The sequence below is a fragment of the Salmo trutta genome, chromosome 9, assembly GCF_901001165.1.
Source record: "Salmo trutta chromosome 9, fSalTru1.1, whole genome shotgun sequence".
In the NCBI taxonomy this organism is placed as follows: domain Eukaryota; kingdom Metazoa; phylum Chordata; class Actinopteri; order Salmoniformes; family Salmonidae; genus Salmo; species Salmo trutta.
Window position 1 is genome coordinate 10,520,560 of NC_042965.1, and position 241,551 is coordinate 10,762,110.

Here is a 241,551-nt window from a genome sequence, read left to right on the forward strand (position 1 = left end):
AGTGGTCAGACTGGGAACAGTGACACTGGAGATGAGCGTTCATGAGAATTCTCCATTTTTTTCTTTCAGCCTTTGAATGAATACAACGTCGGCGGTTGGAATATTATCGCTATTTTATGAGAAAAATAGCATAAAAATTGATTTTAAACAGCGTTTGACATGCTTCGAAGTACGGTAATGGAATATTTTGACATTTTTTGTCACAAAATGTGCTCGCGTGTCACCCTTCGGATAGTGACTTGAATGCACGAACAAAACGGAGCTATTTGGATATAACTATGGATTATTTGGAACCAAAACAACATTTGTTGTTGAAGTAGAAGACCTGGGAGTGCATTCTGACGAAGAACAGCAAAGGTAATCCAATTTTTCTTATAGTAAATCTGAGTTTGGTGAGGGCCAAACTTGGTGGGTGTCAAATTAGCTAGCCGTGATGGCCGGGCTATGTACTCAGAATATTGCAAAATGTGCTTTCGCCGAAAAGCTATTTTAAAATCTGACACCGCGATTGCATAAAGGAGTTCTGTATCTATAATTCTTAAAATAATTGTTATGTATTTTGTGAACGTTAATCATGAGTAATTTAGTAAATTCACCGGAGGTTTGTGGTGGGTATGCTAGTTCTGAACATCACATGCTAATGTAAAAAGCTGGTTTTTGATATAAATATGAACTTGATTGAACAAAACATGCATGTATTGTTTAACATAATGTCCTAGCAGTGTCATCTGATGAAGATCAAAGGTTAGTGCTGCATTTAGCTGTGGTTTTGGTTTTTGTGACATATATGCTTGCTTTGAAAATGTCTGTGTGATTATTTTTGGCAGGGTACTCTTCTGACATAATCTAATGTTTTGCTTTCGCTGTAAAGCCTTTTTGAAATCGGACAATGTGGTTAGATTAACGAGAGTCTTGTCTTTAAAATGGTGTAAAATAGTCATATGTTTGAGAAATTGAAGTTATAGCATTTTTTAGGTATTTGTATTTCTCACCACGCAATTCCACTGGCTGTTGACTAGGTGGGGCCCAGGGAAATGAACCCTTGTGTAGTCTTAACATTCTGTATACTCCCCTTGTCCGAAGGGTCAAAAATGACCCGCCTTCACTAAACTCCTAAAATAAAGCAGCTTAATTAAATTTTAAACCTCAAATCTATTTTGCATGAAAGAAACAACCTGTCATTCATCACAAACTTTGTGAATATCTGTGTTTTCCCTCTTCACAATGCAGAAAGACTGCATTTAACTTGTTAGGGCTAGGGGGCAGTATTGACACGGCCGGATAAAAAACGTACCCGATTTAATCTGGTTACTACTCCTGCCCAGTAACTAGAATATGCATATAATTATTGGCTTTGGATAGAAAACACCCTAAAGTTTCTAAAACTGTTTGAATGGTGTCTGTGAGTATAACAGAACTCATTTGGCAGGCAAAAACCTGAGAAGGTTTCGTGCAGGAAGTGGCCTGTCTGACAAGGTGTTGTTGTTCTTGCTTCTGTTTATTGAAGAGTCAGGATCTTAGCTGTAACGTGACACTTCCTACGGCTCCAATAGGCTCTCAGAGCCCGGGAAAAACCTGAACGATGACGAGGCAGCCTCTGGCTGAAACACATTATCGCCTTTTCCAAGTGGCCCATCAGAGGACAAAGGGCTTAGGCGCGTGCCCGATTCGACCCCGTGCAGTATTTTCCTTCGGCTGTTTACCTAATTGCAGATTCCCGGTCGGAATATTATCGCTTTTTTACGAGAAAAATGGCATAAAAATTGATTTTAAACAGCGGTTGACATGCTTCGAAGTACGGTAATGAAATATTTAGAAATCTTTTGTCACGAAATGCGCCGTGCGCACGACCATTATTTACCATTGGGATAGTGTCTAGAACGCACGAACAAAACGTCGCTGTTGGAACATAACTATGGATTATTTTGGACCAAACCTACATTTGTTATTGAAGTAGAAGTCCTGGGAGTGCATTCTGACGAAGAACAGGAAAGGTAATCAAACTTTTCTAATAGTAAATGTGATTTTGGTGAAGGCTAAACTTGGTGGGTGTCTAAATAGCTAGCCCTGTGATGCCGGGCTATCTACTCAGAATATTGCAAAATGTGCTTCGTCCGAAAAGCTATTTTAAAATCGGACATATCGAGTGCATAGAGGAGTACTGTATCTATAATTCTTAAAATAATTGTTATGCTTTTTGTGAACGTTTATCGTGAGTAATTTAGTAAATTGTTAGTAAATTCCCCGGAAGTTTGCGGGGGGTATGCTAGTTCTGAACGTCACATGCTAATGTAAAAAGCTGGTTTTTGATATAAATATGAACTTGATTGAACAAAACATGCATGTATTGTATAACATAATGTCCTAGGGTTGTCATCTGATGAAGATCATCAAAGGTTAGTGCTGCATTTAGCTGTCTTCTGGGTTTTTGTGACATTATATGCTAGCTTGAAAAATGGGTGTCTGATTATTTCTGGCTGGGTACTCTGCTGACATAATCTAATGTTTTGCTTTCATTGTAAAGCCTTTTTGAAATCGGACAGTGTCTTGGAGAGGTTAATCAGTGGACACCACTCGTTTTTAACGCTCCTCAGGTGTGTATCCTTCCCAGTCTACCAGATACTGCCAACCACGGCCCCGACGGCGCACATCCAAGTCCTTCGAAGAAAGCCATACCCATTGGCCTGGAGTGTAGACTGGATCTGCAGCACGACAACGGTTAGCCTCGGATTGGGTCCTGGCGGAGGCACGAAGAAGGGCAGCCCGGGCCCTCCTCCAGGTGCGACGACAACGGCACATGTGGTCCTGGACCGAGGGCACCGCTACTTCAACCTCCTGGGCAGGGAACAAGGGAGGATGGTAACCCAGAGCACGCTCAAAGGGAGACATACCTGCTGAGGCATTGATGAGGGTGTTGTGGGCATATTCCACCCAGGATAGCTGGACACTCCAGGAGGAAGAGTTAGCTGAAGTAACACAGCGTATAAGCAGTTTCCAATTCCTGGTTGGCCCGCTCGGTCTGACCGTTGGTCTGGGGGTGATATCCAGACGATAGGCTGACCTTAATACCCAGAGCTGTGCAGAAGGCTCTCCATACCTGGGATGTGGGGTCCTCTGTCAGAAACAATGTCACTGGGAATGCCTTGCAGCCGCAAAACATGGGATACCAGTAGATCCGCAGTCTCCCTGGAGGACGGAAGAAAATTGGTCAATAATAGTGAGGATGACTAAGTTACCATTAGATGGGGGAACCCCAGTGACGAAGTTCAAAGCTATGTGTGACCAGGGGCTACTTGGTATGGGAAGACGACGAAGCAGACCAGATGTAGGTTTGGTGGAGGTTTTATTCCGGGCACAGACTGAGCAGGCCGTAATGAATTCCCGAGCGTCTCTCTCCATGGTGGGCCACCAAAATCACTGACGCAGAAAGGCGACTGTCCGGTTCATGCCAGGGTGACAGGTGAGGTGAGTAGAATGGGCCCATTGAAGAACATCAGAACGAACAGAATATGGCACAAGCAGATCCTTACAAGGGCCGTTTCTAGGATCAGGCTGGTTTAGCTGAGCCTGACTAACACGGGACTCAATCTCCCAGGAGACGGCAACAACGATGCAGGAGGATGGCATAATAGTCTCAGGCTCTGAACTTTTGTTGTCTGCGGTGAACTGACGAGAGAGGGCATCAGGCTTGGTATTCTTAGATCCAGGGCGATAAGTGAGTGTAAAGTTGAATCTTCCAAAAAACAATGCCCATCTGGCCTGCCAAGAGTTGAGACGTTTGGCGGTCTGGATGTAGGCTAGATTTTTATGATTCGTCCACACAATGAAGGGAGGCACTGAACCCTCTAACCAGTGACGCCACTCCTCAAGAGCCAGCTTAACAGCCAAGAGTTCCCGGTTGCCAACGTCAAAATTTCTCTTTGCAGGTGAGAGCTTGCGGGACAAGAAGGCACAAGGATGGAGCTTCTGATCTGCGGGAGAACTGCACCTACCCCGGTGTCGGAAGCGTTCACCTCGAGGACAAACTGGAGTTCTGGGTCTGGCTGGGTAAGGATTGGAGCAGAAGTGAAGCGGTGCTTGAGTTCCCGGAATGCTGCCTCTGCCTCAGGGGACCATTGGAATGGAGTGGAGGTTGAGGTGAGAGCGGGGAGAGGAGCTGCCAAACGACTGTAGTCATGGATGAATCGTCTATAAAAATTGGCAAACCCCAGAAAACGCTGTAACTGCTTCAGATTCACGGGCACAGGCCACTCTGTGACTGCCCTAACCTTGGCAGGGTCCATTCGTAGCTCTCCTTGAGCAATAATGTAACCTAAGTAGGACACAGAGGAAACATGAAACTCACATTTCTCAGCCTTGACAAATAGCTTATTCTCCAATAGCCTTTGGAGAACTTGGTGGACGTGTTGCTTGTGAGCCTTAATGTGCTTCGAAAAAATAAGAATGTCATCCACATAGACAAAAACAAAACGCCCAATGATATCCCTCAGGACATCATTCACCAGGCCCTGAAAAACAGCCGGGGCGTTAGTGAGGCCAAAAGGCATAACGAGGTACTCAAAATGTCCAAGTGGTGTGTTGAACGCCGTTCTCCACTCGTCTCCCTCTCTGATACGGACAAGGTGGTAGGCATTCCAGAGGTCCAGTTTAGTAAATACTGTGGCACCATGGAGGGGGGCAAAAGCAGAACTGATAAGTGGCAAGGGATACTTATTCCTGACGGTGATACTATTCAACCCACGGAAGTCTATGCATGACCTCAGTGACCCGTCCTTCTTGACAAAGAAAAATACAGCTCCCACCGGAGAGGAAGAAGGCCTGACATGTCCGACAGCCGGGGAGTCCTGGATGTATTCATCCATGGCATCTTGCTCGGGGCGAGAGAGGTTATACAACCTGCTACTAGGGAGAGGAGCTCCAGGCTGAAGCTCGATAGCACAGTCGTAAGGCCGATGAGGTGTCAGAGATGGGGTGTGGTGCTTGCTGAATACAGGAGCTAGACCGTGATTTTCTGGAGGAACAGAAGACAGTTCTGGGGGTTCTGGAATGGACTGGGGTGCAGACAAGGCAGGAGGAAGGGCAGAAAGTAGACAATTCGAATGGCAAAATGTACTCCAAGTAGAGACCCTTCCGGTAGACTAGTCAATCTGTGGGTTGTGTAGCTTTAACCATGGATGGCCCAGAACCAGAGGTGAGTGAGAACAGTCGATGATGTGGAAACTGATCTTTTCCTGGTGATTACCAGAGAGACGCAGGATAACAGGAACAGTTCTCTCCAAAACACGGAAGAGTAGCTTTCCATTGAGAGCGTTGGCTTCCAGAGGTGAATCAAGCAAAACAGTGTCCAGGCCCAACTGCTTAACAACCCCTCGGTCCAGAAAACTCTCGTCGGCGCCTGAATCGATGAGAGCAGGCAGAGGAAAAGCCTGGCTCTGCCACACAAGGTTGGCCTCAAGCAGGGGTCTAGGAGATGATGGGCAGGCAATTTGGCTCAACAGTATTTCCCCCACTACTGCTGAGCCCACTATTTTGCTGGACACAGGGTACAAGTGGAGACCAGGTGACCAACTTGGCCACAATACAGACAGCTCCTAGTACTAATATGCCGCTGCCTCTCCTCTGGAGACAGACGGTCTGGCCGAGCTGCATGGGTTCAGGATTGGAACCTGCCTGGTGATGTGATGCAGTCATAGAAATTGAGCAAGGCACAGAAGCAGACGTTACGGGACATGCAACCCTACCTCCCCTCTCCCTCCGACGCTCACGGAGATGGTTGTCAATGCGGATAGTGAGAGAAATTAGTTTGTCAAGTCCATCAGGCTCCTGTCTGGACACCAACTCATCCTTGAGGGTCTCAGTGAGTGCGTTCCACAATGCTCCCTGAAGAGCCTCGTCATTCCAGCCGCTCTTTGCGGCGAGGGTGCGGAACTCACATGCCATCTCAGCCACACTCTGAGATCCTTGACGAATGGACAGAAGTTGTTTGCCAGCATCCTTTCCACAGACTGGGTGGTCGAAGACCTTCCTCATCTCATCTGTGAATCCACTGTAGGAGAAGCAGATAGATGACTGTCTCTCCCAAACCGCAGTGGCCCAGGAGAGCACTGCTCCCTGAAGGCAGCCAATAAAAAAATGTATTTTGGCTCGTTCACTAGCATAAGAGTAGGGCTGTTGCTCAAACACTAGTGAACATTGTACAAGAAAGGCTCTGCAAAGCCCAAGATTGCCATCATAGCGCTCAGTTGGAACAAAAGGCTCCCGGAGTGGAGAAGAGGAACTGGAGACAGGTTGTGAGTTCTGGTCGGTGATTCGGACGTGTAGGTCAGACAGGCTCTGTGAAAACTCCTTGATGTTCTCCAGCAGGGTTTTCAAGGCTTGGTCATGTTGGTCAAGAAGGGTGCCTTGACCAACAAAAATTTGGTGAAGAGTTGGAGAGTCTGCTGGGTTCATCGTTGGCCAGATCGTACTGTTACGATGAGCGAAGGGGGGGAACCCAAGAGCAGACTGAGAAGAGGAAACCGGGAATAATGCACAAAAGGTTTATTGATCACAAAGAAATGGGGAGTGCAGAACCGGGGTAGCTCAGATGAGTTGCAAAAACCAGGAGTGTAGAGTGAGGTTGGAGTTGGCTGAGTAGAACAGGGGAACATGTCCTGAGGGGAATCCAAGGTAATGGTGGTGAGTGATATCCAGAGCAAGGTGATTGGTGGTGAGATGTGGAACAGGAGCCAGAGACAGAGCGATAATGAGCAGAGATTACGATCTGGCAGAGTGGAGGTGGCAGGGATGAGTATATGTAGAGGTCTTGATTTATTGGATGATTTACAGCTGGTAGGGATCTGAGAAACCTATCCAACCAAAAACATAGACACCCAGAAAACCTGAGCCTACGGCTTGGTGGTGAATCACTACGGCTGTGGTGAATCACTAAAACAATACAGAAATACACTACGGTAAAAGAAGGAACAGCACGTCAGAAATCAGCTCAATGTAACTGAAGAATCCATAGACTCTAACCACTTCTGGGAAAATCGGAAAAAAACTAAACAAACAACAACACAATGAGTTATCTATCTAAAACGGAAATGTATGTGTAAACACCTTCTCAAATCTTTTTGGCCCTATAACAAAGAACAAACAGCAAAAAAATATACATGATCAAATACAAATCTTGGAATCAACTATTAAAGACTACCAGAACCCACTGGAATGTCCAATTACATTGAATGATCTACAGGACAAAATACAAATCCTCCAACCCAAAAAGGCCTGTGGTGTTGATGGTATGCTCAATGAAATGATAAAATATACAGACCACAAATTCCAATTGGCTATTCTTAAACTCTTTAACATCCTCCTTAGCTCTGGCCTCTTCCTCAATATTTGTAACCAAGGACTGATCACCCCAATCCACAAAAGTGGAGACAAATTTGACCCCAACAAATACCGTGGGCTATGCGTCAACAGCAACCTCTGCATTATCATTAACAGCAGACTAGTTCACTTACTCAGTAAAAACAATGTCCTGAGCAAATGTCAAATTGGCTTTTTACCAAATTACCGTACGACAGACCACGCACAGTATTCACCCTGCACACCCTAATTGACAAACAATCAAACCAAAACAAAGGCAAAGTCTTTTCATGCTTTGTTGATTTAAAAAAAAGCTTTTGACTCAATTTGACATGAGGTTCTGCTATACAAATTGATATATAGTGGTGTGGGGGAAAAACATAAGTCATTATAAAGTCAATGTACACAAACAAATTGGCAAAAAAACACACATTTCCTTCCACAGGGCCATGGGGTGAGACAAGGATGCAGCTTAAGCCCCAACCTCTTGAACATATATATCAACGAATTGGCGAGGGCACTAGAACAGTCTGCAGCACCCGGCCTCACCCTACTAGAATCTGAAGTCAAATGTCTACTGTTTGCTGATGCAGCAGCACCTAGATCTACAGCAGCACCTAGATCTTCTGCACAGATTCTGTCAGACCTGGGCCCTGACAGTAAATCTCAGTAAGACAAAAATAATGGTGTTCCAAAAAAGGTCCAGTTGCCAGGACCACAAATACAAATTCCATCTAGACAACGTTGCCCTAGAGCACACAAAAAATGATACATACGTTGGCCTAAACATCAGCACCACAGAAAACTTCCACAAAGCTGCGAACGAGCTGAGAGACAAGGCAAAAAGGGCCTTCTATGCCATCAAAAGGAATATAAAATTTGACATGCCAATTAGGATCTGGCAAAAAATACTTGAATCAGTTATAGAACCCATTGGCCTTTATGGTTGTGAGGTCTTGGGTCCACCAACCAAGAATTCACAAAATGGGACAAACACCAAATTGAGACTCTGCATGCAGAATTCAGCAAAAATATCCCCTGTGTACAACGTAAAATACCAAACTACGCACCCGCTAATGATCAAAATCCAGAAAAGAGCCTGTTCAATTCTACAACCACCTTTGAAAACAAAGCCATCACCTACAGAGAGATGAACCTGGAGAAGAGTCCTCTAAGCAAGCTGGTCCTGGGGTTCTGTTCACAAACACAAACAGACCCCACAGAGCCCCAGGACAGCAACACAATTAGACACAACCAAATCATGAGAAAACAAAAAAATGATTACTTGATACGTTGGAAAGAATCAACAAAAAAACAGGGCAAACTAGAATGCTATTTGGCCCTAAACAGAGAGTACACAGTGGCAGAATACCTGACCACTGTGACTGACACAAACTTAAGGAAAGCTTTGACTATGTACAGACTCAGTGAGCATTGCCTTGCTATTGAGAAAGGCCGCCGTAGGCAGACCTGGCTCTCAAGAGAAGCATGCTCATCGTCCTCACCAGGGTCTTGACCTGACTCCAGTTTGGCGTCGTAACCGACTTCAGTGGGAAAATGGCCTCTGGCATGCTGGAGAAGTGTGCTCCTCACAGATGAATCCCGGTTTCAACTGTACCGGGCAGATGGTGTCATGTGGGTGAGCAGTTTTCAGATGTTAATGTTGTGAACAGAGTTCCCCATGGTGGCGGTGGGGTTATGGTATAGGCAGGCATAAGCTATGGACAATGAACACAATTGCATTTTATTGATGACAATCTGAATGCACAGTGATACCGTGGCGAGATCATGAGGCCCACTGTCGTGCCATTCATCCACTGCCATCACCTCATGTTTCAGCATGATAATACACTGCCCCATGTCGCAAGGATCTATAGACAATTCCTGGAAGCTGAAAATGTCCCAGTTCTTCCATGGCCTGCATATATCACCAGACATGTCACCTATTGAGCACAATTGGGGTGCTCTGGATCGACGTGTACGACAGCGTGTTCCAGTTCCTGCAACTTCGCACAGCCATTGAAGAGGAGTGGGACAAAATTCCAAAGGCCACAATCAACAGCCTGATCAACTCTATGCGAAGGAGATGTGTCGCGCTGCATGACGCAAATGGTAGTTACACCAGATACTGACTGGTTTTCTGATCCACTCCCCTACCTTTTTTAAAGGTATCTGTGACCAACAGATGCATATCTGTATTCCCAGTCATGTGAAATCCATAGATTAGGGCCTAATTAATTTATTTCAATTGACTGATTTCCTTATATGAACTGTAACTCAGTAAAACCTTTGAAATTGTTGCATGTTGCGTTTATATTTGTGTTCAGTGTACAGTATGTACATATACGTAGGGGTTAGGTAAGTGAGTAGGCAAAAGGATAGATAAGACAGTAGCAGCAGCGTACAGTGCCTTCAGAATGCATTCACACCCCTTGACTTTTTCCAAATTCTGTTGTGTTACAATGTGGGATTAAATCAATTTAATTGTCTTTTTTTTTGTCAATGACCTACACAAAATACTTTAATGTCAAAGTGGAAGCCAAATTCTAACATTTGTAAAAAATATATATATATGAAAAATAAAACACTAATATATTTTGATTACATACACTACCGGTCAAAAGTTTTAGAACACCTACTCATTCAAGGTTTTTCTTTCTTTTTACTATTTTCTACATTGTAGAATAATAGTGAAGACATCAAACTATTAAATAACACATATGGAATCCTGTAGAAACCAAAAAAGTGTTAAACAAATCAAAATATATTTTATATTTGAGATTCTTCAAATGGCCACCCGTTCTCTTGATGACAGCTTTGAAGACTCTTGGCATTCTCTCAACCAGCATCATGAGGTAGTCACCTGGAATGCATTTCAATTAACAGGTGTGCCTTCATAAAAGTGAATTTATATCATTTCTTTCCTACTTAATGCATTTGAGCCAATCAGTGTGTTGTGACAAGATAGGGGTGGTATACAGAAAATAGCCCTATTTGGTAAACGACCAAGTCCATATTACAGTTCTATTCAAGATTCTAGCAGCCGTGCTTAGCACTAACTGAAGTTTATTTAGTTCTTTATCTGGGTAGCCGTAAAGTAGAGCATTGCAGTAGTCTAATATAGAAGTGACAAAAGCATCGATACATTTTTCAGAATAATATTTGGACAGAAAGTTTCTGATTTTTCAATGTTATGTAGATGGAAAAAAGCTGTCCTTGAAACAGTCTTGACATGTTCGTCAAAAGAGAGATCAGGGTCCAAATGACTGTACAACCGTCAAGATTAATTGTCAGATCCAACAGAAGATCTCTTTGTTTCTTGTGACCTAGAACTAACATCTCTGTTTTGACCGAGTTTAAAAGTAAAACATTTGCCGCCATCCACTTCCTTATGTCTGAAATACAGGCTTCCAGGGAGGGCAATTTTGGGGCTTCACCATGTTTCATCGAAATGTACAGCTGTGTATCGTCCACACTGTGTATCGTCGTCGATTTAGGCCGATATTTAAAAAAATATTTTCTGGGTCAAGGTTTGGCTTTTTCAAGAGAAGCTTTATTACTGCCACTTTTAGTGGGTTTGGTACACATCCGGTGGATAGGGAGGCGTTTATTATGTTCAACATAGGAGGGCCAAGCACAGGAAGCAGCTCTTTCAGTAGTTTAGTTGGAATAGGTCCAGTATGCAGCTTGAAGGTTTAGAGGCCATGACTATTTTCATTAATGTGTCAAGAGATATAGTATTAAAAAACTTGAGTCTCTCCCTTGATCCTAGGTCCTGGCAGTGTTGCGCAGACTCAGGACAACTGAGCTTTGGACAAATACGCAGATTTAAAGAGGAGTCCGTAATTTGCTTTCTAATGATCATGATCTTTTCGTCAAAGAAGTTCGTGAATTTATCACTGCTGAAGTGAAAGCCATCCTCTCTTGGGGAATGCTGCTTTTTAGTTAGCTTTGCGACAGTATCAAAAATACATTTCGGATTGTTGTTATTCTCTTCAATTAAGTTGGAAAAATAGGATGATCGAGCAGCAGGGCTCTTCGATACTGCGCGGTACTGTCTTTCCAAGCTAGTTGGAAGACATCCAGTTTGGTGTAGTGCCATTTCAGTTCCAGTTTTCTGGAAGCTTGATTCAGGGCTCGGGTATTTTCTGTATACCAGGGAACTAGTTTCTTATGACAAATATTTTTTGTTTTTAGGGGTGCGACTGCATCTAGGGTATTACGCAAGGTTACATTTAGTTCCTCAGTTAGGTGGTTAACCGATTTTTGTACTCCGATGTCCTTGGGTAGGTGGAGTGAGTCTGGAAGGGCATCTAGGAATCTAGAATTTATAGCACGGCTTTTGATAGTCCTTGGTTTGGATTTGAGCAGATTTGTTGCGATTGCAAACGTAACTGCGTGTATTCATACACCATCTAAAGTAGTGGTGCAACGAATCAAAAAACTCACAGTTCGGATCGGATCACGGTTTTGAGTCATGGATTGGATCATTTTCACGGATTGGATCATCTCCTCTTTGATGGTGTTGGCAAACGTCTTGCCTGTGTCCTTGCTCGCAAAGGTCTCCCCGAAAAGCTCCTTCATGGCCAAATTAATGGAGGAGATGCATCTGAGTCTGCTCCTGTCGGCTCTGTGGCTTGACCCTGCAGAAAAAATGACTTGATCTATTAAACTAATTATTTATTTCATATTTCATAGAACTATAATTGTGGCAACAACATTTAATAAAAGCCATTATTATTCCAAATAAAAAATGTATGATTCTAATAGCAATAGCATAGACTAAGATTATACTGCAATATATTTATTATTTAAGTAATTCACTCTTATTTATTTTTTGACCTCTTCATTGGCCACAATCTCAGTGGTGACATCACTGTATGTCCTCCGGTGTAGGGCAGGGTCTAGGTGAGACAGGGACTTGAACCTTGGATCCAGTGCAGTAGAACTATGAAGGTAGTCCTGTACATTAGGGGGGTATCTGGGGTTCAGGTCCTCTCTAATGGCAGCCTTGACATCCTAGTGATGGTGCTGTCTTCCTCACTTGGGTTCATGGATTGTAGAATCCTTGTTTCCAGAGGTAGGATCATGGCCACAGACGGTGCAGTTTCGGTGCTCAATTTTGATATGTTCCTGTTCATACAGATCTGGCACGATCTTCATACTGAAGTGGGTGCGCCAGGGGATTTCCTAGCGTGGCTCAAGCACTTTCACCATATTTTTCAACCCTTTGTTTTCCACAACAGAGTATGGCCTCATGTCTGCAGCGATAAACATCCCAATAGATGTGGTGATGGCTTTAGTCCGGTCTGATTCTGCAGCAAAGGGCTGCTTAAATGCCGCGGTGAGAAGTTGTTGTCTCTTGGCTGAGTTGGCTCCCGTCACTGACACACCAGGGTGATGACGCTTTAAATGAGTGGCCATGCTCCATGTATTTCCATGATCATATGGCTTTCTTGTGTTCACAATGCCTACACACCGTAATGGTGGCGTTGTCCACCACCCTTCTTCCGTCATCATATTTGACAGGGAAGGCAAAATGCTCCCATACATGAGACTTAAAGGAAGCAGGAGGCTTTTCCAGTTCTTCAGCTCCTCCGCTAGCCATGGCTGTCACTGCTCTTTTGTCTTCTTTGCTTTTTGCAACGCGAGCATCCAGGACTGATTCCTTGGGATTCAAGATGCCCTATCCACGTGAACAGTACACACAACTGCTTTTTTTAAATAATCAAAATCAACCTTCAGGCTTCAGAGTAAAACACAGCACGCATCTGTCTTGTCTTTATCTTTTCACTGCAACTCCGCATCAAGATTTAGGGAATTATTAATTTATAAAGTAACAGCGGCAGTAAAACTGTATTTCACACTATGATGGTTAAACTTTGCAATTAATCCGAGGTTCACATGCGTGCCGAACCGTAGGAGGTGATCTGTACGGATCCCGGATCAACTACAGTCCGTTACACCACTAAACTAAAGTGTAATTAATAACGTCAACATGCTCAAAGGGATATTCAATGTCTGCTTTTTTTTGTTTGTACCCATCTAACAATAGGTGCCATTCTTTGCGAGGCATTGGAAAACATCCCTGGTCTTTGTGGTTGAATTTGTGTTTGAAATTCACTGCTTGACTGAGAGACCTTACAGATAATTGTATGTGTGGAGTAGAGATGAGGTAGTCATTCAAAAATCACTATTATTGCACATTTTTACTCCTGAACTTACTTAGGCTTGGCATAACAAGGGGTTAAATACTTATTGACTCAAGGCATTTTAGCTTTTACCATTGTTAATTCATTTGTAAAAATGTCTGAAAAAACATAATTCCACTTTGACATTATGGGTATTGTGTGTAGCCCAGTGACACAAAATCTCAATTTAATCCACTTTAAATTCAGGCTGTAACACAATAAAATAAATGTGTAACAATTCAAGGGGTGTGAATACTTTCTGATGGCACTGTATCTGTGTGTGTGTGTGTGTGTGTGTGTGTGTGTGTGTGTGTGTGTGTGTGTGTGTGTGTGTGAGTGTGTAGTGGCATCAGTATGCATGTGTGAGCGTGTTTTGTGTGTGGGCGTATGTAGTGAATGTGTGTGTTGGGGTGTCAGTGTAAGTATGTGTGAGTGTGTGGGTAGAGCCCAGTGTGTGCGCATAGTCCGTGCAGGAGAGTTAGTGCAAAAGTGTATGTGTGTGTGTGTGTGTATGTGTGTGTTGGGGTGTCAGGAATTTTAGACCATTCCTCTTTACAAAACTGTCAGTTCAGCAATATTCTTGGGATGTCTGGTGTGAACTGCTCTCTTGAGGTCATGCCATAGCATCTCAATCAGGTTGAGTTCAGGACTCTGACTGGGCCACTTCAGAAGGCGTATTTTCTTCTGTTGAAGCAATTCTGTTGTTGATTTACTTCTGTGTTTTGTGTCATTGTCCTGTTGCATCACCCAACTTCTGTTGAGCTTCAATTGGCAGACAGCTAGCCTAACATTCTCCTGCAAAATGTCTTGATAAACTTGGGAATTCATTTTTCCGTTGATGATAGCAAGCTGTCCAGGCCCTGAGGCAGCAAAGCAGCCCCAAACCATGATGCTCCCTCCACCGTACTTTACAGTTGGGGTGAGATTTTGATGTTGGTGTGCTGTGCCTTTTTACCCTCTACGCATAGTGTTGTGTGTTCCATCCACACAACTCAATTTAAATTTAACCTGTCCACAGAATATTTTACCAGTAGCTCTGTTGTAACGGCCGTCGTCAAAATGAGACCAAGGTGCAGCAGAGGATGTGTTCATCTTGAAAGATTTTAATGGACCGAATGAATACTTACAAAATAAACCAAAAAACAACCAGCAACAGTTCTGTCAGGTTACAAAACTAAACAGAAAACATTCACCCACAAACCCCAAAGGAAAAACAGGCTGCCTATGTATGACTCTCAATCAGCAACAACGATCTACAGCTGTTCCTGATTGAGAGCCATACACGGCCGGAACAAAGTAATACACCAACATAGAAAAAGGAACATAGAACGCCCACCCTAGTCACACCCTGGCCTAACCAAAAATAGAGAACCAAAACCCTCTCTATGGCCAGGGCATGACATCTGTGGAACATCCAGGTGCACTTTTGTAAACAGCAATGTTTTTTTTGGACAGCAGTGGCTTCTTCCGTGGTGTCCACCCATGAACACCATTCTTGTTTAGTGTTTTACGTATCGTAGACTTGTCAAGAGAGATGTTAGCATGTTCCAGATATTTCTGTAAGTCTTTAGCTGACATCTTTGCAGGACGGCCACTCCTAGGGAGAGTAGCAACAGTGCTGAACGTTCTCCATTTATGGACAATTTGTCTTACCGTGCACTGATGAACGTCAAGGCTTTTAGAGATACTTTTGTAACCCTTGTCAGCTTCATGCAAGTCAACTATTCTTAATCTTAGGTCTTCTGAGATGTCTTTTGTTTAAGGCATGGTTCACATCAAGGAAATGCTTCTTGTGAATAGCAAACTCAAATTTTGTGAGTGTTTTTTATAGGGCAAGGAGCTCTAACCAACATCTCTAATCTCATCTCATTGATTGGACTCCAGGTTAGCTGACTCCTGACTCCAATTAGCTTTTCGGGTTCACATACTTTTTCCAACCTACACTGAATGTTTAAATGATGTATTCAATATAGACAAGAAAAATACAATAATTTGTGTGTTATTAGTTTAAGCACACTATCTTTGTCTATTGTTTAACTTAGATGAAGATCAGATCAAATTAGACTAGCAATTTATGCAGAAATCCAGGTAATTACAAAGGGTTCACATACTTTTTCTTGAAACTGTAATGTCTCCGCCATCATTTGCTTTGACCAAAATGGGCTTTTGAACATCAGAACAGTGATGACTAACCTTGATTTGGATGAAGATTTCTACTTTAACGAGTCAGCAGCTCTAGACGTCCTGCTTACCAAGCCCTAATCTCTGAGGCTCGAAAGAGGAAACCGCGGCGAAATAGAGGCAGGCTACATGGCCTCCTAACAAGATTAAGTTGGTGAAACAAATAGACCGCCAGAGTTTTATTCTACTTGGAAAGGCACACACCTGTCTATATAAGGTCCCACAGTTGACAGTGCATGTCAGAACAAAAACCAAGCCATGAGGTCGAAGGAATTGTCCGTAGAGCTCCGAGACAGAATTGTATCGAGGCACAGATCTGGGGAAGGGTACCAAAACATTTCTGCAGAAAATGTCTGCAACTCCTCTGTAAAAGGCAGATGACAGCACGCTTGGAGTTTGCCAAAAGGCACGTAAAGACTCTCAAACCATGAGAAACAAGATTCTCTGGTATGATGAAACCAAGATTGCAGTCTTTGGCCTGAATGCCAAGCGTCACGTCTGGAGGAAACCTGGCACCATACCTATGGTGAAGCATGGTGGTGGCAGCATCATGCTGTGAGGATGTTTTTCAGCAACAGGGACTGGGAGACTAGTCAGGATCTAGGGAAAGAAGAACGGAGCAAAATATTCATCCTTGATGAAAACCTGCTACAGAGCGCTCAGGACCTCAGACTTTGGCAAACGTACACCTTCCAAAAGGACAACGACCCTAAGCAGACAGCCAAGACAACATAGGAGTGGCTTCAGGACAAGTCTCTGAATGTCCTTGAGTGGCCCAGCCAGAGCCCGGACTTGAACCCGATCTAACATTTCTGGAGGGACCTGAAAATAGCAATGCAGCGACGCTCCCCATCCAACCTGACAGAGCTTGAGAGGATCTGCAGAGAAGAATGGGAGAAACTCCCCAAATACAGGTGTGTCAAGCTTGTAGCGTCATACCCAAGAAGACTCGAGGCTGTAATCGCTGCCAAAGGCGTTTCAACAAATTAGTGAGTAAAGGGTCTGAATACTTATGTAAATGTGATATTTTCAGTTAGATTTTTCATTATTGGGAATTGTGTGTAGATTGATGAGAAAAAAAACAACAATTCAATCTATTTTAGAATAAGGCTGTAATTTAACACAATTTGGAAAAAGTCAAGGAGTCTGAATACTTTCTTAATGTACTGTATACATGGAAGTAGTTAGTGCCAAAAAAGGGGTTAAATATGGGTTAAAAAAAATACAATAATTTCCTGATCTTTCTTATATCGCTCAAATATAGGACAGATGCGTTTCTATGGGCTAATAGCAATTCAATGTTTCATCAAATAATGTTTTAATATTTTGGGGGATACCTAAAGGGGTCCTAAAATTCAAAATAAAATATCTAAATGATGCTTGGTGTGACCATCTTAAAACATTTCCATTTGTTTGATTAGTAGAACCCCCCCCCCCCCCATCAGACCATTTCCGTATTGAGCACTGGGACTTTCTGTTTGAGTTTTTGTAAGCAGGAAGCAGGAGGATAGAATTATGGTCAAGGGGAGTCCCAACATGAGAAAGGCAACCAGGCAGATAACAGTTCGGTACAGATTTGAACTAGAATAAACAGGTTGTCTATCCCACCCTACAATAACACCTCCCACTTCCTCATTGTGATTCACGTCTTGGGGGAACACGCTCACCTTACCACCAATTTATGTCACAATCTAGGGGTCCCAGCAAAGAGCACCTAACACACACACACACACACACACACACACACACACACACACACACAATATACCCGACCCCAATGTTTATCATTAGCCCAGGACGTCCTGTATGGTGAAAGGAGTGACGTTATGGTTGAGGGGGGCTTGTAGGGACTTTTATATATACCCACATGGCAAACACACTGAATGTTCAGTGTTTTTTCCCCGTGTTAAAATACACACCCACTGAAACCACAAACGTGTTTTCAACATAGGGAGCAAAGTGGTACATTTAATGTGTCAATGTGTGAAGATTTGAGGGTCTAATGCTGTTTTTGGTGTATAATGGTCTACAATTTTTTTTGTTGAGTTTGCAGACTATAGGATCTCGACCTCCTTGGCAACATTATCTCACTCCACAAAGATGTTTCTGTTACAACAACACCTGCCGGTCATGTTTCTCATGAAAGAGCTGAGCAGTCAGTACCTCTTGACAAACAGTAGGTGTGTGTCTGATAGGTATGTCACCAAGTGCTGCCTCTAGCCCATGTGGGGCCCTAAGCGAGATTTGGTTTGGGTGCCCCACTCTGCGAATAGGCCCCCTCTGCATACAGGGGGCCCCCTCTGCATAAAGGCAAAGCACTGCTGACATGGGCAAATTGAGTGACTGTCAATAACCAGGCTTCCATCCAACATTTTTATGTGAGTAAAGTACATGTCAGATAAAAAATGTCAGAACAGGCCTGAAGGAAATAGCAAATTTGTCGGTAAACTTTCCAATCAACAAAACAAAATACCCTAGACAAGTTGAGACTGTTACTAGCCGGCTACCACCCGGTACTCTACCTTAGAGACTGCACCTTAGAGACTGCAGTTGATGACTCAAGATACTGAGAATGATGTGTACAGCATAGATATATTAGAGTGAGCTATGTATCTACCTACAGAAACGATTTCAGAACAAAAAATATTATGTAAACATTATTCAAGTGAGCAGTGTTCAATGACTCTATGCACATAGGGCAGCTATGTGCATAGAGTCATTGAACACTGGTCACTTGAATAATGTTTACATAATATTTTTTGTTATGAAATCGTTTCTGTAGGTAGATACATAGCTCACTCTAATATATCTATGCTGTACACATCATTCTCAGTATCTTGAGTAAATTCACCCAGTGTATACGTATAGACTACATTTGGATCACTGACTGCTATTTGGGTTTTTAATTACATTCGTTCCGACATTTGATCTTTAATTTTTTTTAAATTATTATTTACATTTTACTGCATTGTTAGGAGCTAGTTACATACACATTTCCCTGCACCTGCTATAACATCTGCTAAACTGTGTGCGCATCCAATGAACTTCGACTTATGTTTATATAAACCATCATATCGAAGTAAACTCGCAGTCACGCGACAATATGTTGTGTGGTCCTCACACTACGACTTGCGAAAGCATGCAGTTTATTGGGCTACGGATTAAATAAATTGAGGAACTGCACAGGGCAGTGGCGGTTCTAGCCCATTTCAACTGGGGGAGGCCAAGCTGGGGCCAGTTGTACTGTTAGAGGGGACAGTTACATTAGACGTTATTGTTGTCATATCATTTTCTTCACTGCATTGCAGGCATTAGCAGGCAAAAGACCATGTTCATAATCATTAGTGTTCCGCGTTGCCACTGTCTAATAACGGATGTAAAAAAAAAGAACGATAGCAAAAATTAGTTATGTAAATAATTATTTCATACTCCACATTTAGGGGGGCCACAAGCTTGTCACAGGGGCACTGCCACACCCCAGAACCGCCCCTGTCACAGGGTGAAGAAAGTTAATGGTGATGAGCTTGATGCTCCTTTCCAATAAATATTGAGGGTCTTATGATGTTGACATGATAATCGATGCTTGGCTGCCGTTTGACAAATACAAATTATCTTGCTGAATAATAATCTCATCATGTAGGCTATACCCGCACTGCATATGCTAGCTGTTGACTAGAAAGCATATGCAAAGACCAGAGTAGGAACATTCACTATATAACGCAACATTTTTGTGAGGAAAAAAAAACATCAGTACAGTTGAAAATGCAATGGAAAACCATTTAACTTGAATATTTTGTATTCCTTACATGTTTTTTATTTTTTTATTATTGATCTCATATTGCAACACCCACACACCTGTCTGTGGAAACAAATCTGATATTCACACAGAATAAACACACATATGTTACCACAAGCCTGTCAGTGTTATTTGAAAGACTCATTTTAGACACATTGACTCATTTAAGAATCGTGGTATGGCTCGATATTCAAACTGTGGGTGGATGGATGACAAATGAATGTGCAATAAATACGGTATACTCACCACACCTCCCCCACGCTATTACACGCGCTCCGGGGCTTCTAGAGTAGCGAATCACTGTACGGTATTTTCACCGTGACATCATCTGCCACTCCTCTTACTAAAGTAGGAAACAAACACCACTCCGCAGAGCAGAGGCGGGGGGGAGAGAGAGAGAAAGAGAAGACATTTATTTACACCTCTCACAGCCTCGGTCAGAGAAAACAGCGAGAAAAGACATTTGGTGGACAGTACTCAACCAGACCATACATCGTGTGTGCTTTTGATCAAATTGTGCAGGTGAGAATCGACATTTGAAACGGTTGGGTTGTCGTGGTGTATGGTTGAAGACAGAAAAAGGACACCGAAAATTGGATCAACGTCAACTTAATATGGAATTTCGTAAGGAAACATTTTTATCAGAACATCAATGAACTAGAAATATGTGTTGTCTTGTGGAGGGAAGGTCATATTTATCCTTGGTCGTTAGCCTCTGGTAAACAAGGTATAGCGAGGGAAAGCTGTCACCACCACTTCACTGAAAATATCACAAGCCTTCGAACGTGACCAGTCTGGCTGGGCCTGGAAAAAAAGCAAGTCAGGGAGGGTCGCTAGCTAGCCGTCTATGCTATAGTATCGGTTTTCGAGACTAAGGGTAAAATAGCGATATATAAGCTAATTCTCTGTGGTTGTACTTTATCTGAAAAATATATATTTTAAAACGATACTAGTTAACAGCTAGTTACAATTGCTATTGCTAACCAATTTTTGAGAATTGATAGCATGTTAGTTGACGCTGGTTGATTTTTAAATTAGTTTCATTGTAACGCTTAGGGAAACGTTAACATTGAATTCGGACATGCACACATAGGGAATAGGGTGCCAGCCTATGTGTAAAAATTCATTTTAGTATGGAGGCGCTAACGTTATCAAAAAAAACGTCCAAGCAACAGGAAGAGATGGTTGGCAGACAAAGCACAAAAGAACAAGGGTCAAAACATGGCTTATATCTAATTCACTAATCTAGTTACAGAACATTGTTAGCTAAATTGTTGTTGTTAATTTGTTCCAGACGAGTGTGCGACAAAGCACTATTGCCTTTGCTCTCGACTATGTTCCTTGTCATGCTAATCTACGTTAGTTAGCTAACTCTTGTCTCGTACTTAGCACTTTTTAGCTGTAGCGTGACTCAGTGGTTTTGGGCCATATCAATCTATTTAATTTTGTTCTTTGTCTGACCATGACCATATATAGTAGCTAGGACTCCCAGCAGCAATGTTCCAACATCCTAACGTTAGTGGAAAGCCTTCCCAGAAGAGTGGAGGCTGTTAAAGGGGGGGGGGGGGACCAACTCTATATTAATGCCAATGATGTTAGAATGAGATGATCGACGAGCAGGTGTCCACGTAATTTTGGCCATTTAGTCAATCTGTAGGCTAGCTTTAGAGCGTCATTTCTTTACATGTATGGTATATCTAGGCAAATCTGTCGTGAATAACCACATTGTGCCAATTAATGAGCCCCCCCAAGGGTGTGCTTAGGCTACAGTCAGACACATTAATGCGTGTTTTGTTTCGTGTTGATTACACTAATTAGTTTAAACAAATTAGCCTAGCTAATAGTCACTACAGGCTCTGGAGTGGTGGACGCATGTGGAGCACATTGATTGACGTGGCCTCATAGACCCTGCTGCTCTCCGACAGATGTCAAGGACAGTGAAGCAAAAATACTCACTATTTTGTGTTTCCAGGAAAATGGATGATTGCTTGCAAATGCTATTTATTTCTCTTTGAGAAAGCGATGTGTGAGAGCATTTGTGTTCCATGCATACCCAGGTGGCAAACAGGTTGTCGGGCATCCAGCAGGCCACGATCATCCAAGTACCGCTCGTGACAATCAAACATTTTGGCCAGGCAACATGGTCTTCACCACAAAGTCATAAAAACACCACCTGTTTCTACAATTTCACTTTTGGGGGAAAAATAAATATTGACTTTGTGACTGTGATAACTAGTGTAAACCAGGCAACGTCAACAATTGTGGTGCTTGCAGGGGGCTTTGCAGTCAGCAGGCAGACACGTGATACAGTCGAAGAGGCTTTTCTAAGGAAATCCTTGCGTGACAGGCCACCTTGGTGGGGGTTGGGGACTACACTATGTGATTGGAGAGTGCAAAGGGCTGTCAGAATTGTGTTTGTCCTTCACTTCCTTGCAGGGCCATAACACTGACATCTTTGAATGTTCTGAGCAGGCTGCTGTGGCCCCTTCCTGGCAGACATTTTTTTTATGTTATCGTCATGATCTATAATATAAATCTGTTTATTTCTCTTGCAAAGTTGCAAAAATAGATGTCATCCTAACTAACTCGCCCTCGAAATACACCTCTGCTATTTTCAATCAAGATCTCAGCGATCACTGCCTCATTGCCTGCATCCGTAATGGGTCTGCGACCAAACGACCACCCCTCATCACTGTCAAACGCTCCCTAAAATACTTCTGCGAGCAGGCCTTTCTAATCGACCTGGCCGGGGTATCCCATCAGTAGATGATGCCTGGCTATTCTTTAAAGTGCCTTCCTCACCATCTTAAATAAGCATGCCCCACTCAAAACATTTAGAACTAGAAATAGATATAGTCCTTCGTTCACTCCAGACCTGTCTGCTCTTGACCAGCACAAAAACATCCTGTGGCGTTCTGCATTAGCGTCGAATAGCCCCCGTGATATGCAACTTTTCAGGGAAGTTAGAAACGAATATACACAGGCAGTTAGAAAAGCTAAGGTTAGCATTTTCAAACAGAAATTTGCATCCTGTAGTACTAACTCAAAGTTCTGGGACACTGTAAAGTCCATGGAGAATAAGAGCACCTCCTCCCAGCTGCCCATTGCTCTGAGGCTAGGAAACACTATTACCACCGATAAATCCACCCTCCACAGCAACCCGCCAATGCCCCCACCATTTCTCCTTCACCCAAATCCAGATAGCTGATGTTCTGAAAGAGCTGCAAAATCTGGACCCATACAAATCAGCCGGGCTAGACAATCTGGACCCTCTTTTTCTAAAATGATCTGCCGAAATTGTTGCAACCCCTATTACTAGCCTGTTCAACCTCTTGTATCGTCGGAGATTCCCAAAGATTGGAAAGCTGCCGCGGTCATCCCCCTCTTCAAAGGGGGTGACACTCTAGACCCAAACTGCTACAGACCTATAGCTATCCTACCCTGTCTTTCTAAGGTCTTCGAAAGCCAAGTTAACAAACAGATTACCGACCATTTCGAATCCCACCGTACCTTCTCCGCTATGCAATCTGGTTTCAGAGCTGGTCATGGGTGCACCTCGGCCATGCTCAAGGTCCTAAACAACATAACCGCCATCGATAAGAGACATTACTTTGCAGCCGTATTCATCGACCTGGCCAAGGCTTTCGACTCTGTCAATCACCACATTCTTATTGGCAGACTCGACAGCCTTGGTTTCTCAAATGATTGCCTCGCCTGGTTTACCAACTACTTCTCAGATAGAGTTCAGTGTGTCAAATCGGAGGGCCTGTTCTCCGGACCTCTAGCAGTCTCTATGGGTGTGCCACAGGGTTCAATTCTCGGGCCGACTTTCTTCTCTGTATACATCAATGATGTTGCTCTTGCTGCTGGTGATTCTCTGATCCACCTCTACGCAGACGACACCATTCTGTATACTTCTGGCCCCTCTTGGGACACTGTTAACTGACTTCCAGACAAGCTTCAATGCCATATAACTCTCCTTCCGTGGCCTCCAACTGCTCTTAAACGCAAGTAACACTTAATGCATGCTATTCAATCGATCACTGCCCGCACCTGCTCGCCCGTCCAGCATCACTACTCTGGACGGCTCTGACTTAGAATACGTGGACAACTACAAATACCTGGGTGTCTGGTTAGACTGTAAACTCTCCAGACTCACATTAAGCATCTCCAATCTAGAATCGGCTTCCTATATCGCAAAAAAGCATCCTTCACTCATGCTGCCAAACATACCCTTGTAAAACTGACCATCCTACCAATCCTCGACTTCGGTGATGTCATCTATAAAATAGCCTCCAACACTCTACTCAACAAACTGGATGCAGTCTATCACAGTGCCATCCGTTTTGTCACCAGAGCCCCATACACTACCCACCATTGCGACCTGTACGCTCTCGTTGGTTGGCCCTCGCTTCATACTCGTCGCCAAACCCATTGGCTACAGGTTATCTACAAGTCTGTGCTAGGTAAAGCCCGCCTTATCTCAGCTCACTGGTCACCATAGCAGCACCCACTCGTAGCACGCGCTCCAGCAGGTATATCTCACTGGTCACCCCCAAAGCCAATTCCTCCTTTGGTTGTCTTTCCTTCCAGTTCTCTGCTGCCAATGACTGGAACGAACTGCAAAAATCACTGAAGCTGGGGACTCATATCTCCCTCACTAGCTTTAAGCACCAGCTGTCAGAGAATCTCACAGATCACTGCGCCTGTACATAGATAGATGGGCTGTTTACAGATGGGCTATCTACCTCATCCCCATACTGTATTTATTTATTTATCTTGCTCCTTTGCACCCCAGTATCTCTACTTGCACATTCATCTTCTGCACATCTACTATTCCAGTGTTTAATTGCTATATTGTAATTACTTTGCCACCTTGGCCTATTTATTGCCTTAACTTACCTCATTTGCACTCACTGTATATAGACTTTTTGTTTTCTTTTCTACTGTATTATTGACTGTATGTTTTGTTTATTCCATGTGTAACTCTGTTGTTGTATGTGTCGAATTGCTATGCTTTATCTTGGCCAGGTCACAGTTGCAAATGAGAACTTGTTCTCAACTAGCCTACCTGGTTAAATAAAGGTGAAATAAAAGAAAACATTTAAAAAAATAAAATAAATGAAAAGTTACCCGTTGTTCATTACCTGGAACTTAAAGACATGCTCCTGAACTTTGGCACCCTAGTATTTTTTTAACCTCCCACTTTCGGCCGGATGTGTCAATGTGTAGTTCGTACATGCATAATCTATGAGCAGAATTACTGTTTTACCTTAATTAGCTACGTAATCCCAAATTTGAAAACACGGGCCAGCTCCCTAGCAATTCAAGTTCAACCAATGAGTTTCAGCCCCTCAGCATTTGAGTGACACCAAGCAAGAGGCACACATAGCAGAGCGAGAGAGGTGGCACAAATCTGCACATGCAGTGCATTCGCAAAGTATTCAGACCCCTAAACTTTTTCCACATTTTATTACACTACAGCGTTAATCTAAAAATATATTTTTTCTCTCTCTCAACAATCTACACACAATAGCCCGTAATGACAAATGTAGACATTTTTGCAAATTTATTTAAAAAAACAATACCTTGTTTACATAAGTATTCTGACCCTTTGCCCTGAGACTTGAAATTGAGCTCAGGTGCATCCTGTTTCCATTGATCATCCTTGAGATGTTTCTACAACTTCATTAGAGTCCACCTGTGGTAAATTTCAATTGATTGGACATAATTTGGAAAGGTTAACGCATGTCTATATAAGGTTCCACAGTTGACAGCGCATGTCAGAGTAAAAACCAAGTCATAAGTTCGAAGGAATTGTCCGTAGAGCTCAGAGAGGATTGTGTCGAGGCACAGATATGAGGAAGGGTACCAAAACATGTCTGCAGCATTGAAGGTCCCCAAGAACACTGTGGCCTCCATTCTTAAATGGAGAAGTTTGGAACCACTTAGGCTCTTCCTTGAGCTGGCCCCCCGGCCAAACTGACCAAGAACCTGATGGTCACTCTGACAGAGCTCCAGAGTTCCTCTGTGGAGATGGGAGAAACTTCCAGAAGGACAACCATCTCTGCAGCACTCCACCAATCAGGCCTTTATGGTAGAGTGGCTAGACGGAAGCCACTCCTCAGTAAAAAGCACATGACAGCCCACTTGGAGTTTGCCAAAAAGGCACCTAAAGGACTCTAACCATGAGAAACAAGATTCTCTGGTATGATGAAACCAAGATTCAACTTTTTGGCCTGAATGCCAAGCATCACATCTGGAGGAAACCTGGCACCATCCCTATGCTGAAGCATGGCGGTGGCAGCATCATGCTGTGGGGATGTTTTTCAGCGGCAGGGACTGGGAGACTAGTCAGTATCGAGGCAAAGATAAACAGCAAAGTACAGAGATCCTTGATGAAATCTTGCTCCAGAGTGCTCAGGACCTCAGACTGGGGTGAAGGTTCACCTTCCAACAGGACAACAACCTTAAGCAGACAGCCAAGACAACACAGGAGTGGCTTTGGGACAAGTCTCAATGTCCTTGAGTGGCCCGACCAGAGCCTGGACTTGAACCCAATCGAACATTTCTGGAGAGACCTGAAAATGGCTGTGCAGCGACGCTCCCCATCCAACCTGACAGAGCTTGAGGCTCTGCAGAGAAGAATGGGAGAAACTCCTCAAATACAGGTGTGCCAAGCTTGTAGCGTCATACTCAAGGCTGTAATTGCTGCCAAGGTGTTTCAACAAAGTACTGAGTAAGGGTCTGTATACTTATGTAAATGTGATATTTCAGTTTTTATTTATTTGAATAAATTTGCAAACATTTATAAAAACCTGTTTATAGCTTTGTCATTATGGGCTATTGTGTGTAGATTGATGAGGAAATAATGTAATTCAATCAATTTTAGAATAAGGCTGTAACGTATCAAAATTAGGAAAAGGTCAAGGGTTTGGAAAACTTTCCTAATGCACTGTATGTGACATGGTAAACAATTTTCTGTGATCACTTTTGGCTCATGAGCGCTACTTTGACAACTACTGGCTAAAAAGTATACAAAAGTTCCGGAGAATCTCCAAGTGTCTGGCTACAGCACCTTCGAGGGTTAATGACAATCCAAAGCGGAACATTTGACGGAAACTGATCAGCAAATGTGACTCCTCGGTCTGTTCTCCCCCTATTGGCACTATTCTGTCCTTGTCACACAGAGGCGGTGAACAGTGTGAATAAATATCCATCAACACGTGCTTTAATCGTGACAAGCTGGAGGAGGAACAGCTGACACTGTTATAGGCCTAGTCATTTATGGTAATGACACTTTGACACATCCTAGTCCTGACTCCTGTTGATGTGAACAGCTCCTGCCAAGGATGGGAGCTGAAAGTCTTAGGCCTAATTCGTCTCGCCGTTCGTTCTGTTTTCTTGTGCACAATGAGGAATTTCAACCCTCTAACTTTGGTAGTAGAATCCTTGCTTCAGTGGATGTCTTTTTTTATTATACATTTGTTTCTCCTGTTTCTTCATTAGTTTTAATGTTCCTTCCTGGTATGTTATTTTCAAATGTATGTGCCTAACCACCACACCTACATTTGGTCACTGTTACGCATGCAGACACGCGCACACATACTCCCACACTAACAAGGCACCTTGTTCCCATTTGTCGACAGCGATGGCCCAAGAGACGAACCCGAGCCTGACGCCTGTGCTTTGTGCCACTGGCTGTGGTTTCTATGGCAACCCCAGAAACAACGGCATGTGTTCGGTCTGCTACAAGGAGCATCTGAACCGACAGCAGAGTAGTGACTGCAGCTTGAGCCAACTTAGCCCAATGGGTAAGTTCCCCCTCCACCCTCTCTCTTACTGACCACACAAATCTACTTCAAACAGTGCGTCCCCCTCCCCTCCACCCCTAAAAATCACTATTTGCATTGGGGTTGTCACGATACCAGTATTGCGATACTATTTGGTCCTTTTAAAAAACCTACTGTATGATACATCATATTGTGTGCTATTGCTTGGAAAGGAAGCATGTGATTCTGGGTGACAACATAAGGCTGCTTGTTACCAACAATAGGACTGTTTTTCTCACGAAATTTAGCCCGCTTTGTTTTGTTTCCTTGCCAAGATACCTCAGAGTATTGCGATACTATTATCGTGATAACGCTAATTTGCATACACGTTATGGACCTGCTGCACTCTTGAGCGGAAACCGTTGAACCAAAAGTGAGTCTTGTCTCCCATCTGAGGCTGATGTTTAGCTTTTGCTGTGTCACAGGAGCCGTCGGTAGTCCTACCTCTGAGGCCTCAGCCATCCAGAGGCTAGAGGCCAGTCTCGCCAAAGTGGACCCATCATCTGGCTCTGCTGCAGACATGGCTAGGTAAGGTGTGCTTGTTTGTCCGCATGTGCTACAATGGATGTCTTATTGCTTTATGCGCTCTCATATCTGTAACTTATCATTTTCTTTCATTCGCCCCCTCTGCAGAACTATTCAAGGCTCTCTTCCAGTGACTCAACAAATGACCGAGATGAGCATCTCAAGAGAGGATAACCCAGATTCCCTAGAGCCTGGTAAAACACACACTTCTAGAGGGAAAAATTGCTCTGTTCGACCCACATTAGCATTGGCTATTTCGATGCACCCTGACTTGTATACTTTGCACCCTACTGTGGTTTTACATAGTCTCAAACACGGAGGCTGCCTAAAATAAACCAGTTTAAAAATACCCTTGTATGTGAGTGCTAAAACTGCCTCAGAAAAAACACAGGAACAGTTCTATTTGAATCCTAAGACTGAAAGAAGTGTATATATTTAAGTGGTTTTCTCCTTCAGTTGTGAGTCAGCCTACTGCGTCTAGCCCCGTCACTGCCAGCGGTGACGAGGCCAAGGAAGACACCCCTAAGCCCAAGAAGAATAAGTGCTTCATGTGCCGCAAGAGGGTGGGCCTCACAGGTGAGCATGCCATAGCAGGACGTGGTGCTTCTCCAATGAAGTGGGATGACAGGTTGAGCAATGCATGCGACGTCATTCCGTTCTTGCGAAAGAGGTTGGCCATGTTCCAGGCCACCTACACTGCAGTTGCACAAATAGTCAAGTCATACTGATGGCATTTCTGCAATGTAAAACACTACTTCCGCATTTGTGATTGGCCTCAGATCTCTACTATGCATAAATAGTAACACGCAGGAACCCCATCAATATCACTTATCTGATCATCTGTGCAATGTGGCTGCAACGTAGGTGGTTTGGAATGTAACCCTAGTCTTCCTGTGTGTTTGGTCTTATTATCAGAGGTTAATTCTTATTGAGTTGGTGTTTGGTTCATGCTGTGGTTCCCCTCTAATCTCTGACCTTTTGAACTCTACTCCAGGGTTCGACTGTCGCTGTGGGAACCTGTTCTGCGGTGTCCATCGGTACTCCGACAAGCACAACTGTCCTTACGACTACAAGGCTGAGGCAGCTGCCAAGATCCGCAAGGAGAACCCTGTTGTGGTCGCTGACAAGATCCAGAGAATATAGGGTTAAGAACCATCCACAGAGACTAGAGTATGATGTCGAACCCTTGACATGAACACTGGCACGAGTGGCAAAAGGATGTCATTTTTAAAGTCACAACCTTGAGAAAGGACAGAGATCCTGCCCGTGGGGGAGATGCATGAACGGTCACTTTTTTGTTATGTTTATTTTTTATTTTTTTCCTTCTTTATTGTGTGTCTTTGCTGATATTCTGTAAAACAAAATATTCTAAGAGCAGCCCAGGGTAACTTTCTAGGAGAGACGTGTCTGTTCTGCAGAACATATATCTATCTGGATGTTCTATCACAACTGAATACGGCCCCTGAGCTGTTTGGCCACTTTGTTGCCAAATAGCCGACAGCTATTTTTTTCTAAAGTTGTGTGCACATGCAGTATCCCGACGAGTTCAGTTGAATCTCCATTTCTACGTTCCGTTCCCATTAGTGTCAGTCGGGTCAGTTGTCCGATAGGTATGACCACTCGAGAACTGCAACGCTCTCCCAAAATGCAGGTGGGTTTTTTATCCAGACTGTGACCTGCCTACCTCACAGCAGCAGGTCATGTTTCTCCTCATCACATTGTCCTTGTGAAGCTTTTTCCTAATCATCTCCTCTTACAATCACTTCATTATTTCCAGAGGAAGGGGTTACCTCTGACATTTTTAAAGCAGTCCTTAAGCACCATTTCTGTTTGATAACCCGAACGCCACGTCACGTCTTTATGGTCATTGTAAGAGGTGTGAGAAGGAGGACAAAAACACATTTTTACCAACTATCATGTGGGACAGGACTTTTAGTCAAGGAGGTCCTAGACTCATCTAAGGTCAGAATCTCCCAACTGTGGTCTCGGCAGAGGGTTGCATGCAGTGACCCTGGTGCAGTTCTCTGGGTGAGGCTTGGGCACTACCCATCTGTTGTATTGGCTATATGGGGGGTATGAATGGGAGAGCAACCCCATGCAGTAATATCTTAAATCATGTAAAATATCTGAATGAATTGCTAGGTCATTATTGTATCTGCTGAGATACATGTTTAATCCCTGTTTTTTATATACATTAAGATAGTACTGATATTAGCACATGTATTCAGTGGAGTTAGGGTATATGAGACGGCTTTGCTTTGTGTTGATTTTGGTGTGCGTGTTCAGTGAGTTTGAGTGAACACATGAGTGTCAGATTGTGTGCACCTCCACCTCATTTTGTGAAGCAATATATCCCGTAGCTCTGCACTTGTTTCCAAGGCTACAGGAGCATGGCAGAACTGAGGTTTTGAAAATTGGATTCCAACTGATCTTTTCAGCTTTCTTTCCGCTATTGGTCTGTGTGACTGATCTAGAGCAGCGTGTGTGTGTGTGAGACTTTCCTTGGCTGTGTGAAACATTGATACAAGTGTGTATCCTGTGTAGATCTTTCTTCTCCCGTAGGGATGAGGTTTTTACTTTTTAAAAGGTAACCATTTCAGTTTTTTCCTTTGTTAGTTATGCAAATTTGTACAAAAAACAAACTGATATTTATGAATGACATAATCTTGCTACCCAGCATTACAGCATAATTGTATCATGTAAATAAAGACTGTGTACAGAGACATTACAAGGCCTGGTTGTTTACATTATAGGAGTAAATATGTGGGCCAGTCAGACTGTTTGGAAGCACACTGTTTTCAAACCCGGTGTTTTTTCGCACACCTGTCACGGGCTTGGGGGGGGATTGCGTCGGCGGAAGGAGTCATGCTGGCAGCTGCTCAGACAGCGCAGGCCGGGAGAGTGCACGAGAGGAAGACTGTAAAGATGACTACTCGGCGCTACTCCCCCGGTGCCTCAATGCCATCCCTCCCTGCCTCTGTGCATGGAGGGAAAAAAGAGAATGGCTGATGTGCCGGGGAATCGGAGAACCAACGTGTTCTGTTCAACCTGACCCATGAACAGCTGGGGAGGTCCTGTAGCCTCCCTCTAGCGGTTGGGATAGACACACATTCCTACCCCCTAGTGGACAGACCCTTAATCTCCTTATGGGTGTCTGTGTTTCACTTGCCATTTATATCTGTGTGTATGTCTGGAAAGCTGGTTCAGTGTTTGACATCACAGTGACAGATGTGGATATGACATGAATGCACCTCTGTCTACTGTGGGGAGTTGGGAAGGAACACTGAGCTAGGGGAACTAAGGTAAGGAAGGAGATTGTTTCTGAATTCCAAATGGACCTCTAGCCCCTACACCCGAGTCACTGATGTAGATCTGAGAGGATTGGACTAGTGTTACGGTAATAGCTTCTTTCCTTTAGATTGACAACATTTTCCCCCAGCCATACAGGAGGGGCTTAGGGTTGGTTTTGGATTCGGGGAACGAGAGCACGCTCACAAGTAGGGCCATAGGGGAAAGTGGGAGTGTTTTGAGAGGTCAGGGCGAGTTTACAGTGAACATGGGAAATGGACAGGCTTGAGATTATGAAGGGGTGACCCGAGGTAGCGTCACTAAGCTCTCGGCGCATAACCAGATTAGACCAGTCTGAGCCCTGTCCCAACGATCAGACACTCCCTTACCATACAGAACACTCTAAACACTAGAAATACAGACACCTTTTCCATTCCTTTTGACCTGTTCTCTGCTTCTCCATCCTTATCTACCTTCTGACATGTGTTCCTCTCTTTTGCTCAGACTAAATGGATAAAGAGAAAAAGAGAGAGGGAGACACAGGTTCGCAGGCTCGCCCTTATTCTACGTTTAACAGTAAGTGTCAGTAGCCATCGAGGAAGCTCCTTTGAATCTGAGATTTGAATCATTGAAAGGGAACAGGGCAGGGGTTGTGGGATAAAAGGGGGAAGATTGATAGCGGGTGTAGGTGAGAGTTGATTAGTGATAGAGGAGTGAGTGATCAGGGATTGGGAAAAAGTAACTTATGAAAGTCAAGTGTTTCATTAACATGACTTAGGCCAATCATAGGTCCAGAGGTCACAACTTTTGAGTGATTGGGACAAAGCAAACGTGCTATGTCTTGACCTAGTTTTACATTACTGTGTTTGAAACAATTTTAATACATTGTAAAGACAGATCTATTGAGTGCAGTATAATTTTATAATGTAATTTTATACAATACAAAAGACATTAAAAAGCTATGACAAATTATTATTGTTATAAGAATATGTTTTTTGTCTTCCATAAGTCACTATAGTGATAATATATATTATAAAGTGGGTGGTTTGAGCCCTGAATGCTGATTGGCTGAAAGCCATGGTATATCAGACTGTATACCATGGGTATGACAAAACATTTATTTTTACTGCTCTAACTATGTTGGTAACTAGTTTATAATAGCAATAAGGCACCTCGGGGGATTGTGATATATGGCCAATATACCACGGCTAAGGGCTGTGTCCTAGCACTTTGCGTTGCATCGTACATAAGAACAGCCCTTAGCCTTGGTATTTGGCCGTATACCACACCCCCTCTGGCCTTATTGCTTAATTCTACAACAGGGGTAGGCAACGAGATTCAGCCGCAGGCCGATCCTTGTCGGAGTGGATGGTCGGAGGGCCGGAACATAATTATAATAATTTGTACACTGCAAATTGACCCCAACTAAGCCCCAAAAGATTATATTTGAAAATAAATAATTTCATACTTTGATTACATTGAGACACGATCACATACAGTGCCTTCAGAAAGTATTCATACTCCTTGACTTATTCCACATTTTGTTGTTACAGCCTGAATTCAATTATTATTTTTTTTTTTATTAAACTCACCCTTCTACACACAATAGCCTATAATGAAAAAGTAAATGTTTTTAGAAATGTTTGCAAATGTATTGAAAATTAAATGCATAGGTGTGCACACCCCTGAGTCAATTCATGTTAGAATCATCTTTGGCAGCGATTAACAGCGGTTAGTCTTTCTGGGTAGGTCTCTAGAAGCTTTGCACAATATTTGCACATTCTTCTTGAAAAAAAATCTTCAAGCTCTGTCAAGTTAGTTGTTGATCATTGCTAGACAGCCATTGTCAAGCTGATTTAAATCAAAACTCTAGTATGCACCAAACTAGGCCACTCCAGTGTATATTTGGCCTTATGTTTTAGGTTATTGTCCTGCTTAAAGGTGAATTAGTCTCCCAGTGTCTGTTGGAAAGCAGACTGAACCAAGTTATCCTCTAGGATTTTGCCTGTGCTTGGCTCAATTCAGTTTATTTTTATTCTAAAAAACGTCCTAGTTTTTGCCGATGACAAGCATACACATAACATGATGCAGCCACCACCATGTTGGAAAATATCAAGAATGGTACTCAGTGATGTGTTGGATTTTCCCCAAACATAGAGTATGTGTGAATGAGGGTGCCCCCGCCTGGCAGCCTGTTGTCAGACGTAAAGCACATCATGTCCAGGTGATAGTGATACAACGTTGCCTCCTGGTGGCTGTCCTCTGTAACTGCCTCATGTTGTCCAGGCTCACTGCCCAGCAGCCTCTCAGGTCCAGGCTGCTCAGACGCCTGTTGATGGTCATCAGGCCCGATGCCGTCTCCATGGAAACGTCACTGCGGACCAGGCTGAGGTGGCATAGTTGTTGTAGTGGAGGGCTGTGGGGTCGGGCAGCGGGGCGCTTCAGAAGCTTCTGGAACACAGGCTCCAGCGGACAGGGCACTGCCACCAGAGAGACCCTCTCCAGGAGGGGAGAGCCGGATAGTATGCACCACAGCGCCCCCCCCAGAGACCTCCAGGACATGACGGTCTTCATCTGGCGCTGGTCATAGGAGAAGCTGGAGGAGAGAGAGACAGATGAGCACTGAACAGGATATCACAACTTCAATGGGAAGGGATATACAGAAGCTTAAACAATGGTGCTTTAAACACTATAGGGGTCTGGGGGGGGGGTGCTTACATCCTGGTGAAGTCAACACTAAATACAGATATCCAGAGGGTACAGGGGATCGCATGACCCACTCACCAAGACAGGACCTGCGGAGAAAATTACTGGGGATTCCCATTTGGCATGTGACCCTTTGAGTCATACCTCTTGACAGTGGTATGACGCCCTACAGAGAGAGCATAGCGAGTTAACCCTATTTATGCAGCAGTTGACCTACTTTAGGGAGAGAGAGCACAGTTGGGGTAGACAGGGTAGATCCCTGTCCTCGTCCTCCTCTTCCTCCTGGGGGGCTACAGGAGGCTCAGCGTGGATGACGAGGCTCCTCAGCCTGGGACAGGCGTGGAGGAGCTCCAGCATGGGTGTGTGAGAGCCGGTTCTGACCCCTTCCAGGGTGAGAGAAACCAGGGAGCCCTTCATAGCACGCAGGGCAGGCAGCAGCTCATCCAGGGGCCCCGGGAAGCGCACAGAGAGTCCCCTCAGCTGGCCCGCCCACCTGGCCAGGCCTGCAGCCAGACAAGACCCCTGGCTAGGCCCACCCTCCTCACAGTCCAGTGATATAGAGCGTAGCTCGGGGCAAAGCTGACTTACAGCCTCCAGAGTCCCACCAGACATGCCCTGCGCCTCCCTTAGACGTAAGGTAAAGCCCTCACCCCCTGCCCCCCCCACTCCCTCTTCTCTTCCTTTTTCAACACTGTCTTCTTCTATTTCCTTCCTTGTTCTCATCTGTGCGTCACCTCTTCCACCTCCAACTCCCCTTGTCTCCTCGCCTGCACCCTCATCCTCACTCTCACCCTCACTCGCCCACGAGAAACGGTTGCCATTTTCCTCCTCTTCAATTTCCTCCACATCTGCTCCTGATATCTCGCCTGTGTCTGTGGCCCTCCCACTCTGCCTCCTCTCCCTCCACACCTCCCAGAGACTGGGCAGCCCCTCTCTGGTCGTGAGCTCCTCAGTCCCTCTGAACTCCCTGCTGTGTATGAGGCCACAGGCCTCCCCCAGGCCCTCCATTGCCACTCTCTCCAGCCACGGCAGGGAGAGCAGGAGGAAGGCCACGGCAGCCACCCCGTCCCCCTCCCCAAAGCCCACATCCAGAGCCAGCAGGCTGCTGAGGGGGGGTGGGGAGGCCCAGGAGGAACCCCTCAGGCAGAGCAGGCCTGCGGGGGGCAGGAAGTGGCAGCGGGACACGTCGAGGTGGCGCAGCGCGGGGCAGTGGCGGGCAACCACCTCCACAACCTGTCTGTCACAAGCGGTGCCAGCCAGAGAGAGGGAGCGCAGGGAAGGCAGACAACCCAGCAGGTCACACTGGACATGGGCAGACACCTGCTGGGCTCCAGAGAGGTCCATGGAATGCAGGCTCTGAGGGAGAAAGTGAGAACCCATACATACAGTGAGCTCCAAAAGTATTGGGACAGTGACACATTTATTGTTGTTTTGGTTCTGTACTCCAGCACTGAGTGACGATGAGTGAGAAAGTTAAAGGGATACATTTCACACTTCCCCAGAAACGCTAACCTCCCCTGTTATTGTCATGGTGAGAGGTTAGCAGCATGTCTTAGGGTTATGATATTTGTGCATCTAACTTTCTCACTCATCGTTATTTACGATTCACTCAGGGTTGTCCGTAATCATGGTAGCATCCAAATTAATGAAGAAGTGTTGCTACATATTCTATTCTTATTTGCAATAAAAGTGACTCCAAAATGACACAATAGATTATTTACAATTCATTTCTATTGGGCACAAAATAATCTGAAGCACAACCAAAACAAACAGCAAATGCATCCAACAAGTTGTAGAGTCACAAGCTTGACGTAATCATTGCGTGCTAGGAATATGGGACCAAATACTAAACTTTTGTCCAATACTTTTGGTCCCCTAAAATTGGGGACTATGTACAAAGTGCTGTCGTTTCTAAACGGTTTACCCAATATTGATGAAAATACCCCCAAATTAAAGTTGGCAGTCTGTACTTTAACCTCCGTCATTATGTCATTTCAAATCCAAAATGCTGGAGTACAGAGCCTAAACAAAAAATTTGTCACTGTCCCAATACATTCAGAGCTTACTGTAACACATACTATACATTTTAAGGGGGACCAAAGCCTGTCCTAACCTGGCAGCGAATCCCGATGAGGGTGCAGAGGCTGGGGGTGACCAGGGCAGAGTAGCCCCCAAGAGATAGGCTTCTGAGCTGAGGGATCAACAGGAGGTGTAGCGCAGCACGGGACAACTCACGCCTGGAGGACAGGACAGACAGGAGCTCCTCTACCAGCTCAGCCGCTAGAGAAAGAAACAGAGGGGGGACACACAGACACATACACACTTTTACCAGTAACTACTGGACTAATCATGTGCACATTTACAAATGACCAGAAATGGCATCATATACATACACAATCCCTTCCAGTTCCTATGACAGACTCACGCAGCAGGGTGAAGGGGCCCATGACATATCTGAAGAAGTACTGATCCATGTAGTTGTCAGCGTAGTCTTTGACCCACACTTCCTTCATGTTCTCCGCCAAGTTTCGCAGACAAAGCTGGGTCAGTCGCGGAGGGTGACCATCATCCTCCCATCTTCCTCGTCCTCTAATCTTCCTCTTTCTCACTACCCGTTTCTCAGCCCTGGGCTCCATCATGGCACGGAATAGAGGCATCTCCAACTCTCAGCTGGCGTCTCGCTGGTTCAAGGATCAATGTAGTCTACAATACTGGCACCATTGTGTCCTTGCAGGTATGGAAAATATATGCAGCTGAAGGGCATAGAGTAATAACATTGTAGTAAAGAGAGTAATAACATTGTAATAAAGAGAGCAATAACATTGTAGTAAAGAGATTAATAACATTGTAGTAAAGAGAGTAATAACATTGTAATAAAGAGTAATAACATTGTAATAAAGAGAGTAATAACATTGCAATAAAGAGATTAATAACATTGTAATAAAGAGAGTAATAACATTGCAATAAAGAGAGTAATAACATTGTAATAAAGAGAGTAATAACATTGTAATAAAGAGAGTAATAACATTGTAATAAAGAGAGCAATAACATTGTAGTAAAGAGAGTAATAACATTGCAGTAATGAGAGTAATAACATTGTAATAAAGAGAGTAATAACATTGTAATAAAGAGAGTAATAACATTGTAATAAAGAGAGTAATAACATTGTAATAAAGAGAGTAATAACATTGTAATAAAGAGTAATAACATTGTAATAAAGAGAGTAATAACATTGCAATAAAGAGAGTAATAACATTGTAATAAAGAGAGTAATAACATTGCAATAAAGAGAGTAATAACATTGCAATAAAGAGAGTAATAACATTGTAATAAAGAGAGTAATAACATTGTAATAAAGAGAGTAATAACATTGTAGTAAAGAGAGTAATAACATTGTAATAAAGAGAGCAATAACATTGTAATAAAGAGAGTAATAACATTGCAATAAAGAGAGTAATAACATTGCAATAAAGAGAGTAATAACATTGCAATAAAGAGAGTAATAACATTGTAATAAAGAGAGTAATAACATTGTAATAAAGAGAGTAATAACATTGTAATAAAGAGAGTAATAACATTGTAATAAAGAGTAATAACATTGTAATAAAGAGAGTAATAACATTGTAGTAAAGAGAGTAATAACATTGTAATAAAGAGAGTAATAACATTGCAATAAAGAGATTAATAACATTGTAATAAAGAGTAATAACATTGTAATAAAGAGAGTAATAACATTGTAATAAAGAGAGTAATAACATTGTAATAAAGCTACAGTCTACTGTTCACACACAGTCAAAATAAAGGTTAAATACAAAAATTACATTTTTCACATATTTGAAATATAATAAAACTTACGAGTTCGGCTGACATACATTTTTCTCAGCAACCCTTGAGCCAGAGGGAGGCGAAGGGGGACATCCGTATTGTTGAAAGTACCAAGTAGGTCGGACCTACTGTTGAATTTACCGTAAAAGGTTTATCGGCTGTACCTTAAAATAACAACCTTTGATTTAGGGGTATCGTTGCCAACAAACAGCACATGAACACAACATAGACCAAACGTACTATCGCCAATAACAGTTTATTTTTTGGGTGCGAAATTGGATGCAACACTGTCAGATCAACGTTATTGTTTACTTAGACAACAGCTTAACTCGCAATAAAAAAACTTATCTGAAAACAGGCATCGGTTTACAATATTCTTTCCAATTTACCGTTCACTTCCTGGTGTTAAAATCCGACTGTAGGGTGTTCGGGTCCGGGGCGTTGACATCGGGTGTTGAATTATGGGGAATGTTCAAGAACCCCAACCGTTAGTGTTTAAAACGGATGTTGATGCGTCCAGCTCAGTCTATAATCTATCACACGTATAAATACGTTTGTATGTTGCATAAGAAGAAAATATATTTATAGTGACGTCCTATGTTTATTTGTTATTGTACACACAAATAGGTATATAGGCTACATTTATCATAGTTCTAAGTACGCTTCATAACTCTTTATCTTGAGAAATTGGTATAAAATCATTTAAATATAAATGGAATAACATCCAATGTTGATAGTTATTAGGATGTTAAAAACTCAATGTGTATTTAAAAATACTGTATGTAGGCCTATAGGAGATTATATTTACATTGGAATAATCAAACTAGTCCCAGCAGTTGTAATCAAAATGTTATGTGCTTGATTTCCTCTCTGGATCAATGAGCTCAGTCCCTCGATCAGCAGAACGGAGCGGTATCATGTGTAAAGGTTCAAATCAAATTGTATTTGTCACATGCGCCTAATACCAACTTTACAGTGAAATGCTTACAAAAACACAATAGTACAATTGGTTACGGGATCGTAAACCGGCAGCCATCTCTTTCGGAGCCATTCTTCTTCAAGTTAACCTCCACTGTACGACTGCCCCATACTGGTCTCAACCAGTGATCCTCTGCTCGCACTGATAACATGTACAGCATATGTGCCAACATGTAAAAAATTCTATAAAAATGCCATGTGTAACGGAGTTAAGAACATATCGTGACAGTCCTCCTTGACAACTATCCAAAGGGTTGAGCCACCCAAAAGGTACCAATTGGACGGCTCCATCCGTGACATTTCAAGCTTGCTGTGGAGTGAGTTTACGATATGTTCTTAACTCCGTTAAACGATTTATTTTTTATTTTGGAACATATGCATAAAGCCTATCTACAGGTAAAGTACATGCACTGACAATCAGTGCTTAAATGTGCAAATCGGGAGGCGACGGAACAAAACGTGAGCGCGAAAGGGGTGTGACCTGGGGAGCTGAGGTACTCGTGGTAAGGCATAAGTTATTATATATTTTTGAACATTGCATGCATATCATCGCATTTACGTAGTGGCATAGAGCAGTAGAGGCACTTACAAAACTTGCATAGATGGGTAACATTTTTTAGTAGCCGAGGGGTCCGGGAAAAAATTTGGCCTTTTATAAACGCATTTCATGCAATTATAAGTCATTTACAACCGAGGTAAAACCAGTTTCAGGTTGGATATTCGACGGATATCCCGCTGTAGTTTTCCTTACGTCCAACAGCAGTTAGGGACCGTCAACATAGTGACAAATCACATTTTTCAATTTTCAATAGCCCTTTAACCATTACTCCTAAAACTTTCAAAACTGGTTCTAGATAACCCGATGGCAAAGACACACATCGCACCCACTTTGTTTTTGTCTCGCACTATTTTTAATTATTTATTTACATTTTTGAATTTCAAAAGCTCTTTGGTCATATGACCTACTGACTTCAACAAGGTTCAGAATGTCCACTCAGTGGGCCTACACATTGCACACCCTTTAGTTTGTCTATTTTCATCTCACACGTTTTTACATGAATTCTTCAAACAAACATTCTAATTTCAATAGATCCTTGATCATGTGACGTACTGACTTCAAACAAGGTTCTGAATGTCCAGTGACTACCCTTCTATACGCAGCAAAAAAATAAATGTCCTCTCACTGTCAACTGTGTTTATTTTCAGCAAACTTAACATGTGTAAATATTTGTATGAACATAACAAGATTCAACAACTGAGACATAAACTGAACAAGTTTCACAGACATGTGACTTACAGAAATGGAATAATGTGTCCCTGAACAAAGGGAGTCCAAATCAAAAGTAACAGTCAGTATCTGGTGTGGCCACCAGCTGCATTAATTACTGCAGTGCATCTCCTCCTCATGGACTGCACCAGATTTGCCAGTTCTTGCTGTGAGATGTTACCCCACTCTTCCACCAAGGCACCTGCAAGTTCCCGGACACTTCTAGGGGGAATGGCCCTGGCCATCACCCTCCGATCCAACAGGTCCCAGACATGCTCAATGGGATTGAGATCCGGGCTCTTCACTGGCCATGGCCATGGCAGAACTCGGACATTCCCGTCTTGCAGGAAATCACGCACAGAACAGGCAGTATGGCTGATGGCATTGTCATGCTGGAGGGTCATGTCAGGATGAGTCTGCAGGAAGGGTACCACATGAGGGAGGAGGATGTCTTCCCTGTAAACCACAGCATTGAGATTGCCTGCAATGACAATAAGCTCAGTCCGATGATGCTGTGACACACCGCCCCAGACCATGATAGCCTCCACCTCCAAATCGATCCCGCTCCAGAGTACAGGCCTCGATGTAACGCTCATTCCTTCGTCGATAAACGTGAATCCGACCATCACCCCTGGTGAGACAAAACCGCAACTCGTCAGTGAAGAGCACTTTTTGCCAGTCCTGTCTTGTCCAGCAACGGTGGGTTTGTGCTCATAGGCAACGTTGTTGCTGGTGATGTCTGGTGAGGACCTGCCTTACAACAGGCCTACAAGCCCTCAGTCCAGCCTCTCTCAGCCTATTGTGGACAGTCTGAGCACTGATGGAGGGATTGTGCATTCCTGGTGTAACTCGGGCAGTTGTTGTTGCCATCCTTTACCTGTCCCGCAGATGTAATGTTTGGATGTACCGATCCTGTGCAGGTGTTGTTACACGTGGTCTGCCACTGCGAGGACGATCAGCTGTCCGTCCTCTCTCCCTGTAGCGCTGTCTTAGGCGTCTCACAGTACGGACATTGCAATTTATTGCCCTGGCCACATCTGCGTCCTCATACCTCCTGCCTCCTTGCAGCATGCCCAAGGCACGTTCACGCAGATGAGCAGGGACCCTGGGTTTTTCAGAGTCAGTTGAAAGGCCTCTTTAGAGTCCTAAGTTTTCATAACTGTGACCTTAATTGCCTACCATCTGTAAGCTGTTAGTATCTTAATTATCTTAATTACCGTTCCACAGGTGCATGTTCATTAATTGTTTATTGTTCATTGAACAAGCTTGGGAAACAGTGTTTAAACCCTTTACAATGAAGATTGTGAAGTTATTTGGATTTTTACAAATTATCTTTGAAAGACGGTTCTGAAAAAGGAACGTTTCTTTTTTTTGCTGAGTTTATATTGCACACCCTTTAGTTTGACCATTTTCATCTCACATGATTTTACATGTATTTTACAAATGTTCACATTTCAATAGCTCCTTGATCATGTGACCTACTGACGTGAAACAAGGTTCAGAATGTACACTCAGTGGGCCTACACATTGCACACCCTTTAGTTTGTCCATTTTCATCTCGCACGTTTTTACATTAATTTTTCAAAATGTCACATTTCAATAGCTCCTTGGTCATGTGACCTACTGACTTCAAACTAGGTTCAGAATGTCCACTGGCTACCCTTATATAGTCAGTGAACTATAGTTATTCCATTGTACTGGATCTAATACATATTAAAATTTTACATCCATTCATACGTGTACATTTTTTTATGAAATACTATGATAAACTCTTGGCTGCTGGTTCGGTCACTTTCAGACATGTGCAGAGCAGACTGAACAGGGAAGGGTAGCTCTTGACTTGAACCACAGAGAGTAATCCAAAAGGCACAGACACACCCCTTGACTTTCAATTGGCACCCTTGACCTGTATGTATTCTCTCCTGATTGGCCTCCGTGGTGCTTAGTCAATGGGAACTCCGTTGCCGGCCCCATCATAAAGTTTTTACACAGTCTGACTAAAGTGTCAGAGGTATGAGGAGAGACATCCTCCTTTGTATGTATGGGAACAAATATTTCCTAACACTTTGGATCCTATTCTTGGACAGTTAGAAGACAATGCAAAAAAACTTTTTTTTTTTTTTACTAATTACTGTCCATGAGTAACCTCAACCTTGTGGGTCTGTGGGTGTTTGAGCCAATAAAGTGCCAACTCAATTCTACCACTGACTAGTCTCTCATGCCCCTATGAACAGGGACACAGGGCAATAGTTTTTAATCTAAACCAGACCTTTTTTACTGGAGTACACTAACCCCTAACTGGGGCTCTTTTCTTTACACATAGTAGCAGTTTACCAGATAAGAAGTCAAGAAGATCAAAAAGTAGATTGTTGTAAGGGTGTATTAGGTCCTGTGCTGGCCCCATTGTCATATCCATTCTGGATTCTGAGTGGTAAAATCACAGCTGAAAAATGCCTCTATGAATGTGTTTACTGTATGTGGGAATGTCCGTCCTACATGTAGTGTTGGTACATGGAATGTTCCTCAACTGCAAATATCATAAATTGCTATTGCAAATACAAGTATTATGTTCAACAACTGACATTTTCAGATATTATTTTGACTAACACACTTTGGTGCTTACAATTCATTCTCTATTGTCAGACTTGATGGGCACTGTCATTTTTAATCTTTGTGATATGACTTTCTTTAAGCACGTACTGATGAAACGGTCAGTCAATATTTTTTATTAAAGCCTACAAACGCTCTACATTTCTTCACTCTGTGATAGGGTTGGATCCTATATGCTACTTTTATTACTCTCCTGTAAATGGTTCAGTGGCTATAATTTAAGCTGTGTGTAGAATGGGGCATAAAATAAATGACCTACACTAGATTATAGTGATAAGGAAATAAGCATACAGTTTTGGCCTGTGTATTCAGTTGCCTATAACTAATCATAATTCCATTATGTTTACATAAAAAAGAGAATACTTCAAAATGAGAAGATCCTGCCATGGAAAAGACGACTGGGTGGACATAAAGTGGAAAGGAGGGAAAATAACTCCCACCATGCAGCAGGACACCTTCAGCTGCGGGGTCTTTATAATGCAGGTTGATACTTAGATTTTCAATAATGAATGTTTAGCTGTTATATGACAATTAGGTCAAAAACGGTATTTTATTTTCTGGTGTAGATCGCCAAGGAAGTTGCACAGAACTTCCCCAACATCCCCCTCCCAAATTGATATAGAACCTTCATCAAAACACATGGAGCAAGTGCGAAAAGAAATGGCTGAGGATATACTAAAAATGTCTGGTATGTAATGATATTTAGTTAAAAGTAAATGTCAATTCATTATTTTTATATAGTTGTGTGGGACAGCCATATGTTCAGTTCATACCTATGATTTCAGAGTTCAACAAAGCCAACTGCTTCATGTGTGCCACTGATAAAGAACATTTACTGCTAAAGAACCTTCACTGTATATAGACTTTTTCTATTGTGTTATTGACTGTATGTTTGTTTATCCCATGTATAACTGCATTGTTGTTTTTGTCACACTGCTTTGCTTTATCTTGGCCAGATCACAGTTGTAAATGAGAACTTGTTCTCAACTGGCCTACCTGGTTAAATAAAGATGAAATAAAACATTTATTAAAGAAAACCTGGATGTGGCCCAAAGACTGACTGGGTTAGTAACTTTATTTAACATGTTTCTAATCTTTTGACAACAGTGACAGCATGTAAGACAATTTATGATATAACACAATGGATATCTAATTCGTCATACTGCATTGATATTTGATATTATTTATAACGTGTTACGCTTTGTTTTGCTTTATATTGAATGTTTCGCATGCCAACGGTGTTTCAATGTGCTGTAACTAGGAATGAAGACAAAAGAGTTCAACAGAGTAAAGAACACAAACTGGAAGTGCAGTCTTTGTTATTGAAAATGTATGCTATACCCCATCCACACTGAAGAGGCTCTGAAATGTACATCAACCAGGGATAAAGAGAAAGTTAACACTGTGAAATGTTTTGTACTTATGTGAAGTAAAGTGTCTGTTGACATGTTGGAAAAGATTAAAGATCTACAATTTGTTTAATTTGTCAATATAACATTTTTATTCATTGATTTTCTGGCCACCATTACTCTGGTTACATGTTCAGTATATGTATTGCCCAGCAAACCCACTGCAGCCTACCTTACTAGCTAACTCTCCATCCCTGCTTTGGACAATGACTCTCGTACTTTGCCATTTTCCTTTATGGTTGACATTAATGATGAAAGGAGATATTATCTGTCTCTCTCCTGTTGTGTACCGCTGTTAAATAGATATTATCTGCCTCTCTCCTATTGTGTACCGCTGTTAAATACTGTGGCAAAATAAAAAAAACAGGGAAATAAGTACTTAGAACTACCAATTATTATAGATAAATATTAAAGAAAAGGGTTAACACAACACTGGACTTAACCCCCTAATTGTCAAACTAATAATAATGTACAACAATATAGAAGATACATGACTAGAGGTTATGCAATATGGGTGTATATCCACTGCACACTTCTTAGGTGTGTAATTGACATGACCAAGGAGCTATTGAAATGTAAAACTATGAAAAATGTACGTTACGCTGCGTGATTTTACAGTACACAAACAAGAGTGTGCAATATACAAGGCCAGTCCGTGGACATTCTGAAGTTCGTTTGAGTCCTGTAGGTCACATGACCAAGGAGCTATTGAAGTTTTAAATTCTGAAAAATTAATGTAAAATGGAGTGAGATGAAAATGGACAAACTAAAGGGTGTGCAATGTGTAGGCCCACTGATTGTACATTCTGAACCTTGTTTGAAGTCAGTAGGTCACATGATCAAGGAGCTACTGAAACGTTAAAGTTTGAAAAATTCATGTAAAAACGTGTGAGATGAAAATGAACAAATCAAAGGGTCTGCAATATAGAAGGGTAGTCAGTGGACATTCTGAAACTTGTTTGAGTCAAGTAGGTCACATGACCAAGGAGCTATTGAAATTCTAATGTAAAATGTTTACACTCCCTAACTAATTCAACTATGAATACAAAATGTTGCTCACATTTCCACATGTTTTTTAGCTTTGGAAAGCGAATTAAATGTCCAAATCGTGAAAATATGAGCTGTGCAATGTTGTGCGCAATTTTTCCAACATCATGACACTTATTTGGAGTCTGTGGCTCAAGTGGTTTGAAAGCGCGAATATCCAACTTGAAACTGTCTTTACCTCGGTCATTTTACACATAATGCACAAATGATCGTAATGACAGCCTACTTTGACACTACTGTATTTTAATTATTGCGATCCAGCCAAATAGGTTCCAGAATGAAACAGTCCAAAACTGTTTTGTGTTGCGCTAGGTTCATTGGTGACCTCTTGAAGAAGGTAACACTCCTGTTCCAGCAGTATCCGGCTCAAATTAAACACTGCTGACAATCATGATAAATAATCTCATGGAATTGGATCATCCATTGTTTTGGGATGTGTTTGCTGTGGACCAGAAACTTGAATCTCTGTAGTCTTTATAGTGGACCTGTCTATGACAGATATCCCACATTGTGCTATGGTAGGCTGTCAAATGGACATGGTCACTTCTAGCTTTTCATCTGTCACACACAGATGGGTCTACGGGGCAGTAGATATAAGTGTGTGAGTGAGACAGGGAAAATATCTGTCTTGGAGGAATGTTTGCTTTAACAAAATAATTTTAAAGCTATGCTGTTTGCAGTGTTCAGACTCTATATTTTTATAAAACCCTACATTTTATCCTGGAACCACTATGTGTAAAAACCTGATTACTCTCGAAAAATGTTACAAACAAAAGAGACAAATTCACTTAAAATTCACTTAAAATCATGCAAATACTCTTTACTTAAATCTCTCAGAATATTTGTCCCTTTTACTTTGTAGCTTTTTCTGCAAAACTCAGCACTGTAGCATGGAACAGCAGTTGCACAATAATTACCGTTAAGTGATAATGCCCGTTTGGAGGATATATTGGCACTTGTGTTGTTAGGCCCGAGACGAAGTCAAGGATGCTGTAAAAACCGGACAAATGCAAAGCTACAGATACAATAGGGGGAACAAATAGCTTTGGACCTTACACACGGAGATAAGTCTTGGACCAGTACAACTCCCTTCCCTCCTGGCGCAGATATACGTAGATCTCTGGCATACAAAGTCTAAGAGAGCAGCTTCTAGTTTTGTGCCATCATCCATCAAACTCCTCAACCCTTGATATATATATATATATAGCCTATGATTGCATCTAATCTATTATACTGCACATGTTTTTGTGTTCTATGTTGCTGTGTTGTTATATATCTTGTTTAAATCAAGCCGTCACCATACATGAAGTTCCCACTCAGGAAATAAAAGTTACTTCAATTGAATAAACCTACATTCATAAAAACACACACATTTCCCTTGACTTTGAAATAACAAAAACAACATAGACAATGATGTTCTTTGGGTTACGACATAAGTATGACAACCAACATAGGATTCACTCTGAACTTCACGATGAGCAGCAATATCATCCATTGAATTTAACTGTATGCAATTACACTAGATGATTGAAAACGCACACACTGTATATACAGTAATAATCCCTCTCGTTGAATACATTTTCCCCGTTACAACAGCAGTCAGGTAGACTGGTAGAGGGTTCAGACAGATGGTAACAAGATGACGACAACAAGCCAGCAACCAAACCCAAATCTATGGTCTTTCTACGAATGGGACCACTCTCTTCCCTGCCACGTACACCTCCGCAATGTTCCGATCATCCCCTGAAGGAGGGAGGGGGAACAAAGAAGGAGAAAAAAAAGAACCTGAACATACTTGAGATTTTACAACACCTAGTGACCTCAAGAGTTTCGGACCTCTTGGCTGACAGCTGCAAGGACCCAGGTTTGAGTCCCTGTCGTGGCTATCAGTGAATTCGCCACAATACTTTCATGGCACGTAAAGGGCCCATCCACCAAAGTCTGAAGACATGTAACTATTGTGTGAGAGACAGAAACAAAACTCTTACCCAAATTCAAGAACTTCTCCAGGAGCACCTGAAATCAAATGGAACCAAGATGAATGTCATGTATTGGGAGACAGAATGACTCAACAGGTAACAGGGTTTCCCATTTTATTTGGCCCCCCAAGTTTTTTTAGCAACATTTAAAAAAAAAATATATATATTTCTTTGGGACATAAGACAGTAAAAACACATGCAAATCAACTAAAAGTGATTTTAATTTTGGAAATCTGTTCCAATGTATTCCCACGCATAACAGAGAGATATACAGGTGTGTGATTGTATACAAATGAAAGCAAGGTTCGAAATTATTATATCTGTTTGGGCTTCTTGCAATCAATTTGCAATCTACAAATTATTTGTTATTATGTTCCGGCCCCTTGACCATCCGCTCAAGAAAGAATTGGCCCATAGCTGAAGCTAGTTGATGATCCCTGCTCTATGTATTGGGAGATTGGTTCCTACCTTAGGCCCCTCCCCGTGGTTGATGAGATCAATGGGTCCTCCTTCCATGGCCGCGTTTACCCGCAGAGCATCAAAGTCTTTCCCCACCTGAAAGTTTCCTGTATGCTCATCCAGGGACAGGGCTACAAACCAAACAATCAATCCAGAGCTCAGAATATCAAGCAATTATTCATCAATCAAGGACTCAGTAAACAAATACACAGATGTACAGTCGGGTTCATTAAAAGGTTTTTGACTGTAGTGCAGGTCAAAAACAAGTGCAAATAAACTTGTTGGCTTGGCATCACTCTATGAGAAAGTTTGTGCTATGAGCAATGTATCGATGCAGCACAGGCGTTTTGAAAAGTAACATTTGAGCGCATGAATCTGTATCAATTCATAAATCATCATGTATCAAATCATTCATACTGATTGATGTGTTGATTAATAGTGGTGATGATGACCCTCCCACCCCATGCCCCACCCCTCCAGCAAGGTCTCCCACCTTGGCTGCCTCCCAGTGTGGCCAGTCTGAAGACCTCCTCGAAGGTGAGCGTTTGGTACTGGGGGTCCTGGATGGTCAAGGCTTTAGAGGTATCCAACGTTCTCCGCACAGCATCCAGCATAGAGGGAGAGTAGCCTCCTGCCACATCTGCAAGGTCGGAAACACAGACACACGCACAAGTGCATACACAGACAAATGTATTAATGCGTTAAACACAGAGCCAATTGCAACAAAAAAGCACTGGCTTTCTAATAACTAGACTAACGGGAAATAACATGCACCTGTGTGCTAAAATAAACCAGCAGATCAGCTAATCTCATGTTGTTATGGTGTGAAGCCAGTTTGATACCAGACAGGGAACCTAGAAGAAAGTTGTCTCTATTGCCGGCCTCAATGAAAAAACAGGATCATCCCAAATCGTAATGAATGTAAAATAATTATTCTAAGAAATAATATTATCTGTGCCATTTGAAATAACTTCATTAGACTTTAATTTGATCAAACATATAGATTATTATATAATTCAATCACGATTGCCTTGATTTAGTTACAAATTTAAAATATGGACAACTCAGGGATATTACATTTGTTTTTTTTATACAGCACACATGGGCTAAAAACGATACAGAACACTTTGCGCTCAGGTAAAAGGAAGATGGTCTGCTTTGTAGTGTGTTGTCATGGACTCACCTGTGCCCAGCCCCAGCTTTACTTTGTGGTTCAGAACCCTGCGGGCATCTAGCATACCACTGCACAACCTGAAGAGGGAAATGAGCGAGAGAGGGGGAAATGAGAGAGAGAGGAGAGATAGAGAGAATATGGGCAGGTTCCATCTTGAGTGCTGATATGATATCTAGTATCACTGCTGTGTTCTTTAAAGGATAGGGTATGACATAAAAATAAGAATTGTGATTTATTTCTAAATCCTAAGACATGGTCTTTCCTTTCACATCTTCCATTAATGACCCTTGGGAATTCACAGGCGTAGTCAGGGAACGTGAACTGTAGGGTAATGAGAAACACTTACGAGATGTTGGAATTTGGACAGTGAGCGACGGACGCCCCTTTCTCTCTGAACAGCTTCAGCTCTTCATCAGTTAGGTGACAACCGTGAGCCATCACAGTCTGTGAACCATCACCATCAGCATACTTACTACCATTACCACCGCTATCATTATAATCATCAACATCAGCAGCATACTTACTACCATTACCACCGCTATCATTATAATCATCAACATCAGCAGCATACTTACTACCATTACCACCGCTATCATTATAATCATCAACATCAGCAGCATACTTACTACCATTACCACTGCTATCATTATAATCATCAACATCAGCAGCATACTTACTACCATTACCACCGCTATCATTATAATCATCATCAACATCAGCATACTTACTACCATTACCACCGCTATCACTATAATCGTCAACATCAGCATACTTACTACCATTACCACCACTATCATTATAATCAACAGCAGCATACTTACTACCATTACCACCGCTATCATTATAATCATCATCAGCATACTTACTACCATTACCACCGCTATCATTATAATCATCATCATCATCATCAACATACTTACTACCATTACCACCGCTATCATTATAATCATCATCAACATCAGCATACTTACTGCCATTACCACCGCTATCACTATAATCGTCAACATCAGCATACTTACTACCATTACCACCGCTATCATTATAATCGTCAACATCAGCATACTTACTACCATTACCACCGCTATCATTATAATCATCATCAACATCAGCATACTTACTACCATTACCACCGCTATCATTATAATCATCATCAACATACTTACTACCATTACCACCGCTATCATTATAATCATCATCAACATCAGCATACTTACTTCCATTACCACCGCTATCATTATAATCATCATCATCAACATCAGCATACTTACTACCATTACCACCGCTATCATTATAATCATCATCATCAACATCAGCATACTTACTAACATTATAATCATCATCAACATCAGCATACTTACTTCCATTACCACCGCTATCATTATAACCATCATCATCAACATCAGCATACTTACTTCCATTACCACCGCTATCATTATAATCATCATCATCATCAACATACTTACTACCATTACCACCGCTATCATTATAATCATCATCAGCATACTTACTTCCATTACCACCACTATCATTATCATCAACATCAGCACTTACTTCCATTACCACCGCTATCATTATCAACATCAGCATACTTACTACCATTACCACCTCTATCATTATAATCATCACCAGCATACTTACTACCATTACCACCGCTATCATTATAATTATCACCAGCAATATCAGCATACTTACTACCATTATAATCAGCAATATTATGATTTTCATTATCCATAGAATGTCCTTGTAGTGTGTGTGTGTGTGTGTGTTGGGCTAACCTTGTCAGTGAGAAGGTTGTGTTTGTGGTAGACGTCTGTGTAGGAGTCATAGTCTGGGAACAGTTCCTTCACCAGCTTCACCTCCTCCTTCGTCTCACTGATGTGACTCTGGGGATCACAGAGACGATCAATTAATTTTTTTAATCTTCAGGTGATTATCAATGTGTATGAATTCAAGAGGGAGAGAATGAAAGGGAGATAAATACAGATAAATAAATGATTATCCTCAAAGCAACATTCCCATAGGATCCTCTTGACTTGGTTACTGTGGCTACAGGCTGGCAAGGCTCACCTGGATGTGCAGGTGGTTATTCTGGGCGATCTCTCCCAGGTGACCCAGCAGGGCAGCAGAGCAAGACAGGGCGAAGCGTGGGGTCACCACCGGCCTTACAAGGGGGTACTGCCCCAAACAAGACAGAAAGACACCCAGTGAGCAAAATCCTAAAAAGCTTCTTTCACAGATTCTGATCACAAATGTGCTTTTTTGGGGGGGGAATATAATCCCTACATTGCCACTCACTTGTACATGTACCCTTAGATTCTATTAGACTTAGAACCCCCCCCTCCCCCCCCCAAATCGGGGCTAAGGAGTCTTACCTTCTTCTTCAACATCTCACTAATGAACCTAGAGCAACACAAAACAATAAACACATTTTTTTTCCTTCAAAAGAATGCCAGACACAACCAACCCAAAACAAACTCTTGACTCAGGAGTTGACTGCTGGGGTGTATTCATTAGTTGCACACCGTAGAAAAACATTGCACTGTATCAAAACAGAAACGGTTTATTCTCAACGAAAAACATTTTACAATGAAAACAAATTTCTATCAGGTAGGTAGGTCCTTCTCCTTTTCATTCCATTTCCTTTTGTTTGGTTCCTAATTGATACTCCTCAGATGTGTGTTGGGCAAGATGCGAGTGTAAGGAAGGACTGAATCCTGTTTTTCAGACTGCAGCAACTGGCTCAGAGACAATGATTTCCTCACTAATTTCTCCTTTCAGATTTGCTGAGGATGCATTTGATGAGTTTTGTTTTCTGAGGGCCATACTTGGAATGTATGTTGAAATATGACAAATGTTGTGAGATATATTGTGAGGTTAGAGCAGCAGTTCTCAAACTTGGGACTGGATATGAAAATAGGGGTCGCGACTGGATATGAAGATAGCGTTGCGCGAGAATTTCCAAAATCCTGAGAAGAAAAGAAAATACACAAAAAAATATATCCCTTTGTGTCTCAAAATCATTGTAATGTGGTTAACCTTAAAAATAAAAAATATTAAAATATAAATGATAAAATGCAACCACAAAGCACCCTTAGATCATGGGAAAAGGCTGCACTTGACCGTTGCATTTGAAATCATTCCCATGGTGAATGGCTAGGCCCGCTATGAAACCACACACTAATGCAGATACTTTGATATTATCGGCCGCAATTGACATGGTGAAAACGATGTGTGGGGAGGCAGACACACAGAAACTCACATCAATTCCCTTGTCAGATAACACTTTTAAACTAAGAATGTAAACTATTGCTAGCAATCAAGAGGAAACTGACTAAATGACAAAAAAAAACGCCCCAACTTATGCTCTCCAAATGGACGTTAGCTGTGAGGGCCGAGATGCCCATGTTCGCTATACATGTTGGGGGATTCTATTCACGAGGACATCTTTTTCGTAATGCCGCATTCAAAAGAACTGGGAACTCAAATCTACCACTTCCGTCTTCAGTGCATTTAAGACAACTGGGAACTCTGGAAAAAACTATCTCCGACTGCGAAAAATTGTTTTCAACAGTCACCCAACTCGAAATCCCAACTCGGGAACTCGGGCCTCTTTCTAAAGCTACGACTTGCTGACCTAGTATTTTCAGAGTTCCAGGTCTTGAAAGCACCATAAAACTCATGGTACCCTTCGCCAGCTCATGTCTGAGTGAAGCTGGATTCAGTGCGCTCATCTGCATTAAAACCCCTGACTTTGAGAAGCTCCGACATGACATGCATCAAGCACACCCATCTCACTAGTGGTGATGAGACAAGATGTCAGACTCATTTGCAATTGACTGTCATAGCCCCACATTAAAAGCATGTGATGGTGAGTTGAGAAGACAATCAGAAATACTTTTAGAATGTCTTTCAATTGACTGCAATAGCCGCAAATAAAAATGAAACATTCGCTGATCATTCCATAATTTTTTTTCACATGGTTGGGGTCCAGACATCAAAATGGGGCGGGACAAAAAGGTTTGGGAACCCCTGTGCTGGAAGGTCCCATAAACTCATGTAAAGTCTAGAATGACATGTCTGTTCCCATTGGTTCTTGCTGCACAAGCCAGTCATGACTCAATATGATGATGCTTTTCTTAGTCATCATTCTATCCTCCTCTGAGGAAATTCTTTTCCATGTTACCTTACGGTCTTGAGGCATGAAAAGCCATTGTGAGAGCCCAAATACCCCTCCTGTGCAAAGCACCTGTTCTAATCATTTAACTCTTTATTATGTATACAGCCTTGCCCTTTCTGTCTATTACCTACCTGTTGGTTTCGTCATGGGACTCCTCTGGCGTCTCTCTGTAATGTGGGACAAAGTTGTTTGTATCCATACACACCTTGCCCACAAGGGCACGCTGTCCAAAATCATCTGGAATGACAAGAAACATTGGGAAAGGTCACCAAACTGGTGAAATCACGCATCAGGGGAGCTGCATTTGGTGTGATTAAGAGTAGCACTCTGTCGAGACCGTATCAGACTGGGGTCTAAAAAGGACATTTGTAATGTTGCTCATCAGCATCCTGGAATAACCTAAATAATAAACTAAAGCTAACATTAAATCTCATAAACCAAAAGGTGGGCGCTGTTTGTTGTGGTGAAACAGTTCTGGTGTCCTCCCAAACTACAGACTCTGGACGGTTGAGGAGGAGTTATGCAACCACCAAAGGACAAACATTCCATGCATGCAGTAAGTAGATGAGAAAGTGACAAATTCCTCCACATACAAAACCCTATGTTCATGTCTTGTTCTGAGCTGGTGTTCGTAAAAATTATTTTCATTACAGTGGGTAACCATAATGACGGAATGCAGCAAATTAACATGTTCATGCCCAGCCAATCCCTGTATCTGAAACCTGAAATTCAATACTTCCATTACCTGCTATCCCTGCCCTCATTTAACCTCACACTGAAGTGTTTTATCATTTTATTTTCAGGACAACAAGTAGAACACAGAACATAAAACAGTTACATTCATAAGATTTATTGACAAATATCATTTAAAAAAAGGTCTGGCAAGCAAAAAAAAAGTAATTGTTTCCTTGACGGGAAATTATATTCCAACTAGTCAGTGACAACTGCGTGGAGTTTGGACTTTGTGACAGCAACTATGTGATTTTATTACAGTATTATAGACACAAAGTCCGGGGCAGATATTGAACTTGGTGAAATAAACTATAATATCCACAGGATTAATCTGAAACTGGTGTGAGAGATATTGCAAAGCTTAGGAAAACATCAGGGACGATCACAATGCAATAATTGTGTATGATTTTTTATGTAGAAGAACACTTCCCTTCTAACGACTCTTGTGCGACGTGAGTGTCGGAGCAAAACAGTCTCAGCTTTTCATAGTGGGGTCATAATAGTTTGCAGCTCAAACCGCTTGGACTTTACAGACGTTTTTGTGAGAAGAACAGTTTTCGGGATCCACCCGATCAGCCCTGGTCTCACAAACACCGCTCTAGTTCAGCCCCCATCAATCGCACAGGCTAATTGTCGGCATCAGCAGATGCAGAAGACAAAAAATGTTTAAGAGAGTTCGGGACAGAACAGACCCCTCTTATTGAAGCCACAGAAGTTCAAGGCCAACTGCAATACTGCAGGCGTTGTCTGCAGAAAACAGGATCCCATTATAGTGAATGGGAAAATGGCCATCTTTCTGGTCAATCTTCATGTAAATAAAATACAAATTCAAGACAATCATGGTACCAATAATTGCTTCTAATACACCATATGCAAGTCCTTCAAACGATAATGTTGTAAAAATCACACACAGAAGTTATAAGGATAATTTAGTTGCTAATGGCAGCCTGCAGTACCCCGATCAGCCTTCAATTTGAGTTACTTATTGAGAGGGGGAAGCACTGAGCTAGCTCGCAACACCACTTCCTGAATTAGCTCAAACTGTGCATGTTATGTATCCATGAAATGCTATCTTAACCGACTTAATTTGGCTTCAATGCGCTATTGAGTCTTCACATAGGAATGAATGGTGTCACGTGATCGATGGCTTTGTCCATTCCTATACAGTCATTGGTATAGAAGCACAAAAATAGCAGTCAACACAGCCTAGCAGTCAACACAGCCGCCTCCAGACCACTTGTATTGTGTCCCCCTGCAGCGAGGTTATAATCCCCACACCGCCACTTTTAATACTGTCTATCCCCTGCTGTCTGTCTCCCTACTTTCCTGTCTAAATAAATCTAACACATTTGAAAGAGTGGAGTTCCAATCCCCCTTTAAAAAAAAAAAGACTGATTGATACATTGTTGCATAACAACTTATGCAGTGGAGGCATGTGTGTGTATGTGTGTGTGTATTCCAGGTACAGTTGTACATTGACTGAGGTTAATGTTTATAGCCAGTCAAATAACGTCCTGTGCTCTTTTATCGGAGAGTATGCCTTGTCCTTCCCGTCATTAAATCCTATACTTATGTAATAAACAAGAGTTAAACAGGCGAGAAGTCCACTGGGAACAGGTCAAAGTACAACCACTCTGACAAAATCGCACAAACATCTGGGTTATGTTCAATGTTAAGCCATTGTGCAAGTGAGCGGTAGAGTGTCTGCAGGTTTGTGTGTTTATGGGTCTGTTTTCTCACTTGCGATTTGGCCCAGCAGGAGAGAAGCGTCGGTGTGTATGGTGGCAAAGTAACAGGCCGTAGTGGTACCATTTCTCAGGGTTCTTTTCTGAAATAGACAAGAGATTGTTTTAGTATTCAGGCCCTATTGTTCATAAACACCACTCCACCACATATCACCTGCCCTAGCCTGCTATGTGTTACAATGTATCCAGATTTCATCAGATTTTCTATGCTAGTCTCATTCTGTGAGCTTTCCTTACAGTAGCCAAGGATGCAACCTAAATAGTTCACATTTTTATTGTTTTTGCTACACTGCAGGTCAATTAAAATAAGCTAAAGCTTCACATACGCAAACTCTCTTTAACCTTTATTAAAATGGCCATAGCAGCCTGTTATTGGCCCTCCTTTGGCATTCCTATCCCTGCACAGCAGTGAATTCCGAAAAACTAGAGAAAATAGACACAAGGGAGCAAAGACGGCAACCAAAGTTTCTGCTCGTGAATGTCCATTATCATTGCAATATTAACCTCTGCAACACAAGGCTTTAAATAAGTATAACAGACGATTTAGAATAGGAAATAAGGATAACAATGGTCTATAATCCTCTATGCAAGTGGGACGGATTCATTCGGGTGCGCAACGGCATACATTTTAAAACATTGTGTGTTTCTTATTAGACAAGTCCAGGTCTGTTTCAGTCCGTTTTCTTCCATTTGGTGCCTGATGAACATGACCCTGATGACTTCTATAGGCTGAGGTTTGTTAGTTTGGCCCAGACCGCTCACCACGACATGGGTGTAGACGTTGCGGGCGAACTCCAAGTCTTTGTAGCAGGCCTCCACTGGGAAGGTGTACGTGTTGAGCCACTGTAGCAGGGGCAGGTCCAGGGCTGTGCCTGCATAGCTGTACTGAGACGCGTGGATGTGGGTGTCCACCATCCCTGGCATGAAGAACTCACTACAGACAACAAAATGGACTTTATGATAATAACTTGGTTGTGTTCAGTCACAAATAGATTAGGAATTAGGAATCAGTGTTACTCTCATAGGATGGACTCTTCACTCACTACTGTCCAAGCTGTGTAACAGCCAAGGCCTCAAACCCCCACTTCTGCGAAAGACTGTCGACTTCCTGCCCACTCCCAATGAAGGCAATCTGTCAACATGAGAAGCAACCAAAGACAAGGTGCTGATTAGAGCAAGAGAGAGACAATCAGAGCCTGACTCAACAAGGTGTTCATTCATTTAAATATAATTTATCCATGCATTGTTAATTGATCTACTGTAACACATTAAGGCATAGTCAGATGACACAAACACCCTCAACATACAGTACATTCGGAAAGTATTCAGACCTATCCACATTCTTACATTACAGACTTATTCTAAAATAGATTAAATAAAAACATTTCCTCATCAATCTACACACAATGACAAAGCGAAAACAGGTTTGTGGGAGAAAAAAAACCTGAAACACCTTATTGTACATAAGTATTCTGACCCTTTGCTATGATCAAATGTATTTATAAAGCCCTTTTCACATCAGCCGATGTCACAAAGTGCTATACAGAAACCCAGCCTGAAACCCCAAACAGCAAGCAATGCAGAAGCACGGTGGCGTGAAAAAACTCCCTAGAAAGGCAGGAACCTAGGCAGAAACCTAGAGAGGAACCATGCTCTGAGGGGTGGCCAGTCCTCTTCTAGCTGTGCCGGGTGGGGATTACAACAGAACATGGCCAAGATGTTCAAACATTCATAGATGACCAGCAGGGTCAAAATATAATAATCACAGTGGTTGTAGAGGGTGCAACAGGACAGCACCTCAGGAGTAAATGTCAGTTGGCTTTTCATAGCCTATCATTCAGAGACAGCAGGTGCGGTAGAGAAAGAGAGTCAAAAACAGCAGGTCCGGGACAAGGTAACATGTCCGGGGAACAGGTCAGGGTTCCATAGCCGTAGGCAGAACTGAAACAGGAGCAGCAGCACAACCAGGTGGACTGGGACGGCAACTAGTCATCAGGCCAGGTAGTCTTGAGGCATAGTCCTAGGGCTCAGGTTCTCAGAGAGAAAACTTAAAATTCACACAGGACAACCGGATAAGGCAGGAGAAATAGTCCAGATATAACATACTGACCCTAGCCATAAACTATTGCAGCATAATTACTGGAGGCTGAGACAGGAGGGGTCGGGAGACACTGTGGCCCCGTCCGACGATACCCCCAGACAGGGCCAACCAGGCAGGATATAACCCAACCCATTTTGCCAAAGCACAGTCCCCACACCACTAGAGGGATATCTTCAAACCACCAACTTACTGCTCTGAGACAAGGCCGTGTATAGCCCACGAAGATCTCCCATTCAAGTGACGCACCCCTCCTAGAGACGCATGGAAGAGCACCAGTAAGCCAGTGAATCATCCACCGTAATAAGGTTTGAGGCAGAGAATCCCAGTGGAGAGAGGGGAATCGCCAGGCAGAGACAGGAAGGGCGGTTTGTCGCTCCAGTGCCTTTCCGTTCACCTTCACACTCCTGGGCCAGACTACACTCAATCATAGGGCCTACTGAAGAGATAAGTCTTCAGTAAAGACTTAAAGGTCGCGACCGAGTCTGCGTCCCTCACATGGATAGGCAGACCATTCCATACAAATGGAGTCTTGTGACAGTAGCGTACGTGTAGGTATGTACGGCAGGACCAAAATCGGAAAGATAGGTAGGAACAGGCCCATGTAATGCTTTGTAGGTTAGCAGTAAAACCTTGAAATAAGCCCTTGCCTTAACAGGAAGCCAATGTAGAGGCTAGCATTGGAGTAATATGATCACATTTTTTATTTTTGGTTCTAGTCAAGAATTTAGCAGCCGTATTTAGCACAAACTGAAGTTATTTAGTGCTTTATTTGGGTATGTGTTATGTAGATGGAAAAAAGCTGTCCTTGAAACTGTCTTGATATGTCCATCAAAAGAGAGATCAGGGTCCAGAGTAAGGTCTAGGTCCTTCACAGTTTTATTTGCAACGACTGTACAACCATCAAGACTAATTATCAGATCCAACAGAAGATCTCCTTATTTCTTGGGACCTAGAACTAGCATCTCTGTTTTGTCCGAGTTTAAACGCAAAACATTTTCCGCCATCCACCTCCTTATGTCTGACACACAGGCTTCCAGGGAAGGGAACTTAGCGACTCGAAATTGAGCTGAGGTGCATCCTGTTTCCATTGATCATCCTTGAAATGTTTCTACAACTTCATTGGAATCCACCCCTGATAAATTCAATTGATTGGACATGATTTGGAAAGGCACACACCGGTCTATATAGGGTCCCACAGTTGACAGTGCAGGTCAGAGAAAAAACAAAAAACACGAGGTCGAAGGAATTTTTCGTACAGCTCCAAGACTGGATTGTATCGAGGCAAAGATCTGGAGAAGTGTACCAAAAAACATTTGCAGCATTGAAGGTCCCCAAGAAAAGTGGCCTAAATCATTCTTAACAGAAGAAGTTTGGAACCACCAAGACTCTTCCTAGAGCTGGCTACCCGGACAAACTGAGCAGTCGAAAAAGAAGGGCCTTGGTCAGGGAGGTGACTAAGAACCTGATGGTCACTCTGACAGAGCTCCTCTGTGGAGATGAGAGAACCTTCTAGAAGGACAACCATCTCTGCAGCATTCCAACAAATCAGGCCTTTATGGTAAGGTGGCCAGACGGAAGCCACTCCTCAGTAAAAGGCACATGACAGCCCGCTTTGAGTTTGCCAAAAGGCACCTAAAGGACTAACCATGAGAAACAAGATTCTCTGGTCTGATGAAACCAAGATTTAACTCTTTGGCCGGAATGCCAAGCATCACATCTGGAGGAAACCTTGCACCATCCCTACGGTAAAGCATGGTGGTGGCAGCAACATGCTGTGGGGATGTTTTTCAGCAGCAGGGACTGGGAGACTAATCAGGATCAAGGGAATAATGAACGGAGCAAAGTACAGCGAGATCCTTGATGAAAACCTGTTCCAGAGCACTCAAGACCTCAGACTGGGGTGAAGGGTCACTTTCCAAGAGGACAACGACACTAAGCACACAGCCAAGACAACACAGGAGTGGCTTCGGGACCAATCTCTGAATGTCCTTGAGTGGCCCAGCCAGAGCCCGGACTTGAACCCGATCGAACATCTCTGGAGAGACCTGAAAATAGCTGTGCAGCGACGCTCCCCATCCAACCTGACAGAGCTTGAGAGGCTCTGCAGAGAAGAATGGAAGAAACGCCTCAAATACAGGTGTGCCAAGCCTGTATTGTCATACCCAAGATGACTGAAGGCTGTAATCGCTGCCAAAGTTGATTCAACAAAGTACTGAGTAAAGAGTCTGAATACTTATGTATATATGATATTTCTGATGTTTTATTTTATACAATTGCAAAGATGTATAAAAACCTGTTTTTGCTTTGTCATTATGGGGTATTGTGTATAACGTTATCAGGGAAATAAGCCATTTCATTAATTTTAGAATAAGGCTGTAATGTAACAAAATGTGGAAAAAGTCAAGGGGTCTGAATACTTTCCTAATGCACTGTATTTACACACATACATCTCCAATCACCAAATGAAATAACCTCATAAACTCATAATTAGGATCTGGGGGCATGAGTCAGTTTGGGAAACCTTTGTAATAAAATTCATGTGATAAAAACATTACATGCATGACAAAGCAATATAAATCGCAAGAAACGATTTCCATTAAACTATTATTACAAAGTCCAGACCACATTTCACAACTTTTGTGACAGCTGTCACAGGCCCTTTGTAGCCTCTACTGAAGTTACACACTGCACAATTATAATGACTGCAGGAAACAGGTTAATCTTCTTCTGAAGAAAATGTGTGTAGGTCAATGGTATCCATTCAAAAATGCTGAATCCAATTCTGGCTTGGGGCATTTTTCTGGCCAAAGTTAGCTATTATAGTGTTTTGAAAAGATTTACCTAGCCTATGCAGGTTTGTAAAATGTATAGAAATTGGGGTAGCAAATAAATAAAATACAACAATTTAAAAAATGTATAAAAAGAGATGTAAAACATAGGCCTATAAAACAACGAGAGTTCCACTTAGGCCTAGGCATATGACACAGATATATGACATAGATATTGAAATAGACTTTCACGGTTTAATTCTGACAGACCTTCCCCTCCGTGTCCACTCCCAGAAGCCTATCCTCTAGAATTTCCACGGCTGTGTGATCGGTGGAGTGCACAAACGTCCCCCTGTAGACGTGCGCAATGTCCACAGCGGATTCGTTGGAGCTAGTCATATCTAGAATGTTACAACAGCAGGGTTTGGCAGTTTGATGCTGAAAAATGAATCGGCACTTTTAGCCTCGGCAAGGATAGTGGGCGGTTAGTCTGTGCGCACCAAGAAGAGACTCCACCTGCCGACAGTGCGACTGGCCACAAGCATAGCGTGCGCTCGCATGGGACAGCCATAGCAGGAATTTTATTAGCCTACAGTGTTGTAAAAATAGGTTTTGAAGCATTGCTCAGCAATGGCGCATTTTTCACTTTCGTATCGTATGATAGTTTTCACTACTTAGACACAGGCAGAACTAGATGTTTATACATGGGGTGGCCAAGGCTACTTCAGGGGGTACATAGACCATGACAGAAAATTAGTGTAATCCCAACCTGGCATCTAAGGAGCATGAATGAATCCTATGATTGCTGATTAGAGGTAGAAGTGATAATTCTCTTAACCCAGAGTTCTTCAATGTGGCAGATAGTGTGGTACAAAAGGTTTACTTTGCTAGAATTCTTTAACATACTATGAATAGTCAGTGTCTCTACCTCGGAACTGCATCTCAATTTCTTTCTCTCTCTCTCTCACACACACACACACACACACACACACACACACACACACACACACACACACACAGGAGAGACTTGGGTCACTGTTTTCATGAATATATAATCTGGCTCTATAAGTGTTTAATAACATCCAAAATATTATTTTCAGAAAATAAAGCTCAAGCACCAAGGAGATAAGATAGGATTTGTTACATAAATTGAATAGTTTATTTACAAAAAAGTTACATTTACAACAACAAAAAATTGCAATTTGACATACTAGGTATCAAGCAGAAATGGACTTGAACAATAAAAATTATGTTGGTGCTATATATATATAATGTTAACTAACAGCAAAGAAATGTTTTGGAATTGGCCTAATCAAGACCAAATTAAATCTGTGTGACATGATACCCTTTGGATGTATCATTTTAGAATGTCAGTGTACTTGCTAGTACATAGTGCAGGTGTTAATCATGACCAGAGGGACCGCCTAAGTGCCAAATTATCCTAGGGAGATTTAAAACAGCATAATTATGCAGTTCTGGTGAGAACTGGCTAAATGCAGTTCTGGTGAGAACTGGCTAAATGTTTCACAAACTCATTCATCCATGTTGAGGGAGCGTGCCCTTCTTGACAACACTGAGAATTCCGAGGTGACTTAACCTGTCATCAACCATTGTTGTCCAAGGTGGGTTTTAATCAGTTTTAAAGCTGAGAAGCTTCTCTCACAAGAAGCACTGCTGAAACAGCAGAAATCTTACAAAGTCGAAATAGCTCATGGAAGACCTCTTTATAAGGCTCTAGAAACACAACAAAGTCAAGGAGATTAGATGGTCTGTTCCTTCCACTTTTCTCTCTTTCAAGAAGCCGCTTGGTTTGATGAACCTCATGTTTGAGGTCCTCTAAATCTGACTCTAAAGGTCTGAGCAAAGGCAAACAGAGGCTCCTCATTCAAGAATGTTGTACTCAATTGGGTTGAGAGATTGGGACCCCTTGCATTATCTCACACTTCTTCTTTGAAAAACACCTCTGCAGCTCAGCTGTGAGACTGTCAAGCACCTGATAAAAGATATCTCTTTGGAAGCTCTCACCATCACTTTGGTCACTATTTCTCTGTCCTACAGTGCTCATTATCAATGAGTCGTGAAATCTTAAGCTTGTTTTAGGATGTCTTTTACACACTGTTTGTACACTTATTTTGCAGTGCTCTGCAATCTCTTCAACCTCTTTCCATAGCTCTCCGAAGTAACCCTCACTTCTGTAGTCCAGTAATGGGGCGGCAGCGTAGCCTAGTGGTTAGAGCGTTGGACTAGTAACCGAAAGGTTGCAAGATTGAATCCCCGAGCTGACAAGGTACAAATCTGTCGTTCTGCCCCTGAACAAGGCAGTTAACTCACTCTTCCTAGGCCGTCATTGAAAATAAGAATTTGTTAATTGACTTGCCTAGTTAAATAAAGGTAAAATAAAATAAAAAATGTGTCTGTAAGGGCACCTACTAGATCCACAGCCCTTGCTAGGTCAAGAGCGCTTGATTGGAGCATGTCAGAAAGACAGTTAGCAAGGTAACCAAAAGCCCTATAAAATGTAAATCTGAGAAAGATCAGTGGAGGCAAGGGGCCTTTTATCGTAACTATTTTAAAGTGTGATATCCTGTAACACTCTCAGAACTGCTGGAAGCCTGTCTCTCAGATTACAGCATGCCACCTTCCATCCGTAAGTCTCTGTAGTTCCCTGGGCTGCTGCTGTGGATACAGCTCTTTCTGAACTGCAAGCCACTTGAGATTAATGTACGAGCCAGATTCAAAGTAATAAAGCTTCTGCAGGAGAGCAAAAATGTTAACTGCCTCAGGCACTGATTTGACAGCATCGACAAGAACCAAATTCAAACAATGTGCATTAGAATGCACATAAAATGCAAATCTTGTAATGTTTTTAATCTGTGCAGACCCACCAGAATGCTTTCCGCTCATGACGGATGCACCGTCATAGCCTTGCCCCACAAGATTATTTCTGTAGTCCAGACCATGTTTTCAAGGCAATCAATTATAATTTTTGTGAGACCTGCATTTAAGATTTCAGCTGACTGAAAGTGTTGAAAGCTTTTGTGGACGGCCCTGTTGTAATAGTACCTCACAACTAAAGACATTTGTTCTTTTTTCTTTAAAATCTGCAATTACACTAAAAGCTTCTCTCTTTTACTTCTCTTATTATTTCACTTTGTACCATCTCAGCTAAGCCCTCAAGAACTTCCTTTGGGATTTGGTGGCTTGTGTAAGTAGCAATGCCACATGCATTCATCCTTTTCTCTATGAGAGGGTCATGCTTTGCCATTTCATGCTTTGCCATTTCTTCTAAGACTTGCCTTTCTGCGCTATATTTTGAGTGGTAGTTAATAGGAGCACATCTGAAATTGTTTAATTGTAAGTACAGTTTTCCTCTACTTTCTTTTTCCTGTCCTCTTTTATGACATCTAACATTGATGAGTTGCTGTCAATAGCCCTTTTATACTGATTCCAAGCATATATAGCATTGATAATGATGCTCTGCCTGCGAATGGAGCTTAAACCCAGAATCTTTAAAGAGCGCCTTTTTCCAGTCACAAAAACCTGACTGTGATGTGAAGGCAGATTCAGGTGTATTGGGCAAAGAAAAATGCCTACAGGCAAAACAATAAGTTGAATCTTGACTTACAGAACATTCAAGCCATGAATTGTCCTTATACCAGGAGCTGTTGAAAGCCCTTTTCCTAGTACCATGCTGAGTTCTGGGAAATGTTTTCAGACACGGCTGTACAGGACCCTCTTCTCTGGATCTTGAAATGTCTGAAATACACGTTAAATAATGTGTCATAGCTCTATGGAAATATAGAATTAAGGGATCAACAAGATTAGATACTAACAGCTGCTAACTAAAATGTGTAGTTTAAAGTATAGGTCTGGCCGTCCATTGGGTCCTTTTGGAACAGCATATCTGGTGCTTGATGCAGTTGGGAGGGGCTCGATGACATCTCCTGGCAGCTCTGGCTCACTGTCTTGCTCAGAGCCAGAGGTCTCTGTGTCATCCCTTGATACATCTATTACATTAAAAGAACACAAGAACCATTAGTGTATAATCACAAAAATGCCACAGCCATCAAACAAGAACACACATGAATCAACAACCAACATTTTAAAGTGAGGCTCAATCTGACAAAATCATCTATTACAAGCTGAAGCTAAACTTACATTTTGAACTGGGCATGTGACTGACTGCCTGGTAGATGCTCTGACCTGCTGGTGGTAGACTGGGTCCTTGTGAAGTCTGACCACACTGACTAGCCTCAGGTAGGGAGCTGCTCTGGTGTCCAGTGGTGATGCAAGGGCTGGGGCCTGTTTGCACCTGATCTGCCTGTTTGTGTTTCTGTAAAAATAAGTCTTATATATCTCTCCCTTTCTTCTCATGTTTAATTGATCCTATGCAAAAATAAGACAGTCTATGGTTACATCTAAGTATCCTATTACCCACATTTTAGTCCAACCTCAATCTTAATTACAAATCCCCATTATCATAACTGTACCTTAAAAATCAACTACCAGCCTAAGTTACTAGTTAGATCATGGCTAGCCCTAATCTGCAGTAAGGAATTTAGCAAGCTATAATTTGTTACACCTTTACGATAGCAAACAGGCTATATGCAAATTGTAGTAATCTTTTGAGTAACGTTAACAGATAATAATAATTGTTCGTTTTGAGTTCAAGTATGGAAATCAAACTGAGTTAATGGATTTCAAATGGCTGAATGTTAACTTGCTGAACACTGACAACTGTAGCCTACTAGTTACCCCACATTAACTAAACATTCGCACACTGTAACTTATGACACTGCACTGTATATGCGTGTATTACTAGCACAGATGGAAACAATGTTAGGCTACATTGGGAACCGATCTCTCTAATCTGATTAACTGTCTGTTAATGGAGCCAAAGATCTAACGTTAACTTACACAGCGACTCAACTTTCATAAAAGTTGTTCAGGAAACCTAAACCCGATGCTAAACCTTAAAACTTACTTTAAATATGATGCTTTCGAAAAGAGCTCGTGGAGCTGTGGAAATATTCTCTCTTCTTCTGTATATATCACAACCAACGTTAATTTTCTCTCTTCCTCATCCTCGATTTGAATTATGTGCCGCCAAATGTCAAAATATATGCTTCTTTCAACAAGAGGTGAAATGAAATGCCAATCAGCATCAAACTGCCAGTAGCGAATTACATTTTGGGGTGGCCAATCAGATGTCAGGGGTGTCCTGTGCCACCTCGGACACCCCTCTGGCTCCGCCCCTGACACAGGCAGTAGTGCTGACAACATTGCAAGTACAGTACAGCATCTCAATCGTTTCTGTACCAAGCGGTGACTGGCGAGACATGGTCCTCTTTTTTTTTTTTAACAAGCTCATGTTTAAAACAAATACAATATGCGGAAACACCACTGGCGATACAACTCACCTCTACAACCACGTCTCTGCTCTAGCTATTTTGTTTGCCTCCCTGTTGTGCTGCGTTTACACAGGCAGCCCAATTCTGATCTTTTCCCCCCATTAATTGGATTTTTGACCAATCACATCAGATCTTTTCACATCTCTTTTTCAGAGCTACTCTAATTGCATTTTTTTTTTTTTTTTACTAATTGGCCATTTTGAATTGGGCTGGCTGTGTAGAAGCAGCAATAGCTGTATCATCTTCTCTGCCAATACTCTGTGCTTCTTGTTCTCTGTTTGTGTCTGCCTTATACTTTATAAAACCCAAACTAAGGACTTAGAAGCTATATTGCAAATTAGTGCCCATCAAATGCATTATGCTGAATCAATACCTACCATAAGTGCTCATTACTATTACAGGGCTCCAGACTTACATTTTCCCCTGGAGTCACTGGTGCCACTAACTTTTACAGTTGGTACCAGCCCCATGATTTGGTTGGACCCAAATCATGAATAATCTTAAAGTAATTCATAGTGCTTTATTAAGAAGTATAAGCGACTATGGAGTTATCCAATAAATACGTTGTTTCATTTAACACGTCCAAGCAGGAATGCATGATTAACGATTTTGATGTGCAACCTAATCCAGTGGTTGTCATGAATTTCAGGTTGACAATTAGACTATAGTTGCTATATTTTACAGTCAAAATAGGACACCAGAATTCCACGTTTTTTTTATTTGTTCAAGAGAGATTAACTGAATAGGTCTACATCTTTATGTGCACTAACTAACAGTGTTGTAGTACTCGAGACCACAGTGTCTCTCGGTCTTGGATACATTTGTACTCCGTCTTGACTTGGTCTCGGACAGTGAGGACTCATACCGTCTTCCCGAGACCAGCCAGGTAAAAAAATACTAAATTATCAGTTTCCATTCACTCAGCACACAAAACCGCTTCGCCAGGCCAAATGTATACACTGCTTTCTTGAAACAATATCCTAACAGTCTATATCTATTATAGACATGTTTGCGCAATAGTGAACCTATAGGCCTTCAGTGTGGGACAGGTTCGTGATTCTGAAAGGACAGCAACCGTAATACCAGCGCATTCATGTAGGAGTAGGCAGGTATACTATGTATACCCTCTTGTTTTTCAGTCACTTCTTAATTCCTAACTGGTGCGTATCAAGGTAGTGTAGTGGAGGTATACGACTTATTAATTATGTAATACAATAGACAACCGCAAAATCCGTGAAATATATTCACATGCACGCCACACACACACAGCCTAGTTTCAACAGAATATCATCTGCAGGCAGCAAGAGTGTGCAGCGCTCAACTGGTTTGGTATGGAGCAGCTCACAGAAGAATCACATTGGTAGCCGGTAGGGTAGGAAAGACATTTCACCGTATGATATCTACCATGCGATGCTAAATCAAGGAAACAAACTGTAGGCAAACCAAGTATTGAAAAAGTTTTGTCCGAAGTGTTGGTTAGTAGGCAGTAGGCTATTTGCAGTGCTTAATTTGTAAATCGGAAGGTGCCGTAACAAAAAGTGAGCACGAGGGGGGTGACCTGGGGAGTTCTGAACAGATAAAAAATAAAAGCATTGCATGCATATCATCGCATTTGCGTAGTGGCATAGAGCAGTAGAGTAACAACAAAAGTGTGTAACCTAGGGTCCAGTGTGTAACCTAGGGTCCAGTGTGTAACCTAGGGTCCAGTGTGTAACCTAGGGTCCAGTGTGTAACCTAGGGTCCAGTGTGTAACCTAGGGTCCAGTGTGTAACCTAGGGTCCAGTGTGTAACCTAGGGTCCAAAAATGGCATTTCATGCAATTCTACATCATTTTACATGACTGGAGACTTTGGCAGAATCTTTAAATATACCTCACAAAAGATCAATTCATTTATTTTTAACCTTTATTTAACTAGGCAAGTCAGTTAAGAACAAACTCTTATTTACAATGACGGCCTTGTCTTGAATCCGCCTTGGCATGTGAGACACATACAGTATTGTAGGCAACAATATGTGGAGGAAATTATAGTAATAAAAATGCTTTCAAGTTTCACTGAGTCACTCAATGATGAGCAGCTTGCTGGTGATGGCCAATGCGCTCGTGCCAAAAGCCTCTCTCCCTATTTTGTCAAAACATAATTTGAAGTTGATCAAATATGTTGGTATTTTGTTTTCAGCAGGACCCATTTGCTTTTTAACCCGTTTTCCCTCGACTATATTTGAAATATTGCGAAAGGCCTGTTTTGTCTGCTTGCTGTTTTTACACTGACATATTTGCCACGCAGTCCCGACTATAGGCTATTCCTTGTTACTGGGCTACGATCCACAGCTAAGCTATTTAAAAAAAAATAAGCTATTGATCCTCTGTGGCTATATTATAGGCCTTCTCATGGTGTAGTAGGCTATTCTGAACGATTTCATGTATTTCTGAACAGACAGCGGTTATTCTATAACTTTGGCAAATGTATTTACATTTATCAGGGGTGCTGCAGTTCCTTAAGAACCCTTTGCGTGGCTATGATTCTATAAGGAAATAAATGATGACGTGCACCGCTGGAGAGATGAGAGTTGCAGACTCATGTCTATCAGGGTAGAGAGATCATAGAAAGTGCATCTCATTGTAGTTATGAGAGATACTTGCATGCTTCTCACACAGCCACGGCCAGGCAATGGTCTCAAACATCGGTTACAATGTTGTGCAAAACATAAACCGGGCCTGCCCAACCAGAATCAACTCTTAGAATATTAGACCTGGGCTGAAAATCTACTTTTTCCACAGTTTTTTTTGTGGGGGCAGGAGAATTAACGAAGAGGCAACTCGAATTAACTTTGATTGCTCTCATTTTTACATTGCAAATTATTTTTTATGCCAGGAGAGGTAAACAGTCCCAAACAGAGATGTCTACAAACAGCACTGGCTATTTGTGATGCACAATTGTTATCATGCGCTGTTTGCATCAGGGGCGTATACACACACACGCGGGCCTGGGTGAACACAGTCCCACCCAATCAGATTGATGTGGTTTAAGCATTGTTTTGGACTTAAACATTTTTTTAAATTTTGTATAAAAAATACAAGTGTGATTTTGAGAGTGAAAATTCTATAGGAAAACAGGACTTTTCACACAGAGTGCCTTTCCTTCACCGGACGGGCCGTTTGGAAAATTAGACTACAACACCTCCTCCAGGCACCCCTACACCACTGCATAGGGCTGGTGGACAGACAGCAGTCACACACAGCCTGATGTTAAAGGATAAGCAGTCCAGAAACTGGGACACAATCATAAGAACACAAAAACACAACCATTAAAGCATTTCCCAATCAAACTATTACTTCCCATTGCAAAAAACATTACACGTTTAGCACAAAGTAACCAGTGACCTAGTTTAAAGTGGAAATTACAGTGTTTTAACTACTTTGCAGATATGAAACAGATTTTTTTACTGATATTATAATTATCAAATTCCCAGTTTGCTACAAAACATATTTTATATAAAAAAAATGTTTTTAAATAGGTTCTATTTGACTCAACGTTCCACGACGTACACCAAGGCATTGTTGGCAGAATAGGTGGATGCAGTTCAATGCATGATTAATATAATTATCCAATGCATTTCTTGGTAGTCCAAAAAATATTGCTATCAGGTTGTAAATCTCAGATGGCCTGGTACATTGTTTGCTGCCTCCATTCTGGATGCACTGTTTCAGTTAATGCCTCAACATTCTGGACAAAAACAGACAAATATAAATAAGGCTGGGAATGTCAATACAATCAAACTAGCAAGGGCAATGATCACAAGTCAGTCATAACGTAGCTAATTCACTCTAGCTATTTACTCCGATTTCAGCGCACTCGTCTGAGTGTGCCAGAGAGCAGAACAACTGATGAATTTACGAACGCGCAACACCCGCTGAATATGACCAGTGTCAGTAAAGTAGGCAAAAAAAGTCAGTCAAGAAATCATTAGTTAACATGTAAACAGCCTATCCAGCTCTGCTACGGCGAGTAAAATGGTCAGAGTGAGGTGTTCTCTCATTTGTGTCGAGAAGTAGCTAGCCAACTTTAGTCAGTTAGCTTGCGTGCTTGGGACAAGCATGCATTGGCAGGGAAGCTGCAGAAGGATGAGGAGGCTACAATTCCCCATCTTTTATCAGTGCAATTTTGACAGCCAACTAGTTAAAAAATGTTGAGAGGGTTTATCTAATGTTCCTTCATTTTGAGCTCATCTTGCTCTGGCTAGCATTAGTTGTTGATCTTGTTGTTGTTGACGTGCATAACTGAGGGAGAGAGACTAGCTTTCTATTGTTTTTTGATCAATAGGACTGTAAAGTCCCCAAATGTAAGAGGACCCCTGTGGTGTTTATATATTTGCAGAAATCCATTCAGGTGTATTTTGTGGCTTTTGGCAAATGCGTTCTAATGATCTAAAGTCACACTGTTGTAACTGCCTGTAAACACACAGTCCAGTTCAAAGCGAATGATGGCAGGTCCGTGTGGCGAAGGCCTACTGTAGCTCTGATTGGCTATAGCGCACCGGTCTGTGTAGACTCCGGTCTTAGACGAGACAGATGTTTTTAATTCGGTTTTATTTACTGCAATGTCTATTAATTGTCCAAACGCACGGCCACTTTCCCACTCTATACTGCTATAGACTTTTCACAAATGCCTTAGAACGTTTGGGAGTTATGTATACTAAGAATTTATGAAAACGTGAAAATGACCATATCTAAGTGGTTGCTTGTCATTAAATGTTTAAAATGCCATATTCTTATTCTTGTCAATAAACAGATTTGAATACCATTTAATGATACTAAAATACTGTCAGTTCCACTTTAAATGCAACAATTTTCACAAACATTAGCTATTTTCAGAGAGATGGCTGACAACAGCAAGCGCGCAGCAATAAACACAGTTCCACTCACCAGATGATGATAATTTGAAACTGAACTTCTTGTTGAAAGTTATTCTTGAAAAGGGAGAAGCTAACGAATTAGCAACAACATCCTCTTTGATAACACCTGGTGCAGCTGCTGCAAATTACCCAACAACAGACGCTAGCTCGCGAGACCGTGGGAAAACTACTGCTCGCTATTGCGCAGTGACCTATTGACATTCAAGAAGGCAGAAGTTTCCATACGTTTTCGTAAAAAACGGTCCCATCCATTAAATCAAAATGTGATTGGTTGATTCCACTGTCACTCCAAAATGTTGCCCTAATACCGTCGAACGGCAGATGCCTTTATCTACAGTAGCTTCTGATGACCTAGCCAATGGCGGACTTAGGTAGATTTAGCTCTCCAGAGACCGGCAAATAATTTTTTTCTGTTCATTATTAGCCCTTTCCAACACAAATTGACGAGATTAAAATCAGAACATCATTGAAAATAATTAAAAAAAAGTATAAATCCTTAGCCTTCCTCTGTTGACATAAAAGGCCCATTGTTCCCCACTGTGTTTTGGTTAGTAATAATTTGTAGAGTGGCTCTATTATCCCTCCGCATGCATTTATTCACTATTCCGAATGTCTAAAGAATCCATGTTGTTCTGAAATATGAACACAGAAATACTGGTAATTCTGAACTGTTATGGTGGTGATTTGACAAAATTACAATCACGGTCTTGAACTGGACTCGCATTTTTCTGGTCTCGGTCTCTTTCTTGTCCCTCTCCCGGTCTTGACTCTGTCTCGATTTGCTCCCGTCTTGGTCCTGAAATCGGTCTCGAACACAACACTGCTTACTAATATCATAGGCAAAATTATTTTGGGGTTCAATACCGGAAGTGGAAACTCAAAGCACATGAACTAGATCGCTAACTAAATAAAATACCCACCTCTAGTAGCTATGTACTCATCCAACAGTACATTTAATGTCCTAAAAAAAGTAGCAGTTGTAGGTAGCTATGTCCGGCCATGTAGATAGGGCCAGCCGGCCAGGTAGGTAAGGTCAGGTCGGCCATGAGATCTATAGGCCTATGTCCTTCCCATGGCCGGAGAGGATTTCAAGTGTGCACCATTCCATATCTCAAATATCTTGGTTGTAAAATAGTTGCTATTGAGCTGAATATTGAGAGTTGATTAATACAAATACCTACAGAACACTGAGACCCTCTCTTTGACAGGGACAAGGGACTGATTGTATAAAATGCAAATGCAGGGCAATCAGAATGCTTTTTTTCCATGAGTGCATGGGGGGGTGGTTACTCATCACAGCAGCAGGCCCCAGCGAGGGCTCAGGTACAGGGCAGACACTTTCATTACAGGAATTATGAGGAAAAGCACTTTACTGTTTGACCAAATCATGGTTTTAGCCACCCAGAAAATAGGATGTTTTGAGTGAGGTGACAATGTAGAATGAGCTCTTCCTACGTTTATAAGCACCCGTTCCGTTTTTACGATCCATGATCTTGGCTGTCTAACTGATGACAGTCGGAGCAGGTCTCTTGCTGATGTCGCATTTGACTTTGAATGCGGGTTTGCGTGACGTCAACTCAGCCGTTGCCCACTGATCAGGCAAAGGCTCATTATAGATTAGTGGAACAGAACTGTGCAAAAATCAACCCCCAAAAATCTTAACAGGCCCATAGTCCACCAGCCATGTCACTGTTTAAAAAATAAATAAAATGTGTGTGTGGTGGGGGGGGAGGCTGGGGGCATCTGCCAGATGGCCAATCCTCCCCTGGGTATAGGCCTACCCACATCCCTCCTTAGAACTCAGGTTGATTTTTAAACAATTATAAATGGGGGACGTTATTGAAATGTCTAGAATAATTTTCACCACCTTTGTTATGGAAAGCCTAAATTAGTTAAATTACACTGAACAACAACAAATGCAACAATTTCAAAGATTTTACTGAGTTATATAAAAGGAAATCAGTCAACTGAAATAAATTCATTACACCCTCATTTATGGAGTTCACATGACTGGGAATACAGATATGCATCGGTCGGTCACAGATACCTTCAAAAAAAGAAAAGTAGGGGTATGGATCAGAAAACCAGTCAGTATCTGGTATGACCACCATTTGCCTCATGCTGTGCAACATCTCCTTCGCATAGAGTTGTTGATTGTGGCCTGTGACATGTTGTCCCATTCTTCAATGGCTGTGTGGAGTTGCTGGATATTGGCGGGAACTGGAACACACTGTAGTACATGTTGATAAGAGCATCCCAAACATGTTCAATGGGTGAAATGTCTGGTGAGTATGCAGGCCATGAAAGAACTGGGACATTCAGCTTCCAGGAATTGTGTACAGATCATTGCGACATGGGGCTGTGCATTATCATGCTGAAATATGAGGTGATGGAGGCGGATGAATGGCACGACAATGGGCCTCAGGATCTCGTCACGGTATCTCTGTGCGTTCAAATTGCCATTGATAAAATGCAATTGCGTTCGTATGACTGCCCATACCATAACCCCTCTGTTCACAACGTTGACATTAGCAAATTGCTCGCGCACATGACACTATACATGCAGTCTGCCATCTGCCCGGTACAGTTGAATCCGGGATTCACCTGTGAAGAACACACTTCTCCAGCGTGCCAGTGGCCTTCGAAGTTGAGCATTTGCCTAAAGTTGGTTACGATGCCGAACTGCAGTCAGGTCGAGACCAGATGAGCTTCCCTGAGATGGTTTCTGACAGTTTGTGCAGACATTCTTTGGTTGTGCAAACAAAGTTTCAACTGTCTGGGTGGCTGGTCTCAGACGATCCCGCAGGGGATGAAGCCGGATGTGGAGGTCCTGGGCTGGTGTGGTTACACGTGGTCTGCAGTTGTGAGGCTGGTTGGAAGTACTGCCAAATTCTCTAAAACGACGTTGGAGGCGGCTTATGGTAGAGAAATTAACATTACATTTTCTGGCAACAGCTCTGGTGGACATTCCTCCAGTCAGCATGCCAATTGCATGCTCCCTCAAAACTTGAGACATCTGTGGCATTGTGTAGCATGACAAAACTGCACATTTTAGAGTGACCTTTTATTGTCCCCAGCACAAGGTGCACCTGTGTAATGATCCTGCTGTTTAATCAGCTTCTTGATATGCCACATCTGTCAGGTGGATAGATTATCTCGGCAAAGGAGAAAATGATCACTAACAGGGATATAAATAAATTTCTGCAAAAAATGAGAGAAATAAGCTTTGTGCGTATTAAGAATTTCTGGGATCTTTTATTTCAGCTCATGAAACATGGGACCACGTTGCGTTTATATTTTGTTCAGTGTAGTTTGCTTAACAAATAACTTGCATGATCGATTCCAGCTGTGTGCAATACTAGGAGTTAATATACCACAAACACCAAGGAGCTTTTCCAATGGCTTATAAGTAAGGGCACCAAATGGTTTGGGTCAAAAAGATATTGAAAACCCCGTTGAAAATTGTACAATTTTTTTATTAAAGGCCTACTCCTTAATTTGAAAAACACCACAATGGTAACCACTTAGTTTCAGAAGGATATCACAAGTTCATGAGCTTAGTTCATATGACTAACCATATCATAACCTAAAATATAACATTGTTTTACTCCAGTGTTTGTAAAAAATACAAATAATTAGACCTAATGTATTGCTTCAAAATATGGTTGAAACTATTAAGAGATTGTTAGGATACTAATGATTAATAGTGCTTTATACATGTCCCAATAGGCCAAGTAAATTAGCTAACATCTTCAAATGAAATAAACCAGAAGACAATTGTATTAAGCAACTTCTATGTCATAATCCAGACAATTTCAAACAGGCACTGCTTCAGCCCTAAACCACAGATGTTCCAGTTGATAGAAAGACGCAGATCATCTCACGCAGAAAGGAAATATGATTGATACACTTGTCTTAATCTCCAGGGGTATTCCATGCGAGTTTGGCCCAAAGTTTATTATGTTTAGGATCTTCCTGAAATTAAATTAATAGAAAAAGGTATATTTTTTATTCAATTTAACTAGGCAAGTCAGTTAAGAGCAAATTCTTATTTACAATGACGGCCTACCCCGGCCAAGCCCTAACCCGGACGATGCTGGGCCAATTGTGCACTGCCTTATGGGACTCCCAATCACGGCCGGGTTTGATACAGCCTGGAATCGAACCAGGGTCTGTAATGATGCCTCTAGCACTGAGATTCAGAGCCTTAGACCGCTGCTCCACTCAGGAGCCCTATATGTTTGGCATACTTTTGATATCTGCATCCAAATAATTAAGACATTTTTCGAAAGTAGCAGAGCGCTCACTCTGGAAATTTGAGGCAGCATCTACAGACTAATCATTGTAGTATCTTAAAGCAATCTATGCATGAGGACAGACTATGCTTTCAAGGTAAGGAAACACATTTTGTTTTGTTATTTGGGTAAACTACTCCTTTAAGTCAGGAGGAGCACTAAGGTCATTGGACTTTAGATCATGTGTTTGAATAAGCAGAACAAAAAACTGGCATGTGGTCATTACCAAAGGCACTAAATAAAACCCACTGAGATCAATGAATTATGTTAAAAGTGTGGTAACAAGTTAGTGCGACTCACCATAAAGACTATGGTCCACTTGTAGCTCTAAAAAGGGAGAAATCTGAGAGAAGATGTTCCACTATAGCCTACAGAGGAAAGCATTGAGCTGAAATAATGCATATTACTCAAAATACATTGTCAGAATAAATAGAAATAATGACTATTTTCTCAAAATGTATCTTTTCACACGTGTACATACGTGTGTATTTCTATATCTGGAAAAGTTTAAACAGCTGCTGGGGCACTATTATGACTTCAATCCAGTAGTGCTTGTGAATATTCCTTCACAAACAAAACAAGATAAAGCTTCCTTAAACCCATCAAAGCATGACAAAAATTGCTGTCTCATAGATTTACTACAAAACAGTTAATTGAAAGTGGGGTTTGTCCATTTAACATCCCAACACAAGTAGGCTATTGTATTTTAGAGTGAATCAATCTACAGTGATGAGTCTTCTTAGCAAAAGTATGTATAATCAGAGGATAAGTATATTAATACAATTAAATGGATAGGAGGTACATTTAGGGTCATCCTGGTTTAGCAGTCTTTAGTCTTTGAAACTAACATGTGCCACATTAGGGACAAGGGCCTTGCCGCTTCCTGCCTTCTCAGGACCTGAGTCACTGGCAAAGTCATCATCCTCACTGTCCAAGTCACCAAAGTCATCATCAAGCTCATTGAAGTCCTCCTTCCTCCGAGTACGTCCGGTCATCTTTTGATTGGTGTATTCCTCCTCTTCCTCTCCCTGCTTCTGTGTTTTAACCCTTTGGGAGGAATTTGAATTAAAAACCAAAAAAAATGACAGATGGAACCCTTTGATTTTTACAGCCTGAAACTACTAGTGCCCAACAGCCCACTTTTGGAATGTCGATCTAGGTTTTCTGTAGGTTCTTCAGAGACTTAAGCCGATTGAAATAGAAGTAGGGAAGACTCTGGATAGTTGTAACACTTTTTACCTTTTGGAAAGTTACTCCAAGCTTTTTAATAGCTACAGAGTTCAAAAGGGAATACAAACAACTTACATTTGTCTGCTACAAATGTATTTTAAAGCAATCAGAGAATGCATGATTTTGTCTCAAACACATGGAAAGTAATGTTACAACTGACCCCGGGGTCAATTAACAGTATTTGGGGTGTAATATAAAGATCATTTTTTAAATCCATTACACTCATACCTGTATACAGGTTGAAAATGGCAGATTTGGACACTGATAAGTACAGTTTTAGGCATACAGACAAGAACATTTCAAAACATACAAAACAAAGACAATTCAACAGAAACAATCACAGACATCATATTGATCCTCCATAACATTTTTAAAATGGGCAAGGGACACCAGAGTGTCTAACTTAAGTTGGATCTGCAGTTTGTTCCATAAATAAGGTGCAAAGGAACTAAAAGCAGTCCTACCCAACTCTGTGGAGACCGCAGGAGTCTCTAATGTAATCCACATCTGTGATCTGGTTTTAAAATTAGTATATCTAGTGGAAATGAATGATGATATATATGGAGGTAGTTTTAAAAGAAGTGCTTTATAAATAAACAAGAGAGCACGTTGCTCTCGCCTCACAGATAGAGAGGCCCAACCCACATGTTGATATAGGATACAGTGATGAGTTTTGTAATTATCACCCATGATAAACCTAAGTGCACAATGGTAAATAGCATCCAGTGGTTTTAATGTGTTTGCCGATGCATGCATATAGATAATTTCACTATAATCTTAAAACGGACATAAAAGTAGCCTGCACAATTTGTTTTCCATTTACGGAGGACAGACAAGCCCTGTTTCGGTAAAGGAACCCTATCTTGAATTTTTTCCCCAATTCAGTAACATGTTTTTTAAAAGAAAGCCTATCATCTAACCATACCCCTAAGTAACATGCTATACATGAAGTCAGAGCTCTGGCTCTGCACTTCACAGCTCTGTATGGGTTTTGACCGACGGCCATTCTGAACTTGAGCACCTCGTGCGACAAGACGCTCACTGTGCACCCTTTGGAGAGGTGTGTGGTAGAGCTGGGACGATAAACCGGAAATTATCGATACCGACCACTTATCACAGGCATTTTTCAGATATCGTTCAATGCGATAAGTAGCCTAAACTAGAGAAATTTGAAATTAAATAAGTTTGCTAATATGGGTGATTGTTAATGGGATAATTGATGGCTACAACCATCAAACTACTACTAGTAGTAGAAGTAGTAGTTTAAAGGATAAAATCAACACAATAACCCATAATGACAAAGCAAAAACAGGTTTTGAAATGGCAAATGTGCATTTATTTTTAACCCCGGAAATATCACATTTACATAAGTATTCAGACCCTTTACTCAGTACTTTGTTGAAGCATTTTTGGCAACGATTACAGCCTCGAGTCTACTTGGGTATGACGCTACAAGCTTGGCACACCTGTATTTGGGGAGTTTCTCCCATTCTTCTCTGCAGATCCTCTCAAGCACTGTCAGGTTGGATGGGCAGCGTCGCTGCACAGATATTTTAAGGTTTCTCTAGAGATGTTCGATCAGGTTCAAGTCCTGGCTATGGCTGGGCCACTCAAGGACATTCAGAGACTTGTCCAGAAGCCACTGCGGTGTTGTCATGGCTGTGTGCTTAGGGTCGATGCCCTGTTGGAAGGTGAACGTTCGCACAGTCTCAGGTCCTGAGCGCTCTGGAGCAGGTTTTCATCAAGGATCTCTTTACTTTGCTCTGTTCATCTTTCCCTCGATCCTGACTAGTCTCTCTGCTGCTGAAAAACATCCCCACAGCATGATGCTGCCAGGTTTCCTCCAGACATGATGCTTGTCATTCAGACAAAAGATTTCAATCTTGGTTTCATCAGACCAGAAAATCTTGTTTCTCATGGTCAGAGTCCTTTAGGTGCCTTTGGCAAACTCAAAGCGGGCTGTCATGTGCCTTTTACTGAAGAGTGGCTTCTGTCTGGGCACTCTACCATAAAGTCCTGATTGTTAGTGCTGCAGAGATGGTTGTCGTCGTGGAAGGTTCTCGATCTCCACAGAGGAACACTGGAGCTCTGTCAGTGTGACTATCAGGTTCTTGGTCACCTCCCTGACCAAGGCCTTTCCCCCCCTGATTGCTCAGTTTGCCTTTCCAAATCATGTCCAATCAATTGAATTTACCACAGGTGGACTCCAAGTTGTAGAAACATCAATGATGATCAATGGAAACAGAATGCACCTGAGCTCAATTTAGTCTCATAGCAAAATGTCTGAATACTTATGTAAATAAGGTATTTCTGTTTTCTATACGTTTTATAAATTTGCTGTCATTATGGGGTATTGTGTGTAAATTGATGATGAATTTTTTATTTAAATACATTTTAGAATAAGGCTGTAACGTAACAAAATGTGTAAAAAGGGAAGGGGTCTGAATACTTTCCAAATGCACTGTAAATCAATGTTTTATGGGTAAATAATCACAATAAGACACAGGGTGACGTTGCCCAACCCCAGTCTACGATGAACAAGGTAAATTTGGATGATTTGTTTCACTTTGGCTGCGGATATGACTTTTCTGTACCATTCATCACGAGCACTAAAGGTCCCGAAGCTTCTGCACATGTGCGGATCACGTTCTGAGCATGCGTTTCTTTACCTCTACTTTATGCAACAACAAAAAATGCGTGGTCTCCCTCACTTCACATTTCTCACTGTCAATCGTGAATGACAATTCACTCAAGTTTTACCGGTGAAACGTCTATACAGCAGCTGCATACAAACCATTTGATCTGTCAGTTTCACTGGGTTGTGCATTTAGATTTTCTTGAGTTAATTATACAGTGTTATTTTGAAGTAGTGTTGTTTTCTCTCTTTCTTTCTCTCGGAGGACCTGAGCCCTAGGACCATGCCTCAGGACTACCTGGCAAGATGACTCCTTGCTGTCCCCAGTCCACCTGGCCGTGCTGCTGCTCCAGTTTCAACTGTTCTGCCTGCGGCTATGGAACCCTGACCGGTTCACCGGACGTGCTTGTTGCACCCTCGACAACTACTATGATTATTATTATTTGACCATGCTGGTCATTTATGAACATTTTAACCATGTTCTGTTATAATATCCACCCGGCACAGCCAGAAGAGGACTGGCCACCCCTCATAGCCTGGTTCCTCTCTAGGTATCTTCCTAGGTTTTTGCCTTTCTAGGGAGTTTTTCCTAGGGAGTTTTTCCTAGCCACCGTGCTTCTTTCACATGCATTGCTTGCTGTTTGGGGTTTTAGGCTGGGTTTCTGTACAGCACTTTGAGATTTCAGCTGATATACGAAGGGCTATATAAATACATTTGATTTGATTTTGAATTATGTACAGTGAGCGAATTTTTCCTAGTAGCGCACCGTTGAGGTTTGGCCACATGAGACAAAAATGCAACCATTTGCACAATAATCCTTAAATTCCCAAAACTAGGTGGTGTTTTTGTCTTACAGTAGCATACCATTATTATATTCAGTTCTGCTATGTAGAATACTATCATTATGTGATCATGCACATTGATTCAGCTTTGATCTAACTTTATTAAATGAGCACCATACGCCAGAGTAACCTGTTTTATACGAGTAGCTAAAAGCAGAGACTGTGCGTAAAGTAGCGAATCCAGCAAATGCGCTGAAGCGTCGGGACATTAAGTGCTCGGGAAGGACCAGAAAAGTTGGATCCGCAGCCACTCAATATTTGTATCCCTCCAGTAGATAGCAGTCTTTGAAACGCTGTGATTATCTTATAGGAATGTTTTCTGGACTTTGATTGATAATTCTGAACACCCCCCCGAAACAGACAACACAGTTCCCAAGCAACACCTCTGCCAGCTTAGCCCATTGTGTGTGGGCTTTAGACACACACACACACACACACACACACACACACACACACACACACACACACACACACAATAGCGTAGGAAGTAGGAACACTCACGGAATTACGATGTCCTCTTTCTTCCCACACTTGGCACAAAGCTCCAGCTTCAGGGCACAGGTTTTACAAATGACGTGATATGCATCCTTCACCGTCTTCTGAGAACATTTCACACTAAAACACACGAACACACTGAATACCCAACAAGCTTCCCTCGGTCTTCCACATTTAAAACAAGTATAGAGAAAAACATGTCCCCCACGAATGATGTAGCGCTCCTACTTGTGTCAATTATTCCAACGTATGTTGCGTGGATTAATGATAGATGGATATATATATATATATATATATCCATCTCCATTGGATGTGGAAAAGCCATTTAATTTGTAAGTACCGAAATTACATACACTGTAAAACTTCAATTAAATTGCCAAGTCTTAACCGGGCAACGGTAAACCCTGGTTCTAAATCAATTGTTTACAAGGTTTCATGTTTGTTACATTAAATAATTCAGTAATGACTCGAAAAAAATGTCAATCTCAGTTTTGAATCGCCAGTAAAAAAAAAAAAAAACCTCTTGCCTGCTAACAGCTGAGAACTGCTAGCTAATTGGCAAGCACAAAAGCAGTCAGACCCGTAGAAATCGAGAAGGGTGCAATTGCGGCCAGCATTGCAGGAACCCCTCTTTATACTTCTATTTGTCAATTCTTAAGTTAGGACAGACAGGAGGCGGGGACGCTCCAGTACAGTAGGTGGTAATAATGCACAATAACGTTGGATGGCAGCCGCCAATAAATCCAAAAGAAGAACCGTACACCGGTAGGCGGTGTCCTGCGCCCCCGACTATCGGCATTGCTTTTCCGCAGTTCTGTTAACGACGGCAAGGGCTGTTTGTTAGCTTAGCCAGCTAGTCTTAAGGAGGACTCTGGTACACAGATGGTGGGGCCGACACCATACACTAGCAAGCTACCTAGCATACGGTGTCGCTAACTATCAAGATAGCTAATACACGGTGTCGCCTTAGCTGTGCTAGCGAGAGGCGGGGACAACCGGTAGCAGGCTTGGGCGGTCAACCATATACCGGGGTATTTGGAAATAGCCACGGGATGGTTTTTCAATACTGTCAATAACATTGAAACCATTTCTTTGAATTTTTTATAGACATTAATATTTGTAGTTACTTTTTAAGTAAATATCTGCAGTCAACTTGTGCAAGATGTTAGGAGATAAAGATCGCGTTTTTCATTTCAACTGTCAATTGTTTTATTTATGAAGTGTGTAGTAACTTGACAAGGAATGCCCACACGCATTTCAATTTTACTTTCCTTTACTTTCAACCCAATCACTAAAAGGTGTACAGCCAGGTACAAAAATAGCAGAACTATATAGCCCACTCAACCGGTGGTAGAATCACCTTGCACAGATCTGACTCTTGGTGATGACATCAAAGGGGAAAGGTCACGGTCAATGCCAATAATAACCATGTAATTATTTATAGTGTCCACACTATAACAAAGTTTACCGGTAGTCCCCGGTCACGTGGTGTTTGTTTCTAAGCACACAACTACGAGACATGTGCAGCCATGTGATCTAGTTACAGTATGGAATTCACAACTAAATGCTTGTCAGTTAGATATCTTATAAGTCAACTGTCTAAATTGTGCTAAATGCAAAACCAAGTTTCGCTTGGTAATAGCAGAGAATCCAATCCTGGATTAAGAGCCTTGCTGTCTAATATTTGTTTTGTGCGTGCAACACACTGATTTGCATTTTTTTTGTTACATGTACAACTTTGAGCTGGGATGTATGTCTGGTGTACTGGTGTGTTTCTTCTCAAAAAACCAAAAGGAAGATCCAAAATATAACATTATCACAAACGGGTTAAAGTAAGTACTGATGGGAAGGCAAGTATACATCCACAATAACATAAGATGTTTGAGAAAACTTTGTACTTTTTTCCCCATACAGGTTAAGGTTGGAATAAGGCTCCGGTTTAATAGGTTTAAGGAAAATAGGATTTTGAATTGAAAGAAAGGTGTCCACGAGGACAAAAGAACATACCGTGTGTACTCACCATGTTCGAGGTTGGGTAAGGGATTTGTATTTGTTGTATTTGACTTTCCACTCAATAACTTCCTTACAGCGTTGACATAACCCGTCGTGGACCTTCGAGTTTGCTATCTGCAATAATAACATCCGATATACACACAGAGAAAAGTAAAACAGTAGAGCTACAATTAGCACAGCAGTATCCATACAAATGGTGAACATACTGTAGCTGACTTGCCAGAGTGGCTCAAAATGTACGTTAGCCAGCCAGTCATAAGACCCTACCTTTACTTGAACACTTGCTCCATATTTGTCGTTCTTGTAAGCAGTCGTGTTTTGGTGCTTTTGTCCTCGGGAGCGCGATGCGTTGCCCTTTTGAGAACTCATTTTGATCTAAACATAGGTTTCTAACGTTAGCTTGATATCAGCTACCACAACACATGGACCAGCGACTCGTCAGCGACACACAAAAAAAGTCCTTCCGGGTCACGGAATTTTGAAGTTTCGAAATAAAAGCCTTTCAGAGAAGTGTCACTAACCACGTTTCATCCTGTTTTTATTTGAGTAAAGGCATACCATATTCAAAAAATCACGACAGCTGTGATGGAAACAGGAAGTCCGAAGCTGTTTTTCATGGTTCGGTCCAGGCCCCTTAGTTCCAGTGAAGGGAAATCTTAATGTTACAGCATACAATTCAAAAGTCCAGACGATTCTGTGCTTCCAACTTGTGGCAACAGTTTAGGGAAGACCATTTCCTGTTTCAGCATGACAATGCCCCCGTGCACAAAGCGAGGTCCATACTGAAATGGTTTGTCGAGATCGGTGTGGAAGAACTTGACTGGCCTGCACAGAGTCCTGATCTCAAACCCATCTAACACCTTTGGGATGAATTGGAACGCCAACTGCGAGACAGGCCTAATCGCCCAACTTCACCAATGCTCTTGTGGCTGAATGGAGGCAAGGCCCTGTAGCGTTGTTCCAACATCTACTGGAATGCCTTCCCAGAAGAGTGGATGCTGTTATAAGCAGCAAAGGGGGGACCAATTCCATATTAATGCCCATGATTTTGGAATGAGATGTTCCACGAGTAGGTGTCCACACACTTTTGGAAATGTAGTTTATTGCAAATATCCACATGCGAATATGTTATTGTTCTAATTGAAATATTGTATTGACACTTTCCCTTTCAGATAACGCATTTTCCTCATCCCCAGTCCACATAAAATGTAAATAAGTATGCCATTCAAAATTGAAGCTCTAATGGTGCTTTCAAGACAACTGGGAACACAGACAAAAACTAGGTCAAATCATGACGTCAGTGATCTTCAGGTCGGAAAGTCGGAGCTATAGAAAGATGGCCAAGTCTCCGACTTGGAATTCTGGGTTGACCGTTCAAAACGATTTTCCCAGTCGGAGCTAGTTTTTTCAGAGTTCCCCGTTGTCTTCAAAGTAGGCTACTGAAGTCAGAGATGTCCGAGTTCCCAGTTGTTTTGAAGGCGGCATTAGTTCCCAGTGATGAGGTTCGATTCATCACACCGGGCGCCCGTTTAGGCGTGCTTTCTATCGGTTGTAGGTTGATTGCATTCGGTTTGGAATGGCTGCCTCCCGTGCGTGAGCCAGGTGCCCGCTTCAAAGCCACAGCAAAGTCGTCTCAAAACTAAAGTGACGTAATTAAGCACGTGTAGTAATTACTACGATTGTGTTTTCCCATGCAAAAGGGATTGCTTTTGATAAACGCTTTATTTGCATTGCCAATGAAAAATAGTTAGAAAATCTAACATTTATTTTATCGAGAGAAAAAATGCTGCCTTGTTGACAAAATGATCGAGCGGCGCAGATCACTGTTCGAATTGAAAAGGGCGCGCCTCCCTCCGCGCTTTCGTCTGATGACGTGACGGACTATGTCCGGTGCCCCGCGGCTCTGCATAATCGAATACGACCAGTGAGTCAGTCGTTTTCAACGCTGCAAAACACCGCCTTGAGCAATCTGATTGGTCTCTGTTAGCACATTGTAGTTTGTAATTGGCTTTCTTATAAACCAATCCAATCATCACCTCGCCACTGCGGTTTCGATATGTTCCCTTGGCTTGAACGGAAGACATCTAGCGACAGTGGGCTAGCGAGAAGAATTGAAACTGGTGACAGTCAACACTTATATAGCATATTTGCTTACGCAAGTCTTGTGGATGCAGTTAAGTCATTATCAGGACTACTTGTTGACAAGCTTGAGTGGTAAGTAGTCAGAGCTTGGTTTGGGTAGTCGTACAAGTGTCAAGAAGATACATAGCTATTTAACGCTACCTATAAGAGAGTGGACGAAGGGGAACGAATGGACATTCAAGTCAACCTGCCTGGTTAACTAGCTACCTGTACTTGTTTCCAGTTAGCTGTTTTTCATCAGCTGCCTTGTTCAGACGTTAACTACAACCCGTGACGTTACCAATAACCAGGTATGTGTGTGATCCTCTTCGCCGTTTGCCAGTTTTTCAAAGCTTAACATTATTGTCGGTGTTTGTTAGCTTGCTAACTAATGTAAATTAGCTGCTAGCTACCTTTTCTTTGCTGAGCACTGCGTGACTGTTCACTTAAATGAGACCTACGATTTGTTTTCGCTAATCGATGCGACGCAATTCTGGCAAACACGACAGGGATTCAGAAATAAATGTGCCACTGTTAACGTGAATAGCTAACTAGTTAAATGTATAGAGTAACGTTAGGCCAGCTAACGTTGTAGCCAGGCCTTTTGGGTACTGTAACGTTAGTCTCTAAAACAAACTCTCGTCGACTATGATATTTTTGTGGTCCCCTAGAATCTGAATTGCTTTTATCGGAGGGGTCACCGCCAAGCTTGTCATCCAAGACAAGTGGTTATTTTCATGTTGGACAGTGCTCAACTTACTGTAAAGAAGTGGTTTCAGAATCGTCATAACTACATATCGTAACATCTGAGCATAATTCCTGTCCCCAGCCCCATCTTTAACGAAAATGGATTATGGAAGCCTGTGTGTGAACTAGACTGCCCCCCCCCCCCCCTCTCCACATTTCTGACACCCCCCCCACCCATTTCTGACCCATAACCTGGATATTAAAACACACACGCACACACACCATAAAATTGTATTTGTCACGTGCTTTAACAGCAGGTTTAGATTAACAGTGACATGCTTACTTATTGCCCATTCCGAGCAATGCAAAGTAAATAATAGAAAATTAAAAACAAGGAATAAATACACAGTAATGGCAACTTGGCTGTATACACAGGGTACCAGTACAGTCGATGTGCAGTGGAACGAGGTAATTGAGGTAGGGATAAAGTGATTAGGCAACACGGTATAGTGGGAGGGAATGGCATACATTAAAATGAGCACTTGAGGACTGACTAAATGGACCAGTCAGGACTGGAGATTGAGAAACATACATATGACACCAATATATTTTCTTAAAGCATGTGTGGTTCACAGAATACATTGAAAACACCTAGCCATTTCACCAGAGGGACATTTTGATAGGACATCATTGAATAAGGCAGTGCAGACAGATCATCACAAAGAAGCTGACCAACAGGCTCTTATCAAACCAACTAAAAGTTATTTCTGAAAGCAAGCCTGGGACCGAGGAGGCATTGGAAAAGCTACTCTATGTACTCAGCGTAGCGAGAAACTTTGAGGCAGACAGAAGAAATGCTCATCAGTACTGTCGAATGATCCCAGGGCCAAGGAAGGCATGTATGTAAAAGCAGCTTTGTTGTAAAAGCAGCTTTGTTGAGGGCAAGCCGAGGCGAGTTCATGTTATTTCCAACTTAACAAGACAGGGTGGATAGAGAGCTTTAAGAATCCCTGCACACCAGCCTAGTAGCCTAAACACTCGCGGTCGACTCTTCCCAGGGTTCGCCGAACCCAAAATACATGTTTAGCCTCAACGTGTTTTAGATACAGGGTTTCTGTTAGTTTTTAAGCAGAGGTGAAATCTGGTGATACGCTTTAACATGTGTGACTCATGGTCGGTTGTTGGTCTGTTTGTGGAGTGAGTAATACATCAGTGGTCGAGACTCAGCTGTGAGTCACAGCTGTGTGTCTGAGCATACTTTCAAAATGGCCATCAATAACTGGGGTGTGCTTGTGCACTGGGCTGGATAAGAGACATGAGGTGTACAATTAACCTAACCACATGTAAACATGCATGCACCTTACACCCTCCCATTTGTTCTCCGTCTTGGGGAGATCATGCAAGTGTTTGCTATTTAATGTGCCACGTCAATGATACTTTTTTAGCAATAGTGAATGATGAGCAGTAAATGGTAATGATCCCCCCCCCTTGCCCCAGCAGGGTTTGAGGATGAACCACCTGTCCCTGAGTGAGCTGTGCTGCCTATTCTGCTGCCCTCCATGCCCCAGCAAGATCACCTCCAAGCTGGCCTTCCTGCCCCCGGAGCCCACCTACACCCTCTTGTGTGACGAGAGCGGCAGCCGCTGGACCCTGCACCTGTCTGAGCGCGCAGACTGGCAGTACTCGGCGCGTGAGAAGGACGCCATCGAGTGCTTCATGACGCGCACTTCGCGTGGCAACCGCATCGCCTGTATGTTTGTGCGCTGCTCGCCCAGTGCCCGCTTCACGCTCCTCTTCTCGCACGGCAACGCCGTGGACCTGGGCCAGATGAGCAGCTTCTACATCGGCCTGGGCTCACGCATCAACTGCAACGTCTTCTCCTACGACTACTCTGGCTACGGGGCCAGCTCGGGGAAACCCTCGGAAAAGAACCTGTATGCCGACGTGGACGCCGCCTGGCACTCCCTCAGGACACGGTAAGTAAAGAGACCAGGGGGCGGAGGTGATGGTGGAGGAGCAGCTGTCTGTGACGTTGTTGACTGTCTTTCCACCTTCAGCTCGCTCCGTGGCTTATATGCCCTAGGTTGGAAAGCAAGGTGGGGACAGCTTTTACTGTTCATTACATTGAATGATTGAAAATGTGTAGGTTATGATGTCTCCTCTACCTGTCTGCCCCATAGGAAATGGTTTTCTGTTCACTGGTTCCTCTAAGCCATTCCTTTGGTCCTCCATTTATCCATCTCAATGAATTGATCCCCATGAAACCTCTAGTCTCAACACTCTCCTCTCTTCCACCCTTTGTCCCCTATGACATCCCCTCCCCCTCTCCAGTCTTTTCTCTCGTCGACAGCTCTCGGTCCCAGGTGGAGTCCTATACTAACACGCACAGCTTCCCTGTGCCTTCGCATGTGAGATGTTCAAGCTGGATTTTTTTGTTTGTGGCTTTGTTTATGCAGTTTTTTGGTGGGGGGGTGTAATAAAAGTGAATACAGATTTATTTCCTGCATCATGACAGCAAATCAAAGCAACAAACGAATGAGTCAGAGGAAAGATGCAATGTCCAAAGACACAGGGAGAAAGACAGAATAGAGTGACTCACACCGAGTGCCACTTAAGCCCAAATTGCCCACCATAATGGCATTGACTAGAATAAGTGGTCCTCCAAATAATAGGCCTCCTTGGGGGGGATGTCTGAGAGTCAAGTTAAACAGGAAACTATTATCATACAGAGAAGTCTACATACAGCAGGTAATACTGTAGCTAGGGCTGAGAAACCTGTCTGATTGCTACTACTTTTACATTTCAGTATGATGTGATTATGAATTCATTATGAAAGTAAGGACATTTGAATGTATTATGCTTATGTGTTGAACTGGCAAAGTGGTGTTTCACCCAGGCACCTGTGGAATTGTTTTAAGATGGTCATACCATAGATAATTTAGCTATTTGATTTGGACTTTTAGGACCCTTCTGGGTATTAAAAAAAACAAAAAACATTTATGCTACAGACCGTTATTGTGAGAAGACCAATTTTCGGGATGTCTCATGGTCTGACAAACACCGACGTAGCTCGACCACCTTCCACCACCGATGCGGAAGTCCGACATAGGCGGATGCATTGGATTGAGACGCAGCCCATGCAAAATACTAGCTTAAACCGACGGATTATTATTATTTTTTCATTATGTTACTTAGATTGACTCTTAAGTTATAACTGTGGCTTTGGGTGGGCTGCCTGGATTCACATGGCTGCTCAATGAGAAGCTATCAGAGGTGTTTGTTTTCTGTCCAAATTTACTTCTACAGTGTAGCTATGTAGATAGAGTAGGACATTTTCAGGAGGGCAGTATTGAACGGAACATCACAATCTGATTCATGGCTCCAGTAATGTGACACATTCTGGCATTCTAAGGCTAAACTGCACATTTGTAAAAAATAATTTAACTAGGCAAGTCAGCTAAGAACATTTTTATTTACAATGACAGCCTAGGAACAGTGGGTTGTTCAGGGGCAAAAGGACATATTTTTCCCTTGTCAGCTCGGGGATTCGATCTAGCAACCTTCTGGTTATTGGCCCAAAGCTCTAACCACTAGGCTACCTGCCACATGAGTGAGGAGCATAATCACTGAAGACGACAAAAGTTTGGACTCGTTTGCGGGACAGACGGCTCCTCTTTGCATTGCAAATTCTGTAACAGATCTCGTTAAGTATGAAGGTGGCAGCAGCATCAACAGTGAAAACACTGGTGTCCCATCTACCAACGTGGGCTTCCATTGGTCAGGAGAGGAGAACCTTGAGACAGCACCACATACATTGTAAATGAGAACTTGTTCTCAACTTGCCTACCTGGTTAAATAAAGGTGAAATAAAATAAAAATAAAAATAGGTGGTGGGTTTTGTAGTCCTTGTTGATTGACAAGCCTAATTTCCACTATCAAGCCAGATGAGGCCATGCTACTTTTAATTTGGCCCAAGGCTTAGTATAGCCTAGCTCTGTGCCTGATTCGAGTGCTTCAAACCATGTACGTTTTCAAATGGTCAGTGCTTTCTGTCTCCAATGTCAAATTGTTTTCCAGCTCAAAATTATGCCAGGTTCTGCCCCACTATGCCACCCATCCACTGGTAATCCGAAGTTCCATGTCAGTTTTGGCCCATAATTGCCAAACTGACTGACACCCTCATGGTAGAAGCTGCTCCTAATAGCAGATCCAAGATAAACCCACCCCCCATAAGTATTATTTGTAACCACACAGGGCAAAAAGACACAGACCTCAGATCAGCGCAATGGGGACCTTCCTCACCCTGTGGCCTCCATGCCACTGCCTGCCCCAAGTATCCACTGGGCATGTGATATTGTTCTGTTCTTCAGGGAGCCCTGGCCTCGTTTAAATAACATGGTTAATCTTGCTGTGTTTCACTGCCCTGTGTTTGGATTAACAGAGACATGTGGGGAAACTTGTACATTTATTTAGATGCAGATATGATAAAGATGACCATAGAATTAAGAATTGGAATACTCTCTAGTAATTTAATGGCATCTCTAGAGGTCGACCGATTTTATGATTTTTCAACGCCGATACCAATTATTGGAGGACCAAAAAAGCCAATTTTAATATTCCTTTTTAATTTTTTTGTCTTTATATATTTTTTATTTTAAATATTTGTAGTAATGGCAATTACAACAATACTGAATTAACTTTTATTTTATTACTTTAAATAAAAATCTATTATATTGTCTCAAATAATGAAACTTGTTCAATTTGGTTTAAATAATGAAAAAAGTGTTGAAGAAAATAAGTGAAATAAATGTGGCATGTAAAAAAGCTAACGTTTAAGTTCCTTGCTCAGAACATGAAAATATTTGAAAGCTGGTGGTTCCTTTAACGAGTCTTCAATATACCCAGTTAAGAATTTAGTTTGTAGTTATTATAGGAATTATGACGCAGTGACTATTTCTCTCTCTACCATTTTGTATTTCATATACCTTTTGACTATTGGATGTTCTTATAGGCACTTTAGTATTGCCAGCCTAATCTCGGGAGTTGATAGGCTTGAAGTTAAGTGCATCAAGCATTGCTACGTGCTGCCGGCGAACGCACTAAAGTACTGTTTGAATGAATGCTTACGAGCCTGCTGCTGCCTACCACTGCTCAGTCAGACTGCTCTATCAAATCAGACTCAATTCTAATATAATAAATACGAGCCTTAGGTCATTAATATGGTCAAATCTGGAAACTATCATTTCGAAAACAAAATGTTTATTCTTTCAGTGAAATACGGCACTGTTTCGTATTTTATCGAACGGGTGGCAACCCCAAGTCTAAATATTGCTGTTACATTGCACAACCTTCAATGTTATGTCATAATTATGTAAAATTCTGGCAAATGAATTACGGTCTTTGTTTGGAAGAAATTATCTTCACACAGTTCGCAACAAGACAGGCTGCCCAAACTGCTGCATATACCCAAACTCTGCTGCCACTGAACGCAAGAGAAGTGACACAATTTCCCTAGTTAATATTGCCTGCTAACGTGAATTTATTTTAACTAAATATGCAGGTTCACATTTTTTTACTTGTATTGATTTTAAGAAAGGCGTTTATGGTTAGGTACATTGGTGCAACGATTGTGCTTTTTTTCACGAATGCGCTTTTGTTAAATCATCACCCGTTTTACGAAGTTGAAGTAGGCTGTGATTCAATGATTAACAGGCACTGCATTGATTATATGCAACGCAGGACAAGCTAGTTAACCTAGTAATATCATCAACCATGTGTAGTTAACTAGATATTATGTGAAGATTTTTTATAAGCTAAGTATAATGCTAGCTAGCAATTTACCATGGCTCCTTGCAGCCACAAGGTCCTTTTGATGCTACTCGCTTAACAGGTGGTCAGCCTGCCACTCTGTCTCCTCGTGGATTGCAATATAATCAGCGTCCAAAAAATGCCGATTACCGATTTTGTTATGAAAACTTAATCGTCCCACCTCTATACAAGACACCTGTCTGAGTGGACTGATCCATTGGAGGCCATGGGGATCAGTCTAAAACGTGCTACTGAAATTATATATTTTACATAAGAACAATGGTGCAACACTAAAAAAAATATATTATTTTGTTATAAAATAAATGTGGAATTGGTGTGCTTTGTCCAGAATCGTGGTCGCTGTCCACGATTCTGAAACGCATCAGTGCGCTGTTGAATTGGTGCCTTTTCCTAGACCATGTTGCTATATGCATAATAACATGGTTAACTTCATATTAGTGTTGAGATCAATGCGGCGGAGGCAGCAATAGAATGAGATGAAACAGCCCTTGCCTTATTGTCTAACAAAAGTGAGGAGAATGTCTGCAGTATTGAAGTTCCCCAAGAACACAGTGGCCTCCATTCTTAAATGGAAGAAGTTTGGAACCACCAAGACTCTTCCTAGAGCTTGCTTCCCCGCCAAACTGCACAATCAGGGGAGAAGGACCTTGGTCAGGGAGGTGACCAAGAACCCGATGGTCACTCTGACAGAGCTCCAGAGTTCCTCTGTGGAGATGGGAGAACCTTCCAGAAGGACAAACATCTCTGCAGACCGAAGCCGCTCCTCAGTAAAAAGGTGCATGACAGCCTGCATGGAGTTTGCCAAGAGGCACCTAAAGGACTCTCAGACCATGAGAAACAAGATTCTCTGGTCTGATGAAACCAAGATTGAACTCTTTGGCCAGAATGCCAAGCGTGAAGCATGGTGGTGGCTGCATTATGCTGTAGGGATGTTCTTCAGGGACTGGGAGACTAGTCAGGGTCAAGGGAAGATGAACGGCACAAAGTACAGAGATCTTTGATGATAAACCAGGCCCTATTGTGCCCTCTTCGGATGGGATTAGTTTTACTGGGGGAGGTTGGGTAATGTAATTATGAGCGCAAAACACCACATCTGTAATTTTAGTCCTGTCCGAATCTGGCAGTTAGTAATTTTCTTTCTCCCCAATTTCGTGGTATCGAATTGTCCCATTGGTGCAACTCCCTTACGGACTCGGGAGAGGCAAAGGTCGAGAGCTGTCCATCCAAGCCACACTGATTCTTGACAAAATGCCCGCTTAACCCGGAAGCCAGCCACATCAATGTGTCAGAGGAAACACTGTACACCTGGCGACCGTGCCAGCATGCATGCGCCCGGCCCACCACAGGAGTCGCTAGAGCGCGATGGGACAAGGACATCCCTGCCAGCCTAACCTAGACGATGCTGGGCCAATTGTGCGCCGCCCAGTGGGACTTCCGGGTCGCGTCCGGCTGCGACAGAGCCTGGACTCGAATCAGGATCTCTAGTGGCATAGCTAACACTGCAATGCCTTAGACCACTGTGCCACTCGAGAGGCCCGTCAGTAATTTTGACATGGCAGGAGAGTAACTATTCCAGCCAGAATAACCTACTTTTTTTGGGGGGGGGCCAACTCCAAGGTCCTCAAAATACTAGTCCCGTGCAAATCGACATCCCTGTGTTGAGAGAAATGCTTGCGTTTGACAGGTGTTGCTTACGGTTTGCGCAAGAAAACAATAACTAGTTCAATTTATCAAACCAAAGTGCTGCACATTAACTTAGATTACATGCAGGACATTCATATCAACTTTATCAACCCTTAATGTTAATAGATATTAAAGCAAAATACAACTGGCCTAAATGTTTCTAAATGATAAGGTAACTTTCTCATCCATAGCCTTAAAACACATCTCAATTGCATTGTTTAGTTCACTGAAGATTGCCAAAATATCCTAATGATTATGATCACACTTCCTCAATTCAAATATTATGGCGACACTAAACCAAAGATGGTTTAGAAACTTGGTAACCAAGCTCAAGTTATCAGTGTGGCCCTATCACCTCAACATGTTAAAATAATGTATATTCATTCCTAGAATTAAAAACCTCCAGGCGTCTGTCATAACTGTCAATTTTTTGAACAAAAATTAGAATTACAGGGGGCAGTTTGGAGAAACCCCCCCCCCCCCCCCCAAAAAAAAAATCCCATCTGAATTGTCCTCTGGAATAACAGACATTCTGGAGTAATAATTACATGACCAACATTCTCTAGTAATACTAGTCCTGTGCGACTCGTCCTTTGGTCACGTGCATGTGATACATATGTATCACGTGAAGCGAGCAAGGGTTGAGGGAATGTTTTTCCTAAACTAATTAATGATTTTGGTACAGAACTTTTCAGTCAAATGGTTGCAGTTTCAGCAACACGGACGGTGGGATGAACACTTTGCTGTCCTATGGTGGTCGCTGCAGCAGGGAGGAGGGAAACAACGGGTTCTAGTCAGTCACTCACTGTTTTTTATTTTTAACACAGCGCAGCAATTCTGAGCCCTGCACAATCAAATCAATTGCTGTTCGTACTCCCTCTACTTTGTCTTAATTATTTAATCGTGTGCTTAAAGCATCAGACATGCTCAATATATGGAAAAATACAAGTTTTATTTAAATGTAGACAATCGATTGGTTGAAAGAACAGACGACTCTCTTTGTTGACTAAGATCTTATTTAGTGGGGGACAGCCCTAGTGTGTGTGTGTGTGCGTGCTGTATGTTTATTTGTTCTGGTGCAGGGTGAGGTCGTCTTCTTTTAAAAAAAAAAAAAATGTTTTACCTGAGTAGTCGGGTGACTCAGTCATGAGTCAGAAGGTGTGTCCCACACCGTCAGCAGACGGCTTTGCCGGTGTGTACACGCACTCTTTATTGTTGCATATTGTCCTAGGGAATAGGGCGCACAGCCAGTATCCGGTTATGGCATTGAGGCCCCGCACCTGGGTGTGTCGGTAACACCATCTGCTCTCTTCACCACCCAGAGAGAGGGAGACGATAGGGACGAGGGAAGTAGGCTGAGATCCGGGATGGATAGAGGACATGTTTAATGAACCATGTCCTAGATAAGACCAGTTTATCGAAATTGCTTTCATAAAAAGGGTGTGATTGCGTTGTGCACACGAGTAGGATGGCACGTTCAGTGTGTAGTATACACAGTTTGTTTGTTTGAAATTGTTGACACCCGTTTCTGAGATTCTGGAACTGAAAGGGTTTTGTTTTCTCAGTGTGAGCCTGCTGTGGTTGGGAGGGCTGTCCACTCCTATAGAATAGTGCTGTATAATTTTCTTTTCACTTGGACTTGGAGGTGTTCCAGCAGTCAATCCTCCTAAGTCTAATATTGACTGGTAGCCTAGCAACAGATCTCCAATGAGGTTTCAGACAGAATTTTATAGGATCTCTACTGAGACCCAATGCAACCCCGGCAACAGCCTGTGCCCCAGGAAGTGAAAACGACAAACTTCCTAATCAATCATATTATTGATTGGAGACAAAATGAAGGTCTCTTCTCCAGCATTGTACACACACACCAAAGAGGCCAGGGCAACCCACACAGTAAGTGGTTTTATTAACTCGTGGTTAGAGGTCGACCGACTAATCGGAATGGCCGACTTTAATTAGGGACGATTTTTCAAGTTTTCATAACAATCGGTGATCGGCATTTTTGGACACCGATCATGGCCGATTACATTGCACTCCACAAGGAGACTGCGTGGCAGGCTGACTACCTGTTATGCGAGTACAGCAAGGAGCCAAGGTAAGGTGCTAGCTAGCATTAAACTTATCTTATTTACATTTTAGTAATTTAGCAGACGCTCTTATCCAGAGCAACTTACAGTAGTGAATGCATACATTTCATGCATTTATTTATTTTTAATACTGGCCCCCCGTGGGAATCGAACCCACAACCCTGGCGTTGCACACACCATGCTCTACCAACTGAGCCATATGAGCACCATGTTTTTTATAAGAATCAATCTTAACAATCACTAGTTAACTACACATGGTTGTTGATATTACTAGTTTATCTAGCTTCTCCTGTACTGCATATAAATCGATGCGGTGCTTGTTAATTTATCATTGAATCATAGCCTATTTTGCCAAACGGGTGATTTAACAAGCGCATTTGCGAAAAAAGCGCCTTTCTTAAAATCAATACACAACTATATATTTTTAAACCTGCATATTTAGTTATTATTGCCTGCTAACATGAATTTATTTTAACTAGGGAAATTGTCACTTCTCTTGCGTTCTGTGCAAGGGTATATGCAGCAGTTTGGGCCGCCTGGCTCGTTGCGAACTGTGAAGACTTTCTTCCTACCAAAGACAGCCTACTTCGCTAAACGGGGGATGATTTAACAAAAGCGCATTTGCGAATAAAGCACAATCTTTGCACGAATGTACCTAACCATAAACATCAATGCCTTTCTTAATCAATACACAGAAGTATATTTTTTTTAAACCTGCAAATTTAATTAAAGGAAATTCATGTTAGCAGGCAATATTAAACTATGGAAATTGTGTCACTTCTCTTGCGTTCATTGTACGCAGAGTCAGGGTATATGCAACAGTTTGGGCCACCTGGCTCATTGCGAACTAATTTGCCAGAATTTTACGTAATTATATGACATTGAAGGTTGTGCAATGTAACAGGAATATTTAGACTTAGGGATGCCACCCGTAAGATAAAAATACGGAACGGTTCCGTATTTCACTGAAAGAATAAACGTTTTGTTTTCAAAATGATAGTTTCCGGATTTGACTATATTAATGACTTAAGGCTCCTATTTCTGTGTTATGTTATAATTAAGTCGATTTGATAACGCAGTCTGACTGAGCGGTGGTAGGCAGCAGCAGGCTCAAGCATTCATTCAAACAGCACTTTCGTGCGTTTGCCAGTAGCTCTTCGCAATGCTTCAAGCACAGCTCTGTTTATGACTTCAAGCCTATCAACTCCCAAGATTAGGCTGGTGTAACCAATGTGAAATGGTTAGCGGGGTGCACGCTAATAGCGTTTCAAACGTCACTCGCTCAGATACTTGGAGTAGTTCCCCTTGCTCTGCAAGGGCCGCGGCTTTTGTGGAGCGATGGGTAACGATGCTTCGAGGGTGGCTGTTGTCGATGTGTTCCTGGTTCGAGCCCAGGTAGGGGCAAGGAGAGGGAGGGAAGCTATACTGTTACACTGGCAATACTATAGTGCCTATAAGAATATCCAATAGTCAAAGGTATATGAAATACAAATGGTATAGAGAGAAATAGTCCTATAATAACCTAAAACTTCTTACCTGGGAATATTGAAGATTCATGTTAAAACGAACCCCCAGCTTTCATATGTTCTGAGCAAGGAACTTAAACGTTAGCTTTCTTACATGACACATATTGAACTTTTACTTTCTACTCCAACATGTTGTTTTTGCATTATTTAAACCAAATTGATGTTTCATTATTTATTTGAGGCTAAATTGATTTGATTTATGTATTATATTAAGTTAAAATAAGTGTTCATTCAGTATTGTTGTAATTTTCATTATTAAAAATAAAAGAAATCGGCCGACTTAATCGGTATCAGCTTTTTTTGGGCCTCCAATTATCGGCATTGAAAAATCATAATCGGTCGATCTCTACTCGTGGTTCGTAACGTCATTTGGTATGGGGCCACAATGCCCTGCACACAATGGCCGCAGTGTTCTCAGTCTGAGTGTAACCACTCAATCTTCAGTTCCGATTGACATGACTGGGAGCCAGTGGAGGCTGCTGAGGGGAGGACGGCTCATAATGGCTGCATTGGAGTCAATGGAATGGTATCAAACATGCCATTGACATTATTATGATCCATCCTCTCAGCAGCCTCCACTGCTGGGAGCAGCTATTACTAATGTACAGTCGTGTACGTAGCATCAGGCCCTCTTAAGTGAAAAATGGTACAGAACACACAGTACACAAGACCGAATTTGCTTATAGCCTGACTGCTTCCTCCTTGATCTCTCCTGTCAGTTCTGTTCTTCCCTTCTTCATTCTTCCCTTACATTTGCTCGCTCACTCGCTTAGCCTACTTCCTCTCTCTTTCTTTCTCTAGTTCTCGCTCTCAAAATTCTATTCAAAGGGGCTTTATTGGCATGGGAAACATGTTTGTGTTGCCAAAGCAAGTGAAATAAACATTAGTGAGAAGACAAAACAACAAAACAAATAACTTAACAGTTAATATTGCATTAAAGCTTTCAAAAATATACATTTCAAGTGTTATCAATGTTAGATTTGTTTTCAAATTCTTTGTGGCTCTGTGGGAAATATGTATCTCTAATGTGGTTATACATTTGGCAGGATGTTAGGAAGGGCAGATCATTTTGCAGGCACAACCTGTCTTCTCTCGAGCCAGGTGACTCAATAGCAAGGCTTTGCACAGTCTGTACATATTCAATAATTCTGGGTCAGTCAGTGGTCAGGTATTCTGCCACTGTACTCTCTGTTTAGGTCCAGGTAGCATTCCAATTTTCTCCATTTTTTTTTTTTGGGGGGGGGGGGGTTTGATTCTTTCTAGTGTGTCAGAATTCTTTTTTTGATTTCTCATTTGTTTGGGTTTAATTGTGTTGCTGTCCTGGGGCTCTGTGCGGTCTATTTGTATTTGTGAACAGAGTGCCTCAGAACCAGCTGGCTGAGGAGACTCTTCTAAGTTAATCCATCTCTCTCTGTAGGTGAGGACTTTGGTGGAATGTGTGGGCATTGCTTCCTTTTAGGTGGATGTAAAATTTAACAGCTATTTTTTTGTATTTTGATAACTAGCAGATAGCCCTAATTCTGCTCTGCATGCATTCTTTGGGGTTTTGTGTATTTTTGCAGAATTCTGCATGCAGGTTCTCAGTTTTTTGTTATGGCTGTGACTTTAATTGAATAACGTGTAATTGACGGTTATGATTTAGACGTTTAATATGCAACAAGTTTTGGTTTATTTCATACCATTTACCCGCTCCATGTGAGCAATGACATGTCTTGTTTCTCTGTCCTCTTAATGTTGACGGAACACACGCGCCTGAGTACGCATGGAAGTACCTGGCCTGGTTCTCACAAATGTAGGGAAGTACCCAGCTGGGCTTCAGTCATTTTTCAAATATTATTTTTTCCCCCTTCACCACACAAAGTCAATAAAGTCATTTTTGAATAAAAAAAATAAAAATGTATATTATTTTTAATACATCTATTCAAATTATAATAGTTCCTCACAGTATTTGAAAAATCTTTCCAATAAACTCCCCCTCTAATCGGCGTCGCTGATAAATGGGCTTATGGCCATGTTTCTATGGACGTGTGTGTGTATTTGAATCATTGTCAATTTCATCTTCATACTATAGCATAGCTGTCCCCTTCATCATTTCCTTGTCAATTTCATTATCTTATAGGTTTTCTGAAAGTAGGTTAAGGTAGTCCTAGGTGTTTTTGACATGTAAAGAAAAGCAAATGTCTTTGATGCATGCTTTTAACATGGGTTTGTGTGAGTAAGCTGATTCTCTCTAGGTCTATATGTCCATCCAGAAAGTTTCCTAAAGTAGCCTGTTTGGACTCTTTTTAAGAATCAAACGCTCCTGTCATGATTTTTTAAATCTTTATAAAAGGCCTATTTTCAGTAGCTTAGGCTACATTATATCTCTCATTACAGCGTACTCCTTGCGAAAATTTGGGAAAAGTGGGACGAAACCCATCAGACTTCGTTTGAATGGTTGTGTCAATAGGATCTGTATTTTATTTTTTTATATGCAGAAAAGCCAACCGACAAGGTAGGCATATCTTTATTTTGACTCCGTTAATGTTGTCAATACAAAAATGTGACAGATCCCCCTCCAACCTGACATTTGTTGATTTAATATTTATGTAATAACCTGAATAATAATGAAATACCAGGATAATAACTAAGTGTAGTGGCTTGTTTCAAATGGGTTTTTATAAAGAACCATATCCATGTTAACAAGTGTACGAACAGAATTGTAACACACCCCCCCCGTGTACATTATTCTGGCCAATTACCTTAACCTCAAATTCCAAGACTGCCACAGTCCTAGTGTTTGTCTCATGTGATTTCTTGGTTTGTGAGTGTGCCCCAGACCTCACTACAGTGGATGGCAATGGGTTCTATAACTGATTGAAGTTTTTTGGGGGGCCAGATCCTATTTGGGATGTTGCTTTTTATGTTCCTGTTGATGGCATGGGTAGAAGGCTCTTCTTGCCTTGTCGTTTACGTCGTTCACAGCCTTGTGGAAGTTACCTGTGGGGTTACTGTTTAGGCCGAGGTAGGTATAGTTCTTGTGGGATCTAGGGCAACGGTGTCCTTTATCATTTGTTTTTCTTCTCTCTCGCTCCCCCCCCCTCGCAGATTGCATTATTGGCATGAAATACAATTTGATGGCTTTACCATTAAAATTCTATAAAGTATTTTGGGACAAAGTAGACCCCTGTTTTAAACATGACAACACACATCACTCAATTCAGTAGTTCCATGTATAAAACAGTTCAGTTATATTAAAACCAGGAAAATCTGGAGACCCTTTATGATTAGAGGCCCATAAGTTCAATAAATTGTGACAAAATGATAGCAAAGTTTAAGTAATGGAATGGCAAAAGTCTCGCCAGACTTGATACATAGCAAACAGGGTTTATTAAAAAAGAGACCCTTAAATACACATGTTTCGGTTTAATACAATACGCCCCCCAAAAATACGATTGATCAATAATGGCTATTGATGCAGAAAAGACTTTCGACCGTCTTGAATGGCCTTTTCTGTTAAACTTTCTACTTACCAGCTGAAATAATCAATTTGAATAATAAAACTATTGTATTAATGTCCTAAAGCACAAACAATACATTATCTGATTATGAAATTGATTTAGAAAGGGGCACAAGACAGGGATGTCCACTCCCCCCTCCTGTTTGCACTGGCAATTGAACCGCTTGCAGAAAGAATTAGGCAGGACCCAAAATGGGTATTGGTAAAATTAATAAACGTAAGTTATTTGGAGTTCTTCTGATTTATACCTGACCAGTATTGAAAGTTCAATGCCCTTGCTTAAAAATATTTTCAGAATACTCAAATCACAGGATATAAAATTAACATGGAAAAAAACGAAATGGCAATAAGAAAAATAATTAGTCCTTTTTTAAGTGGACCACAAAAAAATAAAATACTTAGGATGCTTAAGTGTATGTATATACACTGCTCAAAAAATAAAGGGAACACTAAAAATAACACATCCTAGATATGAATGAAATAATCTTATTAAATACTTTTTTCTTTACATAGTTGAATGTGCTGACAACAAAATCACACAAATAATCAATGGAAATCCAATTTATCAACCCATGGAGGTCTGGATTTGGAGTCACACTCAAACTTAAAGTGGAAAACCACACTACAGGCTGATCCAACTTTGATGTAATGTCAATGAGGCTCAGTAGTGTGTGTGTGTGGCCTCCACGTGCCTGTATGACCTCCCTACAACGCCTGGGCATGCTCCTGATGAGGTGGCGGATGGTCTCCTGATGGTCTCATCTGTGAAGAGCACAGGGCGCCAGTGGCAAATTTGCCAATCTTGGTGTTCTCTGGCAAATGCCAAACATCCTGCACGGTGTTGGGCTGTAAGCACAACCCCCACCTGTGGACGTCGGGCCCTCATACCACCCTCATGGAGTCTGTTTCTGACCGTTTGAGCAGACACATGCACATTTGTGGCCTGCTGGAGGTCATTTTGCAGGGCTCTGGCAGTGCTCCTCCTTGCACAAAGGCGGAGGTAGCGGTCCTGCTGCTGGGTTGTTGCCCTCCTACGGCCTCCTCCACGTCTCCGGATGTACTGGCCTGTCTCCTGGTAGCGCCTCCATGCTCTGGACACTACGCTGACAGACACAGCAAACCTTCTTGCCACAGCTCGCATTGATGTGCCATCCTGGATTAGCTGCACTACCTGAGCCACTTGTGTGGGTTGTAGACTCCGTCTCATGCTACCACTAGAGTGAAAGCACCGCCAGCATTCAAAAGTGACAAACATCAGCCAGGAAGCATAGGAACTGAGAAGTGGTCTGTGGTCCCCACCTGCAGAACCACTCCTTTATTGGGGGTGTCTTGCTAATTGCCTATAATTTCCACCTGTTGTCTATTCCATTTGCACAACAGCATGTGAAATTTATTGTCAATCAGTGTTGCTTCCTAAGTGGACAGTTTGATTTCACAGAAGTGTGACTGACTTGGAGTTACATTGTGTTGTTTAAGTGTTCCCTTTATTTTTTTGAGGTATGTATATATTACACTATTTCATTTCTCAACAATATGAAAGCAGATCTAGTTAAATGGAATGATCTTCCCATAAGCCTCTCTTAGAATGGCACATTTTCGGTAATACCAATTATCCCACCGAAGGCATTCTTTAAAAACGTATTATCGGTCATAACAGGTATTTATAGAAATTCGTTAGGAAGATGTAAAATGTTCCTTTATTTTAAGTCTGAGGGTGGTTTTAACCTTCCAGACTTGGAATTGTCAACTCACTACCCAAGGCTTTTACTTGTGACGTATAGTTAAATGCACTAAAGTGGAACAGTGGTACATATTGAAGATGCACATGCTCATCCCCAGGATCTTTTTGTCTATTTTCAAAGGCTAAAGCTAAGAACATTAACAACTTCATAGTTAACACTAGAACAATATATCGAACACAACCTGTATGTGACCCGTTTCAAGAAGCTAGGCTTATGTCGCACATCACTACTTCACAGTGCCAACCGTCATGTCTGGAGGAAACATGGCAGGGACAGGGAGAATAGTCAGGATCGAGGGAAAGATGAATGGAGCAAAGTACAGAGATCCTTGATGACAACCTGCTCCAGAGCGCTCAGGACCTCAGACTGGGGCAAAGGTTCACCTTCCAACAGGACAACGACTCTAAGCACACAGCCAAGACAACGCAAGATTGGCTTCGGGACAAGTCTCGCAATGTCCTTGAGTGGCCTAGCCAGAGCCTGCACTTGAACCCGATCGAACATCTCTAGAGAGACCTGAAAATAGCTGTGCAGCGACGCTGCCCACCCAACCTGACAGAGCTTGAGAGGATCTGCAGAGAAGAATGGGAGAAACTCCACAAATACAGGTGTGCCAAGCTTGTAGCTTCATACCCAAGAAGACTCAAGGCTGTAATCACTGAATACTTGTGTAAATGAAATTGTATTTGTGTGGACCTTACTGTGAAATGGGGTATTGTGTATAGATTGAAAGGGGGGGGGGGGAAACAAACCATTTAGAATATGCTATAATATGACAAGTTGGGTCTGAATACTTTCCGAATGCACTATATATTAGGCACCAAACGGATGAAAACGGACTACCTGGACTTTTCAAAGACGTCCCTCTTCAATGAACATAATTCTCTCCCTCTGTATTGGTGGTGTCACTGTAGTCAATCAATAACATGTATTTATAAAGCCCTTACATCCGCTGCTGTCACAAAGTGCTATACAGAAACGCAGCCTAAAACCCCAAACAGCAAGCGATGCCTAGGAAGAAACCTGGAGGAATCAGGCTCCGAGGCCGGCTGGAGATGCAGTAGGATAGCACAGTAGATTCTATGTACTTGTGTAGTGACTAGGGCTGTCCCCAACAAAAATAAATAATATTGGTTGACAGAGAACCGTCTGCTATTTTGAGGTGAAAACATTACTTTGAGAATCTCTACAGGTCATTAGTGGTGGTGCGTTAAGCCAATCAGAAATACTATCAGATCCCCAAATGGGCAATTTTATATGCCTACATTTGCGTGGAGGGCTCCAAACAAAAGACAATGTCGACTAATTGGGGTCAACCCTAGTAGTGACACTAGTAGAGTTCCACCCTAGACAATATGAGGTGGGGGTGACAGAGCGAAAGGATCTATTGCATTATAGTTTGGATTGGTCTCGGCTCAGGGAATACATTGATGGGGTGTTAGTTTGCGTAACCATGGAGCATGCTCAGTGAGGTGAAGTGAGTTCATGCTGAAATTGGTCCTTTTTGGCCTGGCAGAACACACACGTTCATATCACCTGACCTACTGTTACAGCCCTGACTTTACTGTATATCAGATGTTTTAGATTAATTTATAATCAGTGTGTTTTGACAACCTCTTGCTATTTTATGCTTTGGCCAGCCTTTTATAGCCTGGCAGTAAAACCAGTAACTAGATTAGATGTGTCTGATATAGACTAAAGATGACATCCAGGCCTAACGTTTGAGGTACTGCTGCTCAAAACGGTTGCATGTAAAGAACAGGCTGAAGTTTTTAAATTCCTCACCCACATCTGAGTATTTTGGTTATTTTATATAGGTTAATTCCTATGGGACCTTGTCAAATGGGGAAACTCCGACATAGTCCATTGGATGGCTTTGACCTCCTGTGAGCCTCCGCCCCATCACGTGCCTGTGCTGTCATGCTCCAACCAGTTGGATGACCTACTCTGGGGTCAATGTTCAGCCTGGCTGGATTTCACTGGCAAGTCGCTGGGGGCAGAGGATGTCTGAAGCTTCAATACAAAAGCTTTGTGTTCATCATGCACCAAATGGGAAAAAGACTGAAATGGGAAGATACTCTTTTTTTCATTTCAGTTGCCAAACATTTTCTGTTACATGCCCAAATGAACACAGCTTCTTTGCCTCACCTTTCTAAAGAGAAATGTTTTGAAAACCTACTAGTTGCATGTTATTGATTTAATTTGCATAATCAGAAAATGAGGTTGTTCCATTGGCAACAACAATCCGCTCTTTCATGATAATTATTATATAATTACATTTTGTAATTTAGTAGACGCTCTTATCCAGAGGTGATGTACAATTAGTTAATTCATCTTTAAGATGGCTTGGTGATACAATCGCATAAAGTACATTTTTCCTTCAAAGTAGGCCTATTTCTTTGCAAAGTCAGTGCTAGTAGGTAGAGACCATTGCCTTTTTTGGGTGTTAAGACACTCTTCATATATTGATTTAAGAAATAGAGGTGCTGTTGTACAGTACATGCTGGGTTAGTCAGAACTGATGTTTTGTTCTCAGTCCTGCAGCGGTTTAGAGCCAGGATCATCAGCTGACTGGCTGTGTTGGTCACATTCTCCATAATCAGCTATGGAATTCTGTCTCTCGCTTATGCCATTTAGCAGACACTTTTATCCAAAGTGACGTACAGAGATGTGTACATCTTTATTTCTCTATTTAATTTTTCTTTGGTCTTATTGACATGTCAATGGCCCCACACCTATCCTTGACTTCCACCTTCTCCTGACCAATTGACTTCTGACCTGAGTAGTGACTGAATCATGTCAATGGAGACTGACTGAATAACTGTGACTATATTATCATCCTGATCTTGACTAGGCCTACATTATCATATATATTAGGTTATTTACCACCTTGATGCTGATAATGTTTAACCCGAGGGTGTTCTGTCTCCCCCCTCAGGTACGGTATTAGGCCAGAGAACGTGATCGTGTATGGTCAGAGTATCGGTACGGTCCCGTCCGTGGACCTGGCAGCACGCTACGAGAGCGCCGCGGTCGTACTGCATTCCCCCCTCACCTCTGGCATGAGAGTGGCCTTCCCAGACACCAAGAAAACCTACTGCTTTGATGCCTTTCCCAAGTGAGACACACACACACACACACACACACACACACACACACACACACACACACACACACACACACACACCATAAAAGCAGTCATGTTTGAGTCACTCTGGACTCAATAGCCCCATCTGGTGGTCCTTGGTTGCCACCAGATTATGGAGAATTACACTGTTGACAAGGCTGAAAGGGGAAGCTGCCTGCTGTTGAAATGACCACATTGGGTAATTTTAAGTCCTATTCATGTCATCTGTTTCAGCATTGGGGGAAATTATACTTGCCTAACTGTTCCCTTCCTCTTTTGTGTGTGTGTGTGTGTACGTCCATGCGTCTGTCCTCGCCTTGCCTCCCAAAGTATTGACAAGATCTCCAAGGTGACGTCTCCGGTGCTGGTGATCCACGGGACGGAAGACGAGGTGATCGACTTCTCCCACGGCCTGGCGCTGTACGAGCGCTGCCAGAGGCCCGTGGAGCCCCTGTGGGTGGAAGGTGCCGGCCACAACGACGTCGAGCTCTACGGACAGTACCTGGAGCGCTTGAAACAGTTTGTGGCCCACGAGCTCGTCAACTTGTCAACTTGACTTCAACCCTTAGTCCACCCACCTGCTGCAACTGAACATTTTGAAATACCCATCCTTTTTTAAAAAGTGTATTTTTTTTGTATATTTTAGTTTATAATTTGAAACAGCGTGGTGATGAGAGACGGAGGGGATGATGGACGGATATAATAACATGCCATTTAGCAGACGCTTTTATCCATAGCGACTTAGTCATGGGTGCATATTTTACATACGGGTGGTCCAGGAATCCAACCCCACTATCCTAGCTGGAAAGTGCCCTTTACCAACTGAGCTACAGTGGACCACTTGAGTGTACTCAAGGATTGTGTTTTGAGCACAGAAGAGCAGTTGGATTCTGTGTGCTTGTCACTTTTTTTTTTTTGATGCCTTTCAGAAGGATGCAGTTCTGGTCCAATGTATGGACATCTGACGTACACACCTCTGAGCATATCTAAGAGGTTTCTGTGGAGCAGCTATGCTGGATGGAAGACTGGACCGCCACTCAACTAAGTCTGTCTTGACTAAGGAGCCAAGTCTGCTACAATGTGGTCAACATGGATGTTTTGTTTATTTTTATATATATTAAGTTTGCACCTATCACATGTTACTTAGAACTGTACAAGATAAAACTCTGACATTTTAAAATGGCAGTGCCAGTGTTGCCAACTGTTCAGCATATTGAAGAAAAAAGCACTGGGTACGGACAGCATCCTAGAAACCTCTCGCTATACAAAGCTTTTTGTTTAATGTATTCTTTCAGTAAAGCTGCTACGACTCAATTTATACAGTAAAATGAATAATAAAGCTCGATCATTTCAGAGGAATAGCACTTCTAAATATTGATTTTGTATAAACTGCCTGCACACCTGGTAGTTCTTGTTACATAGTTTAAGACTCATGCCACTGATGCCATAAAGCTTTGAAAAACAGTGACAGTCGTTAATGTGTGATTGGAAATTGCTTTGAAGACGGCTTGGTTTTACAGAGGACACAACTGGACTCTTGCGCACTTTTTGTTTAAGCCTTATCTGACAGAATACATTTTTTTTTTTTGGGGGGGGGTTCTGAGAGACCCTATTAATGCAGAATAATCACGTACTTCATTGTATTAGTAAGACACTAAGTGGAAGCGGACTTTGTTATAAAGTGCTACTGCATGCCATGATAGGCTAGTGTTTAATTAACCTTTTAGCTGGCTAAATTCTGGCCAGCTCAAGGCTATGGATGCTACCCATAACCTCTAGTTTTGATTGGTACTGTCTGAACTGAAATGTTTGGATTGGTTGTTGATATTAGAGTAATCAAGAATTGTTAGGATTGGTTGTTGCTGTTAGATAATGTGTCATTGAACTCTACTGGGGACTTTTCTGTACTTAAATGTAATGCTTTCATCCGTTTTCACTTTATAAATAGTTTGTACTGGACAAGCCTCCATCTAAATTCTAGTTGTAAGTACTACTGTAACTTGAATATGATGATCCGGCATCCATCTGTGGTGAGCATTTTAAATTATTCCGATGACCGTTAAATCTGGTCACCCAGACGATGTGATTTCTGTTCTTTTTTGTCTAAGACGATGCATTACTGAAGGAAATTATGTAACGTGATCTTGATTAGTTATAATAAAATGGATATACACTTTAAAATAAATATGAGGAAGTATTTGTATGTTGTAGACACTGAAAGCACTAGCTGACTAGACACTCACAAGATGATAGTGCCTTCAGAAAGTATTAACCTTGACTTATTCCACTTTTTTTACAGCCTGAATTCAAAATTGATTTCTCACCCATCTACACCCAGTACTCCATATTGACAAAGTGAAAACATGTTTAGACATTTTTGCAAATTGATTGAAAATAAAATACTGATCTCATTTAGTTAAGTACTGACATTCCTGAGTCAATAGTTTGTAGTAGCACCTTTGTCCGCGATTACAGCTTGAGTCGTCTAGGGTATATCTTTATCAGATTTACACATCTGGATTTGGGGATTTTTTTTCAAGCTCTTAAGTTTGTTCCCCGCCACTCCCCATTAATCTTCAAGGCTTTCCACAGATTTTCAATGGGTTTCAAGTCTGGGCTTTGGCTGGGCCGATCAAGAACTTTCACATGTTTGTTCTGAAGCCATTCCAGCGTTGCTTTGGCTGCTTAGGGTCATTGTACTGTTTGAACCACCATGTCACGGTAGGGATGATGTTAGACGGGGAATGAGCTGTGCCTGGTTTTCTCCAGGTATAGAGCTTTGCATTCAGACCAAAGAGTTGGATTTTTATCTCATCAGATCATATAATCTTTTGCGTTATGATCAGTCTTTCACGTGCCTCTTTGCAAACTCCAGGGGCCTCATTAAAAAACCTTGTAAGTACAAAATATACCCCAAAATGCGCATGCGCTGGTTTTCAGGCAAAAGTTGGCATTCATAATAAATTCACTTTGTGAGAATGTGCTCACCTCCCTGCAAACTTTAGACCATGCATATGCACATCTTCTAGTGGTTGAAATATTGTACTGCAAGCTGACTGAACGTATGTGCAAATCGTGGATATGATGAAAAGCTTATTCACAAACTAACATAATGCAGCCATTACTGAGCAGATCAAAAATTGTTTTATTAAAAAAAATATATAAATGCAAGAGTTACTGTACAGTTTACCTATGGAAATCAGTCAATTGAAATACATTTATTAGACCCTAATCTATGGATTTCACATGACTGGTAATACTTAATGCATCTGTTGGTCATAGATACCTTTTAAGAAAAGGAGCGTGGATCAGAACCTGTCAGTATCTGGTGTGAACACCATTTGCCTCATGCAGCGCGACACCTCTTCCACAGTTGATCAGGCTGTTGATTGTGTCCTGTGGAATGTTGTCACACTTCAATGGCTGTGCGAAGTCGCTGGATACTGGCGTGAACTGGAACACGGTGCAGTACATATTTTTTACATTTTTTACATTTTAGTCATTTAGCAGACGCTCTTATCCAGAGCGACTTACAGTAGTGAATGCATACATTTCATTTCATACATTTTTTTTTTTTTTTTTTTTTCCTGTGCTGGCCCCCCGTGGGAATCGAACCCACAACCCTGGCGTTACAAACACCATGCTCTACCAACTGAGCTACAGGGACAGCATATTGATCCATATTGATCCAGAGCATCCCAAACATGCTCAATGGGTGACATGTCTGGGGAGTATTCAGGCCATGGAAGAACTGGGATGTTTACAGCGTCCAGGAATTTTGTACAGATCCTTGCGACATGAGCTGTGCATTGTCATGCCGAAACATGAGGTGATGGTGCCGGGTGAATGGCACAACAATGGCCCTCAGGATCTCGTCACGGTATCTCTGTGCGTTCAAATTGCCATGGATAAAAAGCAATTGTGTTCATAGCTTATGCCGTAGCTTATGCCTGCCCATACCATAACACCACTACCCCAACGGGGTACTCTGTTCACAACGTTGACATATGCAAACCGTACTATCAAATTCTCTAAAATGACAATGGCTTACGGCAGAGAAATTAACATTAAATGAATTGGAAACAGCTTTGGTAGACATTCCTGCAGTCAGCATGCCAATTGAACACTCCCTCAAAACTTGAGACATCTGTGGCATTGGTGTTGTGTGACCGAACTTCACATTTTAAAGTGGCATTTTATTGTCCCCAGCACAAGGTGCACCTGTGTAATGAGCATGCTGTTCAATCAGCTTCTTGATATGCCTCACCTGTCAGGGGGATGGATTATCTTGGCAAAGGATAAATGCTCACTAAAAGAGATGTAAATACATTCATGCCCAAAATTTGAGAGAAGTAAGCTTTTTGTGCGTATGGAACATTTCTGGGATCTTTTATTTCAGCTCATGAAACATTGAACCATCACTTTACATGTTGCAGTTATACTTTTGTTCAGTGTAATTAGACATAGGAATCTTTTTCCGGTTTATTTTTTTTCATAATCATTGCAGTATAAATTCCTCACCTTTTTTGGACGTGATGGATTTATATTCCCAAAGGAACAAATTATCATCCCCATCTCTCATTTAATTGGACAAGTAGCCTAGTAAATAGATAGGCTATACTTTACCTATGACCGTAGCACAGCCATGCTGAAACCACAAACCACAATTAATACACCTTTGTGTATTAATGCTTTAATTACTTCAAAGGCTGATGGTGCATAGCACACTGACTGTTTATATTGTGTTAAAACTACTATCCCTTTCTAGGCACATTACCAAATACTATCAGAACATTTGATCCCTTGTTTGGGTCCGCATATAATTAAATTGACCAAGTAGTCGTAGTCCTTTGTAGCTCAGCATAGCGCTTGTAACGCCAGGGTTATGGGTTTGGTTCTCGGGACCATCCACATGTAAAATGTCTGCTCACATGACTCTAATTTGCTTTGGATAAAAGTGTCTGCTACATAGCATATGATATTATTGTATATTACTCTTGCATCAAGGTTAACACCAAAATGCTCCTTTCTGGATATGTTCATTTATTTATTTTATTCAACCTTTATTTTGTAAGATTGGTGTCACGCCAAGGTGGGTAAACAGAGCAGGTAACAGTGGTGCTAGGCAGAGCAGGTAACAGTGGTGCTAGACAGAGCAGGTAACAGTGGTGCTAGACAGAGCAGGTAACAGTGGTGCTAGACAGAGCAGGTAACAGTGGTGCTAGACAGAGCAGGTAACAGTGGTGCTAGGCAGAGCAGGTAACAGTGGTGCTAGGCAGAGCAGGTAACAGTGGTGCTAGGCAGAGCAGGTAACAGTGGTGCTAGGCAGAGCAGGTAACAGTGGTGCTAGGCAGAGCAGGTAACAGTGGTGCTAGACAGAGCAGGTAACAGTGGGTAGACAGAGCAGGTAACAGTGGTGCTAGACAGAGCAGGTAACAGTGGTGCTAGGCAGAGCAGGTAACAGTGGTGCTAGGCAGAGCAGGTAACAGTGGTGCTAGGCAGAGCAGGTAACAGTGGTGCTAGGCAGAGCAGGTAACAGTGGTGCTAGGCAGAGCAGGTAACAGTGGTGCTAGACAGAGCAGGTAACAGTGGTGCTAGACAGAGCAGGTAACAGTGGGTAGACAGAGCAGGTAACAGTGGGTAGACAGAGCAGGTAACAGTGGGTAGACAGAGCAGGTAACAGTGGGTAGACAGAGCAGGTAACAGTGGGTAGCCAGAGCAGGTAACAGTGGGTAGCCAGAGCAGGTAACAGTGGGTAGCCAGAGCAGGTAACAGTGGTGCTAGACAGAGCAGGTAACAGTGGGTAGACAGAGCAGGTAACAGTGGGTAGACAGAGCAGGTAACAGTGGGTAGACAGAGCAGGTAACAGTGGTGCTAGACAGAGCAGGTAACAGTGGGGGTAGACAGAGCAGGTAACAGTGGGTAGACAGAGCAGGTAACAGTGGGGGTAGACAGAGCAGGTAACAGTGGGGGTAGACAGAGCAGGTAACAGTGGCTAGACAGAGCAGGTAACAGTGGCTAGACAGAGCAGGTAACAGTGGCTAGACAGAGCAGGTAACAGTGGCTAGACAGAGCAGGTAACAGTGGGTAGACAGAGCAGGTAACAGTGGGTAGACAGAGCAGGTAACAGTGGGTAGACAGAGCAGGTAACAGTGGGTAGACAGAGCAGGTAACAGTGGTGCTAGACAGAGCGGGTAACAGTGGTGCTAGACAGAGCGGGTAACAGTGGTGCTAGACAGAGCGGGTAACAGTGGTGCTAGACAGAGCGGGTAACAGTGGTGCTAGACAGAGCGGGTAACAGTGGGTAGACAGAGCGGGTAACAGTGGGTAGACAGAGCGGGTAACAGTGGGTAGACAGAGCAGGTAACAGTGGGTAGACAGAGCAGGTAACAGTGGGTAGACAGAGCAGGTAACAGTGGGTAGACAGAGCAGGTAACAGTGGGTAGACAGAGCAGGTAACAGTGGGTAGACAGAGCAGGTAACAGTGGGTAGACAGAGCAGGTAACAGTGGGTAGACAGAGCAGGTAACAGTGGGTAGACAGAGCAGGTAACAGTGGGTAGACAGAGCAGGTAACAGTGGGTAGACAGAGCAGGTAACAGTGGTGCTAGACAGAGCAGGTAACAGTGGTGCTAGACAGAGCAGGTAACAGTGGTGCTAGACAGAGCAGGTAACAGTGGGTAGGCAGAGCAGGTAACAGTGGTGCTAGACAGAGCAGGTAACAGTGGGTAGACAGAGCAGGTAACAGTGGTGCTAGACAGAGCAGGTAACAGTGGTGCTAGACAGAGCAAGTAACAGTGGTGCTAGACAGAGCAGGTAACAGTGGGTAGATAGAGCAGGTTACAGTGGGTAGACAGAGCAGGTTACAGTGGGTAGACAGAGCAGGTAACAGTGGTGCTAGACAGAGCAGGTAACAGTGGGTAGACAGAGCAGGTAACAGTGGTGCTAGACAGAGCAGGTAACAGTGGGTAGACAGAGCAGGTAACAGTGGGTAGACAGAGCAGGTAACAGTGGTGCTAGACAGAGCAGGTAACAGTGGTGCTAGACAGAGCAGGTAACAGTGGTGCTAGACAGAGCAGGTAACAGTGGTGCTAGACAGAGCAGGTAACAGTGGGTAGACAGAGCAGGTTACAGTGGGTAGACAGAGCAGGTAACAGTGGGTAGACAGAGCAGGTAACAGTGGGTAGACAGAGCAGGTAACAGTGGTGCTAGACAGAGCAGGTAACAGTGGGTAGACAGAGCAGGTAACAGTGGTGCTAGACAGAGCAGGTAACAGTGGGTAGACAGAGCAGGTAACAGTGGTGCTAGACAGAGCAGGTAACAGTGGTGCTAGACAGAGCGGGTAACAGTGGGTAGACAGAGCGGGTAACAGTGGGAAGACAGAGCGGGTAACAGTGGCTAGACAGAGCAGGTAACAGTGGGTAGACAGAGCAGGTAACAGTGGGTAGACAGAGCAGGTAACAGTGGTGCTAGACAGAGCAGGTAACAGTGGGTAGACAGAGCAGGTAACAGTGGTGCTAGACAGAGCAGGTAACAGTGGGTAGGCAGAGCAGGTAACAGTGGTGCTAGACAGAGCAGGTAACAGTGGGTAGACAGAGCAGGTAACAGTGGTGCTAGACAGAGCAGGTAACAGTGGTGCTAGACAGAGCAGGTAACAGTGGGTAGACAGAGCAGGTTACAGTGGGTAGACAGAGCAGGTTACAGTGGGTAGACAGAGCAGGTAACAGTGGGTAGACAGAGCAGGTAACAGTGGTGCTAGACAGAGCAGGTAACAGTGGGTAGACAGAGCAGGTAACAGTGGTGCTAGACAGAGCAGGTAACAGTGGTGCTAGACAGAGCAGGTAACAGTGGGTAGACAGAGCAGGTTACAGTGGGTAGACAGAGCAGGTTACAGTGGGTAGACAGAGCAGGTTACAGTGGTGCTAGACAGAGCAGGTAACAGTGGGTAGGCAGAGCAGGTAACAGTGGTGCTAGACAGAGCAGGTAACAGTGGGTAGACAGAGCAGGTAACAGTGGTGCTAGACAGAGCAGGTAACAGTGGTGCTAGACAGAGCAGGTAACAGTGGGTAGACAGAGCAGGTTACAGTGGGTAGACAGAGCAGGTTACAGTGGGTAGACAGAGCAGGTAACAGTGGTGCTAGACAGAGCAGGTAACAGTGGGTAGACAGAGCAGGTAACAGTGGTGCTAGACAGAGCAGGTAACAGTGGGTAGACCGAGCAGGTAACAGTGGTGCTAGACAGAGCAGGTAACAGTGGGTAGACAGAGCAGGTTACAGTGGGTAGACAGAGCAGGTTACAGTGGGTAGACAGAGCAGGTAACAGTGGGTAGACAGAGCAGGTAACAGTGGGTAGACAGAGCAGGTAACAGTGGTGCTAGACAGAGCAGGTAACAGTGGGTAGACAGAGCAGGTAACAGTGGTGCTAGACAGAGCAGGTAACAGTGGGTAGACAGAGCAGGTAACAGTGGTGCTAGACAGAGCAGGTAACAGTGGTGCTAGACAGAGCGGGTAACAGTGGTGCTAGACAGAGCGGGTAACAGTGGGAAGACAGAGCAGGTAACAGTGGCTAGACAGAGCAGGTAACAGTGGCTAGACAGAGCAGGTAACAGGGGGTAGACAGAGCAGGTAACAGTGGTGCTAGACAGAGCAGGTAACAGTGGGTAGACAGAGCAGGTAACAGTGGTGCTAGACAGAGCAGGTAACAGTGGGTAGACAGAGCAGGTAACAGTGGGTAGACAGAGCAGGTAACTGTGGTGCTAGACAGAGCAGGTAACAGTGGTGCTAGACAGAGCAGGTAACAGTGGTGCTAGACAGAGCAGGTAACAGTGGGTAGACAGAGCAGGTAACAGTGGTGCTAGACAGAGCAGGTAACAGTGGTGCTAGACAGAGCAGGTAACAGTGGGTAGACAGAGCAGGTTACAGTGGGTAGACAGAGCAGGTTACAGTGGGTAGACAGAGCAGGTTACAGTGGGTAGACAGAGCAGGTAACAGTGGTGCTAGACAGAGCAGGTAACAGTGGGTAGACAGAGCAGGTAACAATGGTGCTAGACAGAGCAGGTAACAGTGGGTAGACAGAACAGGTAACAGTGGTGCTAGACAGAGCAGGTAACAGTGGGTAGACAGAGCAGGTTACAGTGGGTAGACAGAGCAGGTAACAGTGGGTAGACAGAGCAGGTAACAGTGGGTAGACAGAGCAGGTAACAGTGGTGCTAGACAGAGCAGGTAACAGTGGTGCTAGACAGAGCAGGTAACAGTGGTGCTAGACAGAGCAGGTAACAGTGGGTAGACAGAGCAGGTAACAGTGGGTAGACAGAGCAGGTAACACTGGGTAGACAGAGCAGGTAACACTGGGTAGACAGAGCAGGTAACAGTGGTGCTAGACAGACCAGGTAACAGTGGTGCTAGACAGAGCAGGTAACAGTGGGTAGACAGAGCAGGTAACAGTGGTGCTAGACAGAGCAGGTAACAGTGGTGCTAGACAGAGCAGGTAACAGTGGGTAGACAGAGCAGGTAACAGTGGTGCTAGACAGAGCAGGTAACAGTGGGTAGACAGAGCAGGTAACAGTGGGTAGACAGAGCAGGTAACAGTGGGTAGACAGAGCAGGTAACAGTGGTGCTAGACAGAGCAGGTAACAGTGGGTAGACAGAGCAGGTAACAGGTTGAGCAGGTGAGGAAGGAAGATGGCGGACTGAACGAAGTTTTGTGGAGCACCTCAAGATAAAAACATAATATTCAATATCGGTAAGTTAGACTAAAATATTAGCACTTCACAATCTAGTGGGTGATAACCTTCAATCTGGATAATAACACAAAACAAATCTTAAGACTAGAGACATTTATCGACAAATATTACGAAAACAAGCAACACCCAAACATGAGAGTAAGACAGGGGAACCGATTTCAAAGCGAAAACGTGACTCTTCTACAGACACAGACGACTTAATATTTTCACCACCGGGAATGGTAAAGGTCGAAACCGATCTGTTAAAATCAATAAATGACTAACTTTGTATACTTGAATTAGTTAGTAAGGATATAAAACAGTTGAAGGCAAGCCTCGAGATGAGTGATGAAAAAGCTGCGACATTGGAGAAGGAAACACACAAGCTAAAAGGGACAGTCAACAATATTGAAACGAAGTTAATGAAATTAAAAAGGAGAACACCTTTCTGAGAGAAGCCTTACTGGACATACAAACTAGAACCATGAGAGAGAATCTGGTACTTACAGATATCCAGGAGAAAGAAGGGGACGTTCCTGAATCTGTAGTTAGAGTTCCTCCTTACAGCGCTTCAAATCCCACGCGAAGCTATCGACAAAATCCAACTTGAACTTGTACACCGCTTCGGACAGAGAGGCAAAAGGTATGAACGCCAAATTTGCTTCATTTAAACATAAAAGAATGGTTAAAAGCCTGGGTAAAAGACTTGCTGGGACCAAAATGGGCATGAATGATCAGTTTCCGAAGGAAATTGCATAACGGCGTAAAGTTCTGTATCCAAATTTCAAAGAAAATAGATTCAAAGGGAAACGAGTAGCTCTCGACGTTGATAAACTATATATTGATAACCAGTTGTTCAGAGACACAAAGACTACTCCATGGTTATTTTAAAAATGACAAAGTTCTCATAGATGAGGAAAATAATGAAACACAATTCTAGCCCGGTTATGGATTGTGACAATACAATAATAAAAAATAGCTTTTGTAAATATCTTCACATATAACTAATTGGAACACACAAGCACTAATTCAACATGGTGAAGATAAAAACTAAGTAAACAGAAGGCGCAGTATGTGTGGATGGTGGGTGTGTGTTTATCTTTTAATTTTATTTGTTATGTTTTGGAAAGTTGAGTGAGTGAGTAATGAAATGGTTGCATATCCCATAACCAATGTATTGCTGTGAGCTGGGGTATGAGAGGGCTTTCAATGTTGTTCAGATGATGGATATACTTTTATAATGAATTATACGTCTTATTTATTTATTTATTTATTTGCATATGGAAGGTGAGATCAGCTATCATGGTGGAACAGTTTTAAAATAAATTATACATTTAATTTATTTATTGTCCTATCATGGGGATCTAAATGTTTTAAATAAATTCTATCTAATTATTTATTTATGATCCTAGTTTAATGGTACAGTCAACAACCCTATACCATAGACACCCACCTGAATGACCCAGATACTAAGGAGAAGTCCCTAACTGTTTTATGGGCCTGCTGTAAGCGGTCTCTGTGCAGCCAAAATGCGGTCAGAGACCAAGAACAGCACTGCCCCCTCAAGATTCTGAGCCCGCTTGGAAGGGGTTGGTCCTGCAAAGCCCCCTAAAGGGACAGCATACTACACAAGGAAATTCTTAAAGTTGCTAATGAGAACCTTGACGACCTTGTACCTAGCCGGTGGGGATTCTGGTGAGGGTGCCCCCACCCAGGCAGTGGCAGTGCTGGAAACACTAGCTGCAGTAACCCATGGGGAGGGGGTCACACTCGGACATTCAGAGAGGGGGTATATTATTGTGATCCTGGTGGCACAAAATCAAAAGTCTGACTGCATGGAGATGCTTGGGAATATGGTCAATACGGGTGACCGTATTGTGGGTGTTTCAGGGAAAGGGTGTACATTTGACCTCCATCATCTAGGATGTGACAATGGTTAATAAAATCTCTCAATTTCTGCCCATTTTTTGTGTGGTCTTGCAGGCCTTCTAATGCAGCTGCATTTGTAAATCAAGACCTTTCTTGAGTTGGGCTCTGGGATGGTGCAACTGTTGACAATGTGAGCTTATGGTTGTGTGGGTGGAAAGGGTTGAGTGCGTGTGGATGTGTGTATCCCCCAACTGTTGCGAAGGAGTAAAAGATGTTAGGGACAATGGAGGATGTTCCACAGCTATATAAAATACAAATCGAGGTGAGGGCGATGGAAATGGAAATGCACTTGGCAATTGATTTACTTCAATTCGGTAAATGGCACTGTGTGCTCTTTTCGAAGGATGGATCCCATAACCCTGAAGAGTCAGGGTTATGGGATACGGGTGATCGGGGGTGGTCTGCCGGGCATTGGGATGACAACCCAACTAGGGATGAGGAAGGCTTTTAGCGGGTGGAATAGTAGGGACCAATTGGAGGTTTACTTAGTAGCAATGCAAATATCATGGAACAGCTATATAGACACTCAATCATCATGTTACTTTTTAATGGTTCGTTTACAAACATATATTTTCATAAATAGAATTTAAAGTTGTGTCACATTATGGTAAGTGGTGAAATAAGTATAGCCAGTTACAGTTGTAATGGCCTAGCATATAATAAGAAAAGACGATCAGTATTTACCTGGTTAAAAGAGAAGGAATATAATATCTATTGTTTACAGGAAACCCATTCAACAATTTTGGATGAAGTTTTGTGGAAAAAGGACTGGGGGGGTGAAATATATTTCTCCCATGGGCAAAGAAATTCAAAAGAGGTGATGGTTTTAATTAACAGTAATTTTTATCCAAATGTGCAAATTGTCCAAACAGATTATCAAGGTAGATGGATTATTTTAAATATGTTATTGGACAATAAACAGATTGTCTTATTAGATAGATGGCTTATTAACCTATACAGTCCGAATAATGATGATCCAGGCTTCTTTGAAAATATATATAAGAATTTATCAACTCTACAAGCAACACTAGGCTCTATTATTATGGTGGGAGATTTTAATACGGTCTTAAATACCTCTATGGACCGGAAAGGAAATCACAGTACAAACTATCACCCTCAGGCACTTAAGGAAATCATGAATGTCATGGATATATTGGAATTAGTGGATATATGGAGACTTAAATACCCTGACCTAGTGAGATATACATGGCGGAGGCTTAATCAAGCTAGTCGTCTTGACTACTTTCATATGCCATTCTCTCTGCCACCAAAAGTTTAAAAAGTGTTGATAGGGGACAGAATGCGGTCGGATCATCACATAATTGGCATATATATTACTCTTACAGAATTTCCACGTGGGCGAGGATATTGGAAATGTAATCAAAGCCTACTAGATGATAAATTGTTTAGAACTAGGACAGAAGAATTTATAACTGACTTTTTCAAACATAACATAGGTACAGCAGATCCCCTTATTGTATGGGACACTTTTAAGTGTGCCTTTAGAGGCCATGTAATTCAGTACTCATCTATAAAACAAAAGCAATTTAGATCAAAAGAGTCCAGATTAACAAAGGAAATTGAAGGACTAACAGTACAGTTAGATAGCAATAAAAATGGTACAATAGAGGCACAGAATAAGTTAGAGGAAAAACTAAAAGAAATGGAGGAACTTATTCAAGAAAGATCCAGTGTAGTATATTATAAAAATAAAGCGAACTGGATGGAATATGGGGAAAAATGCACCACATTCTTTTTCAATCTTCAATATAGAAATGCTACCAATTTTTTTTTATTAAAACTTGTTGCAAATGATGGAGTCACGCATGATTCACCAAATGATATTTTGAAAGCGGAAGTACTTTAAGAATATGTTTTCGTTTCAGGCTCCTCCATCTCCACTAACTGAAACTAATTGTATGGATTTTTTCCCTAATAATAATGTAAAATTAACATCTGTACAGAAAGACTCATGTGAAGGCCAAATTACAGAGGAGGAACTGCTTGATGCAATTGGGGCCTTTAAGGATGGGAAAACTCCAGGGCTGGATGGCATACCAGTGGAAGTATACAAAACTTTTTTTGATATACTCAAAGGACCATTATTAGCATGTTTTAACCACTCCTATATAAATGGTAGATTATCAGACACGCAACAAGAAGGTCTGATATCATTATTACTGAAACAGGACCCAAATGGTATATATAAAGATCCAGTCCATTTAAAAAATTGGAGACCTCTTACACTTCAGTGTTGTGATGCAAAAATCATAGCAAAATGCTTGGCACATAGAATTAAAAAAGTATTGTCAGATATTATTCATCCTAATCAGACAGTTTTTTTACATGGACGATACATTGGAGATAATACAAGACAAGTACTGGAAACAATACAATACTATGAGAAATCTCGGGGACACCAGGCCTGGTTTTCATAGCTGATTTTGAAAAGGCTTTTGATAAAGTACGACTGGAGTTTATATATAAATGCCTAGAATATTTCAATTTTGGGGAATCTCTTATAAAATGGGTTGAAGTTATGTATAGTAACCCGAGGTGTAAAATAGTAAATAATGGCTACATCTCAAAGTTTAAAACTATCTAGAGGAGTAAAACAAGGTTGTCCACTATCGGCATATTTATTTATTTATTATTGCCATCGAAATGTTAGCTGTTAAGATTAGACCAAACAATAACATTAAGGGATTAGAAATCCGTGGCTTAAAAACGAAGGTGTCACTGTACGCCGATGATTCATGTTTTCTTTTAAAACCACAATTAGAGTCTCTCCGCGGCCTCATAGAGGATCTAGATACTTTTGCTATCCTCTCTGGATTAAAACCAAATTATGATAAGTGGACAGAAGTGTATTGGATCACTAAAAAATGCAAATTTTACATTACCATGTAGTTTACCAATTAAATGGTCTAACGGAGATGTGGACATACTCAGTATACAAATCCCAAAAGAAAGAAATGATCTCACTCCAATAAGTTTTTATAGAAAGTAAGCAAAAATAGCTAAGATCTTGCTACCATGGAAAGGAAAATACCTGTCTATTTGTGGAAAAATCACCCTGATTAACTCTTTAGTCATATCATAGTTTACCTATTTGCTTATGGTTTTGCCTACACCAAGTGACCTGCTTTTTAAATTATATGAACAAAAAATATTACATTTTATTTGGAACGGCAAGCCAGATAAAATTAAAAGGGCCTATTTATATAACGAATATGAATTTGAAGGGCAGAAATTATTAAATATTAAAGCATTAGACCTCTACCTAAAGGCATCAGTCATACCAAAGTTATACTTAAATCCAAACTGGTTTTCTAGTAAAGAGGATGAGACATTCGTACCAATGTTCAAGAAGGGCCTTTTTCCCTTTATTCAGATTACACCTGCCCACTTTCGGTTGTTTGAAAAGGAAATAATCTCCAAAATATCTATATTTTTTTAAACAAGCCTTAGAAAGTTGGTTGCAATTTCAGTTTAATCCACCTGAAAAGACAGAACAAATAATACAACAAATATTGTGGTTAAATTCAAATATAGTAATTGATAAAAAAAACTGTATTTTTCATAGAAATTTTAAAAAAAGGTATAATTTTAGTAAATGATATTATAAATAGGACTGGTGGAGTGATGTCACACATGCAGCTAACACAGACATATGGAAATGTCTGCTCTACCCAAAATTACAACCAATTAATTGCAGCATTACCACAAAAATGGAAGAGGCAAGTAGAAGGGGGAAAAAGGTAAGGAACTTGTATGTCGGCCCTGTATTAAAGAACATAAATGGTTAAAGAAAAGTGTGATAAATATAAACATATACCAATTTCATTTAAGGACCAAAAAACTGACAGCTGTGCCATATAAACTGCAAAATAGTTGGGAAGAGATTTTCGATGTACCCATTCCATGGCACATGGTTTATGAATTGATACGCAAAACAACTCTGGATTCAGAACTTCAATTTTTTAAAATTTAAATTACTATACAAAATTCTTGCAACTAATAGAATGTTATATATATATATATATATATATATGGGGGATACAATCTTCCCAGCTCTGCAGATTCTGCTGTGCGGAGGCAGAGTCATTAGATCATTTATTTTGGTATTGTCCACATGTAACTCGTTTTTGGTCACAGGTCCAGGAATGGCTGAAGAATTGCAATATTTGCCTAGAACTAACGCTGCAGATAGCAATACTGGGTGATTTGAAAAGCCATAGTCAATCAATCAATAATATAATTATTATTTTAGCAAAAATGTTTATTTTTAATTTACAATCTGTAGAAGCTATGAGAATAGAAAGGTTCAATTGTTTTGTGAAGCATCACAGCACAGTTGAAAAATATATGGCAAATAGAAATCCGAAATGGATGATGTTGAGAGATAGATGGGAGGGGTTGAATGGAGCTGAAGGGTGGGACTAATAACAAGATAACAATGTAAAACATACGGGGTCTGTAAAATGTATATAGGTTCAGAACTTTTGTGAAATAGCACAGTTACAAATATAAATGAAACTGGATGGACATCAGAAATAGAAGGACTAAAAACAAACCAAAAATAACTATTGTAAAATAGACTGTGTCTGTAAAATGTGTATAAGATGAATAAATTGAAGGTAAAAGCCGAAGTGTTTATTAGTTTACTCCAATTGGGGGATCGGTGGTAGGGTTTGCGGGGAATAATAATAATAAAGGTAAATTCTTTAAAAAGGTATGTATGTCTATATAGGTATGTGTATGTAAATATGCATGCGTGTATGGATACACGCATGCATATTTTTGGTATATATATATATATACCAAAAAAAAATATATATATATATATATACCAAAAAAATATATGGGGGATTGGAAATGATGCAGACAATTACATTGATGGAAGCAATATTCTTTGTGCAATATTAACACATCCAGGAAGGAGACGTTTGGCATTAACCTTGATGCAAGACTAAACAGCACACAATTGACAGGAACAACTATTGGGTCATGCTAATGTTTTATTTTTATTTTTATTTTTTTTGCATAGCACACTGATTGTGATAGCTGATGGTACATGGCACCCTGATTGTGATAGCTGATGGTACATGGCACATTGACTGTGATAGCTGATGGTACATGGCACATTGACTTTGATAGCTGATGGTGCATGGCACATTGACTGTGATAGCTGATGGTGCATAGCACACTGACTGTGATAGCTGATGGTGCATGGCACACTGACTGTGATAGCTGATGGTGCATGGCACACTGACTGTGATAGCTGATGGTACATGGCACACTGACTGTGATAGCTGATGGTACATGGCACACTGACTGTGGTACCCCAATGAAAGCCTATTGTAGAGTAAGTGTGCGGTAACATACCAGCAATAGTTTACATGCAAATGCAATGCATTATGATGCAGTTATAATGCATTACAAGACTTGTCATGATTATGAATCCCTTACAATGTTTTCTAATAATATCACAAAGATCCCGACTAAATACCAGCCATTTTGAGTCAGTTGAAATGTTGATACATAGAGAGACAAAGCATAAGCCTTAACCTCAAGCTTGCAGGGATAATGTCTTATGGTAAGTGTTGCCATAAGGGTCAATAGAACAGACCGCACCAACCTCTAGTGGTAATGCGCACACATTCCCTTGTAAATGAAAAAGGGGTTACTTCAGTAACAAAATATTCAACTGTTTATAGTACTATCCCTCTCTAGGCCACTACCTAATACCATCAGAACATCCCATCCCTTGTTTGGGTCCGCATATAAGGGAATTGACCCAGGAGTCGTTCCTGTCAGCCATGTGCTGTTTACTTTTGCATCAAGGTGATGCCAAGCTGCTCCTTCCTGTATGTGTTTATTTATTTTATTCAACCTTTATTTCGTCAAACGGGTGCCACGCCCTCCAGGGGCCAAATCTGTGATGACCTGATATCTAAATATTTTTAAGGACACCAAAAGTATGTGGACACCTGCTTGTCAAACATCTCATTCCAAAATCATTGGCATTAATATGGAGTTGGTCCCCCCTTTGCTGCTATAACAGCCTCCACTCTTCTGGCAAGGCTTTCCAGTAGATGTTAGAACATTGCTGTGGGGACTTGTTTCCATTCAGCCACAAGAGCATTAGTGAGGTTTGATTTGATCAGCTCCTTGGTCTTACTGATGTTGAGGGAGAGGTTGTCCTGGCACCACACTGCTGTCTCTGACGACCTCCCTGTAAACTGACTCATTTCTGTCGGTGATCCAGCAAACTTCATGGTGTTGGAGTCGTGCGCGGCCATGCAGTTGTGGGTGAACAGGGAGTACAGGACTAAGCACACACCCCTGAGTGGACCCCGTGTTGAGGGTCAACGTGGTAGAGGTTTTATTGCCTACCCTCACCACCTGAGCCCAACCTGTCAGGAAGTCCAGGATCCAGTTGCAGAGGGAGGGGTTCAGTCCCAGGGTCCCTAGCTTGGTGATGAGCTTGGAGGAGACTATGGTGTTGAACGCTGAGCTGTAGTCTATGAACAGCATTCTAACATACTGTAGTTATTTCCCCTCTTGTCCAGGTGGGAAAGGGCAATGTGAAGTGCAATTGAGATTGTCTTCTCTGGATCTGTTGGGGTGGTATGCGAATTAGCTTGGGTATATGGTATTTGGAATGATGGTGTTGCACAGGATGTTGGTGGCACCTTAATTGGGGAGAACGGGCTGGTGGTAATGACTGGAGCGGAATTAGTGGAATGGTTTAAAATACATCAAACACACGGTCTCCAGGTGTTTGAAACCATTCTATTTGCTCCGTTCCAGACATTATTATAAGCCGTTCTCCCCTCAGCAGCCTCCTGTGTGGTGTTGTGTGTCATGACCAGCCTTTCAAAGCACTTCATAATTACAGATGAGCACTACACAGTGATAGTAAGTTAGGCAGGTTACCTTAGAACTCTTGGGAACAGGGACAATGGTGGTCAGTATGAAACATGTTGGGATTACAGACTGGGAGAAGGAGAGATTGAAAATGTCTGTGAAGACACCTGCCAGCTGGCCTGCGCATGTTTTGAGAACGCACCCTGGTATTTCGTCTGGCCAGGCGGCCTTGTGATTCTTAACCTGTTTAAAGTTTTGCTCACATCGGCCATGGAGAGCAAGATCACACAGTCATCCGAAAAAACAGAAGCTTTCACGCAAGGCACATTGTTATATTCCTCGGAGAGAACATAAAAGGCATTTACCTTGTTTGGGAGGAATGAAAATGTGTCTGTAATATAATAAGCGTGTCAAAAACTAATGTAGACAGACATTAGTTATGCATTTATATAGCTTCCAAAATCTTATTTTTTTTACAATGGAGTGCCAAGATGGCTGTGTATTGGCTTCAATACCACGCCCCCTGTAAATCATCCAGGGTTTATAACACGCTTAAAAAAAAACTACAAATAAAGGCATTTTAAAAAGCTTCGAGTCTTGCCGGAAATTCCCACGAAGAAGCAGAAGAAGAAGAACTGGCCTGTGCCCTGTCTTCCGTTCGTGCGACAGCAGGTGGCGGCAGTGCGAGTCAACCCAAGCTCCTCCCCGGTGCTCGTGCGCTCCTTCCTCCTCACTTCCTCTCTCGAAATCGCGCCTGTGAATGGGGCTGGCGGTCTACAGCCCCGAAAGAAAACACTATGTAAAAGTATAAAAAGTACACAGAACGCAAGCTGTTGATTTTTGTAATTATTAGTTCCGCCAGTCCACGCGTCGGGGGCAACGCTTGCATTTTGGAAGAGAGCGAATGGTCAGTGAAGGCACAGATTAATCCCGTGCAAGGTAGGAGACCTCACATTGTTCCGATGGTACCGCAATCAGCCCCGGGTGAAGATGATAGAAGATTTCCTATAAGTATTTATCAAATAGTCTGTCTGTAGCCTATACAGACCGAGCGACTGTGTGAATTTTCAACAGAAGAACGTTATGATTATTGCATAGTAAAAAGGGGGTGCTTGATGCACACTCCATGTTGTTCAAAAGTTAAGTTACTTAATGTATGGACGCAACATGTTTCTGTCATCTGTCAGTGGAGGCAGAGGTGTGTATTCGCCTGTAAAGTACTGTTTTTAAAATAGATATGTGACCAAAATCCAGCACTACGTCCTTCATGCAACTCTACCATTTCACTCTATTTCACTCTACTCTGTTGCAGATGTGTATGATTAACCCAGTCAGTTACTTAATCCTTTCATATCTTGAATTTCTGATATGAGGAATGATATTAAATGTGTATGAAGCACATATGTATAGTTTGTATGTTTCTCTCATTGAAAGAACACAGTTTGATGTTCATGTATGATGGGACTGTTGCTGACATAGGTTTAGGCCTAATGATTAAATCATTGGCTAGTCAGACCATTACTACTGTTCCAGCTGGCTTTGTTTGTGTGTGTGTGGGGGGGCATTTTCCTCTAGCACTCTAATTGGTGCCATCTGTGTTCTCTTTTAAGGTGGCTTCAGAATATAGCAATACATTTAACATCTCCTTCATTACTCTGGACAAGGGCAGCCACGTTTACGTCCTGGATGGACGGATTAATTATACATTTCAGCTAAACCCCCCACCTGGGGAAAACAGTAAAGGCCTGCTGGATCATTGCCTGTTTCCCTGAGTTTAAGATCCCCTTATTTTACCACTTTCACTCTTCCCTCTCTCTCCCTGCCCCCCTCTTCCCCCTCTCTCTTTCACTCTCTCTCTCTGTCAGTAAGTAGCAGACAGATACCATGCAGAAAAGTGATGGCCCCAGTTACTTCCCCGTCTTTGTGGCCAATGGTAACCACCGGTCGCCAGGATTCGTCCCCGGCAGGGTCGTACCCGTCCACTCCCCGCCTCCAACCAAGGCCCCACCCCCTCCCCCCCTGAAGCCCATTGGCCCACCTCCTGAGCGCCGGGCGACCTTTAGCCTATCAGAGAATGGCCACCGCCTAGAGCGTGGTCAGAGTCTGAGGAAGAGGAGGAATACCTTAATATGCTTCGGTGTCTCCCTGGGGGCCTTCTTTCTCTCGATCATCCTCATCCTCAGCCTCAACAGTGGAGACGTGTTGGATGGTGAGTGTATATGTGTCTGTGAGTATGAGGATGTTATGAGCTGATAATACTGACCTGACTAAGTTACTTAGGCCCATTGCTCCACAGGAATGAGACTGAACTATAGTCAATGACCTATCATGTCCTGTTTTGCTGTCTTAGAGCTACTCTATCTAAGTGCTGTGTCAGTGATGTTGTCTTTGATTGATTGGTCATGTCTGTGTGTACAGGGAACTGTCCAGACCACAGCACCTCCCTGAGCAGCTGGAACCCAGGTCACAACCCAGAGAAGGCCATGGTCGTTCGGAGGGGAGATCTGTTTAGATTAGACTTTTCTGCCACCTTATACTCCCTAACCATCCAATCAGGAGGTAGGCTAGGTTCTCTCTGTTCTGAATGCTGTTTCTGGCTAGCTTAGAAGTACAGCGCATTTGGAAAGTATTCAGACCCCTTCACTTTTTCCATATTTTGTTACGTTACTGCTTTATTCTAAAATGGATTAAATAGTTTTTTTTCACTTATCAATCTACACACAATACCCCATAATGACAAAGCAAAAACAGGTTTTTAGAATTTTTTGCAAAAAACTAAAATATCACATTTACGGAAGTATTCAGACCCTTTACTCAGTACTTTGTTGAAGTACCTTTGGCAGCGATTAAAGCTTTGAGTCTTCTTGGTTAGGATGCTACAAGCTTGGCATCGTTGCACAGCTATTTTCAGGTCTCTCCAGAGATGTTCGATCGAGTTCAAGTCAGGGCTCTGGCTGGGCCACTCGAGGACATTTAGACCGAAGCCACTCATGCGTTGTTTTGGCTTTGTGCTTAGGGTTGTTGTCCTGTTGGAAGGTGAACCTTTGCCCCAGTCTGAGGTCCTGAGCGCTCTGGAGCAGGTTTTCATCAAGGATCTCTCTACTTTGCTCCATTCATCTTTCCCTCGATCCTGACTAGTCTCGCAGTCCCTGCTGCTGAAAAACATCCCCACAGCATGATGCTGCCACCACCATGCTTCACCGTAGGGATGGTGCCAGGTTTCTTCCAGACGTGAAGCTTGGCATTCAGGCCAAAGAGTTGAATCTTCGTTTCATCAGACCAGGGAATCTTGTTTCTCATGGTCTGAGAGTCTTTAAGTGCCTTTTGGCAAACAAAAAGGGCTGTCATGTGCCTTTTACTGAGGAGTGGCTTCTGTCTGGCCACTCTACCATAAAGGCCTGATTGGTGGAGTGCTGCAGAGATGGTTGTCCTTCTGGAAGGTTCCCCCCATCTCCACAGAGGAACTCTGGAGCTCTGTCAGAGTGACCATTGTGTTATTGGTCACCTCTCTGACCAAGGCCCTTCTCCCCTGATTGTTCAGTTTGGCTGGGTGGCCAGCTCTAGGCAGAGTCTTGTTGGTTCCAAACTTGTTCCATTTAACCTCTATGGGACCGGCGGGACGAATTCGTCCCACCTACGTAACAGCTAGTGTAATCCTGTGGCGCGATTTTTAAAACGTTTGAAACGCTATTACTTCAATTTCTCAAACATATGACTATTTTACAGCTATTTAAAGACAAGACTCTCGTTAATCTAACCACACTGTCCGATTTCAAAAAGGCTTTACAACGAAAGCAAAACATTAGATTATGTCAGCAGAGTACCCAGCCAGAAATAATCAGACACCCATTTTTCAAGCTAGCATATAATGTCACAAAAACCTAAACCACAGCTAAATGCAGCACTAACCTTTTATGATCTTCATCAGATGACACACCTAGGACATTATGTTATACAATACATGCATGTCTGTTCAATCAAGTTCATATTTATATCAAAAAACAGCTTTTTACATTAGCATGGGACGTTCAGAAAAAGCATACCCCCCGCAAACTTCCGGGGAATTTACTAACAATTTGCTAAATTACTCACGATAAACGTTCACAAAAAGCATAACAATTATTTTAAGAATTATAGATACATTACTCCTCTATGCACTCGATATGTCCGATTTTAAAATAGCTTTTCGGATGAAGCACATTTTGCAATATTCTAAGTACATAGCCCAGCCATCACGGGCTAGCTATTTAGACACCCGGCAAGTTTAGCCTTCATCAAAATCATATTTCCTATAAGAAAAATGGTCTTACCTTTCCTGTTCTTCGTCAGAATGCACTCCCAGGACTTCTACTTCAATAACAAATGTAGGTTTGGTCCCAAATAATCCATCGTTATATCCAAACAGCGGCGTTTTGTTCGTGCGTTCTAGACACTATCAGAATGCTAAATCACGGTCGTGCGCATGGCGCAGAACGTGACAAAAAATTCTAAATATTCCATTACCGTACTTCGAAGCATGTCAACCGCTGTTTAAAATCAATTTTTATGCAATTTATCTCGTAGAAAAGCGATAATATTCCGACCGGGAATCTGCAATTAGCTAAACAGCCGAATGAAAATACTCCACAGGGGCGAATCGCGCACGCGCCTAATTCTATTGTCCACTGATGGGACACTTGGAAAAGGAGATAATGTGTTTCAGCCTGAGGCTGCCTCGTCATCGTTCAGGTTTTTCCCGGGTTTTGAGAGCCTATTGGAGCCCTAGGAATTGTCACGTTACAGCTAAGATCCTGACTCTTCAATAAACAGAAGCAAGAACAACAACACCTTGTCAGACAGGGTACTTCCTGCATGAAACCTTCTCAGGTTTTTGCCTGCCATAGGAGTTCTGTTATACTCACAGACACCATTCAAACAGTTTTAGAAACTTTAGGGTGTTTTCTATCCAAACCTGAACAATAATATGCATATTCTAGCTTCTGAGTTGGTGTAGGAGGCAGTTAAAAATGGGCACATATTTTTTCAAAAATTCTCAATGCTGCCCCCTAGCCCGTAGAGGTTAAGAATGATGGAGGCCACTGTGTTCTTGGGGACCTTCAATGCTGCAGACATTTTTGCTACCGTTCCCCAGAACTGTGTCTCGATACAATCCTGTCTCGGAGCTCTACGGACAATTCCTTCGACCTCATGGCTTGGTTTTTGCACTGACATGCACTGTCAATTGTGGGACCTTATATAGACCGGTGTGTGCCTTTCCAAATCATGTCCAATCAATTGAATTTACCACAAGTGAACTAAAATCAAGTTGTAGAAACATCTCAAGGATGATCAATGGAATAAGGATGCACCTGTGCTCAATTTCGAGCCTCGTAGCAAAGGGTCTGAGTACTTATGTAAATAAAGTATTTCTCTTTTTTGTTTTTAATACATTTTCAAACATTTCTCAACCTCTTCGCTTTGTCATTATAGTTTGTTATTTACAATTTTCTCATTTACAATTTCTAACTTCTCTCATCTCTGCAACTCCCCACCGGGCTCATGAGGCGAAGGTCGAGTCATGCGTCCTCAGAAACATGACCCTCCAAACTGCGCTTCCTAACACCCGCCCGCTTAACCTAGAAGCCAGCCGCACCAATGTGCCAGAGGAAACACCGTTCGTTCACCTGATGAGTGAGGTCAGCCTGTAGGCGCCCGGCCTGCCACAAGGAGTCGCTAGAGCGCGATGAGAGAAGTAAAGCTCCCCCTGGTAAACCCTCCCCTAACCCGGATGGCGCTGGGCGCCGCCCTATGAGACTCAAGTAAACAGCCGGATGTGATACAGCCTGGGATCAAACCCAGGTCTGTAGTGATGCTTCTAGCACTTCGATGCAGTGCCTTAGACCACTGCGCCATCCGGGGGGGTTACAAAATGTGGAAAAATGTAAGGGGTCTGAATACTTTCCGAATGCAGTGTAAATAGTCACAGCATGCAATATTTGGCACTGGGTTCCGAGATGAAGTTGAGGAATAAAGAACACAGCCTCTGCTGAACGGATTGTTTTCATGTTTTGTCATTTATATTTGTCTCCTCGCAGGCCGAGTGGTCTTTGCAGACAATGCTGAGGGCTCCAAAAACATCACTCTCAGAACGCGCCATGTGCTGATTGAAGACGGGGGTTCGCTGCACATCGGTGCCCCCAAATGCCGCTACCGCTCCCAGGCCACAATCGCCCTGCTGGGCCGTTCAGACGAAAAGGCAGTCCCGGAAGTACCGGAATTGGGCCGGAAGTTCATCGGGGTGCGTGGTGGTGCAACCCTGGAGATTCACGGGACAGAAAAGCTGTCGTGGACCCTCCTGACCCGCAGCATCTCCTCCTCAGGCCTAGCCACGGGGGGCTATGCCTTCCAGCGCAACTTTAGCCGTGGCATCAACCTGCGTGTGGTGGACCAGGACACGGCCGGTGTGCTGTTCAGCGAGCGCTACGACACGCACGAGTCACCCAACGACAGCCGGCGGCTCACGCAGCTGCTCCGGTCGCTGCCTGCAAGGCGCATCGTCATGCTGGCCGTGGGAGACTCGGCTGTCAAGAGCCTGCTGGACGAGACCAAGAGAACCATCCAGAGCCTGCTTGGTAGTACATACGTCCATGACCTCAAATACAGGTAACAATACAATTGAATACAAAATCAATATAACCTAATGAATTTGGTAAAGAATAGGTAGACATTGGCTTGAGATGGAGTCGTAGGTGATGCAAGAGAGTCATCTCATTTGAGAGCATCACAGTGTGTAGCGCGTCACAGGAAAATCCAATTGCTTTCCATCTGAAGCTGCGTCATTGTCTGGAGGGGTGTGTAACTGTTTATACTACCCATCTCTCATGGCGGTGATGGAGGTTTTGTTTTACTCTGTCTTTCAAGATCAAGACTAATCTTTCATGTCTTATAGAGGCGCACCCTTTCCTTCAATACCGTTGCCAGCAGGATCTCATTTTATCTGCCAGCAGAATATCACTCCATATTCCGTCGGAAAGTGAATGGCTGGAGGGTTAAGCATGCTTGCTTCCAGGATTTGTGCAAAATGAGCTGACTCTGTAGTTTTTGCCTTCACACAGAGTTCCCAAACAGGTCAAAAACACACCGTCTCCCCTGAACATAGAGGGACACACATCATGTCCACATAAATACGGACCTTTAGCAATGGAAGTGACTTGAATACAGTTCAACTTTTTTGTTGTTTTTGTGATCTGCTGTAAAACCCATTCAAATAGTCTAGTTTGGGTGTCTCACTATTTTAGGTGTAGAGCTCATAAAACATCTTAAGTTAATTTCCCCCTTTTCCTTTAAAGTTTTGTTAACTTTAAGTAATTTGCTCAAAATATTTTAAGGCGATTTTTCCACCTTAAGTGAAGTTAAGGATGCCCATGAGGTCCCTGAAGTGCTTAATTCATTATGGATATTTATTTATTAACTTGACATGCTAGAAAGTAATAGAAACAAGTGGAGAAAATAGTAACTCAATGAAATGTGTTTTATCTTCTGAATCAATTTGTTTCTACTGTCTTGAATGTAGAAATTGTATTTTGCCATCTCCCAAAATAAATATGACCTCTGAGGAGAAGTTCAGTGAATCAAGTCGTCTCCACGGTGTTGCCAACTATTTTTCAAGAAAAGGAGTTGTTGGATGCTCCATTTGTCACTAGAAGTCTATAGATGATGTCACGACGTAGTGATGTCACAACGTTAATTTGCGTATTCGCATTACATTGTTTTATGCTGTCTCTCAGTCTCTCATGCCATGATCAATTCTCCAAAACAAAACAAAATCGTGAAGGAGAACAAAAAGGAACTGATTTAAATAATTAAACAGCACAGATAAAACAGAGTAAGGTAACTTATTTTATAAAATATGTTTTAAATCATTTTTATTATGATTTATGCCTTGGTGAGCTGTGGTGTCATTTAACAACAAGGAACCAATTTTATAAATTCACCTCACTCGCTGCTGCAGCAGGGAGAGGACTGAGAGGCGGGGGAAGGGGCATGAGTGACAGGTGCACACCAGTGGAGGCTCGTCAGAGGAGGAAGGACATTTTATTTAAAAAACTGTGAAACATTAAAGTTATTCTTTTTGGATAAAACTATTCTAAATATATTCAATATAAATATAAAACACACTTTTGCAAAGAAGGCCTCAACAGCACTTTGTAGGGTAGCACCATGGTTAAGCCGGAGGACAGCTAGTTTCGGTCCTCCTCTGGGTACATTGACTTCAATACAGAACCTAGGAGACTCGTGGTTGTCACCCCCTTGCATAGACTTACAGAGTAATTATGACAACTTCCGGACGACGTCCTCCAACCTTTCAGAGTTCTTGCAGCATGAACTGTTGTCATGACATGTTGTCCACCCAATCAAAGGATCAGAGAATCTAGTACTGAAAGCATAAGCTACAGCTAGCTAGCACCGCAGTGCATAATATGTGGTGAGTAATCGACTCAAAGAGAGAAAGACAATAGTTGAACAGTTTTGAACAAATTAATATCTTCAAAAATGAAGGAGAAGCGAGAGAGGGAGAGCTATATTTTGTTGTATTTTTTACACTTTTACAGCTAGTGAATGCAGCTTGCTAGTTTAGCCTACTCAAACACCCAGCTCAAACAAAGAGGGATACTATGTTGGCTAGCTGGCTATGGCTATCCAACACTGGAACTCTTCCAAGTCAAGGTAAGCTTTTGCTTTGATTAATTTATTGCCACCGTGGCCCGCCAGTGTAACTGCTAAACGACTTGCTGCTGACTGTACTGAATGATTGTAGCGGGTTTACTAACTCATTAGTTCTAGTAGCTATTTTGACTGTAACGTTAATATGGTGATAAGGATATCTGTGTGTAGCGGTTATGATATGAAGGTTTGGCTTGTAAAGGTTTTTGCGCCTGATCACAGAAAGCTGATGTGTTGTGCACTGAAGTACACAAGCGAAGGGAAATGGTGAGAGAAAGAGAGCGTGTGGATGCGGGAAAGAATACAACGATCAAAAGGATCATGCTGTTTGTATGTAGCTGCTATGAAAGTGAACTGTGTTTGCATGTGATCATTTTTTTAATTTTTATAAACCCCTTTTCTTAAACAGAAGCAAACTGAACTAAACGGAGATAAACATTAACTGAATTTATCCAATAGAAACTAATTTGCAGCTTTTGGACTAATGATATCTGCCTAGATCAGCTAGATGCAGGCAAAAGATTGCAAGGCGGTATTGAATGTTTCAGTGTCTGTCACCTTGATTACAAAAATGTATCTCGACCTGTGCACCTCCGTTGTAAATTTTCATTCATAGGCTAGGTTGTAGCAACCTTGTGATGGGTATAGGGAAAATGTATAAGGAGTATCATGTAGTAGCTTAAACCTATCGATGTTACGTTGAGCTGGGTGAATGGAATATGAATGACAGTCATCCAATATGCTGTAATATAAATAAGGCCAATCTTCCCTCAATCTTAAATGCAATCTTAAATGGTACCGACTGCCACTGGTGTGTACACACACACACACACACACGCACACGCACACACACACACACACACTCAGCAGCCGGTGGAGCCGCAAGCACACACACATAAAGGGAAGTTGGGAAATCAACCAAAAGTTGCTGGGGAATCCTTCAAAAGTAGCTACATTTGTCGCTATACTCTGTTTTTACCAATAAAACTCTGGTGGGGTCTAAAAACTTGCAAAATCTAGTGACAAAGTCACTAAGTTGGCAACACTGTGTCTTCATAGTAACCAGAGACTCTGCCGTACATGCCTTAAAACTACCGTAAAACCCCTTCAGTATGCGCTTACCTAATTAAAAATCTATGCAATGCCCTTAAACAATTCTCTTAGGTGTAATTAGTCACGTTTCACACGTGGAGTTGTTGCCAAGGCAACGCTTTGGTCCCCAGCGCCAAATCAATTAAACCCATAGCGTGACGCTTTCATGAACTGATCACAAATCAGTCGCACTGCCCAGGCACCATAAACAGGGTCTGTTATGCTTCCTGATTGCACACTGATTTTGTTGGTGCGTAGCATGCCTGTCTGTGTGTGAGCTAGCTAGCAGGGTTCAGGGTATTTGACAGTGTTTGTACCCTTTGCCAAAGGAGTGCAAGGGCGAATTGAGTTATTGCACACGCGCACTTCAGACTATGCACACACGCAAGCTTGCACACACACACCAGGGTTTTCGTAAGCTGGTAATGGTTTTTCTCACGGTCAATTTGGCAGGGAACAACTTTATTCATCGGCTTTTCATATATATAAAAAACAACGGTAGGCTGCGCCTCACCCACCACTTTACAATGTGAGCTGGAGGCAGTTTGCATTTTGAAAACATACTTAATGGTTTGAAACCTGAATGTTTTACTTCCTATTATTAGGCATGCCTTACTTTGCTTGAAAATCTGACCATAGAAACACGGAGACAATTATTTTCTAAAAACATTATAGACGGAGCAAGAGTTTCAGGTTTGGGGTAACATACAGTTTATCATACCATTTCTACCTATCTGCGTGCCAGTTATGATTTTCATATTCACATTTCCGTGGAACAGTTTCATTTCAATAACGTCTTAATAGATCAAAATCATTCTCATGTGGTTAATCATAAAAAATGTGCTAAAAATATAAAATTCAACTAATGCAAGAGCACCAGCCATTTGATACACCGTGATCATTGGCAGCTACATTTATTTTTTATTTCACTAGTGAAGTCCGTTAAGAACAAATTGTTATTTACAATAACGGCCTACCCCGGTCAAACCCAGACGCTGTGGGACTCCCAATCACGGCCGGTTGTGAAACAGCCTGGAATCAAACCAAGGTCTGTTGTGATACTTCTAGCACTGAGATCCAGTGCTTTTAGACCGCTGCACCAATCGGGAGCTTGTATAAATAACCTAAATGAGCGCATGGAACTCAGTTGGCCAATGCAGCCATTGGCCTAAAACTTCCATTGTCAACTAAATAAAAATACATAAAGCCGACAAATAAAAACAGTAGATAATATACTGCCAAATTCCGGTTCTTTCAATCACATTCATCTCTCTCTCTTCAGCCTGTCTGCCACTGTTTTCTATGCGTCTTGACTTGAGCTACCACTAGTGAAGTGCAACAGTATCAAATCAATCAACTGGATCCAGCTGGAAGCTGTCTCGAACAAACTTGTATCAATTAGCCTGTTCCAGGCCAGCGCCAGTGAGCTCAGGACAGACAGTTGTTGAGCAAGGGAAAGGTATTTTATTATGTCTCCACTGGATAAATGGGATCATCTGATGATGATGATGATACACTGAGCAAGAATATAAATGCAATATGTAAAGTGTTGGTCCCATGTTTCATGAGCTGAAGTAAAAGATACCAGAAATGTTCCATATGCACAAAAAGCTTATTGCTCTAAAATGTTGTGCACACATTTGCTTGCATGCCTGCTAGTGAGCATTTCTTCTCTACCAAGATAATCTATCCACCTGACCGGTGTGGCGTATCAAGAAGCTGATTTAAACGGCATGATACTTACACAGGTGCACCTTGTGCTGCGGACAATAAAAGGCCATTCTAAAATGTGTGGTTTTATCACACAGCACCATGCCACAGATGTCAACATGTTTAGAGGGAGTATGCAACTGGCATGCTGACTACAGGAATGTCCACCAAAGCTGTTGCTAGATAATTTAATGTTAATTTCTCTACCATTAAGCTGATTCCAGCATCGTTTGAGAATTTGCGGGATCGACTAAGACCAGCCAACCAGACAGCTGATGAAACTGTGGTATCTGTGACCAACAGATGCATAACTGTATTCCCAGTCATGTGAAATCCATAGATTAGGGCCTAATGAATTTATTTCAATTGACTGATATCCTTTCATGAACTATAACTCAGTAAAATCTTAGAAATTGTTGAATGTTACTTTTTATATTTTTTTCATTGTATTTGCTCTTTCACACCGAGGCTTGGGGATTATTGAAGGGGAGATTGTTGCAAATATTTTTCGAATAGGCCTACTGTGAGCAATGGATGTAACAAAAAATAGTGAGAAGCTCAGCTTATTAATGCTGGATGTGGTCAGAAATCAAACATCCCCAAATGGGCACTTTCCTACATTTGCGCGCAGCAGGCTACTTCTATGTGTGCTGAGGCACACACGCTACATCAACATTAACAAGACCGAGAAACCATACCCATGCTCATTTCTCACATGGCGCACTCCAAACAAAAGACAATTAAACAGTTGACTCAAATTATGGTTATGAAATAAATAAAAATGTGTTTCTCACAAGTGTAGCAGGTTGTGAACTCTGCAAACAACGTTTCCTCTCCGAGAATTTCTAACGGAGATTTTCAAATCTGTCATATACCGCTCGCATCAGGTGCGCTGTTCTAAAATTATGTTTTATTGTCTGCTTCACTACAGGAGTTGCAGGTTCTGTTTAGGATGAATTACCATCATCTAAATGTAGTTTCTGTCATTCTGAGCACCGTGGGTGGTTGCCCTAATGGGTTATACTCTCAATGCATATGGGTCCGGTAAATTCCTCCAATTGCCGGTAAATTCAAATCTTCCCGGTCACGTTGTCCGGCGCCACATTTCCTTTATGGAAACCCTGACACACACACTTGTACTGTGCCTATGGGCATTCATGCATCATCTACCCCCCAGGATCCTGCAGGTGAGCCTCTGAAACGAACAGCAACAATCCATTTTAAGGCAACACATACACTATCAATGATCGAACACACCCACTGCATAGAGTGACAGTAATGACCATTGCCCTTCCTTACCCCTGTCAGACCCACATCAAATGGTTTGTCCGTTTTTAAAAGCGCTTTGTCCGCCCCTGCCTGGTGCGTCCTGGCCATGTGTCATCTACCTAATCTGAGAGGACCGAGCTCTGATGGACAGTAGTACCGTGACCACCTCTATTGTCCACAGGTCCATTACTGGCCAAAACAAAGAGCCCATTAAAAAAGTGTGTGAAGTGTGTCGGGCAATTAAGGATGTTCTGGCATTAAAAAAAACCAAACATGCAGTTTCTCTCACTGGCACTTTCTTGCTCTCTCTTACATGCATACAGACACACACAAACACTGACTAATGGCTGCTGGGAGGGCAGGGTGCTTTCACAGATGGTTCTTGTTTTTATTTCAGCGGGTAAAGGTGCTCTTTGATCTGCTGAGTGGCGTGTTGGTCCGTGATTGTGTCGTTAGGATCAGCCTCCACAGAGAGCTGACAGTCAGGCCTTCTTCCAGACGTCATTGTGTGGAGTGCCTCTTCAGATGCGAGGCTAAAATCCATACAGTAATGCAAGGGGAAATGGTTTAAAACGGTTACCACGCCTGAAAAGATTACCACGCCTGAAAAGGTTACGCGATGGTTGAAAATAACCACATAAAGGGATAATCCACCCCAAGAAATAAAAATCATGAAATTCCTGTCAATTTGGTGAAAGCCTATGCAATAATAGTTAACCTCTTGATGTGCACAGGGTGAGGCCAGCTCTCACACTGGGCTTGGACACACTTTAAACGCATTCTTCCCTTTTTGGTTGTGTCAAAAGCTAAAGATGGGGCATTCGTAAAGAGGCTTCCTCCTTAGCGAAATGGGTCTCTAACACTATACTTGAAGCATGCTGGTATAATACATTATGATGCAGTTATGCATTGTAAGATTTGTCATGAGTTTGTATGACCCACTTATGTCTTATAGTCAGTCATCCTTATAATTTTATGTATGGAGAGACAACATAACAATAAACCTTATTATAAGACAATACAAAGGTTCAAGCCATAATGTTATACCTGCCTGTATGCTTTAGGTAAAGTGTTACCGCAATTTCTGTTCAACTTAAAAAGCTCGCTCTCTCGTGTCTCTGTCCATAGGCAGGCCTGGGCCTTGGTATCTGTGATTGGTGGAGGGAACGGCTCGTGTTCAGAAGCCGTGCGGGAACACGAGAACCATGACACAGGAGGGAAGGCGCTGGCCCGCCAGAACTTCACCACTGTGGACGGGGTCGGCTTCTCTGTCACAGCCTACAGCGAATGGAAGAACGGTGCGTCATTATAACCAGTTCGGCTCGCACTTTTTAAAACCTGCTGGTATAACTGTTTATAACTTCTTACAAGCATGTATGAGCCTCACTGCCTGGTATGGCAACTGCTCGGCCTCCGACCGCAAGGCACTACAGAGGGTAGTGCGTACGGCCCAGTTCATCACTGGAGCCAAGCTTCCTGCCATCCAGGACCTCTATACCAGGCGGTGTCAGAGGAAGGCCCTAAAAATTGGCAAAGACTCCAGCCACCCTAGTCATAGACTGTGCTCTCTTCTACCGCATGGCATACGGTACTGGAGCGCCAAGTCTAGGTCCAAAAGGTTTCTTAACAGCTTCTACCTCCAAGCCTAATGACTATTGAAAAGCTAATCATATGGCTACCCACACTATTTGCATTGATCCCTCCCAACACGTTTTTACATTGCTGTTACTCTCTGTTTATTATCTATGCATAGTTACTTTGCCTACATGTACATATTACCTCAATTACCTTAACTAACCTGTGCCTATATTTTGTTCTTAAAATAAAAAAATACTATTTTTTTATTTTTTTTTATTTTGGTAAATACACATATTTTTCTTAACTGCATTGTTAGATATTGGGCTTGTAAATAAGTATTTCACTGTTAGGTCTACACCTGTTGTATTCGGCGCATGTGACAAATAAAATTAGATTATTATTATTTTATTTTTTTAAATCATGAGGGCGTTAATATGGAGTTGGTCCCCCCATTGCTTCTATAACAGCATCCACCCTTCTGAAAAGGCTTTCCACTAGTTGGAACATTGCTGCATGTGCATTATTGAGGTCGGGCATTGATGTTGGGCGATTAGGCCTGGCTCGCAGTCATCCCAAAGGTGTTCGACGGGGTTGTGGCCAGGGCTCTGTGCAGGCTAGTCAAGTTCTTCCACACAGATCTCGACGAACCATTTCTGTATGGACCTCGCTTTTTGCACGTGGGCATTTTCAGGCTGAAACAAGAAAGGGCCTTCCCCAAACTGTTGCCACCAAGTTAGAAGCACAGAATCATCTATAATGTCATTGTATGCTGTAGCGTTAAGATTTCCCTTCACTGGAATTAAGGGGCCTAGCCCGAACCATGAAAAACAGCCCCAGACCATTATTCCTCCTCCACCAAACTTTACACCTGTCTATATAAGATTCCACAGTTGACGGTGCATGTCAGAGCGAAAATCAAGCAATGAGGTCGAAGGAATTGTCCGTAGCGCTCCGAGACAGGACTGTCGAGGCACAGATCTGGGGAAGAGTACCAAAAAAATTCTGCAGCGTTGAAGGTCCCCAAGAAAACCGTGTCCTCCATCATTCTTAAATGGAAGAAGTTTGGAACCAAGAAGACTCATTCTAGAGCTGGTCGCCCGGCCAAACTGAGCAATCGGGGGGGGAAGGGCCTTGGTCAGGGAGGTGACCAAGAACGTGATGGTCATTCTGACAGAGCTCCAGAGTTCCTCTGTGGAGATGGGGGAACCTTCCAGAAGGACAACCATCTCTGCAGCACTCCACCAATCAGACCTTTATTGTGGAGTGGCCAGACGGAAGCCACTCCTCAGTAAAAGGCACATGACAGCCTGCTTGGGGTTTGCCAAAAGGCACCTAAAGACTCTCAGACCTTCAGAAACAAGATTCTCTGGTCTGATGAAACCGAGATTCAGCTCTTTGGCCTGAATGCCAAGCGTCATGTCTGGAGAAAACCTGGCACCATTCCTACGGTGAAGCATGGTGGTGGCATTATCATGCTGTGAGGGGGGGCATTCAGCGGCAGGGACTGGGAGACTAGTCAAGATCGAGGGAAAGATGAACAGAGCAAAGTAGAGAGATCCTTGATGAAAACTTGCTCCAGAGCACTCAGGACCTGAGACTGGGGCGAAGGTTCACCTTCCAACAGGACAACGACCCTAAGCACACAGCCAAGACAACGCAAGAGTTGTCAGCCAGAGCCCGGACTTGAACCCGAGCGAACATCTCTGGAGAGACCTGAAAATAGCTGTGCAGCGATGCTCACCATCCAACCTGACAGAGCTTGAGCCAAGCTTGTAGCGTCATACCCAAGAAGACTCAAGGCTGTAATTGCTACCAAAGGTGCTTCAACAAAGTACTGAGTAAAGGGTCTGAATACTTATGTAATATTTTTGTTTTTTATCTTTAATAAATTAGCAAACATTTCAATGTAGATTGATGAGGGGAATTTTAGAATAAGGCTGTAATGTAACAAAATGTGGAAACCGTCAAGGTGTCTGAATACTTTCCGAAGGCACTGTTTATTGATTTAAATATGATTTTTCGTGACTCTAGATCCTGTTCCCGCCATTAGTTCTTTGATATGCAGTAGAAAACCGCTTATGCAACAGATCTTATACCACCCATTCTTTGGTCTTCCAGGTTTTCCCATATCTGGGTTCCAGGTTGATGCTGTGGACCAGGTTGTCCTGAACCTGCAAGATGATGTACGCACTTGGCAACCTGGGAACCAGGTTGTGGTTGCCAGTACTGACTACTCCATGCATCAGGCAGAGGAGTTCACCCTCCTTCCATGCCCGCACTGCACCAGCAGACAGGTCAGAGTTCAAGGTGAGCAAAAACGAAAGGGGTGTTTGTACATTCATGGGGGCTTTCTTGATTGCTCATATTGAGAATTACTGCTGAGATTTTTTTTTTTTTGATGTAGGATCTTAATTTGAGCCGATTTGCTACAGCAGGAAAATAATTCTGCAGCAACAGGAAATGTTAATTATTATGTGGACGTTTTTCTAATAGTTTATACATTTTTTCGTAAGGGAAAGTCAAGTCTGGAAATTACAAACTTCAACCTTTTTAAACCACTACAAGTTTAAAATGTCCTGTATTGCAGGAAAGTTTTTCTGCAACACTGTGTGATCAAATTAAGAGCCAACATCTGTATGATCTAAAAATAAGAATCATGATTTATTTATATATTCTGAGCATTGGTTTTTCATTTCACATCTTCTATATATGACCCTAGGGAAAAGACGGGGATAGTACTTGTTTTTTTTCCTTCATGGGATTGTGCTGCTCAATTATATATTTCACTTCCTCCCTCCTCCCTTCCCCCTGTTTTCTGCTGTGTGTGTGAGGATGCCAGTCCTGTTTATAAACTGTCCATGGTGTCACAAGCCCAGCGAGCAAAACTGGTTGCAATTACATCATGGTCAGATTGTATATCGTAGAATTGAATTTGTGTTTTTAGCAATAGCAACCAGAAAAAAAATGTCTTCATCTGGTTGTTACTTTCTCAACCAGAGAACCAGTTTACAGCATGTGTTTACCTGAAGTGTTCTCTCTCTCTGTGTGTGTGTGCGCATGAATGAGGTTGGCACTGGCAGCAGTTGGCTGGTCATATTGGGAGACAATAATGGCAAACCGACAGTCTAAACTCTTTGTCTTAGAGTTTGTCTTCATGGTTAGAAGGAGAGGTGCAGAAGTTGTTCTGTTTGGGATTAAAGTCACTCTCCTGGCCCAATTAAATATGCAGACCTACTGTATCATGACAACCATATATTTGGCTGACTGTTGTTAATATGAACACTTAGACATATATTTAAGTGTTTACATACAGCAAATAATTGTTGCTTTTACTGATATATGACAATGGTATATGCTATAAAAAGTATGTGTTTTCTTTACCCCCCCTCCCCAGGGAGGCCCCAGTTTGGCCATGTGGGGGAGATTGTGGACGGGGTGGACATGCGGGCGGAGGTAGCAATGCTCAGCAGGAACATACTCATCTATGGGGAGATGGAAAACGCCTGCTATGGAAACAACTGGTGCCAGTTCTTTGGCCACGACACGTACGGCGGACACATTAAGGTGTGTGTCTGAGTGCTTATGTACCTGTGTGTAACTGTGAGTATAGGGTCTGTGTTGAATCTTCGAAATGACTGCCCTATACATTTCAGCCAGAGTTTATATGCTTATTTAATGCCATTCAGTCTGGTGTAATCATGTTGAAACTTCCCATATTGCTGTGGCAGAGGGTCATTGGAGCATACAGCAGGCACTGATGAGTGAGGGCATTCTGCATTCACGCATGATCTGCCACAGCAGGGAGATGTTGATTAGGCACCAAATGGAATAAAACAGACTGAAACAGGGAGGGACTGTTTCAGTCCGTTTTCATTTCTGGTTGCAATTATAATTTTGGGGTTTTCCGTTGCATGCCCTAATGAACACAACCCACGCACCACTCAGAGAGAGAAGAGCCCTGGAGAACAACTCTCCCTACTATTAATGTTTTGTATTGTACTCTTTACTTAATCCCCCCCGGCTGAACACTAACACAACTCAGACCGACGATATACACTTCCTGATTCATACACCCCTCCCTAACACACATTATCTTTGTCCGTGTTGCATAAGCAAAATATTTGCCCTGTATAATGTGTTACGTACATTATTTCTTCTGATGAGTACATACAGTTGAAGTCGGAAGTTTACAAACACATTAGCCAAATACATTTAAACTCAGTTTTTCACAATTCCTGACATTTAATCCTAGTAAATATTCCCTGTCTTAGGTCAGTTAGGATCACCACTTTATTTTAAGAATGTGAAATGTCAGAATAATAGTAGAGAGAATGATTTATTTCAGCTTTTATTTCTTTCATCACATTCCCAGTGGGTCAGAGGTTTACATACACTCAATTAGTATTTGGTAGCATTGCCTTTACATTGTTTAACTCAAACGTTTCGGGTAGCCTTCCACAAGCTTCCCACAATAAGTTGGGTGAATTTTGGCCCATTCCTCCTGACAGAGCTGGTGTAACTGAGTCAGGCTTGTAGGCCTCCATGCTCACACACGCTTTTTCAGTTTTGCCCACAAATGTTCTATAGGATTGAGGTCAGGGCTTTGTGATGGCTACTCCAATACCTTGACTTTGTTGTCCTTAAGCCATTTTGCCACAACTTTGGGAGTATGCTTGGGGTCATTGTCCATTTGGAAGACACATTTGCGACCAAGCTTTAACTTCCTGACTGATGTCTTGAGATGTTGCTTCAATATATCCACATCATTTTCCTCCCTCATGATGCCATCTGTTTTGTGAAGTGCACCAGTCCTTCCTGCAGCAAAGCACCCCCACAACATGACGCTACCACCCCCGTGCTTCACGGTTGGGATGGTGTTCTTCGGCTTTCAAGCCTCCCCCTTTTTCCTCCAAATGTAACAATGTTCAATATGGCCAAACAGTTCTATTTTTGTTTCATCAGACCAGAGGACATTTCTCCAATAAGTACAATCGTTGTCCCCATGTGCAGTTGCAAACCGTAGTCTGGCTTTTTTATGGCAGTTTTGGAGCAGTGGATATAGATACTTTTGTACCCGTTTCCTCCAGCATCTTCACAAGGTCCTTTGCTGTTGTTCTGGGATTGATTTGCACTTTTCGCACCAAAGTACGTTCATCTCTAGGAGACAGAACGCGTCTCCTTCCTGAGTGGTATGACAGCTGCATGGTCCCATGGTGTTTATACTTGCGTACTATTGTTTGTACAGATGAACGTGGTACCTTCAGGCGTTTGGAAATTGCTCCCAAGGATGAAACAGACTTGTGGAGGTCTACAATGTCTTTCTGAGGTCTTAGCTGTTTGTTTTTTTCCCCCATGATGTCAAGCAAAGAGGCACTGAGTTTGAAGGTAGGCCTTGAAATACATCCACCGGTACACCTCCAATTGACTCAAATGATGTCAATTAGCCTATCAGAAGCTTCTAAAGCCATGACATCATTTTCTGGAATTTTCCAAGCTGTTTAAAGGCACAGTCACGTCTGACCCACTGGAATTGTGATACAGTGAGTTTTAAGTGAAATAATCAGTCTGGAAGCAACTGTTGGAAAAATTACTTGTGTCATGCACAAAGTAGATGTCCTAACCTACTTGCCAAAACTATAGTTTGTTAACAAGAAATTTGTGGAGTGGTTGAAAAACAAGTTTTAATGACTCCAACCTAAGTGTATGTAAACTTCCGACTTCAACTGTAATAACATGCATGTTTTTCCATTCTTCAATAGATGTCAATTGTAACTAAAATATAGAAATCAGTAGATCAACACAATCATAACAGTACCAGTCAAAAGTTTGGACACACCTACTCATTCCAGGGTTTTTCCTTTATTTGTCCTATTTTCTAAATTGAAGTAGTCACCTGGAATCCATCTCAATTAACAGGTGTGCCTTTGTAAATAGTGGAATTTCTTTCCTTCTTAATGTGTTTGAGCCAATCAGTTGTGTTGTGACAAGGTAGGGGTGGTATATAGAAGATAGCCCTATTGGTAAAAGACAAAGTCCATATTATGGCAAGAACAGCTCAAATAAGCAAAGAGAAACGACAGTCCATCATTACTTTAAGACATGAAGGTCAGTCAATACGGAACATTTCAAGAACTTTGAACGTTTCTTCAAGTGCAGTCGCAAAAACCATCAAGCGCTGTGATGAAACTGGCTCTCATGAGGACCGCCACAGGAAAGGAAGACTCAGGGTCACCTCTGCTGCAGAGGATAAGTTGATTAGAGTTAACTGCCTCAGAAATTGGAGCCCAAATAAATACTTCACAGAGTTCAAGTAACAGACACATCTCAACATCAACTGTTCAGTGGAGACTGCGTGAATCAGGCCTTCATGGTCGAATTGCTGCAAAGAACTACTAAAGGACACCAATAAGAAGAGACTTGTTTGGGCTAAGAAACACGAGCAATGGACAATTGACCGGTGGAAATCTGTCCTTCTGATCTGATGAGTCCAAATGTGAGATTTTTGGTTCCAACAGCCGTGTCTTTGTGAGATGCTGAGTAGGTGAACGGACGATCTCTGCATATGTGGTTCCCACCGTGAAGCATGGAGGAGGAGGTGTGATGGTGTGGGGGTGCTTTGCTGGTGACACTGTCAGTGATTTATTTAGAATTCAAGGCACACTTAACCAGCATGGCTACCACAGCATTCTGCGGTCATACACCGTCCCATCTGGTTTGCGTTTAGTGGGACTATCATATTTTTTTCAACAGGACAATGACCCAAAACACACCTCCAGGCTTTGTATGGGCTATTTGACCAAGGAGAATGATGGAGTGCTGCATCAGATGACCTGGCCTCTACAATCACCCAACCTCAACCCAATTGAGATGGTTTGGGATGAGTTGGACTGCAGAGTGAAGGAAAAGCAGCCAACAAGTGCTCAGCATGTGTGTGAACTCCTTCAAGACTGTTGGAAAAGCATTCCAGGTTAAGCTGTTTGAGAGAATGCCAAGAGTGTGAAAAGCTGTCATCAAGGCAAAGGGTGGCTACTTTGAAGAATCTAAACTATAAAAATATACTTTTTTAGTTCCATATGTGTCATTTCATAGTTTTGATGTCTTCTGTTATTCTACAATGTTGAAAATAGTACAAATAAGAAATAACCTTGAATTGGTAGGTGTGTCCAAACTTTTGTGTGTGTATAAACATAATATGATACACAGCGAAACGTACTCTTCGCTCTCTCTCCTCTATCCCATTTCTCCTCAGATATTTGGGAATTTTACCTCGGTGCACCTGTCCCATGTGGAGCTGAGGAACATGGGGCAGCAGGAGAAGGGCCGCTACCCGGTCCACTTCCACCGCTGTGGGGACGTGGACCGACGAGGGGGCTACCGGGAACAAACCTACGTGGACGGCCTCTCCATCCACCACTCCTTCTCCCGCTGCATTACCATCCACGCCACCAACGGCCTGCTGGTCAGTGTGTGTGCAAGTACACTACTGTTCAAAAGTTTGAGGTCACTTAGAAATGTCCTTGTTTTTGAAAGAAAAGCACTTTTTTTTTTTTGTCCATTTTAAAATCGCATCAAATTGATCAGAAATACAGTGTAGACATTGTTATTGTTGTGAATGACTATTGTAGCTGGAAACGGCAGATTTTTAATGGGATATCTACATAGGCGTACAGAGGCCCATTATCAGCAACCATCATTCCTGTGTTCCAATGGCACGTTTTGTTAGCTAATCCAAGTTTATCATTTTAAAAAGGCTAATTGATCATTATAAAACCCTTTTACAATTATGTTAGCACAGCTGAAAACTGTTGTGCTGATTAAAGAAGCAATACAACTGGCCATCTTAAGACTGGTTGAGTATCTGGAGCATAAGCATTTGTGGGTTCGATTACAGGCTTAAAATGGCCAGAAACTAATAACTTTCTTCTGAAACTCGTCAGTCTATTCTTGTTCTCAGAAATGAAAGCTATTCCATGCGAGAAATTGCCAAGAAACTAAAGATCTCGTACAACCCTGTGTACTACTCCCTTCACAGAACAGTGCAAACTGTCTCTAACCAGAATAGAACGAGTGGGAGGCCCCGGTGCACAACTGAGCAAGAGGACAAGTACATTAGCGTGTCTAGTTTAAGAAACAGATGCCTTACAAGTCCTCAAATGGCAGCTTCATTAAATAGTACCCGCAAAACACCAGTCTCAACGTCAACAGTGAAGCGGCGACTCCGGGATGCTGGCCTTTTAGGCAGAGTTTCATTGAAAAAGCCGTATCTCAGACTGGCCAATAAAAATAAAATATTAAGATGGGCAAAAGAACACGGACGCTAAACAGAGGAACTCTGCCTAGAAGGTCAGCATCCCGGAGTCGCCTCTTCACTGTTGACGTTGAGACTGGTGTTTTGGGGTACTATTTAATGAAGAAGAAGCCCAGTTTTATTGCTTCTTTAATAAGAACAGCTGTTTTCAGCTGTGCTAACATAATCACAAAAGGGCTTTCTAATGATCAATTAGGCTTTTAAAATGATAAAATTAGCTAACACAATGTGCCATTGGAACACAGGAGTGATGGTTGCTGATAATGGGCCTCTGTACGCCTATGTAGATATTCCATAAAAAAATCTGCCGTTTCCAGCTACGATAGTCATTTACAACATTAACAATGTCTACACTGTATTTCTGATGTTATTTTAATGGACAAAAAATGTGCTTTTCTTTTAAAAACAAGGGTATTTCTAAGAGACCCCAAACGTTTGAACGGTAGTCTATAATAATAATGATAATACATAGGATTTTTATAGTGCTTTTCTAAAATCCATGTTTTAGGGATGGGCACGGTTATTTGAATATCCGAACGGACGTTAGTATTCAATTACTTGGGAGAGTATTCATTGTTTTTATATAGCCTAGGCCTAGTTTTATGACTTTTTTTATGAGAGCACCCCATTAAGACACACCGGTAGCCTACACACATTTCACATGTGTAGCTTGTTGTTATGTCGGTCAATCAAAATGGTGCTACATTGAGGCTCCATGTGTAACAAGTAAAGTGGGAGATTTCTAATCAATGCAAAACTGAATTAAAATGACGGCATTAAATTGGCTAAATGAGGAGTAGGCTACAATGATCAACCTACAGGTAGGCTGTTGTTTCATATGAATGGAGTTGTTTTAGACAAGGACTGGTAGCGCAGCAAAATAGCCTCAATTAGCATTTCTACTTTAGCCAGCACAGCTCTCTCTCTCTCTCTCTCTTTCTTTCTCTCTCTCCTCTCTCTCTCTCTCTCTCTCTCTCTCTCTCTCTCTCTCTCTTTCTTTCTCTCTCTCCTCTCTCTTTCTTTCTCTCTCTCCTCTCTCTTTCTTTCTCTCTCTCCTCTCTCTCTCTCTCTCTCTCTCTCTCTCTCTCTCTCTTTCTCTTTCTCTTTCTCTTTCTCTTTCTCTTTCTCTTTCTCTCTTCTCTCTCTCTCTCTCTCTCTCTCTCTCTCTCTCTCTCTCTCTCTCTCTCTCTCTCTCTCTCTCTCTCTCTCTCTCTCTCTCTCTCTCTCTTTCTCTCTTTCTCTCTTTCTCTCTCTCTTTCTCTCTTTCTCTCTCTTTTCTCTCTCTTTCTTTCTTTCTTTCTTTCTCTTTCTTTCTTTCTTTCTTTCTTTCTTTCTTTCTTTCTCTTTCTTTCTCTCTCTTTCTCTCTCTTTCTCTTTCTTTCTCTCTCTTTCTCTTTCTTTCTCTTTCTTTCTCTCTCTTTCTCTTTCTTTCTCTTTCTTTCTCTCTCTTTCTGGCTTCCTCTCTCTCTCTTTCTGGCTTCCTCTCTGTCTGTGCCACACACACCACACATATACTGTTTTCACATAGGATTTACAGAATCTTGCCTGTAAAAAATTGTGGGCAATGTTTATATGACCCCCTTACAAGCAGGCCCATTTTACCACATTCTTGCCTGCATATGTCTTTTATACCTTCCGTGCACATGCCGGTGATGAGTGCTAGTAGTGATGTGCAGATGTGGTTGGTCTTCTATTTTAATTCATCCATTGAATTTAAACCTTCAAAAATGAATCTATTATTAATTAGTTTAGGCAGGTCCTAAGAAACATATAATAAAATGTATTTTCAAATGAATAGAATAGCTTATTTTGAGTTTAATTAGGCCTATGTTACAGGTCTGTGCAGCCTGCATCATCCAAATGAAATCAATAGTTTGGTCTTGTCTGTTTTAATGAACAAAATAACAACGTTCCCTCCAATTTTGGGGGGGCACTGAGCAAATATTAAGTCTTGTGAGCAGAAATTGAACGGTGTGAGAATTTTGTGCAACTTCCGGGGCGCGTTTCCATGAACACTGAGGCTGTACCCTTACAATTTTAGACAGTAGCCAATAGGCTATTGTGGCTATTTGAGCATAATGGAGGCCTACCAACAATACCAATGGAGCAAATCCCAGAACATTTTCACAGAGAAATAGCTTTTGATATCTATGATATAGCCTACAGTAGCCTATATGTGGTCTTCAATGCAGGCCTACATTGCATGAAGGGCTTGATATTAATTGTTTTACTTGATCTTTAACACCATGGGCCAAATAGGTGACTGTAAATTGTATTGTGTTGTATGATGCAAGAAACCACTTTATAAAATAAAAGTAATTATTATTACCATACAGAGAATTAGACAATGTAGACTACTCCTCTGCCTACTGGCTTATTTGCATAATTCAAACCTGTCTGAAAATACAACACTACCCCTTTGTCTTTTTACCTGACTGGCTTTTCAAAGACAGCTTGAAATGTAGCCTACATGTTTTGTGCTCTTGTAGGAAGCAGTAACTCCCCATTTGCTAACCTATATCTATCTATAACTGGGCAAATAACTCACTAACTAGCAAAGAATATCAACAAATGTGCACACGCATTGCTCGGGTGAAAGACCCTCCCCCCATAGAATTCTACTTAATTTCACTCTGGCTCTGCCTACAACAAAATCACAGACTCATTCTTGCAAAGTTAGATCTGTTTTGGTTTGTTGCATTGAAAAGGGGCTGATATAATGTTTATTCGATCACAGAAAAAACATTGATCTATATAGTGCAAACTAATGGGGCGAACTCAGTGAAGTTCTATCTCTTGCGTCTCTGCGCGCGACACAGCATTTCTTCTGCGCGGCAGAAGAGGTGTGCAGCCGCGCACACAACTTAGAGGGAACATTGAACAAGACACATACCCGATCACAGTCAACACACATACACTATATATACAAAAGTATGTGGACACCCCTTCAAATGAGTGGATTCGGCTATTTCAGCCACACCCGTTGCTGACAGGTGTATAAAATCAAGCACACAGCCATGCAATCGCAGTAGACAAACATAGGCTTTAATGAAGACGTCAGTGACTTTTAACGTGGCACCGTCATAGGATGCCACCTTTCCAACAAGTCAGTTCATCAAATTTCTGCCTTGCTAGAGCTTCCCCGGACAACTGTAAGTGCTGTTGTGAAGTGGAAACATCTAGGAGCAACAGGGGCTCAGCCGCGAAGTGGTAGGCCACACAAGCTCACTGAACGGGACCACTGAAGTGCATAGCGCGTACATATCGTCTGTGCTTGATTGCAACACTCACTACCAAGTTCCAAGCTGCAACGTCAGCACAAAAACTGTTAGTCGGGAGCTTCATGAAATGGGTATCCATGGCCGAGCAGCCGCACTCCCAACTAGACAAATGTGAGAATGCTATTTATTGACTACAGCTCAGCGTTCAACACCATAGTTCCCTCAAAGCTCATCTCTAAGCTATGGACCCTGGGACTAAACACCTCCCCCTGCAACTGGATCCTAGACTTCCTGACGGGCTGACCCCAGGTGGTAAAGGTAGGTAACAACACAACCGCCACGCTGATCCTCAACACGGGGGCCCCTCAAGGGTGCGTGCTCAGTCCCCTCCTGTACTCCCTGTTCACTCATGACTGCATGGCCAGGCACGACTTCAACACCATCATCAAGTTTGCCGATGACACAACAGTGGTAGGGCTGATCACCGTGAACGATGAGACAGCCTATAGGGAGGAGGTCAGAGACCTGATCGTGTGGCGCCAGGACAACAACCTCTCCCTCAACAAGATCAAGACAAAGGAGATGATTGTGGACTACAGGAGAAGGAGGACCGAGCACGCCCCCATTCTCGTCGACGGGGATGCAGTGGAGCAGGTTGAGAGCTTCAAGTTCCTTGGCGTCCACATCACCAACAAACTATCATGGTCAAAACACACCAAGACAGTTGTGAAGAGGGCTGCACCATTGAGAGCATCCAGACTGGTTGGCTCACTGCCTGGTATGGCAACTGCTCGGCCTCCGACCGCAGGGCACTACAGAGGGTAGTGCGTACGCCCCAGTTCATCACTGGGGCCAAGCTTCCTGCCATCCAGGACCTCTATACCAGGCGGTGTCAGAGGAAGGCCCTAACAATTGTCAAGGACTCCAGCCACCCTAGTCATAGACTGTTCTTTCTGCTAACGCACGGCAAGCGGTACCGGAGCGCCAAGTCTTGGTCCAAAAGACAGCTTCTACCCCAATCCATAAGACTCAAATGGCTATCCAGACAATTTGCATTGCCCCCCCCCCCCTTTTTTACGCTGGTGCTACTCTGTTTATTATCTATGCGTAGTCACTTTAACTCTACCTACATGTACATATTACCTCGACTAACCGGTGCCCCCACACATTGACTCTGTACCGGTACCCCCTGTATATAGCCTCGCTATTGTGATTTTGCTGCTCTTCTTTAATTATTTGTTACTGTTTATTTTTTACTTAACACATTTTTTTATTAAAACTGTATTGTTGGTGAATGGCTTGTAAGGTCTACACCTGTTGTAATCGGAGCATGTGACAAATACAATCTGATTTAATATAACAGAATATAATGCAAATAATATTTTTTCTACACAACGTGTGGAACCGCTGTCATATAAACTGGCTCTAACCAGAACAGAAAGAGGAGTGGGAGTCCCTGGTGCACAACTGAGCAAGAGGACAAGTACATTAGTGTCTAGTTTGAGAAACGGTCGCCTTACAAGTCCTCAACTGGCAGCTTCATTACATAGTACCCGCAAAACACCAGTCTCAACGTCAACAGTGATGCTGGCCTTCTAGACAGTGTTCCTCTGTCCAGTGTCTTGTGTTCTTTTGCCCGTCTTAATCTTTTCTTTTTATTGGCCAGTCTGAGATATGGCTTTTTCTTTGCAAATCTGCCTAGAATGCCAGCATCCCGGAGTTGCCTCTTCACTGATGACGTTGAGACTGGTGTTTTGCGGGTACATGTTTTGTGAGAAAAATATTATTTGTATTTTATTTTATTTTATTATTTAATATTCTTAGCTTACTATAAAATATGTGTGTTAATTGTGATCAGGGTAGGCTAAGTGTGTCTCGTCTGTTTAATTAACAAAATAACTAGGCCTATTGATTTAATGTGCATGGTGCCGCCAGTAACATAATTAAAGTATATATTTTTTAAATAAATTGGACTATGAATTGGGTTTTAAAAAAACATGAGCAGGTTTCTTTTTACAGGCATCATACCATAAAGTAAAGGGTATATGAAAGGGATAATATACTGTCACACACTGGCTCCTGCTGTCCAGATATCTGAAGAAAAAATGTCATGGATTTATTCGAATAGCGAAAACATTTCAAATGACCATCCTGTGTGTGTGTGTGTGTGTGTGTGTGTGTGTGTTTGTGAGAACTTGGGAAATGAGGACCATGTGATGCTGGTCGTTAAACAAATTAATCTTAAAATCTGTTGATGAAGTGAATCGACCAACATTCAGCTGTGATTTCATGCTCTGCTCCAATAAACGTTTCCTCTTTACTCCTGTCTCTGTGTAACCTTTCCCAAACATTTCCCCTTCCCAGGTGAAGGACACTGTAGGCTATGACACTCTGGGTCACTGTTTCTTCCTGGAGGACGGGATAGAGCAGAGGAACACGTTCTTCCACAACCTGGGTTTGGTGACCCGCCCCGGGACGCTCCTGCCCACCGATCGCAATGAGACCATGTGCACCAGCATCCGAGACAAAGTGTACAAGAACTACACCCCTTCACCGAGCATGGAGTGCAAGTAAGACACAGAAGAGACTTGTCTGGCCACGGATAGAAAGAGTGAACAAGTGGCAGAGGGGAATAATAGAGGAACATAAAGCAAGTGAAGAGGCAGGCATTTGAAAAGATAATGGCTCAAAATGAAAGCGTTATAAAGTGGAGGTATACAGTAGACTGACCAGGTGAATCCAGGTGAAAGTTATGAGCCCTTATTGATGTCACCTGTTAAATCCATTTAAACCAGTGTAGATGAATGGGAGGAGACAGGTTAAATAAGTTTTTTTTTAAGCCTTGAGATAATTCAGACATGGACTGTGTGTATGTGTGCCATTCAGAGGGTGAATGGGGCAAGACAAAATATGTGCCTTTGAATGGGGTATGGTGCCAGGCACACTGGTTTTGAGTGTGTCAAGAACTGCAACACTGGTAGGTTTTTCACGCTCAACCGTTTTCTGTGTATATCAATAATTATCCACCACCTAAAGGACATCCAGCCAACTTGACACAACTGTGGGAAGCATTTGAGTCAACATGGGCCAGCATCCCTGTGGAGCGCTTTCGACACCTTGTAGAGTAAATTGAGGCTGTTCTGAGGACAAAAGGGGGTGCAACTCAATATTCGGAAGGTGTTCCTAGTGTTTTGTGCACTCGTGTGTGTGTGTGTGTGTGTGTGTGTGTGTGCATGCGTGCGGAATGGGTTAGATGAAGTGTATGTGCGGCTTTATTGGACAGGCCTACCGTGAGAGAAGACAGGGATCATGTCCTCTGTGTGAGAGTGATAGAGCTGTAGTAGTCTTGTCCCTGCAATAACAACCACCCCGCTTCATGGGATGTGTTTGCGTTTCTGGGGGAGGTTGAAAAGGAGGTCTGTTTGGGGAGCAGCAGGCGCTGTATTTGCAGGAGTGTGTATGCCCGCGTGTGTTGGCAGACCTGTCCCTGTACAGGGTTTATGTGGGAGAGGTGGATTATTCCATGGATAACAGGAGTCAGGGTTCTGTTTCTGCTTCATATTAAATTAATATATCCTGATACTAACAATCACTCACGCCTGGAGACATCTTCTTTAATGCCCCTCCTCCTCTCTGTGTGTGTGTGTGTGTGTGTGTGTGTGTGTGTGTGTGTGTGTGTGTGTGTGTGTGTGTGTCTTGGTGTGCGTGTGTTTGTTTTAGGGCTGTGTCTACGTTTTGGATCGCCAACCCCAATAATAACCTCATAAGCAACGCTGCTGCTGGCTCCCAGGTAAGACTATAATGATGTACGCCAACCCACCAAAGCAACCACTGTTTAATGAATGAATGAATAGCAATTAGCAGGGTACTGATGTTGTTTATCTGGTACGGTTGTATTGCTCCCCTCATCCCAGACATCAGTCATTTATAATTTTAATCTAATAGATGGTCAGTCCTTGTATCCATAGGTCCGTCTATGAATTTGAGCGGTTACGTATCTCCAGGCCATCGCTCAGCCATGTATGGCATTTCGTTGTTTTGTTTTATTATTACGAACTGCAGCTTTACGGTTTAGCAACTCGTTCGGCTGTAAAACTGTGGCTTACCGGTTCATCTCATGTGATCTGGGGAGATATTGTCTTCCTACTCTTACATCAACAGCAATAAATGATGACCTGAACCGGGGGGGTAAAGTTCAACATCGTTACCCTACTGCTCAGGTTCAGGCACAATTGTGTCAATGTGTAAGCGCAGTGCTCAAGGATCATTCTTTTTTCTTCACCTCATTGTCAAAGCCACATTATTGTCCCCCACAATGAAATTCAAATAAAATGTTATTTGTCACATGTGCCAAATACAACTGGTGTAGGTAGACCTTAGTGAAATGCTTACTTACAAGCCCTTAACCAACTATCCAGTTTTAAGAAAAATACCAAAAATAAATAAATAAAAGTAACATAATAAAGAGCAGCAGTAAAATCACAAAAGCGAGGCTATATACAGGGGGTACCGGTACAGAGTCAATGTGGAGGCTATATACAGGGGGTACTGGTACAGAGTCAATGTGGAGGCTATATACAGGAGGTACCGGTACAGAGTCAATGTGGAGGCTATATACAGGGGGTACTGGTACAGAGTCAATGTGGAGGCTATATACAGGGGGTACCGGTACAGAGTCAATGTGGAGGCTATATACAGGGGGGTACCGGTACAGAGTCAATGTGGAGGCTATATACAGGGGGTACCGGTACAGAGTCAATGTGCTGGGGCTCCGGTTAGTCGAGGTAATTGAGGTAATATATACATGTAGGTAGAGTTCTTTAAGTGACATGCATAGATAATAACAGAGTAGCAGCAGTGTAAAAGAGTGAAGGGGGGGGGGGGGGGGGCAATGCAAATAGTCTGGGTAGCCATTTGATTAGATGTTCAGTAGTCTTATGGCTTGGATGTAGAAGTGTTTAGAAGCCTCTTGGACCTAGACTTGGTGCTCCAGTACCGCTTGCCGTGCGGTAGCAAAGAGAACAGTCTATGACTAGGGTGGCTGGAGTCTTTGCCAATTTTTAGGGCCTTTCTCAGACACCGCCTGGTATAGAGGTTCTGGATGGCAGGAAGCTTGGCCCCAGTGATGTACTGGGCTGTTCGCACTACCCTCTGTAGTGCCTTGCGGTCGGAGGCCGAACAGTTGCCATACCAGGTAGTGATGCAACCAGTCAGGATGCTATAGATGGTGCTGCTGTAAAGCCTTTTGAGGATCTGAGGACCCATGCCAAATCTTTTCAGTCTCCTGAAGGGGAATAGGTTTTGTCGTGCCCTCTTCACGACTGTCTTGGTGTGCTTGGACCGTGCTAGTTTGTTGGTGATGTGAACACCAAGGAACTTGAAGCTCTCAACCTGCTCCAGGAGTCACATGTGACATCTCAGACACCAAAGGTCCGATTTTGACACAACTTGGGTGAATGATGCGTCTTGCCATAGACATCTGACATTTACAAAATTACACTGATTGGCTCAAGGAGGGGGGCGATGCATCATTTGTAGGGGACGACATGTTTACTGTTTCCTTGTTTTGTTCTTCTCCTTTTTCTCCCTTCTCTGCCACCCCTACCCCATGTCATCCTAAAGGATGCAGGGATATGGTATGTGTTCCACAGCTCATCCACAGGGGACTCTCATGGGCTGGTTCCAGAGACCCGGGCAGAGCTGACCCCTCTGGGGATCTTCTACAACAACCGTGTGCACTCCAACTTTAAGGTACCACTCCCTGGCAGCACTGTGTGAAAGACAAAAACACTGCGGTTCTATGTGGCTCAGCTGGTAAAAGCATGGCGCTAGCAGCGTCAAGGTCTTGGTGTTCAATTCCTGCAGGGATCACATATACAGTTGAAGTGGGAAGTTTACATACACCTTAGCCAAATACATTTAAACTCAGTTTTTCACAATTCCTGACATTTAATCCTAGTAAAAGTTCCCTGTCTTAGGTCAAACCATAGTCTGGCTTTTCTATGGCTTTTTCCTTGCTGAGTGGCCTTTCAGGTTATGTCGATATAGGACTAGTTTTACAGTGGATATAGATACTTTTGTACCTGTTTCCTCCAGCATCTTCACAAGGTCCTTTGCTGTTGTTCTGGGATTGATTTGCACTTTTCGCACCCAAGTACGTTAGTCTCTAGGTGACAGAACACGTCTCCTTCCTAAGTGGTATGACGGCTGCGTGGTCCCATGGTGTTTATACTTGCGTACTATTGTTTATACAGATTAACGTGGTACCTTCGGGCATTTGGAAATTGCTCCCAAGGATGAACCAGACTTGTGGAGGTCTACAATTTATTTGCTGTGGTCTTGGTTGATATCTTTTGATTTTCCCATGATGTCAAGCAAAGAGGCACTGAGTTTGAAGGTAGGCCTTGAAATACATCCAACGGTACATCTCCAATTGACTCAAATGTTGTCAATTAGCCTATCAGAAGCTTCTAAAGCCATGACATCATTTTCTGGAATTTTCCAAGCTGTTTAAAGGCATAGTCAACTTAGTGTATGTAAACTTCTGACTCACTGGAATTGTGATACAGTGAATTATAAGTGAAATAATCTGTCTGTAAACAATTGTTGGAAAAACTACTTGTCATGCACAAAGTAGATGTCCTAACCGACTTGCCAAAACTATAGTTTGTTAACAAGATTTGTGGAGTGGTTGAAAAACGAGTTTTAATGACTCCAACCTAAGTGTATGTAAACTTCCGACTTCAACTGTACATACTAGTAAGGGCGCTTCCAATTGTCTGATTTCATACAGTATTCCAGCTCTTAATCAAAACCACAACTTACACATGCGCACACACTTACCTCACTCGCCACAGAAGCGTGCACACACAGGCATGCACACACTAGCCTTTACAATAGGCCTCTGTTTCTCTGGCTCAATAAATTAGGTCAGGTGAACTGGGAGCCCTTTGTCCACTCTGACTAGAACTGCCTGTCTCATAAGGAGTGTGCTTACAGTCTCAAGACTATGCTCCAATTATATACCCATGGTATATACTGTGTCATTGCATTGCATTCACACTTGAACTCCACATACAAACACCTTTACACCCCAGACATATAACAATTCACAGAGCTGCTACTGTGAGTATTACTATACTCACATGTACATCTTAAAGTTAAACTGACTCCTTCATGTGGGGGGTGGGGTTGAAAAATAACTGGATTGTGCCTTTAAGTCCGTACTTGTGACTGTAGTTCCCATACCGGTTTGTGTTACCCAGGCTGGGCTCTTCATTGATAAAGGTGTGAAGACCACCAACGCCAGTGCTGCAGACCCCCGGGAGTACCTGTGTCTGGACAACAATGCCAGGTAAGCACAGGTCAAACTACATAACATTTAGAACACACAGCTGAGCAAATTTTACAAAAGGGACGAGCTGGTCATTTATTCTCTGTGCTGGCTACACGGACTCGAGTTTTGACATGAAGGGATAAACAATTTGGCGTGTGGTAGAGAGACCATGAAATTCTACTGGCGCAAAGAGAGAAAATGCATCCATGCGGAATTACACTTATTTGACATAGCGATTTATTAGAGACCTGTTTATTTGTTCAAATGTGAAACTATGCCCGGCTATTACAAGAGACTGGCGCTCCAGGGCTCTAAAGAGCGACAAAGTATACTGAACAAATATATAAACGCAACATGTAAAGTGTTGGTCCCATTATTCATGAGCTGAAATAAAAGATCCTAGAAATGATGTTTCTCTCAAATTTTGTGCAAAAATGTGTTTACATCCCTGTTTAGTGAGCATTTCTCCTTTGCCAAGATAATCCACCCACTTGACAGGTGTGGCATATCAAGAAGCTGATTTAAACAGCACGATCATTACACAGGTGCACCTTGTGCTGGGGACAATAAAACATCATTCTAAAATGTGCAGTTTTGTCACACAACACAATGCCACAGATGTCTCTATTTTGAGTGACCACGCAATTGGCATGCTGACTGCAGGAATGTCCAACAGAGCTGTTGCCAGAGAATTGAATGTTCATTTCTCTACCAAAAGCCGCCTCCAACGTCGTTTTACAGAATTTGGCAGTATGTCACAACCACAGACCACGTGTAACCACGCCAGCCCAGAACCTCCACACCAGGCTTCTTCACTTGCGGGAGCATCTGGACCAGCCACCTGGACAGCTGATGAAACTGAGGAGTATTTCTGTCGGTAAAAAAGCCCTTTTTGTGGGGCAAAACTTATTCTGATTGGCTGGACCTGGCTCCCCAGTGGGTGGGTCTATGCAGTCTCAGGCCCACACATGGCTGTGACCCTGCCCAGCCATCAAATTTTATTGGTCACACACATATTTAGCAGATGTTATTGCAGGTGTAGCGAAATTCTTGTGTTCGTAGCTCCAACAGTGTAGTAGTATCTAAAGACAATTCACAACAATACACACATCTAAAAGTAAAATTATGGAATTAAGAAATAGTGGCATTGACTAAAATACAGTAGAATAGAATATCGCTATTTAACAGCCTGATGGCCTTGAGTTAGAAGCTGTTTTTCAGTCTCTCGGTCCCAGCTTTGATGCACCTGTACTGAGCTCGCCTTCTGGATGATAAGCAGGATGAACAGGCCGTGGCTCGTGTGGTTGTTGTCCTTGATGATCTTGTTTGCCTTCATGTGACATTGGGTGCTGTAGGTGTCCTGGAGGGCAGGTAGTTTGCCCCCCGGTGATGCGTTTGGCAGACCGCACCACCCTCTGAAGAGCCCTGCAGTTGTGGGCGGTGCAGTTGCCGTACCAGGCGCTGATACAGCCCGACAGGATGCTCTCAATTGTGCATCTGTAAAGGTTTGTGGGTTTTAGGGGCCAAGCCAAATTTCTTCAGACTCCTGAGGTTGAAGAGGCGCTGTTGCGCCTTCTTCACCACACTGTCTGTGTGGATGGACCATTTCAGATCGTCAGTGATGTGTATGCCGAGGAACCTGAAGCTTTCCATCTTCTCCGCTGCGTTCCTGTAGACGTGGATAGGGGCATGCTCCATCTGCTGTTTCCTGAAGTCCGCATTCAGCTCCTTTGTTTTGTTGAAATTGAGTGAGATATTATTTTCCTGACACCACACACCCAGGGCCCTCACCTCCTCCCTGTAGGCTGTCTCGTCATTGTTGGTAACTAGGCCTACTACTGTTGTGTCGTCTGCAAACTTGTGGCCACGAAGTCATGGGTGAACAGGGTGTACAGAAGGGCGCTGAGCACGCACCCTTGTGGGGCCCCTGTGTTGAGGATCAGCAAAGTGGAGGTGTTGTTTCCTACCTTTCCCACCTGGGGGCGGCCCGTCAGGAAGTCCAGGACCCAGTTGCACAGGGCAGGATTCAGACCCAGGGCCCCGAGCTTAATGATGAGCTTGGGGGGTACTATGGTGTTGAATGCTGAGCTATAGTCAATGAACAGCATTCTTACATAGCTATTCCTCTTGTCCAGATGGGATAGGGCAGTGTGCAGTACGATGGCGATTGCATCATCTGTGGATATATTGGGGCAGTAAGCAAATTGAGGTGGGTAAGGTATAGGGGATATAATCCTTAACTAGCCTCTCAAAGCACTTCATGATGACAGAAGTGAGTGCTACTGGGTGATAGTCATTTAGTTCAGTTACCTTTGCTTTCTTGGGCACAGGAACAATGGTGGATATCTTGAAGCAAGCACGGACAGAGGACTGGGATAGGGAGAGATTGAATATGCTCTGAGGACGCAGCGAGGGATGCCGTCTGGGCCGGCAGCCTTGTGAGGGTTAACATGCTTAAATGTCTTATGTCGGCCACGGAGAAGGAGAGCCCACAGTCCTTGGTAGCGGGCCTCGTCGATGACACTGTTATCCTCAAAGCCAGCGAAGAAGGTGTTTAGCTTGTCCAGAAGCAAGATGTCCGTGTCCACGACATGGCTGGTTTTCCCTTTGTAGTCCATGATTGTCTGTAGACCCTGCCACATATGTCTCGTGTCTGAACCATTGAATTGCGACTGTACTTTGTCTCTGTACTGACGTTTTGCCTGTTTGATTGCCTTACGGAGGGAATAACTACACTGTTTTTGGCCATATTCCCAGTCACCTTGCCTTGGTTAAATGCAGGGGTTCGCGCTTTGTTTTGTGCGAATGCTGCCATCTATCCAAGGTTTCTGGTTTGGGTAGGTATTAATTGTCACATTGGGTACATCTCCTCCTTACACTTCATGATGAACTCAGTCACCGTATCTGTGTATTTGTTGATGTTATTCTCAGAGGCTACCCGGAACATAACCCAGTCCGCGTGTTAAAAACAATCTTGAAGCATGGATTCTGATTGGTCAGACCAGCGTTGGATAGACCTTAGCACGGGTACTTTCTGTTTGAGTTTCTGCCTTTAGGAAATGAGGAGCAAAACAGAGTCTTGATCAGATTTGCTGAAGGGAGGTGCAGGGGAGGGCCTTGTAGGCATTTCGAAAAGTTGAGTTGTAGTGGTCCAATGTTTTACCAGCGCGAGTACTACAGTCAATGTGTTGTAGAACTTCCATAGCGTTTTTCTCAAATTTGCTTTGTTAAAATCCCCAGGATATGTGGTTTCCAGTTTGCGATAAGTCCAGTGTAGTTCTTGGTATCTGCTTGAGGGGTATATACACAGCTGTGACTATAACCAAAAGAGAATTCTCTTGGGAGGTAATACGGTCGGCATTTGATTGTGAGGTATTCTAGGTCGGGTGAACAAAAGGACTTGAGTTTCTGTATGTTATCACAATCACACCATGCGTGGTTAATCATGAAATGTTGACCCCCGCCTTTCTTCTTCCGGAGAGTTCTTTGTTCCTCTCTGTGCGATGTACTGAGAAACCAGATGGCTGAAGGGACGGGGACAGTATATCCCGAGAGAACAATGTTTCCGTGAAACAGAGTATGTTCCAATCCCTGATGTCTCTCTGGAAGGAGATCCTCGCCCTTAGCTCGTCTACTTTATTATCCAGAGACTGAACATTAGCGAGTAATATACTCGGAAGCGGTGGATGGTGTGCACGCAACCTGAGTCTGTCTGGAAGTCCGCTCCGAATACCTCTTCTCCGCCGGCTGCGTTTTGGAGCAGCCTCTGGAATAATTTCATTTGCCCTGGGGGGTACGAACAAAGGATCTACTTCGGGAAAGTTCTAATGCTAGTGAGTTACCGCCGCTCTGATAACCAAAAGTTATTACTGGCTGTATGTAATAACACATAAAAATTCTGGGCTAATAATGTAATAAATAACACAAAAAAAACGAAATACTGCAAAGTTGCTTAGGAGCTAGAAGCAGAGCTGCCTTATCTGTCTAATTAGGCCCTAATTAAGTATTTCAATTGACTGATTTCCTTATTTGAACTGTTTTGCTGTGCAACTTTTTATTTTGGGAGTACCCGTGTGACTTAAATCCAATAAAAAATGATATGCGTAACAATATTTTGTCGCAACAATCTTCTGTACACAGACAGGCTGCCTCCTGTGGCTGCTTGCTTCCAGTTACCGGGCCAAACACACCAAGCCCCACCCCCTGTCACTCAAGCAGGCAGCACACAGTTCCTCCACGCTGTTTAATCTCCCAGCATGCTGTCAATTCACACACTCAACATGTTCTTCCAAAACAGGAATATTGTTCCTAAATATGAATCCACATATTTTCTCTATTATACTATTAGTTTGTTTCTTGCTCTCTGCAAAACGTGAGTTAGTTAGTCTAAGGAAGCTAGCAAGTACCTAAAATAATGCTAATCGCCAACTAGCTAGCTGGCTAGCTAAATGCACTAGCTAGGGCAAAGCAAACGTTAGCTCTAATACAGGTTGTTACCAGTGGTGGTGTAGATCAGTATGTTGTTTGTGCAATGGCATGTTCGATATCAGATAGACAAAGAATAGGCTAAATGCAACATCTATTCAAATATGATTAGGGTCCCCTGGGAAACACTGACCCAACACTTTGGTTCCTACCCTGTCATAACTCCTTCCTGACTTTTTAAATTATTGTCATGCCAAACAACACCAACCATATAAATATAATGATTATTCAAATTCTATGATTCCAACAGTTCACCCAAGTGTTTTGATCTACAGGTAACTGCCAACATAAACAAAACACCAAAATGGTGTCTTAATAGGGCATAGGGCCACACACACACCTTTTAAACCTCCTTTGCTCCTTTTGAGACCCCTCTTTCAAAGTCACTGAGATCTCTTCTTCTAGCCATGGTAGATAAAATAATTGGCAACTGGGAATTTTTATACATGACCCTAAGCATGTTAATTCCTTAATTAACTCAGGACCCACACCTGTGTGGAAGCTTTGTGTACTTTGTATCCCTCATTGAATCAAGTATTTCCTTTATTTTGGCAGTTACCTGTATATCGCAAGTCAAATCGCAATATTTGGTTGAACAATCTGTTAGACTTCCTACCCATATCGTGTAGCCCTACTAACAACCTGGTAACTTTACCAGTATATGCAAACATTTGGCAACACAGAAAGAAAGGAAAAGTGATATCTTCTTCAGGAGATGTGCTTCAAAAGTAAGTAGGATTGATATAGTCCAAATCTAGGCTATATCTCAATCAATAAAAACAATTACAAATTCGGGTGCTTCTAAATTGTGGAGCTCCTAACTTTAGGCTTCCTTAGATGGTCGGTAGTTTAAATGGTTTAGTCTTGGTCTGTACTGTACTTGTATGGTCTGTACTGGGCCCGGTTTCCTAATAGCGATTGAATTTAGGCTTATGAGTGTTTTTAACGATGCATCGTTCCTACAACAGCCGAATGTGTACCATGTGATTCCCAAAACAACATCGAGAAAGAACCGTAGCTAAGTGAGTCGTTGAGGCATGTGTTGATACTGAGAGGATCTAAGGAAAGGCAGCGCATGATCTCAGATCAGTGTTCTTCCTTTCAAATCTTAACTTAACATTATAATTATTCAAAAATACTAACGACGGATCAGCTCCTAGAGTTATATTATCACCTGGCTGCAAATATTGAGGCTGCTTATTCTAATGTTTAGCCTACCCTATAATAATGCAGAAAATCATAGATTTGGCACATCATTACACACATGTTACACATTAAATATATTGAGGCAAAAATTACAGATAGTAGCCTCCAATTAGCAAAATATAACTCAATTGAATGCACATTAAGGGGTAGTGTATTTATATTTGAATGCAGTCATCTGGATTCTATATTAAGCAAAATCATCTGTGTATAACATTCTAATGATGACGTTAGCTGGTCTACAAATGGTCTGAGGCAGTCGTTAGATGACTAGCGTCTATTTTTTGTATAGATTGTTTTGGGAAACCGTTCAGAGATTTAACGATGCTCCTACGAAGGGTCTTACGATGATCTTAGCCTTAAGATGCTTTTGGGAAACCAGGCCCTGTACTGTACTTGGATAGTCTGTACTGGTCTGTACGGTACTTGGATAGTCTGTACGGTACTTGTACTGTAGCCTGGAGGGTCTGGCAGGTTTTTGTTTACAGAGAAAGCAAGGCTCTACAGATAGTTTCCACTCTGCAGCAGTCTGTCCAAATACAAGCCTCGGATTCAACAGATGTAAAATAGCTTAGGCCCTCTTCCAAGACGTGTGTGTGTGTGTGTGTGTGTGTGCGTGTTTGTCTGTGGCTATTTGAAAGAGTGCTGTGTGTCAGAGCGAGATTAAAAGTGTGTGTGTGTGTTTCATTTTTACATTTACATTTTAGTCATTTAGCCGACGCTCTTATCCAGAGCGACTTACAGTAGTGAATGCATACATTTCATTTTTTTTTTTTTTTTTCTGTGCTGGCCCCCCGTGGGAATCGAACCCACAACCCTGGTGTTGCAAACACCATGCTCTACCAACTGAGCTACAGGGAAGGCTGTTTCTATACTCATATTACATATGGGTCCGTTTCAGGTTCCGTCCACATGAGAATGCAGACCCAAACCGGCCGCGGGTGGCTGCTCTCATCGACACACTCATCGCCTTCAAGAACAATGACCTCGGAGCCTGGATACGTGGCGGTGACATTACCATTCAGAACTCTGGGTGAGTGCTGGAATGTCAACACATTGAGCCCATGATGAATGCGCTTACATTCATCATTGTTCATCAATGTCCTGTGCAGTAGTCATATCATGGGTTGTCTCTTAGGTTTGCTGTATGATTGGCACAGAATTAAGGGTCTCAAATGTTACCCAGGAGTTACCGTAGCAACTTGCATTACAATCAGAGGTTAGCATGCTATGCTAACATGTAAACAAGTGGCCATCTAGGTGTAATCTATCATCGGGCTATGTGTAGCCAATTAGCATGTTACTAATAGTTCATTTGGCTAGGAGTTCCTATTTCTCAGTCCACAAGGCCATAGATGACAGTGAACCAGTGACTCCTCCATTGCTGGGTTTTCCCCATAATTACTGATGCATTTATTCTCTCTGGTTATAGATTTGCAGACAATGGGGTGGGACTCTCCTTTGCGAGGTATGTACCAAGGCTCCTGTGTATGTTTCTACATCTGTGCATACCCATACCCATACCCCCCCCCCACACACACACACACGTTTGCTCAAAAACGCATCCCCTGCCTGTTGTCTTCCGTTAGTGACGGCAGCTACCCTAAGGATGAGGGCTCCAGTCAGGAGGTGACCCAGTCTCTGTTTGTGGGAGAGAGCCGGAACCGCGGCTCCAACGGAGGCCAGAACAAGTACTGGGGCCAGGGGGGAGTAGATCGCAAGATGCGGACACTACCCAGGAACAGGTGTGTGTGTGTGTGTGTGTGTGTGTGTGTGTGTGTGTGTAATAAAAAACAGTGTTCGAAAGGGGGTGAACAAATGTGTTGCTCTTGGAAGGGAAGTACTGCTTCCTGTAATAGGATGAATGGTTTTGCTGTGTCACTTCCTGTGTCACTTCCTGTGTTTCCTGTTAAACAATTTACTAGATCCGTGTAGTAAGCCTTATATGACAGAGATCGAAGGGGGGGGAACCTGTCTTAGAAATAGAGGTTGACCGATTAATCGGCATGGCCGATTAATTAGGGCCGATTTCACGTTTTCATAACAATCGATAATCCGCATTTTGGGACACCGATTATGGCCGATTACATTGCAATCCACGAGTAGACTGCGTGGCAGGCTGACCACCTGTTACGCGACTGCAGCATCAAAAGGACCTTGTGGCTGCAAGGAGCCACGGTAAGTTGCTAGCTAGCATTAAACGTATCTTTAAAAAAAACTATACATTTTCACATAATCACTATTTAACGACACATGGTTGATGGTTAACTAGCTTGTCCTGCGTTGCATATAATCAATGCGGTGCCTGTTAATTTATCATCGAATCACAGCCTACTTCAACTTCGCCAAACAGGTGATGATTTAACAAAGCACATTCGCGAAAAAAGCACAATCGTTGCACAAATGTACCTAACCATAAACATCAATGTCTTTCTTAAAATCAACACGCAAGTATATTTTTTTTAACCTGCATATTTAGTTAAAATAAATTTATGTTAGCAGGCAATATTAACTAGGGAAATTGTGTCACTTCTCTTGCGTTCAGTGCAGCAGAGTCAGGGTATATGCAGCAGTTCGGGCTGCCTGGCTCGTTGCGAACTGTGTGAAGAAAATTTCTTCCAAACAAATACCGTAATTAATTTGCCAGAATTGTACATAATTATGACACAACATTGAAGGTTTTGCAATGTAACAGAAATATTAAGACTTAGGGTTGCCACCCGTTCGATAAAATACGGAACGGATCCATATTTCACTGAACGAATAAACGTTTTGTTTTTCAAAATTATCGTTTCCAGATTTGTAAGTCGCTCTGGATAAGAGCGTCTGCTAAATGACGTAAATGTAAAAATGTAAATTTGACCATATGAATGACCTAAGGCTCATATTTCTGTGTATTTATTGTATTATAATTAAGTCTATGATTTGATAGAGTAGTCTGACTGAGCGGTGGTAGGCAGCAGCAGGCATTCAGCAGCAAGCATTCATTCAAACAGCACTTTACTGCGTTTGCCAGCAGCTCTTAGCAATGCTTGAAGCACAGCGCTATTTATGTAACTCCCGAGATTAGGCTGGCAATACTAGAACATCCAATAGTCAAAGGTATATGAAATACAAATTAAAAATAGTCGACGCATCATAATTCCTATAATAACGACAACCTAAAACTTCTTAACTGGGAATATTGAAGACTCATGTTAAAAGGAACCACCAGCTTTCATATGTTCTCATGTTCTGAGCAAGGAAGTTAAACATGAGCTTTTTTACATGGCACATATTGCACTTTTACTTTCTTCTCTGACACTGTTTTTGCATTATTTAAACCAAATTGAACATGTTTCATTATTTATTCAAGACTAAATGTATTTTATTTATGTATTATATTAAGATAAAATAAGTGTTCATTCAGTATGAAGGACCAGAAAAAGCCGATACCAATTAATCAGCCGATTTTTATTTATTTATTTATATATATATATATAAATAAAAATCGGCTGATTAATTGGTATCGGCTTTTTCTGGTCCTTCAATAATCAGTATCGCCGTTGAAAAATCATATTCGGTCGACTTCTACTTAGAAATCAATCACCAATAAAAGTCTGAGAAAATGTAAGTCAGTCATGGATAACAGTTGCGCAGAGGCACTCAGATCAGGGACAGGGAGCATGCTGTCAGCCACCCACCCACAGTCAGAGAGACGGGCCTCTTGGTCGTGTTCATTAAAGGGGCAATACGCAGTTGATAAATCAATTTTGGGACTTAGAAATTAATATACAGTGCTTCCAGAAAGTAATCATGCCCCTTGACTTATTCCACATTTTGTTGTGTTACAGCCTGAAATCAAAATGGATTTAAAGAAAATGTCTCCCCCATCTACACGCAATACCCCATAATGACAACGTGAAAACATATATACAGTTGAAGTCGGAAGTTTACATACACTTAGGTTGGAGTCATTAAAACTTTTGGTGTTTTTTTTTCAACCACTCCACAAATTGATAACAAACTATAGTTTTGGCAAGTTGGTTAGGACATCTACTTTGTGCATGACACAAGTAATTTTTCCAAAAATTATTATTATTTCACTGTTTCACCATTCCAGTGGGTCAGAAGTTTACATACACGAAGTGCCTTTAAACAGCTTGAAAAATGTTGCTGCTTTGCTGCAGGAGGGACTGGTGCACATCACAAAATAGATGGCATCATGAGGAAGGACAGTTATGTGGATATATTGAAGCAACATCTCAAGACATCAGTCAGGATGTTAAAGCTTGGTCGCAAATGGGTCTTCCAAATGGACAATGACCCCAAGCATACTTCCAAAGTTATGGCAAAATGGCTTAAGGACAACAAAGTCAAGGTATTGGAGTGGCCATCACAAAACCCTGACCTCAATCCCATATAAACTTTGTGGGCAGAACTGAAAAAGCGTGTGGGAGCAAGGAGGCCAAACCTGACTCGGCTACACCAGCTCTGTCTGGAGGAATGGGCCAAAATTCACCCAACTTATTGTGGGAAGCTTGTGGAAGGCTACCCAAAACTTTTGAGTTAAACAATTTAAAGGCAACGCTACCAAATACTAATTGAGTGTATGTAAACTTCTGACCCACTGGAAATGTGAATAAATAAAATCTGAAATAAATCATTCTCTACTATTATTCTGACATTTCACATTCTTAAAATAAAGTGGTGATCCTAACTGACCTAAGACAGGGAATTTTTACTAGGATTAAATGTCAGGAATTGTGAAAAATTGAGTGTAAATGTATTTGGTGTTATGTAATCTTCTGACTTAAATTGTATATATATTTTTTCATCTAAAATATATTAAAAATTAATTGCAGAAATATCTAATTTACATATGTATTCACATCCCTGAGTCAATACTTTGTAGAAGCACATTTGGCAGCAAATACAGCTGAGTCTTTCCACACCTGGATTGTGCAACATTTGCCCTTTTTTTTTTTTCTTCAAAATTCTTCAAGCTCTGTCAAATTGATTGTTGATCATAGCTGGACAACCATTTGCAGGTCTTGCCATAGATTTTCAATAAGATTTGTCGAAACTGTAGGTGTTCCTCTATTATTTTGCCTGTACTTGGCTCCATTCTGTTTCTTTTTAATCCTGAAAAACTCCCCAGTCCTTAACCATTACAAGCATACACATAACATGATGCAGCCACCACTATGCCTGGAAATATGGAGAGTGATAATGTGTTTTATTGGATTTGCCCCAAATATAACAATTTGTATTCAGGCCAAAAAGTGAATTGCTTTGCCACATTTTTGTGCATTATTACTTTAGTGCCTTGTTGCAAACAGGATGCATTCTTTAGAATAGTTTTATTCTGTTCAGGCTTCCATCTTTTCACTCTGTCAATTAGGTTAGTATTGTGGAGTAAATACAATGTTGATCCATCCTCAGTTTCCCATCACAGCCTTTAATCTCTGTAACTGTTTTAAAGTCACCATTAGCCTCACAGTGAAATCCATGAGCGGTTTCCTTCCTCTCTGGCACCTTAGTTAGGAAGGACGCCTGTGTTTTTGTAGTGACTGGGTGTATTGATACACCAGCCAAAGTGTAATTATTAACTTCACCATGCTCAAAGGGATATTCAATGTCTTTTTTTATTTTTATTTTTTATTTTTTTCCCAGTTACCAATAGGTACCCTTTGCAAGGCATTGGAAAACCTCCCTGGTCTTTGAGGTTGAATCCATGTTTGAAATTCACTGCGCCACGGAGGGACCTTACAGATAATTGTATGTGTGGCGTACAGAGATGAGGTAGTCATTAAAAAAATCATGTTAAACAATATTATTGCACTATCCATGCAACTTGACTTGTTAAGCATATTTTTACTAATTTAGGCTTGCCATAACAAAGGGGTTGAATACTTATTGACTCAAGACATTTCAGCTTTTCCTTTTTAGTTAATTTGTACAAAAAAAAAACAACATAATTCCACTGTGACATTGTAGGGTTTTATGTGTAGGCCAGTGACAAAAATCTCAATTTAATACATTTTAAAATCACACTAACACAACAAAATGTGGAAAAAATCAAGGGGTGTGAATACTTTCTGAAGGCACTGTATACCCATTGATTCTTGAAGAATATAACTTAAATGCCTCGTGAGCTTAGTTACACTGTCCTACCCCATTAACTCAAAATATCAGCTTGTTTTACTCCAATGTTTGTAAACAAAGTAAAATTATATTTAAAAAACGCTAGGCTCAAAACATGGTTAAAACTATAATTTGGATGGTCAGTCCTTGCATCCATAGCTCTGTCTATGAATTTTAAAGTTTTCCAATCCCTCAGCTTTTTACCGAAACAAGGGCGGGTGGTTTCTTTGTTATGGTTTCAACTGCTGATGGTTTCAACTCACTTTAAGGCATGCAACGGGAAAAGGTATTAAAACATTTTGGAGTAAAAAAACAAACTAATATTTGTTATCGGACACGTCCAGGTAGTAGGAGAGAGGCACTTCAGAGGGAGAGGCCGCTAATCCAAAAGCGATATAGTGAGGTTAATCCAAGGTAGATAGTTTCCAGTGGCAATAATCAGAGGCGGCATTGGGCACAGGAGACGAGTGGAAGAGTCAACAATTAGACGGCAATCTGAGGAAGGCTCCAGGCAGATGGCAACGATCACAACAGCACAGTCAGTCAGCTAATATAGCATGCTAGTACTAAGCTAAGGTTGAAAAACTATTGTAGCCTACTATACGGAAAACAGGACAAAAAGTTGACCAAACTAATTGGAGGACGAAAAACAAACAGAACAGACGAGGTACTAAACAATTAGAGCAGGCAGGAATGATTTTCCACTTTCCTTTTGAGCCAGAGGCAAACCTGCTAGTGCAGGAGAAGTCAGAGCTGCCTGGACTGGAGCAGCCGAGCAGGATCATGCGGCCTGCACGTGTGGGTAATCGGATTGGTTGTTTACATCACACCACCTCGTGATTGGTGGATTGTAGCTCACTAATGCCAACACTTGGGCTGCATTGCTAGTGGCTAACGTTAGCCCGTTTGAGCTAGCTAACGCAGAGTATATTCTCCATATGACGTTGAGAAATAGTGCATTGTGAGTAGTTAAGAAGATATCCAGAAATAAGTTAGTAAATATGTTTTACAAAAATTTCAAAAATATAACTATGTTTGTAGTTATAGGTAACCAGATCGTGACTGCAACAAATTTGCTAAGTCTTTGACCACACTGTGTTTTTACTTTGTGAGTATAAACTCATGCTTCCTACCCTTTAACCAAACTACAATTTATAAAGGAATTACAGAACATTTATAAAGTGTGCATAAGCACTACGTAAATGCTTTTCAAATTATTTATACTACATGAAGGGTGATGGAAAAAAAGGTCATATCTGGTGCCAAACCTGGCATGTCCCCTTTGCCACCCTTTATATAGCAGGACATTTTAGGGGTTAATTTAGGCTTAGAAGTTGTCGGTCATTTAAAGTGGTCGCTCTGGTCATGCTCGCCTGTGGCCGCTACCTCTGCGGTGGTCACAAAACATGGGAACAGCTAATTGCAGCGTGCTCTAATTTCTCAGACGACTTCCCTAATTTTTGACTGCCCTGTTACCCCTCTCTGGGATTAATGAGCCTTTTTTTTTACACTTCCTGACCCCCCTGTAACTGCTAGATGTTTGTGTTGTTGTCGCCGCTGATGAGGTCACAGACAGGATTTTCACAGAGAGTGACACAACAATGTTCCCACTTAGATACCCTTCTATTATCTAGTTAGACCCCGAGGACAGGCTTTTCCCCGCTAAGACAACGAGCTGATAACCCTAGCAATAGGCTTAATGTTTCTCTCCAGTGTTTTAAATAGCTATGCATGACTTGTAGGTTGTCAGCTGATCCATTCTGGAAGGTAATTTGAAGTTCATGTATGTTGTGTGACTCTCGCGCTTATTTTTCCAAGGACATTCCCGATCCGTGGCTTCCAGATCTACGATGGTCCTGTTCGGCTCACCCAGAGCACTTTCCGAAATTACGTCCCGACGATGGAGCGCTTCACCAGCGCGGTGGGCTTCAACCTGAAGAACACCTGGCAGCTCACGCCCCGCAACAACCTGTCCAAGCTCAGCTTCCAGCCCACTGTGAGTAGCTAGCACACCACTCCACCTTTCATCCTAGAAGTGGGCACTCATTCACTGCCCCTCATGCATAGAAAAGCATTGGATTGGCGCAAGCAAGGTGGTGCCATATTGTTTATGCCATATTCCTTACACCAGCGAGTCCTTTCCTTTCCTTTTAAATACGAGGGATAGTGTATGAGTGCACACTTTGGGAGAAGGGTAATTGTTCTACCCCCTTCTTTCAAATACTGACAGAATAATGATGTTACAAAATATACAGTACCTGTTACGCTCGTCGTAAAGATTGGACCAAGGTGCAGCGTGATTGGCGAACATTTTACTTTTAATAAAATTTAACACCGACAAAACAACAAAATACAAAATGAACGTAAAGTTCTGCAGGCTACACAGCAATTAACAAAAACAAGATCCCACAAACTAAGGTGGGAAAAAGGCTGCCTAAGTATGATCCCCAATCAGAGACAACGATAGACAGCTGCCTCTGATTGGGAACCATACCCGGCAAACAAAGAAATAGAAAAACTAGAATGCCCACCCAAATCACACCCTGACCTAACCAAATAGAGAAATAAAAAGGCTCTCTAAGGTCAGGGCATGACGGTACCAGTCAAAAGTTTGGAGACACCTACTCATTTCAGTGATTTTCTTTATTTTTACTATTTTCTACGTTGTAGAATAAAAGTGAAGACATCAAAACTATGAAATAACACGTATGGAATCATGTAGTAACCAAAAAATTGTTAAACAAATCTAAATATGTCATACATTTTACATTCTTCAAAGTAGCCACCTTTTGCCATGATGACAGCTTTGCACACTCTTGGCATTCTCTCAACCAACATCATGAGGTAGTCATCTGGAATGCATTTCAATTAACAGGTGTGCCTTGTTAAAAGTTAATTTGTGGAATTTCTTTCCTTAATGCTTTTGAGCCAATCAGTTGTCTTGTGACAAGGTAGGGGTGGTATACAGAAGATAGCTCTATTTGGTAAAAGACCAAGTCCATATTATGGCAAGAACAGCTCAAATAAGCAAAGACAAACGACAGTCCATCATTATTTTAAGACATGTTTAGCACTTTTTTGGTTACTACATGATTCCATGTGTTATTTCATAGTTTTTACAGAAACTTTGAAAGTTTCTTCAAGTGCAGTCGCAAAAATCATCAAGCGCTATGATGAAACTGGTTCTCATGAGGACCGCCACAGGAAAGGAAGACCCAGAGTTACCTCTGTTGCAAATGATAAGTTAATTAGAGCTAACTGCACCTCAGATTACAGCCCAAATTAATGCTTCACAGAGTTCAAGTAACAGACACATCTCAACATCAACTGTTCAGAGGAGACTGCGTGATTCAGACCTTCATGATCGAATTGCTGCAAAGAAACCATTACTAAAGGACACCAATAATAATAAGAGACTTGCTTGTACCAAGAAACACAAGCAATGGACATTAGACCAGTGGAAATCTGTTCATTGGTCTGATGAGTCCAAATTTGAGATTTTGGGGTCCAACCACCGTGTCTTCGTGAGATGCAGAGTAGGTGAACGGATGATCTTTGCATGTGTGGTTCCCACCGTGAAGCATGGAGGAGGAGGTTCGATGGTGTGGGGGTGTTTTGCTGGTGACACTGTCAGTGATTTATTTAGAATTCAAGGCACACTTAACCAGCATGGCTACCCCAGCATTCTGCAGCGATACGCCATCCCATCTGGTTTGCACTTAGTGGGACTATCATTTGTTTGTCAACAGGACAATGACCCAAAACACACCTCCAGGCTGTATAAGGGCTATTTGACCAAGGAGAGTGGTGGAGTGCTGCATCAGATGACCTGGCCTCCACAATCACCTGACAACAACCCAATTGAGATGGTTTGGGATGAGTTGGACCGCAGAGTGAAGGAAAAGCAGCCAACAAATGCCCAGCATACAGTGGTTGCTCCACTAAAGGCTGTGTGATTATACTGCAGGACTTAGAGGTCATTTGTGGTTTAGTATGGTACCCTGCGTCACCACTTCATTGCTCCAGACCAGCGCAAGGGGGAGTTAGAGCACTGATTATGCTTTTGGGTCCTACTGTGTCTAACTGACAATGAATGGGCGACATAAACAGAAACTGATAATTGTGCACAACTTCAGTATTACTTACTAAAACTGCTGTTAAGCTAAGGTTTTTATTTTGTTAGGATTATTTTGCTCCTACTGTAGTACAGAGTCCACTCCCAACCAGTCACGTTATACAGCGCCTGAATGGCACAACGGTCTAAGACACTGCATAGCAGTGCAAGCTGTGTTGCTACAGATGCTGGTTCAATACCTGTGCCACCCTCGACTGGGAGACCCATGAGATGACTGTACTTTTTTGGTTTCTCTCCCTCTAAAAACAAAAATAAATAATTCTAAATAACAAACTGGCTTTCTTTACAAATTAGTAACAATGTCTCACCTCATGTTCAAGAATGTCCTTTTTCTCGCTCATTTTACATTATTTGAAAACAAAATCATCTTCAAAATGTATTTTTTTTTTAAACAAAGTGATTTATTATTAATTTAGAATTCTATAAAAGCTTGTTGGATATTCTAACAGATATATTATTAATCTCTCTGGGATATGTGGGACGGTAGCGTCCCACTCGCCAACAGCCAGTGAAATAGCAGAGCGCCAAATAAAAAACAACAAAAAAATCTCATAATTCATATTTCTCAAACATACAAGTACTATACACCATTTTAAAGATAAGCTTCTCGTTAATCCAACCACAGTGTCCGATTTCAAAAGGGCATTACGGCGAAAGCATACCATTAGATTATGTTAGGACAGCACCTAGACAAGAAAAACCACACAGCCATTTTCCAAGCAAGGAAAGGCTTCACAAAAAAGGAAATACAGCTAAAATGAATCACTAACCTTTGATGATCTTCATCAGATGGCACTCATAGGACTTCATGTTACACAATACATGTATGTTTTGCTCGATAAAGTTCATATTCATTACAGCGAAAGCACACTTTGCAATAATCTGAGTACAGCACTCAGTCGCCAAAACAAGCCATACAGATACCCGCCATGTTGTGGAGTCAACAGAAGTCAGAAATAGCATTAGAAATATTCACTTACCTTTGATGATCTTCATCGGAATGCACTCCCAGGAATCCCAATTCCACAATAAATGTTTGTTTTGTTCGATGAAGTTCATCTTTATGTCCAAATACCTCCATTTTGTTCGCGTGTTAGGTTCACTATTCCAAATGCAGAAGACGCACACACTAAAGTCCAGCCGAAAGTCAAAAAAGTTCTATTACAGTTTGTAGAAACATTTCAAACGATGTGTAGAATCAATCTTTAGGACGTTTTTATCATAAATCTTCAAAAATATTCCAACCGGACAATTCCTTTGTCTTCATAAAGGAAAGAGAACTGAGCTCGTGCTCATGGCTGCGCACGTAACTAAAATAATGGCCGACTGCCAGACACCTGATTTGAAACAGCTCTTATTCTCTTCCCATTCACAGTAGAAGCCTGAAAGTACGTTCTAAAGACTGTTGACATCTAGTGGAAGCCTTAGGAAGTGCAATATAACCCCATAGACACTGTATATTGGATAGGCAATCACTTGAAAAACTACAAACCTCAGATTTCCACACTTCCTAGTTGGAATTTTTCTCAGGTTTTTGCCTGCCATATGAGTTCTGTTATACTCACAGACATCATTCAAACAGTTTTAGAAACTTCTGAGTGTTTTCTAATTATATGCGTATTCTAGCTTTTGGGCCTGAGTAGCAGGCAGTTTACTCTGGGCACGCTTTTCATCCGGACGTGAAAATACTGCCCCCTACCCCGATGAAGTTAACCCTGTTATTAGCAGGACAGTATATATTGGTCATGGCTCCTGAGTGGCACACAATGGGATTGCCTTGCAGTTCTCCAGCTACATCCACTGAAAGCACACAAGGTTTAAGGCACGATGGCAGGGGGCACGGGATGGGCCGCAGAGCTGCGCACAGAAGACCGACCTAGCCCATGGGGAAGCGAGGGGGGGGTGGACCCCCGCCACACTGGCAACACTTTAATGGGCACTATTAATGGAGTTAAAACGTCCCCACTGTTCTGTTCTTAGTGCCAGTCTGCACGTTTCAACTAAAACAATGACTAATAATGGCATCTTTATGCTTTCGTTAATCAAATAATGATTAAAAAATAGTCTGTCAAAATGCTGATTTTTATTTAGTTATGGATCCGTAGCGAATTACTATGGGAATAAATATCACTGAATTACAGAAATATCCTCTATATGTAATTATTGGCGGAGAGTCACGTCATATTTTTTTATATACTGTAGTCCTACCGTAGGCGACATGAGTCTCACTAGTGTTGAGTAATGTGCTGTTAAAAGAGGTGTAGATTTTATTTATTTAAAGAGCATATTGAAGTTAGAAGCAATAGGATTTGATGCAATAGCCTTCAACTATTTTAGCACCATTCCGCGCTGCTCTGAGACAATCATGGGGACTGGTCTTGATAAATCAATGAGATTTTTATTTTGACTGAATCTCCGTTTGGGTATTGGTTAGACTAAAATTAGAAAATTAGGGTGTAGAAATGTTTTGCTCTTTCTTAGTGTAACCTTTATTTAACTAGGCAAGTCAGTTAAGAACAAATTCTTATTTACAAGGACAGCCTACTCCTTTCTTCCCGTCGGGGAATTGAACCCCGGTATCCCGCACGACACATGGATTCTTTAGCTAAATATCCCAGTACTGTACTCCCGACCGTCACGTTGTACAGCGCCATATTTTCCGTTCCATCCTAACGGAAACCCAGGTTTTTTTTCTTGGAATAGAAACACCATAATATTAATCAAATTAATTAAGCAACATTTCTTAAAATGAGTCCCATATACTATGTTCTTACAAAAACATTTTTTAAATCTCTAGTACAGCTACTATTGAAGGCTATCAAATGCTTCTCAAAGATGCCATCTGGTGGTCAAACTAGCACTAACTAGCATTAATGCTACCAGTGGTTGACACTTATCACACTTAAATAACATGCCATAGAATTCTGCTGTACCATGCAAGCTGCACCGCAGTATGCTGCAACTTTTAAAGGACGAACCACTATGTGGGAACTCCTTCAAGACTGTTGGAAAAGCATTCCTCATGAAGCTGGTTGAGAGAATGCCAAGAGTGTGCAAATCTGTCATCAAGGCAAAGGGTGGCTACTTTGAAGATTCTAAAATATAAAATATATTTTTGTCTAACCTCACTAGGGTAGGGGGCACTATTTTCACCTCCGGATGAAAAGCGTGCCCAAAGTAGACTGCCTGTTTCTCAGGCCCAGAAGCTAGGATATGCATATAATTTGGATAGAAAACACTCTAAAGTTTCCAAAACTGTTAAAATAAAGTCTGTGAGTATAACAGAACTGATATGGTAGGCGAAAACCTGAGAAAAATCCATCAAGGAATTGGGATTTTTTTATGTTTGTAGTTTTCCATTGACTGCCTGTACAGATTCCTTAGACTTAGGACTCAAATTGCACTTCCTATGGCTTCCATTCTAGAAAATGAGGGAGTAAGACCACTCTGAATGAGTGGTCTGGGAAAATCTCCAGAGCGGTTTTCTGCGTGCAACCGAGAGCGCGCCTTTCTTGTTTTCCTTTTATATTGACGAAGCTATTGTCCGGTTGAAATATTATTGATTATTATGACTAAAAACAACCTGAGGATTGATTATAAACATCGTTTGACATGTTTCTACGAACTTTACTGATACTTTTCGGATTTTTCATCTGCCTGTTGTGACTGCCTTTGAGCCTGTGGATTACTGAACAAAATGCGCCAACAAAACTGAGGTTTTTGGATATAAAGAGGGACTTTATCGAACAAAACGAACATTTATTGAGTAAATGGGAGTCTTGTGAGTGCAACCATATGAAGATTATCAAAGGTAAGTGATTAATTTTATCTCTATTTCTGGCTTGTGTAACTCTTCTACTTGGCTGGTAACTGTTTGTAATGATTTGTCTGCTGGGCGCTGTTCTCAGATAATCGCATGGTATGCTTTCGTCGTAAAGCCTTTTTGAAATCTGACACAGCGGTTGGATTAACAAGAAGTTCATCTTTAAGCTGATGTATAACACTTGTATGTTTTATGAATTTTTATAATGAGTATTTCTGTTTTTGATATTGGCGCTCTGCAATTTCACTGGATGTTGGCCAGGTGGGACGCTACCGTCCCACGTACCCTAGAGAAGTTAACCATTTTTTTGCTTACTACATGATTCCATATGTGTTATTTCATAGTTTTGATGTCTTCACTATTATTCTAAAATGTAGAAAATAGTAAAAATAAAGAAAAACCCTTGAATGAGTAGGAGTGTCCAAACTTTTAACTGGTACTGTATATCTGACAAAGGTCACCGACTGAAACATTAGTGTTTATAGAGTCTAGAACTTACATCTGCTTTTTTGAACATTTTCATCATTCCCCTCTGAGGGTCCTGTTAAGATTTATTGCCACTTGTGCTTTCACTGACAGCTTTGTTTTTAGAGTGCAGGGATCAGACACGGTTTTCCCGCACATGCTTTCCTTCTGTCTTTCTTTTTTTCCCCTGTTGGTTCGGTCCCATCTGTTGGTAGAATCCCCTTTGCCCTGGAACACAGCAAAGCTCAGAGTTACGGGGTTGGCACTTACAGACAGAGAGAGACATTGTGACTGAAAGAGAGGTAGAGAAACACTGACAGGGTGAGAGAGAGACACTGACTGAAAGAGAGACACTGACTGAAAGGGAGAGACACTGACTGAAAGAGAGAGACACTGACTGAAAGAGAGAGACACTGACTGAAAGAGAGACACACTGACTGAAATAGACTGTGAATGTGTGTGAGAGAGAGAGACTGACTGAGAGACAGAGAGAGACTGACTGAGAGACAGAGAGAGACTGACTGAGAGACAGAGAGAGACTGACTGAGAGACAGAGAGAGACTGACTGAGAGAGAGAGACTGACTGAGAGAGAGAGACTGACTGAGAGAGAGAGACTGACTGAGAGAGAGAGAGACTGACAGAGAGAGAGAGAGACTGACAGAGAGAGAGAGAGACTGACTGAGAGAGAGACTGACTGAGAGAGAGAGACTGACTGAGAGAGAGAGAGACTGACTGAGAGAGAGAGAGAGACTGACTGAGAGAGAGAGAGAGACTGACTGAGAGAGAGAGAGACTGACTGAGAGAGAGAGAGACTGACAGAGAGAGAGAGAGACTGACTGAGAGAGAGAGAGACTGACTGAGAGAGAGAGAGACTGACTGAGAGAGAGAGAGACTGACTGAGAGAGAGAGAGACTGACTGAGAGAGAGAGAGAGAGAGACTGTGACTGTGAGAGAGAGACTGTGACTGTGAGAGAACGACTGAGAGAGACTGTGACTGTGAGAGAGGCAAAACGGCAAAAGAAGCACAACTGAAATTGTTTTAAAAAATAATTTAAAAACCACAGATGACAACTGGTTTGATGCAGATTATAAAATTATAAGGAAAAAGCTTAGAACACTATCCAACCAAAAGCACATAGACCCAAATAATGATGAATTACGCCTTCATTACTGTGAGACTTTAAAACTCTATAAACGTACACTCAGAACCAAAAAGCAAAGTACAACAGCAAGCAGCTGACACTATTTGAGGAGTCCATAAACACAAACAACTTCTGGCAAAATTGAAAAAAAACGAAAGAAAAATCAAAACAAGAGGAATTAGCGAAACAAAATGGTGACATATGGACAACCCATTATTTATTTATTTATTTATTTTTTACATTTTTTAGTCATTTAGCAGACGCTCTTATCCAGAGCGACTTACAGTAGTGAATGCATACATTTCATACAATTTCATACATTTTTTTTTTTTTCCTGTGATGGCCCCCCGTGGGAATCGAACCCACAACCCTGGTGTTGCAAACACCATGCTCTACCAACTGAGCTACACTCTTCAACACCGTTCAAATTGACACAAACGCAGAGCAATGCCAAATTCACGAGAAGTTGAGAAATCCACGAGAAATCCATTGGACTCCCCATTTTCTGACCAGGAGCTCTAAGAAACTTCAGGCCCTCAAATTTAAAAAAGCATGTGGACCTGAGGGTATCCCAAATGAGATGCTCAAACTCACTAGTGCAAAATTTCAATTGGCTATATTAAAACAGTTTAATTTGATCCTGAGTGTAGGTTATTTCCCTGACATCTGTAATCAAGAACTCATAACCTCAATCTTTAACATATTATGGGCAGGTGGGACGGTAGCGTCCACCTGGCCAACATCCGGTGAAATTGCAGAGCGCGAAATTCAAACTACAGAATTATAAATATTTTACTTTCATAAAATCACAAGTGTAATACATCAAAATAAAGCGTAACTTCTTGTTAATCCAGCCGCTGTGTCAGATTTCAGGAAGGCTTTACGGCAAAAGCACACCGTGCGATTATCTGAGGACAGCGCCCAGCATACAAAAGCATGAAAAACATATTTCAACCAAGCAGGTGCGACACAAAAGTCAGAAATAGCGATATAATAAATGCCTTACCTTTGATGATCTTCTGTTGGCACTCCAAAAGGTCACAGTTACATCACAAATGGTCCTTTTGTTCGATAATGTCCTTCTTTATATCCATAAAAACTCAGTTTAGCTGGCGCGCTTCAGTCAATAATCCACCCAGTTTCCCTCCATCAAAATGCATACAAAATGAATCCCAAACGTTACTAATAAACTTTTCCAAACAAGTCAAACCACGTTTATAATCAAACCTTAGGTACTCTAATACGTAAATAAATGATACAATTTAAGACGGAGAATCGTTATTGTCTTTACCTGAGGAAAATACCAAAGAACAGCCAAAATGGGAGCCACCAAGAAAAACTACAATTTCTGGCTCATTTTTCCAAAAACCAGCCTGAAACTCTTTTTAAAGACTGTTGACATCTATTGGAAGCCCTAGGAACTGCAATCTGGGAGGACTTCGCCTTATAATAAAAGTTACAGCCATTGAAAGTTACAGCCATTGGTAGGCTGAATTGTATTTATTTTTTTATTTTTGGGGGGATGGTTTGTCCTCGGGGTTTCGCCTGCCTTATCAGTTCTGTTATACTCTGACATTATTGTAACAGTTTTCTATCCAAATCTACCAATTATATGCATATCCTAGCTTCTGGGCCTGAGTAACAGGCAGTTTACTTTGGGCACGCTTTTCATCCGGACGTGAAAATACTGCCCCCTACCCAAGAGAGGTTAAGAACGGAGACAAATTTGACCCTAAAAATTACAGAGGCATTTGTGTGAACAATAACCTGGGGAAGGTTTTCTGTAGTATTATAAATGTAAGAGTTCTAAACTTCCTTAATAAACACACTGGCTTGAGTAAAAGCCAAATTGGATTTATACCAAAACATCGCATGACTGATCATATTTACACCCTACACACCGATAGATAAACATGTCCACCAAAATAGATGCTTGCTTTATCGACTTCCAAAAAAGCATTTGATTCTATTTGGCATACAGGACTGTTCTACAAAGTTATTGAAAGTGGTGTAGGGGGTAAAACATATGACATAATTAAATCAATGTATACTGGCAATACGTGCAGCATTAAAATTGGCAAAAAAATAACATAATTCTTTAACCAGGGGCAGGGCCTTCGCCAGGGTTGCAATCTGAGCCCTGCACTCTTCAATATTTACATCAGTGAATTGGCCACTATTCTAGAAAAATCCTCAGCCCCTGGTGTAAGTCTCCACAATTCAGAGGTTAAAAGCCTACTCTTCGCAGATTACCTATGCCTGCTGTCACCCACAACACATGGCCTACAACAGAGCCTGGACCTGAGCAGTACTGCCGGACCTGGGCCCTGGCAGTAAACCCCAAAAATACTAAAATAATAATTTTCCAGAGAAGATCCAGATCTCAGGGAATTAGACCAAAGTTCTCAATTGGTACAAAATATATAGAGTACTGTACACACTACAATTACTTAGGTTTGAAAATAAGCTCAACTGGACACCTTAATGATGCAGTGAATGAACTGAGAGAGAAAGCACGCAGGGCATTCTACGCCATTAAAAAACAAATTCAAATTGAAATGCCTATTAAAATGTGGCGAAAACTATTTGAATGTGTCATTGAACCAATTGCACTTTATGCCAGCGAGGTGTGGGGTCCACTTGCAAAACAAGATTTCACCAAATGGGACAAACACCCCATTGAAACCCTGCATTCTGTAAGATTCTCCTACATGTCCAGAGGAAAACTTCAAGCAATGCATGCAGGGCAGAATTAGGCCAATATCCACTAATAGTAAAAACTCAGAAAAGAGCAATTAAGTTTTGGAAACATCTAAAATAGTGACCCCCTCTCATATCATTACCAAGCCCTGCAATGCTAAGAGCTGAGCAAAGAAAAGAGTCCCCTCATCCAGCTGGTCCTGGGGCTGAGTTCATAAACCTGTTCTCCTAACACACTGAAGCCTCAGGACCAGAACATCCAATCGATCAGAATAAAACAAATTACAACACAGTCAAAACAAAACTACATTGCTTATTGGGAAACACAAGCAGAAAGCAAAATGCAGTGCTAATCTGGCCCTACATTGTCAGTACACCGTGGCTAACTATTTGACCATGATTACTGAACAAAACCTCAGAAAAATCTAATGAGAAGGGTAGACACAGGAAAACCTGGCTCCTTGTAGAGGAAGGGCTGTGCAACCGCTGCACCACAGCAGAACCTGAGACAGAGCTGCATTTCCTGACAAAATGTCAACAATATAAAACAATTAGTGTCATTTCCCCAAATTTGAAACCCTAATTCATTATGTACATTGACTGACTGACTATGTGTGAGAGAGAGACTGACTGACTGTGTGAGAGAGAGACGGACTGTGTGTGAGAAAGAGACGGACTGTGTATGAGAGAGAGACGGACTGTGTGTGAGAGAGAGACGGACTGTGTGTGAGAGAGAGACTGACTGACAGAGAGAGACTGACTGACAGAGAGAGAATGACTGACAGAGAGAGAATGACTGACAGAGAGACTGACTGACAGAGAGACTGACTCACTGACTGACTGACTGACAGAGACTGACTGACTGACAGAGACTGACTGACTGACAGAGACTGACTGACTGACAGAGACTGACTGACTGACTGAGAGAGACTGAATGACTGACTGAGAGAGACTGAATGACTGACTGAGAGAGACTGAATGACTGACTGAGAGAGACTGAATGACTGACTGAGAGAGACTGAATGACTGACTGAGAGAGACTGAATGACTGACTGAGAGAGACTGAATGACTGACAGAGAGAGACTGAATGACTGACAGAGAGAGACTGAATGACTGACAGAGAGAGACTGAATGACTGACAGAGAGAGACTGAATGACTGACAGAGAGAGACTGAATGACTGACAGAGAGAGACTGAATGACTGACAGAGAGAGACTGAATGACTGACAGAGAGAGACTGAATGACTGACAGAGACTGAATGACTGACTGACTGACTGACAGAGAGAGACTGACTGACTGACTGACTGACTGACTGACTGACTGACTGACTGACTGACTGACAGAGAGAGACTGACTGAGAGATTGACTGACTGACTGACTGAGAGATTCACTGTGTGATTGAGACTGTCTGTGTGTGTGTGTGTGTGAGAGCGAGACTGTGTTGGAGTGCCCTCTAGTGTCAGGCTTGACTCAACTCAAAACATCCATTTTCAACATGTCTTTCAAGGACTTCTGTTGAACGCTCTTCTCTGACACCTGGGTCATTTTCACTAGGAACGTTTTGCTACGATGTGCATTAATGAATACGACTCTAACATACATTCAGCTCAACTCTCAAATACTGTCGACTTCCAAGATCAGAGGTAGGAAACCTACACACAAGGTTGTGCATCAATCACTTTCTAGGCCATACATGTCATCGTTGTAAGTCGCTGGTTGTGTTGTAGTGTGTGTATATCTTAACCTATTGTCTGTGACAGGTGGATCTGAGGGTGTTCTTCGGGCATCCGGGCCAGTGGTTCGAGGAGAATGATCTGGACGGGGATAAGAACTCCATCTTCCATGACGTGGATGGCTCTGTGACGGGCTACAGGGATGTGTATGTGGGCAGAGCAGACAACTACCTGATCCGTCACCCCGGCTGTGCCAACATCACCCAATGGAACGGGTTGGTCTGCAGTGGCACCTACTCTCAGGTACGTGGGGGGGGGGGGGGGGGGCGACGACGACATTTGTCATAATGCCTATCACCAGTGACTTCATTCACTTCTTAGGTAACAGTTTCCTGTATCAGAAGGTCGGCTGGACCTCACTAAAGTCCCGTAGATCACTTCATTACTCTCTTCTTGTTTATAAAGCTCTGCTCCACAAGCTTCCAACATATCTCACTTCCCTGTTGAAATATGAGATACCAAACCCGTTCGTAGGGTTGGCTAACTCTTGGGGTATGATTGGGAGGCATTTTTATATCGTCATACCGTCCTTCTCTCAAACCGGGATATACGGTATTATTGGTTTAGTCCACAAGGGGTCGCCGAAAAATCAAAGATGATTTTACCAGAATGCTAACATAATTAGCACAAGAAATAGCGAATTTCAATAGAGGCTGCTAGCTAAATATGCTAACGAATCAAACGAGAGAGAAAAATGATTTGCAAAGACAGGCAATCCATCTTAGGAAGTTAAACATACAGTGCATTCGGAAAGTATTCAGACCCCTTGACTTTTTCAACATTTTGTTACGTTACAGCCTTATTGTAAAATGGATGAAATAAATAAAATCCTCTAATCAATCTACACACAATACCCCATAATTACAATGCGAAAACAGATTTTTATAATTTTTTGCAAATGTATTAAAAATAAAAAACAGATGCCTTATTTACGTAAGTATTCAGACCCTATGCTAGGAGACTCGAAATTGAGCTCGGGTGCATCCTGTTTCCGTTGATCATCCTTGAGATGTTTCTACAACTTGGAGTTCACCTGTGGTAAATTCAATTGATTGGACATGATTTGGAAAGGCGCACAACTGTCTATATAAGGTCCCACATTTGACAGTGCATGTCAGAACTAAAAACCAAGCCATGAGGTCGAAGGAATTGTCAGTAGATCTCCGAGACGACAGGATTGTGTCGAGGCACAGATCTGGGGAAGGTTACCAAAAATGTCTGCAGCATTGAAGGTCCCCAAGAACACAGTGGCCTCCATCATTCTTAAATGGAAGACTCTTCCAAGAGCTGGCCGCCCAGCCAAACTGAGCAATCGGGGGAGAAGGGCCTTGTTCAGGGAGGTGACCGAGAACCTGATGGTTACTCTGACAGCACTCCAGAGTTCTTCTGTGGAGATGGGAGAACCTTCCAGAAGGACAACCATCTCTGCAGCAGTCCACCAATCAGGCCTTTATGGTAGAGTGGCCAGACGGAAGCCACTCCTCAGTAAAAGGCACATGACAGCCTGCTCGGAGTTTTCCAAAAGGCACCTAAAGGACTCTCAGACCATGAGAAACAAGATTCTCTGGTCTGACGGAACCAAGATTGAACTCTTTAGCCTGAATGCCAAGCATAACGTCTGGAGGAAACCTGGCAGCATCATGCTGTGGGGATGTTTTTCAGCGCCAGGGACTGGGAGACTAGTCAGGATCGAGGGAAAGATGAATGGAGCAAAGTACAGAGAGATCTTTGATGAAAATCTGCTCCAGAGATCTCAGGACCACAGACTGGGGCGAAGGTTCACCTTCCAACAGAACAACGACCCTAAGCACACTGCCAAGACAATGCAAGAGTGGCTTCGGGACAAGTCTCACAATGACCTTGAGTGGCCCAGCCAGAGCCCGGACTTGAACCCGATCGGACACCTCTGGAGAGACCTGAAAATAGCTGTGCAGCAACGCTCCCCATCCAACCTGACAGAGCTTGAGAGGATCAGCAGAGAAGAATGGGAGAAACTCCCCAAATACAGGTGTGCAAAAGTTGTAGCTTCATACCGAAGAAGACTTGAGGCTGTAATCGCTGCCAAAGGTGATTCATTAAAGTACTGAGTAAAGAGTCTGAATACTTATGTAAGTGTGATATAAAAAAAATCGATACAGTTTTTGCTTTGTCATTGTGGGGTATTGATGAGGGGAAAACTATTGTAATCCATTTTAGAATAAGGCTGTAACCATAACAAAATGTGGAAAAAGTCAAAGGGTCTGAATACTTTCCAAATGCACTGTGTATAGGTAGGAGCTACCGAATGTCATTTTTGTTGAGTTTGGACATTTACAAGCAAATGTGAATGAGAGAGATTTTGCAAATCAACAAAGTTTTGACGCATGCTTGTCTGAAGGAAAGTCAGTACGTTCTGTATATGTGTGGAGTTGCAAGGGCTCTGCTCGGAGAAGACGACCGAGAACGTAGAGGAGAAAAAACAAAATCAGTCACTAGCAAGTAACGTTTAATGGTCGCCTTAATGTAGAATTATGAATTTTTTTACGCCGGGAAAAAAATATCAAATGCATAAGAAATATCTTCATATTGTAATTTCTGCTCAGCATTAGACTAATTTCGTGCTTCTGTTGCACTTCTCCACAATTCACCAACGAGCGTTCTATCAGCAGACAGCGCTCTGACTCGTGTAGCTTACTTTTCTCCTGTACTTTTCTCTTTGTAGCTACTTTTCTCCTGTACTTTCCTCTTTGTAGCTACTTTTCTCCTGTACTTTCCTCTTTGTAGCTACTTTTCTCCCGTACTTTTCTCTTTGTAGCTACTTTTCTCCTGTACTTTTCTCTTTGTAGCTACTTTTCTCCCGTACTTTTCTCTTTGTAGCTACTTTTCTCCTGTACTTTTCTTTGTAGCTACTTTTCTCCTGTACTTTTCTCTTTGTAGCTACTTTTCTCCTGTACTTTTCTCTTTGTAGCTACTTTTCTCCTGTACTTTTGCATTAAAATGCAAATCAATGTATAACATTTTTGACGTGTTTTTCAGGATTTTTTTGTTTTGTTTTTCTCTCTCACTGTTCAAATAAACCTACCATTAAAATTATAGACTGATCATTTCTTTGTCAGTGGGCAAACGTGCAAAATCAGCAGGGGATCAAATACTTTTTTCCCTCACTGTAGCTGTCTTTTTAAAAAAAGTTTTCAAAAATATTTTTGTTGCTGTATTGATGTAGTTTTTGTCCTCAGGTCACCATTGTAAATGAGACACTGGTCTCAATTGGATTCACCTGAATAAATACAAATGTATAAAAGTAGTTACCGAACTCTATTGGTCAACAACTTCTACTGTCTGTCCTCCAGGTGTATATCCAGACCCAGGGAGCTCCCAGCCTCAGTCTGTCCATCAGTAGAGATGAGTACCCTGAGGCTCCCCTGGTGCTGAGAGGTATCAACAGCCATGGGGCGCTGTCCCAGCAGTACCAGCCTATCCTCATGATGAGCAAGAGCTACACCCTGCACTGGGACGGCCCGGCTCCCAGAGAGATTGTCCTCTCCCTCATCAACTTCAACCAGTGAGTGACACATTGGGACTTGTGTGTGGGTGTGTTTCTTTAAAAAGCTGGTTGGTCTGTGTCTTGCTCTCTGTCTTGTTTGTCCATATTGAAACTGGTCTTGGTCTCTTCTCATTTTCTATGCAAGGTCTGGGTCTGAAGGGCTCTGGTTTTGACCGTCTCTGCTGTGTGTGTGAATGCGTGTGCGATGAAAGGCTGTGTTTGCGTTTGTCTGTGGGGTTAGTTCATAAGCCAGATCTTGAACCTTCATCGTCACCTTTTGTCTCCTGTCTCTTCAGAGGTGACTGGGTGCTGGTGGGCCTCTGCTACCCACCTGATACCACCTTCCAGGTCATGGCTGACATCAACGACCGCCAGAGCAACACCTTCGATGACATCGCCGACTACGGGCCCTTGAACTCCCTCGTCGAACTGGAGAAGAAGCCGCTGGAGAGGAAGTACTTCTTTGACCACAGTGTGGGGTGAGAGAGTCACTTTATGCTACTGTCTGTATATCTGCTGGCCCTCTCTCTCCGGGGCGAATCTGAACTTCCAATTAAGTGTAATTTTCACTTAGTCATGCTTTGAAGTCTTTGGGAGACTTAAGTGAACATTTTACTTAAGTTCTGATTTGCCCCTCTGTCAGTGTCTCTCTCGTTCTCTTTGTTCCTCACCTCTCTCTCGATTGACACCAGCCTCTCTGCTCTGTCCTAGATTGCTGTGGCTGTATTTGCGGGCGAGGCAGAGACGCGACGGCCACAGCTACTGCTCGGTTAAGGGCTGCGAGAGGGTGAAAGTGATGGCCACCACGTCGTCCTCCAAACTGACCTGTAACTGCACGACCAAGGCCTATCCCAAATACACCAAGGCCCCCTCGGCAGTGGTACCCATGCCCACCCTCAGCACCCAACCTTGCAGGGACTGTGGAGCTTCCCAGGTCAGTCTACTAGCCCCCCCCCCCCCCCCCCCCCCCCCCCCCCCACACACACACACACTGTCATTGTTACATAATTATTTGTATTGGAAAAGGCTTGAGCACATTAAAGCCCTGCTTTGAATCTGTGTGTTTCCTGGTAGCTGGTGTTTTCCAGTGACCCGTGGAATGCCTACCTCCAAACTCAGATCAAATCTCTCAGCAGCAAGGAGCAGCATAGTGGAGACACACAGTCCTTTATCACTGTGAGTAACACAGGTTTGAAATAACATGTTAGTACGTTATGTGTTTTTGTCGAGTACATTGTCCCTGTGCATCTTGTTGGCGTGTTGGTTTTTCTCTGTTCTCGACGCAGTTGTTTCTGTAAAACATTCATAATAATGTCCATCAAAAAGCCATTCTAAATGTTTATTGAATGTTTATGAATAGAAAAGCACCACCCATGTTTGAAATCTGTATGTGGTGTAGCTTTCCGGCGTACTTCTTATCCACTTTTCTACAATGTCTTATTTTCCTCAGGTGAACAGTGAGACATTCTCCTTCACACAGCCAGGCTTCTTCCTGGTCTCTGTGGACGCCTGCTCTGGAAAAGTCACAAAGAAGTCATCTTTCTCCAAAATGGACTCTAAAATGGAGCAGTATTTTAAAACTGGAATACCAAAGAGGTGAGGGGGAAAGGATTAGGCCCTTTGCTGGTTGGAGTTAGAACTCAATTGGTGGTCTGTTGCAGACCTGGGTTGAAATACTAGTCAAGTCGTTTCTTCTTGTCTGGAAGAACTTTTTATATTTTGATGAAAGACATTTGTCTTGATTGTGAATCGATGAATCCTAATTGGTTATATTCTCTCATGACTAGGTCAATAGTGCTTCTAGGAACGCGAGGGCAGCCTGATGGCTTAGCTGGTGTTTCACCGTATCTGGTCCCCCTGGGCATGGCCAAGGCAGCAGATCTGCAGAGTAAAGGTTGGTGTCACTTTCAGATGGTTCCCTTTCGCGGGTGCGATTACTCTAGGCCAGGTCTGGTTTTTCTATCCTGTTCTCTGGCCCTTGTCACTGTTTCCCTCTTTTACCCCTCCTCTCTTCCTGCTGTCTCTCCAACTGTCTTTTCTCTGCGATGTATACTTTTTATTCTGTCTCTGCTCACCTCATTACAGTATTTTCCACATGACACTGTGTTTCTCTCACAGAGAGCCTGGTGTTTTGGGGGTTCCAGGGTGGCTCTTTCCCCCCTCCGTGGGCCTCTATCCTGGCTGGACAGGGTGAGGAGGGGCTGGGGCTGCAGGAGCGCTATCTCCCCCTGGGCCTGGAGGCCTATGGCTGCACACAGACCAGCACACGCACACGCAAAGACATGGAGCTACTTAGGACCGCCACAGGACCATAGTGACCAATTAGAACACAACTTACCCAAAACACAACCAACCAGCGAATGAATGTGAACTTCTATTATTTATTATTTTATTGGCAAAGATGTTTACTAATTTGTGTGTGTGTGTGTGTGTGTGTGCGTGTGCGCACATGCCTGCCTGGGTGTGGTGTAGTGGGATGTGTGTGTGGGGCTTGGGGAGGGTCTGTAGATGCATGAAAAATATGCACTTTCCTAGTCACATGATTTGCAATATCAGCCAGTCATCTCACGGAGCCATGAATTCATATTCAGTCTTCAATGAAAACAACCAAAAAGACCCTGCACATCTGCCATATTTCAACAAATTAGACTGGGAACACGAAATCAATGGGGGGGGGATGGAAAGCAGATGAACAAAGTAACCACATCAAACTGGTGTGGTCGTCACTCCTATCCAGTTCCCCCTGATGGGGTTCTGCCTCAGGCCAGTCTTTGACCGGTCTGCTGCTCACCACATCCATAGACCAAACGCATCATTAAGAAGAGGACTGACAAAGCAAACCAAAGGAAAAACACTCATTATTCCACTTTTTTCCGCCTGTCTGTTTCCTTGCACGCCCCTGGGGGGGAGTTTTGTTCAGCTACTAGATCTGTTGAAATGGGATTTTACTAAACGAATCATCTGAGTGTATTAGAATGAAAATATTTTGTATGGGATTACGTTGAGACTGTTGCATTTTCAAAAAAAAAAGGGGTTTTTTCAAGGATGTCTTTTTTTTGAGAGAGATTGATTTGATCTCTAGACAGTGACACTTTCTCCAGGGCTGGCTACGCGTGCAGCAGAGATGGGTTCTTTCTCTTCTTTTTCTTCTCATTATCCCACCATTGAAATGGTGTTTCCAACTCATTTACCTTTTAGTATGGTTATGTGCACTCCCCTACGTATTTATTTGGATAGTGAAGCTAAAATGTTTCATTTTGGCTCTATGCTCCATTTTGGATTTGAGATCAAATGTATTATGAGGCGACAGTACAGAATCATCTTTTATTTGAGGGTATTTTCATAAATCTGTTATGAGGTTTAGAAATGAATGCTCTTTATGTGCAATATCTAGTGTCCCCCCCCATTTGAAGGTGGATAAGTATTTGTCCAAATTCACTTATAGTGTATTAAATTTAGTGGAAAACGTTTAGTATTTGGTCTCATATTCATACAGTAGCACGCAATTACTACATCAAGCTTGTGACTACACACTTGTTGGATGCATTTGCAATTTGTTTTGGTTGTGTTTCGGATTATGTTGTGCCCAGTAGAAATGAATGGTAAATAATTTGTTGTGTCATTTTGGAGTCACTTTTATTATAAATATGAGTAGAAGGTTAGCAATTTTTAGGGGGATGACATGTATGCCTTTAACTTTCTCACTCATCATTATTCACAATTCATTCATGATTGTCTGTAATCATGGTAGCATCCAAGTGTTGAGATAATATTATATTGTGAATTACAATAAACGTGACTCCAAAATGACAGAATACATTATTTACCATTCGTTTCTAGTAGGCAAAACATAATCCGAAACACAACCAAAACAAACTGCAAATGCATCCAACAAGTTTGTAGAGTCGCAGGCTTGATGTAAACATTGCATGCTAGGAATATGGGACCAAATCCCAAATGATTGACTACATGTAATGCACTAAGTGAATTGTCCAAATACTTATGACACCTTTAAATGGGGGGACTAGATACATAAAGTGCATTCATTTCTAAACAGTAAAACATATGTATGAAAATACCCTCAAATTAAAGGTTGCATTCTGTACTGTGGCGTGATATAAAACATGTGATCTCAAATCCAAAATGCTGGAGTATAAAGACAAATTTGAAGTTTAACCTTCCCTGTCTAAATCAATATCTATGGGAATGTGTTGTTTATTATGTATCAATGCCAAAAGTATGTGTTTTATAAGAGTCTGATGGACATTTACAAGGTAAACATTGCCTTATAACGAACAGACTAGTAGTCCATACCAAAACCAAGGCTTACTGTACCTCTCAGGTCTCCGTAGGTGATTTGAGCAGGGCTCCCTACTGTGCCAGTGATTTGTGACTTTCTGAATGGGATTGGGAGTATTATTTTTAGCCGGTGAGCTAGATTTCACAAAGAAATGGTAGAAAATGTGCAAACTGTGCCTACCCGGTACCCCGGGCAAACTAAATGAATGCAGCCATTGTGAGCGATTCTCTGTGGAGGAGAAGGACCTGCTTTTTAACCACTGTTCTGTTGTAAATATGTTTTTTTTTTTTGTGCTCCCCCCCCCCCCCCCCCAAGATGCACAAACAGAGATTGAGCTCTTTTAATACAAGTATGTTGGTGGTGTGGATGAAAATATTGAGAGGTTGTCAATGGAGAGTGCTTTTCAAGTTGATGTTAGTTGTATTTTACATGTTGATTCACTACTCATGAGTGTTTCTTCAATCAAACCTTTTATATTTGAAATTTCACTTCATTGCTCTTCTGAAATTGGGTAGTTGAAAACCATTTGTACTTTGTGATGGTGTTCTGTCTTCATTGTTCTTGATCTTATTTTAGCTGATGTATTCAACAAAATCAAGGATGCCTCTTCAATGACAAAATGTTATGCACCAAGGAATCCGATTACTGAAATCTTGGATTAGCCTAAGAGATTCGTGGGGCAGCTGTATAGAGTACACTTAGGTTAAAGATGGCAAAAAAGGTTAGGCAGGGAGACTACCAAGAATAGTGTATTTCTGGAAAGATGTGCTGCTTGACAAGCCTACTACTTGGGGGCAGGTTTGTTACAATTGTTAGGAAGTCCTACATATGCCAATGCCCATCCCCCCCCCCCCAAACAAATAGTATATGAACATGTCGTAAGCCATTGCAAAATGTGTAGAATTACAGGAAATTAGTTTTAAAACTACAGAATGTTCTCTCAGGCTCATGGCAAAATCTACAGAATACCCGAAAAATTGGTAGCACTTAACTCCAAGTAATAAAGCATTTATAATGGATTAGAAAATTGTTTCTTCATTTATTCATCCTTACTTCATTCATATAGGTCATTATAAACCATTTACTATTCATGGTACGTTTTGTTTACGAGGCCTCGTCTAGAGTGTGAACTATTTATACTTTATAAGTGGGTTGGTTTCGCAGACCCAGATTAAGCCTAATCCTAGACTAAATTGCACTTTTTAAACTGACTAACTGCATTTCTCAGACAGTTTAAAATGTTGTCAAATTTGCCCTAGTCTAGATTTAAAATGTCTGATTTCCAGAAGGACAATTAGAGTTAATCTAGATCTAAATGAAGGCTTAAATGAAACCTGGCCAGAGGCAGGTTTAACTTCAGAGTAATGGATGTTGTCCCCCAGGTTGACCTTGGAAATGGATTAACTAGATTTTTTTCAATGATGATCACAGAGCACCACCAAGACCGGACAGAAGGGCGATTATAGACAGGAGCAACCCACTGAATGATTTTGATGAAATCAATTTCTGTGACCATTTCCGTATGTACAAAGATAATGCAGCTGATATTTGTTTGCTTGAGCAAGGTTTTCATCTGACTCTTTGGGGAAGGGCCTTCCCTACAAGTACTGACCACCTTGAGGTTTTTGGCATCTGGAACCTTCCATCGTGAAACAGGAAATTTGTGTTGTGTAAGTGAACCGACTTACATACTTGGTGACAGTGTGTGTGTGCACAGACCAACTTGTTCACCCCCTATCTTCATCCAATAGAACCTGAGCAATAACGGTACAACCAAACTCATATCCACACCAGAGGTGTAGTGGAGCGCATGTTTGGTGTATGGAAGAGTCGTTTCCAGTGTCTCAGCAACACATTGCGCTTTCAACCTAGAAGATGCTGCATTGTCTTAATTGCAACAGCTTCACAATTACCTTAAACCGCATGGCTATCCAGATCCTCGCATTGAAGATGAGGATGATGCAGATGTTCCCATGGAAAAGCCTGCAGAGATGCTTTTGCTATTCAGCACTTCTCACAGTAAAGATAGCTCAAGTGATTGAAACAAACAATAGCCATGGATTGATCACAAAAAAAGAATAATTCACAAATGGAAATATCGGGACCCCGAACTGTTGCTGGTTGGAGAAGAACGTTGGTACTGCTGATGCTGTAACGCTCGTCGTTAGAAGGAGAAGTGGACCAAGGTGTAACCGATGTGAAATGGCTAGTTAGTTAGCGGTGGTGCGCGCTAATAGCTTTTCAATCAGTGACGTCACTCGCTCTGAGACCTGAAGTGGTTGTTCCCCTTGCGTTGCAAGGGCCGCGGCTTTTGTGGCGCGATGGGTAACGATGCTTCGTGGGTGTCAGTTGTTGATGTGTGCAAGGGTCCCTGGTTCGAGCCCAGGTTGGGGAGAAGAGAGGGACGGAAGCTACACTGTTACAAAGGCGCAGCGTGGTAAGTGTTCATGATACTTTATTCAAGAAACACTCAAACAAGAATAACCAAAAGAAACCAAAACGAATGCGAACAGTTCTGTCAGGCTCAGAATGCTAAACAGAAAACAAGATCCCACAAAAACCCAGTGGGAAAAGGCTGCCTAAATATGATCCCCAATCAGAGACAACGAAAGACAGCTGCCTCTGATTGGGAACCATATCAGGCCAACATAGAAATACCTAATCTAGAATGCCCACCCAAATCACACCCTGACCTAACCAAATAGAGAAATAAAAAGGCTCTCTACGGTCAGGGTGTGACAGATGCTTTGTGTTTCTCCTCCATAGTCAACTCAACATGAAGGATTTGCATCTTCGTACCTTTTAAATACATTTGATTTGAGCTCATGAAATTCCGTGGCCAGTTTCTCATGCATGCTCAGCCTCTTTTTCTTTGCCCTCCGGCCCGGGTTAGTGACACGATCCTCAGTCCTGGCTGCTGCAGATGTAGTTGGCTGACCATCCTGTTATGACAAGTCCCATCCAAGCTACGGTGGTCATATGCCTCTAGAAAATGATTGCATTGCTGTATTGGAGAACATTATTTCTTCAAGAGTTAAGTTCATGACATCATTTTAAGTATGGGAGTACAAGAGATGACTGACAGCATTACATATTCTGGGGATGGCACATGTTGAATGAATGTGTCCTACCAAATGAGGATTGGAACAGTACCAAATGGTCATCATCAGGCATACCTTCCAGGGGCTACTGGCTATCAATCATCCCGGTCAACAAGTCTTTCAGCTCATGTCTGGTCTTACCAGTCTTGAAACGCTCCCTACAAGCAACAGCATTAAGTAGATTTTTATGTTTTTCCACAGGACCTTAGAAAGACGACAACATAGAAATGATATTAGTAGTTATGTATGATATTGTTTGTGTTACATTTCTGTCCAAAAATACATTTAGGTCCCACTGTGTTGTTACACACGAAAACTTACATTTCAAAGTGACTCGTGATTTGTAAAAGTGAGCCAACAATAAATACAGTATCTTACCTGAAGTTGTTTTGTTTACTTTTCATTTGAGGTGAATTCATTACAAATGGTAGTCTTGTTTTTTTTTCTTGTTTTCTGTTGATGAATCATGCTGTTTGCTCTCGATAATTGTGTGGTTTGACACAATTTGCTTCAAGAGGGTTTTTTCAAAGTCACTGAAATTCTTTGAACCTTCCCTTTTACCTATGTCCATTGTTTGGTTCAAGTGACTTGCTGCAATTCCACACGATGCTTATGTATTAGTGTCCTATCCCTGGTTTTTGAAGCATCCTCAGGTCAGCACCAAGTCTACATCGTTAATCTAATCAGGCTTCACAAAGATTAACCGGTTAGTCCTTACTTACCTTGGTCTGGGACTCTACTGTAGTTAGAAACTAAGAGACATTTTTTAAATCTGGATTAATTTAAGTAGAATTAGCCTAGTCCTGATTTAAATTAAACTATGTCTGCAAAACCGCCCCTATAAATACTTTATAAATGTTTTGAGTGACCAGTGTAATTTCTCACAAAAAGAAGGACATGTCATTCTACCAGCAGTACCTGATGCTCCTTAAGGTCTCAAAATAGCCTAGAACATATCAATGGTAAAAGAATAAGCATACAACACAAGATGTTAATTATGAATAAACTATTTACTAATCCATTCTTAAACCTTTAATACATTCAGTTATTATACAATTTTTCTTTTTCTGCCCCATGGCAAAATGTGTAGAATTACAGGAAATGGCTTTAAATGAGCACATTTTTCTCTCAACCTCATGGCAAAATGCGTAAAATAGCATTAGATTAGCTATAAAGCTGCACATTTTTCTCTGTACTATGGCAAATGTGTAGAACTGCAGGAAGTTACAGGAGGTAAGTGCCCCCCCCCCCCCAAGCCTCACATGTGGTAGTCCGGCCCTGTCACCGGGGGGGTGTGGTACAGAGTCTACACCAGGACCAGGGATGGGGTTAGGGTGACAATACATCTGAACTCATCATGAGGGGGCCGCAGTTGATCTCGGGCCTCGCTGCCAGTAACTCCACCATGATTACTGTTTCGATATCTGGCTGCTAGATTAACATACCAATTTAAAAAAATGTTAGCTGACATGGGCTAATTGAGTGACAATCGGTGACTGACATAAGAGAAAAACTGCTGATGCACAACCACATGTAAAAATTATTTGACTACAGTTGCCCATCCCTGCACTAGACCATTGAAATCAATGCTGTATACCTGCGTACTATATTGTGTCATATGTCAAGATTCTTTGACCTGCATAGGTGTTAGAGAGAGAGAGGGGGAGTATGATCTCTGGCTGCTGGTAGTAACTATGGCTGCCAATCCTGCATTTCAGCTGTGCTGTATCACCTGCATTTGTGATTGATTGTGTCCTGCTAATACTGTGTCTGTAGTCAAGATAGAGTTGTCATATTATCTCAAATTTACTCAAAGAATCTCAGTGGATGGGCAGACTTGTTATGGTTCTACGGATATGGTTCTTTTAATGAGCCTCTAGAGCAGATGGCTTCTCGAAAACATCTTCGGTAGAGAAACATCCACCAATTAAAACATATCTGTCTACACAGTGGTGAGGTGGCCTCTTCAGTATGAGCATTTGAGCACAATAAAAGAACATAAAAAGTATTGAGCAATTTATTTCCCTTCATGCACTGGGCTGGGAAGGAAACACTAAGAAAAAAATGGTGATGCTTTTAGAAAGTTTGGAACTGCAGGCTATGGATTCCCGCAGGTCTATGCTTTGGTCTGTATTGGGCTCTAGCATACTTAAATTGAAAATAACTCCAGAGGTTTAGGGAACAGTTTAATACATTTACATTTACATCATTTAGCAGACGCTCTTATCCAGAGCGACTTACAAATTGGTGCATTCACCTTATGATATCCAGTGGAACAACCACTTTTCAATAGTGCATCTAAATCTTTTAGGGGGGGGGTTAGAAGGATTACTTTATCCTATCTCAGGTATTCCTTAAAGAGGTGGGGTTTCAGGTGTCTCCGGAAGGTGGTGATTGACTCCGCTGTCCTGGCGTCGTGAGGGAGCTTGTTCCACCATTGGGGTGCCAGAGCAGCGAACAGTTTTGACTGGGCTGAGCGGGAACTGTGCTTCCGCAGAGGTAGGGAGGCGAGCAGGCCAGAGGTGGATGAACGCAGTGCCCTTCTTTGGGTGTAGGGACTGATCAGAGCCTGAAGGTACGGAGGTGCCGTTCCCCTCACAGCTCCGTAGTTGTAGGCTATGCTGATGAGACAAATAGGCTACATGTCCAATGTTACAGTAAAGGGTAAATCCATTTGAATTCAATCACTTTTTGACAGCATCCCTTTTGATTTCAACAAAATTTTCTATACATGTTTTCCCATGGAAGAAGTGGTCAGACTTTTTGGACCTGAATGCCAAAATATTCAGTACATCAAGGTCCTCATAGTTTACCCATTTTGCATATCCCACCATACCATGAGATATCCATGTCTTCAATCACTGGAAAACATAAACAGTTGAGTTTGATATGTATTAAAAGCTTACAAACAAGGTTGTCAAACTATTTTTCATAATAATTTATTTATTTTTAAATCAAGAAATTATGACATTTTTCAACCTTTAACCTCAATTATGTAAAAACGCATAAACTCAACAAAACAAATCCATATTTGCATATGTTGTAGCTTAGAACCTACTTTACATTATCTCAGTATTTTCTGTTGTGCCCGCCATCAGTTGAGAAACAATATGATCTCGAATACAGGATGGGTGTCATTTAAATCATAGAAATATAATTTATAGAACGGACCTATCCCTCAAATCCCTGCAAATTAGCTGGTACACCATTGAAATTGAATTGAACTTTTACCTTTTAATTACTACCAGAAAGATGGCCGCCGATTCACCCACCGTCGAATGTCAAATTAAATGGTCATGCCTATTCTATTATGTATATTTCTATGATTTCAATAGGTTTCCTATGGAGGATTGACAGTATAATTTCAAACAACAGTATATTCCCATTCAAGTCAACATTCTCTGATGTTTGGCCCTCCAACCATCTTTGTGGTACTATTTGAAAATGTCAATTGTATTCCCATTTTCATACATTTATCAGCTAAAACTAAACACCCACCCTGTATTCAAGGGCATGTTGTGTCTCAACTGATGGCGGGCACAACACAAAAACTTCATGATGTAAAATAAGGTCTAAGCTACAACAACAAGTGGTTTTAGATCATTAATGTTAAGGTTAACAAATTACACATTTTCATTTAAAAAAATGGAGGAGAAATCAAGAAATTATCAAATAGTTTGACTCTGTAAGCTTTTAAATTACATAAATCTCAACCGTTTATCTTTTCCAGTGATGGAGACATGGATGTCTCATGGTAGTGGTGGGGTATGCAAAATAGGTCAACTTTGAGCACCTTTATCTCTTGAATATTTTGAACGTCACTTTCTGAGCACTTCTACAATTGGCAGATATGTATAGAAGGTTTGGATTAAATCAAAAGGGGTACCTTCAAAGAGTGAATGAATTCAAATGGATTTATCCTAAAGTGTTTTCCAGCTCCAGATAACCCACATGGCTTTGCCTTGGACAAAGTTCTGTGTAGACAAGGTGCCATGCCAATGCCATCATAGTAAAATATATACATATATTACTACTATTTGTCATTAAATGATAAAACTATCTTTCTGTGACAAGCTTAGGCAAATCAATCTGGCGCCAAATGCCATTTTTTTCACGATAAAGTGACTAATTTGTAACTTCTGTCATGCCCAGGCGCACATCTACATGAGTGATAGTTTAGCCAAAGATTGTATAGGGAAGGAAGAGGTTGGGCAGCTACTAGCAAGCTAAGTTCAAGGAAGGAGGGAGCTCATGGATGCAACAGAGCACAACTGTACTGTGACGGATCAGCATGGCGGATAGTTTAGGTGGTAGCGGTAACGCAGTTAATATCGATAATAATTCCAAGAACAGGATTAATTGAACAGGAACAAGATAAATTGGGATGAATGCTGCTGGGGAAACATTGAGTAGTGTTGAGAGTAGACTTGTAAAGCTCAGGACTACTCTAGACAAATACATTTTTGAAGAAACTTTGATTTAACTTTATCAGTCATTAATTTGAAGACAAACTGTCACAGAATACGTGCCACCTCTTTGGTGCCGAATGGTGTATGTTGCTAGTGTGTGTAAAAGCCAAATGAGATGTGCAAGGTGTGATAGGGATCATGAGTATGGTAAATGTGGGCCTGATGTTAAGGTTAAGTGTTGCAACACTGACGGAGTACAACCAAAAGTCATGGAAGCGTGGAGGTACAAAATAACAAATAATGTATCTTCTGCTGAGGCTGCTCGAAAAGTGACCGGCAAACCCATTGTTCAAAATGCTCTGGCTCCAGAATATCGGCAGACAGTGACTGCTCCAAGGAGGCCCGTAAACGCCTCAGCCTACTGTCATTGTGACATGCGAGCATAAATGCTTGGTTACGGAGAAAACTATGGTTGTAAATCATGTAAACTTCTTGGCCTTCTTGTTTAGGTTAATCAATATGAGTGCTGTATGCAAGAGGCGGCAGGGTAGCCTAGTGGTTAGAGTGTTGGGCTAGTAACCGAAAGGTTGCAAGTTTGAATTCCCGAGCTGACAAGGTACAAATCTGTCGTTCTGCCCCTGAACAAGGCAGTTAACCCACTGTTCCTAGGCCGTCATTGAAAATAAGAATTTGTTCTTAATTGACTTGCCTAGTTAAATGAAGGTAAAAATAAAAAAGAGCAGGACTGGATGAATAATGGAATGGAAGTAGTGGAAGTGGTGAAGGCAGCCAATGAAATTCTGGGGATTTCAGATACTGAATCATACTCCAAATGATGACCAGGAACCTAAGTAACCTTACATGTAGTGATATTGAATTGTGTTTGGTTGTCAATAGTTCCATCTGTGCCACTGACTATTATAATTTATATGCTGATTTACATCTCCATCTCAAACAAAAACTCTTAAGTAAAAAAAATAGGACTAAATCAAACTTTATTTAAAGTGCATTCAAAGTTTGATTTGATTTAGTGCTATTCTTTAACTTCGATTTTTGTTTGAGATGGAGACGTGAATCGAACATATAAATTAGTTTGCAGAAGATATTTGGTTGCTTTGACAGCTAAACAGAATTCAACAAGTTAACAAATGATATGTTGGATTCACGTCTCCAACTAAACCAAAAATAAAAGTTAAAGAATGGGATTATTAAACCAGTGGCTGAAATGGAACTATCCAAGCAGTACATCTCCTTTAAATCTGGATGTTTGGTTGCGTTGTCAACTGAACACAATTCAATATTTATTTTGTAATACAGTAAATAGCCTAAAGTTAAGGATATCTTACAAACTAAAGTAACATTCAACATTAAAATGAGTAACACATGCATGGACTTATTTTGAGGTTACTGCAACTGTACATTTCTTCTTATGCAATCAAATAAAGCGTTCATGTTCAAGATAGCATGCATACTGTAGGTCATCGCAGGTCTGTGGAGATCTTCACAATTGCTTTAATAATCTGCGCAGAATCTCAAACAGCACTGATCACTTGCACCATTTACTTTTAATGTAATCTCAGCTGCAATTCAGGTCATTTGGTTATGCAGCTAGATGAAGCACGGCAGTAACGCATTAATCTGTTATATAAATAAACAGTGATTGTGGTTGAAGATTTTAGGGAGGGGACTAGTTTGTATCAATGATGGTCGGGGGAGTTGGGTCAATGTGACTAGAGGTACATCGTCAGGTTTAGATATTACATAAGTGGCTTCCTCCATTGCTGGTATATGTGAGTGGGATGTGAAGTCAGAATCTACATTAGGGGGTGATCATTTCCCAGTTTTGTGCAATATAGACCTTGACATCTGTTTTGACAGACGGTGCTTTGACAAAACAAACTGGAAACTATTTGACACTTTATGTCAATAGGTCAGTAGAAGACTGCTACGTCTATGAATTCCGGCATATTGGATCCTTTCTTATTGGCTTTTCCAATAGGACGGGGGATGGTAGATGGACGATGGTTCCTTGGTGGGCCAAAGCACAGGGGATGGTAGACGGACGATGGTTCCTTGGTGGGCCAAAGCACGGGATGGTAGACAGACAATGGTTTCTTGGTGGGCCGAAGCACAGGGGATGGTAGACGGACCAAGTAGATTAGTCACGAAAGTCAGAAATAGCAATAAAATTAATCACTTACCTTTGATGATCTTCATATGGTTACACTCACAAGACTACCGGTTACACAATACATTTTCGTTTTGTTCGATAAAGTCCCTCTATATCCAAAAACCTCCATTTTGTTGGCACGTTTGGTTCAGTAATCCAATGGCTCAAATGCGGTCACAACAGGCAGATAAAAATTCCAAATAGTATTCGTAAAGTTCGTAGAAACATGTCAAACGATGTTTATAATCAATCCTCATGTTGTTTTTAGCCTAAATAATCGATAATATTTCAACCGGACAATAGCGTCAACAATATAAAAGAAAAACAAGAAAGGCGTGCTCCCGGTCGCACGCAGTAACCAGCTCTGGGGACATCCCAGGGTCCACTCACTCAATGTGGTTATTCTTCCTCAATTTTCAGAATAAAAGCCTGAAACAATGTCTAAAACTGTTCACAACTAGTGGAAGCCATAGGGAATGGATTCTGGGTCCTATGCCTTTAAATGGTGGATAGGCTTTCAATGGAAAAACACCCATTTCAAAATAATGGCACTTCCTGGATGGATTTTCCTCAGGTTTTCACCTGCCATATCAGTTCTGTTATACTCACAGACATTATTTTAGCAGTTTGGAAACTTTACAGTGTTTTCTATCCAAATCTACCAATTATATGCATATCCTAGCTTCTGGGCCTGAGTAGCAGGCAGTTTACTTTGGGCACGCTTTTCATCCAAAATTCCGAATGCTGCCCCCTATCCTAAAAAAGTTAAACAGCCACCACTAGCCGGCCTCCGCCCAGTACCCTGCCCTGAACCTGAGTCACTGTTCTAGCCGGCTACCACCCAGTACTTTACCCTGCACCTTAGAGACTGATGCCCTATGTACATAGAGTCATTGAACACTGGTCACTTGAATAATATTTACATACTGTTTTACCCACTTTATATATACAGTGCCTTATGAAAGTATTCAGACCCCTTAACTTTTTCCAGATTTTGTTACGTTATAGCTTTATTCTAAAATTGATTCAATTGTTTTAATCCCCTCATCAATCCACACACAATAACCCATAATGACAAAAATAAATAAAAAGTGTTGTGGGTGCAAATTTATGAAAAAACAACAACTGAAATCACATTTACATAAGTATTCAGACTCTTTACTCAGTACTTTGTTGAAGCACCTTTGGCAGCGATTACAGCCTCGAGTCTTCTTGGGTATAACGCTCAAGGCTTGGTTTTTGCTCTGGCATGCACTGTCAAATGTGAGACCTTACATAGACAGGTGTGTGCCTTTCCAAATCATGTCCAATCAATTAAATTTACCACAGGTGGACTCCAATCAAGTTGTAGAAACATCTCAAGGATGATCAATGGAAACAGGATGCACCTGAGCTCAATTTCAAATCTCATAGCAAAGGGTCTGAATACTTATGGAAATAAGGTATTTCTGTTTTTACTTTTAATGGACATTGCTAAAATTTCAAAAAAACTGTTTTTGCTTTGTCATTATGGGGTATTGTGTTTATATTGATGAGGAAAAACATACATTTAATCAATTTTAGAATAAGGCTATAGCGTAAGAAAATGTGTGAAAGGGGAAGGGGTCTGAATACAAGTGCACTGTATGTTATGGAAAGAGCAGGTGTGCTTAATGTTTTGTATACTCATTGTGTATATATATATATTTATGTATATATATATATATATATTCAACTATATATATATATATATATATATATATATATATATATATATATATATATATATATATATAGTTGAAGTCGGACGTTTACATACACTTAGTTTGGAGTCATTAAAACTTGTTTTTCAACCACTCCACAAATTTCTTGTTAACAAACTATAGTTTTGGCAAGTCGGTTAGGACATCTACTTTGTGCATGATACAAGTCATTTTTCCAACAGTTATTTACAGACAGATTATTTCACTTATAATTCACTGTATCACAATTCCAGTGGGTCAGAAGTTACACTTAGTTGACTGTGCCTTTAAACAGCTTGGAAAATTCCAGAAAATGATGTCATGGCTTTAGAAGCTTCTGATAGGCATCATTGACATCATTTGAGTCATTTGGAGGTGTACCTGTGGATGTATTTCAAGACCTACCTTCAAACTCAGTGCCTTTTTGCTTGACATCATGGGGTAATCAAAAGAAATCAGCCAAGACCTCAGAAAAAGAATTGTAGACCTCCACAAGTCTGGTTAATCCTTGGGAGCAATTTCCAAACGCCTGAAGGTACCACTTTCATCTGTACAAACAATAGTATGCAAGTATAAACACCATGGGACCACACAGCTGTCATACCGCTCAGGAAGGAAACGTGTTCTCTCTCCTAGAGATGAATGTACTTTGGTGCGAAAAGTGCAAATCAATCTCAGAACAACAGCAAAGGATCTTGTGAAGATGATGGAGGAAACCAGTACAAAAGTATCTATATCCACAGTAAAACTAGTCCTATATCGACATAACCTGAAAGGCTAGTGGGTAGTACTGCAGATCATTCTAAGCTGGCAGTATTGGAAGACTGCTTGGTATATGAACAATATTAAAAGAGGGGTTTTGGCCCAGAGATTGGGATAAGGGTAGATGAACATGGACTCATGGACCTTGATATAGGGCCATCTCTGGCAATGGGAAATGTGCCAGCGTGGTTTTATACAAGGTCATATGTTGATCTTAGCCTGATCGAAGAAAATAAACAAGGTCGTGAAGAAGATAATACAGGAGCAATAGTGGATCAATATATTAGTAACCATTTTTATTCTTGGTTGGCAGTGTACACAGATGGTTTGAAAGATCCCATGAACGGGAAGAAAGGAGCATGTGTATTACGAAAGTATTAATACACCTTGACTTATTCCACATTTTGTTGTATAACAGTGAGAATTTCAAATGTTATCCAATACCCTAAAATGACAAAGTAAAAACTGTTTTTTTAGACATTTTTGCTCATTTATTGAAAATTAAATATAGAAATATCTCATTTTACGTAAGTATTCACACCCCTCAGTCAACAATACATGTTAGAATCACGTTTGGCAGCGATTAAAGCTGTGAGTCTTTCTGGGTAAGTCTCTAAGAGCTCTGTCCATTATTCTTTTCAAAACTCTTCAAGCTCTGTCAAGTTGTTTTTTGATCATTGCTAGACAACCATAGATTCTCAAGCAGATTTAAGTCAAAACTGTAACTCGGCCACTCAGAAACATTCAATGTCTTCTTGGTAAGCAAGTCCTGTGTAGATTTGGCCTTGTGTTTTATGTTATTGTCCTGCTGACAGGTGAATTCATCTCCCAGTGTCTGGTGGAAAGCAGATTGAACCAGGCTTTCCTCTAGTATTTTGCCTGTGCTTAGCTCCATTCGGTGTATTTTTTATCCTGAAGAACTCCCCATTCCTTAACGATTGCAAAGATTCCCATAACATGATTCAGCCACCACTATGCTTGAAAATATGGAGAGTGGTACTCAGTAATGTATTGGATTTGCCCCAAACATAACACTTTGTATTCAGGACAAAAAGTGAAATGCTTTACCACATTTTTCAGTGTATCTTTAGTGCTTTATTGCAAACAGGATGCATGTTTTGGAATATTTTTTATTCTGTACGGGCTTCCTTCTTTTTACTTTGTCAATTAGATTTGTATTGTGGAGTAACTACAATGTAGTTGATCCATCCTCAGTTTTCTCCTGTCACAGCCATTAAACTCTAACTGTTTTGAAGTCACGATTGGCCTCATGGTGAAATCCCTGAGGGGTTTCCTTCCTCTCCAGAAACTGAGTTAGGAACGATGCCTGTATCATTGTAGTTAATGGATGCTCAAAGGGATATTCAACGTCAGCAATTTTTTTCATTTTTACCCACCTACTGTACTAATAAGTGCCCTTCTTTGAGAGCCATTGGAAAACCTCCCTGGTCTTTGTGGTTGAATCTGTGTTTGAAATTCACTGATTGACTAAGGGACTTTACAGATATTTGTATGTGTGGGGTACAGAGATGAGTCATAGAAAAATCATGTTAAACACTATTGTTGCACACAGAGTGAGTCCATACAACTATTATGTGACTTGTTAACCTGTTAGTGATCCCTTCGCATGCCAATCCCTTTAGCGGGATCGATTTGACAACATCCAGTGAAATTCCAGAGCGCCAAATTCAAACTACAGAAATATCAATATTCAAGATTCACGATAATATAAGTGTAATACATCAAAATAAAGCTTCACTTCTTGTTAATCCAGCCGCAGTGTCAGATTTCAAAAAGGCTTAATGGCGAAAGAATGCCATGCGATTATCTGAGGACAGCGCCCGCACACAAACACATGAAAATCATTTTCAACCAGGCAGGTGGCGACACAAAAGTCATAAATAGGGATATAATTCATGCCTTACCTTTGAAGATCTTCTTCTGTTGGCACTCCAAAATGTCCCAGAAACATCACAAATGGTCGTTTTGTTCGATAAATTCCTTTTTTATATCCCCAAAATGTCCATAAATTTGGCACGTTTGATTCAGAAATACACCGGTTCCAACTCGCCCAACATGACTACAAAGTATCTAATATGTTACCTGTAAACTTGGTCCAAACATTTCAAACAATGTTCCTAATCCAACCTCTGGTATCCTAAAACGTAAATAATTGATACAATTTAAGACGGGATAAACTGTTTCCAATACCGGATAAAAACAACGTGAAGAGTCCACTTGGAGTGACACTTACAATGAACAGCCCTACTTCTTCATTTCTCAAAAGAAAAACATCAACCAATTCCTAAAGACTGTTGACATCTTGTGGATGCCATAGGAACTGCAACCAGGTTCCTGTTAAATAGGGCTTTCAATAGAAAACCATTGGGAAATACTATGACCTCAATTTTTTTCCCCCCTGGATGGTTTGTCCTCGGGGTTTCGCCTGCCAAATCAGTTCTGTTATACTCACAGACATTATTATAACAGTTTTAGAGTGTTTTCTATCCATATCCACTAATTATATGCATATCCTAGCTTCTGGGCCTGAGTAACAGGCAGTTTACTTTGGGCATGCTTTTCATCCGGATGTGAAAATATCCCTAAGAATTCTTAAGCAAACTTTTTAGTCCTGAATTTATTTAAGCTTGCCATAACAAAGGGGTTAAATACTTAATGACTTAAGACATTTCAGCTTTTAATTTTTTATTCATTTGTAAAAATGTCTAAAAACATAATTCCCCGTTGACATTATGGGGTATTGTTTGTAGGCCAGTGGTAAAAAAAAATCTGAATTTAATCAATTTTAAATTCAGGCTGTAACTCAACAAAATGTGTGAAAAGTCAAGGGGTGTGAATACTTTCTGAAGGCACTGTATGCAAGAGATTAACAAATGATTTATCTGTATATGCAACATAATTAGTCGTGATAATTATTGGATTGCAATAGATAGAGGAAGTGCAACTAAGAAGAATAGTAACATGTTCAAATTCTGCATCAGTTTTTTGCAGTCTAAGATCTGGGAAAATCAGTATGTGAGGATTTATGGATAGAAATAATGACAATGTTGTGGGGGTTGTTCGGGTTACAAAGACGTAATAGAGGTTCAGTTTTGTTGGAGTCCTCCTCATATAGGAGTCAATGGAAATGATATATTAGATATAATAGGAAAGAAAGCAGTGATTTAGTGGATATACTGGTGCAATTAGAGAGAGGGGACGTAAATACAAAAGACTGAGTTGGATTGCTGGCAGAGGCAATGAGATGCAAGTAATTAGGGGAGACATTTTTATAGTACAAGGACATCTGTACGAGAGATAGTGTCTTGTAGTGGGAACAGAAGAGAGAAAGTTATGTTATCTAGGATGAGATTAGGGCACATGGGATTTAATTCTTCTTTGCAATTGAAGCATGGTACTGGAATTTGATGGGTTTATGGTGTATGGTCAAATAAATGGTTGAACATGTAGTATTATAATGTGAATCTTATGATGTAGAAAGGGAGAGTTTGTTTTCTAGGGTAAGAGTTGGACAGGGATGGGATTTGGGTGGTATTTTGGGTGGGGGGGATGGTAGTAGTGAGGTGTGTAGGGGTTTATTTGATTTGATTAGAAACACAGGCCTCACACTCCAGTACAGTAGGTGGCGGTGTATGCACCTTTCAGTTGGATGCAATCTTTCAATACAATTTAAAGAAGAAGAAAAATATTGTATAGTATGTAAGGTTGCCAAGGGAGGGTATATTACTGGAAATGTACCAGTAAACTACCAGAATTTGGATATTTTTCAAGGATTGTATGTAATCTATTACAAGACATCTAGTGGCCCTTTTGGGTACACAAGATTTTCACAGGTGTCTGTAATGATCTCTGGCCCTCTGTGTGGCCTTATCATATGTAAAATATATGAAATAATAAGAAAAATAAAAGAATAACATAGCTGTAAAATATTATCCTAAATATAAACTTAGTGAATACCATTGGTGTTTAATATGGTGGTTTCAGAATGAAATATCCTTTATATTTTTTTTTATACAATTTCATTTATTTTACTATGTCAATATGCACAGTATTTGTTGTCAATGTTTTGGCATCAAACTGGCGGCAGTTGTGAAGAATAAATAATAGTTGAAAGATTAGATAGTTGATTAGATGCTTTTTTCATTAATTAGGCTATTTTCTCTACTAGAAACTCATGGACAACATGGACAAAAAAGAATACTATATATACAAATATATATATATATTTGTGTATAAATGACCAAAGTTAGGTAAGCTTGCCATAGATTGCTATTAATTATCTGGAGATTCTGGTGACTTTGGTAAATTACTTGTAGCATTGCAACCCTAATAGCATATTTAGGTTTAGAAACTCTGTGGTTTAGCCACAGTTTAGCGCAAACCTTGATGGCGCAAATAATTTGAGCACAGCTTTGTTGGACAATGGAGGAAGATGAGAGGACAAGACAAGACAATCCCCGTAAAGCTGAAAATACAGTATGTAGGCATCTGTGTACTTACCGTTTATTTTCCGCGTAGTAGAGCTTTTGAAGTTTTGAAGTTCTAACCATCTGTCAAATTGGCAAAAAATGTGGCCACCAGTCACATACAGTAAGTAACACCTAGCTGCTGATAAGCTAAGTCGACCATTATAATGTAAGCAAACTTTGTGAGTTTAGCACAGGTGTAGGCCCTCGTCTAAACATTTCATCATAGGCAGGGTACTGTTAAAATTTCAAATACAGCTAGTACGCTTGGCCCAGAGATATCATATTAAATTACTAGAGGGACTGTGTCATGAAACCTCAAAGTTACAGAATGGTATAATAATGGCAGCCTTTTCCGTCAGGGAGAAATTCAAACCAGTCAAATGCTGCGTTCAAGACAACTCGGAACTCCACAACTCAGACATCTCTGACTTGAAAACTGAGTGTTTCCTATTTGAAAAGTATCAGAATCAACCAAATGAAAGCTCCATGAAGAAAACGTACGCATGTAGAGGCAGTTCATTTAAAAATAATCATCTTTCTACTAAATCTGTCTGGATATCTACCCAGCAAACATACAGTGCAGATAATCTTCAAATGCATTGTTTAACAGAATACCTTTTACACAACAGCACTGGCTGACCATGGTTGACCAACTCAAAATGGCTAATCTTTTACAGTATACTGTCATAAGAAGGTTCAAGTCCATTCTAGTATTTAAATTCCTAATTCTATGGCTTACATTCCTTTTTTCTGACTTTGTGAAATTGTAAATGGGGTAGATGAAACTGTTCTCATATTCATTTGTAACCTAATTGTCCTCCTAATCATGAATCTTATGTTGCCAAGGTTCCAATTAGGCTTTTAAATGATATGCGAAATGAGAAATGGGTTAAAAATCCGACATGATAATCATATCGCAAGCAGCTTAAGTGTGGTCTGCAGCCCCGCCTCACAAGTGAACAGCTGCAAGAGCATACCATGTAGAATACAGAACAAAACATCCACACACACACACACGCAGGTTACCATTTTTCATCATGAATCTTGTTCTGGGGGCATCTCTGCAGAGTGGTCAATAGCTAGCACAGCCACAAAGTCATAAAATCTAATTGTAAACGTAACCTTAACCACACTGCCAAACCTAACCGTACATTAAGACTAAAAAGCAAATTCTATCCCAATAAACATCAACCTGCCACACCTAACCCTAACCCTTACCCAAAAACCTAACTTTAACCCTGAACCTAAACCTAGCTCCTAACCAAAACTAACCCTAGACATTTTAGTCATTTAACAGACGCTCTTATCCAGAGCGACTTACAGTAGTGAATGCATACATTTCATTTCATGCATTTTTTTTTTTTTTTTGTACTGGCCCCCCATGGGAATCGAACCCACAACCCTAGCGTTGCACACACCATGCTGGCGTTGCAAACACCATGCTCTACCAACTGAGCCACAGAGCTCCTAACCCTAACCCCTATCGTAATTCTAACCCTAAAATTAATTCCAATCTTATCCATAATACCCCCTAGAAATAGCGTTTGACCTCGTGGGGACTAACAAAATGTCCCCAGTTGGTCCAATTTTTTGTTTGTTTACTATTCTTGTGGGGACTTCTGGTCCAAGAATAGTTAAACATGTCAACACACACGCACACCGAAGTCTAGGACTTTATCTACCTTGTGAGAAGCGTGGTGTTATCATTTGTCTTTGCTTATAAAAAAGGAAACCACAGGTTTTTTTATGTTATACACTGAATACAGTATTTTAGTAATACAATTATATACACTGATCCACTGATTTCTACACGGAATTCCCTGAAGTCTCGCCACTCATATGTGGGGATATTCACAGTTAAGCTATTTCTGTACTGTAGACTACTATAGCTTAGTGTTTGTAGTTGTTTTTAGGTTGTTGTTATGTATGCATATTTGTGTGTGGCAGTGGTTTCAGAGCTTCATAGCTGATGTGTGAGGTCCTGAATAATTAAACAGTTCTGACAGCAACACAGGGGTGCGTTACCATGGTAGCCCCTCACCATGGACATGCCACACTGTAGGGTAATGTAAGTATCTTCCCTGCTTAATGTCAGAGGAGGGTTGCTCTCCAGAACAGGGCACAGCTTTAAGTGCACAATGAGTGGAGTAAGACCTGTCAAATAGTCAAAGCATAAATAATTTCATACCCACTGCATAGATTAGGCTAGTTAAAGAACTAGGCCTGTAAAACAGTGATTTCATAAATCTCAAGACTGTAGAACTCCCAGCATGCGTTTACTATGAACACTGAGGCTATACCCGCTTTAAGATGTAGCCATCTAGGCTACTGTGGCTATTCGATCATAATGTAGGCCTACCAGAGTGGCCTACCATCAAAAACAATGAAGAAAATGCATCCCATAACATTTGAATAACATGGAAATAGCTGTTCTGTCATTAAACCTACAGTAGCAAGCAATGTGTGTTGTTCAATGTAGGCCTGCATTCCATAAGACTTTTGAAAAAAAACATGCAGGGTTTGACATTAACCTGTTTATCCACTTGTCCTTCAGACAAGGAGATAACTGAACATGATGCTGTGTTGTTTGATGCAAGAAACCACTGTACAAAATAAAGTTAATTATTATTCCCATACCATTATTACAGAGAATCAGATAAATTATGCTACCCTCTGCCTATTGGCTACTTAGCTTATTCAAGCCTGTCTCAAAATACAACACCGCCCCTTTAAGATAAAAAAAAGCTCTTTACCTGACTTGCTTTTCAAAGATATCTAGAAATGCACCCTTTTTGTGGTCTTGTAGGAAGTACAAGACCACGGCACTTAAAAAAAATATGTTTTGAATTTTTTCAAGTCAAACAGTTTGCGATAGTTTGACTATGATTGGTCTTAAAACAATTCTAATTCAATTATTAAATTAAATCATACTCTACTATAACCACAATGCATTTAAAAATGTAATGAAAAATAATGCTATTAAACATTTGCATTTAAAGTAAAACTTTTTTAATGTATATGAACAAAGTGCATATAAATGTAACAATTCAAAACAAGTACAATCTGAACAGCATAACAGTAGAATATTGCAACATATCAAAGAAAAATAAATAACAATGTGCAAAACTGCAGCATCCCACTCAAAACATTAAACTGGTCCCTCTTTTCTTTCTCTTCTTCATTGCCATGTTATAACCAGCAGCACACAGCAATGCTGACCATATTTTGCTTTTATGAGAGATTTGCATTCAGAAATGCAAGCTGCCTCACTTTCGAGGGGCTGATGTGGTTTCTTCTCTCAGTAATTATTTGTCCAGTTTTCGAGAAGAACCTCTCAGAGGGACTGGATGTGGCCACTTTGCAGAGTCTCCCTGTCATGACTTTAGTAAGCCGTGGGTAGACAGAGGCTTTTTCCACCAGCTCAGAGGATCTGCAGATCTTCCAAATAGGATCGGACCTCCATTATGGCATCTGCTGAGGGATTCCTTCGTGCTGCATCCCCAGTTGCTCTCTCGTCAAACAGCATTCAAACATCAGACGTTTGTGGCACTACTGCTGGTGCTTCTGCTCCATCTGCTCCCTCTTCTTCCTGTTGCCCTGGTGCCTGAGCCAGCTGACTGCTGGGGCTGTCCCTCCCTGCTGCTGAGCTTATTCTTTGAAGAGCCTCATCAATCGCTCTGGCATCATTGAAGGCTAACTTCTTAAACCTGGGGTCAACTGCAGTGGTTTCTGATCGCACGTGATTATATTCCATTCTGTGGAACTTTCTGTCCATTGATGAACATAGGGAGTCCGTCAACTCTGTCACATGTCCTGTGGTTACATTTGCTTCTCTCTGGCAGCTGGCTGTGATTCGTTGCAGACTCTTACACAGGAGTATCATTTTTGAGGCTGTCACATAGCTGAAAAGAGAGAACAGTAACTTATTAGTTCAGATTCATGTTTTGTCTACTGATACTACATTCTCATCTACTGCTCATATACATAAATAATACTGGATTAAATAATTATGCAGTAATAACTGTGTATTGTACCTCTCTCCACTGATCTCCACAGTGGCCTACTCAAAGGTTTCCAGGACTCTGTACACCTCCTCCACCACCTTCCATTTCTCTTGGGTCAGAGAATCAACAGGTGCATTAACAATGGCCAGGGTAGAGATGATGGCATCCTTTTCCTCAAGAAACCGCTTCAACATATAAAATGTTGAATTCCACCTTGTTGTGCAGTCTTGTTTAGGCCTCAGCTGAGGCATCCCCATCTGGCGTTGTGTAGACTTCAGTTTTTCAGCACCTACTGTGCTCCTGTGGAAGTATTCCACAGCTGCTTTCACTTTGTCCACAGTGGGCTTCATCACCTTCAGATCATCTCTTACAATCAGGTTGATTGTGTGGGCAAGACATAGATGATGGGTCCATTTGAACATTTTCATGGCTGTGGTTATGTTAGCTGCATTGTCGCTAACACAATAGACCACTTTTCCATCTACTTGCCATTCTCTGGCCACTCAACAGTTTCTCTGCCAAGTTCTCTGAGGTGTGTCTGTCGCTGAACTCAAAGCAGTCCAGAAGACAGCTAGACATCGAAAGATCTTCAAGGAATTGACATGTAACCAACATGTAAGAAGTGGTTACCCTTGATGTCCAGCAGTCAGTGGTAAGGCAAACTGCATTCGCTTTTTAAACTGCATTAGCTTCTTTCCCGCACTGAAGCCTGTGTGCTCTCGTACAGTTGTGGAATAAGTGATTTTGAAAGGGTTTTCCTGCTTGGAATTGTGTACATTGGATTTAGACTATTGCTATAATTTCTAAAACCTCTGTCCTTCACGATCGAAAATGGCTGGAAATCGGTGGCAATCATTTTAGCCAATGCAATATCAATTTGGCCTTGTTTTGCTACAGACATAGACTTTGGCATAAACTGGTCCATAGAAGACTGCGTTGCTGTGGGTTGCAGAGTAGGCCTTCTTGACTGAGTGGATACATCTCCACGTGTGGAGGTGCAGGCTCCACCACTATCACTAGCAGGCCCGCTAGTTTCTCAATGCTCCGCTACATCTAGCTTCACAGTTGGGTGCACAGTTTGCATATGCCGTGTGTAGGTTGTGCGTAGAACCAGCTTTATATGAGATTTAGTTTTGGCAAATTCTACACTGTGCTCTAACATTGTCTACATTATTAAAATTAATCCAAATACTACTGTGCTTCCGACTCATTTTCCATCTGTTGTTTTCACAGCTGTCCTTCCTCTCTCTCCTCGGCTGCTAAGTGTGTGACTGAGTTGGCTCGGCCCTCCCTCACGCATCTTTGGTTCATTGGTTGACACTGCATGTCTGATTGACAGGAACAACAGGTGAGGCTGTTAGTCTGAGCAGACAGTCAGAACGAATGTGTGCTCTTGAGCATTTAGGCCTATATTATAAAAAATTTTCGTTCTTTGAATTAGTTAATTCTATTCTTTTACATTTTCTGGTTATTCATATCGTAATTTAATTTTTTTTAAATAAATAGAGTTGGCTCTTCTGATATGCGAGCCGGCTCCCAACGTTCACCTACAAGAGCCGGCTCTTAGAGCCGACTCGTTCGCGAACGACTCATCACGAGTAGGAAGCGATCACTCCACCATTGCTGACTACAAATGATCTTTAACTGGGCTAATAACTCACTAACTAACCAAGGATATGAACGAAATGTGCACACATGGCTACATGCAGCTCTCACTTTGATCTCAAAACATGCACATCAACTCACGACTGCTCATGCTGTAAACACAGTCCAGTTCAAAGTAAATGGCACATATCCATATATGGCAGTGGTCTATTTGCATATAGGCCTACTGCAGCTCTGATTAGTTATGCCGCACCTGTCTGTGTAGAGTGAGGGCTGAGCATGTCAATGTAATATAATCCTACTCTGATGCATTCTGCCTACAACAAAATCTCTTGCATAGTTTGTTTTGTTTCGATATATTGCATTGAAAGTAGCAAATATGATTTAACCACAATTGCCACAGTTAAGGGAAACGTTGATAGTATTAACAGGGAAAACTCTAGAACAGTGGTCACCAACATTTTCTGAGTCAAGATAATTTTCTGAGTCAAAATGCAAGCAGAGATCTACCGCTCAGAAGTTTTTTTAACATGACTTAAAAAACGTAAGCATATGCAACATTAACCAATTAAAAACAGTTAGGTAGCAATGAGGTTTGTGCAGTAAGCTATAGGCCCAATACATCATCACCGCATATTGGCTTTGCTTGAATTGCCCTGCCAAGGCATTGTTGTTCGGGTCATTTAAAAAAAAAAATATTTCAACATTTGAGGTAGGCTATATGATCACAGCGGCAATAGATCCGTTGTAGTATTACTTGTGAGACACAGCTGAGTGAGCGTTCAAATAATTTGCTAGGCAGATGGTGCCTGCATCTATGGTCACTCTCAGCATTGGTAGAAAGCAGCAGACTGAGGGTCCACCTCTCAACATCCCTCCAGTCTCCCTTTCCTTCACTGACACTGACCAAAAAGTGACAACGTCTTCCAGGTGATGGCAAAAGTCGAGTCGCACCGCATAATTTTTGCCTAATGCACAAATTCATGTTGTTACTATGAACAGAGAAAGTGAAATATTCCTTGATATTAAAAAAGACCCAAGCCGCTAATAATAACAATGAAGGCCAATCGATACACTTTCCTACTCATTCATTACTGGAGTGCTTGTTGTAGCGCTGAGTGGAAATAGGAAGAATGCGCATTTTCTGGCTTATAAGTGTTGAATACAAAGTGTTGACAGTGCTGAGTAAGAACTTAAACAGCATCTCTTTGTTGTATTCATTGACAGTCTCTCTCTAGTCATGGTTTTAAAAGTTTTGAAATCTCACAGTATCAACTTTGCTGTAGATTTATTTTATGCCTTCTACCTTACTGCGTACACGGTCATCTGAGCCATCCGACTGGCTAGCGGTAGACCTATAGTACACTTGACTGGCTCTGCGGGCCCGCTGGGAAGACAGAGTTTATACCTTCAGATATTTGAAATGGTTTAAAATGGCAACAGTTCGCCTACCAAGGCAGCTGAATCGGGTGCACCTACCGCCAACCCGAGACTAATAAAAAAAAATAGGAAACAAGGCTTTATGTTTGGGTATTTTACAGAAATGTTTGGCGATCGGCTAGGAATGCCTTGATCGACCAGTCGATCGTGATGACCGGTTGGTGACCCCTGCTCTAGTAAGTTGAGTGAAGTTCAATGTCGTGCTTCTCTCCATGGGCTGATATTTATTCTGTGCAGCAGTCCTGTGGGAGCTGTGCAGCAGTCTCTGGGCTACTGCGTGCCCGTGCATGCACGCAGCTTAGAGGGAACATTGTTTCTGACAATTTGTGCAAAAATTCTTCAGTTGTGCAAACCCACAATGTGGAGGTCCTGGGCTGGCGTGCCAAATTCTCTAAAATGGCATTGGAGGTGGCTTATGGTAGAGAAATTAACAGTAAATTATCTTGCAACAGCTCTGGTGGCATTGTGTTGTGTGACAAAACTGCACATTTTAGAGTGGCTTTTTATTGTCCCTAGCATTAGCTGCACCTGTGTAATTATCATGCTGATAAAACAGCTTCTTGATATGCCACACCTGTCAGGTGGATGGATTATCTTGGCAAAGGAGAAATGCTCACTAACAGGGATGTAAACAAATTTGTGCACAGAATTTGAGAGAAATAAGCTTTTTGTTCATATGGAAAATTTCTAGGATATTTTATTTCCGCTCATGAAACATGCGACCAACATTTTGCGTTTATATTTTTGTTCAGTATAAAATACAATGTACAGTAATATAAGTATTAGAATGAGCTATCGAAAGTACAGTACTTATTTGTGTGCGTGTGTGTTTGTGAGTATGAGGTGTGTGTTTTGTGTGGGTGAGTGTGCATCACCTGATAGATGGCTAGTGATGGCTGTTCGACAGTCTGATGGCCTGGTAATAGAAGCAGTTTTTTAGTCTCTCAGTCTTGGCTCTGATGCACCTGTACTGTCTCCGTCTGTCAAACAGTAGTGGAGTGAACAGTCCGTGGCTCGGGTGACTGAGGTCCTTAATGACCTTCTTGGCCTTGCTTTAACACTGAGTGCTGTAAATGTCCTGGAGGGCAGGCAGCGTGCCCCCGGTGATGCTTTGGGCTGACCGCAACACTCTCTGGAGAACCATGCAGTTGAGGGCGGTGCAGTTACGTACCAGCTTAACAGAATGCTCTCAATGGTGCATCTGTAAAAGTTTGTCAGGGTCTTAGGGGCCATGCCGAATATCTTCAGCCGCCTGAGGTTGTATAGGTACTGTTGTGCCTTCACCACAGTGTCGGTGTTGCAAGACCCTTTCAAATCAAATCACATGCGATAAATACAACAGGTTACCTTACCGTGAAATGCTGCAGCCCCGTCGTTGAGGATGGAGCATGCTCCCTCTTCTGTCTCCTGTAGCCCACGATCAGCTAGGGCTCTAGCTTCCTCCCTGTAGGCTGTCTTGTCGTTGTTGGTAATCAGGCCTACCACTGTCGTGTCATCAGCAAACTTGATGATTGAGTTGGAGTTGTGCGTGGCCACGCAGTTATGGGTGAACAGGGAGTACAGGAAGGGGCTGAGCACACACTCCTGGGTGGCCTCTGTGTTGAGGATCAGCATGGAGGAGGTGTTGTTTGCCTACCCTCATCACCTGGGGTTGGCCCTCAGGAAATCTTGGACCCAGTTGCACAGGGAAGAGTTCAGACCCAAGTCTCTGAGCTTAGTGACGAGTTTGGAGGGAATTATGGTGTTGAACGCTGAGCTGTAGTCAATGAACAGCATTCTCACATAGGTATTCCTCTTGTCTAGGTGGGGAACCACATCGTTGGCTCTGTGTTGCTTTCCTCGAAGCGGGCGAAAAAGGTGTTTAGCTTGCCTGGGAGTGAGGTGTCTGTGACTTGGCTGGTTTTCCCTTCATAATCTTTGATTGTCTGATGTCCATGCCACATGCGTCTCGTGTCTGAGCCAATGAATTGCGACTCCACTTTCTCCCTGTACTGTCTTTTTGCCTCTTTGTCATAGGTGGTCTGCTTGTACTCGTCCATGTTTCCAGTCACCTTGCCATAATTAAATGTGATTGTTCACTCCTTTAGTTGTCCTCGAAAGCTGCCATCTATTGATGGTTTTTGGTTTGGGTATGTTCTAATCGTCACTGTAGGAACAACATCCTCTATGCAATTCCTGAACCCAGTCAGTGTATTCATTGACGTTATTCTCAGAGGTGTTCCGGGCATATCCCAGTCCGTGTGATCAAAACAGTCCTGTAGCATGGATTCCGATTGGTCAGACCAGTGTTGAACAGACCTTACCACTGGTTCTTCTTGTTTTAATAACATTTCTACCCATCTGCACTGGGAGCAAAATGTAATATCAAACTATAAAGTCACACAGTTATTAAAGTTGATCATTTATCTAACTGTCTTAGATCAAATAAACAACATATCAACAGTATAATATATAATAATTTAGTCTATTGAGTTTGTTGTACACAAGTAATTTGAAGAATGTTTCAAACTTTCAAAGAAGACTCTTGTTCTACTCTATATACACACATTTTCACTTCAGAGCGTGCGTGCACACACACACCGCACCTCTGACTCAGAGGGGTTGGGTTAAATGCGGAAGAGACATTCCGGTTGAATGCATTCAGTTGTGCAACCGATTAAGTTTCCCATTTCCCATAAGAGAGAGAGAGAGCTGCTCAATTACCTTTTAACATCAAATGCCTCATCAGTTCCCCAATCCCCATTAGCCAGTGCATTAACCTTATCCACACTCTTAGAAAAAAAGGTGCTATCTAGAACCTTAAATGTTTCTTCTGCTGTCCCCATAGGAGAACCCTTTGAAGAACCCTTTTTGGTTTTAACCAAAAAGGGTTATCCTATGGGGACAGCCGAAAAACACTTTTTTCTAAGTGTACCTGCTGAGACACTAGTAACACAGCTTGTGTAACTGAAAAGGGCTCAGGCTGTTAAATACTTTACCCTGTCCTTAAATAAGATGAGACGGGTTTAACTTAATAAAAGTTTGTCACCACTCGGTTTTTGTGATTCTTTCTAATAATACACCTACAGTATGTCACTATATTGTGTGCATAATGACTTCTACCAACTCAGACATCATAACTCTAAATTCAACCTGTAACCAGTTTGAAACAGAAAACCATCCAATCCATGTCCCAAACTAACTGTCAGCCAAATCACTTTCCAGTCCCTCTGAAAGAGACCACCATTAGCTGCAGTATGTTTATCACAAAGTTATTTGAAAAAGCCGTCATATCATAATCGACTGGCTTGTTACCATGCTAGTAATTGACCCAGGGTCCCCGTTGCTATGACAATATGGCGATGGTGCGGTTTTGGTGTGTGGTTGCCTCGTACATTTGGCCTGGTTCATCAGAAGCTCTCTGATTAGATATTACTTTTCTGTGGCATTAGGTGAATGACGAGAAAGAGAAAAAAGCCTACACTTAGTGCTGATTAGGTTCCAGAGCCAGTCAGATCAGTGACCAGGCTTTCCTGTAGTGTTGGGTCTCCATCAGGCCCCCATCAGTTCACAGAACAAAGGCAATTGAGTCATTGCATCATCGTATAACATTATCACAACGTTTTGTTTTTGCTAACAGGCATCTGGCTGTTCTCACACACAGAGCCACGATTGCCAGGTTCTCTGGTATAGGCCATTTATACAAACCTAGGAAGAATATTTTTGTCTATGATTGAAGAAAGAAAGTGTACAATCAATAGCTCATGTAGAGTTAATTCCAATGGCTGTCTTTGGTGCTGATTCCGCTTGTAAGCTATTTGTTTGTTTGTTTACCTTTCACGTGGCAAAGTCACTATTATCAGCAATGGTAAGCTATAGCGATATACACTACATGACCAAAAGTATGTGGACACTTGCTTGTCGAACATCTCATTCCAAAATTATGGGCATTAATATGGAGTTGGTCCCCCCTTTGCTGCTATAACAGCCTCCACTCTTCTGGGAAGGCTTTCCACTACATGTTGGAACATTGCAGCGGGGACTTGCTTCCATTCAGCCATAAGAGCATTAGTGAGGTCGGGCACTGATGTTGGGTGATTAGGCCTGGCTTGCAGTAGACATTCACGTAGGGGTTGCGGTCAGGGCTCTGTACAGGCTAGTCAAGTTCTTCCCCACCGATCTCGACAAACCATTTCTGTATGGACCTCGCTTTGTGCATGGTGGCATTGTCATGCTGAAAAGGGCCTTCCTCAAACTGTTGTCACAAAGTTGGAAGCACAGAATCGTCTAGACTATAATTGTATGCTGTAGCGTTAAGATTTCTCTTCACTAGAACTAAGGGGCCTAGCCAGCACCATGAAAAACAGCCCCAGAACATTATTCCTCCTCCACCAAACCTCACAGTTGGCACTATGCATTCTGGCAGGTAGCGTTCTCCTGGCATCTGCCGACGAACAGTTCTTGTGCTGACGTTGCTTCCAAAGGCAGTTTGGAACTCGATAGTGAGTGTTGCAGCTGAGGACAGACGATTTTTATGCGCTTCAGCAATCGGCGGTCCCATTCTGTGAGCTTGTGTGGCCTACCATTTTGTGGCTCAGCCATTGTTGCTCCGAGATGTTTCCACTTCACAATAACAGCTGGCATGACTCTCCTGACAGTGGATCAAAGGACCCATCAGCTAGGCAAATGTTTGAAGCCAGTCCCCCTCTCTCCCACAGAAGAGGGGGAGGGGGGCTGTGCTGGACTTGACACCTTAACACTGGGTCGTAAATGTAAGTAGGAGGGACCTTTCCCTCTCTGCCTTTCAGTATCAACCAAAGAAAGGCTATTGTCTACAGAATACCTTTGCCGCCAAAAACTCTAAAGGCCAAGAATGAACTTTGGAACGAGATAGGAATGTTAATAATGGTCCGTGGGGATCTAAAGAATAATCATGTCATATTGTTTATTACTGATTTGGTAATGATTAATAAGTGACTGTTATTGATGTAAGAGATATCTATATATCCTCTAGAGTTAATTCGGGAGATGGTAACCAAATTCCTAACAATTAAACATAATTCATTGATTTGATAAGTAACAGTCATCAGATTAATGATAGTCACATCACGACACAGCACTTACATTTGACTGGGGCAGCTCTAGCAGGGCAGAAATGTAATGAACTGACTTGTTGGAAAGGTGGCATCCTATGATGGTGGCACGCTCAACGTCACTGCACTCTTCAGTAAGGCCATTCTACTGCCAATGTTTGTCTATTGAGATTGCATGGCTGTGTGCTGGATTTTATACACTTGTCAGCAACGGGTGTGGCTGAATAGCCGAATCCAGTCATTTTGAAGGGGTGTCCACATACTTCTGTATATATAGTGTATATCTCAGATCTTTTGTCTCCCTACGAGCCAGGATACAGCCTGAGATCCATTCCAGAGTCTAGGTTGAAAAAATTAAAGGAGACTGGGCATTTGCTACTAGGGCCCTTAGACTTTGGAATGGTCTGTCAGAGGAGATCAGGCTTGCATATTCAGTGCCTCTTTTTAAATCCCTACTGAAGACACACTTTTCTAAAGGTGCTTTATATGTATGATTTCAGTTAGCTGTCTTTTTTCATTCTCCTTCCTCCTGTCTTTGTTTCTTTGTTTGTACTTTTATTTCATTTAATTATTTTATGGTGTTAAGCACTTTGTTACGTATTGAAAAGTGCTGTACAAATAAAGTTATTATTATTCGTGCCAGCTGAAAATAGAGCCCATTATGTTGGATTGTAAATGCAGTTTTGGTTTGAGTGAGATGTTTCTGTTTTTCCAAGTTGGCCTGAGCATGGTGAATGTGTCGTGTGAGTGCTTCTAACCGCAGCTTGTTACCTGTAAAAAAGACACTTGTCCACAGAAGCAATCAATCAGATTCCAAAGTCTCCACCATGGCCAAGACCAACGAGCGCTCCGATGATGTCAGGGACAAGATTGTAGACCTACACAAGGCTGGAATGGGCTACAAGACCATCGCCAAGCAGCTTGGTGAGAAGGTGACAACATTTGGTGCGATTATTCGCAAATGGAAGAAACACAAAAGAACTGTCAATATCCCTCAGCCTGGGGCTCCATGCAAGATCTCACCTTGTGGGGTTGCAATGATCATGAGAACGGTGAGGAATCAGCCCAGAACTACACGGGAGGATCTTGTCAATGATCTCAAGGCAGCTGGGACCATAGTCACCAAGAAAACAATTGGTAACACACTACGCCGTGAAGGACTGAAATCCTGCAGCGCCTGCGAGGTCCCCCTGCTCAAGAATACATATACATGCCCATCTGAAGTTTGCCAATGAACATCTGAATGATTCAGAGGACAACTGGTGAAAGTGTTGTGGTCAGATGAGACCAAAATGGAGCTCTTTGGCATCAACTCAACTCGCCGTGTTTGGAGGAGGAGGAATGCTGCCTATGACCCCAAGAACACCATCTCCACCGTCAAACACAGAGGTGGAAACATTATGCTTTGGGGGTGTTTTTCTGCTAAGGGGACAGGACAACTTCACCGCATCAAAGGGACGATGGACGGGGCCATGTACCGTCAAATCTTGGGCGAGAACCTCCTTCCCTCAGCCAGGGCATTGAAAATGGGTCGTGGATGGGTATTCCAGCATGACAATGACCCAACATTCACGGCCAAGGCAACAAAAGAGTGGCTCAAGAAGAATCACATTAAGGTACTGGAGTGGCCTAGCCAGTCTACAGACCTTAATCCCATAGAAAATCTGTGGAGAGAGCTGAAGGTTCGAGTTGCCAAACGTCAGCCTCGAAACTTTAATGACTTGGAGAAGATCTGTAAAGAGGAGTGGGACAAAATCCCTCCTGAGATGTGTGCAAACCTGGTGGCCAACTACAAGAAACGTCTGACCTCTGTGATTGCCAACAAGGGTTTTGCCACCAAGTACTAAGTCATGTTTTGCAGAGGGGTCAAATACTTATTTGCCTCATTAAAATGCAAATCATTTTATAACATTTTTGACATGCGTTTTTCTGGATTTTTTTTGTTGTTATTCTGTCTCTCACTGTTCAAATAAACCTACCATTAAAATTATAGACTGATCATTTCTTTGTCAGTGGGCAAACGTACAAAATCAGCAGGGGATCAAATACTTTTTCCTCCCACTGTAGGTGCTAGAGCGACTTGTCCTGATGTTGTCAATCATACCTTGGTTAGGCCTAATATTTCCAACCAGTATCTATCCATCTCACTTAAAGCATTCTGACATTTCAAAATCCAATCCTTGTCACAGTCTTGGGGCTGGGTCGTTGCCTTTGATCTAGTCCATTTTTTTCTTTAGTATAGATTTCTTTACCCAGCTCTTTTTTATGTGGGTGGGGGAGTTAGCCCCACGTAGGGCTGTGGCAGTCACAAAATGTTGTCAGCCAGTGATTGTCAAGCAAATAACTGTTGGTTTTCCGGTAATTGACTGTTAATTAACATAAACACATTTAGCATCTCCTGGCTTCCACACATATCCTACAAGCAACTGATGCAGACCTTTGGAACATCTACATTTAAAAAAGTCTACTAAATCCATGTAATATAGCCTACATCTTCACAATGATTTATTTTCGACAGGTCTAAAGAAGCATGATATGAAGAAAATGTAGTCTATTTCGGAAGAACAGAATAACGTTCTCTGAGTTGTCCTTATGTTAGGTCCTGATCTGGTTATGCCAAATGGCTGTGGATTACACTAGTTCATTTAGCAGACAAGATTTGCTTAGAATTACGCGGTATTATTTTCTATTATTTTATAGTATGAAGAATACAATTGAACAATGCTGAATAAAATAGAAAGGATATTTTCTCCAAACGTTTTGAGGGTTGCTCACACGCGACTATTCTGTGTTGAGCGGTTAACAAAGATATAGAGTACTCCTATATGCCTAATTTAGAGTTATTAATCTAACTCAGTTGTTCTACAAACGTTGGGCTGTATGTTTTGATGTTTAATACATTGTAAGGCTGCATGATGCGACTTTAATGATGATTTGAAAAAAGTTGCTTGAAAGGCAAGAGCTCTGCTTTGTTTTTTGCGCAGGCTGTACACACTTCATCAGTCTTGCATTCACAATTTGACAAGCACTTGATAATGCCTTGAATTTCACGGCGGCATCCAGTTTGTGTGGCCATAATGCATCCTAAAAAAATCCATGCCTTTTGCGGCAGTTGTGCCCTTCTCCCTGAGTGCTGCACGCGCCGAAGCACCTCTCACTTACATGGATCTCCATCACATGATCGGGTCTTTCTCACAGGCTACAAGTGAAGACAGACACATCGGGGATGCAACTGCGCACGTCCTTATCCAATTCCGAGGTGCATATTAAGAGATATTGGAAGAACTGTCCACATTTACTTTTTCGTCAGCCAAGAAAAAAGTGGTCATTGTCAGCCAACAAGAAAGTGGTCAGATGAAGCAGATGCTAAACTACAGGACTGTTTTGCTAGCACAGACTGGAATATGTTTCGGGAATCTTCTGATGGCATTGAGGAGTACACCATATCAGTCACTGGCTTTATCAAAAAATGCATCGAGAACGTCGTCCCCACAGTGACTACATACATACCACAACCAGAAGCCATGGATTACAGGCAACATTCGCACTGAGCTAAAGGGTAGAGATGCCGTTTATAAGGAGCGGGACTCTAACCTGGAAGCTTATAACAAATCCCACTATGCCCTCCAACGAACCATCAAACAGGCAAAGCGCCAATACAGGACTAAGATTGAATCGTACTGCACCGGTTCCGATGCTCGTTGGATGTGGCAGGTCTTGCAAACTATTACAGATTACAAAGGGAAGCACAGCCGAGAGCTGCCCAGTGACATGAGCCTACCAGACGAGCTAAATAACTTCTGTGCTCGCTTCGAGGCAAGCAACACTGAAACATGCATGAGAGTTTCAGCTGTTCCAGACGACTGTGTGATCACGCTCTCCGCAGCCAATGTGAGTAAGACGTTTAAACAGGTCAACATTCACAAGGCCGCAGGGCCAGATGGATTACCAGGACGTGTACTCTGAGCATGCGCTGACCAACTGTAAAATTCTCCAGCCACCTTAGTCATAGACTGTTCTCTCTGCTACAACATGGCAAGCGGTACTGGAGCGCCAAGTCTAGGTCCAAGAGGCTTCTAAACAGCATCTATCTCCAAGCCATAAGACTTCTGAACAGCTAATCAAATGGCTACCCAGACTATTTGCATTGCCCCCCCTTCTATGCTGCTGCTACTCTGTTATTATCTATGCATAGTCACTTTAACCTGTTTGGGATAGGGGGCAGTATTTTCACGGCCGGATAAAAAGCGTACCCGATTTAATCTGGTTACTACTCCTCTAGAATATGCATATAATTAGTAGATTTGGATAGAAAACACTCTAAAGTTTCTAAAACTGTTTGAATGGTGTCTGTGAGTATAACATAACTCATATGTCAGGCCAAAACCTGAGAAGATTCTATACAGGAAGTGCCCTGTCTGACAATTTGTTCTCCTTCTAGGGCATCTCTATCAAAAATACAGCATCTCTGCTGTAACGTGACATTTTCTAAGGCTTTCATTGGCTCTCAGAAGGCGCCAGAAAGTGGAATGAGCGCTCTCCAGTCTCTGGGCGAAAAACAGCAGGAGTTTTTGTGAGTGGTCCTGCTGAGAACAATGACACTGGTGCGCGCATGCACGAGACCACTCCATGTTTTTCTTTCAGTGTTTGAATGAATACAACGTCGCCCAGGTTGGAATATTATTGCTATTTTACGAGAAAAATAGCATAAAAATTGATTTTAAACAGTGTTTGACATGCTTCGAAGTACGGTAATGGAATATTTTGAACTTTTTTGTCACGAAATGCGCCGGCGCGTCACCCTTCGGATAGTGACTTGAACGCATGAACAAAACGGAGCTATTTGGATATAGCTATGGATTATTTCGAACCAAAACAACATTTGTTGTTGAAGTAGAAGTCCTGGCAGTGCATTCTGACGAAGAACAGCAAAGGTAATCCAATTTTTCTTATAGTAAATCTGAGTTTGGTGAGGGCCAAACTTGGTGGGTGTCAAATTAGCTAGCCATGATGGCCGGGCTATGTACTCAGAATATTGCAAAATGTGCTTTCACCGAAAAGCTATTTTAAAATCTGACACCGCGATTGCATAAAGGAGTTCTGTATCTATAATTCTTAAAATAATTGTTATGTTTTTTGTCAACGTTTATCGTGAGTCATTTAGTAAATTCACCGGAAGTTTGCGGTGGGTTTGCTAGTTCTGAACATCACATGCTAATGTAAAAAGCTGGTTTTTGATATAAATATGAACTTGATTGAGCAAAACATGCATGTATTGTATAACATAATGTCCTAGGAGTGTCATCTGATGAAGATCATCAAAGGTTAGTGCTGCATTTAGCTGTGGTTTGGGTTTTTGTGACATATATGCTTGCTTTGAAAATGGTTGTGTGAATATTTTTTGCTGGGTACTCTCCTGACATAATCTAATGTTTTGCTTTCGCTGTGGAACGTCTGTCCCTAACAGGTTTTAATAACTATACCTACATGTACATATTACCTCAATTAACTTGACACCGGTGCCCCCGCACATTGACTCTGTACCGGTAGCCCTCTATATAGCCCTGCTATTGTTATTTACTGCTGCTCTTTAATTATTTGTTATTCTTATCTCTTACTTTTTTTATTGGTATTTTCTTAAAACTGAATTGTTGGTTAAGGGCTTGTAAGTAAGCATTTCACTGTAAGGTTTACACCTGTTGTACTCGGCGCATGTGACAAATAAAAATGTATTTGATATTGAAGATGAGTATCCTTAATTAACGAACAGCAAAAGCACTATCCTATGTCAATCTATTATTAAGTTGACCTATTCTATTCTGTAAGAGAAATGAATATTCCAAACATAGTCTGGGACAGTTGGGGATACGATAGAGCCCAAATTAATACAACCACTAGCACCAAAAAATATATTTTTACGCAAAGTGGATGACGCAACACATCAGAATGTTTAGCTAATAATGTAGATAAATTATTAGGCAATTGTTTATTCACATTATAAGCGCAGCAATGCGCACATGGCAGTCGGCTATGAGTGTAAATGTTCCATTAGCGGGAAAACACCATTATCAAAAGTGACCGCAAATGCGATTATCCATGTAATGTTTTTATTATGAAGGTGCATTTTCATGGTGAAAATTATCTTCCCCAAACTTGAAACTCACGTGTTGCTTATATCTGCCAGTTAGGCTCTACATACCCTGAAAAGCGGATTGATGTGCTTAATTTTTGCCACTTTAGTTGTGATACAAACCTTATCAAAACATATATGCCTATGGGCTAGGCTACATGAGGTGTGCGACTATGATTCGAAAAAGTTGCCAAAAAAAGGCATTGTTTCTTGCCTTATGCTGGGCATTATTCACAAGTGATAATATATAATTCACAAGTGATAGGCTAGTATTGTCACCCATCAGACTATTCTTGATTTAGTCTTGTCTTTACATATACTAAATAATATATGTGTGAAATTTGTTATGATTTAGAATAGAACATTATCATGCAATTGTCTTGAAACAGTGGCAGCAGGAAAAAATACATGTAATTTATGAACTTAAATAGCAAATGGAGAATGCTTTTCTGTGCTTCATTTTCATGCCAGCCAGTAGTCTATACTCCTGTTGTAAAGATAAGCAATGTGCTTAATATTGGGAAAGTTGAGAAATAAATATATTAGGCCTAGCCTATAGAAAGCTGATGGGATCCTCCTCTTTTTAGTAGAGGCCATCACTCTGTTTTCTTGCGCAATTGCATAGCCTATAGAAATGTTGCACAACATGAGCTCTCATGAAGTGATTAGATTTTTGATTACATTTGCATTGGTGTCAGAGTGATTAGAGGGACAATAGAGTGCTGAGTACTAGGCAGTTGGCAAGTTTGGTAGGCTACTAATGACCATCACCAGCATCAGAGCTTGGAGAAGCCTTATTACCGTGACTTAATAGTCACTTAGAATTTGATTGCCTTCATGACTCGTGACCGCCGGTGTAGCGGTAATACAGTCACCGGAACAGCCCTAGCCCCACGCACAACCCCCAACCTGAAGGCACAGGAACTGTTTTGTTTGCCTCCAACCCTTTGACCTAGCCGGTTTGGATGCACCTGCTGGGGGTATACACCGGCTTACCTCTCAGGGTCCTTGGAGTATACCAGCCTATCTACTGTGGCAAGGTCACAGTCCAGGAGAGGTGTAAGGAGTACAGTCTATATCTTACACTTAGTCCCTTTAATTGAAGGGATTTCTCAGCATCTAGGCTAGGTAATGTCTATCGAGATATTTTTTTCTCTCCATTTCCCTGGTTTCTTTCTCTGTGCCAGGTGTTTAGGAGAGTGGGAGTGAACCGCAACAGAGCTCCAGCATGGCTCTTCCTCCAAGGACTTCATCCACACGTCTCCACAACTAACCTCCACCTCCAGATGCTCAGCAGCATCAGATATGGCTGCTCCATCACCAACTGAAGAGCCACATAGTGTGTGACACTCACTGGCAAAACACTAGCCATCACAGTTATGTCGTCATTACCAACACTCCAGCAGGTTATCACATAATTGAGCCCATGAGTGAAACTAAATAAAAATGAGTGATTATCCTGCAACTCCTGTCATGGGCTTTAATAATTTTTCCCAAATAATATGTGGGAAAGGTGTGAGAAGGGTACATTTATTTTATTCTAATAATTATTTGGTGTGAAATGAGGATGTTTGGTGTTTCTTTACCCCCTCCCCCACCCCCTCAAACTCAGGACCCAATCAGCCAGCTCAGCAGTTCAAAGTGGTAAAATGGTGGGTTGGGTAATGATTCTCATCATCTCGCCTCCGTGTTGTTTGGAGGAAACTGTAATCACAACGTTGGAGAGAGCCACCCCCTCACTTTTGGTTGGGGCCTAATTGAATGGTATGTAGGCCTAATCGTTACACTTCAATGTGGTGTTGTCTGTTTCTTAAGACCTCTTCATGGCTCTGCAGTTCTCTGGCGAATGAATAACCTTGTCAGCTTGTTCAGATATTAATTAAGAAGAGATTTTCAGGTCTGTTCTCCTCCTCCATTTCAGATACACACACACACACACACACACACACACACACACACACACACACACACACACACACACACACACACACACACACACACACACACACACACACACACACACACTATTTGTGAAATAGGTGAGAGGGGACTGACTGTCAAGGTATGACAGATAAGAGTAAAGTTTGGGATTTTTAGTTTGTGGTCCATTTGACTTAAGGATGGGCAATGGCTCTAAAGTAAAATGGCAGTGAATGGGCCTAATTCTGGGTTTTGGTTGTGACAGCCCACAGGTGTGCCAAATCAGTCTGCTTGTCAGAAAATGGACAGGCCGTGACAATGGAAGGGGACGAGAGGCAGAAGAAGTGGGCTGAGGATGACGATGGAAAGGAAAGAGAGAGAGAGACAGAATAAGAACGATATAGGAGATTGAAATGTTGGGACAAAGCGAAGAAACTGAAAACTTCAGAATCAGTTGGAGAGAGTACATGACAGGAATTCAGAGAGGTAGTGGATATTGACAAGGGGTTGAGGGAACCGATAAAGATATATTGACTGGAGGAGAAGAGAGAAGGGGGTCATCATTCCTCAGTATCCAGACAACAGAGCTCTACCCCCTGGCCCTAAAGTGATTGCCTGGGCCCCTCAATGATCACAGCAGACCCCCTATCCTGATGTTGCCCTGGTGTCAGTGGGATCTCGTCATTAATTCATAACGGAACGCAGGCAAAATTAGCACTCGTTAGCCTCCTGCTGTTTACTTTATTTTATTTGCCATCATTGCTTTATAACTCCCTCACCTAGCAACCTGCACCATGGAGATGCTCAAAGGATCTGGACCCTTCTGGCCCTCACATCACATCACCCCCACTCCGCCCTGCTCAGCATTCCCCAGAACAGTGGTGCCACCGCTGGTGACTCAGGTGCCTCCCCCAATGACGTTCTGCGTGTCACAAGCCAGTGAGGTCCGACAGACAGACATGAGAAGTGTTCTCTTTCTCCCTCTCGTTATTTTACTCTCTTTCTCTGAGTTATTTGGCCTTGGTCATTTTATCTTCAGACAAACAGTTTCATTTGACCAATGAGGGATAAGAGAGGAGATCTAAGGTATCATTTGAGGAAAAGTGACAGGATCATCATCATCATCATTCTCCTCTGCATTGTTTTCGTCATCATGGTCGCCAGCCTTGAGGAGAAGTGATCAGCTGTTTTCCGTGGAGAGGTGTGCACAGGGTGTGTGATGGTGTTTGGTTGCTAGTCCCCTGGCCTCCATTGTGTGTCGTGACCCCGAAAGAGGGGCTACCAGCTTCCAAGTAGAAGATAGGAAATCAAGGGATTAGTCACCTGTGGATCCTGGACAAATACATTTTCTCACAGTGCCACTCTCTCCATTGAAATTGGAGGGGGTTCAGTTCCTTCAGATTCAGAGGCCACTCAAGAAAAGCAGGAAGGAAAGTCAGCGGTCACTCACAGACCATTTACACGGTAGGAGATGTACTATTTTAATGGACAAAGTAAGATGAAAATACATCAAGTGGTCAAACAGACTCTATTGATCACTTGATCTTCTGTTAGAGAAGAATATTTATCTGGGAATAACCACATTTTTAGAGGCTAAAGTAACTTTTTTCAGGGTAATATATATTAAAAAATATTTTTGATTAATCATACAGTAATTCAAGGACAGTGGTTAGCCATACTGTACATTATAGGTTACACTATCTTGCCTTGGCTGTTGGATTACTTTATAACTGCTTAAAAGGCTAGAGATGGTGTGTAGACATGAATAGTTGTACCTACCATATATTTATGCTGTAGTGAACTATCCTTGCTGGATATGATGGTCTGTTACATTCTAATGTATTTAACTGTACTGTAATTTTTTGTACGATGCAAAAAGGTGGCAGTTGTTGTGATGGACTAGTAAAAAAATAAACAGTTGAAGTTGACTTGATAGCGGAAAGATTTTGTGGGTTGTTACTATACTAAATAATGATACCAAGCAGGTCATGGTAAGACTTGGTAGGACTGCCGGTGTTGTGAATAAATTATAACTTCATCACATTTTCCATCTGTTGGCTGTTGGACAGTGAGGCGGCCAACACCATATGCTCTATCTGTATAAATCATTGACAATCCTCCTCTCCTCTCCTATCGCAATCTTTTTTTCTTTCTTTGTTTCTTTCTCTTTGTTTCCTTGTTTCCTTCTCTATACTCTCTCTCATTTTTTTATAACAAAGCCTTAAAGGGAAACTGCACCCGCTTATTTGGCCTCGTTTTTTTGGCTTGCTCTTCAAGAAATGCTGACGGCCATGACAGAAACCAAATGTGAGTTGGCTTGGGGGTGTGGTTTGATGTGGGTGTTTCTTGGGTGTGTCCTTGCCACCACCAACACACACCCATCTGTCAGAACCTTGCCCGCAGCTGTTTCCCCCCCACTCAATCACAACAAACAAACCTCCTGCAGTTTGAGTTCAATAACTACAGGCAGATGTATGGTGAGATGCCGGAAGAAGCTTTGAATAGGTCAGTAGCCTACAGAGCAGTGGAGGACAGGAGGGCTCATAATAAGGGTTATTTATTCTATATGGACCTGTTTCTACATTTGGAAGGTATCAAAACACTTTAGTTTAGAATATCTACATACATTCAGCAATTGCATTCTTCTCATATTACTCTGTGGTGGATGCTGCTGAAGGGAGGACGGCTCATAATAATGGCTGGAATGGAGTCAATGGAATGGTATAAACCAGATGGAAACCAAATCTTTCCGGCGCCGACAAAGATGGCCGCCTCGCTTCGCGTTCCTAGGAAACTGTGCAGTATTTAGCTTTTTTATGTGTTATTTCTTACATTGTTACCCCAGGTAATCTTAGGTTTTACTACATACAGTCGGGAGGAACTATTGGATATAAGAGCAACGTCAACTCACCAACATTACGACCAGAAATACGACTTTCCTGAAGCGGATCCTCTGTTTGGCCCACCACCCAGGACAATGGATCGGATCCCAGCAGGCGACCCAAAACAACGGTGCCGCAGAAGAAGGGGCAGACGGAGCGGTCTTCTGGTCAGGCTCCGTAGACGGGCACATCGCGCACCGCTCCCGAGCATACTACTCGCCAATGTCCAGTCTCTTGACAACAAGGTAGACGAAATCCGAGCAAGGGTAGCATTCCAGAGAGACAACCGAGACTGTAACGTTCTTTGTTTCACGGAAACATGGCTCACTCGAGACACTCTGAGTCGGTACAGCCACCTGGTTTCTTCACGCATTGCGCCGACAGAAACAAGCATCTTTCTGGTAAGAAGAAGGGTGGGGGTGTATGCCTTATGATTAACGAGACGTGGCGTGATCATAACAACATACAGGAACTCAAGTAATTTTGTTCACCTGACTTAGAATTCCTCACTATCAAATGCCGACCGCATTATCTACCAAGAGAATTATCTTCGATTATAATCACAGCCGTGTATATCCCCCCCAAGCAGACACAGACGGCCCTGAAAGAACTTCATTGAACTCTATGTAAACTGGAAACCACATATCCTGAGGCTGCATTTATTGTAGCCGGGGATTTTAACAAGGCTAATCTGAAAACAAGGCTCCCCAAATTCTATCAGCATATCGGTTGTGCTACCAGGGCGGGCAAAACCTTAGATCACTGTTATTCTAACTTCCGCGATGCATATAAGGCCCTCCCCCGCCCTCCCTTTGGAAAAGCTGACCACGACTCCATTTTGTTGCTCCCTGCCTATAGACAGAAACTAAAACAGGAAACGCCCACTCTCAGGTCTGTTCAACGCTGGTCCGACCAATCGGATTCCACGCTTCAAGATTGCTTCGATCACGTGGACTGGGATATGTTCCGCATTGCTGCGAACAATAACATTGACGAATACGCTGACTCGGTGTGCGAGTTCATTAACAAGTGCATCGGTGATGTCGTACCAACAGCGTCTATTAAATCATTCCCCAACCAGAAACCGTGGATTGATGGCAGCATTTGCGCAAAACTGAATGCGCGAACCACTGCTTTTAAGCAGGGCAAAGTGACCGGAAACATGACCGAATATAAACAGTGTAGCTATTCCCTCCGCAAGGAAATCAAACAAGCTAACCGTCAGTACAGAGACAAAGTGGAGTTGCAATTCAACGGCTCAGACACGAGAGGTATGTGGCAGGGTCTACAGTCAATCACGGACCACAAAAGAAAAATCAGCCCCGTCGCGGATCACGATGCCTTGCTCCCAGACAGACTAAACAACTTTTTTGCTCGCTTTGAGGACAATACAGTGCCACTAACACGGCCCGCTACCAAAACCTGTGGGCTCTCCTTCACTGCAGCCAACGTGAGTAAAACATTTAAACGTGTTAACCCTCGCAAGGCTGCAGGCCCAGACGGCATCCCTGGCTGCGTCCTCAGAGCATGCGCAGACCAGCTGGCTGGTGTGTTTACAGACATATTCAATCAATCCTTATCCCAGTCTGCTGTCCCCACATACTTCAAGAGGGCCACCATTGTTCCTGTTCCCAAGAAAGCTAAGGTAACTGAACTAAATGACTACCGCCCTGTAGCACTCACTTCCGTCATCATGAAGTGCTTTGAGAGACTAGTCAAGGACCATATCACCTCCACCATACCTGACACCCTAGACCCACTCCAATTTGCTTACCGACCCAATAGGTCCACAGACGACGCAATCGCCATCACACTGCCCTAACCCATCTGGACAAGAGGAATACCTATGTAAGAATGCTGTTCATCGATTACAGCTCAGCATTTAACACCATAGTACCCTCCAAACTTGTCATTAAGCTCGAGACACTGGGTCTCGACCCCGCCCTGTGCAACTGGGTCCTGGACTTCCTGACGGGCCGCCCCCAGGTGGTGAGGGTAGGTAACAACATCTCCACCCCGCTGATCCTCAACACTGGGTCCCCACAAGGGTGCGTTCTCAGCCCTCTCCTGTACTCCCTGTTCACCCACGACTGTGTTTCCATGCATGCATCCAACTCAATCATCAAGTTTGCAGACGACACTACAGTGGTAGGCTTGATTACCAACAACGACGAGACGGCCTACAGGGAGGAGGTGAGGGTCCTCGGAGTGTGGTGTCAGGAAAATAACCTCGCACTCAATGTCAACAAAACAAAAGAGATGATCGTGGACTTTAGGAAACAGCAGAGGGAGCAGCCCCCTATCTTCATTGACGGGATAGTAGTGGAGAGGGTGGAGAGTTTTAAGTTCCTCGGCGTACACATCACGGACAAACTGAAATGGTCCACCCACACAGACAGTTTCAGGAGGCTGAAGAAATTCGGCTTGTCACCAAAAACCCTCACAAACTTTTACAGATGCACAATCGAGAGCATCCTGTCGGGCTTTATCACTGCCTGGTACGGCAGCTGCTCCGCCCATAACCGTAAGGCTCTCCAGAGGGTAGTGAGGTCTGCACAACGCATCACCGGGTGCAAACTACCTGCCCTCCAGGACACCTACACCACCCGATGTCACAGGAAGGCCAAAAAGATCATCAAGGACAGCAACCACCCTAGCCACTGCCTGTTCACCCCGCTAACATCCAGAAGGCGAGGTCAGTACAGGTGCATCAAAGCTGGAACCGAGAGACTGAAAAACAGCTTCTATCTCAACGCCATCAGACTGTTAAACAGCCATCACTAACATTGAGTGGCTGCTGCCAACATACTGACTCAACTCAAGCCACTTTAATAATGGGAAAATTGATGTAATCAATTTATCACTTGCCACTTTATATTATTTATATTAGATGATGTTTACATTATTCATCTCACTGTACGCCATACCATCTACTGCATCTTGCCATCCTGATGTAATGTATCACTCTCCACCTTAAACAATGCAGCTTTATATGTTTTCATACCCTACAATACTCATCTCATATGTATATACTGTACTCCATTGTCACGTCCTGGCCAGTATAAGGGTTAATTGTCATTTTAGTTTGGTCAGGACGTGGCAGAGGGTATTTGTTTTATGTGGTTCAGGGTGGTGTGTTAGTTAGGAGGGCGTTTGATTTATGATTTCCGGGTTTTGAGTTATGGTCTATGTTGATGTATTTCTATGTGTAGTCTGGTTGATCTGTTTCTATGTTGAGTTAATTGGGGTGGACTTCCAATTGAAGGCAGCTGTTTGGTGTTGCCTTTGATTGGAAGTCCTATATTAGTTGGGTGTGTTTGTCTGTTTAATTGTGGGAGATTGTTTCTTGTTTTGCCGAGTGAGCCTTTCAAGACTGTTTCGTTGTGCGTAAGTTCGTTTCGTTGTTTTGATTCTAAGTTAATAAATGTCAAGATGAGCGTACACATACCTGCTGCGTTTTGGTCCTCCATTTCCAACGACAACCATACCATCTATTACATCTTGCCTATGCCGTTCGGCCATCACTCATTTATATATTTTTATGTACATATTCGTATTCATTCCTTTACACTTGTGTGTACAAGGTAGTTGTTGTGGAATTGGTAGATTACTTGTTAGATATTACTGAATGGTCGGAACTAGAAGCACAAGCATTTCGCTACACTTGCATTAACACCTGCTAACCATGTGTATGTGACAAATACATTTGATTTGATGTGTTTGATACCATTCCATTGACTCCATTCCAGCCATTATTATGAGCCGTCATCCCCCCAGCAGCCTCCACTGCTACAGAGTAATATTTGACCAACCGGCTCGATTGGGAAAAGTAATTCTGCTTTGAAAGTTGATAAACTTGTAACCTCACTTTTGAGAAAATGGCCCTTGAATGTTTTGGTAAACATAAACCCATTCAGCATCATTCACATCCTCTTAAGCTTTAGCCCCACCCATCTCTTTAAGGATTCACATGTGAGGCCATGTACTAAACAACCAAAGATTTCAAGACTAAAGGCTGGTTTATACTATGGGTTTGTTCGTAAATTCAATCTGGAGTGCCAGAGTGCGCTCTGGGCATTCGTAAACTTTGATTGTCCGTTAGTAAATTCAGATCGTTTCGCTTTCGAAGCATTCTTAGCGCACACTGGACACTCTGGACGAGGAGTAGGGTTGATCTGAGCGTTCTGACCTCACAACAGCAGTGAAGCACCCAAGCTAACTGGCTAACTTGCTAGCTACTTCTAGACACAAATGAGAGAACAGCGCACTGACCATATTACTCGCCCCAGCAGAGCTGGTTAGTCTGTTTTATGTTATCCAGAGCATTGGTGACTGTAACTGTGCTGCTGGCAACAATTTAATTATGCTTCTTTGCCAACGTTTACTGATTATTCAACAGGTGTTGAACATTTGTAAATGCGTCAGTTATTCTGCACTCTGGCACACTCAGACTAGAGTGCTCTGAAATCGGAGTGGATAGCCAGAGTGAATTTAGCTAGCGAGCCAGCCAGCTAATGTTAGCTAGATAGCTAACAGTATGCTTTAACTTGAAATTCTTAAGACTGACAAAATTTGAAATGTGTAATATCTAAAAATGAAGCTAACTAGACCATCTTACCCGTATACGTGGATGGACGCTTCTACCTCTCTGTCACGGATGCCATGGATGCCCTTACTTTGAAGATGTAATCCGGAGACAGGTGTTTTATACAACAGCCTTCTGTGTGTACTCTTTTCGACTCTCTCTGCATATTTGCAATCAAATACCAGAATTTTCTCCATCTCCTTAGCTATCATACTCTAATTCCACTGATTTCAAAACTCATGCTACATGGCAGACCAATCTGAACTCATCTCTCAGCATGTCCAGCCCACCCATTATTGCAGCCAATCTTTTTCTGTGGCTAAACCAACTATGCTTGTAATTTAACAATTTTATTTGTATTTACAGATGGCATACAAGTTTTTTATTACGGCACATAAAAGTTCAAAAAGCATTTTGATAAAAAAAGGTTTACGTTTCCTGAAACGAGTCACATATGAGAAGAATGCAATTGCTTAATGTATGTAGATATTCCAAAATAAGTGTTTTGATATCTTTCAAATGTAATAGTAGGTCCATGTAGAATAAATAACCCTTCTGTCAGGTGTCAGTTGTGCAGAGATGAGGACGGAGTCAGGCGCAGGACACAGAACTGAGTAAAATAATGTACTTTACTCAGGAAAATAATCAGCCAATAAATCCACGCTGGGATAACAAAACCCTAACACAAAAGACTAACACAAAACCAGGAAACAATCACGCACAAAACATAATGAGAACCAGAGGGTTAAATAGGGAAATAATAATAACGTAATGGGAACCAGGTGTGAACAATCAAGACATAACAAATGGAAAAAGAAACGTGGATCGACGACTACCGCCGAACGCCGCCCGAACAAGGAGAGGCACCAACTTCGGCGGAAGTCGTGACACCTTCGCATAACACCATAGAAACAGTGTCCTGCTAATACAATAATGTGCACCAGTCATCTTTCATTGTCATTCCCAGCCAATACAGATACTGTGCCTATCGGCATTTTGTCTGGTGGTAATGGGGCCATCTTGGTAAACATATCAGTGGTCATACCTTCCTGTGTGGTGTCCCTTATACAACAGGAGTTCCCTGATGCTGGTGCAGAATACACAGGGATTTTCCCACCCCATATTGAATGATGCTATTCAATACTAAAAAAAGAAAATAGAAGTAAATGGTGTGTCTACTTAAATTTTAATGCTGAGTGTCAGGTCTCTCTCTATTCAGAGACATCAGCATCAATCTGCCTGTCATTCTGGACTTCATCACATCCTCTTGCAAGTCTCTATGTGCTGGCTCCATACATGTTTCTGTGAACACATAGTCAATGTGCTATTACCAATGGCAGTTAGTACCTGTTTGTTTCAAATATTACCTACAGTTGAAGTCGGAATTTTACATACACCTTAGCCAAATACATTTAAACTCAGTTTTTCACAATTCCCAACATTCAAGCCTAGTAAAAATGCCCTCTCTTAGGTCAGTTAGGATCACCACTTTATTTTAAGAATGTGAAATGTCAGAATAATAGTAGAGAGAATAATTAATTTCAGATTTTATTTATTCACATTTCCAGTGGGTCAGATGTTTACATACACTCAATTAGTATTTGTTAGCATTGCCTTTAAATTGTTTAACTTGGGTCAAACGTTTCGGGTAGCCTTCCACAAGTTTCCCACAATAAATTGGGTGAATTTTGGCCGATTCCTCCTGACAGAGCTGGTGTAACTGAGTCAGGTTTGTAGGCCTCCTTGCTTGTACACGCTTTTTCAGTTCTGCCCACACATTTTCTATAGGATTAAGGTCAGGGCTTTGTGATGGCCACTCCAATTCCTTGACGTTGTCACGACTTCCGCTGAAGTCGGCCCCTCTCCTTGTTCGGGCGGCGTTCGGCGGTCGACATCACTGGCTTACTAGTCACTACCGATCTATGTTTCCGTGTTCGTTTTGTTTTGTCTTGTCTGTTTTCAATTCCCTGTTATGTTTCTTATTTAACCCTCTGGCTTCCCTGTTTGTCTTGTCTGTGATTGTTCATGTTTAGTGGTTGTTGGAGGTGTTTCTCCCAACCCTGTTATTTTGCTGTGGGAGTATTTTTGATTGTGGTTTTTGAGTAAACATGTTTGTTTGCACTTATCCCTGTGTCCTGCGCCTGACTCCGCTACTTCCCATAACGAAAGCGCTACAGACGTTGTTGTCCTTAAGCCATTTTGCCACAACTTTGGAAGTATGCTTGGGGTCATTGTCCATTTGGAAGACCCATGAAGTGTCCAGATTCTCTCCAACTCAATTTGCTTTTCCTTGTTTTTAGTTTTTTTCCCCTCCCCCAGCGAATGTCTGGCACATGGCAATCTTAAGGAAAAGAAACATGTGGTTCTGCTCTGTTGTATTTGCATATTTGGGCCTTGCGACCAAGCTTTAACTTCCTGACTGATGTCTTGAGATGTTGCTTCAATATATCCACATAATTTTCCTTCCTCGTGATGCCATGTATTTTGTGAAGTGCACCAGTCCCTCCTGCAGCAAAGCACCCCCACAACATGATGCTGCCACCCCCGTGCTTCACGGTTGGGATGGTGTTCTTCAGCTTGCAAGCCTCCCCTTTTTCCTCCAAACATAACGATGGTCATTATGGCCAAACAGTTCTATTTTTGTTTCATCAGACCAGAGGACATTTCTCCAAAAAGTACGATCTTTGTCCCCATGTGCAATTGAAAACCGTAGTCTGGCTTTTTTATGGCGGTTGAACGTGGTACCTTCAGACGCTTGGAAATTGCTCCCAAGGATGAACCAGACTTGTGGAGGTCTACAATTTGTTTTCTGAGGTATTTTCATTTTCCCATGATGTCAAGCAAAGAGGCACTGAGTTGAAGGTAGGCCTTGAAATACATCCACAGGTACACCTCCAATTGACTCAAATGATGTCAATTAGCCTATCAGAAGCTTCTAAAGCCATGACAATTTCTGCAATTTTCCAAGCTGTTTAAAGGCACAGTCAACTTAGTGTATGTAAACTTCTGACCCACTGGAATTGTGATACAGTGAATTATAAGTGAAATACTCTGCCTGTAAACAATTGTTGGAAAAATGACTTGTGTCATGCACAATGTAGATATCCTAACCAACTTGCCAAAACTATAGTTTGTTAACAAGAACTTTGTGGAGTGGTTGAAAAACGAGTTTTAATGACTCCAACCTAAGTGTATGCAAACTTCCGACTTCAACTGTATATTGAAGTTTGAACAGGTCAGATGAGACCATAATTGGGTAGGTTTTCCCATCAAACGACTTAGGCTGCCGTCTGGCAAAAGCATCGCCAGTCCCAAAATCAAAATAGGCAGAGTACATCAGTGACACATGGAATTGAAAGGTTGTTGCTACTACTGGACATTTGTGCTGTACTGTATTATTACTAATCACTTCATTGTGGATGTGTCGAGTGGTCTCTCTGCATCTCGTGCATCTGTGAACACATACACACAGACACTGTTCTATTACCATTGGCAATTTGGGAAAGGTGATATCTGACACACAAACATATACTATGTTGAAGTTTGAATAGGTCAGACTAAACCTACCTAATTCTGTTCTCCCCATCAACAACCATTGGTGGGGCTGGAGGTGAGGTCATTGCCAGAGTCCCATTGATGGGCATAGCAGCGTAGATCAGCTCCTGGCCCCTCAAAGATACTGGTCACTCACACACACACACACACACACAATTGTCAATGGAGGTTATAATTAGCCTGGTGGAACCAACCAGAACTCTGCGTTAACTTTTCTATTTCACTTCAGATATCAAGTGTGAAATAAAATGGTCAACACAGCGATCAGGAATTAGCCTACTGTTGTTGTTGAGAAAGCAATCTGTGCCATCAGGGCAGTAACTCGGGTCACTATCAGAGGCCTCATAATGGCATGTTTTTTCATAGGAGTTGAGGGAGACTGGCAACAAGATTTTTGGAGGTCACTAACCCATTGCAATGACATTGCTGGACATTATGACACCCACCTTTGCTCCTTCTGGTAGGTCCTGGCATTTGTTCATTACCAGGAGATCAGTCAGGCTGTAACGATGTGCGCTGAGAGTCTAGAAGCAAGTTCAGGGAGTGAGTGTTTTAATAAATAAACGCGACATAATACAAAACAAGAAACATGAACAACGCACAGACATGACACTGGAACAGAAATAATACGCCTGGGGAAGGAACCAAAGGGAGTGACATAAAAAGGGTAGGTTATCAGGGAGGTGATGCAGTCCAGGTGATTCTGATGACACGCAGGTGTGCGTAACGATGGTGACAGGTGTGCACCATAACAAGCAGCCTGGTGACCTAGAGGCCGGAGAGGGAGCACACGTGACACAGGCACCCAACTGCGCACTTTGTCTAACGAAAAACAGGGTAAACGATTGTCATCACCTCTCAATTATAAACATAGCTCGAGAAATAACGTAATCTCGTTCGAAAGCTAATTCTATGCTTTACAGATGTGTACTGATTGGCTCCAGACTGGATTTAGGCTGATGACACCGTTACACTATGTAACCAACTGTGACATGTTTTGTTATGGCCTTGGGTTGGTTTGAGTTTGTTGCGTCTAGTTAGTACACTGTTATAGTCATACATGAGTTAGCTAGTACCACCATAGCTGCATCCAATATTTATTTATGCCCTAGACATGTGTTGCATCTCAGTGGCTAATGTGACTGTTTCATCCAAATTACACTAACTTAGAGTGACATGTGTCACGGTCGTCGTAAGGAGTGCACCAAAATGCAGCGGGTATATTTATCATCTTCTTATTTATTGAAGGAAAACACTTAAACAAAACAAACGACGAAAACAGTCCAATAAGGTGCACAGACTATACTGGAAACAGCCACCCACAAAACACAAGAGAAAACTAACCCAACTAAATATGGCCTCCAATTAGAGGCAACGGCAACCAGCTGTCTCTAATTGGAGATCCTACCAAAACCCAACATAGAAGTAGAAAAACTAGATAAACACAGAAATAGAAAATGTAGAACATAAACCAAAAAACCCGAACCACACAAAACAAACACCCCCTGCCACGCCCTGACCAAACTACAATAACAAATAACCCCTTTTACTGGTCAGGATGTGACAACATGGCAGTACAATGCCATTGCTAAAGTAGGAAAATAATTAGTAGGAAACCATTTTGCCATATTATGATGTCGTCAAATTTACTTTAGAGAGATGGCAATGTTGCCATTACTGTTTCTAGCAAAGTTCGTCAAAAATAGCTATGTGACAGAACCTGGGGAGTGGCCACTTCCACGGGTACAGAGGCTCAGTGAGGCAAACAATTCAAACTTAGGTTTTATTTCGTAATTGACCCATAGAAATGCGTAAGAAACTTAAAGTATAACGTCAAATAACAATGGTTCTCTTAAACAGAGTATTTCAGTCCCAACCTGTCTGTGCTGTCTTCAGTCCTCTCCCTCGAATGGGAGCAGCAGCAGCCTAATCAACTGTTGGGGCTAATTGTCCAGCCAATCACACAGTTATTATAATCCTCAGCTGGGCTCCATTAGCCTCCCAACAGGGAAGGAGGCCATTGGCCGACTGAAAATTGGCCATTCCACAGCCTCCCCTCCCCAAAATGTTTGCTAAGGAGGCAGTGGCAGCTCTTTGGAGTCCCCCAGCAGGTAAGGTGCCGGAAAGGCCCTGGAAGGGCGCGGCAAGTGGGCTTGCCTCCTCCAGCGCCACAAGCTAGCAATGCTTATCTTATGCTAAAATACGGTGGTCCCCTCAATCTTACTTAGCTGGCTAAAGTTATACTGCATCTAAAGTCAATCTGTCAAAGTCACAATCATGACAAAATGTTTTTCTACTAATTGTTTGCATTCTTTTGAAATGTTATCCTTTTTCCAATCCAAATCCGAGTTGTATTGAGGTAGGCTAAAGTTAGTCCTAGCTAGCTAGTTAGGGCAGCTAGCTAGCTGACGTGTTGTCAGCTATGCTAGCGATAATAGTGATAATGATTACCAAAATATACAGTAGATAACCAAATACATAACCAGCAGTCTATGATCTAGCTACTGGCAAACCCACCACCCCTGGGGACCAATGATCTCCAATCACCTATTCTGCATGATTGGGTCCTTTGGCAGGGCATGCAAACCATTTGGCTGTGCATCCGGCTGGAAGTGTGCATTGCATGGTCAATCCGTATAGGGTTTTTCAGTCGAAAACGACCGTGATCCTTTGAACGTGTTGGGGGCGATGAAACAACGGCGCCCCATTCAATGGAGGTAAGCAAAGTAGACAGAGTTTTAGATGAGACTGACTATGACAAAAATGCAACAAGCACTCAGTCTCATTGCCGAATTAAATGTTCATCCACATTCTCCAAACGTCAAATTTCGAAGTGTTTTTGTTGCTCCTGCTGCCCTGTATCGTTCCATTTCTCCAAATGTCAAATTTTGAATTTAAATGTTAAGTTTAGGCACTCATTCCGAATGGTTAAAGAAAGGGTTAACACCAAAAATCTGAGTCAACGACTGGGATTGAACGCGCAACCTTCTGTTCTAGATACATGTGATTACACCCATCCACCACCCTTGTCCATAATATCCTAGCAAAACGCAAGTGTACTTGATGGTGATAGCGCTCACTATTGCCCCTAGTGGGTGGTTTTGAAGGCATTTCCTGACGCCCTCAGAACATGGATCAACGTCCAATTTCGATGTCAATCTTGAACGACCTGGCTGCGAAAATAATCCTACTTACACATTGTAGTCAAATTTGACTCTAGAATAAATGTTTCTGACTCATATTGATGCCACATACAGTGCCTTGCAAAAGTATTCATCCCCCTTGGCGTTTTTTACTATTTTGTTGCATTACAACCTGTAATTTAAATCGATTTTCATTTTAGGAACAAGGTTGTTTGTTGGGATGACAAGAAACCTAGGCCTTGTTGGGTGAGTTGTATTGACATGAAACCTAGTGTTAAATTCCAATCTAATCTAAAGTACGTCTGCAAAGTGTTTCAGTTCCCTTTATGACTCAGTGATTAGTTAGGCTACATGTCTCTGGCTGCCTCGACACAGATGAGCCACCCCTTAGTGTTCCTCTTCGTGACGATGAGTTGCACGCACACATATACACGCAGGAGTGGAGGCTCCTCAGAGAAGGATGGGTAAGATCATCCTACTTATTGAATTCCATAAAAATAGTAATACATAAAATTATACTAAAACTATACTTAATATAGTCACATCACCAAATAACTGATTACAACACACTGTTTTGCAATGAAAGTCTACAGTAGCCTCAATAGCACTCTCCGGGGTAGCGCCATGGTGTACCCGGAGGACAGCTATTTTTTTTGTCCTCCTCTGGGTACAGTGAGAGAGAAAGAATATACTTGAACAAATTAATTTCTTCAAAAATGAAGGAGAAGCAGCAGAAAGAGAGCGCGAGAGAGAGAGATGTATTTTAACTTTCACTTACTTAGCTAGCTTATGCAACTAGCTAATTTAGCCTACTCAATCACCCGGTTCAAACAGAGATGAATGCTATTTATGTTAGCTAGCTGGCTAAGGCTATCCAACACTGCAACTCTTCCAAGTCAAGGTAAG

The 241,551-nt window shown here is 42.1% G+C and overlaps 6 protein-coding genes, 2 long non-coding RNA genes and 1 other non-coding gene across 22 annotated transcripts; 3 read left to right on the forward strand and 6 right to left on the reverse strand.

The window, feature by feature from the left end:
* Positions 1 to 19,867: 19,867 nt before the first annotated feature.
* zfand5a (zinc finger, AN1-type domain 5a) lies at positions 19,868 to 30,606 on the forward strand. 2 transcript variants are annotated; one of them, XM_029762346.1, is made up of 6 exons: positions 19,868 to 20,145; positions 27,171 to 27,335; positions 27,779 to 27,881; positions 27,987 to 28,072; positions 28,335 to 28,454; positions 28,873 to 30,606. In XM_029762346.1, the coding sequence occupies exons 1-6, from the start codon at positions 20,136 to 20,138 to the stop codon at positions 29,019 to 29,021; spliced, it is 633 nt and encodes a 210-aa protein (XP_029618206.1). In that variant the 5' UTR covers positions 19,868 to 20,135; the 3' UTR covers positions 29,022 to 30,606. The 2 variants fall into 2 exon arrangements, with proteins under 2 accessions (XP_029618206.1, XP_029618207.1); XM_029762347.1 differs by having other exon boundaries at positions 19,868 to 20,043.
* Positions 30,607 to 33,234: 2,628 nt separating this feature from the next.
* si:ch211-214j8.12 (uncharacterized) lies at positions 33,235 to 39,617 on the reverse strand. Of its 4 annotated transcripts, none has more exons than XM_029762350.1 (6): positions 39,265 to 39,617; positions 37,728 to 38,230; positions 36,298 to 36,625; positions 35,986 to 36,152; positions 34,090 to 35,228; positions 33,235 to 33,762 (listed from the first exon to the last, which is right to left on the reverse strand). In XM_029762350.1, exons 3-6 carry the CDS (start codon positions 36,527 to 36,529, stop codon positions 33,381 to 33,383), a joined length of 1,920 nt encoding a protein of 639 aa, XP_029618210.1. In that variant the 5' UTR covers positions 36,530 to 36,625; positions 37,728 to 38,230; positions 39,265 to 39,617; the 3' UTR covers positions 33,235 to 33,380. The 4 variants fall into 4 exon arrangements, with proteins under 4 accessions (XP_029618210.1, XP_029618209.1, XP_029618212.1 ...); XM_029762349.1 differs by having other exon boundaries at positions 38,506 to 39,617; XM_029762352.1 differs by having other exon boundaries at positions 37,745 to 37,861; positions 38,087 to 39,617.
* Positions 39,618 to 45,202: 5,585 nt separating this feature from the next.
* On the reverse strand, positions 45,203 to 60,600 carry gda (guanine deaminase). The gene is made up of 14 exons (XM_029762353.1): positions 60,414 to 60,600; positions 56,318 to 56,406; positions 56,037 to 56,208; positions 55,270 to 55,357; positions 52,929 to 53,034; positions 50,993 to 51,020; positions 50,688 to 50,795; positions 50,396 to 50,503; positions 48,967 to 49,064; positions 48,630 to 48,697; positions 47,940 to 48,086; positions 47,456 to 47,577; positions 46,997 to 47,024; positions 45,203 to 46,751 (listed from the first exon to the last, which is right to left on the reverse strand). Exons 1-14 carry the CDS (start codon positions 60,540 to 60,542, stop codon positions 46,681 to 46,683), a joined length of 1,362 nt encoding a protein of 453 aa, XP_029618213.1. The 5' UTR covers positions 60,543 to 60,600; the 3' UTR covers positions 45,203 to 46,680.
* Positions 60,601 to 63,229: 2,629 nt separating this feature from the next.
* On the reverse strand, positions 63,230 to 65,113 carry LOC115199857 (uncharacterized). Its single transcript, XR_003879428.1, has 2 exons — positions 64,302 to 65,113; positions 63,230 to 64,150 (listed from the first exon to the last, which is right to left on the reverse strand). It is a non-coding gene; the product is annotated as an uncharacterized LOC115199857 (long non-coding RNA).
* An 8,810-nt stretch (positions 65,114 to 73,923) lies between these two features.
* c9h9orf85 (chromosome 9 C9orf85 homolog) lies at positions 73,924 to 82,731 on the reverse strand. Of its 2 annotated transcripts, XM_029762354.1 has the most exons (4): positions 82,247 to 82,720; positions 81,987 to 82,093; positions 79,973 to 80,086; positions 73,924 to 75,810 (listed from the first exon to the last, which is right to left on the reverse strand). In XM_029762354.1, the coding sequence occupies exons 1-4, from the start codon at positions 82,346 to 82,348 to the stop codon at positions 75,594 to 75,596; spliced, it is 540 nt and encodes a 179-aa protein (XP_029618214.1). In that variant the 5' UTR covers positions 82,349 to 82,720; the 3' UTR covers positions 73,924 to 75,593. The 2 variants fall into 2 exon arrangements, with proteins under 2 accessions (XP_029618214.1, XP_029618215.1); XM_029762355.1 differs by lacking the exon at positions 73,924 to 75,810 and having other exon boundaries at positions 79,972 to 80,086; positions 81,974 to 82,093; positions 82,247 to 82,731.
* A 112-nt stretch (positions 82,732 to 82,843) lies between these two features.
* Positions 82,844 to 106,461, forward strand: abhd17b (abhydrolase domain containing 17B, depalmitoylase). 7 transcript variants are annotated; one of them, XM_029762364.1, is made up of 5 exons: positions 82,844 to 83,048; positions 84,345 to 84,411; positions 86,288 to 86,763; positions 104,092 to 104,271; positions 104,611 to 106,461. In XM_029762364.1, the coding sequence occupies exons 3-5, from the start codon at positions 86,297 to 86,299 to the stop codon at positions 104,834 to 104,836; spliced, it is 873 nt and encodes a 290-aa protein (XP_029618224.1). In that variant the 5' UTR covers positions 82,844 to 83,048; positions 84,345 to 84,411; positions 86,288 to 86,296; the 3' UTR covers positions 104,837 to 106,461. The 7 variants fall into 7 exon arrangements, with proteins under 7 accessions (XP_029618224.1, XP_029618223.1, XP_029618221.1 ...); XM_029762363.1 differs by lacking the exon at positions 82,844 to 83,048 and adding an exon at positions 83,879 to 84,193 and having other exon boundaries at positions 86,285 to 86,763; XM_029762362.1 differs by lacking the exon at positions 82,844 to 83,048 and adding an exon at positions 83,880 to 84,193.
* On the reverse strand, positions 105,869 to 114,578 carry LOC115199860 (uncharacterized). Its single transcript, XR_003879429.1, has 2 exons — positions 114,507 to 114,578; positions 105,869 to 107,733 (listed from the first exon to the last, which is right to left on the reverse strand). It is a non-coding gene; the product is annotated as an uncharacterized LOC115199860 (long non-coding RNA).
* On the reverse strand, positions 107,875 to 107,947 carry trnat-ugu (transfer RNA threonine (anticodon UGU)). Its single transcript has one exon. It is a non-coding gene; the product is annotated as a tRNA-Thr (tRNA).
* cemip2 (cell migration inducing hyaluronidase 2) lies at positions 113,903 to 188,386 on the forward strand. 3 transcript variants are annotated; one of them, XM_029762359.1, is made up of 24 exons: positions 113,903 to 114,019; positions 124,667 to 125,010; positions 125,220 to 125,360; positions 128,876 to 129,443; positions 136,704 to 136,873; positions 139,272 to 139,460; positions 140,548 to 140,717; positions 144,403 to 144,612; positions 151,047 to 151,252; positions 152,403 to 152,472; positions 154,305 to 154,433; positions 155,948 to 156,036; positions 162,608 to 162,739; positions 163,139 to 163,174; positions 163,296 to 163,451; positions 169,651 to 169,828; positions 181,861 to 182,076; positions 185,163 to 185,374; positions 185,653 to 185,835; positions 186,068 to 186,290; positions 186,431 to 186,532; positions 186,807 to 186,952; positions 187,144 to 187,250; positions 187,475 to 188,386. In XM_029762359.1, exons 2-24 carry the CDS (start codon positions 124,686 to 124,688, stop codon positions 187,669 to 187,671), a joined length of 4,155 nt encoding a protein of 1,384 aa, XP_029618219.1. In that variant the 5' UTR covers positions 113,903 to 114,019; positions 124,667 to 124,685; the 3' UTR covers positions 187,672 to 188,386. The 3 variants fall into 3 exon arrangements, with proteins under 3 accessions (XP_029618219.1, XP_029618217.1, XP_029618218.1); XM_029762357.1 differs by lacking the exon at positions 113,903 to 114,019 and adding an exon at positions 114,551 to 114,642; XM_029762358.1 differs by lacking the exon at positions 113,903 to 114,019 and adding an exon at positions 123,416 to 123,740.
* The last annotated feature ends 53,165 nt before the right edge of the window (positions 188,387 to 241,551 follow it).

Excerpts from the sequence above, each read along its gene's own strand:
- zfand5a (XM_029762346.1), top strand. Across the intron at positions 27,336-27,778 it reads GAGCCAACTTAGCCCAATGG|GAGCCGTCGGTAGTCCTACC; the intron begins GTAAGTTCCCCC and ends GCTGTGTCACAG. Across the intron at positions 28,455-28,872 it reads CAAGAGGGTGGGCCTCACAG|GGTTCGACTGTCGCTGTGGG; the intron begins GTGAGCATGCCA and ends ACTCTACTCCAG.
- si:ch211-214j8.12 (XM_029762350.1), bottom strand. The coding sequence starts at position 36,529 with ATGCCTCTATTCCGTGCCATGATGGAGCCCAGGGCTGAGAAACGGGTA. Across the intron at positions 35,229-35,985 it reads TCATCGGGATTCGCTGCCAG|AGCCTGCATTCCATGGACCT; the intron begins GTTAGGACAGGC and ends TTTCTCCCTCAG. Across the intron at positions 33,763-34,089 it reads CTGTGCTCTCTCTCCCTAAA|CTTCTCCTATGACCAGCGCC; the intron begins GTAGGTCAACTG and ends TCTCTCCTCCAG.
- gda (XM_029762353.1), bottom strand. The coding sequence starts at position 60,542 with ATGACTAGCTCCAACGAATCCGCTGTGGACATTGCGCACGTCTACAGG. Across the intron at positions 56,209-56,317 it reads GTTACACAGCTTGGACAGTA|TGAGTTCTTCATGCCAGGGA; the intron begins GTGAGTGAAGAG and ends TGTTGTCTGTAG. Across the intron at positions 47,578-47,939 it reads CACACTGGGAGGCAGCCAAG|CCCTGTCCCTGGATGAGCAT; the intron begins GTGGGAGACCTT and ends TTTGGTTTGTAG.
- c9h9orf85 (XM_029762354.1), bottom strand. The coding sequence starts at position 82,348 with ATGAGTTCTCAAAAGGGCAACGCATCGCGCTCCCGAGGACAAAAGCAC. Across the intron at positions 80,087-81,986 it reads CTTACCCAACCTCGAACATG|TGTGAAATGTTCTCAGAAGA; the intron begins GTGAGTACACAC and ends CGTGTGTTTTAG. Across the intron at positions 75,811-79,972 it reads AAAGAGGACATCGTAATTCC|GGTTAAAACACAGAAGCAGG; the intron begins GTGAGTGTTCCT and ends TTCCTCCCAAAG.
- abhd17b (XM_029762364.1), top strand. The coding sequence starts at position 86,297 with ATGAACCACCTGTCCCTGAGTGAGCTGTGCTGCCTATTCTGCTGCCCT. Across the intron at positions 86,764-104,091 it reads TGGCACTCCCTCAGGACACG|GTACGGTATTAGGCCAGAGA; the intron begins GTAAGTAAAGAG and ends CTCCCCCCTCAG. Across the intron at positions 104,272-104,610 it reads TGCTTTGATGCCTTTCCCAA|TATTGACAAGATCTCCAAGG; the intron begins GTGAGACACACA and ends TGCCTCCCAAAG.
- cemip2 (XM_029762359.1), top strand. The coding sequence starts at position 124,686 with ATGCAGAAAAGTGATGGCCCCAGTTACTTCCCCGTCTTTGTGGCCAAT. Across the intron at positions 136,874-139,271 it reads CTACAGCGAATGGAAGAACG|GTTTTCCCATATCTGGGTTC; the intron begins GTGCGTCATTAT and ends TTGGTCTTCCAG. Across the intron at positions 187,251-187,474 it reads AGCAGATCTGCAGAGTAAAG|AGAGCCTGGTGTTTTGGGGG; the intron begins GTTGGTGTCACT and ends TTTCTCTCACAG.